The following is a 243,793-nucleotide window of genomic DNA, read 5'->3' as shown; positions in this document are numbered from 1 at the left end:
TCCCAAATAACACGCCACCTAGTGGTGCCACATTCCAGTGCCTAGCGAAAGCATCCTGCTCCCCCACAAGGCCCAGTGCCCCAGAAGGCGAGGTCGGTTGCGGTGCGGAGCTCACCAATGAGCTCATGGTCTGGACTACCCTCGTGCATGTCCATGAGTGATTTGGCCTGGTGGACCTGCAGCAACGCAATGCCATGCAGGGAGGAAGGTGCCGTCCACGACCTAGTAACCAGTAACCAGAATGGCATCTTGAAAAAGATGCAGACACACCCATGTTGCTCTTTCAGGAAATTATACTCTCAACCAGTTCCGGAGCACACAGGGGAATGACCACGGCAACAGTGACAGGAGATGGTGCAGCCTGTACCAGTGAAGCACCAGTGTTGTTTTTGGCAGCCCTTTTAGTTTTAGTCTTAGTCTTTTGGACGAAAATGCTTTTTAGTTTTAGTCACATTTTAGTCACTTATAAACTTGATAGTTTTAGTCGACGAAAACACAAAAAGGTTTTAGTCAAGTTTTAGTCAATTTTAGTAAAAAAAAAAAAAAAAGTAGTCTTTAACAAATTAATTTAGGTTAAAAAGTATTGGAAATGGGCTTAGGTTTGACAGGTTGTAGCAAGTGTTGCAATTCGAGTGTTGTAACTCAATTCAATTTGAGCTACTACAACATTACACACAGATAAAGTGGTAACAGTGGAATCACTGTTTTACTCCAAAAAAGCCAGGAATAAAAACATTCTTACTTTGGCAATTGTGGCTTTATTATATAATTAGTTAAATAATAATTAATGTCATAATCTAAGTTATATAATAACTATATATTACTTTGTACCAATTAGCCTACTAAACTAATGCTCGGACACACTCGGTCTCTCTCGCGCGCAGACACACTCGGTCTCTCTCGTGTACACTCGGTCTCTCTCGCGCGCAGACACACTCGGTCTCTCCCGCGCACTGTCGCTCGCTCGCGCAGTTCGTTTCGCTTTTGTCCAGTCTGGCGCCTCATATCGAAGATGTGTGGCGAGTGACTAGCCGCAGCCGCAGGTGTGTTGTTGTTGTGTGGAATCTGGTGCGTGGCATGGCGGCAGCCGGGTGGTGGGCGTACCCAAAACAAGGATAGGAAGCGGCAGCATTGCTGATACTTTTTTAGCTCAAAACAGACAGATTTCACGCAAAATAGGCAGAAATGACATGCATTGTGAACGTCAGACTTATAATCATTTTCGTTCCGTCTCGTCTCGTCAACGAAAACTCGAAAACGTCTCGTCATGTTTTAGTCACCTTAGAGCCATTTTTAGCTAGTCATCGTCGCGTTATCGTCATAAAAAAAAGGTGCGTCAACGAAATCATTTCGTTATCGTCATCGTTGACGAAAACACCATTGCCAGTGAAGCACTCACCTTCTTCTCCCTCTAACCAACCGTCAGAACAAACAAACAGAAAGAATGCTGTTAAAACAGCAGTTGAGAGCTCAGAAGGCTCACGATCACCGCTGCACTCGCGCTGTAAACACACCAGTACCGGGAGAGACTTCCAGAAGAAGCACCGACACACTCGCTCGTTGAACACAATCCAACACTCTTCAGAGACATCAACATCCGATCGGCTCCGAAGCGAAAGACAAGTGGTGCGTGCATCCGCTTCCGTATTTATACCCGCGCTGCGGGGCGGAGCGCAAGATCCAAATCTTGCACGCCAATGTGCATTGGCTCATTTTTTCAATACTCGAAGATGACAGGCTAAGCGTGATCCCAGTCAGTACGGTACGTCCAACTACGTTGAACGTGACTGAACTGAAAGGGAACTTTTCAGCTACATGTCAACTAACTCTCATTAGAGTATTAGTAGGCTGTAGTAGACTGTCAGTAGACTGTTAGGTTAGGGTTAGGAGTTAGGGTTCGGGTTAGGAGAATAAGTGACTTGTAGTTGCCAAGTCAGTAGAATGTCTGTTAGGGGACCAACAAAATAAAGTGTTAGCAAATATTATGCAGACAGTTAACTAATCATCTAATTACAGTTAGTTGACATGTATATATATATATCTATGGTTTCTACAAGCGGAAAACCGAGGATAGCGCGGATAGTACGATATGCGAGGGGACTATTTAATGACAAGGGACGAGCCATTATTTAAAATTTATGGAATTTCTCTGGATTTACAAATCCTTGGGAACTTTTGGTGAACTTAATGCAAGTACACAACTGCATGAAATATATCACACTGTGCAAGTGTTTTTTTTATATATTTTATTAAAAGAATCTTACATATTGTAACTTCAATGTTCCACACAGGACACACAAAATACAAACCTTAACAAGAAATGTTTTCATACAAATTTTTTTTTTTATTTGCCAAAAATGGCAGACAGCATGAAAGTAACACCTCTTGCTTAACATTAAGCCAATTTTGTTTATATAGCCCAATATCCATAATCACAATCCAAACAACATCCATCCATTTTGGTTGAGCACTTAAAAAAATAGAGAGCTTCATTTTCAAATAAATCATTAGTATTAAAGTATGAAATTATTATGAAAAAAAATCTTAATTTATTAACTTCTGTCAGGAAATCTTTTGCATCCACTGGGAGAATAAAAAATATATTCTGTACACTGGAGAAAAGAGAAAACACATTTACGTTGTGGCAAATGACGCAACGTCGCTGTCTACGTGCTCGCAACATTGTAACAACATAGAATTGTAAGATAATAGGGCTAGCAACGTTGTTGCGCGACATTCAGCAACTGAGAGATGAGTTCTGACAATTCTTTTTTTATGCTAGATACTAGGCCTATAGATATCCCCCATTTAGCATTTTATGTTTTGAGGTACATTTTTAAATAGTCAGATGTTAGATAATTAAATACTTTTTAAATATTGTTTATCCCTATTATTTAATGGGGCTATCTGTAAATTAGCCTAATTATAATCAACACCTGCAAGTGTAGGCTACACTTTGAAGAGTAACAATTTATTTGAAGTATAATAAATAAAACATAAAAAGCAAAGATCAAAACACAGAACCAGGTTCTGCATGGCAGACAGGGGAGCATAGTCGAAAGCCGGGCGATAAAGGGCGATTAAACGAAATCAGTCCAGGAAACATCCACAAATCCAGAGAAGCAAATAAACGAATGAGACTACATAGCAGACAAATCAAATGAAAAACTAAACAGTGCGAGCGAGGCTACATTTGTCACATTTGAAAATGAAGTTGTAGGTTGTGTTTGAATAATTATGTATCTTATTTAGCTGAGGTAAATTAAAAGCAATAGGCTACTCACGTATCATTGCTTGATGAAGAACGAGACAACACAATGAGCCCAACGGGCAGTTGAAATTTAAAAGGCTGATTTTCGCGCTTCAGGGCAGTGACTAATACATAAAGAATATAAAAGAATAAAAGAAATGGACACAGCGACCCCATTGGATTCAACGGAGAAAAGTGAAGTCAATTAGAAGCACTCACTTCCTGATGACTGGCCGTACTGCGCAGACTCAAACTGAGCTTGACGACGTAGATGTGACGATTCCCTTCCGAAACTTGCAGAGACGGAAAGTGTGAGTAGGAGGTGTCCATGAGCTAGGAGCAGGAGCAGGAGAAACTTTTGCTAAGTATTCTGATTAATTATTTAGTCATTTTGCCTCCACGTCCCCCCGATTGCCCGCAAGCTTCTCCTCCTGTCTATACGGTAATTTCTCTACTGTGCGAAAGAGAGTAGCGTGGTTATGACGCAATCGTTAGCCTATTTTTACAAAAACGGCTTCTACGGGGCCATAATGTAAGATACAAGGTAATGGAGCATTTTATACATTTTCATGTTTCTTTAGAAATAAATAATGGACAAATGGAGTCTTTAAACGCCTCAGATGTAAAGTTATTCGCTGTCAAAGTGACGACAAAATGAATGGGAGTCAATGGAATGCTAACAGCAGGTGAGGGTCTGCTAATCAATGGCGGCGCCCGGGGAAGCTTCAGTTTTTTCCGAAACATTGGCCCCCTGGCAACCTCCCTGTCTCTCTCTTGAAACAAACACGGAAGTGAATTAAACAGCAATTCATCAACTGGCCGCTTGAGGCTGGCTGCAAAAGTGAGTCAAATCTGCATCTCCCCCATGTTGAAATGCCCAACTTTATAGCAGAAAAAAACATGTTTACAGCCTGGAGCAAAAAGTGGCTTTGATCTATACATCTATTTTGCCCTTCATGACAACTGTGAGGGGGGTGAATTTTTTTATAACTCATCCATTTACATTATATTAAGCCTTAAAGTTCTGGATAATTAAGGGCGTGTCCACTTTTGAGTGACAGGTGGATTCCCACTGCTGTGGTCATTAGTCATCATTAGCCGTTTGTCTGCTGTCTGTTAGCCATTACATTACCTCAGCTAATTGTCTGACTGTAAAAATAAATAAATTCGGAAGTGACGAGCTGCCAAGATGGCGACGGTCGGCTACGCCCACTTAAGGCTTAAAAAACGGTCTTCAGAAACCTACGGGTGACGTCACGGACACTACATCCATATTTGTTTACAGTCTATGGTTCTCACCATAGACAGTAAAAGAAATGGACACAGCGACCCCACTGGACTCAACGGAGAAAAGTGAAGTCAATTAGAAGCACTCACTTCCTGATGGCTGACCATACTGCGCAGACTCAAACTGAGCTTGACGACGTAGATGTGACGTGAGCAACCCGTCTGTCTTCTAGTAGCTGTGCCAAGAGAAATCTGAATCATTCCCTTCCGAAACTTGCAGAGACGGAGAGTGTGAGTAGGAGGTGTCCATGAGCTAGGAGCAGGAGAAACTTTTGCTAAGTATTCTGATTAATTATTTAGTCATTTTGCCTCCACGTCCCCCCGATTGCCCGCAAGCTTCTCCTCCTGTCCATACGGTAATTTCTCTACTGTGCGACAGAGAGTAGCGTGGTTATGACGCAATCGTTAGCCTATTTTTACAAAAACGGCTTCTACGGGGCCATAACGTAAGATACAAGGTAATGGAGCCTTTTATACATTTTTGTGTTTCTTTAGAAATAAATAATGGACATGGAGTCTTTAAACGCCTCAGATGTAAAGTTATTCGCTGTCAAAGTGACGACAAAATGAATGGGAGTCAATGGAATGCTAACAGCAGGTGAGGGTCTGCTAATCAATGGCGGCGCCCAGGGAAGCTTCAGTTTTTTCTGAAACGAAGCCCCCTGGTTCTCACCGATACGCTTGTTGTGATTCTTCTTACAGTTTAATGCGACATGTAGCCTAAGCTATGTATCGTTACTTTTGCAACGACTCTATTATTTTTCCATTCATAGACCAGCGCTCAAGCACTGACTAATCCAGCGCATTCACTGACGAGAATCACGCATCAGAGGAATGGACAGTTGACAAGCCATTAAAAAGTATTGACTTAAGAAACACTTATATTTTTTCAAATAAATCATGTTCCCATTCACTCCGGCGACACATTTTTAAATGAAACTAAATTCTATTTATAAGGTAAAACTTTTACATGTTTAGGCATTAAATAATTCCAATCCCTAATGCCAAAATGTTTTCTTTGTTCACCAAGTAATGGTCAGGCATTATTGTTAACTCGCAAGACAGTAAGGAGAAAATGACAATTTGATGGATAATTTAAATATATTCTGCAATCACGTTTTGGTAATGTATTCATTCCGCCGTCACATCTGAGCGCGAAACGCTGTTTGGGTAGTTTCAAGATATAATAATAATGAATAATACAATAATAATTTAATTGTTCATATGTGTTTATTTTTGTTAGAAGATATTTTTTTTTTTTACTGATTATGAACACAAATGAATCATGACAAACCAAATTAATTGTAATTGTATTAATTATACCATTGATGAAAACAAGCTGATACCAAGGTATTTTAGGCCTACAATTATAACATAATTTTTCATGAAAAATCATGATTGTATTTATTTATTTTTCGAAAGTAAGATTAATGTAAGCAGCTTCTTGCAATACTCTCCTAAATGCGTAATAAAACCTAAGTGCAAACATTACCGCTTTAATGACCGTCCTTTATTTTTCAGTGCATTTGTTTTACAATATATGGCTATTACTGTCATGGGATTAATATTATAACTATTATTATGAAGTAGTGTAATGTAGACAGACACAACTAAAAGAGGTTTGAATTTTTCTTTGTTTAATTTGCACACTGAATATGGGTTGGAGCTTTTAATTTTGAACTCTCAAAGTGCACCAGATTGATGAATTTCACATTAAAATACACAAAATGTTCTTAGGGGGGGCATGCCCCTGAACCCCCCTAGAAGGCCTGAGGTCCTCCCACCGCAGATTTACCAAAAATCCGGTGACAAACACTGGTGTTGCTATGCCAATGCAGTTCATAGCTTGTTTTTTGGATTAATCACTGTGGAGTATTGTTCGAATGTATTAATAAATGACAATTTTGTTAGCCTGGGAAAACCCAGACAACTTCCGGCAAATTTAGATTTGCTCTGCAAGTAGTCTGGCAAAGAGCTCATTCAAACCCATTTCTAATCCGTCGAAATCGCGGCACCAATCAGAAACGTTGGGGCGGGCTTTACACGATGACGATCGCTCTGATTGGTTTTAGGTCTATCCAATTGCTCCCAGAGGCATTTGAGCGACGTCCGTTGGTGAAGCGCAGCAACTTTTAAATGCATTATTATATTCAAATTGCAAACACATGAGGACAGTCTCCATGAAAGACCCACTGGCAGATGAACGTGCTGCTACATTTCTCTCCGAAACGGTAGGAAATTAAATGAGATTTAATAGAGGATTTTAACTGTGACAAGATGATTGACAGGGCAGTTTACGTGACAGGATGCACGCGACAGATCCGTCCGATAAAGATGACGAAGTAGTATGTCCCAAAGCTTGCCTACTTTTTTGCTACACATTCAAAAGTAAATACCTTTTCTTCACAAAAAGAGTACATACTTTTATGGCGTAGTGTAACTTAGGGACGCAGCATATGGCTTTACACGATGACGATCGCTCTGATTGGTTTTAGGTCCATCCAATTGCGCCCAGAGGCATTTGAGATACGTCCGTTGGTGACGCCCCTTTGGAAATGAATTATTAATGAAGCTTTGCCAGACCATAACTCAGTTACTACTGAGAATGGTCTGGTTTTAAGCAGGCTACAATTTTGTACTTATTTCATCTGTTAACTCTCGCTTGTTCCTGCTCGCTCATTAGTTTTGGGGTGGGGGGCGGTCAGGGACCTGGATATTGGATAGGGGGCGCTGGCCCAAAAAAGGTTGAGAACCACTGGTCTAGTTCATGTTTACCTAGAAACCGATGGAAAAGCAGTGCAGAAGATCTTCTGCACATTTAGCTTCTCTATTTCTGCAATGTTTAGAATGAACAACGCAGCAGTGCCACATAGTTGGTTAAACCAGGTGGTCTTATTATTTGGAGATACGAGGATCTGAGGTCAAGGTCTCTGACAGATGTGAATGCAAGAACTCGCTTTGTTGTTGCTGCTAGAAAACTAGAACGCTGCTAGAGAAGAAATTCAGCTCAGAGAAGAAAGTATGTGCATAATTTTCTAGGATCTGTGTGCCGCATTTTGATTAATAATCATTGATTATTACTGCACTTATAGTGTGAGTAAATAATGACTGAATTTTCATTTTTGAGTGAACTATCCCTTTAAGTAAACTCCCATATCACTGAACAAAACAACACAGCTGTAATGAAGGTTAAGGAAAACCAATCAAACATCTTCAAACCACATACTACATGGATGAACTGACTGAACAATGGTGGGGGTGAAAACAAGTTTGTATTTTGATGAAATGTTTACATAGTGGTAGCCTGTCAATTATTCAAGGAGACTCACCATGCAGGTTCTGAAAAACTCAAGACACACAGGAAGGCCAAGAAGAACAGTGCTGTGTAATTCCTATTTTTTTTAAAGTGTACCGTTGATTGTGAAGTTACCTGAACAAGCATGATTTTGAACATTTCAATTAAAATATATTCACAAATAATGTGGTGTTCACATCTTTAATGCAATCAGAATAGTAAAATACCAAAAACGAAATATCAAAAAGTCTGAATATCATAATAGCAAAAACAAAGTGGATTACTTTCAGCGATAATCAATGTTAAATATTTTAAAAGTCTTTACCATTCATTGATGTGGCTCTGTTGAAAGGCTTCTCTCTAAAAGTAAAAGGAAAGACATCAAGAACACAGTGAAACTGTATTTCCACAGTGGGTCATTTCATCAAGTAATACAATTATTAATTATTAATTTTTAAGATCTGGTCAATATTGCTCCAAAGATCATTAAGACATGTCATTAAAAAATGTGAAGTATTTAACTATACATTTCATGAGGAGAATGAACTTTAAAAACTTAGTAAACATGATTCATAACTTTAAAGCAATGCAGTCTTTTAAATGACAAAGCAAGAATATTTACTTAGGCATTAAATAAACTAATTTCATCCTTTGACAAATATAGCTAATTTAAATAGATTTAATTTAAACCTTTTTTTTTTGTGATATGCAGAGTTGCATAGTTTGCATACGGACAGAAAATGACTGCTTTGTAAGTGATAGACAACAACTTTGGTTTAATCAATCTTATTTTTGGTAATTGTCACTATATGACTAGTCAATCAAACCGGCAGTCTGCGCTGCCACCGTGTGGTCATCAAGCCACAGTAGAGTATAATAGAATCTGTAGGCCCAACAATTTCCAAATGAAGAATTTTAAAGGTAAATGCATAGACTGTAAAAATGTTGGACTTCATACTATTTTCTTCGAGAGATGGGGACAGTGATCCAGTGTTTCATCACGCTTATTTCACATCTCATTAAATAATATGCATATAGTGGAAATAAATACAGATGACATGATACTGTACTACTAAGGATAAATAAACAAACAAACAAATAAATATATATATATTTTTTTTTGTCTTATTATGATGCGCCTAAATAAAAATATTGGGCAGATATTTAAAAAAAAATTAAAGAAAGCTCATATCCATAAACTGTGTACATTGTACATTGATGTCAAGTGCAAAGGCTGTTGTTACAACCTATGCTTGGACAAGGACATATCATTTTAATTTTGTGAATTAATTTATTGTGGTAATTAAATGTACTTGTGCCATCAAATACAAATAAATTGTGCCATCCCCCATCACCAAAAAAGGTAAACAAAATGTAGGCCTAAATAAAAAATGTAATTCAAAAATAAAAAATAGAATATAGAATATATTGCAAATGCATAAACACAGGGCAGGCTAACAACTCTAAAAAACATTGCAAAATTTTCCACTAGAGGTGTTTCTCTGTTTATTTTAGCTCGTTAAAGTGCGTTTTGATCGTTTAAAAAAACTGTTAAAAAATGATGATTATTAAAATGCTAGTGAGTTGTTACAAAGGTAGGCTAATGGTAATCTGGATTTTCACTCTTGAAAACAGTTAGGCTATTAAGTAAGCAACTGTGCTATTTATAACCATTGTAATCCGACAAAACCATGGATGATTAAAACATGGACAATCACTCATTTCCATGTTTAGATCAGTTTCTGTAAGACAAATACATTTGTTATGAAAAACAGTTGACTAGTATGGAAGGAAGCCCATTTCTGGCACATCACATGAAAAAAAAAAAAAAAAACATGCTTTGGAAATTTCGCTAGTTGCCTAGCCTAACGTTAGCCTAATTGTTACATTTTCGACGTACTAACTTATTTATGTGAAAAGTTCAAATGATGACATATGTAAATAGCCATATTTATAAGTCAAAATTATTGACATAAAAGTCGAAACAACCCTCACCTGTGTGGTAAAGTCCCTAACTCACGGCCTCTAGTGGCTCATAACAGAAAACGCTTATTTCGTGGGAGTGACGGGGATGAAGTTTGTCTCCTGCGAGGCACCATCCTTGATACCCTTTCCCCTTTCCCTCTCTCATAGCGAGATTTCCATTTAGCTTCTAATGTTTTCACGTTGTAAATTCAGTGCCTTTTAAGCGTAATCTTGTTAGTCTTCTTAGTTATATTCCGCGTAAGTGGCATGATGTTTACGTCCACCGGTTCGTGGGGATTGTGTAAGTATAGCTCAAAATCATCATGTCATGAAGATCATATCCTGCTGTCATTCATTCAGATTAAAGCTCAGTCGTCATGACCTTTAATCGATTATTATCGCACTTCACACATCATCCTTACTTTCAAATGATTTTGCTTTGACTCATGATTTAAGGCAGGAAGTGTTGCTATCGTTTTAAAATTTGGGGGTGAAACCAGGCGCTGCTCTCGGAAATGCGACATGACACCGAATTATCATTTGTGTGTTATGATATTATTGTGTTAAGTCTTTACTATGAGGGCTAGACATATAGAGACTGAATGAACTCTTCTTAAAATCACCATAACCAACACCACCTTCTTGAAAAACGAAAGCCAAAGAGCCCCAGTTCACATTATTACTGATGTAATAATGAGAATTCATTTACCTTTTCTTAAGCTGTTTTAAGCCTGTGACTTTATTTCTTCTGTGAAATACAAAATAATTATATCTTTCGATTTTAAATTTGGTTTACATTTTTTTTAAATGCCATAGACAGTTTGAGGGTTTAAGATACCAAAACATAGAAGAATATTGATTATTTGAATGTACTGAAAGAGTACGTTTTATTGAATAAAGTGATACATGTCATGCATTTTTTTCAACGGAAATAAAATATCTGTCATGTCATTGACCCATATTATAAAAAAAACTTTAATAGTAGGCTATTTCAATGATACTAAAATAACACTGACACAAACCACACGTGTGTCTGACTGCACTTGGTGAACTCACATATTTACCAAAAGGACCTATATTTGGAAAATAAACTTTAATCCTTTGACATGACAAAGGATTTAACAATACAACTTCTCTGCTGTCCTACAGATAAAGCACCCCTGTCCAAGAGCTTACTGCTGCTTCCTACAGTCCTCTCTGTACTGCTGACTGTGCTTCTGCCTCAGTACCAGGATATGTTCATATACAACCTCCAGGCTGTCAGGGAGGGCAAACAGGTGAGATAATACACCAATCTTCTTGAATTTACTTGAATAATTCAGTGCACTATATAAAATGTACACTTTTAAAGTCAGCATGAAAATGAAACTACCACACGGTAGTCTTTTCTTCGCTGTTGCAACGTAAATGTTAGACGGGACATGATTTTGTCCATCAGGAATTGATTGGATTGTTTCAGTTTGCAATAGCTGTGTGATCTTATGTGAGTGACCTAATTGTGCCGCCCTTGTGCCGAAAACACGTCACCTGACCAGAGAAGAGAAGAGAAGAGATGTTGTTGCAAGAAGTTATTTTGATGAAAGATAAAAAAAAAAATTGTGTGTGAAATTGTGCACACATTAAATCATTTATAATACATACTGCAGTATTCCATTAAAAATATAAAAATTGTCCATTTTGATTTCGTGGTAAATTTAACACTGTAAATTGCTCTAAAATGTTTTTGTAGTAAAATAATTTAGCTATTGTGTCAAAAGCAAAAAAAAAAAAAAAATGGTTTTGCATTTTGGTTATAAGATATTTAAAGGAGTAGTTCATTTGAGAATTAAAATTTCCTGATAATTTGCTCACCCCCTTGTCATCCAAGATGCTGATGTCTTTCTTTTTTCAGTCAAAATCCAGTTTCATACTGGTCATAAAAGATGTGTTATTAGTCATTCTCTTGCCATAGTTCCTTTCGTCTTTTGTTGCTATCAATTTTCACATATAATCGATACATTTTATTGGATTGTGATTGTCTATAATATTTTTGAAATATTTCTAATATTGTGTGTGTTTTCCATGTCTCTCTTGTAGTTCTGGAGGCTGGTGAGTGGACGGCTCATCTGCCTGGACCTGAAAGACACTTTCTGCAGCAGTTTGCTTATCTACAATTTCCGCATATTTGAGAGGAGGTTTGGCAGCCGCAAATTTGCTGTAAGTATCAGGTGTCAAGAATCCGCTCGTTAAAGGGATAGTTCACTTTGAAATTAATTTTTGGTATGTTTTAGCTTACCTCAAGGGCATCCAAGATGTAGGTGTCTTTTTTTCCGCAGTAGTTTTAATTTTGATATTTTTAGGTCAAACCGTTCTTGTCTGTCAGTCATATAATGCAGGTCTATGGTCACTGTCTCAAAGAGCATGCACAGAGTCCAAATTAAAACAATTCCCCGTCGTCCAAATTAAACAATTCCCCATCGTAAGTACACATTGATGGCCTAAGACACGAAACGAGCGGTTTGTGTGAGAAAACGAACAGTATTTATATCGTTTTTACCTCTTATACACAGCCATGTCCGAGTGATCTGATCTGACGTGTACGCAGACTGGTGCATAGATATATACACTAGATGTCGCCTTGTCTACGGCAGTTCATTGGAACGAATGTCTTTAAGGCGACATCTAGTGTATATATCTATGCACCAGTCTGCGTACACGTCAGATCAGATCACTCGGACATGGCTGTGTATAAGAGGTAAAAACGATATAAATACTGTTCGTTTTCTCACACAAACCGCTCGTTTCGTGTCTTAGGCCATCAATGTGTACTTACGATGGGGAATTGTTTAATTTGGACGACGGGGAATTGTTTTAATTTGGACTCTGTGCATGCTGTTTGAGACAGTGACCATAGACCTGCATTATATGACTGACAGACAAGAACAGTTTGACCTAAAAATATCAAAATTGAAACTACTGCGGAAAAAAAGACACCTACATCTTGGATGCCCTTGAGGTAAGCTAAAACATACCAAAATTTAATTTCAAAGTGAACTATCCCTTTAAGTCTGACGTCATGTGTCACTGCTTTCTGGTCCAAACACTCTATCAGATGCCAAAAGAAAACAAGGAACGGTGCTAATATACACTGTGTGATGTAATACTACTTAAAATCTTTAATAAATCATTCAAATACTGGTCTCCGGGACGCCGTGAGCACGGAGAGACTGTAGTGTACACCTTATGTTTTTAAAAGCTAATCTTAAATGTGTAATATGAATGAATAGTGCTCATAAACGGCTGTTGAGATAGTATTGTCAAGTGAAACGAGTTGAGGCTTGGACCTGAAAACGGCATTCATTACGTTGCAACTTAACAAGCGGCTAGCACCTTTTTTTTTCTTTTCTTTTTTTTTTTTACTTCTCTTTTTTTTTATATTACATTGCAAAATCTGTGCAGTACAAATATGAGATTTATTTCTGGAAAAAAAAAAGTTTTTGGAAAGCGCAGAGTGGTTTTCAGAAAGTTTCAAAATATTTCTTTGTTTTTTTACTTTAACTTTTAGGGGAGTGACCTTTTCCTTACACTGTTTGTGAAGTATTAGTTTATATAAATGTTAATGGAGAATTCACACCAAATGCCTCTGCTTTGTTACCGAAGAACCCATTTTCTTAAAACATTCCCTGTGTAAAATTGTACGGTATATAAATATATAAATTCATAATCATTAGAGCTGTCAGGCGATTACATTTCTTAATATAATTAATTACATAATGTGCTGATTGATTCATTTAAATTAATTGCAAATTAATCGCACGTCAATTTTGGCTTATAAATTACACGCCAAAAGTTAATTTGGTCACACTTCAGTTTAAGGTCCAATTCTTACTATTAACTACGACTTTTGCCTCTTACTGCTGATTAATATTCAGTAATGTAGTTGTTAAGTTTAGGTGTTGGGTAGAATTAAGGGATGAATAAGATCATGCAGAATAAGGCATTAATATGTGCTTTATAAGTACTAATAAACAGCCAATATCCTAGTAATACTGTATGCTAATAAGAAACTAGTTAATAGTGAGAATTTGACCCTAAACTAAAGTGTTACCGATCATTTAAAGTCATCATTGTGTTAGATGAGAAAATCATTGAATAGACATTACAAAAAGTAACTTTAGAAAGAAATAATTAGATCCAACATAGAATTTATTACACATAAACTTTTAAAACTACAATGTTGGCAAAATATTTTTTTCAGAAGCTGCATCTGAAGTGGCATTTAGGTTCATTTACAAGAATCAGCTTTTTCAAGAATGCAGCTCAGAGGTATGGAAGCCCATTCCTGCCACATAAGACAAATAAAATAAATGATGACATACTTAAATCATAATTATTTATGATTTAAAAATACTCATATTATTAAAAATACTCATTCATGTGTTCAAAAATTAATCCTGTGTCGGGTCGCGTCAGATCAATGAGCAGCAAGTCATAATTTTGATTTAGTTATGTCATAATCTCGTCATAGTATGTCATAATTTAGACTTTTTATCTCGTAATTATTACTTTTAAAGTCATAATTTTGATTTAGTAAGTCATAATTTCAACTTTTTATGTCATAATTATGATTTAAGTATGTCATAAATGCGGGAATGGGCTTCCATACAGAGATGCCATTAATATGATTGCAAAATGAAATACTCTAAACCACCAGTAGGTTGCGGCAAGTCACTGTCTTAATGAGTGAATCATTCAGTCATTTATTCAGCCAATTCATTTGAAACGGCTGGTTCGTTTAGCAATGAAGCAAGTGGCCATTTTAATGAATAGGTCACTGAATTAATGGCTCACTCGATTCGTTAAAACTGCGGATTCATTCAGTAATGAAACACCACTGTGTGTTGCTTAGACAACAGTTCAACTCAACAGTTCTTCTGTGACTTTGAAACTGTTTTCATTGGTGAAATTGAGCAAAAACAGACAATATTGACAATATTTGTGTCTAAAATGTAACACAACATTAATGTCTTTAACTGTTGTATAAAATCAATATCACATTTGCAATCGTACAGATCTTTCGGGAAAACAGCACTCTTGTGTGATTTTCTTAAACTATATGAAAGTACATAAATATTAGACAAAAACCCATACAGGGGGATTTTTTTGCCCCCATTTTATACATTTTAGTGGCATTTTAACTCCATTCTAATAGGCTTCATTAACGCAGTCAAAAGTACCAGAATAGTACTGACCACGCTACTAGTTCAAGATAAAGTGCATAAAGGTCAAACGGAAACTTGGAGCATTTGATCATTTGACTATTTTTTGGAAGCATTTAAAATATACAAAACTTAAGCAGGTTTTTTTTTTTTTTTTTTATGGAATCAAAAGACTTTTCACGTTACCAAACATTTCCTTTAATGTGCTCACTCATTCACATGCTAATGACTTAAAACTTTTATGTTTTATGTTGTTGTTAAAATGTCATTATGCTTTTGGAGAAAACTGTACACCTAAAACATTGTCATATTTTTTGACCATGATGTTTAGTCCTTCCTTTTTGGAGCCTGGATTCTCTCTGCTTTCGTGGACTTGCTGCTGACAGAGGCTCTTCGCTTCATGTTTGAACTTCAGGTGGATGTTCTTCCAGCTGGACTGTGAGTAACATTACTTTCTGTACCATGTTTAGCTCTTTACAAACTATTAAGTGTTTTCAACAGTTTTGCCATGTGCATTTACTGTATGCTGCAAGCACAGAATGTATTATCAAAGAATGGCATCAAATTCAAGCAACACTGTCTGTTATGTAAAAGTGTGTGTCCTGTGGAACAAACATCAACTTCCCTTTTTGACGTTGTCATTTGGATGAACTTTCTTGTCTCATTGTATTGTTGTGAAAGTATTCTTTACTTCACCAATATATGAAATAAATGTTGAAATGACAAGGTCTTATGACTACAACAGGAACAGTATCTTGTGAAAGTGAAGTACACTCTTATTTCAAGTCATTTCCTTTGTACTACTAGCTCTCAAACAATTCTTTATAAGATACTTTCATACAGTGTTCTTGGTAATCTGTAATAACAACACTTTTTTTTTTTTTTTTTTTTTTTTTTTTAGTCTTATGAAATCCACAATGTACATGTTTCAGATGTCATCATCTCTCAGCTTGACTTGTGACATCTTGGTTGATTCATCCACACTCGCTTTTTCACAATAAAAACAGGTTTTTGATATACTTTAACTGCCGTATTTTGCAATTTTCAAACGTATTTATGGGAAAACCATTATCTGTTCTTCAGTAAAGGGATAGTTCTCCCAAAAATGCCCAAACCTTTTTGACTTTCTGTCTTCTGTGGACACACAAAAAAATATATTTTGAAGAATGATAATAACCAAACTGTTTTGGTGGCCATTGACTTCCATTGTATGGTCCAAAAAAAGAGAAGAACAAGCCACACCAGCTAGACATTTGTTAAAATGTCATCTTTTATGTTCCATAGAAGAAAGAAAGTCATGCCATTTTGAAACAGGTTAGTAAATATTGACAGAATTTTCAATTATCAATTACATTTTGAATGAAATATTTTTTCCTCTCTCAACTTGGATGGCAGTGCTTGCCTAGTGTCCACCTGTTTCATGAAGTGTGTGCTGTTTAAAATGTGGAGGGACACATTTGGTGTCTATGACCATTAGTGACCATTTAGGCCATTTGTGGTATCAGTTAGCCTCGTTAGTGGGTTTTAACCCTCAATTCTTTTTTCCCACATGCAAGTTTGTTGTGACGTTTCATCACCTTATGTCGGCTTTTGTCGGTAACAGTTTTACTGACCTTCTCTAATAGAGTTCATGGGTATTTTGTTGTTTTTGCGGCGTGTGCCGTGCACATCACCTGTGCCTGAACTTTCATGCGAGGCTCTTCCAACACTGGAGAAGTGGGTGCCAACCTGCCACTTCATCATCCTCATCACTTTCTGCTTATAGCCTTTACACGCAAAGAAGTAAACAAAGGGATCCAGGCATGAATTCAGGTTCATAAGACACACTGTAATATGCAGGGATATCTGAAAGGACTTAAGCTCCGTGCAGCCTGGGTCATAGAGAAGTTTCCGAATCATGTATTGCAGGAGGTCTAGATGGTATGGGCTGAAACACACCACAAATACAAATACCACCCCTGCGATAACTCCTCTTGCTTTTTTGGTCCTTCCAGAACGTTCCGTTAGCTGATTCGACTTTGCTGCTAGACATAATTTATGGGTCAGTATGGAATAGCAAGCGATAATTATCGCAACCGGGGCGACAAAGCCTAGAACTACTCCTGTGATCAGCATGTAGGGCAGCCCTTTGAAAACTCCCTCAAAATTGGGGTATTCCATACAGGTGGTACTGCCATCAGACTCCAGTTTGGTCAAGTCAATGGTCAGGAGAGGCAATGTCTGGGCAAACACCAGCAGCCATATGGCAATACACACAAACTTCGCGTTTTTTGCCTTTCTCAATTTCACCAGCCTCAGAGGAAACACCAGTGCCACAAAACGATCGACTGCCAGACAGGTCATGAAGTTAACTCCGGCATAGCAGTTCAAATAGAAGAGCAGTGCTGTGGCTTTACAGAGTCCTTCCCCCATGGGCCAGTTGAAGCCAAGGCCGTAGTAAACCGCTCTCAAGGGAAGCGACAGGCAGAATAGTATATCGGACACAGCCAGGTTGGCAGAATAAAGAGTGGTTGAATTAAGTTTGGTGATTTTGGAGATCACCACATGAAGAGCCAGGGCATTTCCAAAAAGTCCCACTGGACATATGATGGAGTAGATCAGAGGTATGAGAACTTGCGCCACTGGACGATGATCATACAAGTTGGTGCAGTTTTGGCTCAAATCTTGATTTGTCATAGTTATACACAGGAGAGTTCACTGAAAAGAGAGAGGCAACTGGTATTATATTTATATATATACACACACACTAGCACTCAAAAGTTTGGGGTCGGTACATGTTTTTAAAATGTTTTTGAAAAAAGTCTCTTATACTCCCCAAGGCTGCTTTTATTTGATCAGAAATACAGTTTAAACAGTAATATTGTGAATTATTATTATTATTACATTTTAAATAACTGTTTTCTATTTTAATGTAATTTAAAAGGTAATTTACTCCTATTCTGGCAAAGCAGCCATAACTCCATTCTTCGTGTCACATGATCCTTCATAAATCATTCTAATATGCTGATTTGGTGCTCAAATAACATTTCTTATAATTATCAATGTTGAATACAGTTAATATGTTGCTTAATGTTAATATCTGCTTAATATTTTTGTGTAAACCAATAATTGCAAACATAGTCAACATAAAACTATATAAAATATTTTCTGAAACATATTTTCTTTCCAAGACGTATATACTTTTATCTATAATTTAATGGAATGATTTACTCACCAGATGGCATGGAGAAGATCTTTAGTCAGACATTTGTGCTACTCTTTCTCTAAATCTAATCTCACTTTTAAAATGTAGCAGTATAAAAGTGAGTTTAGCATCTCTTCCTGCCTCTTTCTAACTGTCTGTTACTCTGTTCCTCTCTTTCCTTTTACCTCTCTCTCTCTTACTAGCAGTGTGGGGAGGCTGCTTAAGTTTATATGGGGAAGTGAAAAATCGTGTGGCTTCCACGGAGACTTTTTACGTCAGACAACCATTACTGTTGATTTGTATTGAATCCCCATTGAGAAACACATTTAGTTTCCTTTACATCAATACAAATTACATTTTAAAACTAAGTGAGCTAGTTAAGTCCTATCATCTTTTGTTTTTTATCAAGGAAACAATACAAAGGAAGTAAAAATTAAAATGAGAAAATGAGTTACATAATATATATATATATTCTTGTCTTAATTAATAGTTGGCATTATCAGTTACCCCATTGTCTTTTCTGCACCTCTTAAATGGTTGATGCAATCATATTCTGAATTTTGCAATCATTGTTGCTTCATTGTACTGAGAATTAGACGTTCATTTTATTGGCTCATCTGCTTTCCATAGAGCTTATCTATTACCTTTGGGGACACATAAATTCAAACAAATATTATGCTTATGTCTATGAAATATGTATGCATTTGAGGTACAGCACTTCTCTGTTTCCTCTTTTATTTTTATATTATATGAAGTATTGTGAGTAACAATGTTTTTGGTCTTTACTACATTCAAAATAATTATTAAGGTGGAAGGAAACTGTTATTTCAACTAAAAGAGGACATATGCTGTTTTACATTTTCAACTTCCTTTAGTGTGTAATATGCTGTTTAAACGTGAAAAATATACAAAGCACAGTCTCTCCAAAATATCAGTAAGCACTGATTTCAAACTCGCTGAGACGCCTCAAATGTAGTCTTGAGTTTTCTTCTGGGAACGTACACGTCAAAATATTTCTCATATAAATAATTACCGCCCAAGGCATTCCCAAAAAAAGGGGGACGTGGTCTCTCATTGAGTTGTAAGGGGTATGACATTTCCTAAACATGCTCAAAGCGGTTGACCAATCACAACACACTAGTTCAGCCAACCAATCAGAGCACATTGTGCTTTTTGGAAGGAGGGGCTTCATGGAGACCAGAACTAAATAGAGCATTACTGACAGACTGAGAAGAGAGGTTCTGCGACAGTGTAAAATATGTGAATTTTATTAGGGGTTCAAGCACGAAGTGCTGAAACCCTATTGTAATTGTACTGATTTTTATTATTAGGGGCCAAGCACCGAAGGTGCGGGCACCTATTGTATCTGTTCCCGTTCTTATTATTATTATTATTATTATTAGGGGCCAAGCACCGAAGGTGCGGGCACCTATTGTATCTGTTCCCGTTCTTATTATTATTATTATTATTATTATTATTATTCTTCTTCCGCTCTTGGAGTCTATGGCAGCCCATAGAACCGATTGCGGGAAAGTTGTTTTGGTTTGACATTCTGATAGAGGACTTTCCCAACATTAAATACACCAATTTTGGTGTTTCTAAGTCATTCCCTCTAGCGCCACCACCTGTCCAAAATTTCACTTTTGTTTTGCTAATAACTTTTGAACCGTAAGGCCAATCAACAAACTTCTTTTTTCCTCTGATTCCTGAGCTCATGACGATTCGATTGCACCCTATGACGTCATTTTCCGTCATAAAAACATGGCCGCCATTTTGAATTATTCTCAAAACCTACTTTTTCGAACTCGTCCTAGACAGTTTGTCCGAATTGCACGAAAATTGAACCAGATCATCTTCAGGCAGTGCTGACAAAAAGTTATTAAAATCTAGTTGATTTGTCAAACCGTTTTCAATAAACGCTCGAACAAATTTTACGTAGCGCTTGCGAAAACAGTCGTAAGGCTGTATCTTCGCAACGCTTTATCGTATTCAGACCAAGCTTGGTACATGTCATCACAAGCATGACCTGAGGCTACATGCAGCGTTTCGACCCAGCGCCACCTACTGGTCCAGAGATATGAAAAATGGCTATTTTTGCTTATAACTTCTGAACAGTTTGTCCAAAAATCATAAAATTGGTCTCGTTAGATTCAGGGCAAAATGCCGAGTCGACTGATATCCAATTTTACCATATCGGCCATTTTGACTGTCGGCCATTTTGAATTTTGTGCTAAAACGCTGTATTTTAAGAACGCATGAACGGATTGTTACGAAACTTGGTATGGGTCATCAGCACGATGTCCTGAAGGAGCCTGAGAAGTTTCAAAACAGCGCCACCTAGTGGTTAATCTTTTTATTCAAATGCTTATAACTTTGGGTGTGGTCGACATATTTTCACGAAACTCATCTAATTAGACTGCTGAATCCTTGCCGAGTCCTACGATACCAAACATGCTAGGTTTCACCTTACGGTTTGTGTAGCGTTGTGATTTAGCGCTTAAAAAACATTTGGCTATATCTTCGAAACCGCTAGTCTGATCGAGACGAAACCACCGTCAGAAGTTTGGAAACATAGGTCGATAGCTATACGCCAATGCCCAAATGTGAAAATATTGATAGTAAGGGGTAGTAAAATCCAATCAAAGTCATGTGTCAGTCATTTTTTACGTGTTTTTTCATACAAATGTCTATAACTCCGAAGCGAATTGAGATATTTTCACCAAAATTGACACTCATATGTATGGGCTCACTCTGAGGACATGTAAAAAAAATGGTGTGACTGAGCCTCTTGGTGGCGCTATAATAGAACAAAACATGAAATTCCCATTGACTTCAATACAGTTTTGTGAAATAAAATGCTATACTAAACAAATGCATTGGTGTTATTTAATGAAACTCAGAAAGTGCCTTCAGCACCATTTCCTGAAAGTACCCAACATATTTCAAGACAGCGCCACCTAGTGGTCAAAAGTTATAACAAAACTTCTAAAAATGCTAATAACTTTTGAATAAATCTGCCTATTGAAATGCCACTGGTATTAATAGATTCCTTGGGTCAAGCCGAGAACATAGAAACCAAGTTTTCCTTATTTGGCCTAATTTTCTGTCCGCCATCTTGATTTTCATTCAAAACATACATTTTCGAACTCCTCCTACACCGTTTGTCCGATTTTCACCAAAATCGAATCGTATCATCTCCAGACCGTGCCGACTAAAAGTTATCGATTTCGTCTCGATTGACGAAACCATTTTCGTATAGCGCAGCAGCAAAGTTGAGGCATGATGCTATAAACACTATTCAGGCTTTATCTCTGCAATGCCTTGACATATTGACACCAAACTTTGTATGTGTCATTGTCACTTCACTCTGACCACATCACATCAGTTTTGTAACTGCGCCACCTATTGGTAGAAAGTGATAATGCATTACATCATATTTTTATTTACTCTTTCTATGAATTTTCAGGCATTTTGCCTAAAATCCTCTTTAATGTCTTTAATTGCTCATTGTTGCAGTTGGTCTGACACTTTCAGCAATGTTGGCATGTCTTGTCATCTGATTGTGCTTGGCCCCGCTAAATGCTGCTTGCAGCTTTAATTATTATTATTCTTCTTCTTCTTCTTCCGCTCTGGGAGTCTATGGCAGCCCATAGAACCGCTTGCGGGAAAGTTATGAAATTTGGCACAATGATAGAGGACAGTCCAAAAAGTCACCATGCCAAATTTGGTGTCTTAAAACCAATCCCTCTAGCGCCACCACCTGTCCAAAATTTCACTTTTATTTTGCTTATAACTTTTGAACCGTTTGGCCAATCAACAAAATTCTTTTTTCCTCTGATTCCTGAGCTCATGACGATTCGATTGCACCCTATGACGTCATTTTCCGGCTTATAAATATGGCCGCCATTTTGAATGTGCTGAAAAAGCTACTTTTTCGAACTCGTCCTAGACGGTTTGTCCGATTTGCACGAAAATTGAACCAGATCATCTTCAGGCAGTGCTGACAAAAAGTTATGGAATTCAAATTGATTCGTCAAACCGTTTTCGAATAACGCTCGAACACATTTTACGTAGCGCTTGCGAAAACAGTCGTAGGGCTGTATCTCCGCAACGCTTTATCGGATTCAGACCAAAATTGGTACATGTCATCACAAGCATGACCTGAGGCTACATGCTGCGTTTCGGCGCAGCGCCACCTACTGGTCCGGAGATATGAAAAATGGCTATTTTTGCTTATAACTTCTGAACAATTTGTCCAAAAATCATAAAATTGGTCTCGTTAGATTCAGGGCAACATGCCGAGTCGACTGATATCAAATTTTACCATATCGGCCATTTTGACTGTCGGCCATTTTGAATTTTGTGCTAAAATGCTGTATTTTAAGAACGCATGAACGGATTGTTACGAAACTTGGTATGGGTCATCAGCACGATGTTCTGAAGGAGCGTGAGAAGTTTCGAAACAGCGCCACCTAGTGGTCAAAAGTTAAAACAACATTTCCAAAAAGGCTAATAACTTTTGAATAAATCTGGCTACTGAAATGCCACTGGTCTTAATAGATTCCTTGGGTCAAGCCGAGAACATAGATACCAAGTTTACCTTATTTGGCCAAACTTCCTGTCCGCCATCTTGATTTTCATTCAAAACCTACTTTTTCAAACTCCTCCTAGACCGTTTGTCCGATTTTCACCAAAATCGAATCGTATCATCTCCAGACCGTGCCGACTAAAAGTTATGGATTTCGTGTGGATAGACCAAACCGTTTTCGTATAGCGCAGCAGCAAAGTTGAGGCATGATGCTAATAGCACTATTCAGGCTTTATCTCTGCAATCCCTTGAAATATTGACACCAAACTTTGTATGTGTCATTGTCACTTCACTCTGACCACATCACATCAGTTTTGTAACTGCGCCACCTATTGGTCGAAAGTGATAATGCATTAAATCATATTTTTATTGACTGTTTCTATGATTTTTCAGCCATTTCGTCTAAAATCCTCTTTAAATGTCTTTAATTGCTCATTGTTGCAGTTGGTCTGACACCTTCAGCCATGTTGGCATATCCTGTCATCTACTTGCGCTTGGCCCCGGTAATTGCTGCTTGCAGCTATATTTATTATTATTATTCTTCTTTTTCTTCCGACTTGGTGTCTATGGCAGCCCATAGAACCACTTGCGGGAAAGTTATGAAATTTGGCACCGTGATAGAGGACAGGCCAATCTGTCACCATAGCAAATTTGGTGTCTTAAAACCAATCCCTCTAGCGCCACCAACTGTCCAAAGTTGCACTCATGTTTATGCTAATAACTTTTGAACCACAAGGGCTAGAAACAAAATTCTTTTTTCCTCTGATTCCTGAGCTCATGACAATTCGAAAGCACCCTATGACGTCATTTTCCGTCATAATATTTTTCCGCCATTTTGAATTTTCCGAAAAACCTACTTTTCCGAACTCCTCCTAGGCCGTTGCTCCAATTTCCACGAAAATTGAATCAGATCATCTTCAGACCATGCCGACAAAAAGTTATGGAATTGGTGTTGATTTGTCAAACCGTTCTCGAATACCACGCAAACAAATTTTACGTAGCGCTTGCGAAAACAGACACAAGCCTGTATCTCCGCAACGCTTTATCGTATTCAGACCAAACTTGGTACATATCACCACAAGCATGACCTGAGGCTAAATGCTGCGTTTCGGTGTAGTGCCACCTACTGGTCCGGAGATATGAAAAATGGCTGTTTTTGCTTATAACTTCTGAATGGTTTGTTCAAAAATCATAAAAGTGGTCTCGTTAGATTCAGGGTGACATGCTGAGTCGACTGATATCCAATTTTCCCTGATCAGCCATTTTGGCTGTCGGCCATTTTGAATTATGTGCTAAAATGCTATATTTTATGAACGCATGAACGGATTGTTACGAAACTCAGTATGGGTCATCAGCACGATGTCCTGAAGGAGCCTGAGAAGTTTCGAAACAGCGCCACCTAGTGGTTAATCTTTTTTCCCAAATGCTTATAACTCTGGGTGTGGTCGACTTATTTTCACAAGAGTCATCTCTTTAGACTCCTGAATCGTTGCCGAGTCCAACGATACCAAACATGCTCGGTTTCGCCTTACGGTTTGTGTAGCGTTGTGATTTAGCGCTTAAAAAACATTTGGCTATATCTTCGAAACCGCTAGTCCGATCGAGACGAAACCACCGTCAGAAGTTTGGAAACATAGGTCGATAGCTATACGCCAATGCCCAAATGCAAAAATATTGATAGTAAGGGGTAGTAAAATCCAATCAAAGTCATGTGTCAGTCATTTTTTACGTGTTTTTTCATATAAATGTCTATAACTCCAAAGCAAATTGAGATATTTTCACCAAAATTGAAAAACATACGTATGGGCTCACTCTGAGGACACATAAAAAAAATGGTGGGACTGAGCCTCTTGGTGGCGATATAATAGAACAAAACATGAAATTCCCATTGACTTCAATACAGTTTTGTGAAAGAAAATGCTTTACTAAACAAATGCATTGGTGTAATATTACGAAACTCAGAATGTGCCATCAACACCATAGCCTGAAGGTTCCCAAAATATTTCAAGACAGCGCCACCTAGTGGTCAAAATTTATAAACATTTCTCCAAAAAGGCTAATAACTTTTGAATAAATCGGCCTATCGAAATGCCACTGGTCTTAATAGATTCCTTGGGTCAAGCCGACAACATAGATACCAAGTTTTCCTTATTTGGCCGAACTTCCTGTCCACCATCTTGATTTTCATTCAAAACCTACTTTTTCGAACTCCTCCTAGACCGTTTGTCCGATTTTCACCAAAATCGAATCATATCATCTCCAGACTGTGCCGCCTAAAAGTTATGGATTTCGTGTCGATAGACGAAACCATTTTCGTATAGTGCAGCAGCAAAGTTGAGTCATGATGCCAAAAGCACTATTCAGGCTTTATCTCTGTAATGCCTTGACATATTGACACCAAATTTTGTATGTATCATTGTCACTTCACTCTGACCACATCACATCAGTTTTGTAACTGCTCCACCTATTGGTCGAAAGTGATAATCCATTAAATCATATTTTGAATGACTTTTTATATGATTTGTCAGCCATTTCACCTAAAATCCTCTTTAAATGTCTTTAATTGCTCATTGTTGCAGTTGGTCTGACACCTTCAGCCATGTTGGCATATCCTGTCATCTGCTTGCGCTTGGCCCCGATAATTGCTGCTTGCAGCTATATTTAGGGGCCAAGCACCGAAGGTGCGGAGGCACCTATTGTATCTGTTCCCGTTCTTATTATTATTAGGGGCCAAGCACCGAAGGTGCGGAGGCACCTATTGTTTTTGTTCCGGTTCTTATTATTATTAGGGGCCAAGCACCGAAGGTGCGGAGGCACCTATTGTTTTTGTTCCGGTTCTTATTATTATTATTATTATTATTCTTCTTCTTCTTCTTCCGCTCTGGGAGTCTATGGCAGCCCATAGAACCGCTTGCGGGAAAGTTATGAAATTTGGCACAATGATAGAGGACAGTCCAAAAAGTCACCATGCCAAATTTGGTGTCTTAAAACCAATCCCTCTAGCGCCACCACCTGTCCAAAATTTCACTTTTATTTTGCTAATAACTTTTGAACCGTTTGGCCAATCAACAAAATTCTTTTTTCCTCTGATTCCTGAGCTCATGACGATTCGATTGCACCCTATGACGTCATTTTCGGGCTTATAAATATGGCCGCCATTTTGAATGTGCTGAAAAAGCTACTTTTTCGAACTCGTCCTAGACGGTTTGTCCGATTTGCACGAAAATTGAACCAGATCATCTTCAGGCAGTGCTGACAAAAAGTTATGGAATTCAAATTGATTCGTCAAACCGTTTTCGAATAACGCTCGAACACATTTTACGTAGCGCTTGCGAAAACAGTCGTAGGGCTGTATCTCCGCAACGCTTTATCGGATTCAGACCAAAATTGGTACATGTCATCACAAGCATGACCTGAGGCTACATGCTGCGTTTCGGCGCAGCGCCACCTACTGGTCCGGAGATATGAAAAATGGATATTTTTGCTTATAACTTCTGAACAATTTGTCCAAAAATCATAAAATTGGTCTCGTTAGATTCAGGGCAACATGCCGAGTCGACTGATATCAAATTTTACCATATCGGCCATTTTGACTGTCGGCCATTTTGAATTTTGTGCTAAAATGCTGTATTTTAAGAACGCATGAACGGATTGTTACGAAACTTGGTATGGGTCATCAGCACGATGTTCTGAAGGAGCGTGAGAAGTTTCGAAACAGCGCCACCTAGTGGTCAAAAGTTAAAACAACATTAACAAAAAGGCTAATAACTTTTGAATAAATCTGGCTACTGAAATGCCACTGGTCTTAATAGATTCCTTGGGTCAAGCCGAGAACATAGATACCAAGTTTACCTTATTTGGCCAAACTTCCTGTCCGCCATCTTGATTTTCATTCAAAACCTACTTTTTCAAACTCCTCCTAGACCGTTTGTCCGATTTTCACCAAAATCGAATCGTATCATCTCCAGACCGTGCCGACTAAAAGTTATGGATTTCGTGTGGATAGACCAAACCGTTTTCGTATAGCGCAGCAGCAAAGTTGAGGCATGATGCTAATAGCACTATTCAGGCTTTATCTCTGCAATCCCTTGAAATATTGACACCAAACTTTGTATGTGTCATTGTCACTTCACTCTGACCACATCACATCAGTTTTGTAACTGCGCCACCTATTGGTCGAAAGTGATAATGCATTAAATCATATTTTTATTGACTGTTTCTATGATTTTTCAGCCATTTCGTCTAAAATCCTCTTTAAATGTCTTTAATTGCTCATTGTTGCAGTTGGTCTGACACCTTCAGCCATGTTGGCATATCCTGTCATCTACTTGCGCTTGGCCCCGGTAATTGCTGCTTGCAGCTATATTTATTATTATTATTCTTCTTCTTCTTCTTCCGCTCTGGGAGTCTATGGCAGCCCATAGAACCGCTTGCGGGAAAGTTATGAAATTTGGCACAACGATAGAGGACAGTCCAAAAAGTCACCATGCCAAATTTGGTGTCTTAAAACCAATCCCTCTAGCGCCACCACCTGTCCAAAATTTCACTTTTATTTTGCTAATAACTTTTGAACCGTTTGGCCAATCAACAAAATTCTTTTTTCCTCTGATTCCTGAGCTCATGACGATTCGATTGCACCCTATGACGTCATTTTCCGGCTTATAAATATGGCCGCCATTTTGAATGTGCTGAAAAAGCTACTTTTTCGAACTCGTCCTAGACGGTTTGTCCGATTTGCACGAAAATTGAACCAGATCATCTTCAGGCAGTGCTGACAAAAAGTTATGGAATTCAAATTGATTCGTCAAACCGTTTTCGAATAACGCTCGAACACATTTTACGTAGCGCTTGCGAAAACAGTCGTAGGGCTGTATCTCCGCAACGCTTTATCGGATTCAGACCAAAATTGGTACATGTCATCACAAGCATGACCTGAGGCTACATGCTGCGTTTCGGCGCAGCGCCACCTACTGGTCCGGAGATATGAAAAATGGCTATTTTTGCTTATAACTTCTGAACAATTTGTCCAAAAATCATAAAATTGGTCTCGTTAGATTCAGGGCAACATGCCGAGTCGACTGATATCAAATTTTACCATATCGGCCATTTTGACTGTCGGCCATTTTGAATTTTGTGCTAAAATGCTGTATTTTAAGAACGCATGAACGGATTGTTACGAAACTTGGTATGGGTCATCAGCACGATGTTCTGAAGGAGCGTGAGAAGTTTCGAAACAGCGCCACCTAGTGGTCAAAAGTTAAAACAACATTAACAAAAAGGCTAATAACTTTTGAATAAATCTGGCTACTGAACTGCCACTGGTCTTAATAGATTCCTTGGGTCAAGCCGAGAACATAGATACCAAGTTTACCTTATTTGGCCAAACTTCCTGTCCGCCATCTTGATTTTCATTCAAAACCTACTTTTTCAAACTCCTCCTAGACCGTTTGTCCGATTTTCACCAAAATCGAATCGTATCATCTCCAGACCGTGCCGACTAAAAGTTATGGATTTCGTGTGGATAGACCAAACCGTTTTCGTATAGCGCAGCAGCAAAGTTGAGGCATGATGCTAATAGCACTATTCAGGCTTTATCTCTGCAATCCCTTGAAATATTGACACCAAACTTTGTATGTGTCATTGTCACTTCACTCTGACCACATCACATCAGTTTTGTAACTGCGCCACCTATTGGTCGAAAGTGATAATGCATTAAATCATATTTTTATTGACTGTTTCTATGATTTTTCAGCCATTTCGTCTAAAATCCTCTTTAAATGTCTTTAATTGCTCATTGTTGCAGTTGGTCTGACACCTTCAGCCATGTTGGCATATCCTGTCATCTACTTGCGCTTGGCCCCGGTAATTGCTGCTTGCAGCTATATTTATTATTATTATTCTTCTTCTTCTTCTTCCGCCATGGGAGTCTATGGCAGCCCATAGAACCGATTGCGGGAAAGTTATGAAATTTGGCACACTGATAGAGGACAGTCTGAAAAGTCACCATACCAAATTTGGTGTCTTAAAACCAATCCCTCTAGCGCCACCACCTGTCCAAAATTTCACTTTTATTTTGCTAATAACTTTTGAACCGTTTGGCCAATCAACAAAATTCTTTTTTCCTCTGATTCCTGAGCTCATGACGATTCGATTGCACCCTATGACGTCATTTTCCGGCTTATAAATATGGCCGCCATTTTGAATGTGCTGAAAAAGCTACTTTTTCAAACTCGTCCTAGACGGTTTGTCCGATTTGCACGAAAATTGAACCAGATCATCTTCAGGCAGTGCTGACAAAAAGTTATGGAATTCAAATTGATTCGTCAAACCGTTTTCGAATAACGCTCGAACACATTTTACGTAGCGCTTGCGAAAACAGTCGTAGGGCTGTATCTCCGCAACGCTTTATCGGATTCAGACCAAAATTGGTACATGTCATCACAAGCATGACCTGAGGCTACATGCTGCGTTTCGGCGCAGCGCCACCTACTGGTCCGGAGATATGAAAAATGGCTATTTTTGCTTATAACTTCTGAACAATTTGTCCAAAAATCATAAAATTGGTCTCGTTAGATTCAGGGCAACATGCCGAGTCGACTGATATCAAATTTTACCATATCGGCCATTTTGACTGTCGGCCATTTTGAATTTTGTGCTAAAATGCTGTATTTTAAGAACGCATGAACGGATTGTTACGAAACTTGGTATGGGTCATCAGCACGATGTTTTGAAGGAGCGTGAGAAGTTTCGAAACAGCGCCACCTAGTGGTGAATTTTTTTTTTCAAATGCTTATAACTTTGGGTGTGGTTGACTTATTTTCACCAAACTCATCTCATTAGACTCCTGAATCCTTGCCGAGTCCAACGATACCAAACATGCTAGGTTTCGCCTCACGGTTTGTGTAGCGTTGTGATTTAGCGCTTAAAAAACATTTGGCTATATCTTCGAAACCGTTTGTCCGATCGAGACGAAACCACCGTCAGAAGTTTGGAAACATAGGTCGATAGCTATACACCAATGCCCAAATGCGAAAATATTGATGTTTAGGGGTAGTAAATTCCAATCAAAGTCATGTGTCAGTCATTTTTTACGTGTTTTTTCATATAAATGTCTATAACTCTGAAGCGAATTGAGATATTTTCACCAAAATCGACACACATATGTATGGGCTCACTCTGAGGACACATACAAAAAATTGTGGGACTGAGCCTCTTGGTGGCGCTATAATAGAACAAAACATGAAATTCCCATTGACTTCAATACAGTTTTGTGAAATAAAGTGCTATACTAAACAAATGCATTAGTGTAATATTACAAAACTCAGAATGTGCCATCAGCATCATCCCCTAAAGGTATTCAAAATATTTCGAAACAGCGCCACCTAGTGGTCAAAACTTATAACAACATTTACAAAAAGGCTAATAACTTTTGAATAAATCTGGCTACTGAAATGCCACTGGTCTTAATAGATTCCTTGGGTCAAGCCGAGAACATAGATACCAAGTTTACCTTATTTGGCCAAACTTCCTGTCCGCCATCTTGATTTTCATTCAAAACCTACTTTTTCGAACTCCTCCTAGACCGTTTGTCCGATTTTCACCAAAATCGAATCGTATCATCTCCAGACTGTGCCGACTCAAAGTTATGGATTTCGTGTGGGTAGACCAAACCGTTTTCGTATAGCGCAGCAGCAAAGTTGAGGCATGATGCTAATAGCACTATTCAGGCTTTATCTCTGCAATGCCTTGACATATTGACACCAAACTTTGTATGTGTCATTGTCACTTCACTCTGACCACATCACATCAGTTTTGTAACTGCGCCACCTATTGGTCAAAAGTGATAATGCATTAAATCATATTTTTATTGACTGTTTCTATGATTTTTCAGCCATTTCGTCTAAAATCCTCTTTAAATGTCTTTAATTGCTCATTGTTGCAGTTGGTCTGACACTTTCAGACATTTTGGCATGTCTTGTCGTCTTATTCTGCTTGGCCCCGGTAATTGCTGCTTGCAGCTATATTTATTAGGGGCCAAGCACCGAAGGTGCTAGGCACCTATTGTATCTGTTCCCGTTCCTATTATTATTATTCTTCCTTCTTCCGACTGGGAGTCTATGGCAGCCCATAGAACCGATTGCGGGAAAGTTGTTTTGGTTTGACATTCTGATAGAGGACAGTCCCAACATTAAATACACCAATTTTGGTGTTTCTAAGTCATTCCCTCTAGCGCCACCACCTGTCCAAAATTTCACTTTTATTTTGCTAATAACTTTTTAACCGTAAAGTCAAACAACAAAATTCCTTTTTCCTCTGATTCGTGAGCTCATGACTGTTCGATTGCACCCTATGACGTAATTTTCCGTCATAAAATATGGCCACCATCTTGAATTTTCCAAAACAGCTACTTTTTCGAACTCCTCCTAGGCCGTTGCTCCAATTTCCACGAAAATTGAATCAGATCATCTTCATACCATGCCGACAAAAAGTTATGGAATTCGTGTTGATTCATCAAACCGTTCTCGAATACAGCGCAAACAAATTTTACGTAGCGCTTGCGAAAATAGACACAAGCCTGTATCTCCGCAACGCTTTATCGTATTCAGACCAAACTTGGTACATATCATCACAAGCATGACTTGAGGCTACATGCTGCGTTTCGGCGCAGTGCCACCTACTGGTCCGGAGATATGAAAAATGGCTGTTTTTGCTTATAACTTCTGAATGGTTTGTCCAAAAATCATAAAAGTGGTCTCGTTAGATTCAGGGCGTCATGCTGAGTCGACTGATATCCAATCTTCCCAGATCAGTCATTTTGGCTGTCGGCCATTTTGAATTATGTGCTAAAATGCTGTATTTTATGAACGCATGAACGGATTGTTACGAAACTCAGTATGGGTCATCAGCACGATGTCCTGAAGGAGCCTGAGAAGTTTCGAAACAGCGCCACCTAGTGGGGAATTTTTTTCCCCAAATGCTTATAACTTTGGGTGTGGTCGACTTATTTTCACAAGAGTCATCTCTTTAGACTCCTGAATCGTTGCCGAGTCCAACGATACCAAACATTCTAGGTTTTGCCTTACGGTTTGTGTAGCGTTTTGATTTAGCGCTTAAAAAACATTTGGCTATATCTTCGAAACCGCTAGTCCGATCGAGACGAAACCACCGTCAGAAGTTTGGAAACATAGGTCGATAGCTATACGCCAATGCCCAAATGCGAAAATATTGATAGTAAGGGGTAGTAAAATCCAATCAAAGTCATGTGTCAGTAATTTTTTACATGTTTTTTCATATAAATGTCTATAACTCCGAAGTGAATTGAGATATTTTGACCAAAATTGACACACATATGCATGGGCTCACTCTGAGGACACATAAAAAAAATGGTGGGACTGAGTCTCTTGGTGGCGCTATAACAGAACAAAACATGAAATTCCCATTGACTTCAATACAGTTTTGTGAATTAAAATTATATACTTAACAAATGCATTGGTGTAATATTATGAAACTCAGAATATGCCATCAGCACCATCCCCTGAAGGTACCCAAACTATTTCGAGACAGCGCCACCTAGTGATCAATTGTTATGACAAATTTTCCAAAAAGGCTAATAACTTTTGAATAAATCTGGCTTTTGAAATGCCACTGGTCTTAATAGATTCCTTGGGTCAAGCCGAGAACATAGATACCAAGTTTTCCTTATTTGGCTGAACTTCCTGTCCGCCATCTTGATTTTCAGTCAAAACCTACTTTTTCGAACTCCTCCTAGACCGTTTGTCCGATTTTCACCAAAATCGAATCGTATCATCTCCAGACTTTGCCAACTAAAAGTTATGGATTTCGTGTCGATAGACGAAACCGTTTTCGTATAGCATAGCAGCAAAGTTGAGGCATGATGCCAAAAGGACTATTCAGGCTTTATCTCTGCAATGCCTTGACATATTGACACCAAACTTTGTATGTGTCATTGTCACTTCACTCTAACCACATCACATCAGTTTTGTAACTACGCCACCTATTGGTCGAAAGTGAGAATCGTATTTTGAATGACTTTTTATAAGATTTTTCAGCCATTTCGCCTAAAATCCTCTTTAAATGTATTTAATTGCTCATTGTTGCAGTTGGTCTGACACCTTCAGCCATGTTGGCATATGCTGTCATCTGCTTGCGCTTGGCCCCGATAATTGCTGCTTGCAGCTATATTTATTATTATTCTTCTTCCGCCATGGGAGTCTATGGCAGCCCATAGAACCGATTGCGGGAAAGTTGTTTTGGTTTGACATTCTGATAGAGGACAGTCCCAACATTAAATACACCAATTTTGGTGTTTCTAAGTCACTCCCTCTAGCGCCACCACCTGTCCAAAGTTTCACTTTTATTATGCTAATAACTTTTGAAGCGTAAGGCCAATCAACAAAATTCTTTTTTCCTCTGATTCCTGAGCTCATGCCGATTCGATTGCACCCTATGACGTCATTTTCCGGCTTATAAATATGGTCGCCATTTTGAATGTGCTGAAAAAGCTACTTTTTCGAACTCGTCCTAGACGGTTTGTCCGATTTGCACGAAAATTGAACCAGATCATCTTCAGGCAGTGCTGACAAAAAGTTATGGAATTCAAATTGATTCGTCAAAGCGTTTTTGAATAACGCTCGAACACATTTTACATAGCGCTTGCGAAAACAGTCGTAGGGCTGTATCTCCGCAACGCTTTATCGGATTCAGACCAAAATTGGTACATGTCATCACAAGCATGACCTGAGGCTACATGCTGCGTTTCGGCGCAGCGCCACCTACTGGTCCGGAGATATGAAAAATGGCTATTTTTGCTTATAACTTCTGAATGGTTTGTCCAAAAATCATAAAATTGGTCTCGTTAGATTCAGGTCAACATGCCGAGTCGACTGATATAAAATTTTACCATATCGGCCATTTTGACTGTCGGCCATTTTGAATTTTGTGCTAAAATGCTGTATTTTAAGAACGCATGAACGGATTGTTACGAAACTTGGTATGGGTCATCAGCACGATGTTCTGAAGGAGCGTGAGAAGTTTCGAAACAGCGCCACCTAGTGGTGAATTTTTTTTTTCAAATGCTTATAACTTTGGGTGTGGTTGACTTATTTTCACCAAACTCATCTCATTAGACTCCTGAATCCTTGCCGAGTCCAACGATACCAAACATGCTAGGTTTCGCCTCACGGTTTGTGTAGCGTTGTGATTTAGCGCTTAAAAAACATTTGGCTATATCTTCGAAACCGTTTGTCCGATCGAGACGAAACCACCGTCAGAAGTTTGAAAACATAGGTCGATAGCTATATGCCAATGCCCAAATGCGAAAATATTGATGTTTAGGGGTAGTAAATTCCAATCAAAGTCATGTGTCAGTCATTTTTTACGTGTTTTTTCATATAAATGTCTATAACTCCGAAGCGAATTGAGATATTTTCACCAAAATCGACACACATATGTATGGGCTCACTCTGAGGACACGTAAAAAAAATTGTGGGACTGAGCCTCTTGGTGGCGCTATAACAGAACAAAACATGAAATTCCCATTGACTTCAATACAGTTTTGTGAAATAAAATGCTATACTGAACAAATGCATTGGTGTAATATTACGAAACTCAGAATGTGCCATCAGCACCATCCCCTGAAGGTACCCAAAATATTTTGAGACAGCGCCACCTAATGGTCAAAAGTGACAATCAATTAAATCATATTTTTAATTACTCTTTCTATGATTTTTCAGCCATTTCGCCTAAAATCCTCTTTAAATGTCTTTAATTGCTCATTGTTGCAGTTGATCTGACACTTTCAGCCATGTCTTGTCGTCTTATTCTGCTTGGCCCCGGTAATGGCTGCTTGCAGCTATATTTATTATTATTATTCTTCTTCCACTCTGGGAGTCTATGGCAGCCCATAGAACCGATTGCGGGAAAGTTGTAATGGTTTGACATTCTGATAGAGGACAGTCCCAACATTAAATACACCAATTTTGGTGTGTCTAAGTCATTCCCTCTAGCGCCACCACCTGTCCAAAATGTCACTTTTGTTTTGCTAATAACTTTTGAACCGTAAGGCCAATCAACAAAATTCTTATTTCCTCTGATTCCTGAGCTCATGCCGATTCGATTGCACCCTATGTCGTCATTTTCCGTCATAAAAACATTGCCGCCATGTTGAATTATTCTCAAAACCTACTTTTTCGAACTCGTCCTAGACAGTTTGTCCGATTTGCACGAAAATTGAACCAGATCATCTTCAGGCAGTGCTGACAAAAAGTTATTAAAATCTAGTTGATTTGTCAAACCGTTTTCAATAAACGCTCGAACAAATTTTACGTAGCGCTTGCGAAAACAGTCGTAAGGCTGTATCTTCGCAACGCTTTATCGTATTCAGACCAAACTTGGTACATGTCATCACAAGCATGACCTGAGGCTACATGCTGCGTTTCGGCGCAGTGCCACCTACTGGTCCAGAGATATGAAAAATTGCTATTTTTGCTTATAACTTCTGAACAGTTTGTCCAAAAATCATAAAATTGGTCTTGTTAGATTCAGGGCAAAATGCCGAGTCGACTGATATCCAATTTTACTATATCGGCCATTTTGACTGTCGGCCATTTTGAATTTTGTGCTAAAATGCTGTATTTTAAGAACGCATGAACGGATTCTTACGAAACTTGGTATGGGTCATCAGCACGATGTCCTGAAGGAGCCTGAGAAGTTTCGAAACAGCGCCACCTAGTGGTTAATCTTTTTATTCAAATGCTTATAACTTTGGGTGTGGTCGACTTATTTTCACGAGACTCATCTAATTAGACTCCTGAAACCTTGCCGAGTCCTACGATACCAAGCATGCTAGGTTTCGCCTTACGGTTTGTGTAGCGTTGTGATTTAGCGCTTAAAAAACATTTGGCTATATCTGCGAAACCGCTAGTCTGATCGAGACGAAACCACCGTCAGAAGTTTGGAAACATAGGTCGATAGCTATACGCCAATGCCCAAATGCGAAAATATTGATAGTAAGGGGTAGTAAAATTCAATCAAAGTCATGTGTCAGTCATTTTTTACGTGTTTTTTCATATAAATGTCTATAACTCCGAAGCGAATTGAGATATTTTCACCAAAATTGACACACATATGTATGGGCTCACTCTGAGGACACATAAAAAAAAATGGTGTGACTGAGCCTCTTGGTGGCGCTATAATAGAACAAAACATGAAATTCCCATTGACTTCAATACAGTTTTGTGAAATAAAATGCTATTTTCATTCAAAACCTACTTTTTCGAACTCCTCCTACACCGTTTGTCCGATTTTCACCAAAATCGAATCGTATCATCTCCAGACCGTGCCGACTAAAACTTATCGATTTCGTCTCGATTGACGAAACCGTTTTCGTATAGCGCAGCAGCAAAGTTGAGGCATGATGCTATAAACACTATTCAGGCTTTATCTCTGCAATGCCTTGACATATTGACACCAAACTTTGTATGTGTCATTGTCACTTCACTCTGACCACATCACATCAGTTTTGTAACTGCGCCACCTATTGGTAGAAAGTGATAATGCATTACATCATATTTTTATTTACTCTTTCTATGAATTTTCAGGAATTTTGCCTAAAATCCTCTTTAATGTCTTTAATTGCTCATTGTTGCAGTTGGTCTGACACTTTCAGCAATGTTGGCATGTCTTGTCATCTGATTGTGCTTGGCCCCGCTAAATGCTGCTTGCAGCTTTAATTATTAGGGGCCAAGCACCGAAGGTGCGGAGGCACCTATTGTTTTTGTTCCGGTTCTTATTTAGGGGCCAAGCACCGAAGGTGCGGAGGCACCTATTGTTTTTGTTCCGGTTCTTATTATTATTAGGGGCCAAGCACCGAAGGTGCGGGCACCTATTGTAATTGTTCCCGTTCTTATTATTATTATTATTATTCTTCCGCTCTTGGAGTCTATGGCAGCCCATAGAACCGATTGCGGGAAAGTTGTTTTGGTTTGACATTCTGATAGAGGACAGTCCCAACATTAAATACACCAATTTTGGTGTGTCTAAGTCATTCCCTCTAGCGCCACCACCTGTCCGAAATTTCACTTTTATTTTGCTAATAACTTTTGAACCGTAAGGCCAATCAACAAACTTATTTTTTCCTCTGATTCCTGAGCTCATGCCGATTCGATTGCACCCTATGACGTCACTTTCCGTCATTAAAATATGGCCGCCATTTTGAATTATTCTCAAAACCTACTTTTTCGAACTCGTCCTAGACGGTTTGTCCGATTTGCACGAAAATTGAATCAGATCATCTTCAGGCAGTGGTGACAAAAAGTTATTAAAATCTAGTTGATTCGCTTAACCGTTGTCGATAAACCCACAAACAAATTTTACGTAGTGCTTGCAAAAACAGTCGTAAGGCTGTATATCCGCAACGCTTAATCGTATTCAAACCAAACTTGGTACAAGTCATCACAAGCATGTCCTGAGGCAACATGCTGCGTTTCAGCGCAGCGCCACCTACTGGTCCGGAGATATGAAAAATGGCTATTTTTGCTTATAACTTCTGAACAGTTTGTCCAAAAATCATAAAATTGGTCTCGTTAGATTCAGGACAACATGCCGAGTCGACTGATATCCAATTTTACCATATCGGCCATTTTGACTCTCGGCCATTTTGAATTTTGTGCTAAAATGCTGTATTTTAAGAACGCATGAACGGATTGTTACGAAACTTGGTATGGGTCATCAGCACGATGTCCTGAAGGAGCCTGAGAAGTTTCGAAACAGCGCCACCTAGTGGGGAATATTTTTATTCAAATGCTTATAACTTTGGGTGTGGTCGACTTATTTTCACGAGACTCATCTAATTAGACTCCTGAATCCTTGCTGAGTCCTACGATACCAAACATGCTAGGTTTCGCCTTACGGTTTGTGTAGCGTTGTGATTTAGCGCTTAAAAAACATTTGGCTATATCTTCGAAACCGCTAGTCTGATCGAGACGAAACCACCGTCAGAAGTTTGGAAACATAGGTCGATAGCTATACGCCAATACCCAAATGCGAAAATATTGATAGTAAGGGGTAGTAAAATTCAATCAAAGTCATGTGTCAGTCATTTTTTACGTGTTTTTTCATATAAATGTCTATAACTCCGAATCGAATTGAGATATTTTCACCAAAATTGACACACATATGTATGGGCTCACTCTGAGGACACATAAAAAAAATGGTGTGGCTGAGCCTCTTGGTGGAGCTATAATAGAACAAAACATGAAATTCCCATTGACTTCAATACAGTTTTGTTTTATTTTCATTCAAAACCTACTTTTTCTAACTCCACCTACACCGTTAGTCCGATTTTCACCAAAAGCAAATCGTATCATCTCCAGACCGTGCCGACTAAAAGTTATCGATTTCGTGTCGATTGACGAAACCGTTTTCGTATAGGGCAGCAGCAAATTTGATGTATGATGCTAAAAGCACTATTCAGGCTTTATCTCTGCAATGCCTTGACATATTGACACCAAACTATATATTTGTCATTGTCACTTCACTCTGACCACATCACATCAGTTTTGTAACTGCGCCACCTATTGGTCGAAAGTGATAATGCATTAAATCATATTTTTATTTACTGTTTCTATGAATTATCAGGCATTTTGCCTAAAATCATCTTTAATGTCTTTAATTGCTCATTATTGCAGTTGGTCTGACACTTTCAGCAATGTTGGCATGTCTTGTCATCTGATTGTGCTTGGCCCCGCTAAATGCTGCTTGCAGCTTTAATTATTATTATTATTATTATTCCGCCGTAAAACGCATCGTGCAGCCCAAACCGTAAGGGCTAGAGCATTGAAACTTTGCCAGATGGTAGTACAAAAATCGAGGAAAGGTTATCAAATTATGACCCCGATTGGCCCATAGGTGGCGCTATAGAAACCAAAAGCGCGAAACAGCTCATAACTCCTAGACCGTAAATCGTAGACTCAAGTGTCTTATATCATTGGAAAGCTGGACGCCTGATAAACAAAACGTATATCTCCGATTTCATTTCCGTCATGATAGATTTTCCGCCATTTTGAATTTTGTCAAAAATCTACTTTTGCGAACTAGTCTGTGGTTTTTTGCCCTATCGGAACCAAACCAGTGCAGAAATGTTCTCTGGAGTCTGAAGATCAATAATTGTCAAAAAAAAGTCGAAATTTTTATTCATGGTCGCTAGGGGGCATAAAATGAACATTGTGGGAGGAGCCTATTTTACTAAAATGGCTATAACTCAAAAAGTAAATGAGATAGCTTAACCAAACTTGATACACATGTGTATGGGTTCAGTCTGGGGTCACAGTAAAAAAATTGCGTCGATTGGCCTCATGGTGGCGCTATAAAACAATAAAAACGTATAGACACCTGACCGTTTTTCCGAATGACTTGAAATTTGGTATGCAGTGTCTTGGCCCAAGGGGCCATGTATGTCTAAAAGGATATTGGCGTATCTCGAAAAACGTGGCCGCCATTGGCCAATGAGGTTTGAGCACCTATTAACGAAGTCCGATCGGAACGAAACTCGGTGGGCATGTTCGGCTCAAGCCCCTAGAGGTCTGTAAGAATTTTGAAAGAAATCGGCCACTAGTTGGCGCTAACGAGTTTTAAGGCTCTGTAATCACGTGGTGTTACACTTATTGTCACAAAATGCATATAATCTGATAGATCTGCTCATGCTGAACAACTTTGCCTCAAGAACCATTGCTGTCAATCAAACAGTTCATTAAATATTCATGAATATGTTAAAAACCTACTTTTGCGAACTAGTCCTAGGTTTTTCGCCCGATCAGAACCAGACCAGTCTAGGACAATTCTCTGGACTCTCTAGATCAATAATTATCAAAAAAAAGTTGAACTTTTGCATTTGGGTGGCTGTAATAGGGTCATTTATAAAATGGGTGTGCCAAAATACACTCAAAAGCCTATAAATCACAAATAAAAACTCAGAACTTCACGAAAATTGGTGTGCATATGTGACATAACATCATTAACAAGCATGCCAAATTTTATAGAGATCGGACGATAGATGGCGCTATAACTGTTAAAAAGCTTTAAAACCATACATTTCCTATGGTACATTGCCTGGTACAATTCTCTGGACTCTCTAGATCAGTAATTATCAGAAAAAGTTGAACTACTTCATTTGGATGGCTATAATAGGGTCACTTCAAAATGTGGCCTTGACCAAGTGTCCCCGAAAGCTTATATCTTTTAAGATGCTCAGATCTTCTTAAAAACAAGTCAGAACATGTGAAATATCACTCTGAACAAGCATGAAAAATTTCAGACAGATCGGACAAAATTTGACTCTATAACAGTTTAAAAAGATGAAAATAATATGAATACAATGGCATATTAAGCCAATAAGTGGTATTTTACTGCCCCCTGCTGTTTAAAATAGTTATTTTGTCATATTGTTTCTATAATTCATATTTAGACTTTATAAAATCATTATTTTAACATTTACAATTACATTTAGTCAAAATCCGTCTGTTAAAGTATTTGTGTGTGTGTGTGTGTGTGTGTGTGTGTGTGTGTGTGTGTGTGTGTGTGTGTGTGTGTGTGTGTGTGTGTGTGTGTGTGTGTGTGTGTGTGTGTGTGTGTGTGTGTGTGTAAGCATGCATTATGGAGTTAACATGGAAAGACTGGTTTGCTTTAGTGCAGAAAGCTGGTGAAAATCATGAAGATTAAACTGAAACTGAGCCAATAATGGTCTTCTAGTGCCCTCTGCTGGCCATTCTACTTATTAATGAAGTCTTTTGAAATGTGCTTTTGAATTCATAATTAGACATTAAAAAATCACTTATATAACAATAACTATTATAACACAATCAGATTTTGTCAGTGTTTATCACTTCATTTGCACTGACACTTCACATACTTGCTAGTAATTTGGTAAATCATGGTAAATCACGCTAGAAACATTGTAAATCATAGTAAATAATACTAGAATGTGGTGTATCAAGGTAAATCATGCTAGAATCCTGTTATGTCATTCTACAACGTGGTATATCATGGTAAATCATTGTAAACTATGCTAGAACAGGGTAAATCATGGTAAACCAAGTTTATCATGATAAACTTTGGTAAATCATGCTAGAATGTGGCATATCATGGTAAACCATGCTAGAACATGGTAAATCAAGGTAAACTAAGATAAATTCATGGTAAACTATGCCAGAACAGGGTAAATCATGGTAAAGCATGGTAAATCATGATAAACTATGGTAAATCATGCTAGAATGTGGAAAACCATGGTAAATCATGCTAGAACATGGTAAATCAAGGTAAACTAAGATGAATTCATGGTAAATCATGGTAAACCATGGTAAATCATGGTAAACCATGGTAAATCATGATAAACTATGGTAAATCATGCTAGAATGTGGTATATCATGGTAAATCATGCTAAAACATGGTAAATCAAAGTAAATTAAGATAAAATCATGGTAAACTATGCTAGAACATGGTAAATAATGGTAAACCATGGTAAATCATGATAAACTGTGGTAAATCATGCTAGAATGTGGTATATCATGGTAAATCATGCTAGAACATGGTCTTTTCCATCTATTATGTCAGTGGTTACATGCTTGCTAAATAAAACTTTATAACTTTTGATGCTTAAAAACCTTAAAGACCTTAAAAGCTTGAACCCCGATAAATGCTGCTTGCAGCTTTAATTATTATTATTATTGTTATCTTTTTTAATTCAAGCATCAAAACCTATTCTAGTAGACCCCCAAAACAAGTCACTAAATTTAAAAATTTCTTGAAAATACATTTTGCATATGAATATGTTTTATACTTTTTTTCAAAACCATGTGAAACTAAGACAAGGATTATATTTCTAAGAACTTTCACAGTGTTTTAAACTAGATTTTAATATTTTCTCTTTAGACACTGTCATGTTACTATCAACAAGGTTGAGGATTGACTTTCAGTGATTTTCCCTGTTTCTAACTTTTTTTCTTTTTTTCTCAGGCTGGGCCCAGTCTTTGCTCTCTTTGTGCCTTTCTACAACTCCATCCCACGTGTTCAGGTCACTCAGCTGCTTGGCCATGTCTCAATCACAAACAAGTCTCTGACATACATTGTGGGTGCACAGGTGAGCTCAGACTGCAATTAACAAATCCTTTTTTTATTTATTTTTTATTTCCCGTTTTGATAGTTTATCTCAAAAGCTACATAGAAAAAGTAAAAGTCACTGCTGCATGAGATCTCAAGATAATAAGTTGCATTTACTGGCAGTCGCACGCTTTCTTCACAAGCAAGTGAAGTTCAAATGCAGTTTAAATGGCTAAAACACCATTTTGCAAGAGCAGAAACCACAAATAAAATGTCTGTAAGATAACAGAGGCAAGACCCATGAGAAATCCTGCAGTACCTGAGAACATATTATTCGTGGTTTGTGCTCTAGTTGTGTTTCGGGGCTGTTTTTTGATATTAAAGATAACAGATGAAGTTGCACATTTACTCAGTAGAAAAACAGACAAGAGTAGATGGCATTTGAACATTTAAAGATTCATCACCATTTTCAGTCCTGCATACACAAACATGGCTTTGACATACCTACTTCCAACTAACCAACGTATTTTAATCTTGTAATATTAGATGATTTGGTTTCATTAAGTTCATGTTTTTTTGTTCCACTCTTGGATCAAATAAAATGTTTCTTTATATCATGCAGTTGTTTATGGATGCAGTTAGGGCTGGTTGTAAATTAGTGTTGCTGGTTTGAGAGGCGTCAGAGATATTTTGTAGAAGTAAAAGTTTTGAATTGTTTTTCTGTGGTCTGTTCTTTTATCTTGTCATCAGCTCCTGACGTCAAGTGCCTACATGTGGATTGTTGCTTCTAGTGGACTGGTAAGAATAACGGCTCATGTAGATTTGCATCACATTACATTTCTGTGTTTGCTTGTTTTGATCTGAAATGGTCTTTAGTAAGTTTGATTACAAGTGCATAGTGAAGTTAAATATGACACACAATCATAAAGCGAGATCCACTGGTCTGAGAAGTCATTGTTACCATAGAAATAAAATTGTTGTGGAGATTTTTGGAGGGTAGTGGAAATTAGCTAGGTAACATTAAATATATAGGTACCTTCCTTTAGCTACTATAGGATGATTTACCATTAGAGCTTACAGTGATGGTGTTTTCTTGTCAAAAAAATACATTAAAAATATGATATATTTAATCATATTTTGAAGAAAGTTTTTGTTTTTGCCAGTACAATGAAAGTCAATGGGGTCCGAAAAAACTTTAGACTCTATTCACTTTAATTGTATAGACAAGAAAAAAGCACACATAATTCAAAATTTCTTCTTTTCTGTTCCACTGAATAAAGAAATTCAAACTGGTTTGCAATGACATGTCCAGGTGAGACTTCTATTACTAGTGCCATATAGCAATACAAGTCGTACTGTCTTGAGCATTATCTCTGCTTGCAAAATGAGCTGCCAGTGCGTAGATGAGGAAAATATGTGTGTCAACTTTAGAAGTACATTACCATACAGTAGATCTCTTAAAAGCTAATAGAAATAGGTTAAAAGCAGCTAAACTCTTTTGACTTGATGGTTTCATTATTCTGGCTCATTGTAGATTTGTTTGAAATATTTTTTTGAAAGGTTCTAGAAAAACTTTTAATGCTTTTTATTTAATTTTTTTTATTTAACTTCTAAAGCCTTGTTTATTAGCCTCCTGCGCTCTATTATACTTACAAAGTATAATAGTATAAAAGTATAAAGTATAAAATTAGTCTGTGGCAAAGCTTGAGGCTGTCTTCACTGTTCCTAATCCATTAGTCCTGTTGTCGGAAGTAGCACAAACACTTGGAGTATGTCATAAATAGAATGGGGCATCGGTTTACTCTCTGGGATTTTATTACAACATCATTGATTAAAATAGGTTCTATTGTCTTTTGTTGTTGTTGCGTTACTGTCATGTTTGTATGGTAAGCGTTTACAATCACTCTGTTCCAGATCGCAGGCATGTTTTATTACAGTAATAAGTTGGCTGTCCAGAAGTTCTTGCGTGTGCCAGAATGGGTGGCCCGATGTGGTTCTGTGCTCCTAGAGCCAGTGTTCTCAGATTCTGAGCCCACTGCAGAGGCTCCGCTGGGGATGGGTGCTACTTTGGACATCCAGAGACAGCAGAGGATGGATATGCTGGACCAGCAACTGCTCCTGACTCAGCTGGCAAACCTCAGGAGAAATGCACAGCAACAGCAGGCTCAGGTACTTCTACAGCACTTTTATTACAGGGACAGTCCCTCTGGAAATTCCTGGGGTTAAGTGACTCAGTACAGAGCTTTAACCACACGGCTATTCCACCACCCCCTCAGATGACGAAGAAGAACTAGCCTTAAGAACTAGGAGATAGCTGAAGGTCAGCTGATTATCTTTTTTTTTTTTTTTTTTTTACTTTTACAAGAGATAAGGGCATCTTGTATCTCACTTACAGCCATGGTTTAGAACAGTAGTTTGTTTTTAATAATTATTTTTTTATCAGAAACAATAATTGAGGGGAGAAAATAAAATAATTATGATTTCTTGAGTTTGATGTATTTTTTTTTTTTTTTTTGCATTTTAATTAAGTCGGGGTGTGTTCACACTTGTATTTCGGTTTGCTTGGTTCTTTTGGTCCGGACAAAAAAAACTAACAAAAAAAAACATTTAATCCTGGTCTGCTTAGCGTTCACATTAGCATTTTTAACACCGAACCTAAAGATACCAAAAAGTCATAGAGATATTTTCACAACCTGATTGGTCAGCTTTTATGACTTGTATTTTGTGACAGAACTTACCGAACTACAAAATTATCCTGTGTGCTGGTCTAAATGCATTCGTTGTATGTACATAGCCTACTGTACCTATGATGGTATTTTGATCTGCTGCAATCAGACTGGTTCTGATGCCTGTACCGAACTTGTGATGGGCAACATCGCGACTATGACAAGAAAAAACACAAGTACGCTTGAGCATTGTCATTTTTAGGGTCGCATCTTGTGATATCATGTCCTGTTTTTGGTTCGTTTACATGTCTTTGGTCCGTGTTGCTTTCATATTTCATTCGAACTGCTCCAGAGTTCGTTATGGGTCTCGGTCCGCTTGTTTGGTGCGCACCAGGGTTCGGATGGCAGCGTTCTCACTTAATCAAATGAACCGCATTGACAGAGCAATCGCAGCAGGGTTCCTTTTAGTCAAACCAAACATGCCAAGTGTGAACCACAACCTTACCCTTAGAGTAGTGCTTCATGATTCTGGATAAGTTGAGAATCACAAATTTTTTGTTTAAAATAGAGATCACGATTATGAATAGACAACTAAACAAAAAAACTAGGTTGACAAAATGGTAATTGCTCAAAAGTAACTTAAAAAATATTTAATTAATTTGAATTAATCACAAAAGGGATTCACTAATTCAGGTCCCTGTACTATGTCGTATGTTTTCAGACTGGATATGTAAATTAGGTGAATTTGTGTCATAATTAGTGTTTTAGGTGTTTTTGTTGTTTTTGGTATAATTTTACCTGATTGATACAGTCAACCTAATCAAAACAGCAGCATGTGCAATCAATGTGAAATCATTGGTATAAATGGAATTTTATTTGATTTTGCCTTTATGTGTTGGAAGAAGTTTCTATTTCAAAAATATTTCCTTTGTGGTATGTTCACATATTATTAGATTAGAAATCATGCTGTTAGTAGGGTGTAATGTTTTCCATAACTCAATAATGTTTTCCTAATCAGAGAAGTAGAAACCAAAACTCTTGAACAAGCTCTATTTCCATATTTCTGTCACTCAGATCAGGCAAGATATTAGGCTATAATTCTTGTTTCTTTTTTCCATTCATTCTCTTTGTTTTTGAACAAGAGGAAGTTGATGGTTTCCTGTGAACAAACTCAGATACCCAAGTTTTTTTCCACAGATGCCCGATACAAGAAGAAAATGTTGTCCTTTATGAAAATGAGAAGTTTTTTCTGAAAATTAATTAGCATAGAACATTCATATTTTCTGACATTTTCTTGACATTTCTTAATGTCACTTTGAGTCATACAGTATATGTACTTATGAATTTAGGCCTAGAATCTCCTTACGCTGTAACTGGTAGATATAAAAATGTTGTTGGGATCATGCTGACAGGTTGCTCAGTCTTTTTTTTATTTTTTATGGGAGGTTTTGAATGTGGAGAAAAAAATATCACTACTGTTAAAAAAAAAAACCTCCCTCTATTACTGAACTCTTGTAACAACTATACTGTCTTTAAAGGCATGAAACAAAAAATTGCAATTGTATTTTCTTCCCTATGATGGCTAGGGTTGGGAATCGAAATCTGGTTCCATTTTAGAACCGGATCCAAATTTCCAAGAACCGGGGATTTGATGACATGTGAATTATGTTTGTTACACGTCTACATTTAAAATAATGAACTTGAGCACACAAGTACGTGCCTTGAATTGCCCCTAAAGCGCACACAGATAGCCGCCTCTAATATAATGAGTGAATACTGAATTTAGTGTTCATTCGCGTCGTCTTGTCTTGAACGGACACGTATACACAAAATTATGTCAAAATATCCTTGTAAACACAGTAGATTTTGTCTTAAATTGAAATGAACAGTTGCGGAAGAAAAAATATATAACAGTATATTGGATTTTTGGATTCGGTCTTAAAGTGACAGCAGCCTACTGTCATTTGAGTTATTATTGATTAATTTGTGATAAACACTGCAATTTTCCATAAAATATAGTAAAATGTAATGTTTAATTCCTGGCATTAATGGCTGTCCACAGCAGACAGGTCTCCTGAATTGGAACAGATTCTTCCCCACTTTACGGCACAGAGGACAGAACCGGCACCAAGAGGGTCCTCCGCCACAACAGCCCCCCTATACGCACCCGCCGGATAACACAGATGTGGTCGAAGAACAGGTGAGATCTCAAGTACTGTTTTCTTTTCATTTGTAATCACACCTTATTAATTACACCATCTATCAGGAAGATTTGTTTAGCCTCATGGGTTGCCAGATTCAACTATTTTTTTCAGAAACAACATTTTTATTTTATACTATTTTATTTATAGGTTGCAAGATTAATGGAGATGGGTTTCTCAAGGATGGATGCCCAAGAAGCTCTTAGAGCATCTAATAATGACATTAACATCGCAACAAACTTTTTGCTTCAGCACTAAAACAAAATAAGTTGAAGATGACTGAGAGGACAAGGGAAACAAGTTGAAAAGTACTCAAGAACACAACTCTGGTGTCATAACTACACCTGTTGGAAGAAGTTAACAGTCAACTTTGGTACTCAACTCACAGGATCTGATAATGGCACTTTCTTTCTGGCTGCTTATTGAATGAGCGGTGTGGCGCGCCTGCTGTTGTGTATTGCTACTAGGAATTGACTTGCAATTGCAGCCCGATCAACAGGACATGGCCAACATGGTGGATCATCAAACATTGTGTCTCAGGGCTTGTGTCATTTGGCGTTGTCCTTAAACCTATATCTTCTAATAATTAAAAAATCCTATAATATATTGATGAATTATCAAACCACATGCTGTTTTGCTATAAATAAACTGAAGTCTTAAAGGTATAGTTCATCCAGAAATGGACTTGGCCTGATGTTCCAAAGCTGGAATGACATGAGGGTGAGTAAGTGATGACAGAATTGTAATATATATATATTTTTTAGGTAAACGGTTCCTTTTTTTAGGTCAAGTCAATAAAGGGCTAGTTGTATGGCAGTGTATTTAAAGTACACCTGGACGTATTGGCTTCTTGAAGAGACCTCTGCCACTGAAAGGCCAGAATCAATCTGGAATTTAGTCCAGAACTGACTAATCAAAGTTTGGAAAACTACTACAAAATGTGTGAAAGCATGAGATCTAATCTCAAAGCATCGGAACACGTTTTTGGACGTTTTTTTTTAGAAACACAAATTGTGTCATTGTAATTGTGACTTTGGTGTCTGAAAAGTCAATAATATTAAGAGGATATATGTCTGTGTTGATCTGAGAGTGCGACAAAGTTTGTTTTAACAGCATGATTTCTCGGTCATATAAAAAGACAACGTAAAATATTGTTTAAAACAACTCATAGAAGTGAGTATTGATACCCATAACCAGCATTAAAATCATGTCTTTAAAGAACATAGCCTTTTAAACAATATACATTTTTGAGATTATGATGTTTTATGCTAATAAGACTGTTCATGTGAATGTTATTTTTTTATTATTATGCTACACAGTGTTTGATTTTGTCTAATCAAGTGGTGTTCAAACTAAAAAAAAAAAAAAACCTTTAGCTTCTCTTAAGATAAATTGTTTTTACTCTGCCAGAAAACACTGGTCCACCCGAAAGCAAATCATGCAATGTTCTGTGAATACCCATTGTGGTCAAATAGTAAGATGTATTACTTTTGATAAGTTAACACTTTAAGATGGTCTTTAAATATGAAGACTAAACTCATTCGGTAAACCACCAGACTAGAATTTTAACAGTCAGTCAATCCAATTGTCTTGAATGTATGGCAACAGATTTTAGAGAATAGAATACGTTGTACAATGCCTGGACACAAATCTGTACCCAAAAGCTACCTCTTTTATATTTGCTGTGCTAAACACTCATCACTTAAATCCATCACAATTTTTTTAATTTAACCAATATGATGTTGTAGCTTAATAATGGATTAATATGTCCAACAGTAAAAGCAAATAAATAATGATTATGATGTGTAAAACTCTTTGTGTACAATTCAAGTAAAATTGGCCACTCTGAACCATACACACTTGTCATGCCATAGATGGCAGTGTTTCACTGAGCCAGAGGTAGAATGAGACAGACTATTAGTAGAACAATGATTGGACTTCCCACTGTTTGATCAAAAGAGCCAAATTTAAAGACATAGCATGTTTTTTTTTAATTATCCTTTTCAAGCACAGGCATACACAAACTGCATTAGCTTGGAAAATGGAGCTATTTAGTATCATTTGAGTTAAATAAATCAGGAATAAGAAACTGAAGATATTTTGGAAAAGAATATAATGAAGTTAAATCAGAAGTGTCCAGGTGGATGAATAGCACTGTAACAGACAGGGTATGAATGTTTATATATATAAAAAAATCTGTTTTAATTGAATTCAAGTTTATCTCTATATTGCTTTTGACAATTCTTACCAAAATAGTTTTACAAAGATATGTGCCTTACAAAAACCTAATCCAAATGTGACAGGAAAAACTCAGATGTTTAATCTGACATATCTTAAGACTAAAGAAAACATTTGAATTGAACATTTTATTTTCATACAATAGCTTTTATTCTTTTCAACTAAAGCTGTATTATCTACTAAAGTTTATTATTGTCCTTTGGGCAAATTATTGTATGTAGATTTAAATATAGTTGGTTTCTTAGTCTGGTGCAGTAATCATAACAGACAGTAAAGCTTTTGATTATGGGTCTGTCAGTCCTGACCTTTAAGGACATTCTTGGATTCAGTGGTCAGAATTCAAAGGTTAATGTTTCGGCTGAAATGTGGTTTAGTCAATATCATGGTTCAGTAAATGTCAAAGGATTTATGAAATGACACCGTGAAGTAGCCAGGATGTTGGAGAATGAACTCTAGAAAAGCAGCTTAAAAGATGGGGTCAAATTTAAAGTAAATTGTACTGTATAATATCTGCATCTTATGGATCCGTTGCTTTTAAAATGTCATCCTCATACGTTTGTAGTGGTGCAGTTTCATTTGCATTTATTGTCATAAATCACGCAGTATATTGTTTCAGGTTTTGTAACCTACTTCAGCACGCAGGTTACATAAATTCAGATTTGGAGGAGTTTTACCAGTCCTAGACTGCTACCTAGAGGTAGTAAGTTCATCTTCAATACATTATTTTCCCCACAAGCACTTTGGTGCAGTTTACAATCTTTTCAGAAGTCTCATATGTTGTAGAACTAACCAATCAGCAAAATCAAGATAATCTAACGCTGGCTGCATCCGGCAGCTGAATTGTTGCCTCACTGCCTTATAGGCAATGACTCTGCAGGCAGCGTTTGCGCAAGAAGGTACCTCACGAATTTCGGACAGACTTCTGAGGCAGCTTTTAATAATCTACAGCAAAATAGAGCAAGCCATGGTGAGGACAAAAATAATGATTAAATTAGTAATTTCGCACTAGAAATTCCATCAGAAGTGGAAACCGTTGGTCAAAAACTTCATTTACACACAAACTGACCAGCAACCGCAACTTTCAGATGCCATATTTTTCTAGCTCAACTGTCACAGAATGGAAAGCACAGGATTGTGGGATATCAAAGGCAGTGAAGGATACATCTATGCTGCCTTCAAAACTCAATCAGATGAAGGTATCTCAGGAGACAGGAAGTGAAGCTAACTTTGGGTTTGGACGTGCCTTGATGCCTTCTTACTGCGTCCTCCGAAGGCAGCATTTTTAAGTTTTCTACAGATTTGCCCCATCTGGTGGCCTTATAGTATCCATTTACTGCCAGAACCTTCCAAATGTCACATATCACCACTGACCTCATCACTGATCTTTGGGTGGTAATGTCGCTCAACCACCGGGACTCTTGTCAAGAGACAACATCAGCATGATTGTCAGAGACCAGGCATGTGGATTTCAGAGTTCAGTTGCTGAAGTTAAAGAACCATGGTCACCCTTGCATTGATCACTTTGGATACAAACCACCCAGTTAAATTGCATAGTTTCTCACCAGTCAAGAAACTGGTATTAACCAGTAATTTTTCCAGTGCCCAATTTAAATGCCAGATATTAATTTTGTGTGTGTAGTAGATTGAGTTCATTCTAGCAATTCCAGTTTTACCAATAGGGGGTGTATATGCTTGTGTTGTGTGGGAATTACCTGTTGATGTTCGGTTCTGATGGAGTAATGTAAAAGCTGGAAGACGCTGGGCTACGACTCAAAAGAGAGAAGTGTGCGTTCTTGCAAGATGACATTGAGTACCTCGGCCATAAAGTGAACGCTCAAGGTCTCCAACCCGTGGATAGGAAAGTGAGGGCGATAGTAGAGGCCCCAGCTCCATCCAATGTGTCAGAACTAAAGGCGTACCTGGGGTTATTAAACTACTATGGAAAATTTCTCCCAAATCTAGCGACCTGCTTGGCACCGCTGTATGAGCTTTTAAGAAAGGGAAAGCACTGGGAGTGGCAGAACAGGAAGAGGCCTTCCAGCATTCAAGGATGCTGCTGCAATCTGCAAATGTTTTAATACATTATTCGGCAGGTAGTGATCTGGTATTAGCATGTGATGCATCACCCTACGGGGTAGATGGCAGCGAACGACCAATAAGTTTCATGTCTCGTACACTGTCAGCGGCTGAAAAAAAATACTCGCAACTGGATAAAGAGGGGCTTGCAGTAGTTTTTGGAATACAGAAGTTCCACAAATAACTGTATATAAGGTCCTTTACTATCTGCATGGACCACAAACCATTGATTTCACTCTTTAATGAGAAAAAACCCATTCCCCAGATGGGCTAACCGTGAGTTCAGAGGTGGGCCGTGATCCTGAGTGCCTACGACTATACCATGGTTTTCAGGCCTGGTAAAGCTAATGTCTGTGCCGATGCTTTAAGCAGGCTACCCATCAAGGAAGAGGCAACAGAGGAGAGAAAAGCTGAAAAGGTGTTAATGCTGGATATATTAGGTGATGCACCGGTGGATACTCCTCTAATTAGATGTTGGACCTCTCGTGATGTAATGATGTCCAGGGTTCGTGAATACATCCAGAGTGGCTGGCCTCAAGTGCTGGAACCTGAGTTTCAACCTTATCATCAGAGGAGAACGGTCAGGGATGGCTGTGTATTGTGGGGAGCTAGAGTTGTCATTCCTACACAGGGGCGAGAGATATTGTTAAACCTACTTCATCAGACTCACACAGATGTGTCAAAAATGAAAGGATTAGCCAGATGTTATTTCTGGTGGCCAAATATGGACAGACATGGAAAACGAGGCTTAAGTGTGTGAAGTGTGTCAACAATATAAAAAGGCGCCAGTGGCAGCTCCTTTACACCCGTGGAAGTGGCCAGCAACTCCCTGGTCCAGAATTCATGTTGACTATGCTGGTCTGTTCCAAGGTAAGATGTTTCTGATTGTTGTGGACTCACATTCGAAGTGGATGGAGGCGTACCCAACAACTACAGCCACTTCTCAAATCACTATAGAAAAGCTCAGGCCTGCCACGGATGTTGGTATCAGACAATGGTCCTTGTTTTACAAGTGCTGATTTAGCAGGAATTCATGAAAAAGAATGGAATTCAGCACATTATGACAGCACCCTTCCACCCCTTCTCGAATGGGTTAGCGGAAAGAGCTGTGCAGACCTTCAAAGCTGGTCTCAAGAAAATAAAGGGAGAAACTTTGGAGACAAGACTGAGTAGATTCCTGTTCATAGGATTACGTTATATATAGTTATAGGATTACGCCACAAACTACAACTGGGTTGTCTCCTGCCGAAATGATGATGTCTAGACGTTTATGGTCAACTTTTGATTTGCTTCTACCGGACCTGGCAGCCAAAGTGCAAAAGAAACAGCTCAAGCAGAAAGAAGACCATGACAACAGTGCTGACCTGCGGATTTCTTTAGTGGGTGATCCTGTGTATGTGAGAAATTATAGTTACAGGCCACAATGGATTCCTGCTGTGGTTGATAGATGTACCGGTCTGCTGTCTTATGCCGTCTTGACAGGAACAGGACAGACCTGGAAAAGGCACATAGATCAGGTTCGTAGGAGGCACACACTCACAGCCCCGGACCCAGCGAGTATTCAGGATACCCAAGGTATTGCAGAGGGAAGCAGACAGTCTGTACCTGTAGAGCCAGGGGAACAGAAAGAACTGTTGTCAGTGCACCAGCAGAGCCTTAGGCTGATACAGAACAATTTCAAAAGGTGTGGGGGGCGGACGCTTTTCCGCCAGAGTCGTTCGCCATAAGGAGGTCATCCAGAGAAAAACGTGAACCAAGATATCTGAAAGACTTTGTTAAATAATTCAAGAATATTTCATTTAGATTTTAGTTACTTTAGTTTAGTTCCTGTAAAAAAAAAAAAAAAAAGACAAATGGATAGTTGTCGTGTGTGAATGTTAGCTTTAAGGGGGAAGAGATGTAGTAGATTGAGTTCATTCTAGCAATTCCAGTTGTACCACTAGGGGGTGTATATGCTTGTGTTGTGTGGGAATTACCTGTTGCTGTAGTATGTTCGGTTCCGTGGGATAGCCAGGTCGTGCTGATGTAATCCTGTAAAATAAGAGCAGTTATTAGTAAACCTACCCTCCTGCATTCCTCTCTCTTTTCATACCAAGTTACCACAGTGTGGTTCAGTAATGTTGGGCAGCTTTTTTCTACTGAGGAAAAAAAATATTGAATGCTTTTTACCAGCATTTGGAATTCACAAGCACACTGTACATTGTACATCAATCTCTGGAAGGTTGAAAGTCATCCATACAGTCCCATTGGGAGTCCACTGTCCACAAGGATCAGAGAAGTCTGTGTTTTCTTTGGATTCTGGAGATCAGTGTTTAGTGTTGAAACCTTCCCAAAGCCAGGATACTTCTCAAATATCCTGCGTCCTATTAAGGTTGTGCGCTCTAACTTAGAGCCAATGGGGCAGATTTCAGACTGCTCCGCTGATTTTTACGTTACCTAACGTAAACCTCGCTACAGACCAAGATGGTATCAATCCGCTTCAGCTATGTGTATTTTAGTCTGCATGAGGTCAGTAACTAGCTGGCATGTTAGGGAATCTTAGGGAAGTTTGTGAGTTTATATCTAAAAGTGGAGTTAAACACAGCCTCAGGTTGCTTCTCAATTCTTATTTGTGAATTCTCGTTTCTTTTCCTCGCTTCCCTTCCTCATGTCTCAGCTCCACGAGGGAAGGCTGCTAGGAAAAGATGTGAGGACGGAGAAATCAAAGGAAAGCTTATTTGTATAGAGCCAATTATTTATTATTTGTATAATAATACAATAATACGATATATTGGAATATTCTTGATCACTCGAGCATCACTTCACAGCATCATCAGCAGCGCTCAAAGGATCTGCCCATATGTTGTTGTAGTTTGGTTAAGAAATTCATAATAAAAATAAAGCAAGATACCCTGTTGAAATATGTAAAATGTGTGGTTTATATAAACTGCAAAGGTAAAGTATAAATTAAAATGATTGTGACTGATGTGAAGGGGGAGGAGGAATTTATATGTGCGTCACGCTTAGTCGATAAAACTCTTCCGCAAAGGATACACCCGTGTATACTCGCTCATGACTCCTCCTCACTCCTCACTCCTCGATCCTCGACCTCCTCGCGGTGGAATTAGAGAATTGAGATGTCCTTCAAGATGGCTGAGCTCAATCGATTTCCAGGTCATAGGATGGAGGAGCAAGGAGACGAGGAGAGATATTGAGAAGCACCCCCAGTGTATCTTTCACGTCCTCCAATTGCCCACAATCCTTTGCACACAAAAAAGAAGCAGCGGAAAATGAATCTGCACTGTACTTGTCCAATTTCATTATGTAGCCTAATGCCAGACAACCACAAAAATATATATTTTCTGAGAAGGCGGCATTATGTTTTCTTGTAAATTAATCACATAATGCTAAACTATCCATGATGTAAAGCACTGGGAGATCACAGATGAATGCCATTAACTGTATTGTATTAATAGAAAGTCAGTTAATATATAGATTTAAAAGATATTAAATAACATATTTTATTAATTAACTTTAATATAATCTTTGTTCAGTGACCACGGGGCGGTTTATGACATTGCACTTACCAGACTAGCCATTGCACTTACGGAGGAGGACTCAGAAGGCAAGCCTCATAAGGACTTAAAGAAGGATGTTCACCTGGCAGTCTAAACACTTTCCCAGGTAAGTATGGATTCTATGGCTTATTAAGGTGGATTTGCCTGAAGAGTGCAGAAGTCTCTGATGACTCTGGCAAAATTCTGTGGGTAAAGAGCCACGCACTTCACAGTATAGCCATTTCATAGTTGGGATGGTAGTTGGTATTCTTCAATCTGGTTCGTACACTGACTTATATGACCCACATTGTCTGTTATCTCAGCTACCACCAGTACAGTTACCATAAGGGCTTGAGCATGGAAAAGCTATGAGCTGCAGAGACAGGTTATGTGAAACAAGCCTGTAGTCTGAGACGTTCCCTTTTGAGTGGAACTCAGCGCTGGGTCATGGCTTGACGCTATGGGAATAACACACCACTAGACAGTGCCTGCCCACAAGGCTATGTTTCTGCACAGACAATTCGTGAGCTTAGAATTATAAGGTTCTGTCTCCACTTTTGGTCGAAATTGAGTTTTTGACATAATCTGATCCATTAGGTGTTTATTAATGCCTGTGCGGTGTTATTTTTGTAAAAAAAAAATATTTTGTTAGTAGTTATTAATAAAATAAAAAGTTTCCATCTCTCCATTGCCAGCTGGGATGTAAAAACTTTGATGCTCAATATCTCAGAACTACCCTAAACGGAGATAGAACCTTATAATTCTAAGCTCACGAATTGTGAGTGCTGGCTATGACTGGATTAACCCTGAAGGACCTGAGACTGTAGAACCTGATGAATGTGTGCAGAGAGGACTATAAACGTCTTGCCATGATGCACCCCTAGCAAGAGCTCTGGAAGACGCGACTCTCCTAGTGGAGTGGACCCTAACCCCTAGAGGCGAAGCCAATCCGCATGCCTCATAGGAGTAGGACAAGCTGCTTAGTGACCGCATTACCTCTATTGTGGCCACCAAAACAGATAAGAAGCTGAGAGGATTTACAGCACTGGCCTGAGTGGTGGACATAAATCCTTAAAGCATGGACCATGCCTCCTCGGAGGCGAACACCTCCACTTCCGCTCGGCCATATGCACTCCACTACCTGTGGATGGAGTCGCCATTCCCCGGGCCTCAGCCCCTGCCTCAACAGGATATCTGCCCCCAAAAATACATGCCCTTTGATGTAAACTGCTCTTAGTAACTTGCACTTGCCCTCTGCCTGGATCAGAATCTGCTGCGCCTGCCTGAAAAGGGGATGTGAACGCAGACTGCCCTGGTGATTTATGTAAGAGACTACCAATGTGTTGTCTGTGTGGACTACATGATGGCTTCTTTTAGGAGTGGGAGGAAGGGTTTCAAAGCTAGAAACTCTTTGATCATTTCAGACAATTTATGTCCTATAATGAAGATGAAGGTCCCAAAAAGCTCACTGGCTGGATGGCCACTGAGAACCTAGGGGTGACCCTCGGGGGCTGGGGGCCAGGATTGCCAGTTTTTTTTTCCTTTGCCATTCCAGAGGAGATCTGAGATCCTCTCTCCCCCGGGATGGCTGTGCCTGACCGCTCTTCCCGGCCCCCTTATCAACTGTCTCCTGTTTCTTATCTGCCAAATCTACAGTACCTGCACACTCCATGATTGAAGTTTGCAGAGCCACCTCGGCGACTGTGGTACCCGAACAACAGGGTGCAGGGACTTGACTCTCGAAGAGAGCCAAGTGGGATCGGAGCTTGCAGAGAGTTAATTTCTCACAATGAGCCATAATATATCACGGGCAAGGCGTTACACACCTCCTAAAAATTTTTCCTGACATGTTGGAAACAAACTCTTTGTTCAACCCCCACATACAGGTAAAGCAAACACATGCTCACACATATGATTTCTGAAAACAAAGAAGCTGACGACACACTGCTGTGGCGTCTTTTTCGATTTTTTATTGATGCACTACACTATGTCACTACGCCATCATGTTCAGCCAATCCTAGTTTGGCGTGAGTAAACGCATACTTCAGATACCGGGTCACACGAAGCATCCCCATAGCGTCAAGCCATGACGCAGCATTGAGTTTCACTCAAAGGGGAACTTGACTTTAGTTTCTCTTGTTTATAAATTGCAATATTATATTGATATAATCACACCTTAATTTAAGTACAAAAGTATATTTTAAAAAAAATTGTTGAAAAATGTCCAATAAAATGAATTTGTTAGAGAATGAGCATTAATTTAAATGTTTAGTTCCTTTACCTACTTTCTGATCGCTTATTAATCTATTATAGCTAACGTGCAAACATATGAAATACATTTTACATAGACAATTTTTTTTAAGTACTGTATGTAAAGAGATTATATTGTTTGATAACACAATTTTCTAAATATAAATGTGGTTTTGAGTATTCCTCTTTAGAGTGTTATTTTCTACTGTAACAAAGTATGATCATGTCTTTTATTTACAGGCTTAAGTCTACCCACTATATGTACAAGTGCAGGTTTCCTACCTTTTTATTTTTGTCTCCTTATAGTTTACACAAACTTGAGGAGTCCTTATCAGAGAACATTCTGTCATTAAAGCAAAAGTGATAAATAGCCAAGTATTTCTGAGTTATACAGGCCTACAATAATTTTTTTAAATCATGTTATTTATTTATTTTAAAGTTTAACTGTTCACTTAACTTGTTATACGGAATTTTGTAATGTCGTTTTGATTTTGAAGTAAATAAAAGAAACACCACTAGGGGGCAATAGGTGTCGAGGGTACAATTTATGCAATTTTACTTCAAACTCAACATGTTTATGGGAGGATTCTAAAAACTTTTTGGATACTGCTGCAGCGTTGTTAAACTCTATGAGTTTGCACACACATTACGATACATTTGTTAGGCATTATATAGATATAATGATGAATAAATGCATGTATATTGTAGACCGAGGTTTTAATGTCATTTGAATCCTTTTAAGGAGAAGATTAGAGCTCTGCTGTACAATGGTTTATGATGCATCCCAATGTTTCCACCACAGTGAAAATATGTGCAACATAATTCACAATGTTACTGTATTTGATTGTATTTTTGATTAATAAATGATACATTGGTATATGGAAGAATTCATTTCTTTCCCATTTGTAACAATGTTTTAGTTTTATTAAGTTTGTTGTTGTTAATCACTTAATACGATTTATAATTACAATGATCTTTCTTTCTTTCTTTCTTTCTTTCTTTCTTTCTTTCTTTCTTTCTTTCTTTCTTTCTTTCTTTCTTTCTTTCTTTCTTTCTTTCTTTCTTTCTTTCTTTCTTTCTTTCTTTCTTTCTTTGATAGACTATTGAAAATAAATTACATGACAACGGGGTAACCATTTTGTGTGCGTGTGTGTTCTCCATCTTTTGACATTAAGATATTGACTTGAATTAAAGAGACATGGTGTAATGTGATTTGAGTTTGAGGTGTAGCTGGTGACCACTGGAATGACTTTTGTAGCCACATTCCTTAAACCCATTTGATATTGGGGGTATTATTGTTATTTTCCAAAGGTCACCCTCCATTTCAACATTTACTTAGACAATTTGCAGTTTATTCTTTAAAGACCCTTTTTTATTTTTATATTTCTCTTAAATTTTGTTACAGAAACTGAACAAAATGTATAGGCCCTGTGTCCCAATGGCATAGGCTACCTGAAGTGTTGGTGAGAGAATACTGCCTAATGTGTTGAAGCTGCTTTTGTTCATTTCCCTGACCACAAATGTGTTTAGCAGCCATTGAAACACTACAAAAATGTTCATGTGAATTTTCTGTATATTACTGTCTTCTAGTTTCTATACATGTACAGTGATCTGTAAAGTAGCTGTTATTATTACAGTTACATTACATATGTATACTGTTTAGTGAACAGGATTAGAATATGACTGTAAAATTCCAGTTTTGTGGTTTACAAGCACAGTGATTACAGTGGTTAATTAATAATCACTTGTACATTTACAGGTAGGCTAAATGATTAATGCTCCCATTGCTCCAATTTTGCAGTTCTATTTTTGAATAATTTGCTGCATAATTGTTTTATTGTTGTTTTGTTTTAATCAATAGTATTACTCGTATAGTATTGAATGCAAGCGTAGACTAAATTATTAGCCTATCATTTATGAATAGATATTAAGAGCTTACACCATTATATCAGCAATCACAAAACTGGTGACTTAAAACGAAACAACTATTTAAGTTATTATTAAATCCACCACAATATGATTTTTTTCATTATTCATTATTGCAGTAATCTGTAGCATAATGACAAAAAATGACCCAAACAATTTCAAATACAAATCTGAATAGCTACAGTCTTGTAACTGTAAGAAATGATTATTAAATATTGACCAATTCTGTCAATATGTAGCCATAGTGTAGGCAGGGCTATTAAAAGAGCTTTAATCAAACAAAAGCATTCTGGTTTATTCCATTGCATTAGCTAAGAGTTTCAGTTTCATCTATAGTAAAATAGGGGAGGGGCTATGAAGTAAACCATGGTCAAGAAGTACAATAGTTCTGATTGGACAGAGTCCATGTACCATCGGGAAGACAGCCACTCCTCTCACTACCGCGAAACGACGCGAAAATCTTATTAACCACGTGAATATTTAAGAGAACAAGTTCTCTCCACGCTTTTCATTTACCCGCATTGATGAGAAATGGGTTTCTTTATTTTTTTATGAAGGGATGCAATTTGGATATTTCCGCCGGGTGGTGCATTTCACGGATTTCCCGGAGAAATAATTTTCTGTAATATCTTGGCGAATTTATTTGAAAGACCTCACGGGACGAAACGGTATGTTTATGCATTTGCCAAGTTGGTGCAACATCTGAGTATGTTTCTACGAGGTGGATTGTGATTAGGGTCAATGGGGTTGAAGAAAAGAGAGGATAATATAGTTCAGGGTGAGGGGTGTGTGATTGCATGGATCCTTTCGGTCAATCTCGCTTATAAATGAGAATTCAGTTTAATTTCGCCTATTCAACAGGCTGTCGATAGTAAGTCACTAAAGTCCTTATATAACCAACGTGTAAGGTCTAGTTTAATGTAAAGACGTCCAGATAAGCCAGTTTTAAGTGCGAAGGAACAGTTTTTGTTTAGGTTGGCACTCTTGTTTATTTTGCGCCTGCTTTCCCCAAAATAATACAGTTCAGTAGGCTATTGGAGATGGTCATTTTTTGTAACCTTTTCTAAATTTGGTGAACAGAACTCTTATATATTTTAAAATTGTTATTTGAGCTAGACGTGTATATAGCTATTATAAACCATTTCGACGTTGGGAAATATAGCATGTAAGCCTTTTCACGATTTTTAAGTTGTCTGTACCCATGTTTTCTCAGGGAATAGCGCAGAAAGGCGTTCAAGATTTCCCAAAATCTAAGGTAAGTTTTTTTTCTTCTGTTGACTGGGTTGTCTTGTCGGTCCCACTGTGCTTTTAGAGTTGTTTGAATGGTCGTGTGGGCCTAGTCGCACTTGTTTATATCCAAAGTTTTTATTATGTAACTGGAAATGTTGTTTTCGGTAGCTGTTTTTCAGTTTAGCAAACAATGTGAAAATACACTTTTCTTTTTAATTTAGGGAAAAATAATAATCAGTATTTACGAATTAGTAGGCTATAATACATCTACAGGCAAAAGCTATGTGTTAAAATAACTCGGGGCTTGACAAAGGTTGTTAAAGTGCCACAAAGTCAAACTTCCTGTTTAGGTCGAGTGCCTTTTGTCCATTGTGTCAGCACCCATACACACAAACACACATAGGCCTACACCATTGGCTGTGAGGGAACCAGGTCTGAACTTGATGTTGTGAGGATTGCGTATTGGAGGTCGTATAGCAGACATTTAGTTAGCCTACTTCATTTCTCTGTTTAATTTGTATTTACGTATTTGTTTTTGTAACTTTCTTGTTGGATTCACAGCAGATAGATGAGAATATCTGCTGGCTTTAAATGTTGCATCACAATGATAGGTTTTTAAGTTTGTTATTATTATTAATGATTCAAATTATAATCTGTATCATGTGCATTACCTATGTTTGTTTATTAAGGCTGTTTATCTACTGTTGTTAAAGGTGTAGAAAAATCAAATATAGCCTATAGTCTCTGGCTGCTTGTTTCTCTACAATACTTTATTCACTACAATAGTCATTCTTTTTTTAAATATGGCGTTAAAGAGATTGAGCTTACCATTAATGCAAATCATTTGTTCAAACGCATGCAGACATGCTTGAATAGCAAAGGTTACTTAAGTACATAGAACACAACCACGTGACCAGCTTTACATTCCTCCTATGCTTCCACCCTGCAGTAGTTTTTAGCATAATGTGTTTGCAGATGCCTTTTCTATACTTTACACACACACACAAAAACCATACAAGTAGCAGGGACACCCCATTCTCTAACTCATGATTGGTGGGGACCAAATGGGAAATGTATAGCCTACATCTCAAAAACCCATACAAAATTAACCATGATCAACATGATTTTGTGGAGCTTCCATTTCTTTCTTTTTTTTCTTTTTTTGTCAGTCTAAAGTGCAAAACCCAAATAAACAGAACAGGCTGATCAAAATGTTTTTGGAAGTACTTATGTGTACAGTAACTTGCCAAGTTTTCGTTCTAGATTAAAGCATTCCATAAGTATGAGAGGGAATTATTAGATTATATTAGACATTTTCATAAGAATAGTTTTTTTTTTTTTTTTTTTTTTTTGCTAATACTGGGCCACCAAGAACAACATCAAGTATTACTAGATAGTATTAATAGAGATTCCCTGTTGTCTTCACACAAAGAGAGGTGGGATGTGGGGCAAGGAACATAATTAGAGTCCACTGTAATGGTACTTGACATTACCATTATGTGTACTTGAGTAATTTGTATAGGTCGCATTGTTGTACATTGTTTTAGTTGCAGTGATGTGGCTGCTTTTAAGTAAATTTGCTAGCCTATATGTTATACGTACATATTATACAAACTTATTATTATACCTTTTAATAGACACAACATGCATATTGGCATCTTTGTGGTTTGTGGCAAGGGATTTTGTGAATTTAAAAAAAAAATTAAAACAGTATGTAACTCAATGTTTTGAGAGTAAAATATTAAACCTCCACTAAATTAAAACTTAAGTTTAAATCAACTCCAAAAATTTATATTTGTCAATATTCGTTTAATCACTGAGAGGCCAGTCAGTTTTTCAAATGATACTATTTTAATTATACTTATTTTATTACGATAATTATTCTATTACAAAACATACATAAAATGTTAAACTATATATAATAATAAAAATAAACTATACCAATATTCTGTTTTAAATTTGTTTGATTACAAACATTTTCAGTTTCTCAAATGTTCAAACTAATATTACAATGTAAGTTCATGAAGAAAATAATGATAATTAATGATTTCAATATTCCAGAAAAGGAAAACACATAAGGTATCAGATAGCAAAAGTGATCAATATTATTATCATGGTTTTCCAACAGTAAATTTCATATAATAAATCATTTATACATCCTGAACTCAGCATTACAAAAGCAGTGTTTGTATTTGAGGTTCTATCAACTGTTGATTTATAACTTTTATATTTGTTGTTTATATTGTTGCTAGCACTTCAAAATAAGGTCTCATTTGTTAACGTTAGTTGATTCATTTGTTAACATGAACTAACCATGAGCAATATATTTTTACAGCATCTAAAATATTTGTTCCTTTTATTTAATAAAAATACAATTGTTCATGGTTTGTTCATGTTAGTTCACAGTGCATTAATGTTTACAACTTTTGATTTTAATAATGTATTATTAGAAATGAACATTATCTAAGATTAATAAATGCTGTAGAAGTATTGTTTATAGTTAGTTCTTGTTAACTAAAGTCACCAAATAAAACCTTGTTGTGAAGTGTTACCAAATTCTGAATATGCACAATACATTTGAAAATGTGGCATTTGCGGCAATACTTTAATTGTGGTGTCTTAAAACATACTAGACCAGATTCAAAATGACCTAAGTCTGATTTGTAGATTCATCATGTGTTTATAAATAGTAAACTCATGATAAAACATTTTAACAACAGCTTTGAGAGTCAGTGTCAGCAACATTAGACAGAATCAGTCCATTTTTTATTTTATTTAATAAATAAAACTATTTGATAAATCAAATAAAAATAAAGGGAACAGAACATTAAAATGTGCAGTTCTAAATTATAATTTAAATTCCATACAAATGCAATGATTAGTAAAGGTTGATAACAACGAAATATGTTCGAGTTTTGTGAAGCTGTTTATGATTGTTATGAGAAGAATTTATTATAGGTCTCAATTTCCAAACAATTTTTGGATAAATTTGTTTTTTTGAACCAAGTTGAAAAAAACTCTGACCAAATCTGAGAATTAAAATACTGTCATTATTTCATAAAGAATTAAAGCCCTCGCACTTTAAAATAGGTGTTTCTGAGTAGAGAGGGAGTTGTGTGTGTTTGTGCTAAAGTTCATTTTCGGCATTACTTCATTGAAACTTCATAGAGAGATACGGTGTGGAGAAAGCGCTACTACAGTCAGTGGAAGTGGGCCAAGCCACCCGTGTGTGTGTGTGTGTGTGTGTGTGTGTGTGTGTGTGTGTGTGTGTGTGTGTGTGTGTGTGTGTGTGTGTGTGTGTGTGTGTGAGTGAGAGTAACCAGAGCTGAGCAGATCGGATGCCGCACTATGAACACGACTTCAGTTCTGTCACCCTGTGTCATCTGATGCACAGGAATCCTGTCACAGAACACATGTTGAATGTAGGTATCATGATTAGAACAGCAGATGAGAGCGTAAGAAACATAGAGTAATTTTATATTGGTAACATGAAGTAACTATTATAATAAATGACAGTGTTATTTTATATTGGTAACATGAAGTAACTATTATAATATATGACAGTGTTATTTTATATTGGTAACATGAAGTAACTATTATAATATATGACAGTGTTATTTTATATTGGTAACATGAAGTAACTATTATAATATATGACAGTGTTATTTTATATTGGTAACATGAAGTAACTAATATATGGGATGGTCAGTATTAGTAATTATTTTAGTTTATGTATTATAGTCATCACTGGATGATACTTTTTTTTAAGTTACACATTTTTGTCACATTTGTCTTTGGTATGTGAATTTAATTGTGGTGTTAAAGTCAACATGAAACACTTTCTGTTGTCTTAATGTTCCTTGTCTTATTGTCTGTGTTTTTCTCACACAACGTCTGTAAAAATTCCAGAGCAAATTCCTTGCAGTTTTTCGCCGAACTTAGCGTACCTCTGAGAAATCCAATCCCATCCGAATGCGAATGTCTGATGATGTTGATGTTGTATTATCCTAACTCGTCTCCTCGTGTTTTTTGACCTACCTGAGCTACCGTTTGCATACCAATCTTCAGCATGTTTTTATTTCATTTAGATATGAATGACGAAAAATATGAACTTTTTTTATTATAAAATTAATAAATAGAACAAATCGCATGAAACTGTGAATACACTTAATATCAATGTGAGGTTAGAATACGATGCTTGTTTCGCTGCTCACTTATGTGGGTTTAGCCACTTTTGTAAACTTATGAAGTTTACTTGAATAGGGGTTTTATAATAAATTAAACTAAATTAAATAATAACTTAAGACATATATGTCATACGTAATGCATGCGTAAAGCACAGCACATGACCTTCTTTAACGGCCACGTCTAGAAAACACACACTCCCATCTCTGTAATAAACACGGAGATGTTGGTCCGGTCCGAATCGGTGCATGAAATCACAGACGCTGAGTGATAAAAATTGTAACCAAACGTTGTTTCGAAAAAATTATAATTACACTGTAACAAGGACACATAAAATAAAGTGTAATCATTTTCTTTTCTTTCTAATCTTTTTCTTGCTCATCTTGTTATTAACATGTAATAACTTGTTCTTCCTCTGCTACAACACAATTTTCAGACTATTGCGATATTTATTTGAACACTCCTGAAATAGATTTTTAAAATCCCAATGAGATCTTTATGTTAGTGAAGCAGACTACTTGCATAAAATTCATATAAATATCAGTTGTCTTTTATCTCCCAATAACATGTCTCGGAAAGATGATATTTAAATCCTTCAAGATCAAAGCTCTTTCGTTTTTACTGTGGGGGGCAAAAAATATAACGCAGTGCAATACAATGATGACTGAGAGATGTACAAATAAACGTTCCTCAACAGCCTGATGAATCATATTTGATACATTTTAACATCATTTTTCTTAAACATGATGTATGGATAGTCAAATAATCCGAAGTTGCTTCATTCCAGTATTATCTATTTTGAACTATTACTACTAACAATATAACATGTATTACATTTACTTTATAAGAATTAGTAAAGATTTCACAGCAAAAAGAGATGTGTACAACAACTTAAGGGTGTCGATTGTGTTATAAAGTACACAAAGAAGGAGTTGAGAAACAAAAACAGTCTTTAATAAATCCAAAACAGAAAACTCAGAAAATCGCAGGAGAATAACTGTACACAACCACATTAACATTGACGATACCGGACAAAGAAAGTTAATGAACAGCGGGTTTAAATACACAGAGATAATTAACGTAACCAGAACAGCGTCTATAACTCAATCAAAAACCATGGAGACAAACTAGCAAAGGGAACACAGGCAAACAGGAACAGAACACAGTCAAAACGAAACCAAAACTGAACAAACACATTACAAAGGGGGGATGTTTTTAGAATTTTACTTTTCACGATTCACTTACTAACAAAGGTATGAACTTCCAGATGTCAGAATGCATGCATTATGTGCACAACAGGTTTTTCAGCAAAGTGTTGTTAGGGTTAAACATTTTTTTCTTAAATATCCTGTTGAATATCCTGTTTAATTAATAAATGTCATAACAATAAAGTTAAATGGCAGTCAAAGGTGAGCGGTGTTCTTGCATTGCCAGTACTTGTGACATGCCTGGACTCGGAAGACACTATCTGAGCTTTGTTACACCAGTTGAAGGAGTACGGGGGTATTTAGAGATTTTGAGATTAAACGAATAACCCATCTCCATTCATCCTTTCACTGTCTCTGTCCTTCTCGTTGCGCGAAACCATTGACAGCACTTGTGTCTGTTTTTAGATATTCTGCGTGGTGTTGATAGTCCATTGGTGTTCACAGGCTCTGTTTCTGTATCCGCGTCTCTTTCTCTTTAAACACACATTGACTTAGTCACATTTAAAGCCTTTGCCCCATACCTATGCTGAGGCAATGCTGATGACTTGGGGATGGTGCAGGAGTTGCTATGGTAACCCTATAGCTGGAGAGTGTAGAGGTATAGGCAGGTCGGTTGGGCTTTTGTTATGGATGAAGTGTGTGAGTGAGTGGAGTCTAAAGCAACACAATAGCCCACTGAGACCAGCTGACAGGAGAGGGAATTTACTGGGAAATTTTACTGTGATCTATAAGTACTGTGAGAAAGGTTGGGAAGCAGAAATAAAGACGTGCTGTGAAAGTGAAGAGAGGAACACTCCCTGTTTGCTTATAGGTGTCGGCTGATCAACAGGTTTTAGAAGAGTTGATTATTAAGCTTTATACAAAATAAATAATCTAACTATACTGTATGTAAAATCTTTTCATGAATTTAAATAAGAATATAGGCTAATAATAAATATATCCCGCTGTTACTGTCAGATTGTAGCCACAGGGCATATGCATAAAGTGTATTAAGCTTCATAACTATTACGTTTAATTTAATGTATTTAATGTAATGAGTCATTGTTCACAAATCTGATTACACAGAGTGATAGTCTGAATCACAAATAACTCTTATTGGGCCCCACAAAGTCCATTTAATTTTGATCTATTTCCACAAAATAAAAAGTTATATCTATTCAATTTTTTTCACAAAAATCTGCTATCGTTTTACTGGATTTTGTTGTTTGTGGTTTAATTACATTTTAATAATCAGAAAGGATGTCAAATCAACTGAATTAAAAAAAAAACGTTAAAAATAATAAATTATTAACATTTTAACAAAAACAGTGAAATGTGTTTTATTTTTTCAGAAATTCTGTGTTGTCGTTTTTTCTGGATTCTGTTTTAATGATTTAATTGTATTTGATTTAATACAAATGCATTATCAAAAGTGATGGTAAACAAAAGGAAGGTATAAAACTAACAATTTAATAAACATTTTTTTACATCCAATCAAATTAAATTGAACAATTCCTTTAATTTTTGGAAAACAGTGCTGCACAAAAGAGGTTTACTGTGCATAAATTAACACATGGATGTGCGCGCATGCTTGAGAAAATGTGTTAAACTGCATCACTCTTTCATGCAGAGACACAGAACATGCAGTCTTCAGATTTCAATAACAGTCTTTTTGATCTATTCATCACATTTTGCTAAATTCCATAACATTCCATGTTATTCAATAAAAAAAAAAAATTATGACTGGATTCTGCAATCTCATCTGCAATATTGAAATTACTCTTATGAGCTCAAGATATCATTTGAAAAATGTTAACAAATTCTTAACTAAACAAACTCACTGAACACTTAGCGAATTAACATCTGACTCTTACTGAACTTTAGGTCTTAGCTTTCTGTCATGTCCTACTCAAAATTGGGCAAGTTGTGTTTTTTGCCACAAAAGACACCATCATTGACCGCTTGTGCTGTTCTTATGACATTAAAACACTAAATGATAAATCAGAAATGTCAAACATTATCAAAATAAAATGATTACGCGCGCGCACACACACTAGGTCAGCTCTTTAGATGCTGAGCTACTGGATATGGATACACACACACACACACACACACACACACTGGGTCAGAGGATGAGGATCAGGTTGTGATGGAGATAATGCTTCTTCAGCCTCTTGTGAATCACGTGATAGTCAGTGATCTGATGGCCAGGTTAGATCTATATCCGATACTGATATTATTAAAACACATGAGCGGGTTTTTAATTAGTCTCCATTGCGGACCGGTGCATACTGACATACAATTGGGGAAATCATCACAGATTGTTTTTCGCCATAAAAAGCATAATGTGTGTGTGCATTTGACATCGTCTACGGATGGTGTACGTGCTGGATTGTCTCCTTTTACCCCCTCAGGAGGATTGTAGTGAGCTGAGTATAGGTAATGAGTGCATATGTTTGGGGGGCAGGGGCTGTAACCACACTTAATAGAGGCCTTGCCTGTGTCTAATAATCCCAGAGTCCTCAGATTAAAGGATGACGTGTCTGCTGGTAGAGCGCTACATGGCTCAGACTCTGGCCACGTTGTGTCCTGATTCCACCATGCATGAATTGCTTGAGTACGTGGGCTTTGACAAGGCAAGAATGTGGAACACAGAGCGTTGACATCACAAACTGTGGAACTCTGTCTTTTTCACATTTGGGAGGAATCTTGGTGGTTCGGTAGCAATGAATGAGTGGATGCTCTGGACCGAATCTGTGATTCCTGCAGCGATGAAGATCTAGAACTCAGTGCCACCTCTTCTATGTACTAACTGACTTAGAAAAGACAAGGAGAGTTGTTGGGTAAACTCTTCTCTTATATGACAACATTATCTAAAAAGTTTTCGTCCTGTCACTCTGTCTTCATGATCACTGGACCAGCGGCACCAAGTTGGATAAAGGTATTATATACACTTCCGTTCATAGTTTTTGAATGTTTTTGAAAGAAGTCTCTTGTGCTCAACAAGGCTGCGTTTATTTGATCAAAAATGCAGTAATAATACTGTGACATATTATTACAATTTAAACTGTTTTGGATTTTAATATAAAATGCGATTTATTCCTATGATGGCAAAACTGATTTTTCAGCATCATTACTCCAATATGTAGTGTCACATGATCCTTCGGAAATCCTTCTCGTATGCCGATTTGATGCTCAAGAAACATTTCTTAGCTGATCAATGTTCTTCTTCATCAGTGTTGAAAACAGTTTTTCTGCTTAATTGTTTTTGTGGGAACCATGATCCACTACTATTCAAAGGTTTGGGGTATGTAAGGCTTAAAATGTATTCATCAAGGATGCATTAAATTGATCAAAAGTGAGAGTAAAGGCATTCATAATGTTACAAAAAAAATCCATTTCAAATAAATACTGTTCTTTTTAACTTTTTATTAATCAAAGAATCAAAATATTAAGCAGTTCTAAACATTGATAATAATAAGAAATATTTATTGAGCACCAAATAAGCATATTAGAATGATTTTTGAATGTTCATGTGACAGTGAAGACTTACAGTTTTCCTGTATTCTGGTCAAATACTTGCAGCATTTGTGAGCTTAAGAGACTTCTTTGGAAAACATTAAAAAATCCTGATGGTTCCAAACTTTTGACCGGTAGAGATGGGTAACAGTAGTTGTTCTCTTTTTTTCGCACATTTTTCACACAGAGTCTAGTGTGTTTTAGAGTTTCTGTCTTCACTGTCTTGTTTTTTAATGAGGATGCGGAATGGGAGACTCATACATATGCAAATCAGGCATGCTGAGTATAATTATGCAGAAAGTATGCCTCTCACATGTTGAAATATGGACGTGAGTCCTCAAACCTCATTTGCATCGCATACATCTTGAATGTGTTCCAAGTGGGATATAATTGGCAGTGCATCCTCAGGAGGAGGGGCATATGTTTTAGTATTCCTCTCTGTTACCTGCTCTTATTGATATCTGTCCGATTTATCCTATAACTGCAGAATGTTACACAGAACCCTTCATGCATTATTTACATTGTTTACACAAGTTAAGACTGTGAATACAGACTTGCACATAAACTACCTATATGAAATGCACAAGGTTAGTTCACACCAATTAGACATTACATGTATGCACTTTGCAGACACTTTTATCCAAAGCAACTTTTGCATTCAAGGTATACAAGTTATCCAGTTCATACTAGTATTGTCACAAAACTGGAATTTCAATACGGTACCTTGAAAAATACTTTTCAAAAAATATATATTCAATTCCATTTTCTATACCACAGGGAAAAATTGCCATATTGATATTTTTATTTAATTTTTTGTCCATCTATTGAAATTCTGGGCAATCAGTATTTTCAAGCTTCTAAAAGTGCATGACACATTGTAACATTAATCCATATGAATCGTGTGGTTTAATTTAAGTCTTCTGAAGAGACATGATCGCTTTATATGATGTACAGATTTTAATTTACATTTACATTTATTCATTTAGCTGACGCTTTTATCCAAAGCGACTTACAATTGCTATATATGTCAGAGGTCGCACGCCTCTGGAGCAACTAGGGGTTAAGTGTCTTGCTCAGGGACACATTGGTGTCTCACAGTGGATTCGAACCCGGGTCTCTCACACCAAAGGCATGTGTCTTATCCATTGCGCCACCACCACCACCATCCCCACCATCCCCACCATCCCCATCCCCATCCCCATCCCCATCCCCATCCCCATCCCCATCCCCATCCCCATCCCCATCCCCATCCCCATCCCCATCCCCATCCCCATCCCCATTTAGGCTTATATTCAGATATAAACATTGATCAATTACCATTACAATTATCTCACCTAAATGTTTGCTCACTCATTGTATTTGTGTTTTTACAAAGGGCCGATTTTGTTGTGCAGTAGCTTACACACAGCACAAGGAAGCTTGATTTCAAACTTTGAACTGAATTGAATAAAAAAAAAATGGAAAAAAAATGAATAAAATAAGAACAAATAAACAATAACACAAATAAATACAATAGAATAAGGATACAAATTAAATAAACAGTGCTTTAAATTGTTCAGGTCTATTAAGGTGCATAAATAATACAGAAATCGAACAAAGTAATCAAATGTAAAATAACACTGGATAGTCTTCATTGTAAAAATTAAATACAGAATGAACCTTACAATTAAAGTTACAAAAGTTATTCAGTCAAGAGCACTGAGTTGCTACGTCCCAATTCGCATACTATCCATCCTAAATAGTATTCGGAATAATTAGTGTGTCACAAATCGTAGTATGCTGAAATAAGTATTCCAAAGATACCCTGATGGTCTACTTTTTCCAGTTAGATTCCGAAGTGCAGTTCGATGCACACTCTAATGGCTAATATTGCCCACAACCCATTGCTCTGTGGATTCGTTTAGAACTACAAACACAAATAAAAAGTGTTAAAAAACTGCAAACATGACGAATGTGCGAGACCGACGGTTAAGCAGAGCGGTTAAGATAAAGGAGTTTGAGTGATTAATAATCAGTAGCCCATCTAACCTGACAAAAAAAATATATATTAAATGTTATCCACATTATATTTCATCAAAAACAGCATAGTGAACTTTTATAACGACGCGTTTGGTCATTAACTTTTAAATGCATCATTATGCAAACATGAGGAGAGTTCTCCAAATGAAAGATCCATGACTGGCAGATTTCTCTCCGAAACGGTAGGAAATTAAATGTAATTGAATATGGAGGATTTTAACTGTGACAAGATGTTTGACGGGGCAGTTTAAACAGTGACGGGGTTGCATGTTATTAAGCAACAAAGCGTCCGTTAAAGACGCAATTATGACGGAGTAGAAGGCTATGTCCCAAAGCTTGCATACTCTTCTGCTTCACACTCAAAAGTATGTACTTTTTCTTCTCAAAAACAGTACATACTTTCAGGACATATAAGTAGGCGAATTGGGATGAAGCAAGTGATTTCTCTTTTTCTTTAGTTTTTTTATTAACATTAATGACACAAACAGCAGCAGGTTTTTTAGGCTGCTGTCACTTTAAGAGCTTATACATGGATCCAATATACTGTTACAAATGTGTTTTCTTTCCGAACTGTTTACGTTCACTTTAGACCTAACTGACTGTGTTTACATGTACACTGGCCAAGATGGCCATTTTGACAGAACTGTGTATGTATTTGACCATTTAGGTGCAATAAGCCACGAAAAAGAACTCAATTTGGTACTCTCGAGCTGTTTGAGAGGAGGATTTATGTGAGTGCATTTTGGATGTGAGTGTGGAACCTGCTGGAATGAGTAAAATAATGACCAATACCTGCTATCCTGTGGCGAAATTAACCGGAGTGAATGAGATGAATCAGGCAGAGGAGGTGTTAACTCGCTGTCTGACAGAAGAGAGTGCAAGAAAGCATAGCTGGTATCAGTCTATCGATACTGCGGAAATTTTTTATTTTTTGACAACACTGGTTCAAACTGTACGCTTTGCAACTTTGCATTGTTATGCTCTACTGTTTGTGCAACAGGAAAGTTCAGAAAATCTGAATTTATAGATTATAATTTATATAGATTAAAGGTTTAGTTGTGATTAAATCAATAAGCCACAGGACCTTGATTATATTCAGAATGTTGGTGTAAAGAAAATGACATTTGATTGGCAGTAAGTCTTTTAAAGGTCCCGTTGCATGCGATTCCATGTTTCAAACTTTAGTTAGTGTGTAATGTTGCTGTTAGAGCATAAATAATATCTGTAAAATTATAAAGCTCAAAGTTCAATGCCAAGCGAGATATTTTATTTAACAGAAGTTGACTACAAAAAACGGCTCGATTGGACTACACCCCTCTACATCCTGCATTAGTGACATCACCAGAACCGTTTCTTGACTAACCTCCGCCCACAGGAATGCTCCCTCAACTCTACTGGCTACTTGCGCACTTCTTATAACTTAGCCTACTGTGTTTACTCAGCTCTTACGGTGATTTTCTGAAGTAAAACTGACGCTTCATCTTTTGTGTGATGTACAATAAACTTTATTAAACTCATCAGTACATGTTTGATCATCATTCAGACAGCAGACTTGTAGGCTATTAATAAATAATGGATACATAGCCTACAAGCAGATGACAAATAAGTTATAATAACCGTAATTAAACTACTAAACCATACCTGTTTCATCTCTATACAGCACTCTGACTCTGTAGGCATTATTGTCCGACTCGAAATGAACGCCGTTACAGAGAGTTTCTGATATTATCATCATTCCGTGAGATGAATTTTTCCCATAGACTGTAAAAAATATGGACAAAGCGTCTGTGACGTCACCCATAGACTTCTGAAGAACGGTTTTGAGGCCGTTTATGGGGGGTATGGGCGGCGCCATATTTCAATACAAATGTTCAGAAAGGATAACTTACAGGTATGATTTGTTGTGTCAGATCATGGCCGAGACGTCAAATTTCAGGAATTCCACTCGGCGCAGCCTATGCTCGTTGTCAGCTGTCAATCAAGCTGTCAATCGCGCCCTTATTTGTCATACATTTTATATCTAAATACGATCTAAACTAACGAGTTAGAAAAAAATTCACCCCCCTCACAGTTGACAGGCACTCGGAACCTATCGAAAAATACAATAAAAGTCCATGGGACCAACCTGTAAAAACATGAATTTATGCTGTGAAAACGGACATTTTAACATGGGGGTGTATGGACATTTGCTCCCTTTTGGGACCTGCCCCTAGCGGATTTTCGATGTTTTGCAGTTTTTCGCACTTCCGGGTAGGCTTCATTTTTCAGATTAGAATGTTGCCGCTTGATTTTTCCTGACAGACTGAGCACGAGCTCATGAAGCTCCGCCCCCTGTGTCGTCCAGCAGCACCTCATTTGCATTTAAAGGGGACACACTGAAACGGCTCGTTTTTCTGAGCCCCAAAAAATGTCAATTTAAACATGCTGTAAAAAATGATCTGTTGGGTATTTTGAGCTCAAACTTCACATACACACTCTGGGGACATCAGAGACTTATTTTGCATCTTGTGAAAAGGGGCATAGAACGGGACCTTTAATATTGGCAAAATGGTATTATTCCCCCAACGGTTCTCATTTCCTGTTCTGTTCCTTCCTGATATGTCATTATTGTACTCTGAATCTTCTAAACTTTCTGCACTTTCTAAAAGTTGATACTAGGGACATGTCCCCACTGACTCTACATGTGTTTCACACACTGAAGTAACAAACGTCAAATTCAGTTGTTGGATTAGTAGGCTATGTTAAACCTGCTAGTGTTTGTGGGGGCAGTGTGATAATGGCAGTTGTGTTTCACAACATTGTAAATCCAACATCAATCCCTTAGAACATTCAAAATGTTGACGTTTGTGTCAACAGTGTGAACCAGCTTTTAGATTAAAAGAACAGTTCATCAAAAAAATCTGTCATTTACTCCACCTCATGCTGTTCCAAACCTGAATGACTTTCTTTGTTTTGTGGAACACAAAATAATATATTTTGAAGAATGTTGGCAACCAAACAGTGTGATTACCATTGACATCCACTCACACAACAACAACAACAACAACAAGAAAACATATTTCTCAAAATATCTTCTGCAGAAGAAAGAAAGAAAGAAAGAAAACATTCTTAAAAATAAAGGCTATTTATTGGCATTGATGGTTATATGGAGAACCTTTAACATCCATGGAACCTTTTCCATGCACAAAGGTTTTTAGATTATAAAATGTTATTCAAACTAAGAAAACACAAATGGATCTTTTAAGGATTGTTTACTCAAAGGTTTTTTGGGGAACCACAAATGGTTCTTCTATGGGATCACTGCAACAAGACCCTTTTCGAACCTTTATTTTAAGAGTGAGTTTAGAAAATGTATAGTCTACAATAGGACACCCGCACAATCTCATTCCTAAATGACAACAATTTGGCCATGTAATAAACCTTTGACAAAATCACACCGGAACATTCAAATCTGCGTTTGCGCTACTGCTGAAAGTTAGGCTATCAAGGTGTGAAAAAGCTTTGCAAACAGTCTTTTCAACCACACAGCATCGTAATTTCCATGTTATTAATATTCCAAAAAATTACAGTGGACGTACTGGAATAAAAAAAAACTTTGGATAAACACTGTCTACGGAAGTGATCAAATCACCTTTTGAAAGTAACTTGGCTCTTCAAATAATGATTGTATAGACTACATTGTTACGCTACTAGGTGGCGACAAGTGACTGTTCAAAATATTTGTCATAGAATCATTCATTCAAGACTAAGAGATTCATTCAGAAAAGCTGATTCATCCAGTAATGAAATGAGTGAGGTATTTATCATTGAATGGTTAAAAAAATGATTCATTAAAATGTATGAAAATTTTTAAATAGACTGCAGAAATTGACATTTTGTCAGATCCTCTAAATTACTTGTTATTTTGTTAGTTGTCTGTTCAGAATCTTGGGAGAATTGTGATCTCTATTTAAAACAAAACAAAAATCATCATCAATTCATCCAGAATCGTGCAGGTCTACAATATAATATAATCTAAGAATTTCTCACTAAACTGAATTTCAGCACCTGCTATTTGTCTCAGCTAGCCAAAAATCCTGCTGTGTTGTGTTTTAGAAATAGCTAATGCATTGCGTGTACTCACTTTGTCAAGGATGCTAATTAATGCTGTTTACTCTTAAACACTAATTCCTGCTGTAGAGGACATCAGAATGCTAATACACACAGCACAACTCATAAATAATTGACTGAGCTATGCAGAATGCTAATGGATTAGCCACTGGGGGCAGCAGGATACTGCTGTGTTAAAATAGTGCATGTTGAATGTTAATGTGGCAAGCGATGTCCAGGTGTACCTCTGGAATGTGAAGAAAGGAAGAGTGGTTCTATTTCTGGCTCTTTCATATTCAATAAAGAAACAACAACAGGGGTTTCAGAATTAAAACCATGTCGACAGTAAATGATAATATAAAGGCAACAATGCCAAAACACCATTCTGCTTGACACATGCAGACACCAGTGAAATCTTAAGTGGATCCAGGCAGCTTTTTTACTTTCTTTTTTGCATAATTAAGTCATAAGACTAGCTCCGTTAGAAAAACCTAGTGTGCAGCATCTCTACCTACTGACTTCTAGGAAGGCATCCTAACCATCATGGAACTTCATAAGTTTGTTTTCTGGAATTCTCTACTTTAGTTGAAGCTCCAAACAGGAAAAGTCAGCATGTCTAGCTAAATTTGGTTCTATATTGTAATTAGCATAAAAATACAGAGCACATACAAATAATGGGTCAAATACACCATCAACATGCCTGTGAAAACTGCCCACTAGCGGTCTGCATGTGTAATTGCATGTCGACGTGGACAACGACACAGTTTATAAATGAAAACCGACATGCAGCCGTAGGTCCAATGCAGAAGTATAAATCAGCCTTTATAAATTAGCAAAAACAAGGTATCTTTGAAGTCAGTGATATTCAGTTGCTCACCCTTTGGAACGCCCTTTGAGTTGGGAGTGCACCCATAGATATCCATATAAGGCTAGATGTCTTAAGGCGGAGTCTCGAACGGCATCACCGGCGGCCATCTTGTCACAGGGAAGCTTTCTGGCGAGCTCTGTGAGATCACCGTGCTGATCTGGTGAGTGATCAGCACGCACACAAATCCTCTTATCTCGCTGAAATCTTGACGGATTTACAAACGGTTTGGTTTCTTACAAACGTTATTAACGTGGCTAAAACTCATTCATATGGAAGTCCATTGTTATAATTATTAATATGTATGCAGTGTCATAACTACATCTCTGACGTTTATAACAAACCAAACCGTTTGAAAAATCGGTAGAAAATTGAGCAAGTTATGGTTATTTAAAAGTACATGCACCATTAAAACTCAATGTTACGAGTGAGCAAACTCCCTGTGGCAAGATAGCCGGACGTCGACCTCCATTGGCCAGCAGCGCGGACGAGACATCTAGCCTTTATTATATGATATCTATGAGTGCACCTATGTCGCCTTGTGGTCGCAATGAAAATACCAAGTTCTGGCATGTAACTCTAGATGGCGCAGGCTGATAGATCCTTAACTCATTTAGTAGCGATTGCATCATCATACAGTCTTGTGTGAAGACAATACATTCCAACATTTGTCCGAAATCGTTAGAAATGTAATTTAATGGAAAACTATATGAGCGGCATGGTAGGATTTTGAACAGCCTCTGGAGTTTTAGGAGGGCGTCATCGACAGAAGCAGAGTAGAGCTAAATAAAATAATGTATCCAAATATGAAAGACATGACGCGTCTAGTGTGTGCCTTGTTTTGCAAATGTTGGAGCCTCCTTTTAGGAGGACATGGTTTATGAATCATAACCCACCAATTTGGCTAGTGATGAAAATAAAACAAAAATAGATGCGTTACCTGCCTTGGTTCATTTTCACCCACATTTGGCGGGTGTACATTTTAAACCCTGAACATGGATTTAGAAAATAGATAGTTACATTTCAAATGTTGTTTTTCTGAGCAGCTCGGTAGGTTTTTCAAACCGAGCATGCACAGTATTAATTAGGTAACATTAGAAGGACTAACACAATATTTCTGATGTCTAAAGCAAATCTTCCCAAGACCTTCAAGTGGTTGGTTCACACAGTGACATAGAAGTTCAGGCTTGACTAGTATAGATCCATCTAATGAGCCGAGGTGAAGGTTCACATGGATCACTCAATGCATTAAGGGGTCAGTAGTGCATTAGCTTTTATCCCAATGTCAGTAGCTCTGACTGAGATCAGCAATGGACAGAATTGACCCTGTTCACTTCAGGGGGTTTCACACAGAGCCGATCGTGATCTGATCGAGACCTTCAGATGTGATTCTGCTAGTCTAAATGGCTAGATACTGCAGATCTGATTAAGGTGAGGTATGATTTCAGCTGAGGAGGTAAAATTATTTTTCTATACAACAAAGCACTGAGGGAGATTATGCAAAGTGCTTGGCTAGAGACCTTTCAATATAAAATCTTAATTCACTTGGTATACAGTTGTAGTCCAAGATTGGGACTTATATCTTTTAGTCATTCTATCATTCTGTCTAATATTTATTATCTTCTATATCTTTTGTCACAGTGGGAAATGCACTTGTTCTCTTTTTATGGCTCTGACACTTTGCACACTTTCAGGACGCTTATGTGCTTAAGTGATTAAGAGACGAAGTGGGAAATCGGGTTAATTCAGCTTAGACGTTTCTTTAAACGTGCGGGAGCCACTGCCACTTCAGGGTCCCAGGTCCTCAAACATATCCTACATCTACCTGCAGGAGTTCAGCAGATTCTAGACTCATTGTTGTGCTTATTTCGAAATGGTTATTCCAGATTTATTTGAGATGCAAGCGTTCAAGGCTGTTAAAACATTAGGAAGTTTCCTGACACCCGAAACTTGTTAACCGATCATTAAACTTTAACCGACAAGATTGTTAAATTAGAATTAAATTAAATTAGAATGAATAAGTGTCTGTTACCCATCATTTTTCCAGGGGTTTAGTTTTACATGTGCTAATAGCAGCTTAAACAGAGCATGAGGATTCACACATTGTCACATATCACACCTGCAGCGTGTGAATGGAATGAATGGAGATAAAAAGATGAAAATTATATATATAAAAGGAAGAAATATGCTAAATATATATCATTTAAATAATTAACAGATTATCAAAATGAAAGAAAAAAACTGTGCAACAAGTAGTAGCCTATGCCCATATGTTTGTTGTCTTGATTTTATAAAAACACAATTTATTGTAAGTGTACACAAATAAAAGTAAACCCTTTACAGTTTCAAATGATGTTTTACTCTTATCTGACCATAAATTATTATTTTAAGTGGTTCACACCTCGCGTGCACACAAATATCAGTTCTACCATTGCTAACTTGACATGGCAGCCTGTTCATTATAAAAATAAGATGTTTTATAATTAACAAAAGTAACTTGTTAAACATAAGTTACACTGCTCAATTTACAAAGCCTAGTTTACATAATAAATAATAGTTAGCATCGAGACACATCGCGAATATGGAAACATTTGGATTCATGCAGAAGGTTGTCAGGTTGTGAGCCATGCGCGGTTCTTAGCATCTTAGCAGTTTCTTAGCACAGTTAACTATAGACTCGATATAGTCCGCCTATGAGTAATCCACTTCTTGCCAAAATAACCTTGAATTTGGTTACATGACGTTTTGCCAAAATAACTTGCGAGATGTATGATATTCCATCATGTAAGCAAAGTCAACAGTGATTACGAGGTGTTTGGTTTTATTTCTTTGACATGTTATCTAATTGATGACTAGTCTATTCTTGGGCTGGTTTAGACGTCTATTAAAGGGCCCCTAGGCTATTATGCTATTTTAAAGTTTCCTAATGTTGTTTTGGAGTCTCCTACAACAGGTTTACATGCATCAAAGGTAAAAAAAACTGTTTAATTTCCTCATAATATACATTTGCACATTACCACATTTTTCAGTGATTCTCAAACGACTCGTCAAGTGAATCAATCTCTCTAAATCCCTCCTTTCCGCGAGCTACTCTGCTCTGATTGGCCAGACAGCTCAGTCTGTTGTGATTGGTTTACTGCGTACAGCGCGCGGCAAAAAAAAAAAAAGCCCATTGCTATAACAACGTCAGCTCTGCTTGTCCTGAGGCTTCCTACACCGTAAACTAAACACAGTAACGAACAATGACGTCGATTTTACCTTATCAATGTGAGCGCGAGTCCGATGATGAAACATTGGAAGAACTGTTATTCAACCCAAACCTCCATCGCAAGGACGACTCGAGCAGGACGTTTCTTCAGTGATACTAAGTTTGAGGTACATTATGGGATGTTGCAACTGTAATTCCTCTCCATCAGCATTAACAAGTGCATGTCCATTAACAAACCAATTATTTTACTTGTACTAATTTATTAACAGAGTATTTTTGGAATATTGCGGTGAACACGTGGAAACTGTATCAAGAACAGTGCATGTATACAATGTAAACATTAGCCGAGCTCTAGCGTGAATGACTGATGTAACATAAACGTTGGTAAAACAAATCTTGCTCCATGCTTAATCTTTCCTCAAAGTAGTGAAAACGACAGACAATCTGCATTAATAGACACAGTTTTAGGTAATAGTGGCCCACAGCTGATTAGCAGAAGTATTTCAGTTAGACAGTAATAATGTCAGTTGGCAGGAGACCTACACAATATAAAACTCAAAACTAAGTATTTTGAACATCATCTTTCAAGAGCAAACGGTTTGTGAATCCTGCATTGAACTCCAAGATTTGAGAAGCAGTTGTCAGTAAAATAAAGGGAACACAGCAAACGTTTAGGATTATACTGCTGTGGTATCTTGGTAAAGATGAATTTTAACCACTGATTCTTCACATGCTCGTCCATGCAGTGTAAAAAAAAAACTGGCTTTAGCTCACATTATAGAGCACAGCATCTTCTCAACATGATGCTATCCAGTATCCACAGGAATCAGCTGCAGGTTTGAGGTTCAAGTTTTCCCTGGTGTCTGCGCGCGCAATAAGTGGGCGGGCAATATGGTAATGTTTCGTCTTGAAGTCACAACGAAACGGCTTATGACTCGTTTGAAAAACAATTCATTTCAGTGACTCAGAGTCGACTCTTACTTTTGAAAGACAATAACTTTATATACGGTGCACTTTCAGATTTAAAACTTTGCAGGATGTTTTCATTCATTTAGAGCTATGTTACACACTACATGAAAGGTCCTTTTCAAAAATCCATAATAGGGGCACTTTAAATTCCCTGACAGCCCAAATTTTGCCTGGTTTTAGCCTAGACGTCAGGGGCTGTGTTTGAACGGCTATTAGACGTCTTTTAAACGCAAAATTGCTTGCTGGGTACTGAGGATCATTTAGGGCCTGAGGTCCAGATCACTAAAACCAAAGCCCTCAAATGTACGGGGTCTGTGTGTGTCCTGTAGCCTTTGTCTTGTTGCATTTGGATTAGCATTGATGATCTCAGGTCATAAGTGACGTGTCATGTACATGGATGTTTTGGTTCATTAGAGTTTCAGAAAATTGTATACAGTTGCTGTCTTGCCTTTTCTCTTGTCATGGCCCTGATGTGCTTTGACAAGGGTTGTGCAACTGGTTAGGCTTACCCTGTGACTCATGACAATAGATCAAGTTTTCCTGGCTTCTCAGAAACACATGGGTGGAGAGCTGTCCTGGCACTTGCCTGGTCCTGAACCCTCTATTGTATGATTAACGTTGATCGGTGACACCAAAACGACGTGGCTGGTGGAACAACTCTCATGGCACATTGGTGTCTCTTGCCAATCTCTTGTCTTGCCGTCTCTTGTCAGAGGTTGTGTATGGATAGTCACATTGTTACATTCTGTGAGTGTGTCACCTCTTACATTCGCTGTAAAGAGGTGTGTCGCTGGTGCGTATTTAAAGTGGTGGAATTTGACAGGAGTCTCAGCATGTCTGCCGAACTGGAAGAGCAGGGTTTTGTGTGAATATGATCTCTGGCAGCGCTGGCATGTTTAGTTAGCACAGTTAATGTTTGCATCAGTCTCAGCAAAAGTGTGGACAAAGTAAGGTAAATGACTTCATCTTTCAATATCTCAGACAGTTAACAGTCATACTCATATTAAATATTTATTAGTAAACCTTGTCAATTAAGTGATCAGTGAAGGGAGCAATTTTAGACAGAAATGTATTACTAATTTTCAAATATTAATTACAACAACTACAACAAAAATGATATTATTATTATTATTATTTTTCAAAAAAATGTTGTGAATGGAAAGTGGATTTTAAACATTTATTGTTTTAATATTATTATAAGTCATGTCATTCTAACCCTGTGCTGTTTTTTACACAGCCTTAAAGAAATCCTACAATTTACTGTATGATTGAAAATTCATTGTCAATGAATTACTTGCTATGACTTATTCTGACAAAAATAAACAGTTAAATCAGTCAAAATGTAATGATCATGTCAGTCCTATGCAGTTTTGTATTGTGTGTGAAAAGGAGGGTGCATTATGGCTTAAGGGAGAAAACTAAAAATTTAAACCTAAACATTTTATGAAGTAGCCTAAAAAATGTGTCATTCAAAGCTTTCGGGTCTGTAAGATTTTTAAAAAACGTTCTAATGTTCACTGTAACGAGGTTAAATGTTTTGAGAAGAAGGAGGCGGGAACCGGCGAACATTCAAACACATTTTAATGATAGAAATAAAACAAAACGAAAGTAAAAGACAGCAGCCCCTCACTGACAACTGCTGTCACAATAAAACAAAACACAACACAAGTTCAGGCCTGTCCTCTCCCGATCTCCTCTGTCGTCGCTCCTCCGTGAGAGATACGAGACCGGTGCGTCGCGCAGGTGATGCATCTCCGTGAGAGATACGAGACCTCGTGCCGCCCTCTCACGGCCCTCGGCCTCGTCCTGCTCACCACACTCACCAAAGCTGTGTTTATTTGACCAAAAATATAGTAAAAACTAATACTGTGAAATATTATTACAATGTAAAAAAAAAAAAAACTTTTCTTGTTTTCTATTTTAATGTCATTTAAAAATAATTTATTCCTGTGATGGCAAAGCTGAATTTTCAGAAGCCATTATTCCAGTCTTCAGTGTCACATGATCCTTCAGAAATCATTCTAAAATGCTGATTGGTGCAAGAAATAGGCTGTCAGTGTTGAAAACAGCTTAATATTTTTGTGGAATATGTGATAAAATAAATAAAAAATCAGTTATTTGATAGATTATAGAACATTATAGAAACTGATTCTTAAAGTTCTCAAAGCTATTGTACATGTTACCATACTTTACAGTTTGATTTGTGATGATGTGACCCAAACAAGTGATGTCAGAACAGTAACTGGCACTCATCTGACCCTGTTAGTTGAGGTGATGTAGCTCTAGTGATCTTCTTATAGCTGGTGATGTCATTTGGCCTGCAAGTGCTGTTATGTCACCCTGTTACATTCACTGGTGATTGATAGTGAGTCTTGTTGTTTATTCCTATGACCCTGCTTCAACTGATTGGCACACACACCTACTTTGGACAAGTCTGTGTGAATGTGTGGCTTGGCTCATCCCTTTTGATTGAAGTGAATCTCACTTAATGTCCAGGCTTTTAATGAAGCTGTCATTTATTGCCCTTATTGCCTAGTGTTAATTCAGACTACAGAAAAAATGCAGCTGGTTATACCTTGTAGTGTATCATATACCCCTGCTCACATGTTTCATGTTGGCATTATGTTCTTTAAAGTGTTCATCTGTTGTAAATGTAGATGCAGTGCACTGGATTAAGCATTAAGATGGCTTGTCAAATCAAAAGTACTCCAACTTTTAAAAACGCATCTTGAGATACCATCAATCTTCTCCTATTCTGTTAATTACCCATTCTGTGCTTCTCAGTAATGGTGCGTGTCCACTGCAGCGAGAGAACTCTGCTCAATGACACTCAAAATGCTAGATGTTCTCCGCTTTGGGGCGTATCTGAATGTGTGTCTAAAAACTAGTTTGCTTTCAGTAACCAGCCAATATAAACATCATATATAAACACAAGTACAATTAAAACGATGCAACTGTTGAATACCAAAGTTAGGGATGGGAATCTTTAAGCACCTCACGATCCGATTCCGATTCAGAGAGTAATGATCCGATTCCAAAATGATTCTTGATCTACTTTTTTTTTCTTATGAATTAATCGAATTAATACATCTTAAAATCTTTTTTTATTTAATTAAAAACAAACCTATTAGAAACATTTCAGTGTGTAACTAGCAGCTTTTATTTAAATCGTGAATTAGTTATAAACAGGAAGCGAGCAAAGAGCACTCCCTTTATAATCACTGAAGCTGTCAATCACTTCAGTGTTCAGTGTAGTTAGTTAGCTCAGGCAGTCAGAGACCCCCGGAAAACATCCCCATTGGTCCAGTTCATAATCCCTCCTTGCAATGTATACTAACTAAATTGATGTACAGTACTGTCAGCATCTGTGGGTGTGTGTGTGCTATAAGAAGCTGGTCACATGCCAGGCTGCTGGCGGTCTTGGTCATGATGTACTGTATATGAAGTCGTCGTTTGTGGATAAAAAGTCCCAAAGTCATGAAGAAGCTATCACACCCAATTCAGCACGTCACTTAGCTTATGTTGCATTTGTAGCATTACGATTGTCAATAAATGGACATCAGCTGAGAATGTTTGCTCTGGGACTTATGCCTGAGCGAACACTTGGCCTCAAACAATAGTAACTGTGTTCCTAGCAGCTGATAAAAGTCCCCTGTGAATGTGTGTGTGTGTGTGTGTGTGTGTGTGTGTGTGTGTGTGTTGGACCAGTCGCCAGGTCTTGCCAGCTGGTGTTTAACCCCATCTTCAACTTCTCTCATATGGCTAACACACACACACACACACACACACACACACTTTCAAACAACCCTTTAAGTCATAAATCTCTCGTTCTGTATCATCTTTAAGTCATAAATCTCCCGTTCTGTATCATCAAATGATCCCATGTAACGACTGAGACAAATCAGACACACTTATTTGGTATATTTAACAAATAATCTTTAAAACTTACTCTGGGATCTATGGTCCCATCCCCCCAACAAGGGCAAGAAGGGTATTGGTTACCATGACTACGATCAGATAGGTTGGTTTATTGCTGTTAAAAATGTGGTCACGTGGAAAAAGCAGAGGCCAAAGAAAAGACCCACAGCCCTTAAAACAGACTTTCCTGCATTCATTTATGGACGAACTGATCTATAAATGAACATGCACCTCAGGACACTGTGTGAATGATTTACTGTCTTGTGTAGTGTCTTTTGATACTATTATGTCTTTGATACTATGTATTTTATGAGAGAACTACTAGTTAATGTAACCCCACCTATATCATGTCTCCTATCTAATTAATCCTCATTTAATGACTCGCACTTTAGTGCACATCGCCTTCTCATAGAATGCAGTGTGTGTTTGTGATATCTATCTGAGTATAAATGGACACAAATGGCAAGGCCCACACTTGAGACAGATTCATAAATCCTCCCAACAGAGGAATTTCGCGCTTGGAAATTCCCCCTTTCTTATTGGTTGAACCAACCCTGAAAGGTGGTACCTTTCTCAGGCTTTAAATGGCCTCTACACAAGCCCTTCTCTCGCTTGGCCTTCTCTTGTACGCCATGCTCATTCAGGAGAGAGGGGACTCCCTCAACCACAACAGAATCAAGGACAACATCAGGAGTTTGGCACAACTTCTTCATTCAATGCAGAAGAAGTCCATTGCAACTCCAACCATCATCTCTTCCGACTTTCTCCATTCTCCTGGTTGCTCTGCATGGCCTTTCCGGCCCAGGGCCGTCTGCGCTCCAGCCACTTACTCATTAAGAGAGAGAAAACTTTCAACCAGAACAGAGTCAAACAAACCATTCAAGTTCATCAACATTTCTTCATTCAACGCCGAAGAAATCGATTACGACTCATGGAACCATCAAAATCCTTCTTCAGGAACTTCTCAAAATGTTTTCACTGCAAAGGCCATGCAAGTATACATTTAATGAGGTGCTCTGAAAATGATGAGCTGATGGTTCTTTTCATAGTTAAATGGATCTTTTCCATAGTTCCATTTCCTGCTTCCGGTTTCATTCTGTCACTTACCATTTTACCCAAGTACACTCAAAAAAATAAGCTGTTGAACGAACTTAATTAAATTAAGGAAAACTATTCCACGAAAATGAATTACATTTTTCCAACAAAATCTAATTTGTTTGAAATGATTTGTTGTGATCTTGTTGTATGAACTTAAATTAATTTAGTCATTTGTTTGGTTTGGATGATTTCTGGTCTCCGAGGATCTTATTTTGGAGTAAGGCTGGGCGATAAATGATATCATATCGAGATCGTGGTCAAATTTACATCAATAACAATGATAAACACTGGACATTTTTACCCGATATGGATTAATCTAACAGCCTATCATACAGCAGAAATAAATTTGACAACAGCCAGTCAGTGAATGTTGCTAATAAGTGATTTCTGTGTCTCTGTGTGAAAGAATGGCGCGTTTTCGTCTGATACACAAACTCACACGCATGTGGCGCTCACTCAGCGTCTGCCGTCTCAATATATGAGGACATGAGCACATGAACTTCATCTCCAGAGCTACTTTGAGTCACTTCACAAGCTTTTCACTGTTTCATTTGAGAAAAACTACCGTCAAATACACTGAAACTGAAAGATCATCACGACAAACCGTCAAAATAAGTCAGTTTTAACTTTAAGAAATTGACAGAATATATATCACTACTGTAGCCTATACTAAAATGTACTTCTCAAATTAATAATAATATTATTATTTCTGAGAAATGTCACACAACCAAGTTATTTTTTTATTCGTTTTAAATGTATACAGTTCTGTTGTGCAGCATCTTATTTGACAAAACATAAAAATACGTTTTTTTGTAAATTGTTATATTTTCATTTGATTCCATTGTAAAAGCTAAATTAAATTGTTAACGTTTATATACATTTGTATTAAATCATCAAACACACAATCCCCCAAAAATCTCATGGAAAACACAGAATTTAGGGAAATATAAAATGGATTTCATGGGGGCCTAAATTAAAAGGTAGCTACTCTGTTGAGTTTAATTGTGAACAAACAAGTTTGCATTCATTCTCAAGATCTAACAAATATGTGGAAAGCATTTCCTTCCCCATTAATGGTAGGTAAATGAATATTGTGATTAATATCGATATCGTATGATATGGAAAAAAAATATCATGCTAATATTTTTGCCCATGTAGCCCAGCCCTGTTTTGGAGCTTTGATCTCAGGGAGGTCTGTCTCAATGGGTGGGTATGTGTGTGTTGCGGGTTGTCTGATTTACTATTTCCTGTCATAAGGAGACAGACTGGCGCTCAGTAATTGTACCAGCATTTGTAGTGAGGTTGTGCACCATTCAGAGTTGAACTGAAATGCTAATTCAATTCGAGTTCATTTCCTGAATTTGTTTTGAGTTTGAGAAAATACCATTTATTGAATGACGTAATGGGAATGGTTGAGTGTGTATCTAATTTCATTACATTTAATTTGTCTGTGTAAATTACACATAAACAAGTTATCACACAGCTTAAATAATTAAAATACGTCTCAAATACAATGTTGTATTTAATTTATACACTACAGTTCAAAAAGTTTTTTTGAAAGAGAAATTAATACTTTTATTCAGCAAGGAAGCACAAAATGGATCAAAAGTGAAAGTAAAGTCACTCATAATGTGACAAAAGATTTCTATTTTAAATAAATGCTGTTCTTTTGAACTTTCATCAAAGAATCCTGAAAAAAGATCTTCGTTTTCCACAAAACTATTAAGCAGCACAACTGAGTAAGACTGAAGCCTGGAGTAATGACTGCTGAAAATGCAGCTTTGACATCACAAGAATAAATGAATGCTTGCTGTTTTTACTGGATCAAATGAATGCAGCCTTAAGTATAAGAGACTTCTTTTAAAAAATATTATAAATCTTAGTGACCCCAAACTTTTGAACAGTAGTGCACTTCATTATATCCCATTAATTAATTTATCACATAAATTAACATTAATTTTATGCATCACGATTGAGGAAAACAATTTTTTTTTTAATGCTCCAATTTGCTTCATAGATTCTGTATTTGATAATGAATATATATTATTTTTGTTTTTATAAATATTATCTGAAAACAATGTGATGGACATTGAGCTCTATCAGTGTTAATTTGACCGTATTAAGCAGTTTAGAGAAATACTGTATGTCTAATCTCAAACACTGTATTCTACATATCAGGGAATATGTAAGCAAAATTATTGGTGCAATTGAATATTTTGTTGCAAAACTTGTGTCGGTCTAATGAAATTATTCTGCTGAGTGACTGTATTGATGTTATTTGAACTGCAATACCTCTTCCTGTCATTTCAATTCAAATTCCTCATGAATGAATGTGAGTTTTAAATTTCAGCATTTTGCCTAACCCTGGTAGTAAGATGGCTTTCACAGCAACAGGTTATGCGAAATGTGAGAAATCTACTTTTTAAAAAATATATATACACTGTAAAAACATTCTAACCCTCCCAAATCAAAAATTTCAAGTGACCGATAACATCTACATTTTTCAATTGGCCCAAGTGCAATTCTTGTTGCAATAGTCTGTTAACATTGGCTCAATGTGAAATAATACGTCAGACTAATTGAAAAATTTAGATGTCATCGGTCACTTGAAATTTTTGACTTGGGGATGTAATTTTTTTTTTACAGTGTGTATATATATATATATATATATATATATATATATATATATATATATATGTTTTGAATACAATTATTCTGTTAGAACGGTGTCGTGTAAGCGGCCCCTAAGTTAATAACTAATGATCTTCACGACAGAAGTGAATCAATCAATCAAAACTAACTTTAGCTGGACAATAACTTTATCCTAGAGCTGCTGTAAAGCCAAAACAATCTCTGTTACTGTAATTTCCTGTTATCACTGTAAAGCTGCTTTGAAACAATTCATATTGTTAAAAGCGCTATATGAAGGTGACTTGAATAATGATGGTAAAATTTGGAATTCATCCTTTTACCTTAGGCTACTCTTGTTTTCTTAATCCATTCATTACACTGACAAAAGTCTTATAACCAGTTTTATGGGTGTGCGATAGGCTATGGCAACAATATCATATAACAATGCCTTTTTCAGACAGGATCACATTCCACGATCTTATCATGTTTCTTTTTCATGTTGCTTTTTAAGTCTATTTTGCAAGTCACTGAGTAGTACAGCCAAACTTATTTCCCCATTTTTGTAAATGTAGCCATATTGGTAACAAAAAAGTAAAAAGAATGACAGACCACTTAAAGTTAGGGTGACAAGACGTCCCGAAGAATTCGGGACAGTCCCGAAATCTAAGCTGTTGTCCCGAATCCTGAATCCGGCCCTAATTGTCCCGAAAATTATACTAAAGCAAATTCTTGAGTAGTTATTGTCTGATAAAACATTAAAAACTGTCCGTGAAGGTTGAGTCGTCCTGCAGCCAGTCCCCGCCGGCTGCTCATTGGCTGCAGCATCTTTTTTGTTTCTTTTTTTTAAGTTCTACAAAGATACCATAGGCGCGAATTTAGATATGCATTGATAAGTGAGCGCAAGTTGCCGCAGCAGGGAGGACAGTGAATGTGAGTGAATGCCAGTCGTAAAGAGTGATTGATTGGTCGCGGCACTGTGTGCAAAAAAATACTTCGGCCTAATGTCTGATGCCGTGTTACACAAAGCAAATAATCTACACAATTATTTAGTTTTCTTATTTAATTACTGACAATTTAGTTGTGGTGATAATTTTGGCATAAGTCTGATTTACACAGTTGCATCATTGTTTTTTTTTTGTGTGTTTTTTTTCACAATGACATTTGAGTTTGACTAATGACAGACTGCAGTTGATCTTTGAATAAAAATATGTTTGGTTCAGGTTTGAAATTAATTCTATTTTATTATTATCTACTAATAATAAAAATAACTAATAACTACTACTTGTTATTAAAAATAAGAAGATACAAATTACAAATAGGACAAATACAATATAAGATACAAATGTATTTACTGTAACAGTAGCATTCAAGTAAGAAAATGAATAAACAAATAAAATACTACATACACTTCACTGTATGAGTTAAATGTTGACTGATTCTTAAAGCTACTGAAGTTTTTCACTGTCACTTTTAAGACCGAATGCACTGATCTAATAAACTGACACACATCCATACTGTTAACATTCACTTAAGATATAATCGATTGTGTTTATGTAAACCTTGTGTATATGTTTGACAGTGTTCGCGCAATAAGATGCAAAAGAGAACTTATGGCGCTTTTCCACTGCATGGAACGGCTCGGTACGGTTCGACTCGGCGCGGAACGGTTCGGCTCGCTTCGCTTTTCCACTGTGTGGTACGACTCGGCTCGGTACGGCACGGTTCGGTTCGCTTTAGCTCGGTTGCTTTTCCACTGCAGTTAGTACCGCTTCAAAGTGGGTGGGACTGATCGTTATAGTTGCCGTCTCTACTGCCATGACATCATCATATTAAATGCGAATTTTTCATTCCGTGTTTCCCCATCCGCTCCTCGGCAACCAACGAGAGGAACGTCTGCACCTCGTCCACTGACCACGATTCAGCCATTTCTTTTTTTAAGTTTATACTCTTTTTTTTTTTTTTCAAGCAATTACTTTTAAAACAGGCGCTACAGTGTTGGCTGTTGTCTACTGGCTATTTAAATCTAGCAGGTTTAGTGTCTCGTGTTGTAAATACAATGACGCTGGTAGTGATGATTCTGTCTGACCAATCAGTGATCTGCAGTGTTTTCACGTCACATTTTAGTATCGGTACGGTACGCTTGGAACCTCAACAGAGGTGGTACCATTTAAAGCGAGCCGAAGCGAGCCGTACCGTACCGTACCATGCAGTGGAAATGCGCCATAAGTGAGCCGTACCGAACCGAGCCGTACCGTACCATGCAGTGGAAAAGCGCCATTAGTTAAGTTCTCACTCGCTGTGTGTCAGGCTTTTAGTGTGTGCGCTCTACGGGTATACACTTTAGAAAAACTTATGGCAGAACAGCGTGCGAATAAAAAGTTTGACTTGCAATGCTTTAAAACGCATGTGAACTGATGGCGAACAACTGTAATGTCACATGAGCATAACTCTACCACTGCTTTGCTAAACGTGATGTGAATGAACGTCATGTTGTACAGTATGTTGGGCCGGTGGTACTAGAATTGCAATTGATAGAATGTGCACTGTAGCACGATACTATGATCTTTCTTCAAAGGCAGATTGTGGAGACATTTTAATCATTCACAATCTAAAATCGTGATATCTCACACCCCTAGCCAGTGTAACCAATGCTGTATGTTCCTTGTTGTGTCTGTTATTTGGGGTCTGTGTTAAGTATGTCATGGCATAGTGATTGATCTCTTTCTTTCTCTCTCCTTTATCTCCAGGGCTGTTGAGAAGTTGACAGGCCACCGTTTTGAGAATCACTCCTTCAGTGTGTCGTACATACTGGACGAGGAGGCAGGAAGGGACGGGGGTGGAAGACCCCAGGTCCCGCGAGGGGCATCTAAAATGGGGACAGGAAGTCGGGAGCAGGAGTTTGGTCAGCCAGGGGCGATGGGAGGCCCCCAGGGGCCGAGGCAGCGTCAGCAAGAACTGCCTCTAAGAATCCTAGTACCCACTCAATTTGTGGGAGCCATCATTGGAAAAGAGGGACTCACCATAAAGAACATCACAAAGCAGACACAGTCCAAGTAATAAGTCTTGATATTTTTTCAATCAGTACTTGTCTAATTAGTAATGTGTTAAATATAATTGATCATTATAATTTAAAGATGTAATTATAGTTTTTATAGCTATTATAGTTTAATGTCACTAATATATGGATACACTGATATGACATTTCTGTGCCGATGATCAACAACTTGCTATGGCTGAAACAATATTTGGTTTAACTTTTTGCATTTTAATCCTTTTAATTTCAGATAGTTAATTAAAAATCACTTACTTGATACATTCAAAAACGTAGAATTTGGATTTTGTAATAGTGGTTAAACCAATATATCATCAATGCCGGTATTTGGCATTATTAAAGGTGGGGTAAGCGGTATTAAAGGATTAGTTCACCCCAATGCCATCCAAGATATCCATGTCTTTCTTTCCTCAGTGGGAGAGAAATTATGTTTTTTGAGGAAAACATTTCTGTATTTTTCTTCTAACAGTGGACTTCATTGGTTACAAACGTTTTTAACCCTTGTATGGTGTTCGGGTCTGTTGGACCCGTTTTCATTTTTTAGCAAAAGAAAAATGATACAATTAATTATTTTATCAAACTGAGACTCATTGGCCTTGGCTCATTTTCTGTGAGGAATATATATCAGAACACATTTTTAATGAAAACACACTGTACACCCCCCCTACACATTTATATTACACACAGGATGTTCGGGTCCACTGGACCCGGGGCTAATAAAAGTGTGGAAATTGTAGGTCCTGTGTACCTTTACTCTGTCCTCCTCCTGTCAGGGCCTGCTGTTAGTGTGTGTATGTTCTTGTATATGGTTTATGAGGACACAAATGTGTATAATGACATGGGTATTACAACGTAAACATGGTTTATGACGACATCTGTGTCCTCATACTAAAACATACTAAATGGTGTTTTTTGAAATTCAAAAAATGCCAAAAGTTTTCTGTGATTGTTAGGTTTAGTGGTAGGGTTAGTGTAGGGGGATATATTATACAGTTTGTACATTAGAAAAACCATTATGCCTATGGAGAGTGACCATACACCACATATCCAAGTGTGTGTGTGTGTGTGTATGTGCATGTGTATGTGTGTGTGTGTGTGTGTGGGTGTGGGTGTGGGTGTGTGTTTTGTGTGTGTCTGTGTGTGTGTTGTGGGTGTGTGTATGTGTCTGCATGAGTGTGTGTGTGCGTGTGTGTGAGAGAGAGATTGTGTGTAAGTGTGAAAGAGTGCAAGAGTGAGTTTTGTGCTTCTACTCCTGCCATTCCCACACGAGGTTGCAATTCTTAAATGTGATCTAACAAAGGTAAAGAGAAAATATTGACCATATATGTTTATATTGCTTGTAATTGGGATGAAGTAAACATCTGTTGAGTATTTTAACATAACATTTTTGATTGTGTTGAATTAAAAACCCAAAAATGCAGCGGGTCCACCAGACCCACGAACACTGGCTGAGTAACAAAAATATGAACACCACACAAGGGTTAAGTCCAAATCAATGCAGTTTCAAAAGTCTTTGAAGTGTTTAAACGGGCTGTACGCGATCACAGCTGAAGAAGAGGTTGTTATCTAGCGAAACGATAGGTCATTTTCAACAACAAAAAAATTATTTATAGACTTTTTGCCTTCAATAGTTCGGATTGCGCTGATCAACAAACGGACAGGGAACTACGTCATCACGTTGTGTAAGGCAGCCTGTTTAAACACTTCAAAGAATTTTGAAACTGCATTGATTTGGACTTAAAAACGATGGTAACCAATGAAGTCCATTGTTAGAAGAAAAATCCAGAAATGTTTTCCTCAAAAAACATAATTTCTCTCCCACTGAGGAAAGAAAGACATGGATATCTTGGATGGCATTGGGGTGAGTAAATTATTAGGAAATTTTCATTTTGGGGTGAACTAATCCTTTAAATAAGCTCAGAAGGAATCACTGGAAAATAAAGGGTTATAACTGGGCAAGATCTTTAGGACCTGCATTAATATTAGAAAAGCTTTCCAGCGCTGGAGAGAGCAAAGCGGGAAGGCCTGAAAACAGACGCGGAGGTTGCTTTGAGTCGCCTCCACACGAGTAACATTAAGTTTGAGTGTCATTGTTTGTCTGGAGCTGTTGGCAACTAACCACCAACTCTTGTTTGTAATTACTATTGTGTACTGTACGTTCATTTTTGGCGCTTCCTTGTCATTCATTCATCATCTGCATTGGGGTTCCAGGCTGACTCAGAGCAGGGTGGTTAGGATTGGAGGATGAGTTTTGGAGGCGAAGCATTGAAGAGAGGGATGTGTTTGTTTGATTTCAAATATCAATAATGTCCAACAGCGTTTTTGAAATACCGCTTACCCCACCTTTAATTATCGAAGGTGTGTCTGATGAGTGTATGAAGCAGGCCTGGGAACCCTGCCCCTGAGCTCAGACTATCTTTGTTCAATAATAGTTGTTTTGAATAATTGAAAGCCGAGTGCTTAATACTTAAGCCTTTTAATATCTAAAGAACATTAAATGCCATAAACCTCACAAACTTTGGCATATCTAGCTGTTAGATCTTCAAGTGTGCATACCCTGTATACAGGTGCATATACATTGCAAGGGTGGATCGTCACGCACAAAGGATCTAAGCTGTGTGAGTTTGATGCGGACAGTAGAATTCGGCTGCCACTTGACATGCATGAGAAAGCAACTTTAAATCCTTCATTTCAAACAATACTGTGCTCTATCCGGTTTGCTGCTACGTATGTCGTATTCACTGTGTACATGTTTAAAATTAGCTTAACCTAGTCCTTATTTGAGAAAATCTGAATGCCAGTGTGCACAAACTTACCAGATTGCTCAGTTGGTTGGTTTCCGGGTTTTTTGTTTTGTTTTGTTTTTTGAAAATACTATAATAGTATTTCAGAATTAAGACGTTTCTATATTATGTATAAATCGATTTATTTTACAGATTTTTTTTATCAATTTCATAGTATTTTTTAAAACTGATTTATCTTTTAATTATTTATTTCTAAATATTTTTTAAAATATTATGCAAATTAAACATAATAATACAATGAGCATATTTGTTTCACAAACTACAGCAAATGTTTGTATGTAACAAACCCTTTGACACAAATGTTTATTCAGAGCTATTTCATTTGTTCAAAGACAACTATACATAGCACAAAGTGATGGAATAAACCTGCAGGATTCTTGAGGGTTGTTTTTCTTGTTTGACTAATTTAAACGTAAAATTGAAATCTTAAAAATGCTGCTTTATATGCTTAATTCAACATTCGGTGTCTTTCTGGGTCGTAATTACACATTGTGTATTTAACTACATGTGACAATGTAGTTCAAAAATGTGATAAATGTCATCCTTCTCCCTGTCTCAGGGTAGATATCCATCGTAAAGAGAATGCTGGGGCGACTGAGAAGGCCATCACTATCCACTCATCTAAAGAGGGCTGTTCACAAGCCTGCAGGATGATCCTGGAAATCATGGAAAAAGAGGCTAATGACACCAAGATGTCAGTATTTCATCTGACTGTAGGGCATATTTAAGTTTTATATGCTTCATTCGCTTTAGGATTGTTTTAAAAAAAAAAAAAAAATTTTTTTATTTTTTTAGACAAATCATTTAAAAACATGTTTATATATAAATAAGCTCATGGTGTTTATTAACTTAAGTTCAAAAACTGCACCAGTTCAAAATATAAATAAATAAACAAACAATTAATATTGTGTACTTTCTCTCTGTGTCAGTGTTGAGGAGGTTCCTCTGAAGATCTTGGCCCACAATAGCCTTGTTGGGAGACTCATTGGGAAGGAGGGCAGGAACCTGAAGAAGATAGAGCAAGATACAGGGACCAAGATCACCATCTCTGCGTAAGTGTGCTCTACATCCATTAAAACTGCTAACAATGTCTTTTATAGGGGTGTAATGATTCACTCATTTTCTCCATGCATATTTAATTATATTTAATTTATAATATTATTGAATATTTATTTATAATTACAAATCCTGCCGAAGTATATGCATTGATCTTGAAACATTGATTTTTTAAAATCAGGAATCATTTGTTTTTATTCAGTGATCAAGTTAAAATGCTATGAATCGAATGAATTACAATTCGATAGCGATTTAATATATAAACATTAAATTATATAGATATTTATAATTTTTATTATTGTATGGAAATTCACTGTTATTTTCTATAGGGTAAAATACTCTAATACTCTGGTTTATTTAGGCAAGCAAAAGGCATTTAACTCTTTCCCCGCCAGCATTTTTTTAAAAGCTGCCAGCCACCGCTAGCATTTTTGATCATTCATGGCCCACAGAATATTTTGTTATATGAATATCTGAACATATTATATCTGAACAATATATCAAAAGAAAGAACTGACCATCTGCTTTTATAAAACAACAACAACAAAAAAACGTTTTGTTCTAGCTTAATGCAATCTTTTTTAATCAACACTTGAATTTGGGTAAGTTATAAAAAGCAACATTTTGAGCAAAAATCTGAGAAAAACTTGTTTTTTTTCAAAGACTACATCCAGATCGGATTCAGAACGATGATCAAAACACAGACCGAGTCCATCAACACTCCTAAACCTTGCACAATCCTATACCACTTCCTGGGTCGACATTTCATTCAGTAACATTAGGCAGTTTTGATTTATATGCTGTTTAATGTCGATGATCGCGTTATTTTACATATGCATCTGCTTGCATATGCTGTCGCTTGTTTCTGCTTCTTCACATGTCTTTTGATCAGGAGATTAAATACTCTTTCAGAAGATGTGTCATAGCATCCCCTACTGTATAACAGTGGAAACATGGAAAGCCGTAAATTTCCATTAATGGTGGTGTAAAGAGTTTTATTATACCTCAAGTCCTCCTAGGTGTACATGACATTCTTCTTTGAGACAAATACAATAAGAGTTATATAAAAAAATGTCCTGGCTCTTCCAAGCTTTACAATGGGAGTGAATGGCTGGAAAATATTTGAAGCCCAAAAAAGTGCATCCATCCATGATAAAAAAATACTCCACACGGCTCCGGGGGGTTAATAAAGGCCTTTTGAAGCAAAGCCATGGGTTTTTGTAAGAAAAATACCTAGATTTATAACTTTATAATCTAAAATAACTAGCTTCCGCCAGACGACCATACGCATACTACGCAAGTCGACTTGCGCCACAAGAGTAACCCGTGACGCATGTATGATGTAGGATGTAGGAGTATCGTAAGCTTAGACCCCTCTCGTGGTTTAAACAAAATAGGACTGTGCAACAAATTGAAGCTCCTCTTCTATTATAGAAATCCTCCGACATTTCTCTTCAAAATTTCTAATTTGCGACCAGTGTTTTGTTTTGCTCTTTCCTCTGAGCTTCCGCGTTCGTCATTACGTCGTGCGTCGGTTCAGGGGTTAATCTTCCACCGTAAATCGATGCATACGGCCGTCTGTTGGAAGCTAGTGATTATAGTTTATGAAGTTTTAAATATGGGCATTTTCCTTACACAAACGCATGGCTTCACTTCAGAAGGCCTTTATTAACCCCCTGGAGCCATATGGATTACTTTTAGAATGGATGGATGCACTTTTTTGGGCTTCAAATTTTAAGCCATTCACTCCCATTATAAAGCTTGGAAGAGACAGGACATTTTTTAATATAACTCAGATTGTATTCGTCTGAAAGAAGAATGTCATATACGCTTGACACACAGGATGGCTTTAGGGTGAGTAAATCATGGGCTAATTTTAATTTTTGGGTGAACTATCCCTTTAAGACAGAATAATAGATCAGAACATATATCTGGAGCATTAAGGTTGCATAGCCTATACATTAACATTGCTCAATACTTTTAAAGCACTTTTAAATTGTGGCTTATATAAATTTCTACATACCAATTTATTTTAATATTAAAATAAAGTGATGCAGCATCATTAAGAACTCACTAATCGCCCTGAAGGTCACTGTGTAATTCGCATCCTGGGTAATCATTTAAATAATTCTATGAATTCACTTAGAATTACAAATAATACAGAATTAAATCATTAATCTAAATCAAATCTCATTGGGAACTGAATTGAATTGTTCTGAATTAGCATCAATTGTTCTGGAATTGATTGGAAAACCTATGAATCGTGGAACCAATTAATTTGCTGTCTACCCAAAGATGCACACCCCTTGTCTCATAGGAGCCTAGTTAAGAGATTGAGGTTTAATTATGTATGTATTGAATGTTCATCTCATGTGACAGTGCTTATTTCCTTCATTTTGTGCAGATTACAAGACCTGACGATATATAACCAGGAACGTACCATCACGGTGAGGGGAGGGGTGGAGGAGTGCTGTAACGCAGAAATGGAGATCATGAAGAAACTTTCAGAAGCCCATGAGAATGATGTAGCTTCACTTAATGTAAGTAAATCATAGTTTAGGTTACTGTTTATTGGTGGATAGATGTTAGTTTGGGATATGTCTATCAGTTGTTTCTAGAGATATGAAGTCGTTTTGAAACAACATGGATTGTTACTTGATACTTTTAGAATAGAGTTTTATTCATAATTTGTTATTAATGCTATTTATTTTTGTTATCTCTTCCTAAACACCCTAATCCCATAACCAGATACTTGTTTATCAGTAAATCATGGAAAAATACTTTGAACACAAATTTTATTATTATGATTATTAAACCTCGAGTCTGAAATAAATATATATATATATATATATATATATATATATATATATATATATATATATATATATATATATATATATATATATGAAGAGTTCAGATGCAAAAGCCTCTAAATGCCATCTGAAATTTTCTTATAGAATGATAATTTTTATCAAGCTCGTATATTTAAATTAAATAATTTCACTTAAATGGCAATGAAGATTACCTATTAATTGTCATTTAAGTGAAATTACTGAACTTAAATACACAAGCTTGATAAAAATGATCATTCTATAAGAAAATTTCAGATGGCATTTAGAGGCTTTTGCATCTGAACTCTTCATATATATATATATATATATATATATATATAAATTAATTTAAAAAAGAGCTTCTGCCTGTACAATAGAAAACAGGCAGTGATTATCAGGCAGAGTGTGGATGTGAATTGGCATTAACTTAATTTGCTGATTCAGTAACTTTTTGACTCATGCTCATGCCTCACTTAAACCTGTGAAACTGAGCAAGATTGATTAATATCACTCGCTCATAAAGGCTCACCTATACTCTTAAGATTCACATCTCTCTCCATATTGGTTTCAGCAGCAGACTAACATGATGCCAGGTCTAAACATGAGTGCATTAGGGATCTTCTCCTCTGGCTTGTCTGTTCTCCCCCCAACCTCTGGTCTGCGTGGATCTCTGTCCACCCCTGCCAACTACAGCCCCCTGCTGGTGAGTATCAGGATGTGCTATATCAGGACACTTGACTGCGAAGGACTTTACAAAAGAATGTGTGAGGTGTAAAGGGTGTGTGGGACAGTGAATTGTCTTTCATCTTAGTGTGTATTCTCTCTCTTTGTAATTTCGGGTTACATTCATCTCACCACATGCTATGGGTGTATGTTTGCCATCACAGGGACCCTCTTCAGTAATGGGGGGCATGTATGGGGTTCCCTCCTCTGGAGCATTATCTCTTCAGCAACTGGTGAGTACTTGTTATTAAATGTGTATCTCAAAAGAACTCTTAATTTTTTTCTTACTTTGCACACTACTGTATATTGTGACAATCTGAACCTCCTGAGAAGCCTTTCAATTAGATATATGCTACATAAAAAACATATTTTTTTATCACTAGATAACTAGTTTGTGACACACTGAGCTGCCATGTTTTAAGCCATTCAGAATACATTAGAATGTCTTTTAAATTCCAGTTAAGTTCCTGAATTTGACTTCAAACGGATGCACAATTGCATTCGAATTTGAAATTGAAATAAATCCATGCAACTGTTGTAAGTGTAGTTTTTAAAAATTCTTTTTATTTTTCTGCATGAATTATGCATGAACATGTTAACATATGGCTTATTTCCAGAAACATTAGATGATATAAATAATCAAAGTTTGTATTTGAATTTGTAGAATGTAAAATATATAGATATTTCATTATATTTATGTAATTAACTTTAAAATAAAAAAAAAGGTCATAATTAAACTTTTAGTAACACTTTACAACAAGGTTCAGTTTGTTAAGATTAGTTAAAGCATTAGCATTGAAGCAACCATGGACAATACTTTAGTTTTACAGCATGTATTAATCTTGGTTAATGTACATTTCTTCTTGCACTATTATATTATAATTTTAACATAATTTTATCATTTAAAGGACCCCCCCCCACACACACACACACACACACTTTACTTTTTGTCCACTTTCCACTATACATTCTAATAAAGTTAACTCCAACAAAACATGTGTTTGTTGAGCTGGTTTAATGGAATTATTTTGTGGCTGTTGAATTTCTTTGCATTGCTATTCATTGAAATCCTCTATTCAATTTAAATTCCATCTCTTTAAAGTTTGTATCATGTTATTATTATAAAAGGTATTGTTAAATTGTCAGTTTTGTCCAACCTTGTGAAACACAACTGAAATGCAAAGATTATTTCCCAATTTTTTGACTTTTTGAAAGACATCTATTTATTATGCATTTGATGTATTTATTACAATACATTTTAAAAGATACATTCTAATGTCTTAGAACCTGCCACCAGGTTCTGAGGTTTTGTGGGATATGTGTGTTCTATTATTATTTATCCACCTAAATAATCCTAGTATCTAGTTATCCGGTTATCTCTGTCTTTTTCTCTGCTTTCAGCAAAACAAATAGTAGGATCGAACTCAATTGACCTGAAAAATTATAGATCTTTTATAGATCTGCTTTTTGGTTAAAATAGAAGTTGTATAACTGAAATTGTTGTATTCTGTTTGAACAATTGTGTGAAGCCAATGCTGTTTACTACTGTGAAGCTGCTTTATTTTGAAGCAATCTGTATTATAAAAAGTGCTATATAAATAAACTTGACTTGACTACTAGGAGTAAAGGGTGTATGTGTGTGTGTTTCAGTCTACTGAACAGGAAGTGGTCTATCTTTTCATCCCCACTCCAGCAGTAGGAGCTCTCATCGGGAAGAAAGGGCAGCACATTAAAGAGCTGGCACACTTCGCTGGAGCCTCAATAAAAGTGAGACACATGCTGATCCCACTACAGTTGTGAACAGTAACCAGTTTAGCATGAGACTTGAATGAAAGATTAGAGTGGACCAGATTGTGTTCTAAGTTGTTTTTCCGGATTAAGAAAACCTTCAAAATTGGACCAAAATCAAAATTATATTTAGAGTCAGTGTGTTTAAATTAGTTTAAAACTAAATGTGCTGGTAAAAAATTGAGGGAATAATGGTGTCAACGAAGTACTTGGACTGAAACATTTTTAAAACTTCTGCTTTAGACCGTAATCTTTGCTTTTAAACATATTTGTCAAGTATTTGGTGCCACTTCAGCTACTGGAACAAGGCTACCAAATTGGAATAGAAAAAGAATAATGAAATACGGCAGGAAAAGAAGTAATACTTGTATCATACAGAGAGGACACATGTAAGTTTGCACTAGAAAATCAGTTGCACAACAAGAACTCAAAGCAATTATATAACACATTATTTAATAGCTGAATCTACATTGCTTCAGTGACAAGCTATATAGGTTGTCTTAATGGGCTTCTGGTAATCACCTTACAAACTCTTAAACAGCTAGTGTATGTGTATTGTTTCAAGGTGTCACTGACACTTCTAGCGGTTTAAGTTGTCCTTTATACTCAAATACTTAAATCAAGACACTGTTTTGTGTCACTGCAGATTGCTGCACCAGACAGTCCTGATGAGCCTGAGAGGATGGTCATCATCACCGGACCACCAGAGGCTCAGTTCAAGGTAAAAGCCATAATTCAGTCGTTTATGCTACTGTTTTTCAGGATACAGATTTGATCAGGCAGGACCCAGCTCAGGGTGTTTTACATCGATCTCTATATTCATCCCTCATTTCTCCTTTACTCATCTGTGTATGTGTGACTGTAGGCACAGGGGAGGATATATGGGAAGTTGAAAGAGGAGAATTTTTTCACAGCTAAGGAAGAGGTGAAGTTGGAGGCACATATAAAAGTACCTTCATCCGCCGCCGGTCGAGTCATCGGGAAAGGTGGAAAAACGGTATGTGTGCTTTGTGAACGTGTGTTTACACATGGTTTTAACATCTGTCTCGGTCGATCCAATCACAAGTCAAGAGTCAGATTGCTATTTACACCTGGTAGTAACATACATCTGTCACCACTTGTGATCGGATTTCGAGGGACTACGTGCATCTCTGAATATGTTACTGCATGTTGATCAAAGTAAAAATAAACAGCACACCTTGCTGTCAAATGTATTTCACAATCTTGCTACAGGATTTAAAGCAACACCATGTAGTTTTTCAACCTTCATAATATATTTCCAAGACCCTTGTGATGGTACATCGACTTACAATAGGTTGAATGACACGTCTGCCATAGCCTGAGGGGGTCTGTATCGCTTTTCCTGGCACTACGGAACTTCGGCGTTCAGGTAGTAACCCGAGCACAAAAATAACTACAAAATTCGACTGCTTTACGGCATACGTCGCTTCCCGCACCATCACCCATTTCCTCATATTCGGACGTATAGCGTGTGGTATAGCCTGTGTATGTTGTTGTCATGACCGAAGCAGCAACGAAACCGAAGAAGGCAAAGGTTTTGTCGGAGGAGACTAGGAAGAGAAAAGGGGAGAGTGACAAAATCAAAGGCCGGTGAAGCAGTCGATTCTGTTCCCTACCGGAATTCCTGTTCCCCCTCAACGAGCCGTGTCTGCCTTAAGACTTGTGAAGCCTTAATAAACATTACATTGAAATCGGTAATAACGTTTTAAATTTGAAAAGAAATAATCTGGATTGAATTGACAGGTGGGGAAAAACTCGCTTCTAATAAATAAATAAAAAACACTTACATTTCGGGAAAAAATACAATCCTTTTTTAACCTTTTGGCTTCCCGTATATCCAGTTGTGCTTCTTACTTGTATTCAGTTCTGATGGTACATATGGTAACTCGGCAACTACGCATGATTTGTAGTATGATTGCGTAAAGGGAACAGGAATTCCTGTAGGGAACAGAATCGACTGCTTCACCGGATGAGGATCAATATTGGTCCAGCGGAGGAGGAGGGGTGCCCGACCGATGCTGACTTGGCCGTCATGCTGTTGGACTAGTAAGTATATTGCTTGCATACCATCTCTAGTTTTTCGAATTTGTTGTCTGCTTGGCTATGTTACGGAAGCTATCTGGTCCTCCATTTATCTTCATGAATCAAGTAATGCTAGTAGAGGAGCGAATTATCAATCTGGTAGCTAGTAAACGCTATCATGCTAGTTTTCGATGAAAAAATAAAACCCATGAAATTATATTCATATGACATGCTGAAATATATGCCACTGTACCTGGGATGAAGACATTTCACACGCAACGCAGGCAGTCTGTCCAAGACGTGAGAACTTCTTCCGGAGAGTTCGGGGGTATCGGCTTGTCAACAAATGCAGGTGTATTCCCTGGTGTAACCATGACAGATTTTACGACAGTAGTAGAAGACAATACTGTTTCCCAACTGTAGGGGGACCCCGAGAGCAAAAGTTACTTGGTGTTGCTTTAAAAATGTCAAATATGCTCATTGTCATTTTAGTCTGGTTCTTTCATGAAGTAAACCTCAGTAGTTGCTGTTGGTCAACATCATTGCCCATCTTTAGTTTAAACCTATGAAACACTTGTGATTTCAATGTTAATATCAGGTCTAATTGGGGTCTGTTTGTCTAATCTCTGACCACCCACAGGTCAATGAGCTACAGAATCTCACCAGTGCTGAGGTCATTGTACCACGGGACCAGGCACCAGATGAGAACGATGAAGTGTTTGTTAAGATTATTGGACATTTCTTTGCCAGTCAGGTATGTTTTTGACATTACTCCAGGCCTTAAACTGGTTACACTTTTATTTGAGTCGAAAACACCAGTTTCAAACCAAGTCAAGTTTATTGTTTTTCATATTCCATCATAATTTTTGTCCATCCATTAAAAGTCCACACAACCCATAAAGACATCACAAGTAATCTATAATCAAGCGGTTTAATAAGTCTTAAAGTATTTTAAAAGAGACACAATTGTCTTAGTTTTGGCTTTTATTCACATGTAAACCTTGATCAACGCACATACATAGAGCACACAAATATGGTAAATTGAAGTTCAAACATGTTTGCTTGATGCACAAGAACCAATATGATTTGTACTTTGTATGATTTGACGTGTCACACAAGCACGTTTAAGCTTCCACAATAAGGTTTGTTCTCATGCATCAAGCAAGCACAGTTGAGCCTCCTTTTATCATATTTGATGTGCTTTATGTGCAATGATCATTGTAAGATTAGGTCTATAAAGTGTGGTGGAAATTAACTTTCTTTACAACAAGTATTGACTGTAGTGCTTAATCTAGCAACTGAGTACAACTATTGGCTGGTCCTAGATAATTACAAAGCATCATCAACGTGACATAATTATTATTCTAGAGATTCTTTTTTCCAATCTCGATATCAACTTGTTAACAAACCACTGGTACTTTTGACTTTTCTCTTTTAGGCTATTTATTTTATAGATTGCTAGGCAGAGACAGGTGTGCTGCTTTATTTATATTTTGCATAATTTGTATCTTTTTCATTCAGGTTCTTAAAATATTAGCTGATGTAAATGATGTATTTGCATGTGCACTCCAGTCACCTTTGGCTACGGTGTGTTTGTTTGCAGACGGCCCAGCGCAAGATCAGAGAGATCGTACAACAGGTCAAACAGCAAGAGCGGAAACACCAGCAAATGGTGCCAGCATCCTCACAGCCATCAAAATGATCAGCAGATAATGCCAGCAAGCAGCAGATAATGAATGTAGCTCATGCGAGGACAAATCGAAATCAACAAAAGAAAGAATGAATTAAAGAGATAGACAAAGGGGAGAGTGAGACCGAGCGAGAAACAGAGAGAGACAGAAGCTGACGAAGAGGACCAGCAGTAAAAAAAACAACAACAACCAAAGAACTTAAAGCACAAAAACATTTGGTCATGTGGATATGAATGAACCTGAAAGGTGATCGAGAGTGTTATCAGGTCAGAGAGATCTTCTTATGAGATGGACCTGATCATTCTTTGAGCTCTTTTTATTACTGATTAAGCTGATGTGAGACTGGATATAGATCAGACAGCAACATAGTGTCGGCCCAGATCCGGCCCATATCTGGAACAGGTGGAATCCACATGTACCAGATGTGGCCTGGATCTGGGCCGGCACTATATTGCTGTCCAGGGAGGATTTGTGTACTGTGATGAGAGTGCTAGATGAGGTGAAGGCACACTGCAGGTAGATTTCTTAGAGACTTGCCGGTCTAGTTGTTCCATTATGTCTACTAATTTATTAAAAGATAGGAAAATTGCACAGCAGTATGTTAATACGATTTTTTTTTTTAAATCTATAGGTTTATTCAACAGAATTTTCTTTTGGAAATTCATTTCAGGCTATTTAATGTGAGTAATCAGATTTCTTGTAACTAATTAGTACAGCACGGTAACTAAAAGCATTAAGTGATGTTACAAAGGAACGTACATGATTTAAGTAGACAGCTAACTTGTGCCCCAGCATTTCACTTCCAGTTCCTCAATGTTATACTGCTGAGTCTGAGCGTTCTCCTCTGCTTGCTGCCCTGTTCTCTTTTCTCTTTTTTTAATTCCATTTCTTTTTCTTAAATGTTTCCCTATTACCATCTTATTCCTCACACAGTATGAGAGCTGCCTGTGTGCCAACTGTGCATAAATAACTACAGTCCCAAAACAGTAATCTAGATTATTTTACTTTGGGAATTTAATGTTGACATCCAGCACAACTGCTTTCAACATTGATACTAATAATAATAAATGTTAAAGCACCTAATCAGCATATTAGAATGATTTCTGAAGGTTCTTGTGACACTGAAGACTGGAGTGATGGTGGCTGAAATTTCACAGCCCTCACATGAATTAATTACATTAAAATATATATTTAAATAGAAAAAAAAATACAATATTCCATAATATTACTGTTTTTACTGGATTTTTGATCAAATAAATGCAGCATTGGTGAGCATAAGCAACTTCTTTCAAAAACATTTAAAAAAAACTTTACTGACCCCAAACCTTTCAACAGAAAAAGCAGAATTTCATGTGCAATCTGCACTGTGTTTGTAGGTACTGTGACAGGAGCCTATGGGAGCCCTTTTAGGTCTTCCTGACACTCATAAATGCATATGATGCGAATGCCTTCTGCAAACATGTACTTTCTCTGTAGCAAACATGATTCTTTATTCCCCCTCTGATTTGTTGTGCTGAGATGCACAGTATCTTCTGCAAGTGCATGTTTGCATTAGGCATTGTGTGCACAGACAAATAAGACAGAAATGTCTGTAAATGTTTGTGCGTTTTTGACAAAAGACAAGGCAAAAGTGATGTGTTGGTCTTTTTTATTATTTGAAAAGACATTTCCCCATTTTTTTGTAATTTATAAAGGTGATTTGACTGGTGAAGGATAACAATTACATCATTAAGTCTTTTAATGTTGCACATTAGAAAAGGCTAATGGAATAAAGTAAAAAAAATATTGTTTTAGTATTTCTTGATTAAATGCAAATAGCCAGTATTTCAGTACTGTACCGTCTAAGCAATCATAGACCGTAACGTTGATATTAAGCAACTGATAAAACCATGATTGAGACATGAAAATGATATATTGAAAGTCCACACAGCTTTGTGTGAACCTGTACAATATAACAGTCTACCTCAAGAACTGGGTACCTCAGTCTGATCTTTTCTCCCTTTTGCATATTTTGTATACCTTATAAAGCTCTCACACTTGGAGCATTTTTTTTATTTTTCTAAATAAAAGAACACGAAGAAAAAAAGAATTAGCGCAAGGCACCAACATTTACCTGCTTGTTCTTGTAAAAGAGGTTTCAGACCCCTGCATCAGAAACTGATCGTTGCTTTATGGACCGTTTGGCTCAAATGAACTATTGAGGTTAATACAACTCTTGGGCAACTGAACATTTAGGTTGACAGTACTTTGTTTCTTGCAGTTTATGTTTGTACTGAAATAATCGTCTTGACAGATACGTGTATATAGTGTCTAAGAATACAGCTTAAACGTAGTGTTCTTCAACCAGTATAGGCACATTTAGAAGCAAGACGGTATCTTTATGTTACTCTGTTGCAAATGGCTCTGTCATTTTATTGTCTGTGTTTTTGGACAGTGGATGTCATATCTAATACGTCAGTTTTGAATTTGATTCTAACACCATATTTGTGTGAGGTTTAGTATAGGGATAATCTACAGTTTACTGCTGAATGTTAGTGTAATAATAATATAATAAGAATATTAGACACGATTGAATTTGATCCTCTCAATTTGGGTTTCTGTAGTAAAATTTTGCTGTGTCAAACTGGAGGGATGTCCAGCTGTCTCAAGACCATCTCTTCTCATATCATTTACAAAGAAAACGTGTACATGAAACATAATCGTTGCCGTATAACTTCTGCATCTGTCTTTCTTTTCATGCTCTACCATGTTCAAAATGTCTTTATAGACCACTTGTACCGTAAATACTTTTGGGCATTGGATAAGGCTATGCTTTTAATGCTGATCTGAGATTAACTCTTATAATGACATCATGTAATGGAAATGATGTAAATAATATAACTAATTTCAGATCGGGGGGTGGGGAAAGGGGGGCATATTCCATTGGTATAGTACTTTGGGCTCTAGCCAAGCTTGGGTGAGTTGGGGACAATAAGACTATTTGAGTGAACACTCATCAATACACTTTTATGTTTCCTGGAAGGGTCACACTACCCTCCTCATGGATATGAGCAATAAAGAGTCTTTAAAACAATGTTTTTCTTCTTTATCTTTATATCAAGATTATTTGTGTCATTGATAGCTCAAAGATTCTGATTGTTAAAGCAAAACCCAGATGTCTATGCAACATTATAAAATATCAAAGTATTCTTGTCCTGCAGTTATATCAGTCACTAACAAGTGTGTGTTTTTTGTTTTTTACATATTGGTAGTCCCACATGGAATATGCATGTGTAGAATTCTGTAGAAATATTTTGAAAATTTTAAAAGTCTGGACCTACATATAGGTTTCAATGAAATATTAAGATGTTTCTTATTGAATGATTTTTATTGAATTCAAATGGTTTTAAACTTTTGAAGAACTTCAAGCAGTTATAACAGAAGTTGTGCTTTTAAGCTAGCAACATCTTTTATTATAAAAAATAAAACCTTCACAACTCCAGTACACATTAAGACATTGATTTTTTTTTTTTTTTTAGCTAAAGTTGACTCAAAACAGGACCGAAAACACTGCAAACGGTTCTGTAATGCAGTGATTAAACAAGTAGCACCTGTAGACCTTTGTGAAATTGCATATTGCATTGGAAATGCTTTTTCTTTTTTTTAAAGAATAATATCATATTCTCCACAGAAACAACAATCAAACTTAAAGGTTCTTTGAAACGCTGATAATGAAAGATTAGTAGTGTGCGTTTTTGTAGCTATATTATACATGCACAGATAAGATGTATAACAAAATTATATAGCCAATAAAACAATAAGCAGTGTGTACAATCCCTGAATGTACTGTGCAACTCCAGTAGATTCAGCCCATCAGGTAAAGATCAGTGCACAAGTCAATATTTGTTAAGGCATGACACTAAGTTGCAAATAAAAGTACATCCTGCTTGTAGGGTGCTTGAGGTTAATGTATAGTAAATATTGTTTTAAAAAAAGGGGGGGAGTAACTAATCTTTAGTTTTCTTTTGGTAAATGTGTAAACATACTCAAAAATCAACACATGACACTTACAGGTATTTAGACTCCAGAAATAAATAAAGCCACCCACAAACGGTCGCTAAACAACACCTGACAATATAACTAAATCTTATAAAAAACTTAAAGCTGTCAAATTTCTATAAAATGAGGCAATGTCCAGTGGTCTGTAGCAAGTCAGCAATCTGAGTGTGTACTCTTTTAAGACATTTATAGTCTCTTCTTTGGCACTTTTTATTTTTATTAAACATCTAATAACCTGTATCATAATCTGTCCATTTCAGTTCTACTTTCCATTGGGACCTTCATAACCCAATCCACAGGTGTAACTCCACACCAATGATCTATTCCAAATTGTGTCTTCTACTGTGTCTTTCTTTGGGTCATCTAGTCTTGCGATCATTCAAGGCCTTTTGGTGTCCGTTGGGTTCCAGGCCGTCAAGTTTGAAATGGGCCTGACTGTAGCGGCGGATTAGAGCTCCAGGAAGAAGAGCCACACATGCGATCAGCAGGAGCTGCAGCAAGGTGCCCCACGAAAAGATGTCATCCAAAGACTGGATCTCAGACAAGATGGCTCCCGTACGGACACAGATGAAGTTATAAGGGATTAGACCTGGGAAGAAATTAAGCATTGAAAGATTATGAGATCAAGATCAGAAGATGTACTTTTACTTCATAATCAGAGTCTAAAGAATTATACATTCATTTATAACAGTAGATACAATGTAAGCTCACCAATGAGGATGGAGAAGAAGAATATGGGGATGGGGATGTTGAGGATTGGAGAGGTGATGTTCAAGAACCAGTTAGGTGTCATGGGAAAGAACCGCAGAAAGAGCAAGAAGAAGAACAAACTGCTCCTGTTCTCTTCCACCTAATAGAGAGAAATAGAGATTCAACGTTATCATGTATTGTTTCAACTTCAAATTTCTATAGAGAGCTGATGAAGACATGACTATGATAATTTAGTAGGAAAGATACACAAAAAAAACTCCAAAGTCCAAAATATTATATCTTATCAATGTAAAACTTCTTAAACTAGTATATTGTATTGAGGCATTTGATAGATATTTTCATCCAGTGACATACATACATTGCACTCAATGTATCCCTTACAAAAAAGATATACTTCACCTTCATTTTATTAAGTAACATAAATTCAAGTATATTTTCCAAGTATGCTCTATGTACCGAGTATACTAAAATCAATGTACTAGTAGTATACTTGCAAGTGTACTATTTCAATACTTCTTGAGGAGTAAACTGGCTTAGTTCCCTATCAGTCGCTCACGTTAGACGTAACGTCGGCGTGACGACGAAATTGGGATCACTTCAGGGAGCCCTTTCAACTTCGAGTGTCTTCAGAACGAGCCAATGACCGTTGGCGTGCGTAAATCGCGTCATGCGCCCCGTCATGCGATTAAACAGGAAGTGGGCACACGCACACATTGTCTTTCACTTCGGAGCCAAGAGGTTGTTACTTCATAGTGCTGCAAGAAGAGACTCTACAAGTTGGAAATTCTAACTCTGTCCAACGTTGGTGTGACGACGCGATCAGCGGTGGCCGTGAGCTTACAGGTCTCAACTGCTGTTTTACAGCTTACACTGTGTGTGTGTTGGTATCAGTGGGCGTTCCTTGAGTTTTTTACTTATTATAGCCACGGCTACCCCTGGGTGCCTCTTCGTGGGAAGAGTTTTTATTTTCTCTTTTTTTATATTCAACTAAAAGAGCAACACAAGCGTGACCCTGCGTCCTTTTCAGGATGTCATTCCACTTGTGCGTCCTGACGATCAGATGTCGGTCGCAGCATCGGAGGGGGAGCTTCAATCCTCTGGAGATGAGGATTCGGCTGCATTACCCCCTTCGGGGAGTGTAGCGTTGCCCGAGTCCGATCCAGAATGGGCGGCTATGCTTTCCCGGGCTGCCGAGAAGGTCGGGCTTGAGTGAAACCCTCCACCACGTCCCGAACCTTCTCGGTTGGATGATTGGTTTCTCCTCTGCCACCGGCTGGGGGGGGCACGAACAACAGGCATGCAGTTTCAGGTCTGTGGACGGGGCCTCAACTGCATTGGCACATCAACTGCCTTGAGTTGTTAGCAGTACATCTTTTTTTTTTTTCTTTTTTTTTTTTACACATTGCTCGATCTGTGTACACGATGCTGTTTTTATTTAGAGGACTGATGCTGATTTTAGCCGTATGGCTGATTACATGCGACTCCATGCTGGTGAATCAGGACTTGCTGATGTCGGTGGCGGTTCTGAGCTATACCCGTGACCAACTCTTACTGCTCCGGCCTAGTTACACACTCGCCCCCCAGCTACCGAGGGCATTGCAGGCGAGAACACTGGCGTGACATTTTAATATGTACTGTTTATATTCCACCCATTAGGAATGCTGCAAATGTAGCTAAACTTACAGCAGACTGTGTTCACATACAATTAAGACGTACCCCTGAAGCACCTTGTTTTATTTTAGGAGATTTTAATCATTGTATACTTGAAGCTGTGTTGCCTGGATACCATCAATATGTGGACTTTAATACTAGGCAAAAACATCTTGGACAAATGTAATGGGAATGTTAAGAATGCCTATACAGCTAAGGTTAAATCACCACTAGGCTCTTCTGATCATAATGCTGTCCATTTAATTCCTACGTATAAGTCCCTGCTTAAAAGGATGCTTCTCCTGTACCGACTGGAACCTCTTTCAAAGTTTGGACTTGGAGGAGGCTATAGAGACTATGAGCCCTATTTTAACGATCTGAAACGCAAGTATCAAGTGCAAAACGCAAGTAACTTTGTGGGCGGGTCTTGGGCGCTGTTGCTATTATACCGGCGGGATAAATGACTCTTGCGCCCGACGCAAATCTAAAATGGGTTGGTCTGAAGCAGCTTCATTATTCATAGGTGTGGTTTGGGCGTAACGTGAAATAAACCAATCAGAGCGTCATCTCACATTCCCTTTAAGAGCAGGCGCGCTTGTTCTATAGCGGATTCCTATTATAACGGCGGATTTGCCAGGCGCACGCGAGGAGCGATTCATAGCCGAGGAGACCGACGTTCTCGTCAGGGACGTTGGGGATGGAGAAACACACCCAAATTAACTTCAGTTAAACAGGCGTATGATAATTTGGGTAAATGTGTAAGCTAGATGTATGCTCTTATAATAAACTGTCTATCTATCTATCTATCTATCGTAATAATGTATGATTTGCAAAAATGATAACTGCTGCGTCTGTGTATGAGAGAATCAAAGTGTATGCGCGTTGTGCACACGCTACATTGATTATGGCCCTTAAAATAGCATATGAATAACATGCGCAACGCGCCACTGACTTTAAACTGTTTTTTTTTCGGTCAGTGGCGGAATTGTTTTCTAAACATGCAAAATAGCATGAGGGAACGTTTGCGCCGGAACACGCCTCCTCTTTGCGCTGAACCGCCCCGGGGAGCGCAAGTGTATTTCTTAGTTAACCGACGTGCGTCTGTGGAGGGAAAAGTCCGCTTTGCGTGGGTGCAAAATAGGAATGATACATGCGTCGGTGTACAAAGTCAATTGCGCTGGGTGCAAGATAGGGCCCTATGACAGATTATATACATTTCTGTAAAGATAATGTATTAAACCAAAAAATAACTACTATATATCCAAATAACAAATCTTATATCTCCAAGGTAATTAAAGAGTGCATAGTACGGAAAAAAATGGCTTTTAGGAGAGGAGACCTTGTAGCTATGAAAGATGCACAGAAGGAATTGAATTATAAACTAAGGACAGCTAGGAGGAAGGAGAGGGAGAAATTTGAGGCCCATTGTTCGACTATAAACAGCAAAAAACTATGGGATTCTATAAAATATATGACAAATATGGCTCCAGCCAAAAGATCTATCAATGTTTTAGATGAGGGGGCAAAGGCAAATGAGTTGAACAATACATTTTTATTGTAGGTTTGAAGTAAGAGACTTCTCACAGGAGCAGGAAACTGCACTGGATGCCTTATCTGTACTGGATTATCCTAAAACAATTATTGACCAGCATATGGTGGAGAGACTGTTTTCACAGTCTGTCCTAACAAGGCTTCTGGGCCGGACGGCATCTCTGGGCGGATATTGAAATCTTGCGGTGAAGAGCTGGCAGAAGCCTGGTGCCCCATTTATAAGAAATCTTTTGACACGCATACAGTTCCCTCAATTTGGAAGAGTTGCACTATTATCTCTGTCCCAAAAAAGGTTAGCTGTAAGGAGAATAATGATTATCGTCCAGTAGCACTCACAAGTGTTTTGAGAAAATGATGATTAATTTAGTAAAAACAGAGGTCAGCGGTCTATCAGACCCATTTCAATTTGCATACAGGAGTAATAGAAGTACAGATGATGCTGTTATATAGCCATAACACATTTCATAAATTTGCATTTAGAGGATTCTAGCTCGTATGCACGTCTTTTATTTGTAGATTTTAGTTCAGCTTTTAATATGCTGCAGCCACATCTCTTAATTGCAAGGCTGAATGATTTTAAAGTTCATCCACTTATTATAAAATGGTATTATTCTTTTTTGACCACTCGTAGGCAGCAGGTTAGAGTTAATGGAACACTATCTGAATTCAGAACGTTGAGCACAGGAGCCCCTCAGGGCTGTGTTAGTTCACCGGTTTTGTTCACTTTGTACACAGATGAGAGCAGAAGGCGTTATTCTAATAACCACATCATTAAATTCTCAGATGACACTGCAATTTTAGGTTTATTGAAAAAGAAAGAGGACTTGTCTGAATATCTTTCAGAGATTGGAAGGTTTGTGAATTGGTGTGAGGACAACCACCTAGCTCTGAATGTCAGTAAGACAAAGGAGATGGTGTTTGACCCTAGAGGAGTTGGTGATCACAGGCCTGTGATCATCCATAATGAAACCATCATACAGGTCCCTTCATATAAATATCTTGGTGTCTTTTTTGATTATTCACTGACATGGAATATCCATGTAGATAATCTTTGTAGTAGGTTACAACAACGGTTGCACTTTTTACGTCGCCTGAGACTTTATGGTGTTGATCAAAGGTTTATGATAATCTTCTATCAGGCAGTCTTTGAGAGCTTAATTAGACACAGCATTACAGTGTGGTTTGGTAATCTGTCTGTACAAAGTAGAACTAAACTGTTCCGGATGATCCACACTGCTTGGAAAATTATTGGTGTGAAAGAACAGACATCCTTGCAGACTATTTATGAACAGGCTACTTTAACACAAGCTAAAAAGATTGTCTGTGATCCATCCCATGTTTTGTACACAGAGTATGAGTTGCTGCCTTCTGGGAGGAGGTTTAGAGCTCCTCGCTGCAGATTGAATAGATTTAAAAACTCATTTATCCCGTGTCTGTAAAGATGTTAAATAGTGGCGGTATGGAGCTGTAATTGGATTTTTTGTTTATTCATTTTTTTCTATTATTGTCTGGTTTGTTGATTACTGTGTGTTAATTGTGTACTGACTGCAGCATGGGTGATGGCCCAAGACAAATTTTCCCATGTGGGATAATAAAGTTTTACCTTACCTTACCTTACCAGGTAGATCTGTTTGCCGGAACTAGTGCTCCTTGCGACAGCCCCTCCCGGCTCATTCCTCTGAGGGAGGACCTGCTCTCTCGGAGACGGGGCACCCTATGGCACCCGCGTCCAGACCTCTGGAAACTCCATGTCTGTTCCCTGGACGGGACGCAGAGGTTCTAAGTGATCCACCCCAAGTGGTAGCTGACACCATCACTTCCGCTAGAGCCCCCTCTATGAGGCATTGAAGTGGAACCTGTTCATTGAGTGGTGTTCTTCTCACGAGGAGAACCCCCGAACTTGCTCGATCAGAGCCGTGCTTTCCTTCCTGCAAGATGGGTTGGAGCGAAGGCTGTCTCCCTCCACCCTTAAAGTGTATGTTGCCGCTATCGCCGCACATCACGATGCAGTTGAAGCTAAGTCGCTGGGAAAGCACAACCTGATCATCAGGTTCCTGAGGGGGGCGAGGAGACTAAATCCGCCTCGCCCGCTCTCTATACCCTCTTGGGATTTGTCTCTGGTCCTTTCGGCACTTCAGAGACCACCCTTTGAGCCTTTGCAATCAGCTGAGTTAAAAATTCTGTTCTGTAAGACAGTACTCCTGGTTGTATTGGCCTCCATCAAGAGGATAGGGGACCTGCATGCATTTTCGGTCGACGAATCGTGCCAAGAATTTGTCCCGGCTAACTCTCACGTGATACTGAGACCCCGGCCTGGATACGTGCCCAAGGTTCCTACCACTCCCTTCCGGGACCAGGTAGTGAACCTGCAAGCGCTGCCTTTTGGAGGAGGCAGACCCAGCCCTGGCTTTTCTCTGTCCCGTTCGCGCTCTGCGTCTGTACATGGACAGAACGCAAAGCCTCAGGACCTCAGATCAGCTCTTCGTCTGTTACGGAGGCCAGCAGAAGGGAAAGGCTGTCTCCAAGCAGAGGATGGCCCACTGGATAGAGTGTTGCTTCTTCCTGGGCGCTGGCACACCGAGCCTCGCTGATAGATATCTGTAGAGCTGCATGCTGGGCGACACCTAACACATTCGCTAGGTTTTATATCCTACGCATTGAGCCGGTTTCTGCCCGTGTGCTCGCTTCAATCAGCTGGCAACACCGAAGTTCCCACTCTAGTGTCGGCTTGCTGCGCCACTCCCTTCCACTGGAACGGCACGCTTTCCCAGTGTTATCCAAGAGTTCCACTGTGTGGGTTAGAACGGAACAGCATTTGAACTCCCTCTACGCAGGCCTTCCGCCCCAGCCAGTTGGGGGTCTGAAAGTATTGCGTAGAGCAATGGATGTGGCAGCAACCGTGGGGTTTTCCATGGGATCCCAATTACGTCGTCACGACGACGTTACGTCGAATGTGAGCAACTGATAGGGAACGCCTCGGTTACTAATGTAACCCTCCTTCAGGGAACGAGAGATGTAACGTCCCGTTGCCACCATTGCTGACCATCTCTATACGGCCGTCACGATCTGGTGACGAACAGTATTTATATCGTTTTTACCTCTTGTACACAGACATGTCCGAGTGATCTGATCTGACGTGTACGCAGACTGGTGCATAGATATATACACTAGATGTCGCCTTAAAGACATTCGTTCCAATGAACTGCCATAGACAAGGCGACATCTAGTGTGTATATATCTATGCACCAGTCTGCGCACACGTCAGATCAGATCACTCGGACATGGCTGTGTATAAGTGGTAAAAACTATATAAATACTGTTCGTTTTCTCACACAAACCGCTCGTTTCGTGTCTTAGGCCATCAATGTGTACTTACGATGGGGAATTGTTTAATTTGGACGACGGGGAATTGTTTTAATTTGGACTCTGTGCTTGTGTTTTGAGATAATGACCATAGACCTGCATTATATGACTGACAGACAAGAACGGTTTGACCTAAAAATATCAAAATTGAAACTACTGCGGAAAAAAAGACACCTACATCTTGGATGCCCTTGAGGTAAGCTAAAACATACCAAAAATTAATTTCAAAGTGAACTATCCCTTTAAGAACAAGATTAGGCCAAATTAGACTTTTCTGTATACTTATCAGTATAAGCCAAGTTTACTTTAATATTAAGTATACCTCTGATAAGAACATAAAAAGTCAACTGAAAGTACATGCTTATATTTTTAGTTTCGAAGTTTGCTAACAGCACAATTTGTTTTGATTTTTCAATTTGTTTTATTTTTTCACAATTTTTCAGTTTGTGCATTCCCTGTGGAAGTGGGAATCAAACCACCTCAGCACTGATATTTGCTAACACTGTTTGCTGCCGTTTGAGCTATAGCACATGCAAAGTATAAACAAACAAAATGCAGTCACAAATACACTCGCTGACTATTTTTAGAACATTAATTAAAGGAAAATCCCTCTATTATGTGCTAAACAGCCAGAGGTGACCCACCATTTTCTGCAGCATTGCCACCTTCTCGGGGAAGATCCTGATGATGTGGCGTTTGCCAAATGTACGAGACAGCAGGTAGCAGTTTGTGGAACCCACAGTTGTCAAAGTGCAGGCAATAAGGATTCCATGCCATGGCCCGAATAATGCGCCCGCCAGCATGTTCTAGACATGATAAGAAAGATTGTATGTATGCTGTTTAGCAATAATAATAATAGGTAATAAATCTTTTTCAGTCTAATGAGGTGGTTCAAGTTAGTCTACTTATAGTGTCACAGAGTAGACCTCTGTTACCAACCAAAAAGGATGATCCTGGAATGGCAAAGGACTGCTTGTAGAGGTAGGCACTGCAGAAGAGAATAAACACATAGCCAGTGTGTTCTGTCTTATAGAACTGCAGCAGCTCGGCTAGTTCCCTTAACTCCTCCAGATCAGATGGAAACTTCAACCTGGAGAAAATGTAAGACACTGTGGAATATCAGTAAAACAATGGCACTCAACTTGTACTTAACACCTTTTTTTCTCTTTTCATTTCTAACAGATTGGATAGGGGTCATGACCTTCCTAAACCAGCACTAGGGAGACTGATATCCAATAGGATGATAAGGATTATAATCAATGGATTTGAGTGATACTGTGGGCTTTAGGTAGGCTATTTGATACGGAGTCATGGTGACATGAAATTTTGTCAATGCCTTTACATTCTCAACGCAAATATTTTTGCATTCACTCGCAAAATGTTTTCGTTCCCCCCCAAAAAAATTGCAAGAGCACAAACGTTTTAAAAGCAAACGCAAAGTTTCTCGGGTGAACTCAACACATTGCGAGAGAACGCAAAATCATTTGCAAATAAGGTATGAAAGCGAGTTATCGTGTTTTTAATGGCATCCGCTGTAAAAAGCTGTATGAAGCTCCTAGATCACTAGTAATTTTCCACAGCTCTGGAGTTTTTTGTCTACTGAAATTTCTTGGATGATATTTCATCAGCAGAGCAATCCAAAAACACATTAAATAACAGTACAACACACTTAAGAGATGTATGTCTATACCTCACAGCCTCGCTTTCATTCCTGAAGGCACTGCTGTGAATAAGGTCTACACGACCTCAGTAATGATCTGAAAACCTCACTGTCGCCCTCTGGTGAGACTTTTTACAAGTGTCTGATTTTTGAGTGGGAACATCAGGGGGGAAAATGTAACAAAAAATGTGACGTCTTCTTTTAGGTTACATAGAAGAAAGAAAGACATAGGCCTACTGGTTGGGGACAACATGAGTACAAGTAAATGATCCATTTCTACCCTTTTAAAAAGCTAAAGTTTAGTTAAATGTTTCATTGTTCCTCACACATAAAGATGTATTATGTACAACTTAAAATTATATGATTAGGGTATATAATTATACCAATATGATTATTTTAATGCTTTGTAAGCATCATAATAAATTACTGTATATAAATACATTATGGAACTTCTTTAAAAAAAACTGTATAGTAGAAAACAGGCTTGAGGGTTCTTTGCCTTAAAAATGTTGAAGACTCCTGACACTAGCCTGTCAGCAAGATTAGACAGAAAGACTGAAACATGATACACCAACTGGAAATAGCCTCTCAGCTGTGGAAATTTGCTTGTGTGTGTACAGGGTTGGCTGTACTTGAGGACCAACTTGTTTTAAAAGTCTTCAAACACACCTAACATAATCATCAATAAATGTAGATGTCCCACAGACTGAAGTTCTCGTGAGGTGGTCACTGGGCTCTTGCCAGCGGATGAATCACATCTTGTGCAGTCGTGAGTAATCTAAGCTCCCTACTGCCGTCCAGGGGGTAATTTGGGCACGCAATGAGGCAGTCATCCCCACCCATGTGCCAAAGCAGAGGTTTTAATTTCACATGCGTACACCGTGGTGACGAATATAAACATGTGATATGCTCCATGCTGAGCGCACACTGAGTGCGTTCTCATCAGAACAACAATGTGAGAGCCTTCAATGTTGGAGACAGACCAGACAATAAACAAAACAGCTTCAATAACACTGCAAAAATGTTTTCTGAAGAAATATATAGAGAGAGAGTTTATATCTTAAGTGATATTGTTTCTCAAGTAAATGTATGTTCATTTGATTAAGAAATGTTTAGATAATTGTACTGAAAAAACGAGCCAAAAACACACAAAAAAAAGATAAAAAAAAAAATGTAAACTCTACTTTTAAAAGAGCTCCCTGTTCAGCAAATTAAAGTACAGTCTTAAAAACAGCTTATTTTTATAGCTTTAATGATGCACAAAATACCCCTTCTCTGATAACCATGGATATCCCCACCCAAAGACTCAAACAGCTATTTACACCACTGGGGCTTTCACAGGGTACAGCTGTCTCTGCCATCGCTGCTGAACAACATGTTAAAAACTTCATCTCAATCTCATCAGCGGATATTCTCCCAGGGTACAGAGGAGTGAGCTAATCAAGAAATGAACCAAGACGTGTGGGTCACAAGACACTATAAAAAGGTCACTATGTGATGATGGTGGACATACAGCAGATCCATTACTCAATATCAATCTCAGATGTCCTTTCCACTGCTTTTGTCATTCTGAATGACTTCAGAAAATGACATTAAAGCATGGGGGTCTTTTGAGACCTCTCTTCTCCCCTTTTATTTATTAATGCACTTTATTTTAGCTAGTCATACTAAACATATATGTTGCTTATGAACCCTCCAGATATCTCTTTCTTTCCCTCCTCCTCCTCGGCATTGCACATCTCAGCAAATTCAGGGGATTTCAAGACACTCCAGAAGGCAGTTGTCTGATCTTATAACTGTCACATCATGCCCTCTGCCAGGCCCCAATCCTGAGATAAGACTGCTCATGTTGAGTTGCATTCAAAGCAGACAAGGTATAGATCATTTTAGATAATAGTTTCATTAATAAATTAATATAATTTATTAATAATAAATCATTTAAATAATATGATAGGCTCCAGCATCCCCGATAGCCTTGAACAAGTGGTTTGGAAATTGAATGGGTGGATCATTTATTATGCATAAGGTGTCAGTAAAACAGTAAACTGTTTTATGTTGTTATAAAAAAGGTATATATTTTTTTTAAATGCTTGAAGTTATTATTTTGAAGTAAAAAGATTAAATTAGACCTAAATTAGACCCTGTTATTTCGCTTTGAAATGTAGAAACATCACATAAAGAAGGTATATTTTTTTAAATATTCGCTTTAATGGCATCTCTTTACTAAGTACTATGAATGAAGGCCAGTATCACCAATACCAATAGAGCTACTGGTGTAAATGGATTTTTCTCAATTAGTAATTATAGCCATTCACCATTACAGTATGATCAAGAGCCATCATTTTTAACATTTAATAGGCTTTAAAAATATTTGTAAAAACTTTTAATTTAATTGAACCACATAAACCTATTATAATAAATGTTACATTTAGCAGTGCCTTTAATATAGCAAGAGCTGAATATAGACAGAATTAATTCTGTCATTAATTACTCACTCTCACGTCGTTCTAAACCCATAAGACTTTCGTTCATCTTTGGAACACAAATAAACATATTTTTAATGAAATCCGAGAACTTTCTGTCCCTCCATTGACAGAGTACACACAACTACCACTTTCAAGGTCCATATAGGTATTAAAAGACATCATTAAGGTAATTCATGTGGCTAGTTTAACCTCAATTTTATGAAGCGAAGCGAGTGCCTTGTTTGTGCAAAAAAACAATAATTTACCAATTTATTTACCAAATATTTATCTCCAACGCGCGTTTATGAGAGCACCACGACGCATATGTGTTCAGTTGTGTGAGAGCAGATGTTGCTCTATGCGGCACGTGCAAAGTGAATCAGGCCCTGAATGTAGGCCTATACGCTAGCCAAAGTATGCCAGGAAAAAATAGATGCTGTATTAATTATTGTTAAATATAAATAAAAAAAAACAAGTGAATACAATTTTTTTTAAATCTCAAAATTAGCGCGTTACTTTTGCGATTTGTATATAGCCTATATGCAATCATTGCATATCCTAGTACACACAAGCAAAACTGAAAATATCTTAGACCCATTTGCATGATAAGAACTGACCAGGGGTCAGGATCTTTAGTTCCCTGCCTATAGGAGGACATAATTGGACAGATGAGACTCTAGAGAAGAAACAGAATTTTGTTTTGGGTTGCATGTGAACTACAGTACATGAAGTGCCTATCATCTGGGCACCTCTCACACCGGGTCCAGGGCTGCTCACACAGTATAAAGTAACACTGATGAGGAAAAAGCACAGGGCAAACGGGAACCACATGTCCTGGAATATCTGCCACTGCCTGAGAATAACTGCCAACGCTTCTCTCTTTTTACATGTCCATCTCTCAGTCACTCTAATTCTTCAGTCTCTTTGAACTGAGATGAGGGTGTATATATTCTAATGAATAAACCAATACTTAGTCAAACAGACATACAGGAAAATAAGAATGTGAAATGAATAAAGACAGAGAGAACTATAATAAAAAAGAAAGAGGGAGAGAGAGAGTTACTTCACAGGTGAAAGGGAGCATCACAAACTGAACTGTATGGGGAAGATGCTTCCCTTAACAGTGCGAACATACTGCTACATTACATCAAACATCATCCATATTATTAGTGGAAATATATTATTGGTGGAATTAACTGGAAGTATTTTACAATTTAGTTAGCACAAAATTATAAAAAAGGGCTATATTGCTCCATTACTGGGGTGTATGCCCCTTTACCTGTGGCAAGACCCCCAAGGACAAACTTACCCTAGCTGTTATCTGTTTTTTTTTAAATACATCAAATATTATGTAACATATATGTAAATGTATGCTTTTTGACATTGTATTTGAATAATTAAATGAATGACAGAAAAAATTCTGGCTACATCTGCAAGGTTAACTTATTCTATTAATTATATAGGTAGGCCAACATTTTTAATGTAGGGATGTCATGTGCAAGTAAGATTGAATGATTCCACTCAACATGACTATGGTTATGATTAATAAGATGTTTGAAATGTTAATGAATCATTGTATTAATAATAATAATAATAATATGTTAATATAAAAAATAAAAATAAATACCATGCGTTTTATAACTATTTAGTAAGAAATAGTTAAAAACATTCTGTCCAAATTGTGAGGGGTTACTTCTCACTTCAAAATAAAAACAATATTTTCCAGTACAAATTCAATTCTCTATTCGAAATGTGAGCGATCGAGTCCGAATCATTAAAGAATCGTTTAGACTGGTCTTGTGATTCACAAAAGATTCGTAAATGAACTGGACTCAGTCATACACATTTCAAGCCTGATTCCTTTCACAACTTGTGAACCAGTTCAACCGATAAATCGAATGGATCCGACTCAAAAAATAGCAATCTATTCACCTATAATTAGGCAGAAGATTATGTAGAGTTTTGACTACCAAAATCATTTAGTAGGCCTATTTGTCATTTGTTATTATCACCAGATGTAAGACTAATGAAAACAAATTTAGCCTGAGATGTTTAACATTCAGTTGTGAGTTAAAACACAGACACAATCAATTACTATTAGACACAATAGAGAAATGAATAGAATTCATTCAGCTCCAAACAATAGTAGAAGTGGGAACTGCTCACAAACTAAGGCAACCAGAGATAAGACGCAGTGAGATATATTCTACCTGAGTATTTCCTCCTCCGGCTCATCGTCATGGACTGTGTGTTCAAGTTCAGCGTCGTGAACGCGGACGGCACGAGGACCCGGCGGGAGGAACGCAGACAGCAGATACAAGTAAAAAGTTGCTGTGGCCACCAAGGCGATTAAACCCCAGATTGAGCGCATAGTCCAGGCCTAGATCTGTCTAAAGACGACTTTGCTGCACTTGCTGCTACACCTGTTAAATAGCAGGTCCGGTCAGTGGGCAGTTTATTCATGTTACGTCTCCAGCCCATGGAAGTACGTGGACCTACTGTATTGCAACAATGTGCGTGAGTGAAGCCCCTCATGAGGGTGGATCTATTTGTCACATGAGACCCCCAAAATACGAGACTAGGCTATGTGTGATGGGAACACAACTTTAGAAAACACCAACTCCGTATGATTTGAGCCAATTTTAAACTACATTATCTAACACATGCTATTATTTGAGGCTATCGGTGTTGTCAATGTGTCATTTTATAGCAATAAAATGATGCGACATTGCCTTATAAAAGACAGCAAGTACAGTCTTTATTTATTTTTATTTTATTTTATTTTTGCTTCGAGACAAATGTAATGTGTTATTCATTATTGTGTGCAAATTAAAGTATATGCAAAATATATCTTAAATAAAGCCTAATTGAAAATTATTATAAATATAAGACTAAAGTGGACTGAGCACTGTAAATATAGGAAACATCATTTGGTTTATATTGTTAGCAAAGAACATCTATTCAAGGAGTGGTTTGTGAGTCTGAACACATTTGAGCTCTGTGAAACCTGTTTTACTCAAATAAAGTGAAAGATGAAATTGAGAAAAGGGACCTTATGCCCATTACAAGGTCTTTCTTTAAGTATGGACCTATGTCAGTGTTTTTTTTTTAAACAGTTTTATATTACACTATTATGAGGCAACAATCGCATGTTTTTTAATATATGACTCCACAAGTTGTTCTGTTTCGTTATCACTTGATGACAGAGTTGACTTCATAATCAAAGCCCAAACAGTACACTGGGTAGGTTTTGAATAGATTTGAAATTATGAACTTGTTTTTTATCTATTATTGTTTCATAGACAAGTAACTTAACCAATCTGTCTAAAATATGGTATGAAATAAACTGTATGAAGTGTTGTTTCTGCAGGTTTTAAATGAAACACTGTGTAGTTTCATCTATATTTTTAACTGATTCCATAATGAAAAGTTGTAAGACAGGCTGTGATCACCTAATAAGAAGAACTTCATATGATTAGAACCCATTTTTAATTCCATTATTTAAAAAAGTATGATAGGATATTATCAGAGGCTATATCTGTGTTGTCAGTTTGTCATTTCATCACATTTCATGTGATTCTTCACATGGCATAGTCTACTCTACACAGGGATGATTAGCTCCAAAATGTGAAATTGTAATCGTTGTTTCGGAGATAATTATCGAAGTTAATTCTTCATGGAATGAGTATAGGCAATTGCCACATAAAAGACAGTAAGCACAGTCTTATAAATGTTTTTTGCTCCAAGTCAAATGGTATGTGTGAGCATGATGGTGTGGTTCAATAGTATTATTGGCTGAAAGAAAAGAGCTGCTGAAGTATATTACAGAAAATATAACAATATTCACACACTACAGTCAATATCCTACACTTATTTCCACACTAAAGGAGGTAGAATATGATGTATCAAAGTCAGATGTGCAAAAAAACAAACAAAAAAAACAGCACCAATGGTAGGCTACTTATTAAAAGTGAAATACTACAATCTGACTATGGAAATGGAATCATTTTCTCTATATACATGCTATTAAGAAAGAGTTAGGGTTAGGAAAGGGTTAGATTAGGGATAGGGTTATTATCAAGAAAAATAAAACTGTAAGGATATTAAGAACCCCAGAGATAACTGGACAAAAGTCCCGTACCTGAAATGTATATGTGGTAAAAGGAAGAGGCCATATGATAATCCGTTCATTTGTTTATCCAAAATTTTTTGAAACTTGCTCTATGATAAATGAATATGCATAACAAGAGGAGTGTAGAAACTGTCAATCTGACAAATAGCCTCTGAAGAAGAAGGAGATGAAACAACTATGTAAGTCTTGTTGTGGATCTGAGCAAAATGTGTGGGAAAAGATAAACTAAGAAATATTTTTTTCTAATAAAAACTGTAAATTGAAATGCAAGTTGAATGATTCTGAATGGCTAAGAAAATAGATAAACATAGTAATTTTCCACACATAAACAGATAGACTGAAGCATATCTCCATTGGTTATGCATCTGACACTCGGACCCTGAAGTTAGGCACATCGTGACCTTCCGGGTCGCAGATTTGGGTTACTGGGCACCAGCATGTCCAGAACAACAACTCAGTCAATCTCCAATAATGCCTGTTGTTCCTTAACCTGTAAAAAAGAATACTAACACACACAGCTTCTTCAAGGTTGGATTTGGTCAGGCTCTTTAACGATAAACAGGAGAGTCTTCTCAAAACATCAAGATAATATGTTCTTTCTCTCAAGGAGAGGACACTTTAATCTAACAGAGTAAAGTAAAGTCTTTAACTACGAAATGGTCACTCAAACTATTGGTTCCAAAGATCCTTGTGACTTATAGTCGTCAGGGTACCCTTGAAAAACAGATGCGCCTGTATGTATTGACACATGTTGAAGACATTTCTCAAACACAAAACGAGTCCATATTTCATTTCTGGAAGCCAGGCTAAATGAGCGAGCACTGTTACTGCATTCAGATATCAAGTACAGACATTAGAAAATACATTAAAAGAACATTTCAGTAATCACACTGGTAACTTCTATAACATAGTAAAATCTCATAAGCTTAGAGAAGTCATTCCACTCATTTGATATTTAGAATGAAAAATATTGATTAATATCTTAATTATAATCACTCATTAGATATACATTGAAGCAGCAGTGGATTCCAGAATCCACCCCTTCACTTTATTTTGTGGAAAAAGAAGGAAAGTTCGAACCAATATTGACTGTGTGGAACCAGTTATAATTATTTATTTATTTATTTTTGCTACCACTTGATGGCAGAGTTGACTTCATAATCAAAAGCCCAAACCGTTATGGTTATGGAAAGATTTGGAACTACTCGCTTTTGAACTAATTTTGTTTCATAGACAAATACCACCCAAATGGCTGTTCTAAAATAAAGGTATGAAATAAATTGTGTGAAGTGATGTTTCTGCAGGCAGTGTAGTTTCAACTATATTTTTTAACGGATTCCATTATGAGACGTAAGACATGCTGTGATTTCACCATGTAGAACATGTTATCAACATAGTAAATATAGTAAATATTTGAAATAATATTCCTCTGTCAGCCAGATTTTCAGATAAGCTGTGGTTATAGGGTTTGAAAAACATTGTCCTGATAAAGGATATCATATTTCCACAATATTATACATTGTATACAATATTTCCTCTAATTTTAGGAGTAATTCATGTTTACGGTTAATTTTGTGGGTAAGAAATGTTAGAAATGTGTTTGTTTGACAGGAATATGTTAAAAATCCCTGTCACCAGTAAGTCAAGAAAGCAAGTCTGTTTTCCCCTCATAGAGATAGAAAGAAAAAGAGAGGGAGAGACTTTTAAATATTTAATGAATGTTCCCCTTGAGGAAGTTGTTTCATCATCAAAGATTAAAATAACCTTCCCAGTATATTGCAGAGGCAGATTCATTGATAAGATTCTGCTGTGTTTAGAATGAAGTTCCCCACATGCCTGACTGGGGAATATAGATTGATAACAGGCACATTTGTTTTTCACATTTTTGCGATTGGTTGAGGATCAACTGATTTGTATTCTGTGGGACATCTCTAATCGATTGAACTCATTCATTGATGGGTAGTTTGAATGCATGTGGTGGCCACACTCACACTGCAGGCTGTGCTGGATTTATGACAATATGGATTTATTGATTTTTCTTGGTGGAGTCACTATTAAGTGTGTCATTGATATTAATCAGTGATATAAGAAGAAATTATTACACAAATTCAGGAAAGAGAGTAACGATGTTATAGCTTGCCCATCATCTGTGTCATGTGACTGAGTCAAAGTGATTTAGTAAGGTTTCTGAAAGCATGGCCCTGGGAGAGTTTGTATGTGCCTTTAACACAAATAAAAGATATAGAGAGGAAGAGGAAGAGGAAGGGATTTAGATGTAGTAAAAGCGGACTCCGCTCATTTCGACTGTCCCCTTTACTGGCCACAGTTAACTTCAAGAGGATGCAAAAAAATTATGCAAAAGCACAATGCACATTTCCTAAAAGTTTTTCAAACATTTCACATGTTCCATGTTTTTTGAAGTCATGTAATACCTTTGTCTGTGGAACAGACCCTAATTTAAGTCATTATTTACTGATAATCTTCCCTTCCAGTGGGCTGTTCAAATGAGAGCCAGATCAGTCTGATTCACATAGAAATCAATTAGACCAGTTTCACGAGTTCACATGTTAATGAAATCTTATGTAATATTATAATGCGTATTTGGCTTGCTGTCCGGGGGGAGGGCTCCGAGCTCGGAATTCGGCCCGACCCCAGAGTACTCCCCCCTATAAATGTATAGATCATAGGTATCTATGAGCAGACCCAGCAGAGTGTGAGGTGATGGGGTGGTGGCGGGATGCTGAGAAATTAGTCATGAGACAGGAGGTAAGGGAAGGCTTTATTTATACTGGCTTCTTCTTGCGCTGATTGGATGATTACCTGAACATGCTCCTCCCGAACTTTGTTACATAAAACTTCATTTTGTGAACTGAACCAACTGATTTATTGAAAACTCATGAATGAATGAATGAATGCAGCAAGAAGAGGTTTTCAGTGAATAGCAATTTAAAGGGATAGTATACCAAAAAAGAAATAAAACGAAAACAAAATTAAAATGATGTCATCACTTACTCACCCTCATGTAGTTGCTGTCAGACTTTCATTCCTCTTTGGAACACAAAAGAAGATATTTTGAAGAATGTCGGTAACCAAACAGTTACCGGGCCCCTTTGATTTCCATAGTATTTTGTTCCATACTATGGAAGTCAATGGGGCCCATCAACTGTTTAGCAACATTCTTCAAAATATCTTCTTTTGTGTTCAGCAGGAAAAAAGAAATTCATAAAGGTTTGGAACAAGTTGAGGGTGAGCAAATGATGACAGAATTTTCATTTTTGGGCGAACTATCCTTTAAGCAGAAGTACTGCTTGCATGTTCACGAATATACACAGACTCACACATGCTGTCTGAATGATTTATGTTCACCCTTGTAGTGACTGAAACATCTGGATCATGCATTGGATCCCCTAGCAAATGAGATGGTGAATCTATACACAGGATATCTACCATAACTCTACTGGGGACCGACTGTAAAATCAGAACCAGAAACTAAAAAATTACCTTCCAGAAGTATAAAATAAATATATTAATAATAACTTATTTTGAGTAGAAATATTAACTGTTTAAAAAATAAGAAAACTTACAGTACTGGGCTGTATGTACCATTTACCATGGTAAAAGAGAGAGAGAGAGAGAGAGAGAGAGAGAGAGAGAGAGAGAGAGAGAGAGAGAGAACCATTTAAAATCAGTAAAATCATTTGCAGGATCATGTTAGAGGGGTTTCCCCCCAGCTGAGATGCTGCACTGTTGAAATGGAAATGTGTAACCCAGTTTTGGTGATGGATATAACTCACCAAAGTGCATCAAGCTGAGGGTCCAATTCCTGCCCAGATCTCATTACACCGAGAAAGCAAGACAACCTTACACACACTAAACAGCTTCAGAGATGCACTATCCTGCCAATAACAATCTCAGCGCCCCGGGCAGTGTCTGTTTGGTGGATGAAAGAAAATGTGATATTTAAGTTGTTCAATAAAGCGTGTCTGAAATGTCTGAGTGTGAGAAGGATTTTTCAGATGTTAAATAAAAATGTGTGTGTGTGTTGTGTGTGAGCATGTAGAGGAGGGGTGCTTTCAACCTAGATATAGATATTGCTGCAGGCTTTGGTTTATATTGAAAGGTCCCCTCTAGTTCACGTGCCAGACTCAAAGAGTGTCCAAGGGGGGAATATTCAATCAGACACAACATCTACATCACAAATCCTGGTCTAATTTTACTCTCCGTTTCTGTGCTTTCATCTTCTACACAGCAGAGGGCAAGTTTAATCCCATGATTTATTGTCACCATGAACCCTGAGGCAGAGCTCTACACATCCAGGGTGCCTCTGTATGACATATTTCTATTATTTGTATGCAGGGTGCCTGAAATCATGGGGCATGACACGCAAAATAAAGATGAAGCTTTGTTCTTGTTTCATCATAAAATGAACATCTTTTAGAAGCGGCGCCCTTGCTGAGATACAGAAGCATCAGCTGCATGAGGATGAGGTAAAAAACTGTTGATAAAAAAAGACTCTTCCATAGCTCATGAGACTTAGTTCTTCTCAGTTGTTTCATTTTGCAAGGTTGTCTTGTAACATAAAAACAGAAATAAAAACGGAAATGAGTCAGCTGACATGCATTAAAGGTGAAGTCAGTGCATTTTGTGTTACATTTAGCTGGTTCTCATTCTTTCAGAGTCAAAGGTATTGGACTTTCTACTGAAACCTACTGGCATAAATGCATGATTGAAGGGGGTCTTATTATGCCCTTTTACAAAGTCTTGGTTTTGTTTTTGGGCTTAACCAGAATATGCTTTCATGCTTGAGTGTTCAAAATACACATTATTCTTCACATATTTTACATTATTACAGCACCTCTCTCCCCTATTTGGCTTGAACGCATTGTATAATTCCGGTTTTGATGAAGCCTCTCCTTCCGAAATACGAAATGTGCTGTGATTGGTTACTTGGCCCAGTGTGTTGTGATTGGCACGTGTTCGAGAAATGTCACATCATTACCATAACTGCAAGTTTCATCTGCTCAGATGGCGAACCAATTCAAGCTAGATTCAGACTTAAGATTATTAACGAACAAGATAATCATCCAGAACGTATTTAATGCATGGACTTTGCAAGCACAGATTTCACAGTTTTTTTTTTTTTCTTATACATTTTAGATACAAAGTTATACACCATTTAATCATACTGTAGTTGTCGGAAACTGGTAATACAAACAGTAATCAATCACACAACCATGGATCATTTTCCTAAGGGGCGGTGAACAGTGAGAGCTTACAAAAGCTACAGTAAACATTATATCAACACTAATGTTGGCTAACAGGCGAGCGGAGGTAAAGCTTTGCCCTTTGTTTACATCGTAGCAACAACATAAACTTATAATTGAAACTGTTATTAGAAAAAGCAACTAGAAATAATAAGACATACAAGTTATGATCCACAAACAAAATTGCCCGACAAAGTGGGAACTGCTCCATTTCAGGAGAAGCTTTTGTAGCCTGCATTGTACTCTCTTAGCTTCTGGAAGCTGTTCTCCGTAAAATGTGCAGCACACAGACAAAGGTACAGTGTTTAAAATAAAATACATTTTAACCACTATGAAAACGGGGTGGAAAAAACAGCATCCCTTTGACATAATGACAACACTGTCTTCTCTAATGCAGCTCAGCCAGGCCTCGTCCCCCTTTTTGCACATTCTGTGGGAGGATATTATTTAAATGAGTAACATTGTGACTTCATAAAGCCCGGAAAAAGCACGTTGTATCCCAAACGAGTCGTTCATTGTATCTTGGAAAGTGGATTCTTTTAAATAAAATATCTCCCTTTGGATTGGAGCTTTGAGCTTAGTAACCTTGCAGATCTTTTTTATGCTCAAACAGCAATATTACACTAACTAAAATTGAAAAGGGAAAAAAGCATAATAGGACCCCTTTAAAACAAGTTTTATTTTGTTATTTTTCCTCCATGTTTTTATTTTTTTATTTTTTTATCCCATCATAGTTGACATTCTTGCTTTGTGCAATCCGATAATGTCTGATTCACTGAGACAGGACTGAAATTATTGTACTGTCAATGTGATATCAACATGGTGGCGACCAAGAGAATGAAACCTGCTCCATGCTCTATCTGAAAAAGAATAATACTTTTTAGATAGAAACGTGTTGGGCAACGATTACAAATCGCATCCAGTTTGTGTTTACATAATATATGTGTTTACTGTGTATAATTATTTTGTATATATACATATGCATGTATATATTTAAGAAATATTTGCTGTATATACTGTATATATTTATACATCATTTATATTATATAGAAATATTTTAGATAGAAATAATAAATTTTTCTTAAACAAGCGTATGTGTGTGTATATATATATATATATATATATATATATATATATATATATATATATATATATGTATACACAGTAAACACATATATTATGTAAACACAAACTTTTATTTTGGATGCGATTAATCACGATTAATCGTTGCCCAACACGTTTCTATCTAAAAAGTTAGATAGAGCATGGAGCAGGTTGCATTCTCTTGGTCGCCACCATGTTGATATCACATACACCATGCTGACATCACATTGACAGTTGTCGTAGAAATTTTAAACTGTATATTAAACTAACCATGTTTCTAACATCTAACCTTATTTAACATCTAACAATGGAACAGGATGTACTGTACGAAATCAATGGAAAACTTGTGACTTTGACTGTGTGCGTGTGTATGTGTAAAAATAACATAGTTTGGGGAATGAAACTAGACAGTCTGTTAGAATCTTGTGATTAACAAATGAAGTCATCATTAAAACAGAGTTTGCTTGTGCCAGTGACAGAGGAAAAAGGTTGGGGCTTTTGAACCAATTGAACCAATCATATTGAAGGTGACATGTTAGTCTTATTTGTTTTCTCGATTCTATAAAAACTGTTGTATCTGTGTTTTACGGTGGGATTCTCAATGGAATTTGTCTGAGATCCTCCGGCCTTGCTTCTTGGGAGAGATTCCCTGAGAACTGCTCGGGAAGATCTCCTGCCTGTGATTAAAGCATTTAAAGGACATTTGCAGGTCTGTTTGTCTGTTCATTTCTGCTGCGCAGCCGGTCAGTTTAGGGAAGCAAATAAGTTAGAGTAAGAAACTCGGCCAGTTGTCGACTGAAGACGCAAGAGCTAGAGTATAAAGGTTATTAAGTGTCGACTGAAGACGCTATGTGTGTCGATTTGAAGACGCCAGATTTTATTTATTAAGTGTCGATTTGCAGACGCTAGATAGTCGGGTTTAGGGAAAAATCCACTACACAGTACAATAATTTCAGTCCGGTCTCAGTGAATCAGTCACTAAATTTATTCATTAATTAGAAAACCCCAATACACACCCAAAACATTTTTTGGGATTACCCTGATTAACATTTATAGTACACATTTACCATAAACCTAACCTATCATCTAATATTGCACATCACAATTTAAAAAAACTAATCAACATGATATCCTATACTGTACATCGAAAATAGCTAAACGGATAAACATCAAAAACATATAGCCTATTGTATAATATGCTACAGTTATAAGTGATTATCTTGGACCATTCAGTAATAACCAGTAATGATATGCACAGGCCGTATTAAAGTCAAAATACATGCATGAAAAGAAAGAAAAGAAAACTGTCAAAATAGGTTATATTGTTTAAGAATATTATCATAATACTTCATGATGATTTTAGTTCATATATAGCAACCATTGATCATTGTATTAATGTTGGAATTGTGTGTCTACCTGTGAGTTCTAGTCTGTGTTATATGACCTACAATTCTGTACTAGAAAGTATGGTGTTTGTGGACAAAAGCTAGAATGCCACTAGATGTGTGTGTATATGCATGCCTCTGTTCTCTGTCAGATCATATCTCTTTTTTAAAGTCAGCACAATGCCACAACACCACAAAGCAGGTCTTCTCTGTCAGAGTAAGCAAGAGCAATAGAGAGTGAAAGAGAGAGAGAGAGAGCAGAAGAGGTTTATGACAGGATCTATTTTGTTTCGTATGCATGCAGATTGTCTCTGGCAGAAGCATATGCAGCAGCGCTGAGCAGAGATGGCAAGCTGCCCTTCTCACATACCTCAACACAGAAGAGCAACCGAAGCTGCAACAGAAGCCACACGCCCACTCTCACAAGATGTGTCCTCAGCTGAGAACTGCATTAAAGATAAAAAGAAACCTAATTTGTCTAAGAAAATGGCATCGAAAAGTCCCTTCAGAGACACATTCACATGTTTTCTACATCAGAAATGCCATAGATAAAGTTGGTTATGTAAAGCAAATGTAAAAATGTGTTAGTATTGTCTAGGCTGATGAAGTAAGTGCGGTCCAAACCAACATCTTTAATTATATGGACAAATTACATTGAGACATATTTCTCTCTCTCTCTCTCTCTCTCTCTCTCTATATATATATATATATATATATATATATATATATAGAGAGAGAGAGAGAGAGAGAGAGAGAGAGAGAGAAACTCCAGTGTTAAATGAACTCTCCTGGAAATATATTTGAGACCACACTCAAGAGTGTTAAAGGAACACTGAACAAGCAGCCCAAACAAAATCTAATATTAAAAGTCAAGGGACAAAAGCCCAACTACAGCAAACACTGATCTCCATAATGGCGACTTATATTTTTTTTTCTCCTTTGGTATAATCACTCAATTAATCACTTAATTATCTCATTAACTTTAACACTGCTTCAGTGTTAATTTTACACTCTTATATATATATATATATATATATATATATATATATATATATATATATATATATACAGTATATATATATATATATATATATATATATATATATATATATATATATTCCACAGAAGAAGGTTCGGAATAAGATGATGGTGAATAAAAGATGTCTCAATTCATTAACGGTTGAACACAACCCACCAAGATAGCAACCTGAATATAATTTTTGACCCTAAATGTAAGAATAAAAGAATAAAACCTAAAGTTTCCTATCACTGTCTGACATTTTGTTTGACATTTTCTCTCAAATGCTGAAACAGAGTACAACATGTGAAAGTCTCTGTGACAGTACAAAGCACATGAATATTTAATTAGACAAGCTGTTCAGTTTATGATTGGTTGTTGCTAAACAACTGCTTCACACTGCATCTTCAACACCACAATGCAGACCCCCCCCCCCCCCCAAAAAAGGTTAAAACCTGTGGTAAAATTACAAGTGTGAAAGTTTGCCTTTCCTGGAGTTAACAGCAGGTTTTAAAAAATGATAAGCCAGGGTTAAGCGAAGTGTGAAAATCCCAAATGATTCTATGATAAATTTAATTTTCTTCACTTGCCTCCTACATGCAAAAACTCCAAACGGTGCTCACAGGGCAATTTGTCTGTACAGAAATGAAATGAATTAAGAAATGTATCCAATCTTTCGGTCACAAGCCGAATATGTCTTTAACAAAGAGAACCAAAGCAATAACACAGAGACAAGACCGCCTGCAGCCTGGGACTTTTTCAGAGACTGATGAGAAAGTGATTGTCCTTTGGGTAAAAGTTTGAGGGACTTTCTGGCTTGACCCATATCTGTGAGAATGATTGTGCTATCAGTATTTTCCATAATCGTACATTTACAGTGCAGAGAGAGAGACTCTATGTAAAATTTTAAGTACAGTCACAGCTTCAAGGGCACATGGGCGGTGATGTATATTCATACTTTAGAGATTTGTGTTAAATAAAGCCTATCTACAGAAGCCTAGCTTTGTCAAAATCCAATACTGAGCCATTTGTAATATCTGTTAGTGTTTCACTTTGAGGTTTTCGCTCACAAACACCGTTGGAGGCCATTTATCCCGAAATAATTCCTACCCATTGCCATCTTGCCAGACCCCTCAGGACTCAGAGAGAGAGAGAGAGAGAGAGAGAGAGAGAGAGAGAGAGAGAGAGAGAGAGACAGAGAGAGAAACTACAGGCCCCATCTCTTGGGGAAAATGAAAGTCTAATCAATCCTTTTCCTAGGATCAGCAGACAGTGGCTTCATTGATTGGATAGTTATTGTGACACATGTGGTGGCAGCAGACGTTAGGCTTCATGACTCCACGCTCCAGTGAAACATGGCTCATTTATGAGCCTATATTCTGCGCGGCCTGCCTGCAGCCTCTGACAAAGTGGTTATGGATGTTGCCAATTTAATGGTAGCTTGTGTGTCTATGGGTGTCTGTGTGCATGTGTGTTTCCCCTTCTACTCTACAGGGAGTCAGCAACAGTAATATGAGTCTGGGGAGCCAATAAAATTTAAACAAGGTTGTAGTGGTGTGACATTAGCAATCTTTACTAACATTGTGGAGGTTTTGCTTGCTGACAGGACAATAAAACCAAATAAATACTGTTAATGCCAACGAAACCTTTGAATGATGAATAACTTCCTTGTTGCCCTGGAGACAGTGCATATTGACATTTTAGTTGAAGGTGAAATAGAATGAAACGTAATTAAAGCGGAAGAGGTCAAGAGAAAGATCGTAAACAATGCATATGACCACACGTAAAACTGTTCTTCCTGCTCCTCAAGGCCAAGCAAATGTGAAGCAGTTATCCAGATCTAGACTGATAGATACATATATCCTGCTATTGTTTGCAGTATTTCACTATACATTGTGTGCACCCTTTTATTTCAAGATACATGCTTGTTGTAGGCTACACATAGCACTTTAAATATCATGTTATGTTAAATTTTGTTAAATGCAAAAATGTTTAGTCACATTTGACCACAATATGTATATATATATACATACCACACCCCCACCAATACAAAAAGAAAAAAAAAGAAAGAAATAAAAGGGGCCCAGAAAACTTATTGTAAGGCAAATGTGTTTTCATGTTCTGCACAAGATATAAAGTCACAGTTGAAAGAAATAAGTTCACAATTTTAAGACAACAGGTCACATTGAGTGTTTTAATTATATATATTTTTACTCTGAGGCAGAGTAAAACAATTACTCTTTTTTTTTCTTTTTTCGAACAGCTGTTTCAAGTTTCAAGTTAAAGTTTTTTTTACAATCGCTAGGTCAGGTCGTGTTTTTTTTTTTTTTTTTTTTTTACTCTTCCCACAGTTCTCCTAACCAACTTTTAACCCGGCACAAAAGTTTATTTCACATTCAAAATTCACTAAAACTACCAAAACACTTCATACATGTTTCAAATCAACACGTTCTTCCAGAACACTAGGTTTTCACCCAACAAACACACTTTGTCATAAAACACAGACCTGCACACACACACACACACACACACACACACACACACACACACACACACACACACACACACACACACACACACACACACACACACACACACACACACACACACACACACACACACACACACACACACACAGAGAGAGAGAGAGAGAGAGAGAGAGAGAGAGAGAGAGAGAGAGAGAGAGAAACAACAACAACAGCAACAACAAAATAACATAAATCAAGTTATCATACATTGAGTAGAACTTTTGTGCCAAAGGCATAGGCTTTAAAGAAAAAAACTGTGAAATCAATTGCTCTTTTGATGATATTCTATATGGTTTGTACCTTTCATGCCATAAGGAAATTCTCAATTCATATTTTTTTTCTACTTTCATCCTTTGATAAAAGATTGCCTGCAAGCAACTTCAGTGCAGGATCCATCATCATGCTATAATGTACCTTGACCGTATTGTTACACACCAACTTGACCAGTGGTGTTCAACCTTTAATGGGCCAGCGCCTCCTATCCATTATCCAGGTCCCTTACATAGTTTAATAAAGCCAACATTTTGGCTTTTTTTATTTTTTTATTTTTTTATTAATTTTTTATCCATTTGAAAATCTTGTTAAAATATGCTATTATAAACTCGTAGGGGCATGAACACCTGAAAGCCCCCCTTTCAAAAAATCTTGCTTCCAACGCCCCCCGTTGTTCTTTGAATGCCCCCGTTGAGAACCACTAAACTAGACCAATGAGACATTTAAAAAGACAGACATTTTCTCCTGAGGTGGTCTAACATGAAGTCAGTCACTGTGCAGCCAACACTGGCTTTGAAGGAGGAAAATGTTGGGTGAGGATCACCGGAAAACTGCTGACAATAGAGTCGCTTTGAAAGTGAAAACTTTCACTTTGAGGATGGATGCCCTCTGTATGACTGTTCTTAGATCTGTGCTCTTTGAAAGCGGAATATTTTCATCCCCACTGCCAATGTCTGAAACCCTTCTAAAATTTTGAAAGAAAAGAATAAATGTGGGCTTAATTTTTGATAACAAGAAAATTAATGCTGTCAGTATCTGCCTATACAAAAATGTACTTTATCTGACAGTCCAGTTCAGTTTCGGGTTTGAATATAGCCTACTTTTCAGGCCTGCATAAAAAATAAGTAGACTAGGTTGCATGAAGCATACTTCATTGATGGACAAAACGCCTTTTTACCCTATATTATCAATAGCAACTTCAAGTGCTTCAAAATGTTGCTAGATAAATTATTAGCTGCTTAATTTCTTGAAGGAAATTATTGGTTCCATTTTGTAAGTTCCTCTGAAAACTGAAAGGGTCCGGTGAACTCTAAAATTTAACTCTTGACACTATTTTCCTTTTGGTAAAGCCTTACGACTATTTTCTTTTATAGACATAGACAACCATGATTCTATCACAGCCTATAGTCAAGACGAGGGAATTCACGCATGAATTCAGAACACACACACACACACACACACACACACACACACACACACACACACACACAGAGAGAGAGAGAGAGAGAGAGAGAGAGAGAGAGAGAGAGAGAGAGAGAGAGAGAGAGAGAGAGAGAGAGAGAGGCGGGGATCGACGGCGCAAGAGCGAAACGGAAAATCCGTCCTCGACAATAAGCATCAGTCTCCGCGCCGATCTGAAGCTGTTTACGGACACAAACGACATTTTATAGAATATGCATCATTCATTTCTTTAGAGGCGAATTGACTGAAAACTTGATGTTTTTGTATAACGGTTAGAAGTGGAACTTGGGTAGCCTAAGTCTTGGGCGTATCTCCACTTTTGTTCATTTCTTTTCGAATTGCTAAACAGCCGACGCTGAGCGCATCTGATCTATCCCGAGCGCCCGGCGCTGATGAGGGCTTTGTCGGTGTGATCCGTGCGCGATGGCCGCTTCGGGCGGACAGAAGAGTGAGAAGTTAGATGAAGCTCAGGCTCTAGCGAGGAGTTGCGCAGGGCGACCGGACTTTCTGCCCTGTGATGGACTATCCATCTGCGCCACACACAGCCACGGGAAGTGTTTCAAGCTGCACTGGTGCTGTCATCTGGGCTGGTGCCACTGTAAGTACACGCATACAGCATCGTTGAGACGTGGATAGATAAAATCGAAATTCCTCAAGACTTAAAACTACCACAAAGATAGGTCAGCGCCTCTAACAGTTGGCAAGTAGGCTATTTAAAGCCTTTTTTTTTAAGAGCTATTAATGTTATGTGAGAAAAACGTGTAAAGGACAAATCACAAGCTTCCTAAACATAATTCCCCCCCGTTCAAGGTACCTCTGGGTTGCAATAAAACGAAGATTTCATGTACAGTCTCAGGGAAATTCTTTTGTTCCCATTTCCCTTCAGTGCTCACGAACGCTGACGTCAGATAAGAGTTTCTTTAGTTTATTTTTAACCAGTTACGATTGAAGGTCTTACATTTGAATATAGTTCACTTAAAAATAACGGAACCTTAAACATCTATTGAAAGTTCCCACAAAAGGTTATTTACAGTGGAAATCTTTAAAGGAGCCTATTAAAATGTTTTTGACACAAGAAAAACTGTTGCAGCTGGAACATTTGGTTTTAAAATGTAGCCTTAAAATGTGAATTTAGGCTACTGTAGGCCTGCTTTGAAATAATCAAAATAGCCTAATTAATAATAATAAAAAAGCATAGGCTACACATCTAAGAGGTATTTTACTAATCAGACATAAAATTGTCATTAATCTGCTATGTATTTTGTTTTTCCGGTAGAGAACGTAATAGCATCTGCTTATCACATATTCTCAGAGGGATGGGGAATCTTGCGTTTGTGTCACTTATGAAATATTAAACAAGTCGATAAATGATGCATACACATCTTATGACGTACCACCACAGTTTGTGAATGTGCATCTAGTTTCTGCTCTTCTAAGCAATAATAGATAATAGAAGTAGATGGGAATACATCTGATTAACATTTTATGATTTCAATGGCAAAAAAAAAAGAAAAGAAAAGCGAAATATAAAAAAATACAGATACACAGCAACAGCAGCAATATGGTTCTGCATTAGAGTTAGTAATCGACAACTTTATTTATTGTTATGGACACCAATATCTGGAGATAACCATGATCAGATGCACCTTATACCACCGTTGGAGGGAGCTGTTTCTTTTTTCACATATACTCACATACTATCCCATTGCCCTGCTCTAAACTGCTAAATGTGGACTACAGTAGGCTATAAGGCATTATGCATTTTCTGTAACTTGACTTATAGATGATTAATTCAAAGAGACACCTGGGTCTTTCTCAAAATATGGTGACAAACCTGTCACTTGAGATTTCAGCCATGAAAAATGTTGAGAAATCAATATCATTATATAAACCAACTATCATTTAAAACCTAACATTGTTATAAATAATATGCAGTGATTTGACTATAATGTTTGTTTAAAAGAAGAAGAAAAAATAATAATAATTTGCAAGGTGCCTGAAAAACCCTTTGTCACCTTCATCTAGAATGACATTTACAGATATTTCATTCATTTATTGCTCTTTTTTTCAAGCAGTGCAAGGTCTAGCAAGGTACATTGATTAATGTGTGTTTGACATTTTGTGTAATTAGTTTTCATTTACAAAATATTTAATGGCATTATTGATTTTATTTTAATCAGTGTTTTGAGACATGAAGTCGTGTTTTTCCTTTTATTAAAATGTATCACTTGTTATAGAGGTGTTACAACCCGTACGTAACTGGTGAACTAAAAAAATTAAGTAAAATCATAACAAAAACTCAAAGCAAAACTTTGACACCGGTCAAGATTTTTGATGATCCATTACAGTATCTAACTCAAAAGAAGACTCGTAGGGACTTTACAACTGAAGTGAAACTTGCTAAGATTGTACTCTAACGACTATAATGAATGTGCATTATAGAGGAAGGCAATAGAGAGATAAAGCTGAGCACTGGGATGTCTTTATAAGGTAGTGATAAGATCAGGCCATTTCTGGTGTCAGGGGTGTCTGATAAAAAAATGGCAGTCATTGTGAGGCTAACAAATGTCATGTGACTGTGAAGGAGGGTGCAGATTCTTTAGATTCCTTCAACCTCACTGTGAAATAATAATCTCAAAATGTGTGTGTGTGTATGTCTGTCTGTGTGTGTGTGAGAGAGAGAGAGAGAGAGAGAGAGAGAGAGAGAGAGAGAGAAACAAAAATCAGTGGGAGCTTTTTAAGCACTTTCCCCCGGTTTCACAGACAAGGCTTATGCCTAGACCCGGACAGACTAAAATGCATTTAACAGTTTTAACCGAAAGCAACTTTTACTGACATATGTCATTGTGATTGTTTTGTCTCAAGATGCACACCAGTAATGTTTTTTTCTAAGACACGTTTATAAAAGTCACTTAAATGTCCTAATTGAACTAAGGCCTAATCTGAAGCCCTGTCTGTGAAACCAGGCCTTAATAAAAATGATCATTCTTCTGGGAAAATGACTAGGTTTTCATGGGTTTCAATAGGCAGTCGCATCAGGACTGTTTTTCTGCCAACAGACTGTCTGGTTCTTAAGTCTCACTTCCTGTTTAAGATTGGCACAGCATCACTCTGACGAATTATGAAAGAAAAGTTTTGTGAAGCCAGTATCCACAGTCAAGCAAAACCATTCTTGGCTAAACTGTGTTTCAGTCAACCCCCACATCTTGACTTCACTAACGCCTTCCTAGTTTTAAAACAGAGGGAGAAGAACTGTCAAAAAACGTATGTACCTGACTTGTTTTTTTCCGATTAGCTACGTACAACGCTGTGGCGTATATGTAGCTCTGAAATGAATACATCTAAAAGTTTTGCTTCTTTTCTGACTGACACATTGAAAAGGAAATTAATCAGGAAATGACAGGAAGTTCACATAACTCTGTCAGAGGTCAAGCGCTAGACTGTTAAGTTGGGCTTTTTATCTCAGCTTTAAAAGGTCAGCACAATTTATTCCAAGCTTAAGGTCTCAGCTTTGGCTTTGCTTTTTTAAAGTTCAACCTTTCTCTTTCAGAAAAAAAATTATAACGGTCAAGTCTTTGAGCTTTTAGCCTCACTTAATATAAAATGACAAAGTACAACATCAAACTCACCCACCATTCGAAACTAAATTGAGAATGCCAGTTAAATTCCAATTAAATTTCTGAATTTGAATTGATGTACCAAAAGGATGCAGAATTGCAATTTGAATGTAAGGGAATAGAATTAAGAGTGATAAAAAAATTAAATAAAAAAAATATTACACTGGGGGGAAAAGCAGACTGTGTAGTTGTCAAGTCAAGTCAAGTCAAGTCACCTTCATTTATATAGCGCTCTTAACAATACAGATTGTTTCAAAGCAGCTTCACAGTGATAATAGGAAATTAAAGTCCCAGAGATTGTTTTGGCTTTACAGCAGCTCTAGAATAAAGTTATTGTCCAGCTAAAGGTAGGATTGATTCACTTCCGGATTGATTCACTTCCGTCGCAACGATAATTAGTTATTAACTTAGGGGCCACTAACACGACACCGTTCTAACAGAAAACCCTTAAGTTCTCTCTGCGCAAACTTTAAAAACTCGAACCTGTGAGAACGCTGATGGCGTGCAGATGCGTATTACGTGTTTAGTCTATAGGTATGCGCGTTTTAATATATATGTGCGCAGGCGTGTAGTCCTTCTTTACAAACCAACCCTCAACAAACTACTTGTCTGGCCTTAAAATCTATAATACAGAATTTGTATCTCTTCCGCGTAGCCACGTGAACCGGAATTATCCCGACAGCGTTTTATCTGTACTGAGGTAAAGGGAAGGGAAGGAGGCCTTCATAGGGGAGAGACTAGCTGACACTTCAGGACTGCGTTGTCGTCACGTCCAGGCGTCCACTTCATCAGATCTGGATACGGCCTGGATCCGGCGGACTGCGGTAAACCTCAGGATAAACAGTGAGACTAATATTAGCGTAGACGCCATTCTTCTTATAATGTAACAAGTACATCAGGATTTTTGGGAAGTGTTCCCGGTTCCGGCTGACCTAATCTATGCAGCCTAACATTGATTTATAGAAGTCTACATGTGTTATGTGTATGCTAGGTCAAAGAGATGTTTTTTTAGTCTAGCTTTGAACTGACAGAGTGTGTCTGCTTCCCGGACAATGTTAGGAAGACTGTTCCAAAGTTTTGGTGCTAAATAGGAAAAGGATCTACCACCGGCAGTCGATTTTGATATTCTAGGTATTATCAACTGGCCGGAATTTTGAGATCGCAATAGACGTGAAGGACTAAAATGCGTTTAGAGCTAAACCATTTAGTGCTTTGTAAGTAATCAGCAATATTTTAAAATGTATACGGTTTAATAGGGAGCCAATGCAATGTTGACAGGCTAATATGGTCATACTTCCCGGTTCTGGTTAGAACTCTAGCTGCTGAGTCTTGGACCAGCTGTAGTTTGTTTATTAAGCGTGCAGGGCAACCACCCATAATAGCATTACAATAATCTAGCCTTGATGTCCTGAACACATGAACTAATTGTTCCAAATTTGTCAATGAGAGCATATGACGTAATTTAGATATATCTTTAAGATGGAAAAATGCGGTTTTACAGATACTAGACACGTGACTTTCAAATGAAAGATTGGTATCAAAGAGCACACACAGGTTCCTAACCGACGACAAAGACTTGACAGAGCAGCCACCAAGTGTTAGAAAGTATTCTAGGTTATTATGTGAGGAAGATTTTTGTCCAATAATTAGAATCTCTTTTTTTTTTTTTTCAGAATTAAGTAGTAGGACATTACTAGTCATACATTTTTTTAATATCAGCTATGTATTCCATTAATTTTGTGAACTGGTAAGTTTCGTCGGGGCGTGAAGAAATATAGAGCTGAGTATCTTCAGCATAACAGTGAAAACTAATGCTATGCTTACTAATTATATCTCCCAAGGGTAGCATGTACAGAGTTAAAAGCAACGGCCCTAGTACTGAGCCTTGTGGTACGCCACACTGAACTTTTGATTGATAAGACATCTCTTCATTTACTGTTACAAACTGATAATGGTCAAATAAGTATGATTTAAACCATGCTAATGCAAGTCCACTAATGCCAACATAATTTTTGATTTTGATTCTATTTAAAAGAATGTTGTGGTCAATAGTATCAAATGCAGCACTAATCGAGTAGCACTAATAGAGAGATACAACCACGATCGGATGATAAGAGCAAATCATTTGTGACTATAATGAGAGCTGTCTCAGTACTATGGTACGGTCTAAATTCTGACTGAAGATACCATTTCTTTTTAAAAAGGAACACAGTTGTGAGGATACTGCCTTTTCTAATATCTTTGACAGAAAAGGTAGATTCGAGATCGGCCTGTAATTAACTAATTCTGTGAGATCAATTTGCGTTTTTTAACAAGCGGTTTAATCATAGCCAGCTTAAAAGTTTTTGGTACGTACCCTAATGACAAAGATCAATTAATGATATTAAGAAGAGGATCTATGACCTCTGGAAGCATCTCTTTCAATAGCTTAGGGTCTAACATACATGTTGTAGATGATTTAACGGGTTTAGAAAATTCCTTCTCTCCTATAGCAATGAATTATTCAAAATGTTCCTCAAGGAGACTACAATGCATTGCCTGATGCAATACTGTAGATGGTTGCATAGTTATAATTTTCTCCCTGATATTATCGATCTTGTTAGTAAAGAAGTTCATAAAGTCATTACTGCTGTGCTGCTTGGAAATGTCTGGGGTTGATGATTTATTTAGATTAGATTACATTAGCCACTGTTTCAAATAAATACCTAGGGATTTGTTTATTTTCTTCTAATAGGGTTGTGGACATTTTACGATTTTATGTGCTGCATAGGAAAATTAAAATCTTGCTGCCATTCTAATTCCGATTCCAATTCAGCATCTTGTATAGTGTGACCATTACAGGAATTATTACATTAGTGGCAATATGTCCACCCAGACACACCCACACCACAACTGCAAAGTTCAGTTGTCACAGTAATTAAGCCATTATCTGTTCTCATTAGAGGGAGTATGTTTATGTCTGCAACACTATGAATATTATGTAAACATGCTAAATTTTAATTTGATACTGCGTGCAGTGCCGCAAAGGCTCTCGGGCGGAACCAGTGCTGTTTAAAATGGAACGACAAGGATTCTCCTAGGAGCTTGACTGACATTTGCCCTACTTGTGAGCTGAATTGCATGAGTTGTGCCTTCTTTCATGACCCAGCAAAGTTATTACCAGTATTACACAGAAACTCTTTCGGGTGCTCAGCTAAAAAACACTGATTAGGTCAGTTTAATGATAATGAGAAGACAGAGTGAGACACCAGGAGAAAGATACTGTTACTTTTGCTAAATATATTGCAATTCTTTGCATGGTTTCATTGTTACAATCAGCTGGATATTATCCTAAAATAAACCCCAGGCATGGTGATCAGGTCTTAAGAGGGTATATTTTGCGATAATGGCCAGCTGACTATTCGATTTTCCACTTATTACATTGCTACTTACAAAATGAATAATGAATAAATAAATAAATACATGTACATGAACTACTGATTTGAGTTTATGATTTTGTTTTGAGAGAAGAAAAAGACCACAGAGTGTTACAGGAGACATGAAACTACAGTACCACAGTATAAGAGATTGGTTGCCAGGAATACATTTCTTATACAGATTTTATACATTTAACATTTAATTGTAAAAAAAATAAAAATAAATGATTGCAGAATATAACTATTGACCAGTCAGAATTCTATAGAGTCTGTACATTCTGTATATTTATACAGACATTCTGTACATAGCAAAGTTCAGGAGAAACATACAGTATTTAATGCTGTAGACATCTTAAAAAATATCAGCTGTGCAAAAACATATCCCAAGATACCGTACAATACCATTGCTTGTTAGTCTCACACACAGTGACAAGAAGTCGTACAGTATAAAGCCCAGAGGCAGTTAGAAATGTATTTATACACACTTGCAGGAGTGAATAACTGAATACAGATTGGCTTTGTCCTTTGAGATAAGTCTTTTAGAGGAATTCTCTGCGAACCCTGGGGAATTCTGATGTTTTCTGCTTTCGTATTCCTCTTTTTCTGTCTTTTATTTGTCTTTGCTGTTTGGGTGCATGTAAACACAGCAGGCATTGTTCTTGTTTACCTCCCTAAAGGTTAGCAGAAAGATATGCGTTTCAGGGACTTCAAAACATATAGGATGCTTTTAAGAGTTCACTAAATCTGCTGTTTGTGGTTAGATTTTTAGAAATGGAATTTTATTTCCGTATGTTAAAATTATTGTTTTGCAGCCACCAGATGTCTGTGAGATTTAATATGAATGACATTCCTCCAAAGTGCAAAAACATAATGATATGCTTCAGTCCATTGGCCCTATTGTGTTGGTGTTCTGGGTGTTGTAATGCTATTCTGTAATTTTCAAGCTCTGATGAAAAAGGAAGTGAGAGTGCTATGTTTCTCCCAGCGGGCTGTAGGGCAGGCTATAGCACATTATTCAGTACTATGAGTTAGCTATGTTTAGTGTTAATAATAACATGTCTCCTCACACCGTGTCTAACCCGGACGCGAGCGGCGCAATGCGACACAACAAAAGACAAAAGAAACCATTATAACCAGTGATGTTGTCTACACTGGATGCATCGCGCCGCAACACGACAAATCCCCGACCTGAAACTGATGCCTCATTGTATTTATGATGTAGCCAACTCCAACTACTCTCGATACTTCTCAAAGGACAAATGGATTTGCAACGGTCGTGGCTGTAGACAGTTTCTAGCTGTTGCGGCACGATGTGACGCGTCAACGGTAGTGTCCAGTGTAGACACGGTGTCATGGGGTCTCCAAAGGCCTGAGAAGCCACATAGTGCGAGAAAGGGTTATTATCATCAACTAAAACTATTGAAAACATTTCTGTAAATGTAAATACAATGACAAAAATGTTTACTAAAATTAACATAACAAAAAATATTACAAAATAATAATATAATATTTAAAGCTAATTCAAAATATTAATAAAACTAAAATAATTACATAGTTCTGGCATGAAACTCTAGATAATGCAGGCTGATAGTTCTTTAACTTATTGGTAGCAATCATGTCTTCATCTATGATAGCTGTAGCAAATTAGCTCAAAAAAGGGAATATATAAATGTTATTTTAAATCACCCAAAAAGGGGATACATACAGTAGCCCATGTATTTGTATCTCTATATATATGGATAATTAATTACAACGAATTATAATCAATTATGAATATACAGATAGGCTAGAATAGATCAATTTTCAGAATAATCTTTAATATAATTAATTTCACATTGAATAATCTGTTCGTCCACCAAACCGACAGTACGATCTTCTTATCAACTCTCATGAAAGGTTATTCTTCTGGTCATGGAGACTAACTTTCCTGTTCTATTAGATTACTATAAAGTACTCAACAATATAAAAGCTTGTAGCTTAAGATCTCACATTTAAGAAACTTTGTTAGGTGAGCAGGAGACAGAGGCAATCAAGCGTATAATGGGTTTTAATAAATGAAACTACAAATACATACGACTATACTTAAACAAAGAATACACGTATATAAATAGAGAGAGAGAGCAGATGACAGAATGGCAAATATCACAAACAGTTAACCTTTGAGTGCCAGCAAAGAATCAAATCACCTTAAAGCAGGGGCAAACAATCTTAAACGCATCTAAATCTCGATAGAAATAATACTTGCATGAATCTTTGGTGCTGAGCAAGAATGTGTGTGTGTGTGTGTGTGTGATGATCTTCGCTGTGTCCGTGAGTTTGAAGCGTTCTTTCGGTTCTTCCGGAGAGCGCGCCGTTCGCGGGAAGTTTAAAAGGTTTACTTGAAAGCAAAGTTGCCGGAAATTCAGGATAAGTCCATTTCACCTGGAGATAGAAATGAATGAGCACAGAAGAAAGACTAAAACGTAAGACAAGACAAGACTAAGACAAGACCAAGAAGTAAGACGTAAGAAGTAAGATGTAAGAACTAAGAGATGAGCCATCATCCTTGTCCTTTAAGGAAGACTTAGGTCTTAAGACTAGGAAGACTAATATGAGGTGCAAACATACATACACACAGGACTATATCGTATACATTTTGGAATGACTATTATGAGTTAAATGGAAAGAATGTTTGTGTATGTATATTGGTGCATCTCTCAGATGTCTATCCATGCCACCTGGCCTCAATGCCTGCCGTAGGAGGGGAGTTGAGTTGATAAAGATCTTTTTGAAGCTCACAACGGAGTTTGGAGGTGTTTCTGTGTAACCTCTGCCATGCCACTAAAGTGACAATGGGGCAATTTGATGCAGAATCATTGGCGCTAGGCCTGTGATTTATATGAATTAGTCCAATAGGTTAAAAGCTTTCTGAAACTTAGAAAAGAATAAGTCATCGTGATTTGTCCAGACGCTACATAGCACAGTTGATTGGTTGCTGTTGCATCAGCGGCCAATGAGCTTGCTGCTCAAGCATTCAAATACTTGGCATTGTTTGCTGTTACTGTCTGCAGCACGCTTTCAGAACCCGCCCCCTTCCCCAGCTCCACCTGTATAGATCTGCTACAGGGTAATCCATGTATGTTACATGTGCAACAGCAGCACGTCTTACATGCTCACAGCAATGTCTGTGAATGTATTGGCAGTAGCAAGTCTCAGTACTTGCTCTGCAGCAGCAGCAGCATAGCACATCTATTCCACCAAGACCAAATACATTAACATTGCCATTTCCATTACATTACCATGCCAATCTCTATTACCATACCAATCCCCTGAGATATGTCATGACAGAACACTGGTTAATCGTGAATCCCTAGGCACCTAAGTGCATACAGTGTAAGCTGATCAATAGGGGCTCCAGGGCCCTCAGTGCTTACAGTATAAGTTGATCACAAGGTGCCCCAGGGCCATCAGCCTATACAGAGTAAGCCATCAGTCTATACAGTGTAAGCTGCCCAGTAGGGACTTCAGGGCCCTCAGTGCTTACTGTGGTGATTGCCATATAGCACATACAGTGTAAGTTGACCAGTTGGGCCTAAGTACTTACAGTGAAAGTTGTTACTAGGATGCCCAGGGTCGTCAGCCTATGTTGTGTAAGATCATCACTAGGGGCCCCAGGCCCCTGAGCACATACAGTATAAGCTGTAAGGTAACCACTATAGGGACGTCCCGCGTGACGTCACGCCATTTGGAGCAGCCATCTTTACGGAATAGAAAATGCTAAACCGCCGGTGATACTCGTGACACTACAGCTCGTCGCGAAATATTCCTATCATGCCCGAGTGACGCTGTGCAGTTGGATGCGATCAGATACGTGATCATACAAAAGGAATATCTTTATACCGTATCCCAAAACAAACAAAACGGAGAAACAAGTGGTTGGCGGCAATAAACAGGCAAAATGCTGATGGCGGTGTTTGGCTTCCAACTGTTTGTGATATAAGGTACAAGAAGTAAAATGTAAACAAATTATAAAAGTGCATGTAAAATATACAATAAAGTTTAGATGAAATTATACAAGGTTACTTGACTTTTTACGTCTATTCAGTTTTTGTAACATGTCCATGACAACCGGTTATGTCCATGACAATTTTAGAACTCTATTCTGTTCTATAAAAAAAAAAAAAAAAAATCTGCGTTAGATTAAACTGAGAAGGGTCATAGCACTTGCATATTGTTGTCCTACTGTTAGTTTAACTGCTTCTATTGTTCTCATTTGTAAGTCGCTTTGGATAAAAGCGTCTGCTAAATGAATAAATGTAATGTAAATGTAAACCGATAGCCTGCTAAGCTTTTGTAAGCTCCGGTGTAGCGTGATGGGAAGTGAATAAGGTAGCTGTAAATGTCACCGAACTCAATGTCAGGAAGTTTTTCTACACATTTAACATTAATGCCTGTAAAAAGAACTTGTGGTGCTTCATATGAATCTATGATTCCTAATTCCTTTATCTTCCTCTTGTATATACTTGTGTATATATATATGTTTTTGTGATGCTAATAAGTGCGATGACATGACGTGAAGAGTTAGCTGATGGCCACTGCGCTAATAATAGATAACTTAAGTTAGTGGTGGGGGGGGGGAATCGATTCTGTTCAGTATCGAGATATTTTGTGCACGCAATATCAATACTGTAGCGCAAAGTATTGCAATATTTAGGCTAATTATAAAATAATTATACTAATAATTAATAATATACTCTCTAATATATTACCCACCCCTAATAATAGATCCATTGCCACTGATTAGCTGACGGATGTATTCCGTCAAAATGGCTGGCACGCGGCTAGGGGTCACGTGACTGGGAGATCCCTATAGGGCCCCTTCAAAATATTTAAAATAATTTTTGGACAGGTCCAAACATTTTATTTAGAGAAATAAGAATAATGATTGTGATGTTCAGAAGTCTGAATCTGATTAAGCCTTAATATAATCTTGCTCAAATTATTTCTAAAAAATGAATATGATGCTCAGTGTAGCATCATATAAGCACAGCCTGAGATGATGGTCAGTCTGTTCTTGAAGCCAGCCTGGACGGGCTAGTAAACCTCTAAGACACACACAGATAGAGAGTGAGAGTTCTACCTGCGAGGAATTCACACTAAGGGATTTTCATGGCCTTCATGATCAGTCTTCACCCAAACCCACCTTCGCACTTTTCTGGGAGCAGTCCAATGTGTAATTACAGATGATCAGGACAGAGATATAGTGTAGGAGTGTAGGACTCATCTCCTCTCATCTGTGACTTCACTTTTCCAATTATGGTTCTCTCTCAACCTTTTATCAAAATGCGTATTTCACACAGTCTGAAAGGCAGCCACCCTCACCAGGTGGTTCTTGACAGTCTGTTATGAGAATGCAACAAGACAGACGCAAATCTCAAGTTGTGTCAGGCAAATCCTTTAAATAGAAGCTATATTTTTTCCAAATGCTCCAAACTTTTGTCATAGCAGCCACTCACTGTTAATATGAAGTATACACTGCAGAGAGAGAGAGTAGAGCTATTACAGTGAAAAGGGTTTTACGCGTGTACATCCTGACAGAACATCTAAAATATGAAAATAAAAATTGAAATCGTACATTATTTTATCACCGTTATGTCATTTCAATCCATATGCTGTTGTTGTTGTTGTTTTTCAAGGGGAACACAAAAATAGGATTTTTGAAGGATCACTGCACAACTATTTTCCGTATAATGGCAGTTCATAGGAACCATGTCTGTATATATATAATCTTTAAAATAACCACATATCATTGAGTCATTGAGTTGAACTCAGTGTATGGAACTGTATTTTTATTTCAGAGAAGAAGGAGGGTCAAACAGGTTTGTAATAACATTAGGGTGAATATAAGGACAGAAATGTCATTTCTTTTCTTTTTTTTCTTTTTTTTGTGGAAGGGAGTAATCCTTTAGCGCTACACACTGAAGCCATGAAACCTGTTGAGAAAGATCACCATAGCTGGTCATCAATCTATGTTCTGTTTTCATCTAGCTTAACTACCTTAACCAGACTTCCATAGTGAAACATCAAAATCATAATGTTGTTTGACCAGCTTCACCAAATAGGATTAGTTGGCGATTAACCTACAATATCAGCACAAAACTTGCAAGACCAGCACCAAAGCATATAAGAATACAGTAAATACAATCAAAACGTACTCAAAATTTCAATATTGTAGACAGTCAAAAGGCCAAATCATTGGTTTGCAATTAAGAATTAGTTCAATCTAATGCACGGACAATGTTTAGCTGATTTGCATTATATAAATTTATTTAACTGTGTAAAACTGTGTAAATCAAGTAACTGTGATTAAGTCAAAATTGTGCCTCTATTGAATCGGATTCAAGTTTATAGTCTTAAGTGTTCATTTCTGAAAGCTCAGACTGCATGTGTGTAAAACAGGATATGGAAAGTCCTGGTCACATCCGCCTGGAAACCCTGATTGTACATCAGGCTTTGTTTACACAACATTTGTATAATTATGCACAAGAAATCAAAGCCTAAAAATAAGACAACAAATCATGGGATTAGTTATTATCTGTAGACACACATTTTGTGGTACACAGTCAGCAGAGACTTTAAAGTCCCCTTTCTCCCTAAAAGGACCGTGATTCTTCACTGATAAAATGCAATTCTTACTGGATCACTCAAATCCCACTTATTTATATGTACCAAGTATAATATCTCATATATTTCAAGTGTAACTGAAACATGAGGATGGACAGAACAGACTGGTAACAGCAGCTCTGAATCTTTCAATGGATGTGTAAATGGTGCAGATGTGTTTTCAATTAGGTACAGTGCTCCCATCCTAGCACTTAACACAGTCTGCTAACCCATCCATGGGCTTACGGTCAATGATTTGTAATGTGCCTATAATATAATACTGTAATATATGGTTGCATCAGGCTTTAGTGGTACATTGTTATCTGTCATGTGCAGAATGACCCAAATACTGAGCTGATTTAGCAGAATGGTTATGACTAGCATCAAACGGTTAGCTTATCAAACAATCTACGTTGATTTAAAAAAATTCACCACCAGATTGGATGAAAAAAGAAAATGGTTAAAAACTAAATCAACCTCAAAATTCATTAGCTTTAAACAGCTGCAAATTTGTGCTGTGTTCATGTATCACTATCGATGCATAAGGATGTAGTGTAACGACACCCAGTTCCAGGAATGTACTAATATTTTGTTGATAAAAACATAGTGTTAACTAATAATTGTTGCAAACTGGTACTACCAAACAAAATATTAGTGCATTCCTGAAACTGGGCGTCGTTACACTACATCCTTATGCATCGCTTTCTGCCCGGACTTTTTACGGGCTTTTCCCAAATCACGGAAGTCACCTCGACGTCCGGGTTAGCGGTAGCATAAGCCAACAGGCAAGTGTTATTTAAATAAACTCCTGATGTACTTACAAACTTTCCAAGGGAAAAAAAATGCTTCAAAGGGAAAAAAAGCTTCTGGGGGGGGGTGTTTGGCTTGAGGTCATGGTGCAAAGGACCCTAGGTTGAAATTACTCTGAACCATCCCTTTAATGAAGTCACGAGTACTGAACCCAAGCTTTTAGATGATAAATAATGAACTTGCGAAAACATTTCGTTTTTTTTATTTATTTTTTATCAGACAACATACAGTTTCAGCATACAGATCAGATAACAGTTTACTCAGTCTGGGAGATGGTGACGGATAGACTATAATACACAGGCATTTCCTTTCAAGGGCAGTAGGAATGTTTTTGCTCCCTTGTACCTAAGAAAGTCTTTCTTTATTGAAAGCTTAATCTGAAAAGACAGACATGATGGTTACAATTACAGTGGCTGAAGAATACTTGTTCTCAACAGGATGTTGATGTGATTATTACGCAGGAAGGTTTTTTCTTCATGGCTAAGAGTTTTTGTACAGGCCTCAAGGCATCTATCATTTCACATTTCACACTTGACTGCAAACACTGCTATTTCAGATCCATAGTGATGTGGAGGCAATTGTTAAGTAGATACATTCATCCTTTTTTCAAATTCTGTAGCTTGGCATTTGAAAAAGTGCAAGTCTACAGTCTCAAAAATTGCGATTGACTGTATACTGAATGGTGGGATTAGAAGCATTGGTTCTTTTTCCTACGGTTAACTAGTGCAAATCTTTTTTACTTTAAAAAAAAATCAATGAGGTAGGCCTGTTCTGTCTTCTTTTTCCCTCCAACACAGATTAGCATTCATCCTACCACAGCTAACATGACAAATCTGGGCATATAAACAGTCTATTTAAGTTGATCACTTACATCACATGCTTTGAATTAAATTTATGTCATGGTCTGTTCATATGATTCAGATTCATTCAAGTTCCCTGTACAGTTTTTTCTTTTTTTGAATGTCCTAAAAAAAATTGGGTGGGATTTTTGCCTTTATTGTAAAGGATAGTAGACAGGAAGCAATGTGGGAAAGAGAGAGAGGGGCAGAATAGGAAAAGTACCTCTAGCCAAGACTCAGACTCAGGTCGCCTGAAGCACAACTACGCCAAGTGTCAGTACACTGCCCACAAGGCTATTGGCTCCAACAACATGCTCTTTATTATATACTGTATAAGCTAAACAACCCCTCCCAGTCCTTGTTCTCGTAATTAGCAAAATAAGAACCCGTATTTAGGCTGACTTCATCTAAATAAAGCAGACACAGGACTGAGAGACTGAAAGACTGAAAGAAATTGCATTGCCAAGGAAGGACAGACATAATGAAAAATTCAGTGTTTATCTAATCTTCAGATTCTCATTGCCTTCCAATCACATTACAAATTGGGTGTGAAGAAAGAGAGACAGAAAGAGATGTGTTTGTCAGGAAAGTAGTTTGTTTGGCAAAGCAGTGTAGACATTAACCTGCAACTGATGTCTGTAATAAGAGCTCATTCTATGTCTGTCAATGCTGTTTGAGGTGTTTCCGCTTTTTTAGGGGTAAAAATGAATGGTAAATCTAGAAGGTGAAAAATAACAGGACAGAGCCGATAAAAGCGAAATGCTTATTCGGACCAGATGTCTGAGACACCTCACAGCTTTATTTCATCTCTAAATAAGAGTAGAGATTTGGATTAGATGGAAATGATTCTTACTCCAGCTTTACAGCCAGCTGGGCATTGGAATGTTCCGAGTGAAGAATCCATTCCATCTCTGTAGGGAATTCTGCCTTTGAGATACTGGTTATCACACTCAAACTTCTTTCACTGCATGGGTGAAATGCAGTGGAATTGCTTTTAGATGAGATACACCTGTGAACTTTTTTTACAAGAGACTGTTAAGACTGACTGCAAAAAAAAAGCTCCAAAAACTATGGAGTTAAACGAGAACAAAATTCTGTATTATGAATGCTTGCTCTTGTCACTCATGATTAGATACCTCAAGTGCTCCTCTTTCAGATAACCAGTGATTTGTGGGTCAATTAAATAATGCTCATATTTGTAATACAGATCTATGAATTTATCCAAATTCATTCATGATTGGCATGTTTATTATTTCTGAATTAAAATTAACTTTTATGTTTTTGGCGGTAATATATTCAAAAATGTGAGGCTGATACAATTGTCCTGATAAAAATAAAAATAAAATAAAAGACTCATCCTATAAAATATTACTAAGTAGTTTGAGAATCTTGTATAAAAAAATTTAGTATTAGAAATTATTTCTGCCTCACTAATATATATATAGCCTATATATATATTTATATTATAATTATTATAATTATTATTATTTTATTTTTTTTCATAACTTTGAATTCCCTTATTCAAGGGAATTCTATGAAGTCTGTTCTATGATCTCTAAAGTTGAAAATATGCCACATTCTCTCTTTGCTGCACAAAAGAGTGCTGGTTTCGAAAGAATCAATTCTGTCCTCTGTGAAAGAGTAACACTTTCAGATTAGTAACCCGTGTTGTACAGTACAAGTATCTGGCAACTTATAACACCATCTATCACAGCTATCACTTGCACAGCAGGCAAATCAATGTGAGCTCAATAATATAACAACTCTCCAATGGGATTTGAATATAAGTTTTCAGCACGAACATATTTATTCTTGCTCAACCTCATTTTTCTCAAACCCACCTTGCGTCATCTATTTTTTGAGTGAGTTCTCTCACATTCAGTGAAGGATATCAGTGTCTCATGCTGCTCACATATTCTTTGTTTTGGGGCATCTATTGCATTCAATACATATGAATGTACATTATGAATGTTATTCTTTGCTTTTGAAAGGCAATAAGCTCCTCTTTTTCTCGTTACAGGTAAATACGTCTACCAACCCATGACCAGTGTATGCCAACTTCCCAGCACACTGGTTCCAGTTGACTCCTCAGGTCACACCCACACCATGAACCTGTCCATCTCCCTGGCTGAACGCTTTCTTAGGACGGCTCCCAAGTTCCGGGCTCCACCCTGCCTAGAGTCTCCCAAGTTCTGTGTTATCTCCGACCTCTTTGTGGATGATTACATGGTCAAACGTATCAACGGTAAGATGTGTTATGTGCAAAGGCCGCCTCCACCTACACCGAATCCCACACACCAACCCCAAACGCCGGCATCTCAACCTGCAACCCAACGTACCAACAAGCACAGACAGCAAGTGGGCCCAACTGTTAAACACAGTCAACCAAACGAGAAGATCTCAGGCCCTAAAATGGACCACTGCTCCTCTCCCTCCAGCTCAGAAGACTCTGGAATAAATGCATTGGGTCTGCACTACTTGGAATCATGCGATGAGGACTCCTGCGTGGATGATGATGATGATGATGAGGAAGAAGAGGATGACGAGCTGAGTACTGATGGGGACTCCAGTCCCGCTAGCCTCTGGGACCTGGATGAGTGCACTTTACTGTCACCATCCAAATCAATGGTTGAGATCATTGAGAAGATTGAGACTACTGTTTGACGTGCCTGTCAGTTAATGCCACAGTTGGAATTCTTTAGTCACGGAAACACTTCTCTATACTATCCTATCTGCAGGTGCATGAGTTCGATGAGCACACACTCCCTGTTATGGCAATGCCATCTGAGGTTGTCCCAGAAAAACCCTTGAGAGATGAGTCATGGAGACTTCCTGTACTTACTACAACTCTCATTTTCCCTATAGTCTGTTACGCATGGTGAGGCTAATGTAGGTTACACTCAAGTAAGTATGCTGACATACACATATCGTCAGAACTATGACCAAAGGGGACTCAATACATGATAGAATATTTCATGGATGAACAGATGTATCAAAGTCAAACTCAAAAACATGAGGCTACCCAGGGTATGTCTTTCCTTAGAGAGCTCAGCCTCTGTCCAATGCATTTAAGTGGAAGAGGGGATGGCTGATGCAATATGGAGAGATCTAGACGAAGACGGTCTGTGTGTGTTAGGAGGATAGAGAGTGCTACAAAGATAGAAGGAGAAAGAGTGAGTCAGAGAGAGAGGCTTTCAGCGTCCTGTTAGCAGGATCAGTTAGAACAGTGGCTAAATCATGCATGAGCTCAGAGGACGGTAATGAAACTTTGTGATGAAAGGCGATTGAAGCTCTGTGCTTGAGGGAATGTCCTTTAGCTCAAACTCTCTCACACACAGAGATTCCCTAGAGGCTAAGGCAAGGTACATGAGGGTTTCTTGTCTGGCACCAGACTATGTGGGAAGGACCCATCCTCCCATCCTCAAAGTCCTCAAGGTTTTCCTCAAGGCTTCTTTAGGAGTGGCATACAACTTTTTGACAATCAGTTATAGAAAAAGTAGATTTAAGATGAATTGAGAAAGAGGAAAGAATAAAATTGTGTCATTTGTCTCCTAGGAACCTCATTGTGATCTTTGTTCCATTTTGTCAAGCGCCTGTACCACTTTGTTTGAAGTATGTGGTGTTACTGTACATCGACAAAGCCAAAGGACTGCTTAGGGGCCGTTCACACAAGGGACAGGGTCTTGCGTACCACTGCATTATTGTTTTAATTGTTGGTCTATGTAAATGTGATAGACAGATGTTATTTGTCTTTACAGAACATCTCAATGTTTTTTTTAGTTTTACAACAGAAGAGAAAAAAGTCATACAGGTTTGGAATGACATAAAGGTCAGTAAATGATGACAGAATTTTTGGATGAACCATCCCTTTAATATGCCACATCAAGTTATGACAAATCTGAGGATTTAGCCAGGATATGTTCATTTAAATATGGACAAGTGTATTGAGGGTTTATATTAGGAACAATGTACAGAAAGTAATGCTCCTGTATCATTTATATTCATGCATTTTGGAGATACTGTTTACAAAGCTTGCATTGCATTCAAGGTATACGTTTCTTTTGAGTTTGTGCATTCCAAGGGAATCAAACCCATGGCCTTGGTGTTTCTAGTGTTTCCAGGTCTGATCAGGAATGCTATAAACCAGCCTTCAGGTCAGTTCCATTGCCCCTGTCTAGCTGTATTTAACGCAAGAACACACCCTGTGTGAAGAGCCCCTTAGTGTCACTGAAATCACATCTTTGAGACCTTCTCTGGCTGCAACAGTTTCAGTTATTCTTAAGGGTCTAAGAACATTTACTCCATTCAGACTTGACATTGCATCTCCAGGTCTTATTTAATACTTGTATTCAAGTTCATCTTATTGTATTGAGACCAAAAATAAGACAACCCAAGCACAGTTATAGACTGGCCAAAAAGGGAGGGAAAAGTCAGTACTTGTGTGTCAAGAAGAGCTTCTTTACCTTGGTTTATTAAGCACAAGAAACCACTCCAATGTGTTTGTTTCTGTGAGGACTTGACTTAGGGGTCAGACATATTTTAGACTAGGGGTGCCCAGTCCTATTCCTGGAGATGTACTTACCTGCAAATTTCTGCTCCAACCCTGATAACTAAAAAATGTGTTTTGGCCATTCATTTACACAACAACAGTGTTTTGGGGGCCTAAACAAATGCAAAAACATGAATCTGTGTAAACGGTGACGGCATGCACATGCGTATTACGTGTTTAGTCTATAGGCATGCACGTTTGGCACAATTGCTCTGTAAAAGAATGCTTATGTGCACAGGTGTGTTGTCTTTCTTTACAAAGTGACATCACCACCTACTTGCCTGGCATGCATAATACAGCGCTTTTAGTTGTTTTGTTTGTACAAGGAGAAAACGTTTCCGTTTTTACTACATCGTTGTCGGATTCAGGAGCATCCAACACAGGTCGATCCAACACACCTGTCTGTAATTGTCAAGTGCTCCTCAAGATCTTAATTAGCTGGTTCAGTGGTGTGTGATCAGGGTTGGAGCTGAACTTTGCAGGAACAGATCTCCAGGAACAGATCTCCAGGAACAGGATTGGGAACCCCATTTGTAGACAAAGTATGCATCCGAAATCGTATACTTATAACCATACTATATAGTTGGTGAAAAACCATAAGAGACAAAAGAAGTATGTCCAAATTATAAGTACTCATAAAACTGTAGGCAAAAAGTACCCGGATGACCTACTATTTCCGGTGAGATTCTGAAGTGTGCATACGATGGACACTTTACTATCCCATGAGGCCACAGGAGAGAGAATTTGTAAATTGCAACTGACACTGGGTCACATGATAATGAAAACATGGTGGATGTAGTAGGCGTACATCCAGATTGCACTCATACCACACACATTCATACTATTTAGAACATACTTTTTTAGTGGTTGCGAAGTAATTACTTATTCAAAGTTAGCACCTATTCAATGCGATTTCGGATGCAGCCTAAAGGGCTGTTCACACAGAATGCTTTTTTTTTTTTTTTACTGCGCTACTTTTCCATTGTTTTTCAATGTAAACGCTCTAGATGGACGTCTTTAATAGTTGCACTCTGGTCTTGCGTATTTTGCAGCGTCTCGCGCATGACAGTGTTTTTTTGTTAAAAACGCGGCACTCAAGTTAAAAGAACTTCAACTTTTTTTTTAAATGTGTCTCTAGGTCTTGCACTTTTTTTTGTTCCATTGACCAGCGTCTTGTGTTTTTAACAGCAAAAACGTGTTTTGTGTGAACCGGCCCTAAGTGTCTGATCGCACTGCTGTCACTGCTGAGATGGAATACACTCCTACATGAAATATCAAAACTGCACAGAGAATTCACACATCAATGTCTTGCTCCAAATTTATTAAAGGAATTTCAACTTTGTTAACCAAAAACTTTATGACAGTATATTTGCTAATTATGGGACTGAGCTGAGACTGCCAAGGATGTACTAACTGGATGAAAACCAATTGAAGTTATGGCTCAAAGTAACACTAGCTTAACGTCTGCTAAACCTATGTAATATATAAGCACATATTTAACCTCACTGCCTGAACAAAATGATCCATTTTGGAGTTATGCTGAAAATCTGATGGAAACTGATCATCACTGAAGGAACACAATCCATAGATGGTGCAGGTGTGATTCTCTCATTGTTACAGAATGAATGAATATGACTATCCCTGTCTCTGCAGTTTCATATCAGGGACTGATACTGTAGCTACAAAAAATATACTGTAGATACACAAATGTTTAGCAAATATTAAAATATACCCCTTTTCTCCTTTTTTCTTAAATCAATTATTGTTACTTACCTTTTTTTTTTCTTATAAAGAAATATTGAAAATAAGAAATGTTTCTGTCTTTCTTTCTGAAAATATGTTGATGTTAGTGGAACTCAGAAACTACAGTGATTTATTTCACAGAAATTTTTTTTGTGTGATTCTTGAGCTGTTAAAGGCTAACTGCTTTGGCCTTTTAATCCTAGATAATCCTAGAGAAGTTCCAGTTCAATTTGCCACCTTCATTATCAGAAAAGAGGACATGTGGGAATCATAGAGGAATACTTAGCAAAGAAACCTGCTTGAAGCCATTGAAGCAGTAAGACCTTATGCCTACTTGGAAAACAGATGGGCCTACTAAAAGGAAAAGGCTCCATGGAATACAAGCCTGAACCAATTAAATAACAAACAACAAAACTTCCTCTGTTGCTGTGCACACTTTCATCTCTGTAAGATTACATCTGGAGAACTAGGTTGTATTACAAAACCACAAATGATCTTTGTGACCACTAATAAAAGTCACTGGTGACAAACTATGTACAATGTAACAAATGAACAGGTGTAGTTCTTGAATACCTGGTAATAATATAGGAAAAATATCAATTAAATAAATTATCAATGAAAAATCCTACAAATAGCACATTTAATTTAGTAATGAATTAAAAAAACAAAACAGTGTTTCATAGTTGGTCTACCCTAGTGAAAAAAAATACGTACCCAGGGTTCTATGAGGTAGAGTAATTTTGTGATGATATGGGAAAAGTCACGGTTTATAAAAGTCAGAATTTTTTTTTTTTTTTTTTTTTTTTTTTTGACAGGGACAATGGACAGCAAAAAAACTGTCCCAGAATTAGCTACAGAGCTAAATTTCATCTGCAGTCCCTGGGCAGAAAAACCAAATCACATTACATACAATATAATATCCCACAAGAGAAAAATATACGACACATTGTCTATCATTTAACAATAAATACAGCAACATTACTATAAAAAAATCTCAATATACATCCTATAAAATCACATAATATTACAAAACCAATCCCCATAATTATAAAACCTTGACAAAACAAGAGTATTTAATGATTACAAACCTGACTCCTTTTTAACCACATTTTCAAATGCAGCTTGAACTGTGTCAAAGTATGACATTGTCTAAAGTAGAACCCAATTCAGTTTAATAACTGTGTAAAGTTCATCAATTATGAAGTGAGTTCAGTTCAGCTATAAGCAGCTCTGCAGAGCTGGACAGTAACTAAATACATTTTACTTGAGTACTGTACTTATGTGCACTTTCTGAGTATCTGTACTTTACTTGAGTATTATAATTTTGGGGGGAAACATGACTTTAACTTCACCACATTTAAAAGACAAATATCGTACATTGCACTCCACTACATTTCTATCATGGTCCTAGTCATAACTATGTAGCAGCTTTGAAAGTCAGTGGATTAATTATTATTTTTTCTCTGGAACCATTTTTTTTTTTAGGTGTCAAAAAAGCCTAACCATTAATCACTCTTGTTGGGTGACGTGAAGTTCAATGATTTCCCAGCATTTTAGTTTTTACACTGATTAGTTGATGGCAAAATGGAAGCACAGCCATACTTAGAAAGTATACTTCAGTTTATGATTAGTTTATGATTTATGAAGTCAAATGATTTATATATTTGCCAACAACACGTTAAAAAAAAAAAAAAAGAAATTTACTTTTGATACTTAAGAACTTTTAAAAGCAAGTGATCCAGCTGAGCTCAGTTCAGTTCTCATCAAATAGTCTCAGAACAATCAGATCAAAAATATTGCTGAATATTAAGTGTCCCCAAGTGTCCATAGACGGACCTATAGCCGTAAGGCAGTGAGGAATGATTTCTCAGAGAGCTGCTCAGACAAAATCACCTGCTGGGACAATTTATTTTCAATTGAGAGTAAAGGGTGGAATGGAGAGCCGAAACAATTCTTTAAGGTAGAGAAATAGAGTGCCAGACATCACTACCAAAATCTGCTACTGTGAAGAATGGTTAAAAAGGCAACGTATCATACTATAGATATAACATTAGAGGAATTTTGGGATTATTCACAATTATAAGAAATAAAGTTGAAATTCCAAGTTTTGCACATTTATAACTCAAACATGCTTCCATACATTCTCGTACTGCAAGTCCCTTTTAAAGGGGTACTATTAAGCCCTTTTACAAAGTCTTGATTTAGTTTTTGGGGTGTACTAAAATTATATGTTTTCATGCTTGATTGTTAAAAAAACATAATTTTTCACATATTTTACATTATTACAGCACTTCTCTCCCCAGTCAGTGTGTTGTGATTGGCAGCACTTAGCGCGTGTTCGGGAAATGTCACGCCCATTCATAACATTGAGTTCACAGAGGGATCAACAGACCCCGACAATGTTAACAAACAAGAGGATCGTGCAGAACGGATTTCAAGCAAAGTCTTAGCAAGCACGGATTTCACAGGACGTTTCAGAATGGTATGTTTTTTTTGTAATTTTCTTATAGATTATAGATACGAAGTTATACACCATAATCATATTTGTCAAAAAAATATGATAATACAAACAGTAATAGATCACAAAATCATGGATCATTTTCCTAAGGGGCGGTCTTACAAAAGCAAGAGCTTACAGAATCTACAGTAAACACTACATCAATACTGTCATGCTAGTTAGCAGGCTAGCTGAGGCAAAGCTTTGCCCTTTGTTTATATCATAGCAACTACATAAAACTTTAGAAAACACAACTACAAATAATAAGACATACCTACAAGTTGTGATCCATAAACAACAGATTGTCCAGAAAAAATGGGAATGGCTAAGTCTTTTGGGAGAAGCTTTTGTGCGTATAGCCTGCATTGTACTCTCTTACAGGTTCGGGAAGCTGTTCTCCATCAAATGTGCAGCACACAGACAAAGGTTGTGGTTATAATCTTCAGGAACAGTGTTAAAAATACATTTGAACCTCTCTAAGTTCGTCTGCCTTAGGATAAACTTTTCTGGTGTAGAAAAAACAGTGACAACACTCTTCATCTTCTCTAGCGCAGCTCAACCAGGCCTCGTCCCCTTTTTTGCAAATTCCGTGGGTGGAGATTATTTAAATGAGTATCATTATGACTTCACAAGATCTGGAAAAAACGCATTGTAGTCCAAACGATCCGTTTGTTGTAGTTCTTGGAAAGTGGATTGTATTAAATAAAATATCTCCTTCTAAATTGGACTTTGAGCCTTGTAACCTTGCAGATCTTTTTTTATGCTCAAACAGCAACATTACAGACTAATAACGTTGAAAAGATTAAAAAGCATAGTAGGACCCCTTTAAAACAAGCTTTTGTATTGTATGCCCATTCCTTCCAACATAACGCAGTTTTTGGAGGCGTGGCGGGATGGTGGAATCTCCAAGCGGCTGGTTCCCTGGGACATCATGGGACCACAATCCATCCTTAGACAAAACTAGATCACTTCCAGTATAACCTTTTTTTTATGTGTGTGTGTGTTTTTTTTTTGTGGTTTTTTTTTTGTGGGAACAATGGAACATTTTGTTCAAGATTCATTGATTAATAAAAAGTTCAAAAGAACAGCATATATATATGTAAATGTATAACAATGTAAAGCGTATATTTTCAATTTTGATAAATTTAACGACTTCCTACTGAACCCTCTATGGGAATAATTATGAAATCACAGCTAGAAAAATAAGATTTTATATTTAACTAATATTTAAGACTAAAATCATTTTCCAAAATTAGTTGTCTACATCTGGCCTTTGACCTTTATTAAAAGCTTTATTAACATTCCATTTCATCTTGTGCTATTGACTCACATGTCAAAAACTTGACACAAATTCAGATGCAACTTCGCTGCCTGTGAAACCATGTCTTAGTGTTTAAAAAAAAAAACATTGTTTCTTTCTTGGAATTCCAAATCAATGATTGTAGCACAAGTGAAAATCAACAAAACTCTTCTTTTTCTGTGTAGCCCATACTTTCCACGCATTACTCGATTTTGACCAATAGGTAGTGGCATCTTTCCTGACCTCTGGTTATAGTGTGAATCACATCTTCCAAACCGGCATAGAATGTTCCAAAATGCCTGACGTCCACAACAATCTATGACTATTCTTCTTCTTCATCTCTTCCATCCCCCTCACTGCTTCTATCCTCCTTGATCTTTAACTTCCTTTTTTGATGCACTGCCATCACTATCATAAGTACTTTCTGTAAAAGGTACAGCTTTTCCTCTCTGTCTTCTATAAACTTACTAACATCAACCTAAAACACATGCAAAAAGGCTATTATACTGACTGCCACTACTGAACAATAGTGAAGCTACATAGAAACAAATTTATAACCTAAAAGGACTTTGTCATTTATTTATTTTTTGGTTTTTGAGTTATTGTTTTTACAAAATGTGCATTAAAAATCATATGATACTACTAATTTTCTTTTTGGTTGAACATTATTAAATGCAATTTTCTTGGTTTCTTAGCTTAACTCCCCATTGAGGGTAAAAGTATTGATTTCTTTAAAATAAATCTTACTGACCCCACATTTTTTGAATAGCAGTGTGTTATATGACACTTTTTCTCTGTAGATAGTGTAATAGGCTACATGCTAGGCCACTGCAATGACATCAATTACATGATGCAATGCAACTCGAACAGACCTGCAACAGAGCACAGACTTTTAAATGCAGGGGTGAGAAAATCTATCTGACCAAGTCTATCAAGACTTGGAATCAATCCCACTCAGCAACTGGTGGGGGGTACCAGACTCCATCAGTCCAGAGAATAGAATGACTACGGCAGTGCATAACAACATTAAAAACTCAAAGTGATGGGAGAACCCGTTGACTGAAATGGTCACGTCATTGCGCACAGATCTGAAGAATCCTCTCTCAATAATACAGCACACAGGAAACACATACAGTACTAATGAGCAAACAGAAATTTTAGATCCAGCATGCACTCATGTGACATACTGTATATCTGGGGATCGAAGGAGAGAGAGACATGAACAAATAAAGCTACAAGGTATCCCGTAGAAAGAGAGAAAGGGAGAAGACTTTCATCTCTGAACTTAGAAAATAAATAAATAACTAAAATGCACGTTCAGTCTTAAGTCCTTAAATGCAGACCATCTAATAACACAGAGCTGATCTTATTAGATATGCGCTCTACTTGAAACCATTAGAGAAGAATTAGACCATTACCCCTGGGCTGGCATCGTTTGCAGAAAGTAAACAGTCATTTATTTCATTGTCAGAATGTGGTGGTGGGGTTCATTCAGTTTGAGGGGAGCTGTTGTTGTTAATCTTCATGCAAACAGTGCAGCACAGCAGTCAGAGAGCTAGACGGAGAGACATCCATAGAATCCAGCTAATTAATCCAAGCTAACCCAAGGCAACAAAACATCATCTGGCTTACAAACGCATAACTGTGAAAAGCAGACCTTTTCTTTGAGCTTAAAATGAGGTTTTCTTAAATTAAAATATTTGGATTCCCACTGTAAAACTTTAAAGTAAGCTTTAGAAACACCTTAATGAAGGTGACTGGATGATTGTGTTCGGTCCATCTTTTGAAATTGACTTTTGAAACATATTAAAATAATATTACATTGAGGTGCTATTTGCATCCATCTTGCTGTTATTCAAATATATTAATTACCAGAAGTTATGACTTCTATGACGTATGCCTATGTACTCATACTGTGCTGTAGTGAGTTGCTAGCCCATCATGACATTTCTGCACCGCTGAAGCCTGTGTGTTTGTGGCAGGGCTGTTTGCCATTCAGAATAATTTTTTGAGAATGCCAGTTTTAAATTCCTGAATATAAATTCATGTTTTAATATAAAGAAGCACTTTTAATTTATTTGGCCAATTCAATTCAAAGTCCAACTTTTGAAGTGCAAGCAACCCGGTTTCATAACTATCATTGGCCTCATTGCAAAACACTTGAATAGACCCCCGCTCCCCCGCTTTTATTTTTGATTATTCCATGAAAAAATGTAATATACAGGAACTAACATGAAAACTAAAGTCACTGTGGATGAGATACATAGGCATTTGCTACAATAACAGATGTAAGGGACTTTTTCCAGGTGCTTAAATTCAGAATTTTGCTCAACCTTGGTTAAAATCACAAAAAGCAAAGATTTAATAAAAGTTTTAAATTCTTGAAAATGTTGTTTTAGAGGATATCTACAAGACATGACTCATTCAGCACTAATTGTAATTTTACAAACTAATGTTCTTGTCACTGGTCACATACATTTTAGTGATCAGCCATGTGCATGCACAATATTCTTCCACTTAAACATTCATTTATGTTCATGAAATGTTCAGCATAAAACTTCCCGGTAACACTTTACAAAAAGGTTTTGTTTGTTAACATTAGTTAATGCATTAACTAACATGAATTAACAATAAGCAATATGTTGTTGTTATTTTACAGAATTGAATAATGTCCGTTAATACTAATACAATTGTTCATTGTTTGTGTTAGTGCACAGTGCGTTAACTAATGTTAACAGATAAAATGTATAAAATGTATATAATATATAAAAGTATATTAATAAATGTAGAGATTAATATTATCTACACTAAAAAAATGCTGGGTTGTTTCAACCCATGTTTGGTCAAATATGGACAAACTCAACAGTTGGTTTAAATTAACCTATAGGTTTAAACTGTTTAATTTAAACCAATGGTTGGGTTTGTGTAAGATTAATAAATGCTATAGAAGTATTGTTGGCTTGGCTGCTGTAATGATCACACAAATTACTCTGAAAAAAAGCAGTATTCAATATAAAAATCCATCTCAGGCAAGCTCAGGAGAAAATACAACCAACAAAAGACATCGTAGAACAAAGAACAGAATGAACTCAGAGCTTAGAGAGATAATTAACGTAGAAACAGGACAGGTGTGATGATTAACTGCTTAGGGAACAAATGACAGCGAACAACATGCGAACAAACCAAAACTGAACAAAACACTGAATCTAAACAAAACAGAAGCATAACCCTGGCAAATGTTCATAGTTTGTTCATGTTAATACTGGAGGAAGCATTTTTGCGAGAACATACTGGCTCAATTTCAATTTCTTTAGAGAACTGACATATAAAAAAAATATATAAAAAAAATGTCTCAAGTATCTTTTTATTTTTAAAAACTCTGAAACTTGCCATAGAGGTTGAATTCCATGTCCTCACTTTAAAAGCAATGTGTGTTTATTTTTCTGTTAAAATACTGCTTCCTATACAAGTCTGACATGCAAAGACCACTTTTCACACCTGTTCAAAAAGCTATAATTTGTCCATTTTGTGATGCTAGTGAACGAAATTACACAGTTCACCTCTGAATCTTATCCAAACAAACATGTAAGACATGTTCCAGAGCGCAGAGTGATAAAAAACAACAACAAGTGAATCTCATAGGGATATCTTCTAAAGGGAGACACAGACTATGGATCACAATATGGTTTGGAAGTTATCAAGCATCACCAGAGATCACCAGCGGAAGGGAAATAGTGTTTTAATTGTTGTTTGTTTACCCTGAACACAAATAAGTCAATGATGATGATGAAATACTATTGTGAATATGGAGGAAAGGTGCTTGAAGATCACTCATGAGCAAAAAATCTCTCCAAACAGATTGGAGTTTCTCTCAAGAGTATGACAGCCTTCCCAAGGCATAAAACATTATGCGCTGAAAAGATTTAGAGCCCACCAAGATAAATAGTGAACTAACATTTCTCGTTTAATGTCCAGCAGCGATAGGCTCAGACATATCATTGTATGTTGTATTTTGAGGGTGGGTGGTTCAGGTAAATTGCCCAGATTAGAACATTGACTTTGGAATTAGCATGACACTAATAAATGCAGTACAGCCAATAAAAGCCTTGGCAGTGGAATTATTTAAAAACACATTCAGTCAATTTCACAACTTGTGAGGACTCCATAATTGCCCTCTCTATCTTGTTAAGCCTATAGTGTTTTTTTCTTTCCATAGACTGAATATTCACAGCGTGAGCAGAGCTCTGTAGTGCAGAGACATGGCGGGGTTTAAATACTCAAGAGAGGCCAGCTGTGGTTGAGTCAGATCATTAAAAAAGGAAGAAAAAAGGGAATGGAGACCAAACACTCCTCCACAAAGCTCAATCAACCCAATCACGAGGGCAACAAAACCTCTAGCGCTGCTTCATTTACAATTCACAAGTTAGTTTGTCAGTGTTATTACAGATGAATCATAATCCTTTAGTTGTGTTAATTGCTATTGCGTAAAAGTCATTGTTGAAGAAATTAGAAAATGCATTTTCAACAAACATTTTTAAAGTGGATGGCCTCTCATATAACAATGAAAGGCATACATCAGGAGAATAAAAAATAAATTACATGAAGCCTCAAATATTGTGACTACTGTGGCGGTCTACTGTATGGTGTGAGTCTTATTTACCCTCCTTTGAAAATTCTTATTTTAGGTTTGACTGTAGTTTTCCAGGAAAATTGGGAAAAATATTAAGGTAGTTCATCTGTTCTGCATATTTATATGGTGATTGGGTTAATATAAGTGATAGTCTCAGTTTCTTAGAAAAGGGCCACACACTTTTTTTTATACCACATATTCAGTTTGGGTTTTAAGTATTCCACTGGTGCCTGAGTCATAATCACACTTTGTTTGTTGGTTGGCCAGAGAAGAACTGGCTCCCCGACTGGACTTGGTTTCTGAGCCTGGACGTGTCAGGGTTCTGCCTTGGCAGCCTTGTCTGTGTTGTCTTTGTTTCATGTTTCTATGTTTGTCTTGTGTTTGAGCACATGGCTCTGTCTTGGTCTGTGTTTGCCATGTGCTCCTCATGTCCCGCCTCCTTGTTTCCTGTTACCACGCCCTCTTGTTTAGTCCACGCCTTGTCCTCTTTCACTAATTGTCCTCACCTGATCCCCATGTGCTCTGGTCCCTTTATATTGTGTCTCTTTCCCTCATGTCTTTGCTGGTTTGTTTTGTGTTTGTACTTTGTGGTGTTTTGGAAATTATCTTAGAGCGGAATCTAGTTTTTAATTTTATATCTTTCCCAGTATCAGAGTATTCCTGTTGCTATTTTGTTTTTCTCTACTTCTGTTTTTCTTAGCTTTTGCTCTCATTCTTTATAATCTAGTTTGAGTTCTCTTTTGTTTTAGAATTTTAATTTTAGTTACTTTCTTCAGTTCTTATTTCCTTGTCTAGTGGAAGACTTGCTTTTCTTTTGCATTTCCAGTTTTGATCTTTTAGTTTTTTTCTCATTAGTTTGCTCTTGTTATATTTATTTCTCTAGTCTAGGGGTTTGTAAGGGGCTTGCTTTTTCCAGTTGAACCAATCATATTGATAGAAGGTGACGGGAGTTAAGACATGAGTTAGTCATGATCTTTTTTGGTGTCTGTCTTTATCCTATAAAACCTGATTTTAGTTTTCTTTTTGGGTGAGATTCTTTGAGAAACTGCTCGAGAACTCTCCCAACCGTGATAAAAGCATTTAAAGGACATTTGCTGAAGTCTGTCTGTTTATTATTGCTGCGCAGAAAGTTAGGGTAAGGAACTCGAAGCCAGTTGTCGACTGTAGACGCAGTGCTAGGGTATAAAGATTAAAGGGACGAGACGACGTCGTCAAACTCGTTCACTCTCCCTATTGTCTCAAGTCTTCCGTATGGTTAATAAAAACCCTTATTGGTTATCTGCTCATTTGCGTCTGGGTCCTATCTCTTGCAGAATTATGACAGGACAATGGCATCACCGTTTTCTGCAGAACTGCTTTATACTTGAAATTAACTCATTTAATAATCTTTACAAAGGAACTGAATCAACACTGAACTGACTTCGGCTCAACATCAACAATGACACTATTTTCTTTTAGAGCTGCTGTACAGCTGCAACATTGAATCATTTATCACTGCTTTGAAACAATCTGTTTTGTATAAAGCTCTATAGAAATAAAGGTGACTTGACTTCTTTTTTATATTGACGCCTATTAAAAAATTATTCAAATGCATTCAATTCTGAAAAGATTCAGGTTGTTTGGGTGTAAGACAAAATACGGGACTATGTGATATTATACTGTGCGATTTGGCAACCAAAAAGCACACAAAGGCTCATAAAAAAATAAAAAAATACTACATTATCACACATATCAGTTTAGCTTCAACCATAGCAAATTACAACAGAAGAGAATTAAAATTAGAGTACATAAATATTTATTGTAAGACTGTAACAAGTGTTTTATATTTTCAGATATTTAATTAGGACAACAAATTCAGTAAAAAAAAGTGCACCACTGCAAGGTTTATAAAATGATATTATAGTAGCCTATATAATTGTCTGGTGCTGGTGGGTCACACGCATGAAAATACTTTAAATAGTCTTTAATAAACAAAACAGAGTCCACAGGAGAAAGCTAGAGTACAAACACAAGAAAAACAGGATAAACAGTTGTCACATAAGAAACATCTATCAAAACACTATACATTGACGAGAACCGACCAGAGACAACAGAAACTCAGTGCTGTATATATTTGAGTTTACGCCATGTCGTAATTACCGTAAAGATTGTGTAGGCTACTGTAAAAACCCTTCACGTGCTTGTAGAACTTGTAATTACGTGTAAACTTGTAATTTTCTGAGAGCTACGACTGTACCACCTGACCACTGCTGTGCAGAGCGATCGGTGAATGACATCAAAGTACCGCGAGAGCGATGCCAAAGCCGATATGAGCTTTATTTACTGTCATTACGACATGGCGTTAATGCACCAAATACACAAGAGAATCTAAACTAGACACAGGTGAAAAATCAGGCACACAATCAATAAGCGGAAACACAGAGAACAAAGAAAACAAAACATGATAAAATAAAAGTCCATGAAAATAGAACGTAACCCTGACAATAATATCCATTATTACATTCTATAATAAAGTCTTTCCAAAAAAAGAAGACAACCAACCAAACAAGGCCATACAACCAAAAGTTAACATTCAACCAAATAAAAGTGCAAATTGAATAAAAATGCCAAATATACTTCTCACAGCAATAAAAACATGTTAGTCTTAAGGTACAGTTTAGTAAAACTTACATCACGATGTATTGAAGACTTTGCAGGACATTTGTTCCATGATACACTCGATTTGTTTCTCATGATGGAGTGATGGAATTCTGAGGATGTATGTGACTATAGCCAGCATGAGATCTTCTGCTTGAAGCCCTTCATACTTTCAGCTCGTATAACAGCTGGCCTGCCTTGATCTTCCTTCCTTGGCACCAGTGTAACCTAGCAACTGCCAGTGTTCAATCTTATACAGCACATGCCAAAGATGTCCCATTCTTATTCCATTCAGCCTATATGTTTATAGATTTTTAAGTGTGGTTTAAGTGTCCAAATGATTTTGACCCAGATTATTCATTGGCTCTGAAGGCACTAGTGAAAATGCTGTTTTTGGCATTGTTACTATTCTATTACATTTTCTATGATAAATTATCACCAAAGAAATAATACATGTAAGTCGTAAATTTCATTTATTTCCCTTTAAAAAAAAAAAAAAAAAAAATACTACACTCCCAGGTTTAAAAAACAAACAAACAAAAAACATAGGTAACACTAGTGGTGTCTTTGTTACATTACATGTAATAACAGTAACTTATCCATAATTGCAAGCAACTAACACCAAAACAAATGTGACCACCCTGAATTTAGTTGGGTCACAGGGATATTGGATTGTTTGTATATATTTCTTTCTTTTATTACCTACACATGTCTATTTCAGTTTACTTGTATATATAAGTTTTATTATTGTAGTGAGTTTACATTGGGCAGCTCAGCTGCATTTTCCGAATTCTGGTTGGCAGTTGAGAGAGTGGAGTTGCCGTGACGATTGCGGTGCATCCTCAGACAACAAAGAGCACCTTTAAGCAACCACTAACTATTGTCTCTCTCTCTCTCTCTCTCTCTCTCTCTCTCTCTCTCTCTCATTTACTGTTAAGGTTAGTTATTAAATTAATTAATTTTCATATCAAATGTTTATTTACATGTTTTATTCTCAAGTGTATATATATACATATCATATACATACATGCTTTTGTCATAAAGAAGCCCAATTCGTGTATACTTACGAGTTCAGCCAGTTGTGTGAATTAGGCTAGAGCAGGGGTCTCCAACACGTCTCTCGCGAGCTACCAGTAGCTCTTGGCCTGATTGGAGGTAACGTTAGCTCGCCAAGGGGCCATTCACATATTGCGTCGTTTGCACGCTCGAGTTCGTTAACGTTATTTCAATTGTAGGCACGCGGCAAGCGCGCTCATAATTGAAGCGACGCACTCATTTTTTCCAGGCGCAGCGAGCCGAGAAAAAGATCTCAACTTTTCAGAATGCCGCAAGCGCACCGCAGGTTATGTGACAAGAACCAACCAATCAGCTACAGCAAGCGTTTTTCGGTGGTGGAAATCCATTAGCTACTAAAACTTCTTTGTCGTTGTGGAGAGCGCAGTGCATGGTTGCATAGCAACAACAGACGCCACGGGAAAATCGGACCGAATTTTACTATTAAGAATAAAAGATAAACTAATGTGCAATGTAAATGTCAGTAATTTATCTTTTTTTGACTCATTCTTTTTATAAAAATTATTTAAAGGCTGAAATATGTGAGGTTTATCTTTTTATAAAACCTTTTTTGTCAAAACTTTGTTTAAACTTGAACATTTTAGTAGATAACATGTTGCAAGACACTCCTTTAAAATCTGGCCATCATTTTTAATGTTATTATTTTAATGTTTATGTAAACAGAAAGTGCATATTGATGCTAATTATATTTGTTATTTGCAGGTTTTCGACATACAACTTGGTGAATTGATTTCATTGTGTAGTAGTAATACTTTTTAAACAGGATTCTGTGATAACCGTGATCATTTTGGTCACTATAATCATGCAATGAAATTTTCATGCCATTTCATCTCTAGTTATTACAGTATTATGCAAAGTAAAATTTTATTAAAATTGTTTTTGGTATCTCTGATTCTGTTCTTTTCTCTGACATTTAAGACATATATAGGCCTACAAAGACTATTTTAGGTCTAAAACAGTTTGGATAGTTGTTAATATGAGAGTTATGAGACATTATTTTAGAGATTTAAGTATTGCATTATGAGTAGCTCTCGTCCACTTTCATTTTTAAAAAGTAGCTCTCAAATGAAAAAAGGTTGGAGACCCCTGGGCTAGAGCATGTCTGTACATATGGTTAAGGTTCATATCTTAATTTATTTATTTACTTATTTATTGTGATTTGATTTAAATATCTATATGTTATATGTATTTCAACGTATTTATGAATCTTGTGATTCAAAGTGTTTGACTCTGAAGTACAATGTTGATTAAAAGAAAACAAAGAGGACCTTTTAAGCAACCACTAACTATTGTCTCTCTCTCTCTCATTTACTATTATGTTAAGTTTTTAAACTGCTTACAGTCCTCCCGACTGCCCCGGGACCTGTAACACAAACCCTTCTCATAGCCCTTAAGTACTTTTAGTTAATTAAAAGTACTCAGCACTTAATTATATTATTACACTGTAACAAGGACATCTTAAAATAAAGCGTAACAAAAAATATAATATTTTCAATGCTATATATACAGTATATAGGCCTACTGGCGATAATGTCTTTTATAGTTACATTTGTGATTATAAACCTAGTCCACCTCTTGTAGATTAGGCCCTGTTTGCAGATGCACTAAAATATTGATTAACATTTTTGTTAGCATTCTATTAAAATGTATCTCCTATTTTGTGGTGTTAGCATCAAACACATGGCCAAGTCTGTGAAAATGAACTGTATAGTCTCATGTGCAGCAATAATAATTCAAAAGCACTGCAGAGATCTCAACCTCACTCAGGCGTTGTGTTTGTCCACTTGGGAATCTTGATGATACCCATTGCATTTTAAGAGGGGTTAAACAGCTTTTAATATTCCTCACTGATTCAGGCTCAATTAAAGGGAAAGTAATATTACAAATCCCTTGCCTTTTACATCAAAATCCATGCCATGGCAACATCCACAGAACATTATGTATTCCCATTTAAGGCAAAAAAACAAAACAAAAAAAACAGAGGACTGGAAAGTCAGCAAATTGCTTTTGAAAAATACGCCATTGAAAGACTGCACTTGAAGCAAAGTCTGCTTAATGTTTTTTTAAAAGAAACACCAACACTGCACTTCACAGCTCTCTGCACTTGATGTTGTGTCCAACCGTTTATTTTTTTATATTTATGAAGTACTCTCCTCAAAACCAGATCAATACAGTGCAATATGATGCCAGTTCTTCTCTATTCCTCTCTCTCTGTGCTTTACAGAGTAAAGGAGATCTTTTAAAAGAAAAAGGCTCATGAAACATGTCTTGCTGGAATAAACAAGAGTTTTTAACAGCATAGCTTTCTTTTTGTAGTGGTAATGAGGATGTGCTCTTTTAAAAGGCTTCACTATTTATGATTCAGTGAGATTGCACTATTAAACTACATTATGCATCAAACATCTTTATGTGGCAGGCACAGCAACCATGCATAGTTAGCATATACTGTACAGAAAAAAAACAGGACTATTTTTTTTAAAATTAAATAATTAAACACATTACACCTCAGAAATGCTTTAAAAACGGTTAACCTCATAACGCGCAACTGAGAGTATGAAAGGTCACTTTGGAAAACTTTTCACGAATGACCCGTAATCATTTCTTGCCCCGAATGCACATTTGTCAGGTTTCCCACAGCACTTCAGAGACACAGGTCGAGGCTCAGCACAATCAGAGGGATTTAAAGCCGTCATCGAAAAACACTCCATCCTTTTGATTCGCTCTCTTCCGCTGCCCACACATATAAACGCTCACCGGCACACTTAGAAATAGCCTTTTATCCAGGGTGTTCAAAGTGCGTACGTGTGTATTAAATGTGGAAAGTGAGGTGGAAGCAGTCATGCTGCTGCTGAACAGCTTAGGGAACATTAATGCTGTATGTATAGAAGTGTAGGTGGAAACATAACTTGCAGTCCTTACTTCAAGAGGCGTTCTTGATGTGGTCGTGTTGATTTCAATCTCCTGTGCTAATTGATGGGAACCAACAGGAAGACACTATAACTATCAATGTATCTACACAAAATGCACTCACAGCTGCATCAACAGGGCAGTGTTTGCGGTGCATCTCTGTGCCTTACACTGTTTAGGACACTGAAATGAGCTTTTGAAGAGAGAACAATCCTATCTCAGAGGCTGTAGGGGAACAACGCAAGCTCTTTATTGCTTAAAGAACTCTGTGTATCTGGTCTCTAGCACACACATCTAACTGTTTCCTGTGCAAGTAACTGTATATTGGAATCAATGATACTGATGTAGATGCACTTTGTTCGCCAGATGAGAATGTTCAACCTGCTTACTTGATAGTGAATATTATCTGGTTTTATTCAACGACCAAATTTGACAAAAAAGGCCACAATGGACCATCAGGATTTCTGAGCGGATTGTTGGTGCCTCCTTAACCATAGTCCATATTTTGTACACTTCTAAAGAGAGGTAAAAGAAAAGAACAACTGCCGTTTCATTGTCATAAAATAATTGAATGTGGGGTTAAAATCACATTATAAAATAAAAAACTTTCTCCAAAAGACGTTGGCCACAATTATTGGCACCCCTATAATTTTTTGGAGAGTAAAATTATATTCCCATTAATGTTTACATTTTTTAGCACACCAGGGTGACTACAGTAAGAACATGAAATTATCTAGCTATTACTTCTTGTTTCACATGAGTATAAATATGAGGAAACACTAAGGGACACTAAGGGACAAATTCCCTTAATTCTCTATCACAATAGGTAAAACCAAAGAATATAGTTCTGATGTGCAGCAAAAGATTGTTGAGCTTCAAAAATAGAAAGTGGCTGTAAGAAAATAGCTAAAGCATTGAACATTCCCATTTCCACCATCAGGGCAATAATTAAGAAGTTCCAATCAACTAAAGATGTTACGAATCTGCCAGGAAGAGGACGTGTGTCTATATTGTCTTAATGCACGGTGAGGAGGAAAGTTTGAGTGGCCAAAGACTCTTCAAGGATCACAGATGGAGAAATGCAGAGTTTAGTTTACATTTACATTTTTACATTTACATTTATTCATTTAGCTGACGCTTTTATACAAAGCGACTTACAATTGCTATATATGTCAGAGGTCGCACGCCTCTGGAGCAACTAGGGGTTAAGTGTCTTGCTCAGGGACACATTGGTGTCTCACAGTGGATTCGAACCCGGGTCTCTCACTCCAAAGGCATGTGTCTTATCCACTGCGCCGCCACCACCTTGGCGCCACCACCACCACCAGTTTAATCTTGGGGTCAGAAAGCCTACAAAGTTTGATCAAACCGCACCTACATTGTTTGGAAGGGTTTCAAGAAAAATCCTCCTCGCTCATCCAAAAACAAACTGCAGCATATTTAGTTGTCAGACACGACTGGAACTTCAGAAGGGACCTGACTATGGACAGATGAAACAAACAACAACGAAAAAAGCTTTTTGGCAGCAAACCCACCAGATTGGTTTGGTGCAAACAGGGATAAACAAACACCCCATGCCCACGGTTAATATACTGCTGGATCTTTAATGTTGTGGGTCTATTTTTTTGCTGGAGGTCCTGGACATCTTGTTCAGATATAGGGTATCATGGATTCTAGCAAATACCAACAGATTTACTTTAGTATATTACAGATGTGGTGTCAATTAACTTATATCATCTAATTTGACACTGTAAGAACTGGAGAAGTGTGGTGTCATTGCTAAGCATTTGCTAGTTTGTTAAAACATAAAATCACAAACATGAGTTCTGTACAGACATGGTAGTGCTTTATTAAGGTTTGTAACAGTGGGCGGAGTCATCTACTCTTCCACCAGTGGTGGTGGAGAAAGCTTTAACTGGAAGTTCTCGCTGTGATAAATACTTCCTGTTCCTGGAGGGGCAGGATTCGACAGACCGGCCCTCTCATTGCCATGCGAATGGGTGAGTTCTGTCAGAACGGCAAGCTGAAAAACAAAGAAAACGCAAATGAAAAGTGTGACAGGGCAAAGGTAGAAAAACAATTCATAATAATTCAAATTATAGTTCAAATAGTAATTAATTACAATAACAACAAAAATCAACAACAATAATATTAATGATATTTTATAATATTAAAATGTATACAATATTAATATATAGTAATTAATACAATAATATTAATATGCAACAATAATAATAATTATTATTATCAAAAAAATGTCCTTAATATTGAGTAAGACCGTAGAATAAAAAGAAAAAAGAACTGTGCAAATCTTGCATTATGCTGCCATAGCCACATTGAAGCTATAGATGCCATGTGGCAAACAAGTACAAATGATAACATTTTAATGAAGTGTGTTAAAAGCTTTTTACTGTGTCTCAATGTGCTTTCCCTTTCAGAGATAAATGAGTGAGAGTTATTCTACGGCCCTCTAATAAAAACATTTATTTTTTTATTTACTTGTTTATTTTTTTATTTTCTTTACACAATTTATCTGCACACGACTGCTACAAGGTCAGCATCTTAAAATGTAGGGTTTATTGCCCCATTACACCCGGCATTCACCCAAAAAGGAAAATGTTGTCACCTGTCATTCCAAAGCTGTTTTAATTTCTTAGAATTTAATATTTCATTGTAAATTTTCACCAAATCATGATGGTTACCATCATTCTTTAAAATATCTTCATGTTCCACGGAAGAAAGAAAGCCATACAGATTTGGAATGACATGAGGATGAGTAAATGCATTTTTGGTTGAAGTATCCCTTTTACCATGAATTTCATACAGCACTTCATGCCAATTAACCTTTTATTTATCTATTGACAACTGAAGCAATCTGATGGTGTTGGTGATATGTTTAGTTGAAGTTATGAAGTAAACGGGGTTCCACCACACAGTGAGAAATACAGAACAGTGTAAAAGACCTAAATGCAGACTCCCACCACCCAACCCCCCACTCATTAGCAGTACAGGCCTGTGCAGAGTCAGTCATTAATGTGTATTTTCAGCAGGGACCTCGTTATGGCCAGAGCAATCAATGAGCATTTAACCAAACTGCATGAATCAAACGGCATAATCTATCCTTCTCTCTCCAGCTTCACTTTGAAGACCTCCTATGCATCTTTACCTTCTCCTTCCCTCTCTGATCTCACTCATATTTCCCTTTCCTCACTCCCATCCACTCATTCCTTTTCTTTTCATGTGGACAAACCAACTTTTCAGCCATAAACTAATTTCATTTCACTCTTTTACTGTTTTTCTTCTGCTGTTTATTAGCAGTCTTTAAAACAGACGACCATTTATAAGCCCTAGTTCCATTTCTTTTTTCTTTCGTTTCCCTATCTCAACCGGACACCTGCTAAGCGAAGGCCTCGGAGAGTGACAGGGATAAAAGCAAACACAGACACAGAAAGCATGTCAGTGACTAATCATAACCCCCATACTGTTAGCAAACAGGCTAATCACAGAGTATGAAGTCTGGACACATCGAATTCCAGCAACAGTCTCTCTCTCTCGATCATACCTTACTATGAGCAATTTTCCACTATGTGGAAGAGCCTAGCATTAGATACTATGGCAACCATGTTTCATTTTAAGTTTTTACTACAGCTATCCACCTTATTCCTACTTCCCATGACGCTTTGCGTGAATTATGGGTGTAACTTCCCTTAAGCTGTAAACTATCAGTGAAAAGGCTTGCTCTATGAACGTAATATGTTAAAAAGTGTCACAATGAGATGACATTAATCTACTCACCCTTCAACCATCAACCATCAAAAGGAAATTTAAAAGTGTAAAAGCATCAACAAGGTATTTCAACAGACCAAATAACCCCAAAAGCGCGAGTCTTTCCACAGCAATAATGGACGGGTTAACTATCACTGTAGTAATACATCTGTATTATGTAACTTATGTTGCCTTAATCAAAAATGTTCATTAACTTTAGCATTACGTGATACTATTTCAAAGTGATTTCCATCATTTTGACAGAATATAAATTGCATTTACCTGTGAAAACAAACCTGGAAAGAGACGTGAGGATTTGAGGAGAATAACAAGAGATTCTTCGTGCATTCCAGTGAATTATTAATAGAAATAATCATTTATATTAATAATATATCATAAATTAAATTCGGGAGACCACAATGTGCAGTATATGTTGTCCATTTTCATACTTTTACAGCGGATTGCAAAGGGAAAAAATAAAATAATCACGAGGAAAAGAAAGCAGCGACTGAAAAGAGCTCTTGCCATATATATTCTTGTTATAACGTCACGTTAAAATACCAATTATAACGTTATTCTCATGATGTCTGAAAATTAATCAAAGGAAAATTGACAGCTCATCCAGTCAAACTGACGGATCAGCTTTATTTGTAGGGCAACCTTATGATTTGAAATGATTCGTTACAGCCTTTTTGAATAGAAGTTCCCCAAACCTGAAGTGCCATCCATAATTCAAAACACAGTAAGGTCGTCAGGAATAAGGTGGATAGGATAAACATATAGACATGTTTGTTTGTCTGTTTGTTTAAGGAGGAAATAGTTGCTTCTATAAGAAAGAGACACCACAACATATCTGAATGTGTATTCATGTGTTGTACTTCTGAATGCTTGTAATGGCGTTTCAGGTTGAGTCATATATGGAGGCGCTGTATGAAAAGTACGCCTTTGTGAGAAAACTATGGTGTATTATTTTATAACAGTGGTGGAGAGCTCTCAAAGTGTTGAATATGAAAAAGGACAAATACAATACTGTGTGCCTACTGTAAATTCCATACATGGATAAGGGTGAAGTGTGACAAAGCAAGCAATTTTCCAGAACCGCCATTTCACATAGATATCGAGCTGTTGATATTACTGGAGTCCGAGTACAATGGAAATAAAAAAAAAAAAAAACTTGCTAGGGGTCTGAAATACAGTAATTCATATTTCTTTGAAAATTCTTTGTTGTACAACATTTTCTAACAATAAATCTGTGACAGACAGACAGAGAAAGGTGGACAAGACAGAAATAAATAATCAATCAATCACACTTGTGAGTTGAAGTATTCTAGAATTTTGTATTCTAGTGTGTGGGAGATCATTTGTAATACAGTATGAATGTTTCTATGTGTGTTCATAATGATTATTATTATGCTGCAGGTAGACTTTCTCTCTCATCAAGTGTCTGGTTTGATGAGACATCATATTTGGCCCTGGGATGAAGGCATGAGAGAAAACAAAAAGATAAAAAAAATAGAAAACAAAATCACTATGTTCCCTCATGTGCCCTCACTTCTACAGAAATATAAGGGTGATGCTTAATTTAGGGGGACCATGGGATGATTTTAAATGAGTAAATAATTCACTCAAAATTGAAAATCTGACATCATTTACATCAAACACAAATTTAGATATTTTTAATGAAACCTGAGAAATTTCAGTTCCATTGAAAGTACATTCAACCAAAATGTTTGTAACGTCTGAGACAAGTCAGACACAAGTATTTGTTATAGTTTAACAAATGATATTTAAAACTCACTCTGGGATCTGTGGCCCCATCCCCCTAAACAGGGCAAGAAGGTCTTAGTTACTATGACCATGATCAGATAAGTTGTTTTTATGACTGTTAGCAATGTGAACAGGGGCCTCTTTCCTGCATTAATTTATCGATGAACTGATTAACATGAAATTAACATGAATTCCAGAACATTTTGTGAATGATTTGCTGTCTTGTGTTGTGTCTTTTAATACTATTATCTGTTGATACTATTATCTCTTTGATACTATGTATTTTATTATAGAACCAATGGTCAATGTAACCTCACCTATACCATGTTTGGTCTCTATAAATTGGTACTTTGAAGATCGGAATGATTGTGTACATGATATGCCGATAGCTGCGCAACATATTAGTATTACAAGAATCTTTCTTAGTTTCGTCATCAGAAACCAATCCAGTTGCCATTGCAAATGAGCACGCTTAGAACAAAGATTCATAAATCAACCACAGAGGAATCTTCCCGCTTGGAAATTCCACCCTTCTCATTGGTCAAGCAAACCCGGAGAGGTGGGGCCTTTCTCAGGCTTTATTAGAAACAAATTCACAGTGACCCTCCTCTCTCTTCTCTTCTGGCCTCTACTGCTGCTTCTTCAAGTTGATACTGTGGGGCTTCGACTAACAACCAGCCATGTGCTCACTCAGGAGAGAGAGGACTCTCTCAAACCACAACAGCATCAAGGACAACCTCAGGAGTTCAACGTCTTCATTCAATGCAGAAGAAGTCCATCGCAACTCCCATCATTTGCCCTGTGTGCTCTCTCCGGCCCAGGGCCAGCAGGCCACAATCTGCCCTCCAGCCATGAGAACAGCGTCAAAATAACCATGCAAGTTCATCATATCTTCTCCATCCAGCGGAGAAGAAAACGATTGCAACTTGTACAGTAACATTTGACACCCACGGACCCATCAACGACTTCAATTTTCAACGGCTTCAAGAATTGTGTCCACTGCACAGACCATGCAAGTATCAATTGTAATGAGGTGCTCTGAAAATGATAAGCTGATGGTTCTTTTCATAGTTAAATAGATATTTTCCATAGTTCCATTTCCTGCTTCCGGTTTCATTCTATCACTCACCATTTTACCTATGCATGTATGTATGTATGTTTGTTTAGTTTAGTTATGTTTGTGATTTAGTTAATAAAACTTGTGCACAATATGTATTTGGTTCTGATTCTCTGCTTGCAACAAAGTCCATTTTACGATCTTGATCTTGTTACAGGCTCTAAGCGCTGTACATGCTAAGAAATAATGATTTTTCGGTGGCCATGAAAGATACGCTTTTCTTAGAATAAATGAATAATCAAAAGAGTTTGTTGGAACTGATTAATTGATTGTAATATTAATTTAGCTACCTCAAGTTAATCCAGTTAACTGACCCAAATATTAATAATTAATCATAATTGATAAAGTAAGAGTTATTATTAATATTTCAAGTATACAAATATTTACAAATATATTCATATGTTCAAGCTTCAAAAAGTTTTTAAAGACATAAATAATAAAAAATAATCCATATTAATCAGGTGGTTTAATCTAAGTATTCTGCAGAAACATGATTGCTTTATATGATGAACAGATTTAATTTCAGCTACAAACACAAAATAAAAATCTACTTGGAGGTTTAAAGGCCAAGATCAGATCTTGTAGGCCATGTAAAAAACATTTATTTGAACAAAGATAAAACATTTTCAAACATGTTTAAGTAGTCAAAAGTGCTCCTAAAAAAACACACCCATATAGTCTATCAAATGCCTTTCTCTATCCTCATTCTGTCCTTTCACCTCTCTTCAATCTTGTCCTCCTCATTCATTTACTCCGAACACCCTCCACCAATTCATTGTTTCTGATATTTCATTACCCTCCCATCCTTCCCTCTCAACACAATCCCTCTCCTTCAGCTGTATTTCTCTCTATCACACGCTTGTCTCATCCCTCTCCATACACCTCCTTTTCCAGCCTTCATCTGTCTTCTTGCTGGAACTGCTGCATTGAAGGAAAATGGAGCGACTGGGACCTCAAAGAGAGCAATCAAAGCTCAGCCCTGACAAAGCATCAGAGACACCCTGACAACCTCCCACACACACACATACAGATTTCAGAGAGACAAGGCACATACAAACATGAACATAAGGCATGCACATCTTTCATTTACTCCTGGTCAAAATCAAATGTTCCAGTAAGCTTAATCAGCAGGTCCAGAATGTTCAGACAGCACTTCAAAAAAACCACACACACACACACACACACACACACACACACACACACACACACACACACACACACACACACACACACACACACACACACACACACACACACACACACACACACACACACACACACACACACACACACACACACACACACACACACACACACACACACACACACACACACACACACACACACACACACACACACACAAACAATCACAACTAGAGTTTATTGCCAGCACCTGCCTGGCAGCCTTCTCATTAATGCTATAAAGGAACACACAAACACACACACATTTGTATTCTCAGGAGTTGGGAGTGGCTCTTCTTTAAAAACATCAACACTCTATCTGTTTTTCACTTCTCATTTTAATTAATCTCTCTCTCAAATACACACACACACACGTTCAATCTGTTCAGCTCAGTTTCTTAATGCAAATCCAGATTTCATAATCTCCACACAGACAATGGAACAACGGGAGACACTAACCACACATGCACAAACGCACACCTTGTCTGACGCTCTGGTCTTTTTTCCTATCCACTCATCCTCTGAAACCATTTACGGTTTAATTAAAGAGCTCAGAACGGGGCTGTGCAGTTCTGCTGTGTTAATTATGGGAAGTCTATTGGGAATGTGTATGTGTGTGTGCTGACCAAACAGTTCTAATAAAACTCTTGAGGACGCTTGTGTGAGTAACTGAGGGATTGGCACAAAAGACTGATGTGTTTACCCGACTCTCGGCCTCATGGGAGATGGCCATGTCAATTCATGTCCCACCCTAAAGCTCTGCAGGAAAAACATCCACTGTTCAAGTTTGTGGTCGGTAGGATTTTTTTTGTTTTTTGAAACTCTCTTATGCACATCAAGGCTGCATTTATATGGTCAAAAGTACAATAATATTCTGAAATATTACTTCTGTATTTTGAAATATTTTAAATTGCAATTTATTCCTGTGATAGTAAAGCTGAATTTTCAACAGCCTTTAACAAGACCATTAGTCTTCAGTGTCATATGATCCTTCAGAAATTATCCTAATATGCCGATTTAGTGCTCAAGAAACATTTATTATATAATCTATGTTGAAAAAAGTTGTGCTGCTTAAAATATAAGGTGGCCTATTTTTCAGATATTTTTGGATGGAGTGAGATGGGGCGAGATGGGGCAGAGGGTGCTTGTGGAACACAGGGACAGTGAGGAGAAAGTCAAACAGGTCAAACGTACACTACAAAAAAATCACATATTTAAAGGCAAATGTCTGGATTTTATTTACCAGAACTACAAGTGTCAAAGACAGTGAGGCAAACAGCTCAGTAGAGGAAGCTACAGTACATAGTGAAGACATTCAAACAGGAAAAACAAAACAAACAATACATTTAATCATAAAGATAAAAGGGTTGTGTTATGAAATATGTCAAATTGTTCCTCAGTGTTTTGAGGAGGGATGCCTGAAGATCTAAAGTGGTCAGTTATTTGGGTTATTCCAAATCTGGCTCTTCAAACACATATTTTTCTTTATCTTTATCTCTTTATCTCACTTTATTTCATTTATTCTTCCAGCTTTGATCAAACTCGGAGTCTGTGATGGTTTGTGTTTGTTTAGATCTTCCAGCCTTTGTTTAGACTGGAAGGAAGCGTATATAAAATAAAGCATATATATACACACACACACACACACACACACACACACACACACACACACACACACACACACACACACACACACACACACACACACACACACACACACACACACACACACACACACACACACACACACACACACACACACACACACACACACACACACACACACAGTAACAGAGTCCTTTCAAACATTGAGTTACACTTTTATTTAGCACTATGCTTTAGGGAAACTTCTTGGACCTATAAAAAGTTGTAACCCCCTTTTGCCTTGTGCATTAGGTCTGCCAACTTAGTCTCGAGGACTAAAGTGTCTTGGTCTCATGAAACCTTCCTCCAGATTGATGAATCTCTCATCCCTGTGGGAAAAGTTGTGATGACACCCTTTCTGTACAACCCAGATTGATGCACTGTGAATGTTTCCATCCACCGGTTTTAAATGGCAAGATGCGCATAAATTCAAAAAATGCTCATTAAACTTTATACTCATTTAAGTCAGATAATATTTTTTTTTATCTGCTAAGAAAAAATTTGCATAAACTACGATGGAAACACATTTACGAATAAATTCCTCGATGTGCATAAAAAAAAAAAATATATATTGTGACTTTACACGAAGGGACAACATGACTGTACCAACCAGCAGACTGATCTTTCTGCACAGCATCTGAAATGCTGTTTTGGACGTTTGTCGTCCGTGGTTCGGTATAATTAGCTTCCAGAACTTTCTTACACGATTGCATTCCGAAATCTGCCTCCGAAAGCAAGATAATGCGTTTATTGTGTTTTGTGCACTCTAAGTACTGTAACTTATTATATATGGGGAAATTTTTAAATACAGCGCCTTCTCCTACTTTTCTTAGTGATATTTAGTGCAAGCTTATCAGGAAGTGACGATTTTTTTCTCTGTTTTGGAGGTCTCCTACAACAGCTTTAGATGCATCAAAGGTCAAAAAACACTTTCATTTTCTCATAATATACATTGCACATCACAACATTTTTCCACGATTCGTCCGAGGATTTGGTCTCTCTAAATCCCTACTTTCCGCGAGTCTACTCTGCTCTGATTGGCCAGATGGCTCAGTCTGTTGTGATTGGTCTACCGCTTACAGCGTGTTTGGGAAACAAAACACCCATTACCATAACTGAATTTCAGCTCCGGAGGCTTCCTAAAGCTCAAAGATTGTACACACTGTAAAGACAGTAACAATGACGTTGATTTTACCATATCAATCCGAGAACGAGTCCGATGATGAAACATTGGAAGAACTAGTTATTAGTCCTCACCATCAGCATTAACAAGTGTATGTCCATCAACAAACTGATGTGTATATTTATAATTTATTGCAGTGCACATGTGGGAACTGTATCAAAAACAGCACATACGTTACACGAGTACTAATGTGAATTACTGATGAAACATTAAAGTTTGTAAAACAAATCTAGCTCCATCCTTTATCATTACTCAAAGTAGTAAGAACAACAGACAATTTGCATTAATGGACACAATTTTAGGTTATAGTGGGCCCACAGCTGATTAGCAGTTAGCCGGAGAACTACACAATATAAAAACAAAACTACATATTTTGATCACCCGGAAGAAATACAATAATTAATCATACTTAGAGATTCTGATTCTGAGGAGCAAGTTGGTCCAAATAAAGTAGGTTCCATCTTTAATGGATAAGCGTTTTATAAATCCCATTTGGACCTCACAGAGATTTGAGAAGCAACCATTAAAAGCTTATACTGCTTTTGTATCGCTGTGGTAATTTGAACCACTGACCCTTCACATCCTCATCCTTTGGAAGTAGAGAATTTGCTTTTGCAGAGCAGAAAACAGCATCTTCTCGACATGTACACAACACAAACCAGCAGCAGTGTTTGAGGGTGGGTCAAAGTAGACGTTGTTTGTGGGCAGCCAATGAAGACCATAGGTAGGCATTATGCAGATGTGCTACAGTATACATATGCAGGTAACGGAACTGATATTGGAATTCATGACGACTCGTTTAGGCGTTCAGAGTCGATTCTTTCTTTTGGGTGACAATAACTTCGTGCACTTTCGAATTTATAACTTTGCAGACCATTCTGCAATTCACGGACAGCTATATCATACGCTGCATGAAAGGGAATATTCGAAAAAGCATAATAGGGACACTAAAATATATAAAAATGGAAAACAGATATTAAATTGTACAAAACATTTCATAATATTACCGTTTTTTACTGTATTTTTGATCAAATAAGTGCAGCCTTAGTGAGCATAAAATATAATTATTTCAAATACATTGAAAATATCTGACTTCAAACTTTTGAAAGATATTGTAAATATTAAATGGAAAATATGGAACCACTATGAATAACCAGAGCTGGCAACCATCCATGGATGAGTAGCCATAGGAAGGGATGTGAAGGAGTTTTTAAACGGTGTATAATTCATTAAACGCACCATCCACACATACACATGCTATGCGTGTATTCATACTCATACTTAGTGTTCACATTAGTTCGTTTGTTCATCTCTCTGAAGCTCACTTTGGCAGGAACATCAAGCCTAGTGTAGTTTGATCCTCATTAATGAGAGTGTGATACACAAACAGCACACACACTTCAGCATGTCACATACAGACACTGCACACACACTTCAGCATGTCACATACAGCTGACAAACAGAAACAGCATGGACTAACGGATCTGACAACAAATGGTCTCTCGGTCTCTTTTTCAGGATGTCTATCTGCTTTGCTCTTAAGGCTGAGGACAGATGTTAAGATTGAGAGTGTGATAGGGTGATACTGGATTACTGCAGTGACTTCCTATTTCTTCAGAGGATTAGGGTTTTAGATTGCAACTGCAACATCACATGATCAAACTGATTGAATAGGTTTGGGCTGATTGGTAATATAATATAATATAATAATAATAATAATAATAATAAAATAATATTTAACTGGAAAAGAGCATCAACAGCAAGTGGAGTCTTCAGTAGGCCACAATGGTTTCCTTTACAGCTACAGATAAAGATCTGACTGCACTTACATGTGCAAAATGCAAACGACGCGAAAATGCAAATAACACGAAAAGTTGCATAAATAAAAATAACTGAAGAATTTCCAAAACATGTAGTGGTGTTGCAATATCTGTTTTGACAATAACAATGTTTAAAAAATGTAATATTGATGGGAAGACTAGACTACACAGTACACATATTATAAATAATACAGTTGGACACTCTGGTTGACACTCTAACATAATAGGCAGAGGCAGTGTGTACTAGCTACTACACTTAATATTCAGGAATATTATAGTTTTGACTGCACTGACACTAGTGAACAAAACTTTAAGTGAATCGAGCTGGTCGATTAAAGCATTATTTTCTGCAGAGCTGCTGTATAGCTGATTCAACTTTGTTTCATAATTGATGAATTTGCATCATAGGCACTGTTACTGAACTGAATTGAATTAACATTGAACCGACTCAACTTGAATGATGGCACTATTGTCTTCTGTAGAGCTGCTTACAGTTAAATTAAACTAATTTCATAATTGAACAAAGTTATTTAACTGAAACAAATTAAAGTCCCCGTGAACCGGAAGTTGCAAATGACTTTTCTCCAGTGTTGTGACGTATTTCCAAGTGAAACGGAATATTGAACAGAGGGCAGGGTTTTACTTTAGCGCTCCTCCTCTCCATCTCTGCTCATAGCAGACCAAAGGTTTGAGGGGAGTGGTTAAGCGTTTTCAACCCAAGCCGACAAACCTACGTCATCAGAAAAGGAACATGATGGGGACACTATACTGTAACAAGCACCGTCCTTAGGATGAGATGTTAAACCGAGGTCCTGACTCTATGTGGTCATTAAAAATCCCAGGAAAAGATATACTGATTGGCTTCATCACTCTGTCTCCTCTCCACCAGTAAGCTGGTGTGTGGTGGGCGTTCTGGCGCAATATGGCTGCCGTCGCATCATCCAGGTGGATACTGCACATTGGTTGAGGAGATTTCCCCCTTCCATATGTAAAACGTTTTGAGTGCAGAAAAAAAGCACTATATTTCTTTATTTCTTTCTTTTTATTTGTATAGCACAATTTAATACAACAGGTGTTGCAAAGTGCTTCACAATTACAAGATCAAACACTTAAGGCCCCAATATACTTCAAGCGAAATCGAAGAACGAACTGATGTGATGTAATTTCAAACAAAATCAGACCAAAACGAACTTAGTTTGGAGCTTTCCGGAAAAGTTCGCTCTGGCTGGTAAAAACCTTTGTACTACCATTGGTTGGTAGCGATTATGTAATAGGTAGGTGTGCGCGGAGGCTCCGCCTTCTTTCCGTTGAAATCTTTTCTGGTTCATTTCCTATGTTGAATCTGTAGAGGTCAGACATCCGCAAGTGAAAACATGAACACACTGGAGAGATGCTTTATAGTAGAAAATGAAGTTGTACTTCTGATGAAAGGAGTCACTGACGGTTTTTATGCGGTAAAGCTGCTTGATTTTAAGCAATCTATTGTATAAAGTGCTATATAAATAAACATCCCGTGACTGTTGCAGAGTGCCGAATTTTGAAGAATGAAAAAGAAATTTGGTTTGGTCGCAAACCTATTAGATATTCTACAATTAAATCAACTAATCGAATATTCAAAAATCGTGACTCATCCCTGCATGGAATCTCTTGTTTCTTTTCCCAAATCTTCACTCGCGTCTCACCCATTTCCGAAGGGGATTATAAACGTTTCTTCCTTTGTTCGCTTTTAATTAGGCCTATTATTTTCGTATTCTTTACTGTGGTAAAGTAGAAAAAACACTGTAGGTCAGATAGCCTACATTTTTACTTGTACATCAAATTCTTTTTAACACAGTTTGTGCTTGTTATTAGACATATGGTAATTGGTAAGGCGCGTCAAGTTTATTTGTAAAGCGCGTTTCACACGTGCGGGTGATTTTAGTTTGGCTTTCTCTGGTAGCGCAATATCAAACATAGCCTAAATGCCTTGCCCTTGTGGAAGATATAATTCGCTCTTCATACCTTTTACAACAAGTAGAAAAAACAACAACTTTTGTTTTAAAGAGATTCTACTTTATTATATTATTTAAGTTACCAGTATTTACCGATATTTATTTCAATGCTTTACAGGCTTTAGCGTGTTGTCTCTTTGTTTTTTTCATTTCAAAACAACCCCCCCACCACCGCCGGTAGTTGGTCCACTATCACCGCGGTGGTAACAAACTGCCACCGTCACAGCCCTATGCTCAGCCATCGATTCCATAATAAAGCAAATTGCAGTAGTCCATTCACGTGAACCACTTTGATCCATCAAAGTGAAAAACGATTATTTACAGATTAACCTTGTTACATACATAACTGAAAGTAGATAGCGAAAATGTATTTATATAATTAAATGTGTCACCATCCTTGTCAGACCACCTCCAAATGCGTTTTCAGTGATCATATCACCGATGAATCCAATCATAATGAGTCTTGGATACATTTATGCCTTTAATGTGTTCAAGTGTTATCTGATCACACAGTAAACAAATATTAATTACGGGTGTAAATGGGGGCAATGTGGCCTCTCTTAATAAAGGGCACATTTAACTTAAATGCTGTATGACACTAAGGAAACTTAGATTTAGCCACCGGTATTTAGATGACATAAACCTTCATTTGATTCTGCTGAGTGTATGTAGGTGTGTACATGTGGGTGAGAGTATATTTGAGTGCATCTGGGTGTATGTGATGGATAGAGAGCTATGAGTGGAAATAAAGCTATGAATATGGTTCAGTCCTACAGCTCTCTCATCTGGAAAAAGTATATATAAATATAGAGCTAGGGGGGAGGAGAAAGGCCTTCCCCACACATACACGCACACACACACATAGTATGTGCACAGCTGCCTTTAATACTGAGCAGCTACAATGTGGAGTACATAGAGATGAGCAGTGTGTGTGTGTGTGTGTGTGTGTGTATATTTGTGTGTCACTGACAGTAAAACACTTACATGAAGTCATTCAGATATTCTTTGTCTGATAAGTGCTGACCCATCAACAGTAAGACTCAATGACTCCAGTACACAAAAGCAACACATACACACACTGTATTGCGTAACACTCTTCTCTTATGCAATAATCTTGTAAAACACTGACACATTTATTCTGAAAAAAAGACCAAGACTACACTGAAAATCCCACAAAATCTGCAACATAGCTACAGTTCAAGAGTTTACATATCCCTTAGAGAATCGGTTCAGCACTGTTCAACATCAGCACAAAAACTGGATCTTCATTTATTTATGCTGTACTTGATTTAATTTAATTCAACAAGACAAATAAATATAAGTTAAATAATGAAAATAAAAGTCTTGGTTATTAGTATCATGTACTGCCTCCTTGATTATCAATGACTGCTTGCAGCTTTTTGCAATAGTGTGCAAGTCCTTCAGTTGTCCTGAAGCTGGATCTCAACATCATTGAGCCACTGTGGGGAGTAACCTGAACAGCATGCAAGAACTTAATGTACCTGGGGGCTTTTTTCCAAGAACAGCGGGCAACTTCAATGCTCAGGACAAACCAGGGGCGGCAATCAGTCATTGATGCTCGAGGTGGCAACACTAGATGATAACCAAAGGTTTATGTATTCAACAGGACATTGTGTGTAAAGTTGTTATATTGCCTCGTGGAATATACTACCAAAAGTTCAAAAGTTTGGGAACAGTAAGATGTCTTTTTGAAAGAATTTAATATTTTTATTTTGCAAGGATGCATTAAATCGATCCAAAGTGAGAGTAAATATGTTACATAAGATTTCTAATTTAAGTAAAATGTCATTGAACTTCCTATTCATCAAAGAATCCTGAAAAAACTGTTTCACAAAATAAATAAATAAAATATATTTTTTTATCTTGAGCACCAAATCAGCTTATTATAATGATTTCTGAAGGATAATGTGAAACTGAAGTCTGGAGTAATGATGCTGAAAATTTCCATCAAAAGAATAAAGTACGTTTTAAAATATCTAAAAATAGAAACGTTATTTTAAATTGGAAGAACATTTTCACAATATTATTGTTTTACTGTATTTTTTATCAAATAAATGCAAATTTTATGACAGTACTAAAATGCTATATAAAAACAGACAAATTCTGCAAGTGGTATGTAAACATATGAGCACAGCTGTATATATAGAGCAAGAAAGGAAAGGAAAGATGCGTTTGAGGTGAGCCATACCCTAGATGGTCCTCTGTAGATAGTGCGGAACTGATCCCAGGCCAGTGTCTGCTGGGCATCCAGAGTGGCTTCAGTCAACATCTGCAGAGAAAAACACACCAACACGACAGATCAACACACTCACAGAACCATAACAGCCCTGACACTAGTCACAATTTCTAGCTGAACCACTTTAGAATGGTCACAGATAATTCTAAAAGCAATTAAGGATAACATTGTGGTAAAAATAAATGAGCAACATATATAAAAACATCAGAATGTCAGTATGAAATATGAAGGGGCAAACCCTGCTGCCAGATATGGACTTGATAAATAGAAAACTGCGCAACTTCTAAATAAACCTTCAAGAATCAGAGGAGGAGTGCTAATCACATAAAATGTGACATTTTCATACGCAAGCCTAAGATGTGCGCAAGACAAGTGATTAAAGCCTGATGGATGTGACATTTAAAAAAACGACATTAAAAGATAGCAATATCCAGCAGGAAGAAAACAAGTTGAAATACTGAAATACTTTGACGCTGAGTTTGCTTGCCAATGAATTGTTTATGTGGTCAAATACTAGAAGAATTTACATGGGAAATATACATTATTTAATCTATAATAATCAATTTTTAATCATAATTGGCCCATATTTACAGCAGCATACTGTGGTTAAGATGCTAAAATGATAGACAGGCACATCTTACATAGTGACACATTTACTTATTTAAAGACACGTTGCAGTGTCCTTCACACCAATCAGATTCATTTCATCACTTGGTTTGGCTCAAATCAGCCTCAAGTGATCCAAAACCTCTCAGTCTCTGTCATCCTTCAATGACTTATCTAGTCCCAAAGGCATGAAGGCAAGCACACACCCTAAAGATATGCCAAACTCCACCCAGAACAGAGAGTGTTTTCAACAGAATGTTCCAGAAAAAAAAAAAATCAAGTGTATCCTCACTTTACCTCACTCAGCCTCTATATATAATCAGAGTCTGTTTTGAGTGGCACAAAGGACAAATGCTACTGTCACTGCAGAAGAATAAATGCAATTATTGTGCCCACCCTTCAGCAGAAAGAAGGAGATGAACATTGTCACGCTGTTTCAGCTGTCTCTGTACGCGGGGCGCTGAGCTGGAGGACATCGATTTTGCGTGACAGTGTTGTGGAAAGGTAGGATAATTTGGTGGAGCGTTCATTAAATCCGTTATTTATGCATTACTTATTTAAATAAACCGATTACACAGTTTTTGACAGGCCAATGGCTTTTTTTTTTTGCTTAAAGAAACCAACAGTAAAAAGCCAATTTTCTGCAACTTGAGACATTCAAGAGGAGCCTTTGCAGCCAACAAGACAAGAGGCCCTATCATACACCCGGCGCAATGCAGCAAGTGTTTTTTTTGCTAGTTTCAGCCCGACGTAGTTATTATTTTCACGTCCTGCGCCATGTTGTTTAAATAGCAAATGCATTTGCGCCCAATTTGTGCGCCCGTGGGCGTGCTAGTCTGAAAACGAGGTGTGTTCGGGTCATTGTTGGCGCATTGCTATTTTGAGGACTGAACTGAAATAGACTCTAAAGTCAATGGCGCAATTTATTTATTTTTTTATCTAAAGGGCACATTAATATTATGTGCCCATAGGGGGGTGCACAACGCACGTACACTCTGCTTATTAAACACACAGGGCAGCAGCACACAAACATGCCAAATATTAGAAATAAAAGGATTACAATGTAAAAGATCATTATTGGGTACATAAAGATATGGTGGAATCCGGCTTGTCCCGTAGATGGTCTGCTTGCGCGATTTAACCTTGCGCTCGAGCAGATCCGTTTCCTCTCTGGAGAAGCGTTCAGTCTTTCCCCTCGCAAATTCCGCAATGTATAAAGTGAATCCGCCATAGCGCGAGCGCAACTGGCTTTTTAAAGGGAATGGGAGATGAGTCTCTGAGTGGTTTATTGCACGTTACACCCAAAACACACCCATTACTCATTAAGAGAATAGAGACAACCCTTTTAGACCATGCGCACCGACCATTTTTCCCGTCGTTATACTCTACAGTAAGTGCACTTGCGCCGTGAGCTTTAGACCATGCGTTTAGATCGTTAAAATAGGGCCCATTGTGTTCAAAATAATTTAAAAGATCTGCCGTTTTCTCTTTCTTCTCGTGGCACTCCTTCTAGTCAGCTCCTTCTAGACCTGAAGTAGTATGTGTTTTGTTTAGATTAAACAGAAAGTCTCTTGTAGCAAAGGAAGAGACCAAAAGAAAAAAAAAAAACCCCGGCAAGAGTACCATGACAGAGTTGAGTCCCCATCATGTTTCCATCAGTGACATAAACAAACACGCCTGCTTCTCACTTACAGGTACCTATGTCATACAACAAAAGTAAGAAAACATTGTACTGTACCTCATTTAAACGTACAATATGTAATTTTTCTCGCCACTAGGGGTCGCTAACCTCTTACAATAACAAAGGCGTAGTTTGATGACGCAACATTGGCTAAGAATTATGGATCTTGTCGTCAACGTCAAGCCGACCGATCTAATAATGTTTATGGATGAGTAAATACATCGATGTTTTTATCATGACTGTGATATGAAGCAGGTCTTGCTAAGAGACAGCTATCAGCTCCACACGCGACGCGAGTCCCGCGGATGTAAAAGGAATATGGACATTTCATTCTACCGAACTACACGCAAGTGCAGAATTACTACTCACAGGTCAGTTTATTAGACAAATTAAACTTGTGAGGTAACGCAGCGCTGTTTCACTTGGTCTAACATTAACGTTACACTATCACACTAAACTGCATTTGAATGTGTTGAAATTTATGTTATTCTATGTGTTAGTTTGTCTGTATGAGACTAGCAGTAAGCTAGATCAACATTACAATAACATACAGATCATATTCTAACATTTTATCATTGTTGAACTATATAACATTGATTAGTTTTATGTAAATGTGCTCACCTGTTTAATAAAGTACATGTAGGAGCGGTCGAAGTCTCGGACGTGGAGCTCTCGGCATCTCGAAAACACCGCGCTGATATTGATTCTCGTTTTAGTTCTTTTTTATCCAAAGTCTGCTTGCCATGGTCCATAATGTTTGAACGAAACAACAACAGCGTGCAGATAGACATTACGAACTACACAGTTGTCCACGTCTGTCGCCTTGGTTACTATCAGAGGGCTCTGGTTACTATGGCAGTACGAGCGGAACCCAGGGAGAACGCGGATATGACGCGATTGACGGCGACAAAACGGAAATAAAGAAACGGTCCGTGTCTTCGAATTAAATTACAAATTTCTCCTGGTTTGAAAGTTGTTGGAAACAGTCGGGATAATGTAAGTACACAACTAAAAAAAATATATAACATAGATATAGTGAATTTTGCTATTTTTAAAGCAAAACAACTACATATTGTACCTTTAAGGGTCAGGGAAGCAAAAAAAAAAAAAAAAAAAAAAAAAAAAGAAGAATTCTTAGAATTCTTTGGTGGCAATACTAAATATAAATCAATTTTACTCATTAGTTTAGGAACATAGGCTCATTGGAAAAATGTGTCTATACCTACATTTTTTAAAAGCTTCAAAAGATACAATAAACACACAATTCACTGCTTTTTTTTCCAGCTGAAAAAATAAATAAATCACTGGCAGTAAAACACCAACAGCTTTTATTTATTTTCGCACAAATTGATTATAGGGGCAGATTAACAGTTAATAAAGATTTATTTTTGTGCAGTTCCTTACACAATACTATAAAATCTGGCCTTAAAACTTTTGGTACATACTCATATGTACTCAAAATTAAAATGAAATCATGCCTCAAAAACCTTACATCAATAATTATATCCTATTTTATCCTAATTATAATTTTTCCTATTACAATAACGGTTGATCTTTAGGGTTAGGGTTTTGCCATCTTGTACAAATTATTATGATTTTTCATGAGACTGGGTTGGAATTAAAAAGCAGTATGAAGGAGCACAACAAACTGGAACAGAATACAGGTACTGAGACACGTTATTCAAAATTTGACTACTTTTAACTTTAGATAAAGTCTTACAAATATGGTGCTAATGACTCAACAATTAAAAATGGGCAGAGTCTGCCTTGGAAAGACTGACAAACCAGGCTGAAAGCATTGCTGTGGGCTGCTTTTTATAATGACTTAAATGGTTAAATAATACATATATAAAACAAACAATATTATTGACTTCTAAAGGCACTAAAGGTTTTGTTTGCGACAAAATATCTTTGAATTATCTTTATTTGGGGGATATTTCTCGGCAAATTAATTGATTAAACTAATGAATTCATCTGCATATCATGTAATTCATTTTAAAAAAAAATTATATATATATTTGTATGTTTGAAATGTTCATATGGGTAGGAGTAAATTCGTGCATTTAAATTTTTATCAATGCATTTAAAAAGCAGTTTCTGCTGCAGTAGGACTGCATTCAAAGATGAAAAGGAGAAAAAAAAAAACGTGAATACTATGTGTCTTCCTGTCAGCCTTGCTATCATTAGCATGCAGGAGTTCTGAAGCGCTATGTGTTAATTAAAGCGAGTCTCCACAGGTATAATTCCGTGCGTTAGAAGCTTCCTGAAACCTTAGAAGTGAAAAAAAAGTGCTGAATTTTGCCTGTTACAGATAACAGAGTGCTTAGTGATGCCAATGACTGAGGGTTTATTGGAGGATGGAGATGACGAAGGGATGCTGGAGAAGGGGAATAGGTCAAAAGGTTCATGTCACTTCCTGTCTTGTCTTTAAGGCTCACAGTCACATTGCATAAAATTCCAAGTCCCTTGACAGACAAACAATGAATGCTCAATGGGGAGAGAGAGAGTGAGAAATGAGAGATGGAAATGTGGATGAAAGAGACAGAAAGAAAAAAAAAGACAGACAGATAGCTGGGCAGGACTTCAGTTTCATCTCTCCATTCCCACCAGTAAACAAAAGCATGAAAGAAGGGTAACAAGTTTAATGTAATCATAAGCAAGCTAATTTGCTTTGAACCAGCAGGGAAAAAGCCATTTACGTTTCATGGATGAATGAACACACAAAAGGCAGAGTGGAAGAGAGCTATGATTCTCCTTCTAGCTAAAGTAGAGCAAAGGTGCACTCTAACAGTGCAGAATTTTGACAAGTTACAGAAAAACTAAAATGCATCACGACATTAAAACACAGTTTATTGTAAACGTGTAACACAAATTAACTATTACGCTATTACACATCTTCTGAAATCTCTGGATCCAAATACAAACGAAGAAGCAGAAACAAGCTTACGTACATGTGAGCTAATGCAATCATCAAACATTAAACAGCATATATTATAAATCAAAACTGCCTAACGTTACCGCATGAAATGCTAAACCCACGAAGAGGTAAAGACTGTGTAAGCTTTGAGGCTGTTGATGGACTAGATCTACTCCATCTACTGTATGTTTTGATGATCGTTCTGAATCCAATCTGTGCATAGTCTTTGACAAAAACACAATTTTCTCAGCTTTTTGTTTTATTTTATACGTGCATTTTATGAAACTTACCCACATTCATGTGTAGATAAAAAAGAATGCATGGAGTTAAAATAACATGTTTTTTTATTTTTGTTTAAAACAAGAGGCTCTGTTCTTTCTTTTGATATATTATATGTTCAGATATTCATTATTCATATAACAAAATATTCTGGGGGCCATGAACATTTTGTCAAAATGATAAAAAATGCTGGAGCTGGCAGGCAAAAAAAAAAAAAAAAAAAATGGAGATCTACATCTAAAATCTAAATTCAATTAAACTGAAATTAAGTTTGTGGCTAAACGAGTTGACAATACAAATATAAAACATTTAAAGCAGCACATTTCTTTTACCTCACATAAGATATAATGATCATTAATCAAATCTATTCTAGTTGTAGAAAGTAATTCCACTCACTAACCTTTCTCCCATGAGTCTCTGCCACATTCCCATGATGAGCAGATGTCACTTTGTTCTGAAACACACGAGGTAACAGTTGAAATGTGTTTGACAAAATATTATCCTTTCATGAGGGTCTGCGGGGGTCTTTTCTATGATAAAATTTGCTATTTTATGGGTTTTTTTGCCCTCATGTGTCTGCAATGTTGGTCGCACACCATATGACTTTGATTTTCCAGACAAACATTTTTCAAATATTAACCAGCAGTGAAGCAGCTTTTTTTAAAACTAAAAATTATTCTAACAGCGGGTCTACACCGGATGCAACAGTTGTCGTGTCGCACAGCAACAGCTTGAGGCTGTCAAAGCGATCGTTGCAAATCCATTTGTTCTTTGTGTCAGAAGTAGCACGAGCACTTGAAGTACGTCAGAAATGAACAGGCATTGGTCTGCTGTCAGAAATATGTGGCACTGCGCCGCATCCAGTGTAGACAGCATCACTGATTATAATGGCTTCTATATGCTTTTGTTGCATCTGGGGTAGATTATACCACTATAAACTACTCTTTTCAAAAATTCTTTTCATTTCTTAATTGTGATATTAAGACAATATCATCCTGATTTTTTTACATTCTTCTGAATATAATAATAATCATAATAACGGTTTTAAAACAGAAATTAAAACAATATGCTCATTCAGTCATTGTATGTCTGAATTGCATTTTTTATTAATTATTGAATAAATTACTATTATGTTATCGTGACCAAGTAATCTTGCACTTTTAGCTTACATTCACCTTTATGCTTTCATTTAAGTTACAGAAGTATAACAGTTCTCTGTTGAGGTGCAGTGCAGAATCAATGTGTCCAGGGTAAAGGAAGCCTTGTTGTTGCAGTTGCGCTAATACTCTAATCACGGTTGGGCATATTTTTTTGTCTTCCAAAAGAATCTCCGTGGCAACACCTCTGTGATTAGGGATACTAACATAGCTCTCTTTTGTGCCTGCAGCCGTCAGCCTCCTGTGGTTACGACTAATACAGGCGCATGCTGAGAAACCCATTTGCATGCCATTTACATACACCACAGCCACATAAGAGAGTTCCAATTAACGTGGATAATACATACACCCGGTACGCATATAAAAGTACTCAAAAAACATATCACCTTGGATGTGAACTCCCTGTAGTCCCAAAGAGTGTATGACAGAAAGATACAATGGTGAATAGAAACATGATTGAAAGACCCTTCTTCAAACTTAAAGGAGGTTGTTCTATGCTGATATTATTATGATGGGCTCATGATCGATTGAGAGATACATTGATAGATAAAAAGAGACATGAACAAACAGATCAAATGAAGTGTTGAAAAAATAGTTCACCTAAACCAATTCTTAATCTAGTATGGATTCAGACAAAATTTGTATGGAGTACTTTCTTCCAACTTAATGGTGGTTTTCCATAGAAAAAATGGCATTGGAAGGACATGAGGGTGAGTAAAATACGAAGTTTTATATTTGGGTGAAGACTGACTGTGACTGACCTGTGCCAGAGAAGCGGAGCGTGATCGGGAGCTCTCTGCGCTGGGTCTGTCGGCTGGCCTCGAGCCCTGGCTGGATGTGCATTTGTAGCAGCTCCATGAGTACTGCCTCTCGCTCAAAACACCAGCCTCTTTACGCTGAAGACACTGGCAGTGGTACAGATGCCCACAGCTACACATGAAACAAGAGTTCAGGATGACAGTACTCCAGGTCTGTTTGTGTTGTATGTTTGGGCAGAGTGTTACAACAGCTTGCTTAGGTTAGAAATATGTGACATAAATAAGGCATTAGCGCATATCACAGCAAATATCTTTACTATAGTTTCTTTACTAAATATTTTGAATCAATCTGCAGTCAAATGCTCCGAACAAACATAATCATCTGATTCAATCCAGGATGCCATTAAAATTATGCTTTAAATCATCCACTTGTTTCCAACGATGGTATCCTTCTGAAGTCTGTACAGAGATGCAAATGAGCTGTGTAACCTAGACACGTTCTAATTTATATGTAATTAATAATTACAGCATATACAATTTTATCAAAATGACTGAATTAACATTAGTTTTATAAAAACAATAAAGCAAAACAACAAAAAATAAAGTGTGCAAAATGTTTTGTTTTGTTATAACAAAAGGCATTGTACTGACTTCCCGCAGAGTGCAGAAGATATGTGTGTGTGTACCTGAAGATGATGATCTCTTCCTCGCTCTCCTGACGTCTTTTGTACTGCTGTAAGCAGATGTTGCAGTGGTCCTGTCTTGGGTGGAGCCCTCTACTGACTGCCTTACGCAGATGTGACAGAGACCAGTGAAGATCAGAGTTCAACAGATTGGTGGTTGTCTCCAACAACGTCTGATGGAAACAAAGGAAAAAGTAAGTAAACCAATGAAAAGGTCTTCAAAAAATGTCATGGAGCAGAGGTCAGCACACGTGCTCCAGACACATTGAGCGGTCCTGCACATTCAGATGATGACATTGAGTCCAGTCTGTGACGGAATTAGAAGAATGGAAAACAGAATTAGAGAATATAAATAAGGGGAAAAGAGAAAAGAGCACTTAAATAATAGTGTGAGTGACAGCATAAATGCGTAGCACACTGTACACTGCAATGAATGTCACATGCTTTATTTCACCTAAAATATTTAAAAAATGCTAATTATAGTACAATCATTGCATATTATAGATCCATTTGAATCAAGCCGTTTAACCCAAGTTTTCTGAAGAGACAATTATTTTGTATGATGAACAGATTTCATTTAGGCTTTTATTCACAAATGTTGGTAAATAAACACGCATACATCAAGCCATTGCACATCAGATATGACAGACACGGTAATCTTATGAGTTTGAAATAACAAGAGCGTAAGGGAATGAGGACAACATTTTTACTTTTAGGTAAACTATCCCTTTATTAACTTAAGTAAACACAAAAGCTAGAGTACCTACATATACGCACACTCAGACCTTTGCAGAATCTTTAGTATATTTCTGCAGAATTGGAACATGTATTAAAGTTCTACACATCCCTCACTTTTTCGTATTTGTTTATTAAATATTTTGGCATATTGGTTATGCTTTCAGCTTCTGATACTGATAAGTCTCTAATATTAAAAAATATCAATTTAACACATTAAAGTTCAAGTATTGTTCAAGTTATGTGTCAACCACCCTGTTTCAGTTTATTGAGAGGAGGGAACCCATTTCATCTCATAACCACAGGCAATGGAAGAATTTTCCCATAATGTATGAAGTTATTGCCACTGAAACCAATGGGGTATGTACAACAACTCAGAATATAAAGGGAAGCAAATGCCTTTGCAACTCTGTTAAATATTTCTTTTCTGTCACAACCAAATAACATGAAATTTGTGAAATGGATTAACATTTGAGCTTGTGCTGACACTAAAATTGGCTCAGTTTATTTCTAAGAGAGGAAGAATTTTCTCTAATTTACACAGTCTCTTTACCAGAGGCAATATGTTTTAGCAAAGTCATATAAAAGACCAAGAACCAGGAAAATATACTAGCCTGCAAATACAGTACACATATAAGGAAGCACATTTAACCCCCACAGACATTTCTGAGGATTTGAGAACACACATTTCAAAATATTTCATCAGCTATGTGGGCAATTCACAAAGTGAGCATATTGAAATGTATGCCAGGACAAGCAGTCCTAAGGGATTGTTGAATGAGTGCATTTATGCGTGTAATTTATGTCTCAATTTTGTGAGGGGAAAAGGGGAAAATTTGTGTGTGAGGGGGGAATCAGGTGTTATTCTCACCCCTTCCTTGCTTTTTCCTTTGAATGACAAGCTGTAAATTCCCATTGGTCATGGAAGGGAGAGTGCAAACACATGCTGACACAGTTACTTTCACAGACAAACTGAAAGACCACATAACCATATACCATATCTGGTGATAGTTTAAACAGACAGAGAAAGTAAAATAAAGAGAGAAAATTACACAAAATCCCTTAAATTAGTAACATAATGTAAATTAGTTGATCGGAAGTAAAACTCAGTTTTGCTGGTGTAATTTAAACTATTTGCTTAATATCAAATGACAATTGTGCATTCTGTGCAAGCCATGTGACACTGACGTCATCAAGGTTTGGTTTCATTTTTCAAATACAGTTGACATATATTTGTATATGATATATTAAAGTTGAAGTTAACTGACAAACACGTGTTTTATCGAATATTTGTTTTATTTTTAAAGGCAGCTCGGAGACATCAGGACCTGATGGATAAAGTCATTAATGGATGCCTTAATTTTAACATTTGTAGTCTTTCAAATACTAAATATTTATATAAATATTACAATCAAGTTACAATTACAATAAACAAAACACCGTTCAGTGGGTGGATTGCATAAAGTTGTTGACACGTTAGAGGGATGAAGCATGGATGCATGGAAAAAATAAAGAGCGGGATGTGCTTAATACTTCTGAAGACAGTAAAATGAAAATTTAAAATACCCATCTTGCCAAGTATTCGCATAAACATGTTGGAGAAAATCAGATGTGTATCAGTATATTAGATCTGTGCATTAGGCCTTAAAGTGACAGCAGCCTAATAATGTATACTTACAACTGTCTGTGCCCTTAATCAAACAAAATAATTGAAAATCACTCACTGCTCTTGATTTTATAACATTTGTAGCGAGTCAGCGCATGCTTAAATCAAAGTAAAGAGATTTCTTTTTAAATTTGATGAGTTAAATTTCTGTACTATTTCTCACAACTCTTAGACCCATTTGTTTCTTTGTTCTATTTCCTTTTTATTGGTCCTGTTGCCTACTTGCGTTGTTTTTTATTATTATTGACTGTTTACTTGTCTATGCATTCATTTTCCTTTAATCCAGTTTGTAATAGCTATGACTGTCTTTTTTTCTTTTTTTTTTGAAAAGAGATTATTATTTATAATAATAAAAAAACTTTGACGTTTTGACAAGTCCATTGTAGGCAGCCTGTTGCACTGCACTGCTGCCATGTAAACAGTTGCACATCCTGTATAGACACCTTCCAGCAAATTGTGTGACAAACTAAAACACTTAAAAGCCTGAGGTAGGGAATTAACTGCTGAAAATAAATACCCAATGACTCATCGACACTATGCCCACAGAAAATACCATGAGAAATTGCACTCCAGATTCCACTTATAAAGTTCAGGTCTCAAAAGTAGCAAGATTTAGCATTTATGCTGTCAAAAATAGAATAGAAAGGAATAAAAGGGAATGTATTGAAGTCAGATGCATTTTTATAGATGCTATTATCCTACAAGTGACCTCAAGTGAGAAGTGAAAGACAACTAGCTAAGGTGAAGAAAGCAACTCCACACAAAATCTATCAAATAAATGAGTATTGCAAAAAGATTAGTAAAGTTTAGTAAAGGCAAGTTTATTAAAACTTCAGACAACACATTCTAGCAAAGCCTTTTTTAATTAAGCCAAAACCAGGGAGGAATTTAAACCAGTTCTTTAGGATTGGTTTGGAGATGGCCATGGTTTGCAGAAAACCACAAAGTAACGCCAAGGATTGTTTGATCCCCAAGATAGAGACTTAAAACAGACCTTCTTCCTTCATCATGCTTTATGATAGAACATGATTTGTATTTTGATGATCTAAATGATCGTGTTTATTGTATGTCGATATGTATACAACATATTAGTATTACAAGAATCTTTAATAGTTTCTGCATCAACACTTAATCCACTTACATATGCAAATTACCATGCTCGAAGACAAAAAAATCCTACATTTTCCCTCCGAAAGCTTAAGTTACCATTGGCTCACTGACCCCTGGGAGGAGAGACCATCCTCAGAGGTTAAAGAGCCCTCGCACAGATTCCACTGCCTCTTCTGTGTGTCTTCTGATTGCTGTTCTGGTGGTGGTTGAGGAGAGATCCCCTGATATGATTGTAAAAGCGCTTTGGGTGTACAGTAGTACATATGAAAGCGCTATATAAATGCCTCATTCTATTCTATTCTATTCTATTCTATTCTATTCTATTCTATTCTATTCTATTCTATTCTATTCTATTCTGTGTAGCCTCACCGGCCAGACTAACCTAGCCAGTTCATTATTATTTCTTCAACACAGAAGAAATCGATTGCAACTTCAACATCATGGACTTACGGAACCATCAAGACTTTCTTCTGAGACTCCATCCGGACGCTCTTTCAACAGCTAAGGCAATGCAAGTATCATACATTTGGACGCTAAACAGAGTTTTAGTATAAGCGGCAGACCCCTTGCTAACAAGGTGTTTAAAACTAAGAAACTGGTTCTGTTCAGGTGGTTAAATTACTCAATTCCCTGTTTCTGTGTCCGGTTCCATTTACTTTCACATTTTCTATTTTACCCATGTATGAGTGATTGTGTGTATGTGGGTGTTTAGATTAGTTGTGTTCATGATTCGGTCAAATAAAGCTTTTGAGCACATTTGTGCGAGTTGATTTTGATTTGCTTGTAAAACAACGTCAATTTAACGATTGTGATCACAGCTACATGCTAAGAAAGAGTTATTTTTCTGTGGCCACGAAAAATATCCTTTCTGAGAGTTAATCGACAATCAATACTGAGTGTTCGCTGGACACACAGATTAATTGATTGTAATAATAATTCAGCTACAACAACTTCATTTTATTAACTGATCCAAATATTTATAATTCATATTTCCCTTTTGAGCTAATTTGCTACACTGTTAAACACAGAAATGAAATCTTTAAAAACCACAGAGACTGCCTTTTACTTATCAAAATGCATCAGATCATTCTAAAACAATGCTAGACGGACTTATAATCAAACATCGTTCAACTGCATAATTCTATATCATGTTTATAACTTATATATGTGACTAATATGCTTAGAGATACCACATAATTTGTGTAATTGTTATAACTATTGAATGGTTTAATGGACGTATGGAGTGTTTGATATCAGCGTGAATGTCTTCTCTCCTTAATTTTTGTGTTAATTAAATCTGTGTAAAATGTATAATATTATTATTATAGAAATCATGTCTTAATTGTACTCCGCTAAGAGCGGGAAATGGGACTTATCAGATAACATGTAATTTATGGTGAGAGGAGGAGAAACATTTACACCCTGAACTAAAGACAGTGTCTAATTGGTCAGAACTCCTCCGGGAGTCTGTACAAACGTTACCGTTTAAAAACTCAAGACAGAGAGACAACGACATATTTGAGAGATGAAAATGGGATAAGTCCTAGCAGCTTTATTCAAGCCATCCAATCTCATCTCATTTACTTTTCTTTCTTTTACTTAGTTTCTTTTCTTTTCCATTGAGAGTCTCGAGTTCTAAGTTAAGTTTTGCAGCAAATCCCGCCTCAAACTTTAAACTTCAGCCACGGGAGAGACTCCGATTCAATTCATCCGCCAACAGACCAGAACGTGATTGGCTTCCCAAGACATCACTCCAGACACAAATCAATGAACCTGGGAAATCCCCTTTCCAGCAATAAAGGGAATCCTGACAAACGCAAGTAGCGCCTCCAGATTCTAGCTGAACTGGTGCATTGATATAAAACTTAATAACCCTGCCTAAGAAACGATAGAAGGGTTAAATTAATGATTGATGTTTTGTTCAGGTCAGGTCTAATAAAGTGAATATATTACTAGAAACTTGGGATTTCGTCATTTCATTCTCTTAAAAATCATTCTTTCCTCACTTTCTTTTATTCTGCAACTTGTGTGAATGTGTGTGTGTGTGTGTGTGTGTGTGTGTGTTTGTGTTAGATATTAATTGTATGTGTAAGAATAATTTATAATGTCTTGATTGTATTTAAAGAGAAGTGTCTTGTGTTATGTTCTTACAAATGCAATGTCTTAAACTGCTGATCGGACAATTCATTTGTTCGGATGTAAAATAAGTGAATCTTTCAAAATTCCCAATACATTATTTAATAATTCCATTTGAGCTAAATTGACCTGTTTCCCTAACAAAATAATTGTTTTTCTCCAATACACATTAGCCACAATTAATGGCACCCTTTTATTCAATACTTATTGCAACCTCATTTTGCCAAGATAACAGCTCTGAGTTTTCTCCTATAAAGCCTGATGAGTTTGGAGAACACCTGACAAGAGATTAGACAACATTCCTCCATACAGATTCTCTCCAGATACTTCAACTCCTAAGTCGAAAACTGATACACTCTCCTCATCAGTTTTCTGTATAGGTTTCAGGTCAGGGGACTGGAATGGCGATGGCAGAACCTTAATTATGTGCTCAGTGACCAATTTTTGTGTTGATTTTGATGTTTGTTCTGGATCATTGTCCTGATCATTGCCTCTTCATCACCAGCAGGGTGGATTATTGTAATGGACTCCTCACTGGCCTTCCCAAAAAGACCATAAGACAGTTGCAGCTCATACAGAACGCTGCCGCCAGGATTCTGAGCAGAACCAGAAAATATGAACATATCACACCAGTCCTCAGGTCTTTACACTGGCTCCCAGTTAGATTTAGGATTGATTTTAAAGTATTATTACTGGTATATAAATCATTCAATGGCCTAGGACCTCAATACATTGCAGATATGCTCACTGAATATAAACCCAACAGATCACTCAGATCATTAGGATCATATCAGCTAGAAATACCAAGGGTTCATTCTAAACATGGTGAGTCTGCTTTTAGCTATTATGCCAGCCACAGCTGGAACCAGCTTCCAGAAGAGATCAGAGGTGCTCCTACAGTGGTCACATTCAAATCCAGACTCAAAACACTTCTGTTTAGCTGTGCATTTACTGAATGAGCACTGTGCCACTGTTCGTCCGACTGTTTGTACTGTACTGTATTTTAACTCTATTTTTCTAAACTGTTTTAATTATTCTTATTTCTTTTAATTATTTTAATTTCTCCTATGTCAGCAGGGCATTTAGCCCGAAACTGTAAATGCCCACTCAGAAGGTGATAATGTGAAAGTGATTAATGTGGGTTTGAAAGTAGAACAGTATTTAAATGACGATATTAAAGTTTTCGTCTGAGAAAGAATGTGAACGCAGTGCTAAAGTGCTAAAGAAAGTGGAAAGAACGTGTGAGTAAATGAGGGAGAAAAGAAAGTTAAAGGAAAGTTGATAGATGGAAGTCGTAAGAAGATTGAAGGTTAAAAGAAGGTTGAAAGATTTAAGTCTTAAGGGAATCCTTTGAAAGAAAGATCTATAATAAATATTCTTTTTTATTTTTTAAAAGTACTGTATTTTATTTTATTTTTCTAAACTGTTTTAATTATTCTTATTTCTTTTCATTATTTTAATTTCTTCTATGTAAAGCACTTTGAATTGCCATTGTGTATGAAATGTGCTATATAAATAAACTTGCCTTGCCTTGCCTTGCCTTGATGGAAAATCCATTATAAGATTTCTAGCACAGGATTTCTTAGAATCTATGATACCCTATATCTGAACAAGATGTCCAGGACCTCCAGCAGAAAAATAGGACCACAACATTAAAGATCCAGCAGTATATTTAATCCTACACATGGGGTACTTGTTTTATAAACTATTTAGCTATTTTTTCAGTTTAATCTGACCATAGAACCACATCCTGATGAAGTTCAAGTCGTGCCTGGCAACTGAATATGCTGGAGTTAGTTTTTTAGGTAGGAGCAAAGGATTTTTCTTGAAACCTCTTCAAACTATCCTCTTCGATGTACATTAAGACAATATAGACACATGTCATCTATGCAGATTCGTAACATTTCCTGTTGATTGGAACTTCTTAATTATTGCCCTGATGGGAGGAAATGGGAATTTTCAATGCTTTAGATATTTTCTTACAGCCACTTTCTATTTTGTGAAGCTCAACAATATTTTGCTGCACATCAGAAATTTATTCTTTGTTTTTACTCATTATGATGGATGATTAAGGGAATTTGGCCTTCATGTTACCTCATATTTATACTCCTAAGAAACAGGAAGTCATGGCTGGACAATTTTATGTTCCTAGTCACCCTGGTGTGCAAAAAATGGTACATTTGAAGGGATATATACTTCAGAGATATTATACTCATAAGAATTCCAAAGGGTACCAATAACTGTGGCCAACGTGTATTGGAGAAAAATATTTATTTCATAATGTGATTTCATTATTGTGACATTCATTAGTTTTACTTTAATGAAAGGTTAGATTTGTGTGATTTTAATGAAAGATCAAAAGGATTAAAAATGCAGATTTATTTTCACAGCATTCTTTGAAAATATTTACCAGGGGTGCCAATAATTCTGACCACGACTGTATGTGTGCGTGCCACTGATAACCATAATGGGACCTGAGAAGTCCAGGGAGCCTCTTCAATTGTGCACTTGTTAATTAAAGAAGAAACAGCCATTAATGAGTTCTCATAACACTCCACCCTTAACTGACCCGATGAAAGCAGCTGTGAGGTTAAGCTGGAATTCGTTAAGTTTGATAGTTCTTCTGAAGCACGTCACTCTCTAAAACTTAATTACGAGAGATTGAGAAAGTATTTAGGTATGCGTGTACGACGGATCAATGTGTTGTTTTTATAAATATTGCTAAAACATTACCTGGTCCCTATTTTCTTATTAATTGTATGTAGAGATGCACAGATTTATTGCTATTGTATCAGCTTTTTTTGTGCCTATAAAATAATCAATAAATATCAATCCAATTTATTGAAATTTTCCCCACTGTCATATCTTGCAATATTATCAGCATCTCGGATTACGACCATCTTATTTTTTCTATTTTTTTTAACTGACGTAAATGTTGAGAATAATTCAAATGAAAGGTAAAAGTAAATAAAGGGAAATTTTGATACTAAAAGAACTTCTGTCTGCTTTTAAAGAGGTAGAACATAAATCATTTTGCACATAGGACAAAATATATATTTTGAAATAATATAATCCCAATTTTAGTGCCAGTAAATATTCTCTACACTTGCTATTGGCAGGTGTGGTGTGAAGGTTTTCACTTTTTTAAGGATGTCACCTCACATTTCATTTCCAATTATCACATAAAACACTGTGAATTTAGCTGCTGTGGTTTGAGCCGTGTGAGCAGCACTAAAATAACTCATTATAATTGAACAGAGGTAAATGACATATCTGTTGACTGAAACCAGCAAGAGTGCAATTAATAGGAGAGCAAGACATCAGTGATGAACTATGGGTAGCTCTACTGTATGAACATATTTAATAATTTATCTTTGCAAGTCAGGCTGTGTAACAACACCTCACAAAGCCTGCATTACACCCTAACAAAAAATTAAATTTAAATAAATAATAATAAAATAAAATGTTGTGGTACAGAAAAATTATCTGACCGAATCTGAAATAAGTTGAAGTGTTTGTTTACAGATGCTGTTGTAGAAATGTGCTATTCACAGCAGGCGATGATTGACTTATTGCAAGTGTCCAATTACAGAGCAGTTACTGAGATAAATCTAGTGGTATTCAGCTGGCCATCATGATCTTAACATGGCAGCCCCCCATGATGTGACGCGCTACATCTAAAATTAAACGGCTTCAACTTATATAAGTCTACGTGATTTTAATAATATATGTCAAAATATCATGATAAAATAAATGAATACTTTTATTCAGTAAGGAAGCATTGAATTGATTAAAAGTGATAGTAAACATTTTCACTGTTCAAAGCTGTTCTTTTGAACTTTCTAATTTAAAGAATCCTGAAAAAAAAAATATTACCGTTTCAAGTGTTTTCAACATTAATAATGATAAGAAACATAAACTGAGCACAAAATCAGCATATTAGAATGATTTCTGAAGGATCGTGTGACACTGAAGACTGCAGTAAAGTTGCTGAAAATTCAGCTTTGCCATCACAGGAATAAATTACATTTTAAAATATAATCAAATAGAAAACAGTTATTTTGAATTAAAATAAAAAAATTCAACACAATCAACACACACATTACCTGTTCGTAGTTGAAGGTCTCTAGCATCCCTAAAATGAGCCCCTGGATCTCAGCCAGCTTTCCTTTCCCATATACAGGGTCCTGGAAGAGAGAAGACATACACAGAGATACATTTATTTATTAGAGCTTTGATCATACTAGTAGAAACCTGTGTCTGTCTGCAATGAGAAACGATTCTGAAATGAATAGCCGAAAACTGCAGTCAACACAAATCAGGGAGTAAACACAGTGCGTTCTGTCAGACTGCATTCACAATGACAGCTGATAACTCTCAGATGATGAAGGAGTGCGGCCTCAGTAACATCACACACACTCGCCATCACTAGCTGTTATCACAGGACTGCACACACATGGGTAATTCTGCCCTCGGTAGGGGTTCAGATTGAAGCAGTCACAAAGATCAAGACCTGGAAGACCTCTCTCTCTCTCTCTCTCTCTCTCTCTCTCTCTCTCACACACACACACACAAAATACATTTTCATTCTGAGGGGTGGAAAGGTACAGAAATACTGTTGTCATGAAGGTCACACAATGGCAAACAACACTCTACTTCTCTCTTATTAGCAGACAAACGTCTTGTTTGTTCATTTCATTATAACCATAACACACTCCTATCCTTAAAGGGTAACTCTCGCCAAAATGCAACCTAGGGTCTTTTTGTTAATCTACCCGAGGCAAACTTTCGTTTAAAAGCATAATTAGAATGGAAACGCCACTTTAAGTTTGACCGTATTTTCGTTTTCGGTCAAATTGCCTTTTGAATGGGAGTGCTTGGGGCACTAGTATGATAGCATCAAAAAAATCGCTATTTCTAAAACACTAAGAAGGCTCCACACAACATGAAACTTATGAAAGTATCACCAGGGGCTCTACACATAAACTCAAGCATTGAGAACATTGTTTGTGTACACAGAGTTTTCTAAAAAGAAAGATTTTGAACAACTCACTGTAGCTGTGTACGCCGGCATTTTGACAGTCAAAAATAGTCGATCTCTCGACTATATATAATACAAATATTTTGGACTGGCAATTTAAGTAAAAAATAGAAACAATCTTTCCACCATAAACGATCATTTCCACCACTACACAGTTTTTAAGAAAAAAAACAACCAATGATGTGGATCTAAATGTATTTTAAATCAAGTATTAATAGTGACTTTAAAAATAAACATAGACCTGAGCAAAAATGAAATGCTGTAGGCAAAAATCCCAACTCGTGGCATTTAGCAACTTTAAATAAAAATGTATTAAGTTCATGAAGTATTAAGATTTATTTTGTTACATGATTAGGTAGCCACTGATGTTGTTGACTGATACATAATCTTATCTAATCAGTTTTACAATATTATATTGTAATAAAATACATAAATTGAAAAGTGGTGGAAATTACATCTTTGAAAGCGCTCTTCAGAAAAACTGTTCAAAATAATAATATATTATTAGTCTGCACAGACATTTCATTCCCAGCCTCTTCAGTGATGATACGTGTGTGAGGACAACAGGCTAAAGCTGAGCTGAAACCAGGAAGATGCCACACAGAATCTCTTGAGTGAATTAATCCGTGACTGAGAGTGTTTTCTGAACTAAGTAAACCAGTGTGCAGCAAATGTGTTACTGTCCAAAAATCATTTGATTGTTAAATGTTCATTTTCAAAAGCTAATTATTTGATCTGCCGCCCCTCTTCTGGACTTAAATGTTTGTGATATATGAATGCTGGAATAAATGGATGTTTTTAAAGACACAAAAAAAAATATATAATAATATTCCATGGAATTCTAAAACTGCCCACTGTTATATTGTGTTAGAAGACAAATTAATGAAGCTAGGAAGATCGTTTTAAGTGTGTTTTAAGAAAGTAAATAAATTATATTAAAAACTATATTAAAATAGAAGACCATTTTTTTTAACTGTAATACATTTTTTTTCTGTATTTTTGATCAAATAAATGCAGGCTTGATGCGCATAAAGGGACTTCTTTAAAAAAAAAAAAAGTAATGTGTGTGCACATTTTTTGACCAGTAGTACTGTACTATTATAGTATTGCTTCAAAATCATCAAAGATTTTAAAATAATAAAGTCACCATTTCGCGTGTTGTTGTCAGCCTACACATAATAGGCCTGGGCTATGATAGTTTCATCAAATGGTAAACGGGGTATCAATATAGATTAAATACAAGTGACTTGAATACTACTGCTACTTTTGGTGCTGGTTTTGTGCAGTGCTTTGTAATCAATTAACATCTATTAGTTCAACGATGCACATTCAGATCGCTTCATAAATGAAAATTCATCTATCCATGTAATTTTCAAACGATTTATTTATAAATGACCGGAAAATTACCGCTCCACTTCACATTGTCCAATGAAATTTGAACTTGTGCCAGATGACGATTGGTCGGTGTATTATACATGACAGACAGGCTTCAATAAATTATGTAATATTTTAAAATATGTGATATGTGGATTTTTTATTGAATCGACACACAACCTTTAATTATAAAAAAAAAAAAAAAAAAAAAAAATTGTTTGGTTTATTTTTTTCCTGCCGTCGAGCCATGTACTGACTGAAAGAACCATATTTGGCTCGAGACCATTGGTTCCCGAGGAGACTGTGGGATGCCTACGTTTGCACTAATGCACATTTTCATTTTAAAACATAACTTTTGCTACGGTTATGCCTGCCGTCCACACACTACTCCGGTGTTTCAGACCCTCGAAAATGGAGACTGACCCCGTCAGTCAAGACCGAAGCAAGCAAAACACATGCAATTTGACACAACCCATAGCAACACGTTATACCAGCGACACCTCAGACTGACAGAAACGTAAAAATAAACGTGAATTTAGGCTACTTTAGTTTTGTACACAATGTCATGTTAATTATAAATCAAATGCATTTTGTTTTATTGACCACAATATTATCATTGATATTTGTTTGAGAAGGGCACTTTTGATTAATTTTGAAATAGGGCAGGGGTTCGAGCACCCAAAGGCTATGAATATGTTGATCAAAGACTTGAAGATAGTTAACTCCACATCAGCAACATAAATTCATCATCTAACCATTCAGAAACGTCCAGTTGCATTCTACATGTCGTCGCTTCTTCTTGAGTCTCTCCATCATTGTCCGACTCCAGTTTAAACATAAAAGGCAGAACAGTTTCTGACATTTTAGTGCTTGTCTGCAAGAGGTAATCAGAGCTGCTAACACACAAACTCTTGAAGCTCCGCCCTCTGTGCCGGGAGCAGCAGCTCATTTGCATTTAATAATAATAATAATAATTTGTTACATTTAATAGCGCTTTTCTGGGTCCTCAAAGCGCTTCACATATGGAAGGGGAGAATCTCCTCAACCACCACCAATGTGCAGCATCCACCTGGATGATGCGAAGGCAGCCATATTGCGCAGGAACACCCACTACACACCAGCTTACTGGTGGAGAGGAGACAGTGATGAAGCCAATCAGTATAATGGGATGATTAGGAGGCCATGATGGACAGGGGCCATTGAGCCAGGATGCCGGGGTTACACCTCAACTCTTTTTCGAAGGACATCCTGGGATTTTTAATGACCACAGAGAGTCAGGACCTCGGTTTAACATCTCTGGGGCGTTAGGATCCACACAGACCACAGGGTGAACACCCCCTGCTGGCCTCACTAACACCTCTTTAAAGGGACACACACGCGTTTTACTGACCCTCAAAAAGGGACAATTTTAATATGCTGTAAAAATGCAAATGCTGATTTGTTTTTTATGTTCTTTGTGTTACAGCAAGGTACTTTATTGATCCTGTATGGAGAGAATGAGGAACAAAACTTTGTAATGTAAACATTCAACTTTGTAGTTATATTCTACTTTCTCCACATGCAAAAAGATAAATGCAGCACAATGCCCAAGGCCAAAACTGCTCTCCTTCAGCAGAGATCATCACTCACACAAACATCTGGAATATCAGATCCCTGGAGCTCAGGTCTCTCCCAAGCCTAAATCAAACACATGTTCTAGTGGAAGAATGAAAACACAACTCAGTAAACTTCACTCTTTACTATATAACACAAAAACTTAAATGAGCTATTACTGCTGCTATGGAACTATCACCTGCATAATGGTGCATCTCTCTAATCGGTATATGGTACTATGAGCTACTATTTATAGTTATATATACTATTTTTAAATTAGTGCAATATTACTCTGCATAGACAAAATGTATAAAAACAAAAGTATACCATGTGTTTAGACTTTTTAACGCTGTACAGAGCAGTCTAAATGCATTTTCATTTAGTTTCATTCATGCAGTCTCTTAAAACACAATTTTCACACTCACTAGTTTATTGAATTTGTCAAGCTATAAGGTAAGGTATATTTAGTGCTGTGAATCGATAAAAAAAATTATTGATCATCGTGATTAATCACACCTAACATTAAAGTTTTTAATATATTTATAATGTAAATATATAGCATTTTAATGTTGTAATATTTTCACAATTAATCTCCAAAATAATGTAGAAACATAAAAAAATATTTGTTTAATGGCATCTTTTTTACTAAGCACAATGAATGAAGGCCAGTCTCACTGATACCAGTACTGATACTGATGTCTCTTTTACATGCGTTTTCTTTTTTTTCATCGCGCTTTAATGGTTTAATAGCACTTAGCACAAAAGCACTAAAGAATAATAGCGTGATCGTATACTTTATTACACGGCTCTGTGGAATATTTGATTCTGATTGATCAATCGCGCCATCCAGCTGTATGTTATCCCCCGAAAACAACCGCTAAAAACAGATAACACGGGCTCATCTGGGTTACTGAAGTCAGCGCTTTCTAGCAACTGCTCTCTCCACAGAAGCTTTGCATTTAAAGAGCTAATAAAATGGCACTTTAAAATGTCTGACTCAGAATAATAATTCATGTCTAATTATTTTACTTATGTGGCAAGTAGCCGTGTAATAAGCGGGATAATATACATCCAGCCGGTTGTTATAGCAGAATAAACCCCTTCAGGCTGATGCAAGACCCCGATGCAACTGATCACCCTGTCTGGGTTTATTTTGCGATAACAGCTGGCTGGACGTACATTATCCCTTACTTATTACACAGATCTGTGAAATACTTGATTCTGATTTGTCAATCGCACCATCCAGCGGTACGTTATTCCTCAATAACAACCGCTGAAAACATATAACACAGGCTCATTTGGGTAACTGAATCAGCAGCGCTATACTCTTGCTAGGAACGTTTTTTTCTTCTTGGAAGTTTTGCGTTTGGTGAGCTAATAAAATATTAAAACTCAGTCAAATCAATATTTTGTGTACAGTTATTTAATTATGCCATCCAGTATCGTGGACTCGCTCTCTCTCATTTCATACAAACGAAGCTGATGCCATTTTGCAACAATTGTTTTGTACACTGTCGGATTGTAAGATATAAACGATTTTAAAACATATCAAATCAACATTTCATATCAAATCAATATCTTTTATCCCCATAATTATTTATGTGGTGAAATGCTGTGTAATAAGGGGTAAGTGGTAAGACTTTACCGTATCCCTTAAATGTACTTCTATTTTGAACTTGCCGCGCTAGCAACTGCCTAATAAAGCAAGGACCTAATAAAATATTTCGACTCAGATCAATATTTTGTGTCTAATTATTTACTTATGTGGCAAGTAGCCGTGTAATAAGCGGGATAATGTACATCCAGCCGGATGTTATCTCAGAATAAACCCCTTAAGCCTGATCACCCTGTCAGTGTTTATTCTGAGAAAACAACCGGCTGGATGTACGTAGCGCAGCCAAAGGATGACAGAAAAAAAAACAGATGCTCTGTCAATTGCGTTAAATATTTTTAACGAGTTACAATGAAAAAAAATAATTGCATGCGTTAACGTGTTAATTTTGACAACACTAGAAGTTATTCTATACATAAGTATATACATAATAATAAACATTCTCTTCACATATGACATTTCAAACTTTATCCTAAGCATGCACTTCACTGAAAAAAATATATATAAGCTTTATATTTTAAAATGTACCTTATTCCTGTGATAAAATGTTTTGAATTTTCAGCAGCCATTACTCCAGTCTTCAGTGGTACAAAATCCTTCAGAAACAGTTATCATCATCACAGTTGAAACCATTTTTTGCTGCTTATTACTGCAGCATAACGACCCCTTCTCGTCCTCTCACTGGGGCAACATTTATTGCGGCAATCTCCCTATTTCTTTATAGGTCCGATATTCTAAAACATTTTGGACTGAATGATGATGAAGGATCAAAAGATCAAATTGTAATGTATTCATCAAACTCAGATAAAGCACAAAGACACAAACAATACCGGACAATGAGTGAAACAAACTGAGGGACTTAAATACACAATAATAATGAACTAAATGCAGACAAGCTGGGCTCGTTAAATGAATCTCCATGAAAACATTAGTGAACATTACTAGAACAAAATAAAAGTCCATGAAAATGAAACCAAACAGAGAATAATGGACAACAGTATTGTTTGCTAACAAAGTAAATATGGTCAATTTTGATTTCATGTGGACTTTTTACTTTTTACTCCATCTCCTGCTTGACATCATTAATGGCGGTTCTATATTGCTGAACCAATGTGGTTTGAACACTGGATGAGCAACTAAGTTACTACAGTTTCGGGAAACAGTCGAACAAGTAAAAGCCAATATTTATGAGTTACCATAACTCATTGGGTCTACTCAGTTTTATTTGTCATGGTACCATGGTTATTTTTTTTTAAACTTACATTAACATAATTTCATAAGGTATATTTAATTGATTTCACTGCATTAAAATGTGCTCATTCTTAAGTGTAAAAATGTTTCACGAAAAAAATTGAGTACATCATTGTTGACATTTTTTGTTGACACCGTAGTTAACAACTTAGACCAGCCTGGACTAGCTGATGATCAGCTTTGAGCAGACTGGAACTGTGACATGTCACACATGTCCTGTATATAGACCACCACCCCATGACCCCTTCTTGTATTTCTGTTGTGGAGTGCAAACAAATTGGAAATCAAATGTACGCCATGAACTACATCATAATGAAAACAATAATACATCAATAAGCAAGCGTTCACAGCATGCACAGTGCATACAGCTGCATGTGCCCAGATGTAAGTGCACATTCAAGACAACACCTGTTGATTATGTAATATATTGATCGCGATCATCTGTTAGTATAACTTGATAGGGTTCCTTATAACCTTTTCTGTTCCCTGTCAGAGTTGCATTTGCATTCACAGCAGTGTACTAATGATTACACACTGTGAGCAAATGCCATCAAATGTCACCATCAGCAGCCGGGCAGAACCAGAGCTTCTCAGATAGATGCTGAGGCAGGGAGATTAATGAATCAACATGGGCCACAAAAAGAGACTATCCCTGAATCAAAATTAACATGAACATGTCCTGTATAATAACAAAAAACTGTAGTGACAGCAAATATTTATTTTCAGTAAATGTGTGTTTCTCTGCGATGTACAGTACCATTCAAAAGTTTAGGGTCAGTAAGTTTAGTTCACCCAAAAATGAAAATTCTGTCATTAATTACGCACCTTCATGTCATTCCAAATCCGTAAGACCTTCGTTCATCTTCGGAACACAAATTTAGAAATTTTTGATGAAATCCGATGGCTCCATTGACAGCTATTTACTTTGAAGGCCCAGAACGGTAGGAAAGAAATCGTTAAAATAGTCCATGAGACTACAGTGGTTCAACCTTAATTTTATGAAGCGACGATAATACTTTTTGTGCACCAAAAAAAAAAAAAAGACTTTATTCAAGAATTTCTTCTCTTCCGTATCAGTCTCTGTGGTGCTCACGAGAGCAATGGAGAGCTGGTGGTGTAGATGTCATCGTTGCCAAGTGATGCCTACTGAACAGGAGAGTGTGTGCTGCATCGATTGTGATATTGTCATGCCATATCTTGAAAGTTTGGATAATTCAGACGATGAGACGACACAACACATGTATCTCGCTGTATAACAGAGGATCACGTCTTTCCACACGCATACATCGTGGTGCTCTTGTGAATGCGTGTTGTTGAATAAAGTCGTTTTTTTTTTTTTTGGCGCACAAAAAGTATTCTCGTCGCTTCATAAAATTAAGGTTCAACTACTGTAGTCACACGGACTATTTTAACAATGTGTTTCCTACCTTTCTGGAACTTCAAAGTGTTAATTAAATAGCTGTCAATGGAGCCCCCTCTGAGCCATCGGATTTCATCAAAAATATCTTAATTTGTGTTCCTAAGATGAATGAAAGTCTTACGGGTTTGGAATGACATGAAGGGTGAGTAATTAATAACATACTTTTCATTTTTGGGTGAACTATCCCTTTAAGTGTTAATCAAGAAGTCTCTTATGCTCACCAAGACTGCATTTATTTGAACAACAGTAATACTGTCAAATATTAATACAATTTAAATTGCCAGTTCTATTTTTATTTATTTTAAAATATATATTTTTTCATGTAATGATGGGATTTTTTCTGAAGCCATTACTACAGTCTTCAGTCTTATATAATTTTAAAAATCAATCTAAATAATCTGATTTGGTGCTCCAAAAATATTTCGTACTATTATCAATTTTGTGCCGTCTAATATTTTTGTGGAAACCATGACACATTTTGAGGATTATTTGATGAATAGAAACTTTTCTTTGAATAGGACCACATTTATTTGAAACTGAATCTAAATCTAATTACATTTTATTTGCATTCTTTACTTTGGTCAATTTAATGCATCCTAACATTTTATAATAAGTATACAGTTATTCAACAATATTGATTTGACTGCACTGACACTATTCGATGAGAACTGAACTGAACTGGACAATGACATCACTGTGTTTTGTGCAGAGCTGCTTTATAGCCGAATGGAACTAATTTAATAATCAATGATCTTTACAACGGAAATGAATCAACACTGAACTGACTTCATCTGAACAATGACACTATTTTCTTTTACAGCTGCTGTACAGCTGAATCATTTTCCAGTTATCACTGTAAAGCTGCTTTAAAACGATCTGTATTCTATAAAGTGCTATATACAGTGCATCCGGAAAGTATTCACAGTGCTTCACTTTTTCCACATTTTGTTTTGTTACAGCCTTATTCCAAAATGGATTAAATTCATTATTTTCCTCAAAATTCTACAAACAATACCCCATAATGACAATGTGAAAGAAGTTTGTTTGAAATCTTTGCAAATGTATTAAAAATAAAAACATCACATGTACATAAGTATTCACAGCCTTTGCCATGACACTCAAAATTTAGCTCAGGTGCATCCTGTTTCCACTGATCATCATTGAGATGTTTCTACAACTTGATTTGAGTCCACCTGTGGTAAATTCAGTTGATTGGACATGATTTGGAAAAGCACACACCTGTCTATATAAGGTCCCAGTGCATGTCAGAGCACAAACCAAGCCATGAAGTCCAAGGAATTGTCTGTAGACCTCCGAGACCGGATTGTATCGAGGCACAGATCTGGGGAAGGGTACAGAAAAATGTCTGCATCATTGAAGGTCCCAATGAGCACAGTGGCCTCCATCATCTGTAAATGGAAGAAGTTTGGAACCACCAGGACTCCTCCTAGAGCTGGCTGCCTGGCCAAACTGAGCAATCGGAGGAGAAGGGCCTATAGGGAGGTGACCAAGAATCCGATGGTCACTCTGACAGAGCTCCAGCGATTCTCTGTGGAGAGAGGAGAACCTTCCAGAAGAACAACCATCCCTGCAGCACTCCACCAATCAGGTCTGTATGGTAGAGTGGCCAGACGGTAACCACTCCTCAGTAAAAAGTACATGACAGCACGCCTGGAGTTCGTCATGTCTGGAGGAAACCAGGCACTGCTCATCACCTGGCCAATACCATCCCTACAGTGAAGCATGGTGGTGGCAGCATCATGCTGTGGGGATGTTTTCAGCGGCAGGAACTGGGAGACTAGTCAGGATCGAGGGAAAGATGAATGCAGCAGTGTACAGAGACATCCTTGATGGAAAATCTGCTCCAGAGCACTCCGGACCTCAGACTGGTGCGACGGTTCATCTTTCAACAGGACAATGACCCTAAGCACACAGCCAAGATAACAAAGGCTATGGGACAACTGTGAATGTCCTTGAGTGGCCCAGCCAGAGCCCAGACTTGAACCCGATTGAACATCTCTGGAGAGATCTGAAAATGGCTGTGCACCGACAAATGCTATCCCCATCTAACCTGATGGAGCTTGAAAGGTTCTGCAAAGAATGGGAGAAACTGGCCAAAAATAGGTGTGTCAAGCTTGTAGCATCATACTCAAAAAAAACTTGAGGCTGTAATTGGTGCCAAAGGTGCTTCAACAAAGTATTGAGCAAAGGCTGTAAATACGTATGTACATGTGATTTTTTTCGGTTTTTATTTTTAATATTATTTCATATTTATTTTAATAAATTTGCAAAGATTTCAAACAAACTTCTTTCACGTTGCCATTATGGGGTATAGTTCGTAGAATTTTGAGGAACATAATGAATTGAATCCATTTTGGAATAAGGCTGTAACATAACAAAATGTGGAAAAAGTGAAACGCTGTGAATACTTTCCGGATACACTGTAAATAAAGGTGACTTGACTTGATAAACTGTAATAAAGAACTAGTAAATCATTTGCAAATATAGTTAATTCAGAGTTTATAAACTGAAGTCTCTACATTGGCGTCATGTGAGGGCTTTCTTGCTCCAACATTATGAGGAGGAGGAAAGCAAGCATGTAAAGTAACCGGCTGAGGAACTGAAGAAGGAACTTGGGATGTAGTCCGATCTGATGTGTGACATAACCTGGTGAAAAGTGTATGCAAGAGGAGACTACAACAAAGACCTGAAGGTCTCCTACTCTCTTTAGTGATGTAAGCACCAACAACATATCTACTTTAAGAGTCAAAGTTGTCTCTGAAACTAACTCCAAAGGCTCAAATGGGGATTCTATTAAGAATCCTATAGGACCACTACATGGTCCCAGTAGGGTAGGGATGGGCATTAAAAAAAAAAAAAAAAAAAAAAAAACGAATATTTGGGCTCATAAAAAAAGAATATAAAAATATTTGTTTATTTAACTTAAGTTTAATGAAAAATAATTTTTTTTTTTTTATGATTATGCTTTGTCACCATTTCTGTACAAACGTATGATTTGGCAATACACACAATAAGCTTACATTATATCTTAAGGTTTTCTTTTAGTTGAAAACAATAACCCCCACAGGTTTTTCCCCCCGCTTTTTTTCTTATCAATGCGAAAGAGATTCAAGTAAGTCTGCCGATTTTTGTCATACAGATAAGTTATACATCATTATAAACTGTTATGTCTACTTTTATTTGTGTACACTCACAATAAAAACAAAATGTTGTGCTTATCAAAAAAAATTTAAAAAAATAAAACATGCATGTTTTGTCGTCTCTCTCTCAGTGAAGTCCATTCTGAAACGCGTCTGAAAATGAACTGTAACTCAGCTAATACAGACATGAGAGATATGTCTTTAGAAAGCTTGAAGTGTCTACTTTTAAATTAAGTAATTTATATCAAAAACAAATATTCTCTGTTTATGTAATCTGTATGAAACCTAAACAAGGTTCAGTTTCTCAAGTCTTGCTCATTATCTCTAACGTAACCACACCCACGCACTACGCAGCCTGTTGTTTTTTTACAGGGACCAGATGCCACTGATCAGTCCTGCTGACTTAAACATTTACACAAGTCTCTTCAAACTGTTTTTCTTTGAGAGCGCCCAGCAAGCATCTACATGAACATAGTAAAATGAAGAAGCAAACACCATGGAAATGACAGGTATGTTGAACAGGAACTCTTTTCAGGAATGGCCATATTTCAGTGACCTACTTTTTTCTTTTTCACAAACCAGGCATAAACAATTTTCTGAAAACTACAAACTTTTACATACATGCTGCTCACATATTATTCTAGCAGAGTTTGTGCTGAATAAATACAGTGTAATCAGACTTTAGCCATGAAAATGTTACAAGTAACAGAAATAAGAACACATTTCAGGGCATGTCAAAACACCTCCAGTGCACAGAAAACACCTCAGACCCCAGAGGGTTAATGATGTATAGTTTATCAAGTTGATTACATTTATTTTTTACTTTTTTTTACATTAAAACTAATAATAACTTAACTAGTGTAAACAAAGAACACTTCATTGCACCAGCGTCCTCCTGCTGGTTAACAGGTTAAATCTCTGATGACTCATTAAGAGCAATTCAACTTTAATCCTCAAGCTGGCGATTGTCTGATGTCTGACAAAAAATGATGATGTGATGTTTCACTCATAATTACCACAGCCATAAAACAAACAAATACACAAAAATCATCAGCAACACTTTAAATGTCTTAGCGATTTACTGCAGAGCAAATACTGCAAATAAAATATTAGTGTCACTGTCACTTGATGGTAGATCTGGTGAAGAAGCTCTCAGCAATCAAAATATTAATTGTAAAAATATTGAAAATTATAGTTGAGAAGATGGTTGAGATTGCGAATTTGAGCCAGATGTTAAATGTCCTGGGGAAATTCGCTTTGACGATGACAGCGATGATGTTAAAAAAAACCTTTGCTTTAATGGAACTCTTCCAAGTTAAAAAAAGTAACGAAATATGCTTTAGCCGATTTTTTTTTTTTATTATTGTTATAAAAAAAAAAAAATCCAAGAAAGTTTTATACTATAGCAGCAATTAGAGAGCCATCCGTGTTCGATATAGATCCAGGTTGCAAAAGACCCGAATATGTAATAACGACTGTCGAAACATTCATGCATTTAAGGGTTAAAACACTTAATTGTTGGCAATTTAGTATTTAACATGACCTAATCTAGAGTTTAATCCTAATAACAAATCCTTTATTACCAGTTTAAAATGGTACATCAGTTATCAGCTACATCAGGTGTGGTTAAAAACCATTATCTAACACATTATGTATGAGTTAATTAAGCAAAAATAATTTGTCAATTAAAGTGGAAAATAAATGAAGAACTCACTATTTGTATATCACACAATAGTTAATAGTTTGAAAATGAATTAAAAGTGCTTTCTTACTGTTTATCAAGTGTTACTACCCATTATCAAGTGTTACCAAAAATCCTTACTGACCCCAAAACTTTGAACTGAACAGTATATTTGCAAACCACTAAATAATAAATACAAAATAATAATAAGCACGGGTTCAAAAGAAATCCTAGAAGTTCTAAAGACAGCAGTTTGAAGCAGAACAGCAGAGTGCTGATGTAATAGCACTGATAAGGAGAGGGGAGACCGGAAGATCGATGGGGGAAAGCTGACAGGACTGAATATGTGCAGATGAAAACAGATAAAGGTCTTCCACTGCCCAAAGCCTCAACCTATTCTTGAGCTGTGGCATCGATCTCATGGAAAGAAAAATGTGTGTGTGTGTGTGTGTGTGTGTGTTTGAAACAGCTACACAAGACTCTGGAGCTGGAAGAGCCATTGGAAAGCAAATTTGCTGTTCAGCTTCTGCAGTTTTTCCATCAATCTAAATATAAGGATCAAGAGCGGATTGTGTGAAAGTGCATGACAAAAACTAATTTTAAAACATTCCAAGATGACTGATCTGTTGATATATCTGGAGCAGTCGAATGCAGAATCTGTGCAAATGTTTTTGCACAAATAAGAACCATGGGATTTTGAGCTTGAGCCTGCAATCCTATTGTCAAGTCAGAAGGTTTCAAGTCTTTCCAAACAAATCCCACATACCCAACAGAACAATAATATCTCAATCTCATACATGCCACAATTACTGGAACACAGCGATGCATGCCTGAATGCGCACACAATGGCTGCCATTTAGTAACAGGCACACATTAAACAGCCCAGTTGTAAAACTAGCTGTAGGAGGTGTTAAAAAATATCTGCTTACCTGTAGGATGCGCTGAATGATGGCAGGTGGGGCAATAAAACTGGACATGCTGTTTAAGACTTTCATAGTGAGCTCTTTTAGCGCTGAGGAAAGAAAGAAACAATTGGGATTGACTGAGCCCTTTTTCACCCCATAGGCTATATATATATATATATAACATTTATTTTCTCTTTTTATCACTTATAAATGCACAGTATGCAAATGCATCTAGAATTTGGAATTTTCTACTAGTAAATACGGATTCACTTGGTAATTTATGTGCTCGGAAATTGTAAACGCAATATATCCGACTCAACTTGAAGGCCGCGGCTGCATATATATTTAATCTATAGACAACTATAGTTTCTATTATTTTTTATATATATTTTTTTAAAAAGCATCCTTATCATCATTTCAGAAGTAAAGCAAGAAATACTTAAAAATTATTTGGGGCCTTGGAGTTACAGAGGTTGAGGACCACTTGTGTGCTTGTGTGTTTGTGTCTCACCGTCTGAAGTGTGTTTGGCATCGGCACCTTTGAGTAGTTTCTGTGGTGACATCATCGCCTCGAGGAGAGGAAACCACAGAGCCTGAGAGTGACAGGAGATTGATATACACACACACAAAGCGAGAGAGAGACATGTAAAACAGTGAATAAGAAGATCAATACATCCTGTTCATGAAAAACAACACAGGTTGTTGGGACTGCACACACACCTCTCTCTGCTGCTGGTTGAGACCGTGCGAGCTCCTCTGACACAAAGCAATGATGTCATGCAGAGCTTCATCCACTATTTGTAACAGACTCTGCACTTCATTGCCTGTCTCCTCCTCCTCATCGTCGTCGTCGGGCTTGTCTGCCTCTGAGCCTTTTAGGGCAAGTTTGTGCAGTTTGCCCTTCAGGGTCTGAGAAGCAGAGATCAACAGATCAATAGTGCATTTCCACCTGCCCTTTCTGTCTCACCAAGGATATTTAAGACACTGTTCTCTGAAACAACATCTAAATGAACTTTATGAGTAAATCCATTCTTTGCAAAATCTAAATCAGTGCTTAAAAAAGAGATGCCGATTCTGCCATGGCTAGCATTACATTAGTACAGTAACAATATTCCAAACATTTTCAGTTAAACTGAAAGCTGATATCATACTTTTAAGGTGTTTTCACATTTACTGTTGTTCTGCCATTTTTACAGGCGAAATCCAGTCATATCAATAGGAATCTGCATAATCTGGAATTTCGTGTGAGGGCAAAAGTCTTTCCAGGATTCCCAGCAAGCAGATTTTGCAGGATTCACCACACAGCTGCTTGGTTTGATTAATTATTTTTGTGTGAGCTATGATTCATACACCATTACACTATTGACAATAGACAATAGACAATGGACCCTTTATGCTTGTGAAATTGTACCAAAATTTCCAAATGTGACCGCACCTTAACACTATGAATCCAACAGAAGATGAAACAACTTTCATTTACATTTACTTAAGACAAACTGTCTACTTCAATACCTCGCCAAGACGGGCATTTTGAACAAGAAGAGCATTTGATTGTTTTATCTTGTGAACACATTACCACAAAGCGAGAGAACTCATCGCAGAGTGTGCATGCACATACACACTGCATTCAAAAGCAGTTGGCGAAGTAGTGGTACTTTAGACATTAGTCTATGGTCATACATTATTATGGTGATTCCCAATGGATACATTGAGACTGGTGACTACATGATGGTGACATCTGTTACAAAGTATTTTACTGTAATTAGATGCTCTGATAGCATTTTCCAGTAGCAGCAGTGAAATTATGCAACACAACAGAATTAAGGATAGTCTTGGTCTTCATTAAACATCTATTTGTAAACATCCTGTCCTTAATGTTTAAGGTCCAGTAATAAGATCTACTGACTGCACCACTCTCTTGAGTACTTTATACTTCGGGGCAGTGCAGTTCCAACACTATGCTCTGATATGCCTCAGGATACTTATAATAGTGCACTTGCAAATGCTGACCAGGATGTGATGGCATGCCAAACAACTCTAATTTGTGGAGAAAATCCGCTGACATGCTTTTTATTCTTATTTTTTTACCTCAGTGTTGGTGTGACAAGATCAGACTAACTTCTCTGTGATAGTTATTCTCAGAAACTGCTGACCCTCTTTCCATCGTTTCCAAGTTTCCATCGATGCAAAGGTGTATGGTCACCACTCTGAAGCAGTGGTGGATGAAGTACACAAATCAAGTACTTGAGTAAAAGTATAGATACTCAATTCAAACTTTTACTCCAGTAAAAGTATTAAGTACACCTTTTTAATTTCATTTGAGTAAAAGGAAAAAAAAATTCAGCTCCTAAATCTGTGAAAAGTTAGGGGTAGTCAAGAGGACTCCTAAGTCACTAATACCAAATCATAAACAATCCTAAAATGGCTGTTGCAGGAAATCCACCTCAGCAATCCGCCCAAAGACACGGCACATCATTTAGGGCATTAGGCGATAGAGCCTTGGGCTTTTCTTCATAATATAGATATTTTGATTTACAGATTTTAATCTGCGATGACATAACATAAAGTTATGTTATATAAGCGCCTCATTAATTAATTAATTAATTAATTAATTAATTCATAAAGGTTCATTTATGTATAGGCAAAATGTATTGAATGATGGAGAATAAAACATCAAGTTGAAAATAATGTTCTGTCGTCTGCGCTGATAGCCTTGCAATCTATGGAGGGACAGAAAGCTCTCGGATTTCATCAAAAATATCGTCATGTGTGATCCGAAGATGAACGAAGGTCCTACGGGTTTGAAACGACATGAGGGTGAGTAATTAATGACAGAAATTGAATTTTTTGGGTGAACTAACCCTTTAAAAAAGTCACTAAACCAATCCAAAGACAGGTACGTGTATGGCCAGAAGGTGCCTCCTCAGCACTTCAGGACTGTTTTGCCACTACAGACTGGGACATGTTTAAAAAGGCTGCAACTTACAACTATGAGACTGATATTCAGGAATATACTGAGACAGTTACTGCCTATATCACCAAATGCATTGACGATGTAACTGTAACTAAGACTATCTTCATACGTGCTAATCAGAAGCCATTGCCAACAGGAGAGGTTCATAGCCTACTGAGGGCACGAAATGCTGCCTTCAGAGTTGGTAATGATGAGGGCCTGAGAATGGCAAGGGCCAACCTGTCCCGGGGCATCAGAAAGGCAAAAAAACAGTACGCTAAAAGGATAGCCCAGAACTTCGAAGACAGTAGAGACACAAGGAGACTGTGGCAGGGAATCCAGACAATCACGGATTACAAGCCCTCAACAAAGACCTGTGATAGTGACATCTCTTTGCTAAATGAATTCAATAACTTCTTTGCACGCTTTGAAGCACACAACTCCACCCATGCACAGAAGATCATACCACCTTATGACGACCAGGTTCTGTGTCTTTCTCCGACCAGCGTGATGAGATCCTTCTCCAAGATCAACACTCGAAAAGCAGTTGGTCCAGACAATATACCTGGTCGGGTGCTAAAGAATTGTGCAGGAGAGCTCAAAGATGTCTTTACGGACATCTTTAATATTTCTCTGAGCCAGGCTGTTGTACCTACATGCTTTAAAACTACTACAATAATACCAATTCCAAAGAAATCAACCCCATCTGTCTTTAACGACTATCGCCCAGTCGCACTGACTCCTATTGTCATGAAGTGCTTTGAACGGATAGTCATGCAACATATCAAACACATTATTCCTCCTTCCCTGGATCCTTTCCAGTTCGCCTATCGGGCCAACCGATCCGTCGATGATGCAGTTTCTACTGCTCTTCATTCAGCCCTCTCTCACTTGGAAACAAAGAACTCTTATGTGAGAATGCTTTTTATAGATTTTAGCTCGGCTTTTAATACCATCATTCCACAGCAGTTAATACAGAAACTGGACCAGCTTGGCCTAAACAACTCTCTGTGCAACTGGTTGTTGGACTTTCTTACTGGAAGACCACAGGCAGTTCGGGTTGGTAAAAACACATCTAGCACCATCATATTGAACACAGGGGCTCCCCAGGGATGTGTTCTTAGCCCCCTGCTTTTTACTCTACTAACCCATGACTGTTCACCAATGTACAGCACAAATCGTTTTATTAAGTTTGCGGATGACACAACTGTGGTGGGTCTCATCAATAACAATGAAGAGACAAACTACAGAAATGAAGTGTGCCAATTGGCCAGGTGGTCCAGAGAAAACAACCTCTGTTTAAACGTAGAGAAAACAAAGGAGATTGTTGTGGACTTCCGGAGAGCTCATTACCCAGCACCCTTCTTTGACCATCAATGGTGCTGCTGTGGAGAGAGTAAGCAGCACCAAGTTCCTGGGTGTGCACATAACAGAGGACCTCTCCTGGTCTACTAACACCGCATCACTGGCTAATAAGGCCCAACAGCGCCTTTATTTTCTGCGCTAACTGAAGAAAGCTAGAGCCCCGGCACCCATCATGTGCTCTTTTTATCGTGGTACCATTGAGAGCGTCCTGACATGCTGCATCACTGTGTGGTTTGGTAATTCCACTACTCACAACCAGAAAATGCTGCAGCGTATAGTGAATGCAGCCGGAAAAATCGTAGGTGCTACATTGCTTCCCCTCAATGACATTTATAATTCCCAATTAATCAAAAAAGCACTCAGCATAGTGGGTGATCCCACCCACCCCTCACACGGCTTTTTTAGACTTTTGCCATCTGGGAAGAGGTTTCGGAGCCTGCAGGCCCGAACCACTAGACTGACAAAAAGTTTTATCCACCAGGCCGTCAGGAAATTGAACTCTCTTCCTCCTGCCTTTTTAGTACTTCCCTCTCTGCACTGAACTTTGACTCTTTGTTATAATAGTAAATGGATATGCACACATGTATATACACACGCATACAAGCATGTATACACACACACATGCACATACACACACATACATACAAACATGTGCGCGCACACACATAGATACATACATACGAACACAATGCACTAGACACTTTAAAAAAATTGCTGCTATTATACTTTTAACTTATTGAAATGATCATGTGCCGAATGTTTGTATTGTGATTTTATATATAATTTTTAATAATTGTCTAGTGTTGTGTTGGGGATTTTAACACCATGGGTCTGAGGGAAACGAAATTTCAATCTTCTTTATGTTCTGTACATAGAGTAAGAATTGACAATAAATTGAACTTGAACTTGAACTTAACGGAGTTCACGTCAACGAAAGCAACAGATATGAGCTGCATTTTATTTATCATCAGTTAATTTCAAGATGAAATGCCGCAAAGAGAGAGAGGCGGCATAAGCACTGGTTAGATCATTTAGTCTCAATACTTTTAATGAAGATGATTGTGTTTTAAGCATCTGCGACTTTCAGTTTCATTTGCGTCAGTTTGCACGTTGGCTTGCTGAAGAGATACTCAGCTGCTCATCTGCGGCGAAGCGTGTTTAACGTCATATAGCCTATAACAAGCTCTCACAGGTTTTTTTTTATTTTTTATACAGTTTGGGAGGAGTAAAATCTACATTTGTGGTTTCAACAATCAGATGCATTACCACTAGTTTAGTCTGGAATACAAGGTTCCTCCCATTGTTTACATGTAAATAAATTTAATCCGTTCATCTTATAAAGAAATCATATCTCTTCACAAGACCATTAAACCACTCAACTCATATGAATTTGTTTTACGATGCCTTTACCATAACCTTTTTTGGATCTTTTAAGTTTTAGTGACTAAAACGGAGGTTAAATGGAGGTCTCATTAAAAATATATTCTGTTTTGAACATTGTCTTAAGGGGTTGGAACGACATGAGGGTGAGTAAATGATGACAGTATTTAAATTTTTTGGTGAACTATCTCTTTGAGAGTTAAATGCAAGAATGCATCATATGTAAAAGACCTGTTCAATGTAATCCTGATAAAAAATGTGGTGCATTTGTCAGACACAGAGTCCCAGAGCATGCGCTGACTGCCTGTGCTCACAGTGTTATAGCAAATTTCCAAATAAAAATCATTTACATGGATTTATTATAATATAATTGTATAATTATAATCATCATCATCCATATACTAAAAAATTATTTAATGCAGAAAATTGCTGGTCTTAACAAATCAATTATGTATATATGTATATATACATATATATATATATATATATATATATATATATATATATATATATATATATATATATATATATATTTATTATAAATATATATATATATATATATATATATATTTATTATAAATATATATATATATATATATATATATACACACTCACCTAAAGGATTATTAGGAACACCTGTTCAATTTCTCATTAATGCAATTATCTAATCAACCAATCACATGGCAGTTGCTTCAATGCATTTAGGGGTGTGGTCCTGGTCAAGACAATCTCCTGAACTCCAAACTGAATGTCAGAATGGGAAAGAAAGGTGATTTAAGCAATTTTGAGCATGGCATGGTTGTTGGTGCCAGACGGGCCGGTCTGAGTATTTCACAATTTTCCTCAGTTACTGGGATTTTCACGCACAACCATTTCTAGGGTTTACAAAGAATGGTGTGAAAAGGGAAAAATATCCAGTATGCGGCAGTCCTGTGGGCGAAAATGCCTTGTTGATGCTAGAGGTCAGAGGAGAATGGGCCGACTGATTCAAGCTGATAGAAGAGCAACTTTTACTGAAATAACCACTCGTTACAACCGAGGTATGCAGCAAAGCATTTGTGAAGCCACAACACGCACAACCTTGAGGCGGATGGGCTACAACAGCAGAAGACCCCACCGGGTACCACTCATCGCCACTACAAATAGGAAAAAGAGGCTACAATTATTTGTTATTGTATTTCAGTCATAATGGAGCAAATGCCATTCAAAGCAGCTAATAAGCATTTTAAGCTAACATGGATCCACTTGCTGCAGGCTTGTGTGGTGTGAGGAACTCAAACCTGTAGCAGAACTTCAAAAGCTCCCTGTACATCTCCCTTCCTCTCCAGCAGGAAGGCTGTGGCCTCATGCAGGTTGTGTTTCTCTGTGATCTGTGATTAGACAAGACAGAGATAAGACAGTCAATTGTGTTGCAGTCAAATTGTCAAGATTATCAAGACAAATGATCCACTCCGAGCCGCCCACATGACGAACAGACTCAGATTGAGACAGTGTGTTTAGGTGAGACTGTTTGTTACCGAAAAACCATTTCCACAATGAAACATTCAAAAACATTTTGGAACTAAAGGGGGTTATGCAGAAGGCAGAGAAACACAAAAACAGGAATCTATGAATACAGTTCAATCCATGAATACAAAAACAGGGCAGGTATGAGAGTGCACAGAGAAAAACGACAATGCAGACTGACAGAGACACAGTAGCAAGCAGATGGGTCTAGATATGGACACATATACAAAGAGCAGAGAAACAAGCATAAGGCGAGATGGCAGGATTTTAGAGATGCTTTATATGTATGTGCGTGTGCAAGCTGTCTGTTCAAATATTTAGCAGGTGCCACTCAGCCTCTGTAACGGTATTGATTCTCTCTTCTGCCTCTGTCTGTCTGTCTGTCTGTCTGAGCGCTTAAGCACGGCAGATATCTTCCCTCCCTCCATTATTCATTCATTCATTCCTCCAGGCATTTTTCTGCCTGAGCCTGTCAGCTGGCACCCTAATTACATCAGATTGGCAAGCAACCTTTACTCACTGTATCAGTGGTTTCATGTTGATTGATTAGATAGTGTGTGGTCTACTAATCCCAACCTGCCCTGCCAAACCTGTAATTTGAGCGGTGAATTCAGTAATCATCTGTATTTCTGTGCAAAAACGGTCTTATTTACTAATCACTCGTAATCCAGTTTAAACAGTCGCTAAATGTGGTCACACTGAAGTCACTCTCAAATTTTTCTGCGTAAACATGCTTTCTTTTTATGTAAATTTGGCTCATTATAGATTGTGCCTTATTCACAAACTATCTGCCTGCTGGCAATTAGCATCACACTACTTAAATTGCAAACTCTCACTCTTTTTGACTAAAGAACTTTATTGCATGGACAAAAATAGCTGAAATATTTTGCAAATGTCTTCTTTTGGTTAAAGAGATTTGAATTGACTTTCTATGACTTGCAAAGAATAACCAGGATATACATTCATTATAAAAATTATTTTGTAAAAATGTTATTGATCATTGCAGTTGTTCATGTTATGACTGGACATATATTCAGATTCCTGCAGTAGTCAAACATATTTTGCACAATTTTAATAAGCCAATCCAGGAGTCTGGATCACAGGAGTGCAGTACAATCAGAGTAATGTATGCCAGATTGCAGTAACCTGTTACATCCTCGATAGCCTGGTACTCAGAAGAAGTGTGCAAATTGTGTTCAGCATAGATTTGCTGGCTGCATTTGAGTCATTATTTGAATTCCTTTAGCAAATTGGGTTGCCTAAATAATAAAATAAATGGTCAGGAAGCACAATATGTCAGTGTCTGTATGCAAAATATACTTTTCAATATGTGCTGACAAAACTCATGTGAGCTTCTCTAAAACACAACATTTGTGAGTTCTCATATTATCTGCATTAAAAAAAATGTGCAAAGCTGCCCCTGGAGGGTACTGAAAAGTATTGATGGAAAAATACCACACCTATTTTATCCAATGAATGTGTGTGCTATGTATCGTTTGTGCTTATCAACTTGATCTTTAGCTTATCAAAGAGTTAAAATTCTGGGAATCAACTCTCTAAAGTCTCACTTCACTTGAGGATTGCTTATTGTGTGGGGCACGTGTGTGTCTGGTTATTAATAGAGTGCTGGCCATAAAGAGCATTTCAAATCTGTCACTATCTGTAGAACCACTGAATTTGTCTGATTTTAGTGAAGAATGTTACATTGGGGTGAAAGTACTTTTTGGTAGCAGAAAGCATTAACAAATTACCCCAAATATATAATAAACAAGTACAAGTGGTTTGGAAAATGGATGGATGAAAACATTCAAGGTAAAGGGGATTTGTAGAGCTTTGAGAATTATGGGCTTTCGAATTCTCTGGAAATCTGCAGCCTCTGCATACTACAACCTCATTACCAGAAAAGCTGGGACATATTGTTAAATGCATTATAATCAAGAATCAGTGATTTGTGAATTCTCTTGAACCATTATTTAACTGACAAAAGTACAAATAAAAAATGTCCAATGTTTTCACTGACCAACTAGATTGTATTTTGTGAATATTAATACATTTCGATTTTGATGGCTGCAAAACACTCCAAAAAAGTTGAGACAGAGGAAAAATAAAAGTGACAAGATTATAGAATATCCAAGTTAAACTGTTCTGAAATTCACAAAGCAAGATTGCAAATAATTTAGGTCTTTCGCCACCTACCATAGATAATATTGTGAAAAGATCTGTGTTACACTCATCAAAATCTAATTTGTTAATGTTTACGAAATACAATTAAGTTGGTCAGTGAAAACATTGAAAAACATTCTTTTGTCAGTTAAATAAAGTTTAAACAGAATTAACAAATGTAATCACAGATTCTGCTTTTCTGTAAATGGGGTTGTACTTATGAAGCTGCTTTACATTTAGGATGCTGACTTAAAAGATGACTACTAGGCAGCTCACCAGTCTTTGTAACAGTCCATTTGTATGTATGAGACTGATGTATTTATACCTGGATGGCCTCCTCCAGTCTGTAGTCCTGAGAGGTCTTAAGGAAGGCGATGACATGCTGAGGACTGAACTGGCACAGTAGATCCACTAAGAGCTCGTGAAGATCTGAGCCCAATCTTAGAACAGTCTGAAGATTCAGACCCTCTCTGGAGCTGTTACAGAAAGAGAAAACCATATATTTACCTGAAAAGAACCTATATTAGAGGAAACCATCACAAAACACTATGAGAAAAAAATAGATTTTAATTATCATATGTTGCAAAATGGTCATTTATTTGATTCAACAGACTACAGCTGTGAGCACACACAGCATATAAGAGCAGTCTACTCAAGGCAACGGCTCTCATAAAAACCTTCAACAGTCCTTCAAAGTCAACTTCTGGTTATTGATGTTTAAGTCTAATGGCTTAAATGTGCCCAGAACAAGATCAACAGCCAGACCAAACCAAGGACAAACAGACCTTAAAGCTGCAGTCCGCAGTTTTTCCTCTTTGTCTCCATCTCTGTTCGAAATCTGCCCAGTTATTCGCGGAATTATCAATTTTACGTGCGTTGTGCCTCAGCATGGCACAGCGCGGATGAACACAATGTATTGAGGAGAATGTATGGCTGTCAATCACCGCGCTGGTGGTGTGGATACTGTCATTCGCAATCACAGATTCTACTTTTTGGAAGTATGACCAACATAAGAATTTTCACCGGAAAATGTCGTCTGAACAAGTAAGTAACATCCACTTTTGTTCTGACCAACTAAGGGGAAAAAATCATTGCAGTAAATCGCGCTGATTAAATCTAACGATCGCTTATCATATCACGTCAAACCGTGCAAATTATACGTTGTTCTCAAATTGTTAATGTTAACAACATCAGCATTGCGTGACTACATTTAATACCCTTCTGATATTTGTCCTTCCGATATTTTCGCATGGGCCTGGTTGCAGTCTCTTTTTCCCTCCCAAGTCCGAAATTTCTTTCGTGTTTTACAGCAGGTGAATCTCCAGTTGTCACTCCACCACCAACATCCTCACACACAATATAGCCTACTAGCCGAGACACCTTCTTTATGTGTACAGATGTGACGTAATGACGCAAAGACATGCACGAATTTCCCGCGGAAATCCACCAGTACCACTGGAATTAAAAACATTATTACAAGCTTACCATTTTGAATCGAGCTACGGCAAGCAGATAGTTTTGAACACTGACTGGTTATGTACTTGCTCAAAAAATAATTTTTGAAAAAATTGTATCCAAAAAAGCTACGGACTGCAGCTTTAAATAAGACTAGATAAATAAGACATGAACATACTACCGACTACAGTATCCTCAATAGTTTTCTGATAGCAACAGTGTAATTACCTAACTCAGTAAGAGAGAAAACTGATTGTTTTCTTACTATCTAATCTACCCAGACCTTAAAATGTGGCATTATTAGGAGATGATCAAAGATATTCGCATTGTTAAGAGAAAAGAAGCCCTGAAGTAAATCATGCATCATTTGTGCATCTCCCTCTTGCTCCCTCCCTCCCTCCATTTCTCCTTCTCTCCCAATCAAGTTATCATGTAGTGTGGGTTTTCTCAGAGCTCAATCATAGAAAAGCTCTCAAATCAAAGCCCAATCAGCCACCATCAGCTCCTGCTGTATGAGGCATGTGACAGAACACATCCTCATCACATGTGAGATGTACTGTTCTACTCTGGTATGGCCCTGTCTTAAAACTTAAAAAGGCATGTGAGAATGAAGGATGATGTTTTTGAAGTGTATGAAGCAGTAAAAATCACAAAGAACATAAAAATAACGGATTCTGAAAGTACACTGAATTGTTACATTAAATTTCTGGCAGGTGTTTTCTTATCAAAGTGATAGTAGATGCAGTTTGTTTTTTGTAAATAATAGAGCACATATCTGTAGTATACATTACGGTAAATAGATAGTTCACCAAAAAATTATAATAATAAATTCTGTAATTGTTCAATCATCCTCATGTTGTTCCAAATATGCACAACTTTCTTTGCTCTGTGGAACATAAGAGAAGTTATTTAAAAAAATGTTTGTGCCCATATAATACAAGTTAATGGGGTCCAAAACAACATTAAATCCCACTGACTTTCATTGTAAGGACAAAAAACACTAAGCAATTTTTTTCAAATGATCAAAATACTTTTTTTTTTATCAAATTAAAAAAAGAATTGTAGTTGTTGCATGCCAACGTAAATTAATTGTACATGGCCAATAAAATATTTTTCTCCATGTATAATAATACATAAGCTAATGTTGGTGAATTGCCAATGAATAAAACTGACATGAAATATAAAAAAAATATATATAAAAAAAAACCTTTTAAAATGTCAATCATTTACATATTGCCCTATATTTAACTTACATTTTTTTGAGAAGTCATATTTCTAAGGTTGTATGTTATAGATGCTTTCTTCAAAATACAATTGGTAGATTATTCGTTTTATCTCAATTTAATTTTGCCTTGCCAAGTGGAAGTAAAACTTAAGTAAAAAATGGCACAGCTTATGCCGTTCTCCTGGTAGTGTTACATTTAAAGTTTCTGTAGTGTGTCCTTATCATTCCTGTGACTGATTTCATCACTACAAGAGTCCCAGAGTGCCTACATCAGGAAAGGAAGTCTTTATTTATTCAAACTACCCTGAGTGAACTCAGCTCTGTTGTCCAAGATGAGACTCTGTGACAAATTGAGATGGGAGGTTTCTAAGGACGGGACGATCATGAGGAGAAACATGCTTTGAGGCCTGGCCTGAGAGGAGACAGTTAACTCAGATTTTTTATCACAGATGAGTTTTGCCCCCGAGGTGCCATATGTCCTTTAAAGGTCATTGTGGGTCAGCTACAGCAAAAACAGAGTTGTAGTTCTGAGGGTCTGCCGTGATGCAGAAATAAGCAAGCATTAATTTGTGGCAGTGTCTGAAACTAAAGCAGCTGTAAATTGGAGCAAATGTGAATGTGTAACAATACAAAGCGAGATTTATACATTTTTCAGCAATAACATACAAAACACAACTGGTGCTGTTAGGGTGTTAAGGTTAATATTAGATGCAATTGAGGCTGGTGTTCATGGTGTTCTTGGTGATTGCTAGCAGTGCTTCCTACACATAGACCTGGACGGGCCAAATACAAATACAAATTTATATGTTTATATACACAGACATGCATGCACAGACACGCATATACATTTACATTTTTTACATTTATGCATTTGGCAGACGCTTTTATCCAAAGCGACTTACATTGCATTATCCTATACATTTATACATAGGTATGTGCAATCCCCTGGGATCGAACCCACAACCTTGCGTTGTTAACACAATGCTCTTACCACTGAGCTACAGGAAAGCTTATATAGAATAAAGAATATATATATATATATATATATAATTACTCCAACTCTGAGTGAGCTCTCTGCTCCTCACCACGGAGCTTCTCTGGTGCTGCGAGCAAATCACTCCGCCCAAGTAGCAGTACTTCGCTTCTGAAAATATAGTTCCCAGTATGTATACGGTTAGAAGATGGCTGTGTCCCATGTGACCTTGTTATTTTTACACGCTGTGACTATACAAATCAGAACATGTGAATAGGAAAATGTTGGCGTTATTTTGTCATGTATTGGGAGCAGTATGCAAGCTAGAGCTGTTTACCTCCAGTCTTTGTGCTAAATTTGGCTAGCGGTGAGTGCGTCAGACAGAGTTACGGCACGCACAGAGATGAAAAGGGTATGTATGGACTTATCTAACTCTGGGGGATACAGTGAATAAGCTCAAGTCCCAAAAAGTCGGCGTGTTCCTTTAAGCTGGACTGTGATGCTATTTTATTCTGGAAACAAACTTTTTTTGACATTATTTTCCTGTTATCTCTGTAAAGCTGCTTTGAAACGATCCGCATTGTAAAAAGCGCTATACAAATAAATGTGACTTGACTTGACTTAGATGCGATTAATTGATTTGACAGCACTAGTACCAATAAAGTAAATGGTGTCAATTTTAATTTCATGATGACTTTAAGAGGACTAAATGATTGTAGAAGTCTAGCATTTGTCATTTGTCACATTTGTTACAAAAATAAATAAATTGAAATAAACAAAAAAGAAAAGAAAGAAAGAAATTTAAATCATTGTACAGTTTAAAAAATATATATATTCAGCAAAATCTACATATAAAAATATGGGACATGAGCATGTATAATTAACTCTCTAATATTGGTTGCTTTGGTACTGATATATTGTGGTTTCCATGTGCAGTATGGGATAGGTCTATGGGATTTTTCTACACATTTTATCGTCCACCAGGTGAAAATGACACGTCTGATGACTGAAATGATCTCTTCAAATTAAAACGTATTAATCCGATTTTTCCACCTTTCATCCAATCAGAAAATCTCACAGCAGAATACATACCACCATTATCTGCCTGTAAATGACAGTTCAGCAGTGAAAAGACTACTGTACTCTCAGTTTGACCTCCACTCTGTTTTTTAACTACAGGCTGTCAACAACAGCATGTACAAAACTCACGACAGATAACAATCTTAATCCTTGAGTCCTGTTTGTCACATGCAGAAGAAGAATGACACAAGCTAAAATGTGGGAGCCGAGCATAACGGACTCCAGGACAATAAAAAGGGTGAAAAAGTATGAAACAAGATAAATGGATGTGTGGCAGAGGTCATTTGAGAAAAGAGATGAAGGAACAATGTTTGAGACAGAGAGAGATGATGACAGAGATGGCTGTTAATTTTTACAGAGACTCCAGCTAAAAGAACTGCAGCTGTTCACCATTAAATGCATTTACTTGTGCAACAGTGTAGTCGGATAATAGGCAGTCCAGGTTTATTAATAAAAAAAATTGACACTGCAAGGCCTTATGTACAGATCCTATATTTTGAATCGTTATTGCAGGGCACATGCAGTATATTTGACATCCCTAGTGCTCTGAAAATTTGTGGAAAGAGGTATTTTCAATAAGTATGTTTAAACGCAACACAGAGAGCAGGTATGTAAAAATGAAACAAAACTGCTGAAGAGAGACAGTGTTGGGGAGGGTACTGCTATTATTACCTGGGGTCCAGGAGGCACTTCAGAAACTGGAACACCAAATAGCCATCCTGCAGACACAGAGAGCTCAACATCAAAATATGATTCACTTTCAAACAGATTGCAGTCATGTAGAAGTACAACCCTGGGATATTTTATCAATATTCTGCCAATATTGGATATTTGCTTCAAATACTACACAAGAGGGGTTAATAGAGTATAGCCAGATGAAGCCAGATATGTGTCTAACAGATGAAATGTTTGAAATGAGATATCATGTACATCAGACATTTTATGCACTATAAGAATCCAGAATGTGACCTTTGCTATTTTAGCCTTCAAGACAGTGCGTCTTTGTTCCGGACACTGTTGTTGTGTAGGCACTTGTAAGACTCTAGTTACAGTGGGCACTTGTAAGATTAGTTATAAGTTGCATAAACCAGGGCAGACCCAGTCTGATCAACTTGCAGTTAGCCAATAGGTATCTAGTAGAGGTCGACTGATTGATCAGTTTTGCAGATTAATCAGCACCAAATATCGGCAAGTCTATACCGATAGTTTTTTTGGGTTACGTCCGTTGCTGGAGTGGCTGAGAAGGGTTGGCTGTCATTATACAGTGCGAGATCATCCTCTAGAGGCAAAATAAAAAATAAAATAAAAACACAATGTCTCATGGAGTTTGTTTTGACACAAGACTCATGAGTGCATCACCGCATGACCGACGCGCTGTGAGGAATTAAAGATTAAAGAGGGTTTATCTTACTCATTGTAAATGTTTAAAAAAACATTTAGGTCTAATTAAGCAATAAGCTTATTGCTTTTATAAAACGGTTACTCCATAAAAATATTCATTTTAATATTTATTTTATTCATAAAATAAACACCAGCAACAAAAAATATAATGTTCCCTTTCGAGAGGTCTCTCGTATTGCGTAAGGCTAGCTTACGCTATGGGAAAACTCCTTTTCTCGAGAATATTGAAGCCAAATCTTTAAAACGCAGTGCAGCTGCACAGCATACACAGATGAGCGGCGACCGCCGAAAAGCCTTCAGCGGAACAAGCAGCTGCATCACAGATCTGAGAACGCAGGCTTCCTGTCGCTGCCTTCAGCCTGCTGTTCTGCTGTGCCATCCAGCACGCCATATCCTTTAAACGCAAGTGTTCTCGCCGCTGCGTCACACTTTTTCTAAAAGAGAAATTTCCAGGTGTTGTTTCAAATGCCTCGCTCTAAATGCACCTCGTGCAGAAGCCCTCTCGTCGGTGGAGACCGTCACATCCTCTGCGCTTCCTGTTTGGGCCGTGACCACGCAGAAGCTGCACTCGCCAAGGGCGGCTGCCCTGAGTGCGACGTAATTGATCTCACCACCCTGCAGGCTCGACTGGCTGTTTTCGCCGCCGACGACCCCGCGCTTCCCGATCTCTCTCTCCCTTTGTTCGAGCCGCGCAAAAAGAAGCGCCGTTCACAAAGGATGCCAGAGCGGACGGAGACGAGCGAGCACACGCCGACCCAGTCCCCGCGTGCCTCGCTCTCTCCTGAGGAAACCCCCTCGTCGGTCCTGTTCACGTGCGCCCCCGTTTCGTGCGTCATGCAGAGCCCTCTCGAGCTCTCTGCATGACCCAGACGGACACGATGAGTGAGTTTCATGACGCTCGCTGAAACTGCGTCACTCACATCGGTGAAAGGAGAGTGTTTGAGTCCCGCTGAGGCCGGACCAACCTCCATTTCTCACACATTTCCCAGTCCCCTCTCAGTTTGGGCGGCTGGAAATGTCAATATTGCAGCTAACGTGCCTGTTATAAAACATGCACACCTGTAAACAAATGCCGTTTTTACAGGCGACACAAAACATGCCGCTCTCTTACGTATCTGTCTTACGTCATTCCCCCTGTGGCTCAGTGGTTGAATCTAAGGCTTTTGCGACAGAGCATCATCAGTACTTCAGCTAGGACTACTGCACATGCATCCTCTTCAGCACTGGCTAAAACCCCGTGTACCAGCTCATGTGTGGCCATCTGGCCACTTACTAATCAGAACGAGCCACGGCTGCATCAAAGCCCTGACTCCCTGGAAAGTGGCCGACTGGTATCAGTCTGGCGTGAGTATGGGTGTGGTTTCAAAGAGAAAAGTGATCTCGACAGACGCCTCCAACCTATGTTGGGCAGCCCTTTACGAGGGCAGGCCCATCTCTGACCTATGGTCAAGCCCGGAGAAGCGCCTACATATAAACTGTCTAGAGATGAGAGCGGTTGCTCTATCACTGAAAGCTTTTCTCCCATTTCTAAAAGGCCACCACGTCCTGGTCCGAACGGACAACATGGCAGTGGTGTCCTACATAAATCGCCAGGGCGGTCTCAGGTCAAACAACCTGCATGCCATGACCAAGAGTCTCATTCTATGGGCTCAGCACAACCTGCGCTCGCTGAGGGCAGCACATGTGCCAGGCATTCTGAACCAGGGTGCGGATATGCTATACAGAGACAATGTTTCCCCAGGGGAATGGTCTCTTCACCCTCGGATGGTTCAGCTGATATGGAGCATCTTTGGCAAGGCAGAGGTCGACCTCTTCGCCTCAGAAGACAACGCTCGTTGGCTAAAATTTTTCTCAAAGAGCAAGGACGCGCTTGCCCACAACTGGCCGAGCCATCCACTATATGCATTTCCTCCGGTCACAATGCTACCACAGGTCATCGGACGGATCAGGGAAAGCAAGTGTGCACTGCTACTAATAGCCCCTCTCTGGAAGACCCAGTTATGGTTTTCCGAGTTGACACAGCCCCATGGCCAATACCGCTGAGGAGAGATCTCTTCACACAGGCAAACGGGAAAATCTGGCATCCCCGTCCCGACTTATGGGTCCTTCATGTATGGCCCCTCAACGGGTACCCTTGGTGTCTCCCGGATAGGGTGCTAAAAACCATCACTGAAGCAAGAGCGCCCTCAAATAGGTGCCTCTACGCTAACAAATGGGTGGTGCTCTCTGGCTGGTGCGCAGCACGGAGCCTGGACCCCTACTTGTGTAAAGTACCAAGTGTACTCGCCTTTTTGCAAGAGCTCTTGGACGCGGGTCGCACCCCCTCCACGCTCAAAGTATATGTGGCGGCCATAACAGCATCTCACGCCCTTGTGGTTGGATAATCACTAGGAAGAAACAACCTCATCATGTGCTTCCTTAAAGGGGCAAGGAGGCTAAACCCTCCGCAACCCCCCTCTGTGCCTATCTGGGACCTCTCCACGGTCCTGGAAGCATTGAAGGGTGCCCCGTTTGAGCCGCTTCGGTCTGCGGACCTGAAGCATCTCTCGCTCAAAACTGCTCTTTTACTGGCGCTCGCTTCAGTCAAAGGAGTGGGTGATTTACACGCACTATCGGTGAGAGCGTCCTGCCTTGAGTTTGGGCCTGACGACTCCAGAGCCATCCTCAAGCCAAGGCATGGTTATATTCCTAAAATGCTCTCGACTCCGTTCAGAGCACAAGTTATTTCACTAGCAGCTCTTCCCTAACCAGAGGATGAAAGAGACGCGAATTTACTCAGTCCCGTCAGGGCTCTCAGAGTTTATCTGTAGCGTTCTGCCTCATTCAGACAATCGGAACAGCTTTTTGTATGCTTAGGTGGCCGCACCAAGGGGCTCACTGTCTCAAAGCAGAGATTATCGCACTGGATAGTTGATGCTATCGCGCTGGCTTACGAGTCTAAGGGCCTTCATTGCCCCTTAGGCGTCAGAGCTCATTCCACGAGAGGTATGGCCTCGTCTTGGGCTTGGTCAAGTGGAATACCCATTGAAGATATCTGGGCGGCGGCCGGCTGGGCCTCGCCATCCACATTTATAGGTTTTATAACCTGGAAGTTCCCGCTTTGCACAAAATGTGTAAGCACAGACCCCCTGAACCTTGAGCCCGATACATATCCGGTCCTGGTTAAATTCAAACTACGGTTCTCATATATATACACATTATATATACATTATTTGGCCCTCATTAGGCCCATTCATTGTTTTTCCCTATAAAAAGCCCACCACGGACTGGCTTTATTGGGTGCATACTTTACTCTTTTATAGCCTCAGGCATCTTGCCTCGGGCTACTGTATGGAGCGAAGTTAAGCACGTGCAGCGTTTTGAAGGGGGTTCCCAAAGCCTAGCCTTATGCAATGCGAGAGACCTCTCGAAAGGGAACGTCTCGGTTACTAACGTAACCTCGGTTCCCTGAGATGAGGGAACGAGTATTGCGTAACCCGCCGTGCTTCTGTGCTTAGATCAGGGGATTGCTTCAGTCGATTAAACCTGAGGTCCTTGGCAAAGAATGGGTGCTTATATAGCCATAAGCGACGACCATTCTGGCAGGCTCTGACGCACTCTGACGCGCCAGGGCGCGAAGCGAACTGATTGGTTCGCACGTCTGAGCCGCCTCGCCATAGGTTTGTGTAGTTGCCGCAGCACAGCCAAAAGCTGCTCATTTGTGTATGCTGTGCAGCTGCACTGCGTTTTAAAGATTTGGCTTCAATATTCTCGAGAAAAGGAGTTTTCCAATAGCGTATGCTAGCCTTACGCAATACTTGTTCCCTCATCTCAGGGAACCAAGGTTACGTCAGTAACCGAGACGCTATAAAACATTTATTCCTCCGCCAAGCAATGTAGTTCCAAAGAGGTTGCTAAGCAACACATGCAGCAACAAATAATTACAAACGGCAGTTGCGCAGTAATACAAATGTAATGCGGTCACAGGTGTATGTTTGTTGAGTAATTTACAACGGCTTTGAATGCGGCTCAACCAATCAGAATCGAGGACTGGAACTATCCGTTTTATAATATACAATGAATTATAGGCCGATTATTAAAATTATTAATGGCTATAATTAAAATGATTAATGGGGTTCTAAAAATCCCTGAGGATAGGGGCCTGTGTCGACCTTAATCAGCCCCTGATATCTACAGTGCATTACAGTACATGTTATATATCATTATAAAGTAACCCATTTGTTGACTAGATGCAGCATTAGTGGAGAACAGCAGTATGTTTACCGTCGAGGCTGAGAGGACGCTAACGCTAACATAATCGCTAACGATTGTCACCATCTATTTTGCATTACTTTATATCCAGCTGGTCACTTTTATGCATTCGTTATGCAGCGAAGTTGCATATTTAAAGCTACTGACGTGAGAAAGCAAATTGGTATGTTCATGCAACTGAGAGAAACACATTAACAAATTTGAAAAGCATTCAATTTCTGTTCTTTCTTTAATCGCCACTGTAACACATATTTTGTCAATTTGATTAGATATTAATATGATTAGATATTCAACAAAAAATCACAACATTTATTTCCATCAAGAGGTGCATACATTTTTGGTCAAGAGCTTGTATTGACAATGCAAGAATCCAGCACTCTGTAAAGTCTCCTCCAGCACATCCCAAAGACTTTCAATGAATTTAAGGTCTGGACTCAGAGGTGCCAATTCATGTGTGAAAATGATTCATCATGCTCCCTCCCAAACATTATTTTACTATTAGAGTCTGATGAATCTTGATATTGTCATCCTGGAATACGGCCATGAGCTACATGCTCCATCAATTAGGGTTAGAAGAACTGTTGCCAAACATATAACATAGCAGAAACATAATAATCACTGCAATAATGATCCAATCATAGACTCTTAAGCATCTGCCTATTTAAATCCAAACAGTGACTTTTTTTGGCCAGACAGTGTATTACTATTTATATTTAAAAAGTACAGTACATTTTAATGGTTCAGTACTTTTTTTTATTATTATTTTTTTTTTTATTAAAGTGCAATACTGTTTTGTGTGTTATGTTTGTTTTCATTCATTTTCCATTTAAAAAATAATTAGTGGATCAATCGGTTATCGGACAAGTCCGCGGCTGTAACCGCAAACCGCGCATCTCTACCACAGATTCCAAATTTAAATCGATTTAAAAGTGGTTTCCAAACTGAAAGAAAGAAAGAAAGAAAGAAAGAAAGAAAGAAAGAAAGAAAGAAAGAAAGAAAGAAAGAAAGAAAGAAAGAAAGAAAGAAAGGGTGTTAAAACAAACAACAAACCTTTCTTTATGTAATTTGATGAAAAGAACAAACTCTCACATTGCTATGTGAAGGGTTGTCACTATACCAAAATTCCAGTAGTTGGTATCAATACAAAAAACTTTTGGAACTATTTTACTATTTTATTGAACTATTTGAAAATAAAAATATTAATTAAAATAAATTACTTTATTATGTAAAATGATAATAATAATAAAGTAAACATTGTTTATAAAAAGAGTGGAAGTGGGAAAAAAAATTAAATAAAATAAAGGGCAAAGAAACTTTCAGTCATAACATAGAACAAGTGGCAGGTCTATTAGTTTGCATTTACTTAATTCATATCTATTTTGACATTCAGTATCAGATTGTTTTGTACCTTTATGCTAACGCTATGACTATATCACCATCAACCATTGCAGTTTTGGATTCAATCACACAATTAAATACATTTACTGTATAAATCCAGAAACTTTGCAGTGTAGTGAGCAGCATGGAAAACAAAACTTTTATTCAAATTATATGGTTATATAGAAAAGCGAGCAAAGAGTGCTCCCTTTATAATCATTGAAGCGATCAATTCAGCGCCTTCTTACTGAGATCTACACTCCTGCAAAAAATGATATACAATTATTTAAAATGGTTAACCCTGAGCATGTCATGGGCCTGGCCTATGAGAGTAAAAATCTGCTCAGTTTGACCATTATTATTCTTGTCCTCATCACTTTTTCATCACTTTATAAAATGCTCCATACTTTAATGAACTACAAATCATTTAAACAGTATTAATGTTATTCTCACACCAGTCTTTGACTATGAAAAAAATACTTAAAACGTGTTATTTTCCCCTCATTCCCCTTGTATCTTCTTATCGGCACATATGTTTGCACAAGCAGGCTTTTCAATTAGCACCTTCCTGACAGTGTGCGAAAGATAACGCAAACCCAATTACACACAGCACTGCAGATAGAGCCTAATCCATTTACTGACACACACACACGTGGGCCTCAGGGGGGCCTCTTCCCTCTCACAGACATTCACTGACACTATCTTAAGATGAGTGAATAGGAGAAGAGACAATGCACAAACACATTAACACACACCAAAGGGGAATCAAACACACAATACAACACTGACAGGCTCCTTCAGAAGTGCTTTTCTTAACAGTCCAGCCTGTCGAAAGATAAATTGTGTGTGTGCGCAACAGAGTGCATTAAACTGAAGTCTCTCTGTATTTTATGTAATGTAGAATGCCATCAGAAAACAGTATAGGGAGGATTTGAACCTTCATTTCAACGTGTCTGGAACATGTGCTAATGGGATAGCAGAGCTTTTTAACACTCCCATGAAGCCAACGTCAAGTCATAAAGTTAACAATGTTGCATACCTGCAGAGATGTGATGATAGACTGCACCTCATCTGTAAAGTGCACCGCCACCAGCTCAGCTGTCTTAGCCGAGTTTAAGCTGACCAAATCCTACAACAGAAAACCAATGAGAAGAACTGATGAGATTTTTTAAAAATCAGGTTTCCCCAACGTATCAGGTTTCAAATACATGCATTTTTTATAAACACTTTTTTTTTATTACCACAAATGTCATTGGCATAATAATTTATTATTTGTATTTTTGTTGTTGCTTTAACCCTGCAAAGCCTGACATAATTGTCCATAATATGTAATGTTTTATTTTTTGAAAAGGAACAGTTTATTGAACATTTAGACAAAATAAAAATAAAAAGTAAAATAAAAAAAGTTTGTATGTTTGTTTTTGTTGGATACACCCAAATTTTAAGGCTCATATAGTATGATATAGTAGAATATGGAGCTCATACTCTGGGAAAAAAAGATTTTACGT

The 243,793-nt window shown here is 37.4% G+C and overlaps 6 protein-coding genes and 1 long non-coding RNA gene across 11 annotated transcripts in view; 4 read left to right on the top strand and 3 right to left on the bottom strand.

Annotated features, from left to right (window-relative positions):
• The first annotated feature begins 9,899 nt into the window (after window positions 1-9,899).
• On the top strand, window positions 9,900-48,957 carry ubac2 (UBA domain containing 2). Of its 2 annotated transcripts, none has more exons than XM_082165436.1 (9): window positions 9,900-10,098; window positions 10,947-11,074; window positions 11,874-11,993; window positions 15,327-15,433; window positions 41,797-41,920; window positions 42,631-42,678; window positions 43,795-44,049; window positions 46,612-46,746; window positions 46,898-48,957. In XM_082165436.1, exons 1-9 carry the CDS (start codon window positions 10,065-10,067, stop codon window positions 47,003-47,005), a joined length of 1,059 nt encoding a protein of 352 aa, XP_082021562.1. In that variant the 5' UTR covers window positions 9,900-10,064; the 3' UTR covers window positions 47,006-48,957. The 2 variants fall into 2 exon arrangements, with proteins under 2 accessions (XP_082021562.1, XP_082021561.1); XM_082165435.1 differs by having other exon boundaries at window positions 9,901-10,098; window positions 46,609-46,746.
• gpr183b (G protein-coupled receptor 183b) lies at window positions 15,128-18,595 on the bottom strand. The gene is made up of 2 exons (XM_082165433.1): window positions 18,210-18,595; window positions 15,128-17,692 (listed from the first exon to the last, which is right to left on the bottom strand). Exon 2 carries the CDS (start codon window positions 17,669-17,671, stop codon window positions 16,601-16,603), a length of 1,071 nt encoding a protein of 356 aa, XP_082021559.1. The 5' UTR covers window positions 17,672-17,692; window positions 18,210-18,595; the 3' UTR covers window positions 15,128-16,600.
• Window positions 48,958-59,166: 10,209 nt separating the features above from the next.
• Window positions 59,167-106,752, top strand: igf2bp2b (insulin-like growth factor 2 mRNA binding protein 2b). Of its 4 annotated transcripts, none has more exons than XM_082165401.1 (13): window positions 59,167-59,441; window positions 59,987-60,028; window positions 90,439-90,744; window positions 94,107-94,241; window positions 94,477-94,599; window positions 97,008-97,143; window positions 98,009-98,137; window positions 98,322-98,390; window positions 99,808-99,924; window positions 100,592-100,666; window positions 100,811-100,942; window positions 102,629-102,742; window positions 103,592-106,752. In XM_082165401.1, exons 3-13 carry the CDS (start codon window positions 90,563-90,565, stop codon window positions 103,688-103,690), a joined length of 1,311 nt encoding a protein of 436 aa, XP_082021527.1. In that variant the 5' UTR covers window positions 59,167-59,441; window positions 59,987-60,028; window positions 90,439-90,562; the 3' UTR covers window positions 103,691-106,752. The 4 variants fall into 4 exon arrangements, with proteins under 4 accessions (XP_082021527.1, XP_082021524.1, XP_082021526.1 ...); XM_082165398.1 differs by having other exon boundaries at window positions 98,006-98,137; XM_082165400.1 differs by lacking the exons at window positions 59,167-59,441; window positions 59,987-60,028 and adding an exon at window positions 79,866-80,791 and having other exon boundaries at window positions 98,006-98,137.
• On the bottom strand, window positions 105,084-121,621 carry tmem41ab (transmembrane protein 41ab). Its single transcript, XM_082165455.1, has 5 exons — window positions 121,328-121,621; window positions 115,932-116,082; window positions 115,637-115,798; window positions 108,429-108,567; window positions 105,084-108,306 (listed from the first exon to the last, which is right to left on the bottom strand). The coding sequence occupies exons 1-5, from the start codon at window positions 121,486-121,488 to the stop codon at window positions 108,077-108,079; spliced, it is 843 nt and encodes a 280-aa protein (XP_082021581.1). The 5' UTR covers window positions 121,489-121,621; the 3' UTR covers window positions 105,084-108,076.
• Window positions 121,622-136,095: 14,474 nt separating this feature from the next.
• Window positions 136,096-157,684, top strand: LOC309495620 (UPF0524 protein C3orf70 homolog A). The gene is made up of 2 exons (XM_082165458.1): window positions 136,096-136,601; window positions 153,348-157,684. The coding sequence occupies exons 1-2, from the start codon at window positions 136,427-136,429 to the stop codon at window positions 153,989-153,991; spliced, it is 819 nt and encodes a 272-aa protein (XP_082021584.1). The 5' UTR covers window positions 136,096-136,426; the 3' UTR covers window positions 153,992-157,684.
• A 16,804-nt stretch (window positions 157,685-174,488) lies between these two features.
• vps8 (VPS8 subunit of CORVET complex) overlaps window positions 174,489-243,793 on the bottom strand; it is a 132,292-nt gene continuing 62,987 nt past the window's right edge. The window contains exons 33-45 of the mRNA XM_082165363.1: window positions 243,325-243,414; window positions 235,929-235,975; window positions 230,849-230,999; window positions 228,135-228,224; window positions 221,877-222,065; window positions 221,668-221,749; window positions 221,181-221,263; window positions 207,225-207,305; window positions 197,475-197,644; window positions 196,792-196,960; window positions 195,274-195,327; window positions 189,343-189,423; window positions 174,489-174,687 (exon numbers count right to left, since the gene is read on the bottom strand). Coding sequence (XP_082021489.1) covers window positions 174,544-174,687; window positions 189,343-189,423; window positions 195,274-195,327; window positions 196,792-196,960; window positions 197,475-197,644; window positions 207,225-207,305; window positions 221,181-221,263; window positions 221,668-221,749; window positions 221,877-222,065; window positions 228,135-228,224; window positions 230,849-230,999; window positions 235,929-235,975; window positions 243,325-243,414 — 1,431 coding nt within the window. The 3' untranslated portion in view covers window positions 174,489-174,543. The remainder of the gene's footprint in view (window positions 174,688-189,342; window positions 189,424-195,273; window positions 195,328-196,791; window positions 196,961-197,474; window positions 197,645-207,224; window positions 207,306-221,180; window positions 221,264-221,667; window positions 221,750-221,876; window positions 222,066-228,134; window positions 228,225-230,848; window positions 231,000-235,928; window positions 235,976-243,324; window positions 243,415-243,793) is intronic.
• LOC309495675 overlaps window positions 232,229-243,793 on the top strand; it is a 295,015-nt gene continuing 283,450 nt past the window's right edge. Inside the window, exon 1 of the long non-coding RNA XR_014204782.1 lies at window positions 232,229-232,726. This is a non-coding gene — a long non-coding RNA (uncharacterized lncRNA). The remainder of the gene's footprint in view (window positions 232,727-243,793) is intronic.

Source organism: Leuciscus leuciscus, assembly GCF_965113295.1.
Source record: "Leuciscus leuciscus genome assembly, chromosome: 3".
NCBI classification, from domain to species: domain Eukaryota; kingdom Metazoa; phylum Chordata; class Actinopteri; order Cypriniformes; family Leuciscidae; genus Leuciscus; species Leuciscus leuciscus.
Note: the sequence above shows the minus strand (reverse complement) of the source record. Positions and strands in the feature narration are given on the sequence as shown.

Coding starts and splice junctions, on each gene's coding strand:
- ubac2 (XM_082165435.1), top strand. CDS start 10,065: ATGATGTTTACGTCCACCGGTTCGTGGGGATTGT. Junction 15,434..41,796: donor GATGTTCTTCCAGCTGGACT/GTGAGTAACATT, acceptor TTTTTTTCTCAG/GCTGGGCCCAGTCTTTGCTC. Junction 42,679..43,794: donor TTGTTGCTTCTAGTGGACTG/GTAAGAATAACG, acceptor ACTCTGTTCCAG/ATCGCAGGCATGTTTTATTA.
- gpr183b (XM_082165433.1), bottom strand. CDS start 17,671: ATGACAAATCAAGATTTGAGCCAAAACTGCACCAACTTGTATGATCAT.
- igf2bp2b (XM_082165398.1), top strand. CDS start 90,563: ATGGGGACAGGAAGTCGGGAGCAGGAGTTTGGTCAGCCAGGGGCGATG. Junction 98,391..99,807: donor CATTATCTCTTCAGCAACTG/GTGAGTACTTGT, acceptor TGTGTGTTTCAG/TCTACTGAACAGGAAGTGGT. Junction 99,925..100,591: donor TCGCTGGAGCCTCAATAAAA/GTGAGACACATG, acceptor GTGTCACTGCAG/ATTGCTGCACCAGACAGTCC.
- tmem41ab (XM_082165455.1), bottom strand. CDS start 121,488: ATGCGCTCAATCTGGGGTTTAATCGCCTTGGTGGCCACAGCAACTTTT. Junction 116,083..121,327: donor CCGGAGGAGGAAATACTCAG/GTAGAATATATC, acceptor CATTTTCTCCAG/GTTGAAGTTTCCATCTGATC. Junction 108,568..115,636: donor TGGCAATGCTGCAGAAAATG/GTGGGTCACCTC, acceptor TCTCTCTATTAG/GTGGAAGAGAACAGGAGCAG.
- LOC309495620 (XM_082165458.1), top strand. CDS start 136,427: ATGGCCGCTTCGGGCGGACAGAAGAGTGAGAAGTTAGATGAAGCTCAG. Junction 136,602..153,347: donor TCATCTGGGCTGGTGCCACT/GTAAGTACACGC, acceptor TTCTCGTTACAG/GTAAATACGTCTACCAACCC.